The 264,550-nt window shown below is 47.7% G+C and overlaps 10 protein-coding genes across 28 annotated transcripts; 4 read left to right on the plus strand and 6 right to left on the minus strand.

The window, feature by feature from the left end:
- Nucleotides 1-1,588: 1,588 nt before the first annotated feature.
- On the minus strand, nt 1,589-16,334 carry SFPQ (splicing factor proline and glutamine rich). Of its 3 annotated transcripts, XR_005814343.1 has the most exons (12): nt 15,581-16,334; nt 15,126-15,314; nt 14,728-15,029; nt 14,516-14,611; nt 13,143-13,339; nt 12,766-12,850; nt 12,384-12,501; nt 12,114-12,162; nt 11,913-12,034; nt 2,917-2,961; nt 2,572-2,646; nt 1,589-1,655 (listed from the first exon to the last, which is right to left on the minus strand). XR_005814343.1 is itself a non-coding variant. In XM_040534737.1 (11 exons), exons 1-10 carry the CDS (start codon nt 16,235-16,237, stop codon nt 2,941-2,943), a joined length of 1,836 nt encoding a protein of 611 aa, XP_040390671.1. In that variant the 5' UTR covers nt 16,238-16,334; the 3' UTR covers nt 1,589-2,646; nt 2,917-2,940. The 3 variants fall into 3 exon arrangements, 2 of the variants coding, with proteins under 2 accessions (XP_040390671.1, XP_040390669.1); XM_040534737.1 differs by having other exon boundaries at nt 1,589-2,646; XM_040534735.1 differs by lacking the exons at nt 1,589-1,655; nt 2,572-2,646; nt 2,917-2,961 and adding an exon at nt 8,407-9,287.
- Nucleotides 16,335-28,080: 11,746 nt separating this feature from the next.
- ZMYM4 (zinc finger MYM-type containing 4) lies at nt 28,081-74,462 on the plus strand. Of its 4 annotated transcripts, XM_040534849.1 has the most exons (30): nt 28,139-28,387; nt 40,382-40,424; nt 40,815-41,348; nt 42,905-42,972; nt 43,568-43,738; nt 46,629-46,707; nt 47,151-47,403; nt 49,282-49,456; nt 49,572-49,784; nt 51,122-51,272; nt 51,951-52,066; nt 52,193-52,465; nt 52,957-53,107; nt 53,357-53,529; nt 53,905-54,055; nt 54,851-54,991; nt 55,309-55,346; nt 56,493-56,637; nt 58,137-58,258; nt 58,603-58,774; nt 59,791-59,844; nt 59,960-60,139; nt 60,676-60,770; nt 61,329-61,500; nt 62,746-62,841; nt 63,193-63,344; nt 64,670-64,781; nt 66,165-66,413; nt 67,183-67,312; nt 68,458-74,462. In XM_040534849.1, exons 1-30 carry the CDS (start codon nt 28,346-28,348, stop codon nt 68,663-68,665), a joined length of 4,659 nt encoding a protein of 1,552 aa, XP_040390783.1. In that variant the 5' UTR covers nt 28,139-28,345; the 3' UTR covers nt 68,666-74,462. The 4 variants fall into 4 exon arrangements, with proteins under 4 accessions (XP_040390781.1, XP_040390782.1, XP_040390783.1 ...); XM_040534847.1 differs by lacking the exon at nt 62,746-62,841 and having other exon boundaries at nt 28,081-28,387; nt 51,125-51,272; XM_040534845.1 differs by lacking the exon at nt 62,746-62,841 and having other exon boundaries at nt 28,140-28,387.
- Nucleotides 74,463-76,648: 2,186 nt separating this feature from the next.
- On the minus strand, nt 76,649-82,774 carry LOC121058822 (interferon alpha-inducible protein 27-like protein 2A). 6 transcript variants are annotated; one of them, XM_040534853.1, is made up of 6 exons: nt 79,200-79,688; nt 78,118-78,898; nt 77,998-78,037; nt 77,811-77,861; nt 77,345-77,506; nt 76,649-76,893 (listed from the first exon to the last, which is right to left on the minus strand). In XM_040534853.1, exons 4-6 carry the CDS (start codon nt 77,857-77,859, stop codon nt 76,805-76,807), a joined length of 300 nt encoding a protein of 99 aa, XP_040390787.1. In that variant the 5' UTR covers nt 77,860-77,861; nt 77,998-78,037; nt 78,118-78,898; nt 79,200-79,688; the 3' UTR covers nt 76,649-76,804. The 6 variants fall into 6 exon arrangements, with proteins under 6 accessions (XP_040390787.1, XP_040390789.1, XP_040390788.1 ...); XM_040534855.1 differs by lacking the exons at nt 77,998-78,037; nt 79,200-79,688 and adding an exon at nt 79,778-79,924 and having other exon boundaries at nt 78,618-78,898; XM_040534854.1 differs by lacking the exons at nt 77,998-78,037; nt 79,200-79,688 and adding an exon at nt 79,778-79,924 and having other exon boundaries at nt 78,572-78,898.
- Nucleotides 82,775-85,681: 2,907 nt separating this feature from the next.
- On the minus strand, nt 85,682-118,817 carry KIAA0319L (KIAA0319 like). Its single transcript, XM_040534857.1, has 21 exons — nt 118,662-118,817; nt 117,324-117,490; nt 111,687-112,381; nt 106,128-106,419; nt 103,928-104,029; nt 102,956-103,053; nt 101,695-101,782; nt 100,359-100,451; nt 99,609-99,741; nt 99,141-99,369; nt 98,226-98,349; nt 97,796-97,928; nt 96,780-96,928; nt 96,331-96,482; nt 96,002-96,140; nt 95,444-95,603; nt 93,161-93,303; nt 92,335-92,457; nt 91,696-91,786; nt 91,244-91,335; nt 85,682-89,180 (listed from the first exon to the last, which is right to left on the minus strand). Exons 2-21 carry the CDS (start codon nt 117,463-117,465, stop codon nt 88,993-88,995), a joined length of 3,366 nt encoding a protein of 1,121 aa, XP_040390791.1. The 5' UTR covers nt 117,466-117,490; nt 118,662-118,817; the 3' UTR covers nt 85,682-88,992.
- Nucleotides 118,818-118,865: 48 nt separating this feature from the next.
- Nucleotides 118,866-123,755, plus strand: NCDN (neurochondrin). Of its 3 annotated transcripts, none has more exons than XM_040534858.1 (7): nt 118,866-119,057; nt 119,374-119,545; nt 119,853-120,839; nt 121,344-121,585; nt 122,111-122,335; nt 122,550-122,692; nt 123,027-123,755. In XM_040534858.1, exons 2-7 carry the CDS (start codon nt 119,420-119,422, stop codon nt 123,461-123,463), a joined length of 2,160 nt encoding a protein of 719 aa, XP_040390792.1. In that variant the 5' UTR covers nt 118,866-119,057; nt 119,374-119,419; the 3' UTR covers nt 123,464-123,755. The 3 variants fall into 3 exon arrangements, with proteins under 3 accessions (XP_040390792.1, XP_040390794.1, XP_040390793.1); XM_040534860.1 differs by having other exon boundaries at nt 118,876-119,052; XM_040534859.1 differs by lacking the exon at nt 118,866-119,057 and adding an exon at nt 119,080-119,171.
- A 5,581-nt stretch (nt 123,756-129,336) lies between these two features.
- On the plus strand, nt 129,337-151,135 carry TFAP2E (transcription factor AP-2 epsilon). Of its 2 annotated transcripts, XM_040534956.1 has the most exons (8): nt 129,337-129,494; nt 129,615-130,061; nt 130,363-130,414; nt 144,089-144,304; nt 146,873-147,101; nt 147,352-147,470; nt 150,261-150,402; nt 150,815-151,135. In XM_040534956.1, exons 1-8 carry the CDS (start codon nt 129,468-129,470, stop codon nt 151,101-151,103), a joined length of 1,521 nt encoding a protein of 506 aa, XP_040390890.1. In that variant the 5' UTR covers nt 129,337-129,467; the 3' UTR covers nt 151,104-151,135. The 2 variants fall into 2 exon arrangements, with proteins under 2 accessions (XP_040390890.1, XP_040390891.1); XM_040534957.1 differs by lacking the exon at nt 144,089-144,304.
- A 12,655-nt stretch (nt 151,136-163,790) lies between these two features.
- PSMB2 (proteasome 20S subunit beta 2) lies at nt 163,791-175,413 on the minus strand. Of its 2 annotated transcripts, none has more exons than XM_040534959.1 (6): nt 175,210-175,413; nt 173,376-173,498; nt 172,882-172,952; nt 166,503-166,665; nt 164,924-164,973; nt 163,791-164,017 (listed from the first exon to the last, which is right to left on the minus strand). In XM_040534959.1, the coding sequence occupies exons 1-6, from the start codon at nt 175,298-175,300 to the stop codon at nt 163,910-163,912; spliced, it is 606 nt and encodes a 201-aa protein (XP_040390893.1). In that variant the 5' UTR covers nt 175,301-175,413; the 3' UTR covers nt 163,791-163,909. The 2 variants fall into 2 exon arrangements, with proteins under 2 accessions (XP_040390893.1, XP_040390894.1); XM_040534960.1 differs by lacking the exon at nt 175,210-175,413 and adding an exon at nt 174,210-174,228.
- Nucleotides 175,414-206,651: 31,238 nt separating this feature from the next.
- On the minus strand, nt 206,652-210,007 carry C23H1orf216 (chromosome 23 C1orf216 homolog). The gene is made up of 2 exons (XM_040535160.1): nt 209,926-210,007; nt 206,652-208,641 (listed from the first exon to the last, which is right to left on the minus strand). The coding sequence occupies exon 2, from the start codon at nt 208,623-208,625 to the stop codon at nt 207,873-207,875; it is 753 nt and encodes a 250-aa protein (XP_040391094.1). The 5' UTR covers nt 208,626-208,641; nt 209,926-210,007; the 3' UTR covers nt 206,652-207,872.
- Nucleotides 210,008-226,909: 16,902 nt separating this feature from the next.
- Nucleotides 226,910-242,431, minus strand: CLSPN (claspin). Of its 5 annotated transcripts, none has more exons than XM_040535076.1 (25): nt 242,315-242,431; nt 241,490-241,613; nt 240,469-240,920; nt 239,706-239,870; nt 239,295-239,363; nt 238,989-239,061; nt 238,312-238,420; nt 237,292-237,833; nt 236,190-236,381; nt 235,107-235,297; nt 234,322-234,521; nt 234,114-234,178; nt 233,489-233,691; nt 232,857-233,017; nt 232,535-232,761; nt 232,263-232,374; nt 231,793-231,871; nt 231,375-231,469; nt 230,568-230,732; nt 230,356-230,477; nt 230,029-230,156; nt 229,408-229,513; nt 228,812-228,894; nt 228,436-228,597; nt 226,910-228,234 (listed from the first exon to the last, which is right to left on the minus strand). In XM_040535076.1, the coding sequence occupies exons 1-25, from the start codon at nt 242,342-242,344 to the stop codon at nt 228,121-228,123; spliced, it is 3,969 nt and encodes a 1,322-aa protein (XP_040391010.1). In that variant the 5' UTR covers nt 242,345-242,431; the 3' UTR covers nt 226,910-228,120. The 5 variants fall into 5 exon arrangements, with proteins under 5 accessions (XP_040391010.1, XP_040391008.1, XP_040391009.1 ...); XM_040535074.1 differs by having other exon boundaries at nt 232,263-232,377; XM_040535075.1 differs by having other exon boundaries at nt 233,489-233,694.
- Nucleotides 242,432-246,155: 3,724 nt separating this feature from the next.
- On the plus strand, nt 246,156-261,843 carry AGO4 (argonaute RISC component 4). The gene is made up of 18 exons (XM_040535016.1): nt 246,156-246,273; nt 249,191-249,356; nt 250,090-250,210; nt 251,286-251,467; nt 251,861-251,997; nt 252,087-252,221; nt 252,397-252,484; nt 252,910-253,057; nt 253,137-253,256; nt 253,468-253,596; nt 253,759-253,892; nt 254,687-254,871; nt 255,201-255,360; nt 255,968-256,283; nt 256,528-256,662; nt 257,452-257,553; nt 257,780-257,979; nt 258,086-261,843. Exons 1-18 carry the CDS (start codon nt 246,255-246,257, stop codon nt 258,192-258,194), a joined length of 2,586 nt encoding a protein of 861 aa, XP_040390950.1. The 5' UTR covers nt 246,156-246,254; the 3' UTR covers nt 258,195-261,843.
- Nucleotides 261,844-264,550: the final 2,707 nt, after the last annotated feature.

A 264,550-nucleotide genomic window follows, 5' to 3' on the forward strand; every position in this document is an offset into this window, starting at 1 on the left:
TGCAGTACTTAATGAATCCTGCAGCAGAACCTAATTAAGATTGAACCTGTCAGCTTGTTAACAGCATGTAATCCAGCACCTTTTCCATCACACTTGCCAGCAGCTGCTGCATGGCTATTGAGGAACCACAGAACCTCTTCTCTAAGAAGCCTCTTCAAAATCCGGACAATAGCATGAAGATGTCAAATCAATGAATGAATTCTCTCAGACTATCCAGTACCCGATTGCATGAAAAAGGGAAAAACACAGGTAAAAGCTTTTAACGCAGCATCCACCCTCTGTGCTGTAAAACTCAGGCACAGTGAAATACCAAGGCACCTCCTGCTGCTGCTCACCCACTCACAGCAGCTTGCAGCTGCCTGCAGCTCGATTTCTTTCCCTCTAACCATGCCTTGAGACACACTCATGACTGGCATGGAGCCACAGGGCTGGCAGTCCAGCAGCTGCTCGTCTAACCAACTCTGAATGCCTGATGAGCAGAGGTGGGCACCAGGGCTACTCATCTACACACACTGCTACAAAACAATATTCTGAGTCAGAAATGATGCAGTAGCAACCAACATCATTAAGTAATGAAATCTCCTCAGTTGGATGCAAGCAAACTGTATTTAAGACAAACCAGAATCCATTCCTGACTGGCATTTGAAGCACAGGTGAACTTGTTCCCAGCCAGACACTAATACTTCATCAGTGAACACCCAGACACAGCTTAAGTGCTGCACACAGCCCTGCCACATTCAGTGCAATTAATTTTGATCATGGTAATCTCGCAACAGTTCCTAGCCAAATGTTTGTGACTTCATGTGCTGTAGGGGGTAACTTTGTTACAATGCAACTGTATTAACAGAGCCTACTGTTGCCTATTTTAAACACATTAGCGAAAACTACTTGATATTTAAACAATGGATTATATTTAATAAATGACAGCAGGAATTATGCATGTGCGCAGAGTGGCTTTACAGCTGTCTTCAAGCAGTAAAGCAATTTGAACCCTGGAAATCTGTGCTTCAAGTGCTAAAAACAGCACTTCTCTGGCTTTCAAGGAATTCCAACACTGGCAGCTCAGGCTTAATTACTACAGTCATCACTGAGTAAACTATTACAAACCAATCAAGCACATGTAAATGTTCAGAAACCTACTATATAGAGCAGTACACAGAACTCTGGAGATGGGGGATAGAGTGGGTTAAACTTCCAAAACCTCCTGAAGTGCTTTAGGGGTAAAAGTAGTTTATAAAAAAAGCCTATGTCAGTCATTTTAGCAAAAGCACACATGGCTACGCACTGGTCAGGAATACATCTGACCCCCAAACTGAAACAGTCCAGCTACAAGAATAAGTCCACAGCATATCCCCAGCAGAAAATATTGTATTATATATTTGTTATTAGTTAAGCGTGGTTGCTTCCTATGCTTCTCAGTGTAGAACAGGATCCAGTGACCCAAATCCATCCTTACTCCACTGCTCCAAGCACATTCTGCATCACCTTCTACAGCCTCATTTGTGGCAGTGTTTCTCAAATGCATCCATACTGCATTATGCTCAACAACTTACTGAATACACTTCAGAATAAAACAGAAGTCATTAAGAAAATTAAATATTTTATTTGTAAAAATCAGTATGTTCCTGCTCCTCTTCACTGCATTTGGATGACTTCTGCAAGTGAAAAACACAGAGTTAGCAAGAACCTTAAAATTCCACCAGAAATCACACACAGTGACATGGAAAGGGAATCAGTGCATCACACAGAAAGGTCATGCACCTATCAAATAAATACTCTCTAGGATCATAAGTTCTTACATCAGACTCGAGATAAAATGAATAGCATTCATGTTTTCATCTACCTCTAAAGATCAAGTGGCTTTGTTTTACTACCCCAGAAACAAGGGCAGCAGTGACAAGTTGCACAGGATTCAATAGGAGTTCACCAATTGAATCTCGCTGGTTTCACATCTTACAGGTTCAGCTGTGGCATAGCTAAGCATTACTTACCCCTCACTCATGTGTTAAGGTACTTTTGCACGTTGCTCCTCACACAAGATTTAAAATATCTGAAGCTCCCCCTTGTAGTTTAAGTAACAAATTAGAGGGAAAATTTCATTAATTCCAGCTCTGCAGTTAGTTTATTTCCCTAAACAGCTATTGGCTTGCGTTCTTGTATGCACTAACCTATCTTGCAGGTAATTTTGAAAGTTCAATGTTCATTAACTATTTCAGATAAGTAGCACTTATAACAACTTTTAGCTAGATTAACATGGAAGTAGCTGCTTTATTCCTGTTTCCTTGCTGACCCTATCACTCCATCCTATTCACACTCCTCCATTTGAGCCTTAACTTAAAAATGCTTATTTCTTGTTTGACCACCTACAGTGTTCAGATGACAGTTTATTTGATGCTGCAGGGCTGAAAAGCCTCAAACAATGGTTAGATCTTGGCTCTACAAAAGAAAGATTCATAATTTTTATATAAAACTGAGATTAATAAGAGGCAAATTCCAGGCAGGAACTACCTGACATCACAGAGTGATGCACTGCTCTAACAGATCAGTAACCTAAGGACAGCATCTACTTACTTGTTCACTTGTTTTCTTGGTCCATTCACATATCACTGGACATCGTGCTGGATGTGCTCATGCTCAGCTCCTGAACTAGAAAAACATTCACAAGTTTTATTTACAATGATTTTTAAATATTTTGTACAAACCCACATCTAGAAAGGTGTTTTTAACCACTGCTCTCAAGATACCAAGCCCAAATGGAGTCCAGGTACTAAACCCCACACCTTGAGAGCAGGGTACTAAGTTCTGCCTTATACATTTCACATGTTCACTAATTCAAAGTTACTTTGTGACTGAACATCAAGTGTCCAAAGGCCTTTATTATTTCACCCATACAGAACAAGACAAAGTTATGCTTACTTCCAATGGATGAGCACCCCAGTTTCACTCAGCTTGCATCTTCACCTAAAGGATAACAATTGAAGTTATTATTATAATACACACAGCAAGTTATGACCATTTCAAAACTAACTTAAAAGCAAAGTTTTAAGATATGTGGACTGATTAGTTATGAGGGGGAATTTACAAATTATTCCAAAATATTAAGTGGAAGAATAAGGGGCAGAAACAGACTAGCCTAAACATTTGTAAGAGGTGAAAGAATATGCATGTAGTTGCCTGAAGAACTGCACCTTGTCTGAGCACAAACCGTAAATCACCAGTCTGAGTACAATGAAGTTTGATTGCAGCCAGAGGTATACTATCCCTTATGTGAAGGCATTAATTTTATCAAGCTACTTCAACTATTTTAACCTAGTTTGTTTCCTGTGCAATGCCCTCTCTTCCTTCTGCTTCGTGAAGGAGTGCAATGTCCCTAATTCCTAGCAGCCTCAGTTCAATAGTCCTAGAAGTGCTTCAAAAGCCAAAGGAAGACACTATTGATTAGCACTGTCAGTTGACTGCTTTTATTCTAAGCAAGAGATTCTCCCCTTCTAAAGACCCACCCCTTTTACTATAGCTAAGTTGAGGGCAAACTGCAATAGTTAGCAACTAGGGAATGTAGTAGTACAACATTCTGTGCACACCTCTAGTTGGGAGGCAAATCACACTACGGCCACAATGTGATTTGATCAGGTAGGGACAAGTTCAAGTTTAGTCTCAAACCCACCACCTGGGTTTTATCATGGCCCTCAGGAGCAGAAGTATAGTATGCACATTTTGTTTTCTATGCCATAGCAACAAACACCATGCATAAGGGATACTATATCTTTGTGCATCCTTTTAACACTCCAGATTCACTTATAGGCACACTCCTCCCAACCCTCCCCAGTTAGCTCTTCAGTACTGGTGTTCAAAAGCAACATTTATAGAGATGGGGTATTCACAGACCACTGCGGGATTGCACAGCCAAGTCCTAACATGTCAATCATTATCTAGCAGCAATGACAGAAGTGGGAGAAGGCCAATCCTCCCTTTTTATTTTTTCCTTTTCCAGTAAGCAGCTATTTAAGAGCCCCACTAACTGGCATGGAGAGAAAAATCTGAAGCTAATTAGCAGATTCCAAACTTGCTAGTAGTGGAAGAAGCCAAGTATTTACCCAGAACAGCGTAACTTTTTATGCATCCTTTCCAACATCCTTATTTAAGAGAATGGAACAAAACACTGGCCTTCCTGATCATGTCACTGCAGCTGGCAATGATTAACAGAGACATGCAACCCCATTACTGCTGAAGTCCTAAAACTACTCACAGGCCTCAGTGTTTAGCTATGGGGAAAACTGCAAGCAAATCAACACTTTGTATGCTTAATGTTACAGTAAAGCCCCCATACACACTATGCTGTGCTCTCTCCTGACAGCACCAGATTCTGGATCTGAGGGCCTAACAGGTACGCATATGTATTCTGACACCACACTTCTGAGCTTCAGATAAGCTTTAGATAAGCTTTTTTGAGAAAAAGTGTATTTCACACACAGGTGTAAATTCAAGATGAAACACAATGCAAGCACTTTAATGTCATTTCTTGGTACCCACTTGTTACAGACTGGCTTTTAAGTTATCTACCACACCAGGTTTCATTACTGCAGACAGTCAGAGCTAGTATGAGACCCATGGTTCAGTCACAGATTGCTTGCTCCACGAGTGTCAAAATCCTACTAGTTTAAGTATGTAGAACAAAGCAGATGTGCCAATAACCCCTCCACGACATTCCTACAGGTCAAGTATCCAGAGCACACTGGAAATACTAGTTAGATCTGAGCACTGGTTTAAGGATTAGCAGTTCAGGTTTGCTACCTGACAGTATGCGTACTGTCAGCAGTTTCGCTACTGAATTCTAGTCACAGATTAAGAGTAAGCCATCACCAAAAAGCCGAACTGAATGTGACAAGTGGTGTCACTGCTTGACTAGCTAGAGTTCAGCTACACTCACTGTGGTGTAACCAAAGACCTGATATTATGATCTTAACTTTAAGGTGCAGCTGCTTCCAATGGAACATTGAAAAGCTAACTACAGCAGAGGGCAAGGCTGTCCGGCAGATCACCTGTTCACCAGCAAGAGTCTTTTCTGGAAGGTAACACAGAACGGTCCAAAATACCAGGAACAAGTATTGCAAAGCAGACTTTTGCAGAACAAGGGGGAAAAACACATTACAACACCTCTGAAATAAACTGATCAGACAAGAGGCTGGATCACGTGCTGAAACGAGGGACCTTGAAATTCAGGTTCAAGAACTAATGCAAAAGAGCTGCAGATCAGCATGTCTGGATGTCTGGAAACATAAGCATGTTTATCCTGAAACACTACATTCAGCATTTTTAGCAATGAAGAGTTTAGAATTACATCCTCGAGACTGATGAAAAATGAAATTGCGCATTACACTACCAAGATGACTAAGAGGCAGAAATACAGAATCTCACCACTAGCAATTAAAGGCAGAGAAATGTGATATGCTTGTCAATCAAGGATTAATTAAAATAAAGACAACTGAAATTTCCAATAAGCTCTACCAAACTTTTTACAGGGATATTCGTTCAAGCACTCATTTGTATGTCCTGAGAAATATTCCCAATCAGTCTTAAATCTGGCCGTATTAGTGAGCTTTGACTATCAGTTCACAGAGGGCTAGAGCAGTGATTACTAATACATTTCCTACCGAGCCAAGACTCTACAAAAGGGATGCACTGCAGATGGGCTGCTTTGTCACTACAGAAAGTTTAAACGATGCTTTTCTAGGCACTGACAGCACCTAGTTGACTAGTTAACTCAGTGTAAGGTCACATTCCCTCTTCCCCACAAAGCTTGCCTAAGAACATCTTCGTTACATCGTAACTGAGAAAAATTCACACAAGCCGAGTCGTATGTACAAAGGAATCGGGTCTGAAAATACTTATCTAAGAATCACAGTAAGTTGCTTATTGACTCTGAACAAGACAAAGCTTAACACCGAAAACCACGCAGCTTTGATGCAAGCTTAGCATACAGGTATGAAGAGTGCTGCACTGTAATTCCACAGTCAGAAGTGTGATGTCAGAATACCCACAGTATAAGATTACATAGAAAGTCACCAAGTTATATTATATTGCTTGTTACCTACCTGTACGCAGTCGGCAATGAGAATCTTGGAGCAAGCAGGAATACTACATCCGGGTCCTAATGTCCATTGCCATTTGTGGTACTACGTTCCTCACAGTTATGAACTGCAGAAATGCTGGCTAAGTGCAGTTATGTAGCAGGCCACTAGTTTTAAGTGTAAATTGCAGTCTCAAAAACTCCAACAAAAACTTGCTGCCACAGTAAATGGTTGCCAAGGAGAAGCCAAGAATTTTTCTACCACAAAAATACCACAAAATCTCAAAAGCAGTTTCAGTTTCTCATCAGCTGTATAAATGATTAGTGTAATGTGTCTACACCAGAAGATTATTCTGTATTCATTTCTGAGAAAGCGTGATGATATGAATAACGATACCAGTTTCTACATGCTGCAGTTTTTAGATATCTAAGTGTCAAAATGGGCTCAATTTTGTTAAAGCAAGCTAAATTGCAACAGCCAATGTCCTCCAAGTCCAGTACAAAAAGGTGTTGTGAGCCAGACCATCCAAAAACAGGTCTGACCAACCAAGCACTTTCCTGAATTGTTTTAAAGATTCAATTACATCAATCTGATTTTATGAAAAAAAGTCCAAAACCTCATAGGAACAGATCAAAGGAACATAACCATCTCACCTCCCACATTTAGTAACTTTATCAGATTTTAAAATCGACATGTTTGCCAGCTTTTAAGACACCACCTTTAAAAGGTCTTGAAATCGAGTTGGCTATTTAATTGTATGCCTGTTGAATACATGCAACTCAAAGCAGAACTTTAGAGTTTTAGAAATTCTGCTTATGCAGCTACAACAAAGCTACATTTAACCAAACTTTCAGATGTTTTGAAAACTGCCGATTCTTCTATGTATTTACTGGTCATGGTTTTGCAACTCATCGATTTTTAGTACCTAGCAACAGTAGCTTACATACAAAACAGGGGTACCAAGAGAGAACCTCTGTAAGGTACAAGGACATCAGCATCCTTCACTCTTCACAGTTACAGAGCTACAAGGGAACATACTTTAGGATATGCACCAGCATCTCTTTAATAAAGAATGACATGTAATCTGAAAAATAAACTGAAAAAATTAATTTAATGTTTACGTTCAGAATTCCCCACCTCAGACACCTTCACTTTTTGTGGGTGTCCCATGAACACCCTGCAGAAAACATATGCATTATTTAGGACTACTTAAAGCAAATTGCAGTGGGACTGCTGATTTTTAGGCTAAGTATCCAATACCAGTACTCCCAAATACCTGGTCTGCAGTTTAGGAACTGCCAATTCGGAATTTCCTGAATAGCAATTCATTGTCTTAGCATTTTTATCAACCTCCACACTTTTCTGGGAAAATAAGAAGCATTCACCAAACCAGCTGAGTCACTATTTAGTGCACTGAATATTCCAAAGTCAGTGTTACCTGTTATCAGCATTTCACAACCTGCTACTTTTTCGTTTGAGGAGTAACAGCGCTTACAGTGAGTACTTCAAGAGCGAACATCCGCACTCTAAGATACTGCAATCTGACAACTTTTAACCACAGAGAAAATTTAGCATAGAATTTAGAATTAGCCAATGCTTCGCACAAGGAGTGGAAAGATCTTTGTAAGATTAAAGCTACTCACAGAATGCTCGGTAGTTGGGGAGTGGCATGAAGGTACAGCCAAACTAAGTTTACCTACTTTGTGCCAAGCAGGTTGATGTATCCTGCATTAACACAAGGCATTTTATGCTGGGAAGTCATGTTCCCAGCTTAACTGGTACAATGTCATAATAAGCAAAGCAACTACCTTATGAGTCCAGAATGCTTTGAAATTCTTCTGGGGCTTAACGAAGTTAACAGCAAGCTAATGAATTCATCAGACCTACAAACAGCCTTGAAGGGAGTTTATTTGTACTGTGCAGTATTAACTGTTAGCTCCAGATTTAGATACTGCTTTTGATGCATTACCTCCACACATCAATAATAGCAATAACCATCGTGCAAGAATGCTCGTTTCTCTGTATTTTATATACAGGCATTTAGGATTTACCCACCAGCTACAAGACTTAAGACTAGTTCCTGTAGGCCCCATAATACAATTGAATTCTGAACTAGGCAAATTAGTCCACTCAATTAGCATGAGGACACAAGCAAGTTACAACTATGAATTAGCAGGTTCTCCCCTCATCACTCAAGTAGCACTTCTGGTCTTTTTGCCAAGCAATTTCAGGTAGATATACAATACGGAGCAAGGCCAGATCCTGGAATCTCAAACACCTTAAGAGCATATAAGTATCTCAATAATAATCCGTAAGATAGGAAGTCAGTCAATACAAGTCTTTCTACAGATTTATTTTAAAATAACCATTGCTAAGTCTTCTGCTTAAAGACTTAAAAATTCCAAGCAGTAACTGCCAAGGTGGTAAGTGCTATCATCCCACCACCCATTATCCATAGCTAACATATGAAATTCGTTACATACTGCATTACTTGCAGTGTAGCTTTCATGACCATTATCTTACAGCACCTGCAAGATTTCCATTTGCTTCCTTATTGCAGCACAATTAACGTTTAAAAAAATCTGCACCTACCGGAAAGTTAAGCTACTGTTTGACCCAATCTTAAGCTAGAGGCATTATGGGAAGAGATCTCAACTCTTCACTACAGTTCCACACCCTGGTCTAGTTTGACCTCTGTGGCAAGACTCTTGGGTTACTGCTGAAGGTGTGGTATTTAGCCTCTTAATTTAACCATGAATGGCAAGAAAAGTTACTACATTTAGTTTTCTATTTATTTGAAGCACAGTAAAAAAAAGTTGGTACACTTTGGGAATTCAGTGGCACAAGGTACACTGCCATCAAGTTAGTGACGTTATACATCAAAAAAACAGCTAAATTTGCTTTGAAACACTGCATTACATAATTAAATTGTACTCGCCCAAACAGACCACTTACAAATATTAGGTCAGTAAGTTTCTAACATCCATAAAAACGTAGCTTTCTTACTAAAATGCAAGAATTAAAAAGTTGGTGTCTAAACAAGACAGACAAAACAAACTGGAATGAAACTACAGGTCACATCTAAAATCGGGGCTTTTTGTTTGGGCCTTCATATTCTTCTCTCCCTCTACCATATCCTGTTGGCGTTCCAGGCCCCATTCCTCTAGGACCCTGGCCACCCACAGGCCCCGCACCTCCCTGCCCAAAGCGTTCAGGACGCTATTGGAACAGAATTAACAGTTCATTATATGTAGTTGATGTCCATGTGTGTTAAGTATATATTTTTAGAAGGTTCCGTAGTCAAGGTTCGTCGATACAATCACCATTGAGCCGATCCACAGGTACCGGGAACATAGAAAGGAAAAAAGGGTAATTTAAAAATTAGTTTATTGTAATACATGCCTTGAGGTATGTTCCCACTTGATGCATTCTCATACATCTGTTACAAAGAACAGATCCTCCCTGTAGTGCTAGAAATGTAAGCATTAGTGCAGATGTGAATTAACAACTTTTCCAAATGAGCTCTAGCAATTTTCAACCAAGTTAATGCAAATAGCTTGCAAACTTCTCACCTTTAGTGCAGTAAAAGCTTAGATTACATCACTGTCATTTCCAATAAGCCTAGCCAGAGAGAGTATCTTCAGTTCACTGAAGTACAAGCTGACATTCATAAAATGTCATTGTAAACAGAATGCCTACTCACCAGTTAATGGCATGTGCTGCAATAGAGACCATGTGCTTTTCAAGATGGGGTTAAGACTACGGTCTGCTGACTAAGCTGCAGAGGCCTTAGGCAGTGATCAAAACTGATAGTGAGCACTACTGGATTACAAGAAGAAAAAAATGTGAAAAAGCTCATGACCAGTGATTTACCTAACCAACGCAACTGCTCCATCAAGAGACTTGCTTTTATTAAATCCCACGTACTCCGGAACTGCTGCTGTATATGCAAAATGTGTTCAGAGAGCTACAATTTATTCAGTGTTTCAGGTTAGAGCTTATGCACAAAGGGTTCTGTGCATCCAGTCAATGTACCCCTCCCAGCCCACCTTCACCACATTCACTCTTGGAAAATTCACAACTTCAGTGTTGAAAGCCTTCACACCAAGATGTAAAAGCTAAACTGCCCTGCAATAAAGCAGAGGCTTCAGGTATTTTTGCCAGTAGCTCTAAGTTGCATGTACTTCATTCAGATACTGTATATCAGTAGGTGTGATCAGCATTCAATCTACAGAACTGACAAATTATAAAGTCAAAGATAGCTTTAAACTTCATTTCAAGCAAGTTTTCCACTACCGAGTAACAGAACAATGGTAGGTTGCTTGTTACAAAAGGTACCTGCAACCGAAAACTTTTACTTCAAGTTCTTGACTTCTGAAAGTTTGTTTCAATCCTTCCAAGAAAGGTATTTCAGAAATACTACCTGGGGTCTTTCTGCCTAAATCACAGCAGCTTAAGCCTACCTCCAATTCTGTTTATAAAGATAGCAGCCCAGTAACTGTGACAGCACTGTGTGGCAGAGATCCCCATCCTAAGAAACTCAAGGCAGTTAAACCATCTTACTGTCACACATTTTGACCGTATCATGTTTTCAAGTATTCCCCAAGTTCAGCATGCACCTGTACCAGGAATTTCAGGAGGAGAAAAATATGCACAGCATTTACCACGGACTGCCTAACTGTTCATTGCGAACTTAGGAACTGCCTAAATATATCAGTAGATTATAGGTACATTAAGGCCACCGGCACTGTCTACTGAATCGATGAGGCTCTGCAAAGTTATGACTCCAAAGACACGGTTCCCATAAAAACAGAAGATATTTGACAAGCTACTATGGTAGCTCACCAAGATAAGCCAGAGGCCTAAGCCCACCCAAAAAATCATTTACTTCAGCTTGTGCAACACAGTACACCCTTTACGAGGAGGGTGAAAGCACACTAGCATCACCACCTAAACCAACATAGATTTCCATTATACTCATTGAGCATTTCTTTAATCTATATCGGTATTGCTTCAGTGTGATAACACCAAGCAGGCTCAAAGCCCATTCACACGTGTAGTGTGCCAAAAATAGTCATTTGGAAACATACCTCAGAACATGAGATATGCAGTAGCTTTAATGAACTCTACCTATAGTCACACCCAACAAAGAAAACAACAAGAACAGGCTATCATTCCTGTGTGAGCCAGGAACCACAAAAATGGCTACAGTCAAGGATCACTGGAACATGCCTAAAACCTAAAAAAACAGCATTTCTGCTTTTCTATGGCAAACTTCAGCATACAGAGTAAGTGATATGCTGTTCACCATTACTTAAGTTAATCTGCTGCTTAAAGAAACATGAGCACAGATTTTTGAATTAACAGCATATCCATACCAACATGCATCAATTCTAACTAGGCTTGGAAGGGCCAAAAGAAACACAGCATTAAACTTTGGAAAGGAGAACAAAGATCTCACTTGTCCATACACAATGTCAAATTACTGAACAGCTAGTATGTTATTTTAACTCTGAAAATTGTCAGATTATTTGGAACTTGTAAGAATCCTTCCAAGCCTAACTATGATGCAGAATTTCTGAAGTCCAATAAAGTCAGAGTTAATTGCAAATATGCTTAACAGCACATTTGAATTCACTTACAAACAACTTCCAACTGTGTAAGCTACCGTAATGGTTAACTAAACTAGTACTATATACTGCCAAACTAGTCTTCCATGTTAAACACCTGATAAGAAAGTCAGCAGTTAACAGTGATATTTGCACAACCATCCGAGCACAGAACTCAATTCCCAACTGCAACATTTCCCTTGTGCTAAACTAAAGCCACCACAGGATACATTACCATGTCACTTCCCATCATAGAACCACTCATGGCTGCTTGGCCAACTCCTGGATTAGCTTCATAACCTATGCCGCCACCACCTCCGAGAGGTGGAAATTTCTGGGCTGCAGAAGCATAAGGATCTAAGAAAGAGAAACATATAATCATATTCTGGCACTTTCTAAGGTAACCACATAAAGCAATTACTTAAAAATTCTTTACCTCCCATGTTCATTGTGGTGGCACCACCCATTCTCATGTCTCTCTCCCTCTGCGTAGAAGAAACAACTTTTAGCACAGAATCTTACTGAAATCTGTACCTTTCAGGAGATAAAGCACACATACAGCCCACAACTATCATTTCACTTACACTAAGACATCACATCATCTAACCTAAAGGAAGCAAAATGCATCAATCTCAAAAACATCCAAAGAATTCCAGAAATCCCCAAGCATAGTAACACATCCAGAAAATACCATGTTTTCACTTACTGGATCCATGTAACCCATTCTACTATAATTCTCTTCCCTCTGTCTTCTCATCTGTTCTTCCATCTCTCGCTGACGTATCATCATTTCTTCTTCTCGCCTGCGACGCTCCTCCTCCTGCCTGATCATCCCAAAGCAGACCATTAAACTACAGGAGTAACGCTTTCAACATCTCATCAACATCACATGTATGAGCAATTTAACACTTCAGCAGAAGAGATACCATATGATGCTTAAATACTTGAGAAAAAAACTTACACTGCAGTTCAATTTCTCATATGCAAACTGAAGTCTCAATGGAGGTTCTTGACAAAATAAAAGTTTTCACATTTAGTTTAAAAGAAGCAGACGTACAACTGAAAAATCCTGTAAAAGCCAGACCAACCTCAGCTGGATTTCCTTGCGTTTCTGCATTTCTTGATTATGGAGTTCTTCCATACGTCTCAGTTCCTCCTGACGCCTCATAAGATCTGCAGAAACCAAGTTTGTCAGCAGCTGTTCTACAAACTCAGACTTAAATTCACATTTCAATTAGATCAACCTCATTTATACTACAGCAGACAATATTTATAACCCTATTTTTAGCTATACTTCATTTAATTTAAAACTGAGAAACCACAATTCTCTAAGACTGAAACTATCAACCTCAGGTTCACAACACGAAGCATGAATTTATTCAAAAAACCATTAAACAGTCAGTCATACATTTAAGCCGGCATTCAGAGCAAAAAGCATTTAGAGACAGAACTCAGAGCCAATTACCTTGACGCAAGAGGTTTGCCTGATGCTCATGATAAGCATCTTCCATCTCACTTTCAAGTTTGTCCTTGGCATCTTTCATGTTTTTTGCCACTTGTTCTCTCTGCTGTTTTTCCATTTCATCTAAAGATTTCCACCTCTGGGAATATTCAAATTCAAAACTGCCAGGCTGAGCAAAACGGGGAGGAGTCTCTCTTTCCCTGGAGAAAGGAAGATACTCAGTCAGGCTGCATAAGCCTGGAAACTGAAGGTCAAAAAAAGACCACAGGCGGAACAGCCAAAGAACTAGGGAACATCAAAAAAACATCAAAATACTACCTCGATGATGTAATATAAAGCTTGTTTTGACAGAACGATGAAAACAGTACAGGGTCTTATGGATTTAAAGAACAGCATTTAGTCCACAGACTACCAAACGCAAATGAGGAGACTCCTGCACTATATCACATCCAAGCAAATCTCTCTGCTTCCAGTTCTACTGCTTGTTTATCCTGTTCTTAACTCCCTCCTCAAAACACTGCTGGTAACTGCCAGCTGCAAAATCCTCAAAGACAAGACCTTTGCCTAAACAGCTGTTCAGAACACCTGGATATGGAAAGATGAAGTTTTCAGTACCAACTTACTGGTTAAAGAAGAACTGTAATATTTATTTTAACCTAACTAGTCCTCAAAACACCTGACATCTCATTCTGTCGTACAAAGTAACTAGAGTTAAAAACTCAGTAATTAATGCAACAAAACTAGAGAAATTTAAGAACTTTTCATGCATTAGCAATTTAAAGTACTTTAAGATTCCAGGAAAAACACTGATCTGCATTGTTTTCAAAAGACATTGTTGCTAAGCTGCTTATAGCTTTTGATCCTAACAAGCCATTTTGAACACACTTGTTTCAAGACCCACAAGATCTTCCCTCTCCACTCCCTTTGGCAATCTGAAAAGCACATTTCTATAATAAATAGGCTTACTACAGAAGTCTTAACCTAACATTACTAAAGGAAAGACTCATCTACCACTGCATTTTTCATGTGCAGTAGTCAACCTCATAAGGCAAATCCATGGGGAACTTTATTAGTTAGGAAACAAATTAAAATTTTAGTTTTCTTTAAGTAATAAACAATTTATTGTTCCCTTTCATATCAACATGCTATGTGCCTTAAATAAGATGGTAACGTTCAACAACAGTATGAGCAAACAACTGAAGCCTAATTTAAGAGCTGTGCAGGTGCACTTACTAAAAAATATGTTAAAAGGCTGATATTTATGCACTGTTTCTCTGGGATATTCAAAGCCAGATTTGAAAAACTGCTAACTCTTTCAGAGTCTGGGATCACACTTTTTTATCTATATACCATTTATAACAAAAGATAGTGCCTACTTTTGATACATTGGATTCTTCTGAGCAAGCTTTTCTGGAAGACCATCTTCATCATCCAGTTGTTCCAGTGGTTCCACAATAACCGGCCTAGGAGTGCTGAATACAAAATACACATTTTACATTCCCATAGCAATCTCCACTCCGAAAAGCTAGAAGCAACTGACAACTCTATGCAGCTTAAAACTAAAAATCCTAGGGAGCAAAACACTTACGTTGTCAACAAAAACACTCCTTCAGTACACCGTTCAAATGCCTTTCGAGCAGCTGGCTTTGACGCAAATTCAACAATGCCTTTTCCTGTTGATCTACCTCGATCATCTACAATCACAACAGCTCTTTCCACTGGACCAAACTGGGAAAATGCTTCCTCGAGTAACTCGTTGGAGACATAAGGTGACAGATTACGCACTGAAAGAGCAGCAGCATGTGTGGCAAACCGAACACGAAGCTGTCGACCCCTCATAGGGGTATCATCCAATTCTGCCTTCGCGATTTCTGCAAGAGCTCTGGATTCCTGAGGGAAGTTTAAGACCCGGTTTTAGAAAATCATGTTACAAATTACTATTTCGGGAGAATTTTAAGGAGGTGGACATACAATATGAAAGCCTACCAGTTTAATGAATCCAAAGCCTTTCCCTTTGTTGATAAAAACCTCTCCTGGCTCCCCATACTTGGCAAACAACCTCTTAAAGTCTTCATCCGTTATATCAGCAGGCAAATTCCCCACAAACAAACGGCAGCGCTGAGTATAGGTCTTCTCCCCGGGCCGCCTCAGAAGCGAGAGATTCGCTTTAAAACCCTACGAAGAAGCAAAGCGGTTCGAGCCATCCCTGCGTGACCGCGTCCCCGCAGCTCCCCAACCGGGGGGGGGGCAGACCGATACGGCCCCGCGGCTCCCCCGAATCCCCTCAGGGGGGCTCGCCCCTCGGCCCGGCGTCCCCCGGCCCCGCTGCGCCCCCCGGCCCCGCGCTCCTCCCCTCAAAATGGCGGCCGCGGCGCGCGGGGCCCCCATGGCGGCCGCCGCCATCTTGTGGCTCGGGGAGGGGGGAGGACGCCATGACTCACCTCGTCCGAAAGCTTTTCGCCTCCGCCGCCTCCGGCCGGGCCCTGCTGCGACGAGAGGCTCTGCTGTCCCTGGTGCTGCTGCCCGCGGCCCCGCGGCTCTCCGCCCGGCCCGCCGCGGTGGCCCGGCCCGCCTTTATGCGGCCCGCCCGGCCCCTGCTGGGGCCCGCCCGGCCCCTTGGGCCCGCCGCCGGGCGACTGTCCTTGGCCTTTCTTAGGGCCTCCGGCCGGCGTGGGGCTGGGGCTCGGCTTAGGCTGCGGCTGAGGCTGCCCGCCGGGGCCGGGGGGAGCTGAGGCGGGCGCGGAGCCCTGCGCCTGCTGCTGCGGCGGCTGCCCCGCGGGCAGAGCGGCCGGCGGAGGCGCCCCAGGTCCGGGCTGGCTGCCGGCGGGCCCCGCCGTGGTAGAGGCGGACGAAGAAGACGAAGGCGGCGGAGCCGAGGTTGACGCGGGCGGCTTCGGCGGTTCGGGCTTCGGGCCGCCGCCCGGCGGGCCGCCCGGGCCCTGCGGGCCGCCCCCCATAGGCCCGCGGTTCTGGCCCATCCCCATGCCGGGCGGCGGGGAGCGGAAATCGTGGTTGGGGCCGCCGCGGCCACCGCCGCCGCCTCGCCGGTGGAAGCCGCCACCGCCGCCGCCACGGCTACGGAACCGATCCCGCGACATGCTGGTGGAGGAGGAGGAGGAGGAGAGGCGCCCCGGCTGCTGCTCCTCGGAGCCCGCTGCGCAAAATGGCGGCGAGCTAAACGGCCTCGCCGCCGCCTTTGTCCGCCTCTAATATACCTTCCCCGCCCCCGGAAACCGCCCCCTAGCCCCCGATAGCCAATCGTCCGCCACGGCGGTGAAGACCGATAGGCCGAGTGGCCAATCGCGTGCCCCTCTTCCCCTAACTCTTTGATCTTATTGGTAATGAGCCTGCCCTCAGCCGATTGGTTTATTTGACCGCCGACATGGGGACAGGATGATCCGTTAACCTCCCGCGTGCTGATTGGGCGGTTTGAGCGGCGGGAGGCGAGCTTACGGCGGAAGAGCGGCTCCTGATTGGCTGCCCACGGAGTCAGTCGGGCGCGAAGCCGCCGGGGCTACGGGGCCCGGGCAACCCCGGGGGTCCCGGCCTCGCCTCAGCAGCCCCACAGCAGGGGAACGGGGCCTTGAGGTGTTCGTGTCACAGCAGCCGCAGGCTTTAGCTGAGAGAAAAAATAATTAAAATAAAATAAAATCTGGGTCTCAGCTCTCTTTTCAAAATGATTTTGGCTCCTTTCAGCACAGCTGGCGCCTTTCCCTCCTACTCTGAGAGCACATTTGCCATACGAGTTTCTATTTGTTCGAGGCTGGCGGTGTTGCACAACTCCTGTCAGGAGGTCGCGGCTGCGAGTGCTTTCACCCAATTTTGTTTGAAAAACCTAACAGGGAAGTAGCAGAAATGGATATTTCAACTGATTAAAGCCATTGCAATTTGCAAGCACCTTGCAAACAAAGGACACGGCTCTGTGCTTATCACCTTCGCTGATAAGAAAGCAGATGTCGATTCCCCCAATTTTACAACAATGTAAACCACTTCTTTCAGTGGTATACGCGTCTGTGATTTCTGAGTAGAAAAACAAAGATGCTGTAAAAACTTGTAGCAGTTATGGTGACAAAATTACACATTCTAATACAGAAAACATGCCAAAAGTACTTTCCATGTATTTAGCATCATTGGTTTCAGTGGTGTTGCACTGGAGACGCATTTAGTGTGCTAATGTTAGAACAACATGACATTTTCAATGAAGGTTTTCCTCCATCGAGGCTCCCAGGCTCCCACTGATGTTTCACATTCAGTTTTGGATCACAATAAACAAACTTTATGTGAAGCCCAAGTGAAAGCCACATGCTTGCCTTATGTGGACAGAAACTGTAACTGTTGCATTGCTGTGATAAAATATTATCAAGCTATCTCAAAAATATTTGTGAAGCCCTGGGCAAAGGCAGACTTCATTGCTTCAAACAAAATGAATTTCCCTGTGGCTTTAAAGTTTTAAAATAAAAATTTGCTAGAGATCCATCCTTTCCCCAAATCAGTATTACACCAGCTTTATGACTTTAGCCACTTCCAACTGCAGCAGAAAGAAAGCCCCAAGTTCTGTTCTAAAATGGATTCTCCCTGAGATGTCAGCCCCGCAGTACGAGCAGTAAACGCTTCCACCACGAGGTGTCTCAGAGGTTAAAGCGCTGGAAGAAGAAATTTGGGACTGGCTCCTATTGCACAAAAACTGGCACGGCCTCATTGCAACACTTGGTTGTTTCTGTTCAGAAAGCAACAAAAATACTGAGTATAAAAGAGCTGTTTTCACCTTTGTTGTGTCCTAAGTACAAGTGAACTATATTTTAGGGAGGTATTCACTTTTATCATCCTTTGAAAGAAATAGTGAGTATAATTCCAGTCCTTGACCTGCATAGATATGGACAACTCATCTGAAGTCTACAAAGTAGCTTTAAACTTCCATGTGTCTAGTGGTAGCCAGGATATGAGTACCTGCTTTTGTAACACTGTAACTGCAATGTGAATATTTACCCTGGCACTGAAATCAAACAAACATCAATATAGGTTCCAGGACTTAAAATAAAAATGGCTTCTGCTAACAACCACCTGATTTTGTAAATATTCACACTAGGCAGCTTGCTGTTCTAATACAAAAACAAACACCGAGGATGTTCTCCACAGCATGTCCCACTCCAAATAAACATTGTGCCTGAGACTGGAAACTCATCAGGACAACTTCAGTGGTCTGCAGCTGAAGAGAGAAAAAGACCTGTGGCAGGCTTTGAAAGAAATATTTGAAGGAAGGAATGAGGCTGACACGGAGGTCTGAGCTTAGGAATGTCTCAGTTGCCATCAAGCGAAGGGTAATCTCCAGGTAAGAAATGCATGGATCTCAGCAGGTGGTTCATTTAGATAATTTTTCCCTAAACCATTTCCTCCTCCTATAAACATAAACAAAAAACTGACATGAAGAAATCTTATCTATCTCTATATTATTAATTGCAGGAGGGAAGAGCTGCATGTGTCCAACCTGCTAAGTAAGAATAATTACTCCATGAGGTTCTGTTTCCCCATCTACAAATACTAAAATTGCACGAGTCACAGTAATGTACGCCACCAAAAGAAGCAATTAAATGTTGTGAGGAGGTGCTGTGTCTGTATTTCCTGGGTATTCGCTGGGCATTTTTTGATCTAGGAGGAAAGTTTAGTGGCTGTTTGCAAAAATTCGAGTAGTATCACTGAACTGGACATCGATGCTCAGCAATTTAAAAAAAAAAAAAATCATGAAGCAAAAGACAGGAGCAGACAGAGAGATCACAGCAGTGAGACACCCAGAAATTTGGAGCCTGCTAAAGGCTCTGCTAGTCAAGTCTGTGGTGCTTTCTGATAAATCTGTCTGGAATAGCAGGGATTTCTGCAGAACGTTTTCATTATTCCAGGGCTCAACAGTTTCATGAATAAGAGCGTCACCTTTAAAGAATAAAGGAGAAAGTAAAATGCCTACAGCAACCTCTGGTGCATAATGCTCAGAGAGGGGATGAAAGGAGTGGCTAATAGCTGCAACAGCCATTCAGCCCCACAGCAGAATGCTCAGCAACTTTCCTGTGGCACTTGATGATGAGAGCTCTCTCCCTCCCTCCTCCACTGTTTTCACTCCCTGCTTGAGTACTGATTAAATCTGCTCTCCGAGAGGTTTTTCCTGTACACTATGACAAATATGCCCGCAGGCCATTTTTTAACCCAGATGAGTGAAAGTAATGCAGGGCCAGATAAGAGATTACAGTGATAGTAAAGCAAATGCAGAGAACGACTGCAAGGGTTGATTGTTTTTGCACAGTAACATCATTGATTTCATTGGGTATAATCTTGATTTATAGTGGAATAAATGAGATCTGAATCACGTTGAAGAGTCTACAGAAAAGATAATATAGGATCTGCACGGAAGTCTGCTGTCTGACCATTACAGGCATCCACAGTTCACAAATTCTGCTGGAGACTGTGTTCTCTCAATCTGAAAGGGTTAAAGTTCAGGATTTTCCATTTCTAATGTCTCAGAACTAATTAAAATTCCTGAAATGTCTTAAGTAGCAGAAGTTCTGAGTCCTCTATCAAAATCCAAACAGCATAAAAGTCACATAAATGAGGTCTTCTGCAAAAGAAACATTCAGTACACCCATGAGAAAGTGCAAGAGGAACTTTGTCTCCTTTCCTTTTCCCTTTCCCTTTTCTCTTTTCCTCTCCTTTCCTTTTACTTTTCACTCTTCTCTCTACCCTTCTTCCCACGATGGGCAATGTAGCTGGTGTGGGAGGTCGTAGGGGAATCTCTAGCCTGTTTACCATTACTTTGCAGTGTTTAGCAGATCCAAGAACATTCCTTCTCTCCTCAACAGTGCTATGTGTTCCAGTGTTTGCGAGGGACGGTTCGGTTGGTGAGACTGGATGGGTAAGACAAGCACAGGGCCTGAAAAAAGAACCATGAATCCATCACTGAACCCAAGAAGGAAACATTATACTCCACTATTATAACCTAAGAAGCAAGCACAGCTATTTATTATTCATAATCACGCAGTTCCCACTGCCATTTTATGTGACCATCTCACTACCTTCCACATTTTTAACGTCATACCCTGACCTAAAAATAGAGAGCTCCAAGATCGGGAAGTCCTGTCCAAGATCACAAAGTCCGTAAGAAGGCGAGAAGAGGATTCTGGGGTCTCAGGGACTGGCACATCTGGGCTTTCCCTCCCCTAGCTGCGCGTTTTCTCCTCTCTCAGCAGTAGCTGTGTTCTGCCAGTGGCCAGAGTAATGTTTGTACATATTGTGCATGTCTGCTGAAGGCACACTTGAGCGTGCCAAGTGTGTCTTCCAACAGGCTCCAAGAGCCCTCTGTTTCCAATGAAGTCAATTGGAGTTAAGGATGCTTACTGGCTTGCAGGAAGCACTCAGCAGATTTGTATGACACAGCAATCGCTCCATACATCTCCTTGAGCTTCGAAGAGACAAAAGGTATGCATAACTCAGATTTATCCTGCTGCCATACATTAACAACTTCCACGTCTTCTATTAACATAATTTAAAGGTTTGTTGCTGACAATAACTGTGTGACAAGAACGGAAGGTTAAAGATAATCCTATTCTTCATTCCCGTGTACAAAGAGATGGGCTCAACAAAAAATACATACATCAGCTCTGCAAAAATCCCCGCAGCTCCAACTTGAAGTTTTGGTTAATGTTTGCCTATGCAAAGAATATCAATGGGGCAGAAAAAGTGAGTAGACTCGTGCTATTTAATCTGACTGCCATGACTTTCTGAAAAATTTAAAGTCCGGCAATGTCTTTTCTATTTTTTTTTAATCCACTGTTATTTCCAAAACATAAACTCAAACAAAAGAGGGAACATTGGAAACATACCACAAAGATAACCATAAAAGAACAAACAACCTCTTTTTTTATTTCTTTTTTTTCCTTTTTTCCATAGCACGAAAATGGTAGAAGTATTAAAATAAGCAGCTTTACCCTGTGTTTGGGAAATGTCATGTAGCCACATCAGCACTTCTAAGTGGGCACTCCTACGTAACTTTCAATAAAGAATCAAGAAAAGGTCTCCAAACAACAGAACTGGCCAAAGCCTCCATAGTTTATTCATGTCAAATTTCAGTAGCTCTCAGAAGGCAAAGATAAAATGAATACTGCTGTAACACCACCATAGTAGAGTAGACTTCCCACAGAATTACAGGTCTGACAACCTGACACCTATCCCAGGCAAAATTTGTGACCTTGAGCACATTTAGATTTTGCAAAAATCTAACATTTCCTTTTTTTTTTTTTTTTTTTCCCAGTATTAGCTTTGGCATCTTGTTAAGGCAAATAGTACCCTCTACACATCATCACACCACAATGCCTATCAGAGGCTGGGAGCAGCCTGAAACAATGTCTCATCGAGCTCTTTCTAATCTCACCCTTTATTACTCTGGACGCTCGGACAGGACGGTCGGTTGCCAACACTAACTCATCCACTGCTGATCAAAGTAGCGCAGGGCTGTGCTGCGGGAAGGAAGTTGATGTGGGGTGGGAGTTTACATTTTCAGCAAGGAGACAACAGCAGGTGAAAACAACAACAACAAAAACTAAAGACACCAAAGCAAAGAGAAAAAAGCAAAGAAAATTTTGGTATGCCCTCTTTTATGTCTCGAAACAAGAATCTGTTATGAACCTGGTCTAAACTTCTGCTACTATGAACTGAATCTTCATTGTAAAACCTTACCCATAAATCTACACCGGTAGCATAAGCAGGGCCTGAATGTAGCTGGAAAGTAGTTAATGACCACATAAGAATACTTACTGCAACGAAGATGAGTTTTTTGTTTGCTCTCTGTACTACCCTCCTGTGATTGCTATGGATGAGCTGCATCAATGCCTCGAGGATATATCTAGCTCCTAGTTCTCTGCAGTTAAAGAAGAAGCCCAGTCCTCTTCTCCCTCTGCATTTTTTACGTCTGCCATACTTTTTCACAACAGAGCATCCAGTGCAAAAATCAGCTTCAAAAACTACTGCAAGAACTAGCGAGTAGTGGATGGCATACTGACAAGTCTTAAGGCTACGGAGTAAAAAAGATGGGGAGTCTGGCACAGAGCAGCATCAGCTGTTTATAGTACAGAAATAGCTGTAAAAGTCTAGCTACCAGATTTGCACATGTTGGTCACTATCTATTTAAATATTTCATGATGTATGCAATTAAGTTTCTTCATCATTGTTGACTGTGTGATTTTAGAAACCCAACGTATTTATGACTATCTACGTTCTTGGCGTAATTTCACATTTCTGTGGGGCTGCAGAGTGGCAATGAAGGAAAACAATTTCCTTTGTATTTACAACCAGATTCACTTAGGGGACCTGAGAACTACCATAGACGGTGTGCAAAAACTGACGTCTGGCATGTTTGAAAACAGAAGTCTGTATTGTTTAGACTTAGAAAGGAGATGCAGAATGGATTTATAATGATTGTAATTAGAATAAAAGCATGATTGCACTGAACTTAAACTCTGGTCCAAATTTCATACACACCCACAAATTCATCCAAATAGAAATTAACTTCATAATTAATACTGGATCATTCCCATTACAAAAAGACACTATTAATTATTGACGATGCTCGTCTGTCTGCCGAGTTGTTTACGTCTTTTCACCCTCCAGTTCACAGAGTGCTTTGGATAATGCAGCACGTACAAATCGAATCCCTGGGAGATGTGTAAGCAACCACTCCATGCTTGTCCTGCCTGCACACAGGAAGACCCTGCCACTGTGCGTTCTTATCAAGCAAGATACAGAGGGGCATTTGTTTGCACGAGTGGAGCTAGAATATTCTCTTTTGAGTTCAGCTTCCTCCTTTCATCCCACCCACCATCAGACACTTCCTGACATTTCTCCTGCAGGCAGAGTAAGGCAACCGCCTGTTTTTTTTTTTTTTTTTTTTTTTTTTTCAACGGCTGCTCCTCCAGTAATCTGTGGGTGGTGGGGGAAGGGGATGTTATCTCAACAGCAAACACAGCCGAGCAAGTCTGGGACGTGAGGGGGAGCTTCAGGATGAAAATAGGCCTCTGCCACCCCTCTTGTGTTCGTGTATCTATGACTAAGCACTCTGAATGCGTTGCTTTTTAAAACTTGCCTTCTCTCTTTCCTTGATCTTTGTTGTTTCCAAGCCTCTAGATCCCCTTTGTCCTTGCAGCCTCGGGGGACCTCGCTGTGCAGGCCCCTGACATCACCAGTGCCATGGAAATGCAAATCCCGCTTGGCCCCATGCGCCCGGGCCCTGGGGGACAAAGCCGAGGCACCCTGGCGCTGGGAGACAAACCCACCTGGAGCGCTGCTCCGCTTGGGCACCAAGAGGAGACTCCACTGGACATTTTTCCCTCTGCAACATCTCCTGGTTTTGTTCAAGTGATTGCAGCCCTGCCTTGGAAGCTGCTCGTGTCGTCTGCAGCGGTGCCATCCAAAACCAAGCGGTTTTGGTAGTTCTGCCCATCTCCGGGACAGAAAAGGGTGCTGGCAGCTCAGCCTCCAGAGCTGGCACCGCTGGGTGGGTGCCTCCAGGCTGAGGGCAGAGTGCACCACGCACACAGCTGCCAGCCGTGGGTTCCCTCGCCCAGGGACGACTCTTAACCTCGTTCCCCAGCATTGCCTCCTCGGAGCTCCAGGCAGCCTCCTCTGGTTGTGGACGGAGATTTAGGGAAGCCGCTGCTCCCTGTCCTAGCACTGCCTACTGCCTCTCTTCATGTTTGATGCAGAGTTGGCCTCTCGTCGCCTCCGGTCTCAGTCCCTCCCAATGCCACAGACAAAGAAGCGCCCAAATCAACGCATTTCAACTCCAAGGCCTCCTTCCCTTTGACTCTCCTGTTCCCTCACTTCTCCAGGTTCTGCTTCCTCAGCCTCCTGGTCGCTGCTGTCCCTGCTCTCAGGTCATCCCGTCCCACAACCACACAGCGCTGTGTTGCTTCAAGCAAACTGGCACTGTCCATTCTTACAGCAATCCTACAGCGTGCTTTTGAGTCTCTTCCTGACCCCAAATGGGGGTGCAACATGTGCACCAGCCATGTTTCTCAGCCCACCCTACAAAGCCTGTCCTATTAGGATACTCACTGAGCTGACCGAGAAGGAAACAAGATTTTCCGTTATTGGTAATTTGTGTCTGGCCAAAAGCATGCAGCAGTACTCGGAGCACCTGCAATTCTCTGAACAGAACCTGAGCTCGGATGGAGGGAGTGTCTCAATCCTAATATGTAGGGCTGGCAGGTTTTCTGGGTGATCTATATTCGGCTGTACGTGCCTGTGGGTATGTGGAAAGATCATTCATCCAGTTCATTGAACTGCAGCCTGCATGCGAAAGGAGTTTCATGGTTTCTTTTTTAAATGTCACTGTTTTAAAGACAAATAGTCTCACGCAGAATTGTACAGCAGATTATAATATGGGCACTCCAGGGGTAAATTAAAAAGCAATTCAGAAACAATACACTGTGGAAAAATCTTATCTTTTCCCTGTCTTATCCAGGCATTTATCTGGGTCTGTTCTACACTAGTCATCACCACATTATCTACATATTATACAGTGTCTTTTTTAGCCACATTAATACATACACAGCTCATTTAGAGTCAAAATTAAGTCAGGTCTGAACAAGCTGGAAAACATGCTGCAGTAGTTCAAGTGCCCTATTCAAAGGCCTGCGATATGCCTACACAGCATACATACCAGTGACGAGAGAGTTTTAAATGCTCCGTGCTTATTGTCACCCTCTCGTCTGTCCACACTGTCAGTTTAAGCAAACCTACCATCAGGCATAGATTTCAATAGCATCTGGTTTTATTGTGCTCCATGTTAATGACAGGACCTGTTTTTAACAACGTATTTTGTTTAGTGGTCTGAAAGCATTGTGAGTTGAACATCGAAAACTCAAAATATTTCCATCAGCTCCCTGATTTACTTATGAGAAACACGCGATGAAATAAAGATGTCTGGTCACGTTAGCGTGCTCTGAGCAAATTATATGAAATTTTCATTTTATAAAATACTATAGACATTTAAAATATAGCCCAAAGAAATTATAATAATAGTTTTGTCAAATCTTCTGATGTTACTGGAAGTCCCATGGTATTTGAGGTTATTCTGAATGCCTGAGCTTTTGGAGCTCTGCTTACATGAAAATAAATGTTTAGTTAAAACAAACAAACAAATAAACACGCATACAACTTCTTCCCTCCCTCCCCCTGCCACTTCCTAAAGTTAATCCTGAAAATGTGGAGGCAGCGCACTATAACGTCTCAGAAATCAGAGGTCAAAAAGAAAAAAAACAAGTTTGTTATTCTTAAACTCTTAATTCGTAAACTAATCTCATCTTTTAAGGTCTTTCTCCTGACTTCTGAATAGTTGGATTTTTCAACATCGTTACTAATTGTTTAGATCATTTATAAATATTTATATTCTAACTGGGTTCTTGCCTTTTTTACCTCTTTCTTTGTATTTTCTGCCATTCTAGAAGATCCCTTTCAAAGATAGGTGCATTTTCAGTGTTTAGATCATCTACACGTGTACAACACATCTGTGCTGCTACACACATGCTTTGAGAAATCTGTGCATGTTCAATAAGTCTCCGATGGAAAATTAATATGTGGCAGCCCTGTACTTAGAATTTCTAGCTGTTTGAGAATCAAAACTAATGTAAATATTGCCATATAAAAACCTTTGATTGCTACTATATCTCGTGCACATTAAATTGATTAAAATATTCATTCTTTTCATCTACAGCTATCTAAGGATAAATGTAATTTTTGAACAATTACTTAATTTCACATCAAGCTCACAGTTTACCTGTGACATCCTCTGACATACAGAATCCCAAGTTCCTTAAGAAATCTCACAAAATGACATATCAACTAGAGCTATTTCCTGAGGATGTGAAAAGCATTATTCATAACTTATTAGATTATTACTTTCATTAATTATTTCACTGCCATTGGATTGCAGCCACTTCTAAAGAAAAACTTGACAGGATTTCCTAAACGAATCCTAATATTATGTATCTAACATTTTAGGCCAGACGAAGGACAGTGTTTACATAAGATTCATTCCATTCACCGCTGAAATGCAGCTGCTGCTGCTTAATACCGCCCTTTAATTGTGCAAATCAGATAAAGCTAGGAAGTGGAGATTTCTCTTTAAGACAAAGTTTTAATTAGCATTTAGATTATTTAAATAGTAAGGAAAAAGGAACACGTTCTTATGAACTACTTGTAGGTGCTAGTAACGTTTGACTGTTCACAGTCAACAAAAATGGCAACAATCTGTATCTCACTTGTAATTTCATATTTTTTCATAATAGGCTAATGTCTTGCTAACATTTTGAGTGTCTTAAGTATTGGAAAGCATTAAAACGACAGGCAACGTTACAATGCTTTAAATATTTAGGCTTTAACCTTGAAAAGTTATATTGATTTTTGAAACCAAAACGTGACCTCTCAGGTATTTCAGGTTAAAGGGATACACAAATCTTCATGGGATTATGTCCTCCGAGTTGGTAGAAACAACCCTCACATGAACTTTTGATTGATGCCAGATGAGGAGAAATGCGGTCAAATATAAAACATCCATTCCAACATTAAAAGCAAGTCTGGTTTACAATTGTACCAACAAATGCTAAATTAACTAAAAAATTACATAATAGTTCATTCATGAGTGATACAGTAGAGGCACAATAAATAAAAAACAGGTCTGTCTACATTCGTAGGCTGATTCCAATGAAGTGAAAAAAAACAAACGTCCTGCAAATACTCCATGCAGTTTTCAAAACCACCGTGCAGGCGTTTCAGCACAGGAAGGAAGAGCTCTAGACTCCACAGCAGTACAAAATTAAGAGTGAATCGACTTGGGTTCAGAGGCGCGTTACATCCTCTCACTGCAGTTGGCTTGTGATGCGCTACCGTTGTAAAATTACGCTTTGTAGAGTGTGGAGCATCCCGCCCAGTGAACAAATAGAATCCTAGAATCAGTAAGGTCGGAAAACACTTCCAAGATCATCTGGTCCAACCATCACCCTACCACCAATGTCACCCACTAAACTGTGTCCCCAAGCCCCACGTCCAACCTCTCCTTGAACGCCCCCAGGGACGGTGACTCCACCACCTCCCTGGGCAACCCGTCCCAACGCCTGACCGCTCTTTCTGAGAAGAAATGTCTCCTCATTTCCAACCTGAACCTCCCTTGGCGCAACTTGAGGCCATTCCCTCTAGTCCTATCACTACTTATTTGCAATAATAGATAAAATACATAACGTCTCCAACAGGAAGGCCGCAGGTCCAAACCGCCTACCTCTGGAGCATTCCATAACGGGAGGCACGGTGATCCTGCCTCACCCTGCACCGCGGGACCGATCACGGCAGCCTCATGGTGCTCAGGGGCTTGGGTGGCGGGCGGTGGGTGGGTGCTGTGTGCTGCTCTGAGGTGGCAAGGACACGTTGTGACTGGAAATGTCGGAGACCTCGACCTCTGGCGGGGTGAGAGGTGAGGTGGGTGAGGTGAGGTTGGGTGAGGTGAGGCCAAGTGTGGTGAGGTGAGGTTAGGTGAAACGAGGCCGGGTGAAGTGACACCAAGGGATTCCAGGTGACACGAGGCCACGTGCATGACACGAAGTGTGGTGAGGTAAATCTAGGTGACACGAGGCCAGGCGAGGCCAGGCGGCCATACCACAACCTCATGGGCCACTTGGCCACCATGGTGCCGGTCGAAGCCCTCCAACGCTTGCCCAACTGCCCAGACGGGCCCCCACCGCCCCATCCCCTTCCCCACCTCAGGTTCCCCATGTCCCTCCCCTCATGCCCCCGCGACGTCCCCCCTCATCCCTGAGGCGCCCCCAACGCGCGTGCGCGGGGCTGCCCCGGGGAGGCGGGTCCGGGCGGGGGCGCGCAGGCGCGCGGCGCATGCGTGCTGTGGCCCCGCGCTGGGCTGGGCGGTGCAGCTGGCAGCGGGCTTGCGGCCTGGCGGCTCCGATCCCCCCCCCCCCCCTTTCCCCTCCTCCTCCTCCTCCTCCGCCCTGAGGGAGCCGCCGGGACCCCTCCCCTCCAGCCCACGGCAACGGCTCGGGGCCGGCCCCGGCACCCCGCGGAGCCTCCCCCCCGAGAAGAGGGGGGGGGGGGGGGGACACACGCGAGGTTGAAAGGGAGCGAGGAGCCCCCCCGGGCCGGGACAGCTGAGGGGGGGGCGCGACATGGCGGAGGCCAAGGAGGAGGGGCCCGGTCCCTGCGCCAGGGTGAGTGGGGGGCGTCAGGGGAGGACACGGGCGGGGGGCTGCGGGCGGGGGGCTGAGGGGTGCAGCCCGCTGGGCACCGCGCCGCTGTCCAGCACCCTGATGGGAGGGCTCGGCAGGTGGGGGGCACGGGGTTTGGGGCCCCCCCGGCCTGGGGACGGGCTGCCGTGGTGGGCACAGTGAGGGGTTTTGTCCCTCCAGGCCTCCGATCCGGCTGCATCCAAGGTTTGTGCAGTTTTCTCGCAGTTGCCCCCCCAGCAGAGCATGTAGGCATCGTTTCGATCAGCATCTTGGCGTCGCTGAGCTAATAAACTTAACGGCTAATGAGGATCTGTCATAAACTTAACGGCTAACGAGGATCTGTCATCGCCAGCCGGCCGGCCGACCTGTTCAAACCACAATGTTCTTGTTGCTTTTTGTCGATGTATTTCACCCGTCCTTGTCAAACCATAGCGGGCCGTCAAGATGGCAGTTCCATCCAGTGGTTAGGTACGCGGACAGCAAGCATCGCGGACTGCAAGCATCTCAGGACCATTAGCGGTGCTGGTCCTGAGACTTGGCCCTTCGTTGTCGTGGTTTGGTCTGTAAGTACAGCAGGCATCTGACTCTGCTTGAAGAAATACTTCATCCTTTAAACAAGTGGAGGGTTCTTTATTGCCCATGTCTTGTAGCCCGTGAAGCAACCGAGGGAAAATAACTTTCTAAACAGTGCTCATGGTAGTCTTGCAACAAGTGAAGGCCAACTTCTGGCACGCATTGTAACATTTGATTGAAAACTTTCTGATAGAAATGAGGTTAAGTCACTGCTAATGGGCATTTCAGATTGTATGGAAGGGTCTGTAGGCTACTACAAGTCTCTGAGCTGTCCAGATCCCTTTTCCCAAAGATGAAGAAGTTTTCCCATTCTCTAGCCTTGCAAAAGGCAAGAACACTATCTAAAGTTTCCCATTCCTGTGCTTGAGAAGAGTTGCTTACTGAATTTATTGCATGGAACGTGAAACTTGCGATCACAGTGAAACTAGTTGTTGCTGAGCAGAATGGTTGACCTTCTAGGGTACAACTGAAGGAGTTGCACAGACGTTTGGCTACGCTGCAGTCATGGAAGTGAACTTCACAGCTGAACTGTCTTAAAGCCATGTCTTTCACCAGTTGCAGTTGTTAATGAGCAAACTAAAAGAATTTTGTGGGATTGCTCACAAGAACTACGTATCACTGGAGGATCAAGATTTTGGCTGTCTGCAAGAAGTTTGAAGGGATGTAGCTGGATGTAAGTCAGTAACTTAAGAAATCTTAAATAAAACTTAATTCCCAGTAACTGAGATGTTAGTGGACATAAAGAGAAACTTTTATACCATGATGACAGTCAAGCATTGGAACAGGTTGCTCAGAGAGGTTGTGCAGTCTCCATCTTAGCATCTAGTGGTCTCATCGTGCCCATTGCCTTGATACACTCGTCTTACCTGCTGACAAGTCACCTGGCATTGCCCAATGGAAAAAAAAACAACACTTTTTTCTTCTAAAGATTGCCAACTGTCAGCTAAGAAATACCAAAGAAAAGCACCTTCGAGTCAGTATCGTCTTCATTGGTCTAAGGAAAAACTGGTTTTGTATTGGTTAGATAATCATCTGCTAAGTAGTAAGTCCCGAAATCTTCATCCATTATTACTCCATGTGTCCCTGTGGGCATTACGGAAAACCTCTTACGTGCTGTTGGCACTGACAACATTCTGGGTTCCTGCAAAAGCAGAGACTGTGCGTGGTAAAATTTGCAGATGATCGAGGAAAGTGGCACTTGCCACAGGCAAATAAGTAAGGAACAGTTTGCCAATCTAGCCTGAAGGAAAAGACCTTTCTGGTCCCAACTTTGACAGCAAGGTTGATCTGAACTATGCCAGAAAGGCTTCTGTGAGATTTTAATATAAATAGTAGCACCGAGGCACCACATTCTATCAGTGCGTAATTTTCAGAGTCTGAGAGATGAATTTCTTCATCTCACCCCATCTCAAAACCAGCTTATGCACTAAGATGTTCTTGAGGAACATGGGGAGAAGTGAATCCTTCCAGGCTGCTCAGATGACTGATGGAAGAATTAGATTAGTATGCAGTACATACAGTGCGCTTACATATCTTCCATTAAAACAGTAAGTGATGAGGTCTTGGAAAACCTGCATATCCCATTTCTCTTCCCCTAAGTGGTCCAGTTCCCATGCTACAGGAAATTAAGATGACAGACTCTTTCAAATGCTGTGCCCAAGGAATAACGAGCATTTCTTAGCAAAAAATTTGTTCCTTTGTATGGGAAAAATAAAGATTGATCTAATAATTTCTTCAGAGAGGAACTTTGCAAGTGATGGTGTCCTTCTCAATATTAAAATCTTTTGCAAAGGTTTTTATTCCAGAAGTGCATGCACTGAGACTGGCGTTTTGCAAAATGCATCAACAAGCAGATGCCATCTTTTAGCTCAAGACAAAGCAATGAGCAACAAACTGAAAAACAAGGGTTTTGCCAGTGTAAGATAGCATCCTTAAAGTTCTTGTGGCTAAGTTGTTGTTTTATAGAAGGTTAATTTCTACTTTAACCTAATTTCTAATCTTTAATTTCTAAATAAATTATATATAGAGATAAATATATATTTTATATAACCTATATTCTAAAGAAAATATATCAACATATTCAACTTTTTGAGTAATATCAAGATTAACTTTATAAGTTTTTTTTATTAAAACATTTGTGGCACATCAACTGTAATTAATATGTAATATCGCTGTCTGGAACAGTTTGCATTATGAGTAGAATGACCATTTATTTACAACAATACTTGGTCAACGCATTGAACGAGGCAGGACAATTTGTGGTGTACAGTACAAGCTGCTGAAACTTGACCCCTGGGCTCTTGGAAGTCAACTTGGTGTGAATAGGTGGACACCTGGATGTCTACGTCTTGCAAAAGATTTTAAGTTTTGCGTGGCTTTATTCAAAGATTGAAGGATATCATCTCATTTTGAAAGTTTTGCTACTAGACTACTCTTAAATGGGGCAAAGACAATGAAAACGGATTTGTGCAGCTCTCAAAGGATGCTTTGCTATCATAATCCTTGAACTTGCCATGTAAAAGAAGCATAAGTGATCCCAGTATTTCATGTTAGGGCTTTTCACATGGTATAAAAGTAGGAAAAATAAAGTAAGCTGTTTATGCCCACTTGAAGGCCACTTGCATGGTTAGGATCCTGGAAATTAATTATGATATCACTCCTAACATTCTTAAAAGCAGTTATCTCAACTTTTTATTAATCTACCGACTGTTGGATCCCATCATTTCTTCCAGTTGGATCCCATCATTTCTGCCAGACATTCCATAAATGCCTTGTAGCAAATTTCACATAGTAAATTCTCTTCAAGGCTTTCTGTCAATGACTAACTCTGTTCAGGTGACTTCCATCATCCATTTTGTAACGGCGTGGTAACTGCATAAAAGCAGCACTCGCTCCTGCTTTTGCTCATAGCATTTATTCTCTGTGATCATCCAAACTCCTCAAAATAAGGTTTCTCCAGCAGAGCGTATTTCATCAAGGGCATGTCAGCAGAATTGTGTGCTCTCCGTGTCTGTCATCTTAGCCTGTGTTCTGCCTTGCGCGCTCTAAGAGAAAAAAAGTGTTTCTGCTGGGACAGAAGAGGGAGATGGCTACAGTACACCCACAAGGTTGGTTTTTTAATTAGCTGTCCAGTGGAAAAAGAAAAAAAAAGAGTGAGCAAGACTCAATCTGGGAAGGTAACTTAGGGATAAAAAGAACTCTGTTATTGGAAAGGTCAGGAGAGTGCTTCATAAACTCTGTAGGTGTGAGGCCATGATAAAGTAATCCTTGCATGTTGCTGATTGCTGGAGCAGTTACGTTATTTGTAGAAGCTCGTGCCAAGCTGAAGCAAAAGTCACATCACAGCTGAGTCTGAAATAAGTTGAAATCTGCTATCATGAGCTGTGGTTTAGCCATATCGGGGGAAAAGGAGACGGATTTAAGTGCTAAGCAGGCTGCAGATCGGTAACCTCAAGACCTGGAGTAGATGACCTTTGCTGCCACACTCTTTTCCAGTAACTCTCACTCTGGAAGTGCTACTCAGAAATTTCATGGGAAATAAAAATGTTAGGCTGTACTTTCCTAGACTAAATTTTACTTTTCCAAACTGGTATTGACCCAACTATATTCTATATACCCAACTGCATGTTGATCCATGCTATATTCTGTCCTTTCTGTAAAGACTAACTGAGGAACAATGCTATGTATCTAGTTTTGGGTACCATGTTTGCTGTTTACTTTAGATGCATGTGTATAATTTTGGAAGTAGTTTGAAGTTCTGAGAGGAATTCTATATAAATTATCTGTAGTGTTCTTTTAAAAACGAAACCAAACCATACTCCGTGGGTATTGGACTGGTTTATTTTGTTGAAGTCACAGACAGAAGATGAAGAGATCTGCTTGTGAGTCTTTTCTGCCCTCTGACAGTACTGTCATTAACTTAGTAATGCTTCGGTAGAAAAGTGTGTTTGGAATCTCAAGGGTGTAGAAATAAGTATATTTTCCATTGGCAATCTTTGTTTGTAAGCTGTATCCATAAAAAAGTTAGCTGTGTAGCCTTGCCAAGGTTCTCTGGACTCTTTCTGCCATCAGTAAAAGAGATGGGGATCTCTCAAAGTCCCAGCACAGGAAAAATTGCTTCTGGATTGCATCTTCATTTCCATCGAAAAGAGAGAAAACCTGAATCAGTAGCCTGATCAACTAATGTTTAGCTGTCTAAATTTAGGTGAGAAGAACCTGAGGCAGAATTAGGATAACTGGACATAGTTACTCCTACAGGAGAAATTTTGGAGTACTTACTTTATTTCATTAACTTTTGATAGCTTCCTACTCTTTTGTACATTGATATTTGTTAAATCAATCTAAAAAGTAAACGGATTTCAGCTTTATTCAAAGAGGTGCTATGCACTCGATAATTCACATGTCTTCAGTAAGTTCAATGTTGCCTGGTAGGAGTTGTCATGTTCCATGAAAAAATGACACTTCTGTGGTTTTTCACAAAATTTCCATGATCTAGAAACTTACCAAGTAGTTTGGTTAAATAAGTTTAAGGAAAGTTTTGTTGGGCGGGTGGGATTAGGTAGGCAAGTTTCACCTCCATGACTCATTTGGAGGCAGAAGGATCGAGCAGAGGTGGGTCTCTCTTCTTGGTGTCTTGCTACGAGAGTTCATTTCTCAGGCATCGTGTGGACATCTTGGTTCATGTCACAGGGCAGCTGTCGAGCACGGCGTGAAGCAATCACAGGAGCTTCGCTGAGAGCTCTGATCACACAGTATTGGTGTTCTTTCCGCCTGTTTTTACAGGTGTTCAGGCATTTCATTCTGAAGACCCTTGGATACCTGTAATAATGCCTGCAAAGAAGGTGGAACACGCAACTGTGCTGCCTGTTGTAAGAGCCACTTCTTTGTAGGAGAAGAAAAAGTAGAAGCCAACCAGGGCAACAGCTACAAATGGGACTGGAATTGTCCAGCTGAAGGAGAGAAATACCAATTTTGATAAGAGCAGGAGAGGAGAAAATCATAGGACTGGGCAGGAGCATGGAAGAGAAGTGGAACAGGCAAAAAGGAAGCCTGAGTTAGGAAGATCCTGTGAAGAATAAAGTAGAACATGTTTGCTTTTTTCTCTTTAAGAACTAAAATAACGAAGTAGGGGAAAACTGCATACACTTAGAGGCTCTCCAGTTCACCACCAATTGTTGTTGTTGGCACCGAACTCTTACAGGAAGGGAAAAGACTTGCAGTACCTAATGGTAGATGAGATGATTCACCAGTGTGGGCCCATTAACATATAAACCATCCTGGGAAGGAGGGCTGATAATCCCTGCTGTGTTTATCAACAAGCAGAAGGTGCTACATTTGTAAATTGTCCTGATTTGCATGCAAAGCCAGCTTGTAGGCTTCTTAATTTGAGGGCAGATTATAATGAAAAGCAGATGACTTGGGTTTTATATCACTTTCTTTGATTTACGGAGGTGGATTTTTATTACTAACATAACCAGTAGCAACAATTCCTACCATGGTTAATTGTCCTCTTGGGGGAGACATTGAGTAGAGGGATCTTTACTGGGTTATAGTGCTGGTCCTCGCGCCACAGGTTGTTATCCTCGGTGTTTCTTCCTTGTAGCGTAAGGACTGGCTTTCCCTTAAAAGAGGTGGCGGTGGCTCTCGATTAATGAGATACTCAGCTTCTAAGTTAAGTGGAATAAAAGGGGCTGTGTGCTTTGCAGAACATAATCTTCCAAATAGCGGTGCTTTCGGAAGATGTGGCCAAAATATGTAAGTATACACTTGTATTCTGGGAAGTGCTGTCTTCTTGTGGGATGCTAAAATACACGGCTGAAGTGAAATATTTGGTTTGGAGTAATTACTCGCGTAGTACCACAGCGCAGAAACAGGCATTGTTATAATGGAGACCCAGGTCTGGTTTTGGAGATTTTTACATCCATGTAACTTTTCTGAACAGTTTAGTTTTTCTGGTGTATGCTGTGAGAAGTAGGAGTTGTCCTAATTTAATGTCACGTAGAGATTTAGGTTAACCCAAATCGCAGCGCCACTGGTTGGTCGTAGAGTGTCTTAACCTGCGGTAGGAAAGCTCAGCACATAGCTGGGGTGAGGGTTTGAGGGGAGAAATTATTTGTTTTTAAAAGAAAGCCTTTCTTGTGGATGCCTTGGTTTGTTTGCTTGATTTGTGGTGTGTGTGTTTCTTAATTTGCAGAGCCCGAGCATCCAGCGGGCTTTAGATCAGCACGTCATATCTGGTGCCTCTGCAAAAACAGTTGCAAGGTGAAGGCTTCCCGCAGGGAGCTGTTTCCTTCTCAAAGTCCTGGTTTTTTTGGAGGAAGGGAGTGGGATAAGGACTCAAATTTCCCTCTGTTCTTTACAGGTATAGATAAAAACTTTGATCATTCAGAAAAGATAAGGCATTATCAAGTAACGTTCTGTTACTTGGCAGGCTCATCTGCTTGGCCCCATATAGGTTGGGAACAGTTTGCAGCTCGTGTGCATGTGTTTGGGGGAGATGCAGACCATAAGGTCGACAGAGGCTTTGTTTAGAGTCGGTCCATGAATATTCAGGACTCTCAGGAATCCCAGCAAAGTCTGGGGATAAAAAGGGCTGATGCACTTTTGTGCCGAGTGGCTCCCCATGAGTCCTGGTGATTCATCCAAAATTACAAAAAACTAAAGCGAAATGCCTGCAGCACACGCCTGAATGTTGTTCTCTGAAACTTTGTTGTTTAGATGCGTAAAATTTAAGTTGCAAAAATTTCAGATGCGTAAGGAGGTAGGATGCAAAGTAAAACTGCAGCTCTGGAATAGGAAGGTAAGGAGCCACAAGAAACAGAAACATGTCTGCCTTTGTCTTTTTGCATGTATGGATGCTGGTTTGGATTTTGCCTTTAACATACCTATTGTAGTATCCGTCTCCTTACTCTAAACCAGTGACTAAAACCAATCTTCCCGAAGTCTTGAGCGTGGCTCAAATGCCTGCTCAAGCCTGAGCACAAACCTTGCAGAATCTGCAAACTTCACGTCCTCCTGGCTCTGCTCCTGAAATGCAGGCTCTGAGCCGCGCTTTCGCAGCAAAGCCCACGCCGAGCCACCCGGCACCCCAACGCGGGGCTGCTCTCGGGGTGCCGGAGCCCCGATGCCTTGGGTGGTGGCCGGCGAGTGTCCGGCGTGGAGCCGGGGCGGCTAGGGGGCTCTGCAGGCCCGCGCCGAGCGCCCAGCTCTATGGCTCGCCTGACCCCGCCGGGTTCTCTTCCTGCCGCAGCCGTTCTTTTCCTGTAGCAGGTATCTGCAGCAGGCTGGCTCTTTGTTACCCTCTGCTCTTCCCTCCGTAGGTGCTGCGAAGGTATGACTCGCTAGGTCTGTCTGCGTTTCGGCAAAAGCAGCTCCGGGAAAGACCTGCTGCTGAATTCTGCTCTCGTGCCGCACGGTTTTCCCGCAGGAGAGGTGCAGCGCGGCTGGCTGCCTGCTCGGCATCCCTTCTAGGGGTGTCATGTGGAAAAGGTCAGGGGATGCTTCCTGGGCTCCCTGCCCCCGGTTCAAGAAGAGCAATTAAAATTTAAATCACTTCGTTGAAAGACCTGCATCTTCCTTACCAGTTTGTTGAATTGCGAAGCCGGGGGGAGGTGTGCTGCAGTGTGTAGTGCAGGGCAACTGGAAGGACAAGGAATTGAAAAACCTCTGACTATTTTTAATTGCAGTTTTCTTAATGTCTGCTTCCTTTCCACAGTTTGCTTATGGATGCAGTAAAACCTAAGATCAAACTTCAGCAGGCTTGCTAGAAAGATGTGTGCCTATGTCTGTAAAGTTGCTATGGGGTTTGGGTTATTTTTTATATACATTATTTGGCATACAAAACAAGGTTGGAGCCATAGGCAGCTTCTCTCTTTACATTGCACCCATGCACACAAAAAACATCTATTAATTGTCAGATTTATGGATGCTATGGCAACTTTGAATGCTGTTAAAGAATTGAACAGGTTTTTAGTTCTGTCAGATTAGCACATTGTATTAAACTGTAAGCAGTGTCCTTTTGTCACCTGCTCAAAGCAAGGAAGGGGTTAATACTGAGTCTGGTATACAGTTAAAAAGAAATAGAATGACCTACCTAGTGGAACATCTCTTTGTAAAAGCAGAGCGTTTTCTGGCTGTGAAGAATAGTTAATTTAACAAAAACACACAGCTTCCAGGAATACCTAATTGTTTTGTCATCCTTTTGTGTATTATTTATTTATTGCAGCCTGCCTAGGCAGAGCATTGCTTTGTGTACAATGCTAGCTAGTGAGGCAGAGTCACTAAGAAGGATATATATTAAAACATTTAATTTTCCTTCTGGCATGCTTGAACTGTTGCATTTTAAACTCTTAGGGAACGCTCACTACCTTAAAAGCACTAAGTATCTCGAAGTTATTCCCTGGCAAAATATTATCTGCAGTGATTAAATGAAGGTGTTCTAAAGTATGATAGTCTTGAGTTTAGTTTTAAAGCTGGAAGCGAGTCGTGAGGGCTGTGTTGGGAATTTGAAGCCTAGCGTGTAGTAACCGAAACCTTTCCATTCTGGATATTCTGCAGTTATCTAAGACTTGATGTGGGATATCGAGGTGCCTCTTCGTAGGGCTGGCTCAAATGACCCGTAGGAAATGCCATCTGATGAATCAGTTTTGTGTTTACCTCTGGAGTCCTTTTGTTCCATTTTAATCACTGAATCTTAAAAAATCTGAGCAGAAGAAATAAAGGGAATTAGGAGTGAATGGCAGCCATCGAAGGAGGAAGTGTGAGGAGTGGAGAGGGGAGTTGTCTGGCAGAGATGTAACGGAATAATGTGGTAGTGGTAAGCTGGGCGTTATTACTTCGATTTCTGTGTAATGCAAGAGCATAATCCAATGAAAGGCAACTTATTTAAAACTGATACAAGGTGATATATGTATATTTTAGGTACCTCTTTGTTGATATACAAAATTTCCTTCTGATAAGGCATTAAACAAGATCGTAAGAGGATTCAGGATTGGAATAGAAGTATACATAATTGAGAGAATACCCTACACTAATTCAGAAAAACATATGGACCCATTTCAGGGCATAGTCCAGTTATGGAATAAGTCATTTATTGGGGATATAAATATATTTATGTATGTGTACGTACGTATGTGTCCACACACACAGGCATACAAGCGCTTGCTCTGGTTGCCAGTCTTTGGATTTACACTAAGCGAGAGTTCCGATGCTGTTACCATCAGAAGCGAGATGGTGGCTTAGCAGAGATCGCTGGTGTTATCAGATGCTGCAATTCTGTTTTATAAATAGTTCTAATGTAAGCTTCTGACCACAAACACAAACCTTCCTCTGTATCCTAAAACATCTTAAAGAAGATGATCTTCAAGATCACCTCTTGCTTTGACAGCCTCACTAAAGGAAGAGGAGAGACATCCAACATAGCGTGGGTTTTTTGGAGGATGACCTTGTGGTTGGGAAACGTCTTGGACTCTTTCCAAATAGATTGTAAATGTTGTCAGACTTGTTCAAAATATTTATGGTAGCACCTAATGTGCACTTGCAGATGGCCCACATGTGCTAAGTTGTACCTTGTCATTTCTTTGAATGAAATCGTTAATTAGGGAGGCTCAGAGAGTTGCACGTATAAAGCGAATGAGATTGTGGTAGAGCTTGGAATACTTTCCCACAGGTACGCGGGATCTCAAAAGAGTCAAGGAGCTACTTTGATATAAATCTGCTTCAAGAAAAGGATGATCTAGTGCTTCATCTCAACTGAGAGCTTTTCTCATCCTACCAGCAAATTGTCTGAGACTTTTCTGAAGAAAAAACGGCGTTACTGCTGGGAAGCAAGAAAAGGATCAAGGAGGATCAGCGTGGAGAAAAGGACCTACACTAAACGGTTTTGTGTCCCAAGGCTTCATGCTCTGATGTTATTACCAAATGGCAACAAGTTCCCTTTTCTGTTCTGTAAACACAGTACACCACCGCTCTCTTTGTCCTCAGCATCTGGTATTAGAACTAAGTATATCCAATATTTATGGGGATTAATTTTACACTAGTGTAAACTTAGTTGACTACAAGTGGACTCACGGATCAGTGCTAAACCTGCACCTCCTTGTACACTCGTGGGATCATTTTAGCAGTAACTCAGGCCTTGCAAACTTTCCTGGAAGGCGTTTGCTCACTTTTGTATTCTTCTAGGTAATTGCAATGAACAGACTTGCATCAGTCTTGAGGACGAGTATAACGTTATTTTCTCTTTTGTTTCCATGTTTCACTTTTCCAGCCTCAACTCTCTCTGCTCAGAGAAGCTGAAAAGTCTTGGTGCAGTCTCAAATTGTCTTGGTATTCCCAGAGCTGGACACATCCTTGCTATTCCCTGTGTGTCAGCAGAGCTGGAGGAGTTAACTCTTCTTTGTAGACCTGCAGGCGATATCGGAAGGAGACTGATGGACTCCTTGCCATCAGATGGATCCCGTGACAATATGTTGTCATCCTTTCCTGGAGCTGGCTGCTACCAAGCTGGTAGTTTCCCATCACAGCCCTGTGGAATCTCCAGTTTATCAACGAGTTCAGTGAAATTAGAGCTCATCCCTCTGCTGTCAAATCCCATTACTTTCCTTAAGGTGGCTTAAGGATTGAAGTGTGAGTGGGATCTGCCAGGAAAGAAAGCACAGAGCCGGAGGTGCAGAGAAAGGAGAGCTGACTTAATTGCTGTTATTGTTCAGGCAGAAATGAGGAATGCTAATAAGAGTTGGACATCCTAAAGAGAACTTTAATTATTCTCAGTGCTTACACGTCTGCAGACATGCTGTCAACTTTAACATCTGTCAGAGAACGTTTAATGAAAGCAGATGTTTTGTGCAGTGCTCAGTCATCATCTGGTTCTTCTTCAGTTATGCTCCTACTGATACTCGTCGTCTCATTACTGTTAGGAAGTAAGCGTTAGGCTTCCCAGTTCCTGGAAAGGGGACGGTCCCTGTTAGAAGGACTGAGCCTCTGGATCTGTGCACCCCCATTAGTGAAAGCTGTACATGCTGCTATTTTTTTGTTAATAACATTTATTTGAAACGAAGGCTTGTAGAGTGTCAGAGAGTACAGAAGCCATAGTCTTGTCCTGATACAAATATCTCATGTAGGAGTGAAAATTCTGACATTCCCTTCCGTTCCATCTCTCTTGCACCTCCTCAGCTGAGCAACGCTAATTCTCAGTTTTTCTTCTGGCATTTTTTGTGTGTGCTTCTGAACTTCTGGTAAATGTGACTTCTTGGTAGTGCAACAGTGTTAAGTCGAACTTTGCTTGGGGCAAGTAAGAAAGGGGAAGAGTTGTGATTCTTCATGTTGGTTTGGTTTTTGATTGGGTACATTTTAGCAAAGTGCATCTGGGTTGACCGAGATAATGATATAGTGCTTTCCTTTTTACAGTTTGAAGATAAATCTGATGCGGTATTTGATATTACAGAAAAATGTAAGTATTTTTATTTATTTACATAAGGCCGTAGTTCAACTAAATGCTACTTAGAAGTATCGCTGCTGTCAAAAAAGCTATCTTGCCCTTCTCTTAGCCCTTGCTACTTGTTCCCTCCCTGCACTGCCTTCTGCACAAATGCTACAAATGATATGAATTAATGTTTTTTCTTTCTTTGATTAGTTTTACTCAGTTCAGCTAGTGTTTCACTGTGTAGTGAGTGGGACAGAACTGTTTTTGTCAGCAGTGTTTTATCAGTAATGTTAGTCCAAGAATACTTAATGGCTTCAAGAAATTGCAACATTAGATTAACAAAGGACACTTAGAGTCGTCCTTTGTTACATGTAAAGTTGATGAATTTTCTGACTGTTGTTATTTTCTTCTCCCTAGGTGGTGAAATCCTGGATGCAGAAATGTCTGAGGACACTGACCACAACTTAACAACCGCCCTTGACAGCGTATCGTATGGAATACAGAATCGAACAGGATCTGAAAACTCACTGCTGGATGATGATGATGATGATGATTATTTTCTGAACTCGGGGGATCTGGCAGGCATACCTGTTGTTGGGAGTGACAACGAAGATGATCAAAACTTCACTCCAAAAGACACGCTCCCTTCCACAATTCATGCTGAAGACCATCTAGAAGAGGGCAAGAGGGTTACAGACCATGAGCTGGACAGTGAAAAAGATATTCAGATTCAAAATGCAGTCCAAAAGGATCTCACTTCACCATTCGAGCAGGGCCCTGTATTTAAATCAATTCGAAAAGATTTTAGCATAACGAGAGATAATGGCAAAGAGACTTTTTCAACAAAGGACAAGAATAGAGAAGGACATTTTCAAGAACGTGAAAAACGGTTGGAAAAAATCCCTAAAGATATGGATTCTAGATTGAAAAGCAGTTTTCTTGACAAAGCAGGTAACTGTTGGCATCGTAGACCTGGCTACCCAGCAAGGAGGAAGAAAGAACTAGGCAGGGATTAGCACTAGGACTAGTTATTAAAAACATCATCTTGGTGAAGATAACATGCATAGCTATATGGAGGGAAGCATATTATAAAGAACCCTGCAATACAATGAACTCTGTGTTAGGACTAGGGGCCTGGCAGCATTAGAGGGCGTCTCATCATCTACAGCTTGTTTTGAAGCCTCATCATATCCTTTGTTGTTACGGTTTACTAAACCAAGCTGGGTGACACCTTAAGCTTCCTCTTGTTTTCCTGTCATCTCTAGCCCTTGGAACTCCTTTACAGAATAGATGATGAAATTTAGGTTAAGCTGGAAAGATATTTTTGTGCAAAGTGCCAATTCTTCATTAGTGCATATGCTTAAAGCAGCATGCTTTTCATAGTAACATCACAGAAAGGCTTGCTAGAAATATATTAGTGCCTGCAGGAAGTCAGCCAGGGAGTAACTTGAGATCTGCTTTTCCTGGGAGACTGCTCTCCTTTTTCTTCAGATACTTATGTCTTGGACTTTGTCCAGCCAACATGGAGAGAACCAAAGATGTCTGTAATCCATTTCTCATTTGAGGGAGCCTGAAAGTCACCAGTAGTCTTGCTGCCCACAAACCTGGCTTTGATTTCCCAAGCTCTGAAAGTTACATTAGAATGAAGGAGTTAAGAATAACCAGGCTGGAACACGGGGTTTAATTTCATTCAGAAGACTGTGTGGAGAGAGGGTTGGCCAACAAGTGAGAGCCTCCTGACTACTTGTTGAGATTTACAGCTTACAATTCTCATATTTAAACTTTGTACATATAACAACAGCGTCTTAAAATCAGTGCTTCCAGGTTCCACAAATGATAGAGAAAAAATACATTTTTTTTTAAATAAAGAAGAGTTAAAGTTGTCTTTTTACTCTTGCCTTCAGGTAGAAATCAAGTAAAGAATATTTCTGTGCAAAAGACGTATTTCAGAAAATTGTAAATACCTACCGTTACAAGATTGTGGCTGAAAGCTGTGCAGCCTCAGGTAGAGTAGCAAGTAATTAGAACAGCTTTAGTAAATGCTCAAAGGCAGCATCCAGTATCCAGGCAAATCCGGTATTTTTAAAAAGATACTTGCTAAAAATGTATAAGCTGCTGTTTCCTGAGAAAAGGGGAAGAGGCAAAAGACCTGCAAAGAAAAAGATGGAAGTTGTTGCTCTGAAAAAATATTTTCTGATTTAAAAGTAGAAACGTGGCAGAATTCAGAAGTCACTGGGGTGTAGAAGATCTGAATGAACAATTCTGCCTCAGATTTTTCCAACTGTTCTGCTGGAATGGGAAAATAATGACCCAGTAGAATAATAAAAAGTGTCAATTCTCTTTAAGGATCACCATCTTATTTGCAGGGAGGAGCAAGGGAGTAGTTTAATACTTCTGAGGTGCTGTCAGACTACGGGGTTGGGGAGCAGTATGAGACTCTAGATAGTTTTAAAGGAAATGCATTGGAATCTGTATTCATTTATATTTAATGTATATGTTTTCCTCAGTTCATAATCAAGTAGAAGAAACATTACGGACGCAGTTAGCGCCACAAACTCCAGAAACTAACTTCAGGGTAAGCTATAGATCTTTCAAACACTTTTGCAAGTGCAGCAATATACTGGAATAATTCGAAGTACTTATTTTATATTTGAGTGTAAATTTGAGTGTCAAGAAAACTGACCTTCTGACTCGTAGACATCTTTGCTACTTAAAAAGTCTGCATATAATTTTGTAAAATTTTGCTGACCCTCTCTTTGAAGTGAGGATTCTTTTGATAGCCACTTTGATGTTCAGCATGGTCTGACTGTGACTGGTGAGCCGATTCTAGACCTGGATGCATCCATCTGACCTGCTGCCTTTTTTCCAGATGAGACAGGGAACAGCTCTATCAACACGAGACACTGCCCAAACAACGAAATGCCCTTATGACAACCAACTTAGAGAGCTGGGTGGCTTCTGCTTTGTCCAGAGGAGTGAAAAGAATTGGGGGTGGGATGACAGAGGGTGCTGCAGGGAGGTAGAGGCAGCAGCTGCTGCCCTTCATTTCTCCCACCTTCCAGTGGCAGGACCCATTTCGCTTGGTCTGCAACAGAAACTCCCCTTGGCAGCAGCCCAACTCCTCATGGCAGATGCAGGAGGGTGAATTCTTTTTCATATTATTGTTTCAGGAGTCTAGCTACCTATTTTCTAGTAAGGAATCTATTGGACAAGAGCTGGGGAATTCCTTTGCACCAAATATTAGAATTAAGGAGGAGCCTTTGGATGACGAATATGATAAAGCTATGGCCCCACAGCAGGGACTATTAGACAAAATTAAAGATGAACCTGATAATTCTGAGGTAAGTTTCCCATTGCATTTCTCATTTTGGTCTGACAACTGACCGCATAAGCTGGACATAAGTTCAGCATTTTATTTGGTTTGTTGACCGAAATTTAACTTGAAGAACATAGTTTAGTAGAAGGATTTTTCCCTCTTATAGCACCATGAAACCCAACCCCCCAACTTTTTGATGTCATGTTACCGTGTCGCTGAAAATGTGATGCCTGTCCGTTAGAGACAAAGCAAAGTGCTGTAAAACTTTCGTGATGAAATCTGTGGCAATATAGACACTTCAGCTCAACTTGATCTCCCTAGAAAATAAAATACAGATCGTGTTTTATTGAATATTTTGTGAATTGTCAGAGTTAGAGCTGTGTAGTTTAAATAGTGCTATTCCTGCTACTTCCCTCTTAACAGTTGTCTTTGCGAGCACAATGGTTCTGTGTTTGTTTTTGTTAAATTAATACTTAGAGGTCTTACCTTACAAAAATATTTGAATACATACAGGTCAGTGAAGTCAAGTGATTTTCTCGTTTGAGACTGACATCTTTTATGATGATATAGGTAAGAGTTCAATAATTGCAAAATGGAGAAAGTCTGACCTATGGATTGTACGGTGCTGGGGCAAGGATTGCTGAGCTCTCACCTGTCTCTTTGCCACTGGTTTGCAATGTGACACCAAGGAAATGATCCATGTTGCAATTCTTGTCTCCTCACTGCTGATATTTGGGTTACATGCCAAACTTTACATGCATTAAAGGTGCGCAGAACTTCCCAGGGTGATTCATCCCACTTGCATTGATGGTAGTTCTGGTGTTCTTGTTCAGGCATTAGTTTTTCTAGTATCATTCTATGTACTTCTGCTATACCTCATCTTATTTCTGGGCCTGTCTTCCCAACGTTTTTTCTTCTCTTCCCATGGTACTCTTGGCTAAATAAAGTAAAGAAGTAAACTGTATACTTGAACCTCTTCAGATTTCACTGCCCTTCTGATTTGTTCAGTGTCTATGAGATTGTTCGTTTTTATTTTCCCTTAAGCATAACCAATGTCAAACCATGTGTAGATTAGTTGAATCTGTCTATTCCTTTGTCCTCCCAAGATGGCAGCTGCTGTGTGGATTTGTGTGGAATGTAGTGCAAGATGTCCATGGTTATCAAAGGTCAAATTAATGAGTAAAAGTGAAGATGTTGAGAATTTGAACCATCTTATTGATCAAAATACTAATTCCTGGAGTAAAATCCTTTGCCTCATACTGGAAAAGTATGAGAACTGATGACAGTTTTTTGTTTTGATTTAGATAAAAAATAATGTTTTAATTATTTTTTCCATGCATCCTGAAAGAGAAGAGTGTTTCTTGCTGTAACCGATAGTTGGAGCTGAAGGTTTTTGGCTTCCAACAGTTAAACTGCTATGAAACTATTCTTGATCATGCACAGTTGATGCTAGGGTTTGCTTCTGTTTCTATTACTAGTATTGACTAAGGATAAAACTGCGGTTAAAATGCTTTTAAAAATTGCATTCCTATAAATAACTAGCTTTTAAATTGTATTACTGAAAAAAAAAAACAACCCACAGTGTGGATTTGAGTGTTTCAGTCTGATAGATAAACTGATCTGATAGACTAACGCTGCTGAATATTCTCCTGGGAAACCTGGTGAGAAATAGTTTGGTCATCTTAGTCTAGAAACTTGTAATTTTCCCACGTGTAAGAAAAGTGCTAAGTTTTAACGTACATTATATGGATGCTAGGGTGTGATTTTTAGGAGGTGGATTAAGCTGAGGGAGCGGTTCACTGCCACTGAAAATTGAGGGCTTATTTTTGCCCAGTGATTTTGTATTGGCTTACCTTGCAGTCAGACAGCAACTGTTAATTTAGCTCAGTCATAATATGACATCATGGCCTCGCTATTCTCAAATGACTGTAAGTAGGCTAAATCTTATCATCTCTGTAGTTCCAAGAGATTATTCTTTTCAGCCTATTAAGATTTACATGCAGAGTGTTACAAGCTGCTTTACGGTTCAAATTTCTAGTTAGAGCACGGGCAGGAGACATGGTGTCAAAGCATGAATAGCTGCTGTGAGGTAAGCTAGTAATTTATACCATGTCAGCTACTTCACAAGCAACTGTCTGCAGGGATTTTCTCATCCCGGAGAAAACGTGAGGTTATTCCCCTTTCACCGAAGCCAGTCTAAGTAGGGATTGTGATGGTCTGCCTGTAGTGCTGCCAGCTTCACACAGCTGGTTTGTGGAGCTAAGCTGACAAAAAAAAAAATTTTTTTACTACAATTAGTAGTTAATTTTTGACTCGGCATCTCTCAGTCAGTTCTGCATCCTGGTCCAGGATGGGAGGTGGGGCCGAATGAGGTTGTCCCAGTTTAAAATTTCTTAATGCGCTGTGAAGCTTCACCTTGGGCTCCTCCAAGGTGCTCAGCCCTCCCAGTTAAGTGCAGAATGCTTCTCGCCATCTAGGTCTCAGTCTGTATTCTGTTATTATTATCTGTGAATTTGGAAGTAGAGCTTGTTTCCAAGAGTAAGGGTAAGGGCTGAAGAACGCTTCTAGATGGAAAGTCTGTGTAACTGGAAAGTGGAGATTTCTCGTAAGCTTTGTTGATGCTAAATTCTAAGGTGTCTGAGAATACAGCTGGAAAAGAGAAGGCACCAAGCAGTCACTTTCCCATTTCTACATGATGCTCTCGTTGTACACTTCGATGTGAACCTCTGAGCAGGTTCTGTGTGTGGTGCTTGTACAGCAACATCTGTGAGCCTAGACCTCGCAACAGGCTTAGGAGATTCTCTCTTTCCTTCCTGGGCCTGACGATTCAATACAGCATTATGAAAGAATGGAAATCATGTAACCTGTTATTACATGTGTGTATTTGTTCTCCTTTTCCTTTCCCTTTGTTTTAGGAGTACGGCCAACAGCCAAAAACTCAGGAAGGGGAGCTGAAAATCAGTGCTGTATTTTCAGTCAGTGGCAGTCCTCTTGGTAAGGAATAGGCAAGACTAACTTTATTTAAATCTATACAGTACATCACCTTCCCAAACGGTGTTGCAGTTTATGCTGCATTTCAATTGCTAGGTCTAACCCCAGTACGAAAAGAGAACTGGTTTTGTTTTAAAGACAATCAAAATCAGAGATTTTGAAAAATAATTGTATTTTTGAGGCAAAGGAGAATTGAATGTGAAAGGGATGTTAAAAGTGCATTCTCGATCTTAAGAGCAGTTGAAACAATCTACTCTGCAGAAAACCAGTGCAGGGCATGTATTTTTAGAGAGTTCATCTGCTATTTAATTCTCCCTTAGACCTTGACAATCCCAGTGAAGTCATAAGCTTTGCTCATGCCCCCTGCACAAAAGTGAATTATGTGTAATACATATATAACAGTTACTCTATGTTTTCTGTTTTCTGTTTTTTTTTTTTTTTTTTAGCTCCACAGCTGTCATCAGGTTTCCAGCCTGCTGTGGCATCCTCTGGCATGAGTAAAATGCTTCCTTCAGTTCCAGCCACAGCTGTTCGGGTTTCCTGTTCTGGCTGTAAAAAAATCCTGCAGAAGGGGCAAACAGCATACCAGAGGAAAGGCTCTACCCAGCTCTTCTGCTCCACACTGTGCCTCACTGGATACACTGTTCCAGCTTCTCGCCCACCAGCTTCTACCAAGAAAACCTGCTCAAGCTGCTCAAAGTAGGACAGCGTTTTAATTTGTTTGAGTAATAATTGATATTCAGGCAGATAATGAAAAGGCTTCAGTTCACTTCTTATACGACATGCTGTTTCTCTAATGCCCACTTCTGTTATGTTTCCCTTCAATAAATCGTGGCTGATACTGTTATTTGTTAATTGGTCTGGCTGCTTTCAATTCCATTTAGTTAGTTGTGTTTTGCATACAGATAGATTTAAAAGCCTCTGCTGTGAAGTGTACACTTTGTCTCTTTTTAATTTAAAAGAGCCAAATATTATGTGTATTTCAAAAAGTACTCCACTTCCCTCCTGATTTAAAATGTCATTGCAGTTGCTAAACAAGTACATTTTCAAAAAATATTTCATGTATTATTTCTTCTAGATGAAAATAGATTTACTGAATCCATAACGTGAAATAAAGCATGGGTAAATTAATATATTCCAGGCAAGATATTTCCTTAGATTCTACACAAAAAATTGCCTTCCGATCTGGCTCCCTTCTGTGAGCTCAGACTTCTGTAGGTTTTAGCTCTTCAAAATATGTTGCTGCAGCTATTATTTAGTCACAGTTAAACCTTCATAATATGTACAGAGATTAAATATAGTAAGAATTGAGTGTTTCAAGTAGTTGGGATTTCAGTACCCAAGTCAGTTACTTTCTACCTGGGCCTAGAGTGGAAGGGCAAGGTTTTCTTTTCTGAGCCTACTTTGAAAAAAATCTTGAGAAAAGAAGACCTACATTTTTCACAGTCCTGTTGGAAATACCAACGTGAATCTTCAGCTCTAAAACAACACATTTTAATTATTAAAATTTTGTTTTCATTTATATTATCTTCAGATTAGCAAAAAGAGACTTCTGTGGCCAGCTCTTTAAGCTGTCATATTACTGTACCAGAACTTGAGGTGAACAAATAACCGCACAGACTGATTGTGCTAGGGTCTGTTTATAGAGGACAGTTATTCTTATGCATTATTTTTAGTAATGGAAGTTACTTTGCAAAGTGAACACTGCTTTGTTCGTGCATCATTTCTTCAACAATAAATTTACTACTTTCAGTTTTACAAGGTCAACTGAACTTAAACTTGAGACTTCAATCAATTATTCTTTTTGCTTGCAGTCTCAGTGTGAAAAGACCTTGTAATAAAGTTTAGCAGTCTTGGCTGTAATTTGTTTTTATTAAGTTGAAAAGTGATTTATTTGTGACAAGACAAGAAAGAAGGAGGCATCCTTCCATCCAAGGAAGTGATACAAAGATTTGCTCCTAATTTTTTGACATAAGGTCTTTGAAAATTTTCTGTGAATGACTGTTTCAAAAGAGAGAGGTAAGGGAAAAGTTCAGTTTATTGAATCCAGCAGCAGACACAATGGTAGATTAGAGGTAAAAGGAGGAAAGGTACAATACAAGTCAGACCATTTAGGGCTGAACTACATGGCAATTAGAAATTCTGACCTTTCATTTTTTCCCTTTTTTCCATTTTTTCCCTTTTTTCCCTATCCCATTATTACTGATAGTTTCATTGTTAAAAGGAATTAATCTACATATCCTGCTTTCTATTTTTTAGTAAGTACTGTACAAAATGGTTACCTTTTACCAGTGTCTTTTAAAAGGATTAAATGATACAACCTGATGTGTTTATAATCCACTCCTAATTCCAGGTAGAAAATGTTTCACAATATATCCACTTGAGAATTGTACTTCTTAACTACTTTCCTAACAGGAAAAGACAAGTACTTAGATCGGCAAAAATAAAAGCTTTAAATCAAATAAATAAATCCACCCTCTTCCAGAGAATGTTTAGTTTGCAAAAATAGAAAGGAGAACAAGTTGACATGAAACCAATGTTTATCTCTTTGTATGCTTGTTTTTCTTTTTTCTGTAGAGACATTCTAAATCCAAAGGATGTGATCACTGCCCAGTTTGACAGTACAAATTCCAGTAAGGATTTCTGCAGCCAGTCGTGTCTTTCTACATATGAACTGAAAAGGAAACCTGTTGTTACTATTCACACTAACAGCATTTCAACCAAGTGCAGCATGTGCCAGAAGAATGCAGTGGTAATTGCAAACTTATTTTTCATTTAAATTCCCTTTAAATCAGGGAACTTGCTATCTTAGAGATAAACTTAGATAATATTTCTATTCTTGTTATATTTTCTTTCTTTTCTTCCAGATTAGACATGAAGTGAATTACCAGAATGTCGTACACAAGCTCTGCAGTGATGCCTGCTTCTCCAAGTTCCGCTCGGCTAATAACTTGACCATGAACTGTTGCGAGAATTGTGGAGGCTACTGCTACAGTGGGTCTGGCCAATGTCACATGCTTCAAATAGAGGGACAGTCAAAAAAGTTCTGCAGCTCAACGTGTGTGACAGCGTATAAGCAGGTATATTTTGACACAATATTAAAAGTACATCTTAGGTTAGATTTTAGGTGTTTTAAGAAATAGGTTTTGATTTATTAGGTGAGTATTTCAGTTGCAATCTTGGTCTAAGATACTCGTTTTCCCATTAGCTGCTTAATTTTTGCCCAGATACATTGCTATGTTTCCCTTACCACTGAAAAGGCTACCAGAGTGCTCCAGTGTGAGAGAAGATATAGTGGGACCACTCAGCAACAGTTGACTGTGACACATTTGGGTCAGCCTCTCAGGAAATGACCATCATCCGACAAAGCACACAAACCTCATGAGCAATCTTTTTTGATGCTCTTTGAGATGCTCTCTGAGTATTCTCCATGCTGTGACAACAGTAGTGTAGTTTCTCATGAGCTGCCTGAGGATCCTTAAAAACTAAGAGTAATTTAACTGTAGGGTATCTCACACTATGACAGATCCTTCTTGCCGCTGAAAAAGAGATTATTTCTAAAAATTCCAGCTTTCTAAATATATTGTCTCAGACATGCTCCACAACCTTATGTGGGTACGTTAAATAATAGTAAGACATGAGAGGACACTTCATTTTTGACTCATTTCAGCTATTAAAATTGTGGCATTTGAACTAAGTGGATAGGAAAAGTAATAATTAGTTGATCATTTTGATGTTCGTTTTTAAATTTTTAATATTTTAATTTCGATTTTAATTGTGCCTCTTAAAGAACTGAGCAGTTGAGAGAACCTTTATTATAATAGCTCATTTATTTTTGACTTATTTTAATGCAATTACTTTAGGAAAAAAATTGCCTTTTGATAAGATAGCGTAACTGTACATTTTGTGACTTGACTCTGCTGCCCCGTTATTCAGGGCACTTAGTTCCCCATTCTGCCACCAAATGTGTCTTCAAGAAACCTGCTTATCTGTGTTTTTTGTTTTCTCTTCTGCTCAGTAGTAATATCGCTTACATATATAGCTGATGTATTAAGTCACAAGCAAAATGTTGCTTTTCAGTGAAAATGTTGAAGGTTGATACTTGCTCTTTCAACACTCATTGTATTTTATACTTGGAGGCCTTTCTACTAACAGCCTCGGTACTGCTCAAGCTGGCCTGCAAAAGTAGCGCTTACCCTGAATGACAGTGTCCACATCTCAGATGATCAAAGTGTAAATATAACAAGCAGAACTCAAATAAGTGTATATGCATCAAAAATAATACAGCTGTAACTTAAGTGCTGTTGCAAGTATGCTGGCTCTCATTTTTATAGACATTTTATGTGTTCATGATTAATTTCCTGTTTAATAAAAATAATAAACTTCAAATGAGTGACCAACTTTACTGTTTCCACAGAAGTCGGCTAAAATTACACCTTGCACACTGTGTAAATCCTTGAGATCTTCGGCCGAGATGATAGAGAGCACAAATAACTTAGGAAAAACCGAACTGTTTTGCTCTGTTAACTGCTTGTCAGCATACAGAGTAAAAATGGTTACTTCTGCAGGTAATTTTATTCTTTTACTCTGTTAGAAGCATAATGTCACATAGCTTATATCCAAACTTAATTTGTCTTGAAAGTAAGGCTTATATTCTTTTTGGGGATATGGAAAGTGGTTTTGTTGTTTTTTTGTTTGTTTTTTTAAGGGAAGGTGCTGAGATGGAAACATAAGAACTTGCTAACATAGATAAACCTAACAGTGACGGTGTAGCCATTTTAGCTTTGTTTTTATAGCACTTAAACATGATAATAAACCTTAATTGATTTTCTGCTCTTATAAGTGAAGCTGGGGGGTTTACCAGCTAGACAAATCCACTTGTGTGGGCATAAGCTATACCATCACTGTGACTCTTCTGCCCCCGTTCTCCAGGGTGATTAGCTTAGATATCTCTGCCTAATTTTGCTTTGAGCTAGGCAAACATATTCTCAGCTATTTTTCTTGTAAAATAGAAAAATGCATACTGACATCCTAGGGATACTGGGAGATTAATTAAAGGATCTGGTAAGCAACAGGCACTGCAGCTGCAGTGTCTGCTTTTGAATCTGAAGAAATGTTGTCTTGTGCTTCTGTGTGTACCTTGACTTGTCATTCAGAATCTCTGTTTTTGTATGCACAGTGCAAAATTATCTGCAATATGACTCAGTGTTGCATAAATCACTTTTTCTTCTCTGTTTCACTCTCAGGTGTTCAAGTTCAGTGCAACAGCTGTAAAACTTCAGCAAACCCTCAGTATCACTTGGCTATGTCAGATGGGAGCATACGCAATTTTTGCAGCTACAGTTGCGTAGTAGCTTTTCAGGTGTGACATCTAGGATTTCTTCTTAGCTTAATAGAATTATAAATTGGTAGTATAAGTATCTGGGACGTTGGGTAAAATATGTAATATTGTAAAATAAGGTCTCTTTCTCAATTTGCTTTCCTTCAGAATTTGTTCAACAAGCCTGCAGGAATGAACTCCTCAGTCGTACCCCTATCGCAAGGTCAAGTCATTGTAAGCATTCCGTCGGGGGCAACAGTATCAGCAGGTGGCACCACCTCGACTGTCTCTCCCAGCTCAGTGAGCAGTTCAGCTGCAGCTGGTCTACAGAGGCTGGCTGCCCAGTCCCAGCAAGTCACTTTTGCCCGCACTGTTGTAAAACTCAGGTGTCAGCACTGTAACAGATTGTTTGCAACCAAACCAGAACTGCTTGACTACAAGGTAATAAAAACTAGGGCTTTTCAAGCTCATCTTTCTCAATCAGAAACACAAGAAATTGTAATTTTTGTGCTGTGATCTGTCAGTACTGCTCTATTGCTTGCTATAACCTGCTATGGAGGAATTTGGTACTGATTTTGGTATCATTTAACCATTATCAAAATTAATACTGATACTTACTCTTTGATCTTAAAAAAACAGAAACAAAACAAACAAAAAACACCACACCATTGCTTGGCTAGATAAGCACATTCCTGATTCTGGTCCAAGAGGTGATCCTCATAATTCCTGGAGAAAGCACATCGGTGAGGGCTTTCTACAGAAAATGGTGCTGCCTTTGCTGGAAAGCTAAATGAACTTACTTGCTAATGCTGTCAATTGTTAATTTCCAAGGGCATAAATATGCTTCTGGGTTTTTATTAACTATTTAAATGTAATATCCGGGTTGTGAAACACTAAAACATTGAAACCAAAACATTCTGGCTGTGTTGCAGGGTAAAATGTTTCAGTTTTGTGGGAAGACCTGCTGTGATGAATATAAGAAGAGGAGCAGTGTAATAGCATTGTGTGAATACTGCAGAATTGAGAAGATTATCAAGGAGACAGTGCGATTCTCAGGCATAGATAAGACATTCTGTAGTGAAGGTAAGAAAGAGTAAGACTGTGTCTCAGATAAACCAAGTCAAAAATATCTGGTGATACTAAAAAACCTAATCATTTAGGTATAAAAAATGGATTTTAAGTCTGGAAACCTGTAACTTAATTCAGACTTCGTTTTAATGGTATGTTTCAACCAATTATTACATACATAACTGAATTTCAGAACTAGAAATAACCAACAAATATCATTTTGTTACTGAAGGCTGCTTGTTGTTTTGCTGTTTTTTCTTCTAGGTTGTAAACTGCTCTATAAACATGACTTGGCGAAACGCTGGGGAAACCACTGTAAAATGTGCAGTTACTGTTTACAGACTTCCCCCAAACTGGTCCAGAATCACTTTGGGGGGAAAATGGAAGACTTTTGCTCAGAGGAGTGCATGTCTAAATTCACAGTTTTGTTTTACCAGGTAAGTAGTATTCTCACATAGCATCCTCTGGAATATAAAATTGTTAGCAAAAAAATCTTTGAACGTTAGGAGCTGTGTGAACTGCCTGTAGTTGACCTGTATGTCCATGAAACATACATATGTTACATACATGTGAGAGATGAGTAAATCCTTCTTAACCTCTGAGTACCAGTTTCCTATATAAAGAAAATCTAATATTGTTTGTAGAAAAAAAACACAAGTGTTCTGCTGTTTTGTGTTACGCTATGAAAATGATGCACTTTTACAGATTTCTTTACCCTGTTTATTTGCTGAGCAGGATATGAAGAGGTCTGTATGCAGATACTCTTTGTTGCTTTTTACGTGTTTGATTTCTTCCTCCCTCTGTTTTCCTAGATGGCAAAGTGTGATGGTTGTAAGAGGCAAGGTAAACTCAGTGAGTCCATGAAATGGCAAGGGGAGATCAAGCATTTTTGCAATCTGCTTTGTATTCTGATGTTCTGTAATCAGCAAAATGCTTCTGACCCTCCACCCCCAAACAACACAGGTAAAACAGAATGTGAATGGTATTACCTCTTGGTGTGTGTGACGGTGATAGGAGCATTTATTTAGAAACTCAATTCAGTGAAGTTTTTAAGATACATCCTCTGCTGGGGTGCATACCTGTTGTCATTGAATGGGCTCAGTTTTAGATCTCTCTCTTTCTTCAAGTAGTTTCAAACTTCCACAGGTATGAAATGAGATTGCCCATAAAGAAAACCTATGCTTTGATTTTCAAGATTAAACATAAGCACTAACTTTTCAATCACTTTCAACACCTTTGTAAAACTGGGCTCCAGGCATCTCTCTGAACAGGAGGCTGCCAGGATAATGAAGTACCTCAGAACACTATTTTTGATGAAACTTGATTATGTTGCTTTCACATGGAAAGAACCTAAGAATTCCTCTAACTGAGAGTCTCATAAAAATCACCTCATTCATTATGTGTTAGGATCTTGACTGTGTCCTATACTACGGATGTGTGGTGCTGAGCACAGTGAGGCATCCACTTCTGTTGTCTCATGAGTGCTGCTGTAATACGCATACTATTAGAGATAGAAAACCACTTTCATGCTGTGATGAACTTCTGAAATGTTTCAGTGACTGGAAAACAGCTTAAGTTTGCTTATGGAGCCAAGTCCTATTTAAACTGAAAACCTGCAGTTTGACACCTACGTACTCTTCTCATAAAGCAGGCTTTTTCGTCTGGAGATAAAGTTGGAGGGTGGGTATTGTTTCTAAAATGCTGCTTTGTAAATTACGTGATTGCTTATTTTAGTTTTCTTCTGTTCGTTCTACCCAGCAAACCTTTCTATGGCACCAGCTTCCTCATCAGGCCCACCTTCTTTGAGAAAGGACTCAACCCCTGTCATAGCAAATGTGGTGTCCCTTGCAAGCACCCCTGCTGCCCAGCCTACGGTTAACTCCAACAATGTTTTACAGGGTAGGACTACTGAATGTGATTTCTTTATTTTTAAATCTCTATTCCTGGATGTTTATAGTTGTTCAGGGATCTTTTCCACTGAGGACAATAGCCACTTCTTCATTATGCTTCCCATCGATACAGAAGGTTGTGGTTTTGTCCTTCCTTTCTTTACGTATAAATAATAAGTTAAATTTATTTTATACTAGGGAATTATTTATTATATACTAGGGAATAAAGCTTAAGGGGAATTCTTTTTCTGGACTTTGGCAGAGTATGGGTTGTGGTCCTTGACGATAAGTACACAGGATAATCTTGTATGGTTTTCTTCTTCACAGGTGCAGTCCCTACTGTGACAGCAAAAATAATAGGAGATGTAAGTTTTACAAGAGACTCTTTTTCTCACTTTCGTCCAGATTGTATCAATAACAAGTAAAGTATCCAATAATTTAGCACCTTAATTTTGTAACTGCTTTTCCTGGTTGTGATTGAGATTTAAAACTTATCCAATTTGCAGATGTATTTTTTTTGTATGGTATAAAAGTCTTTTTGTGTCCATTGACAGAATGATTTGATGTTTTAAGACAAAGATTGTCAAATTGTGGCTCTTGAGATGACTAGCTCTCGAACAATTTGTGTGTGGCTTCAGTACTTGAGGTTACCTTTTGTGGCCAGAAGTGGGATGTGATGCCACAGGAAGGGCTGCCACAGGAAGAAGGGAACCAGCATGGGCTGCTGGGGCTGACATTACCAAGCTCTTGCAGCTTAGCTGTTCTTCCCCACTCCCTGTCAGTGTGGTAGTGGAGCTGTGGGGAACCACTGTCACTTCTTACCTGTGAACAACTCCTAGAGTTCCAATTGTTGAGAGATCTTGCAACTCTCTTGGAATATATAATAAAAATTTTTATTATATAGCTCTTTGTTTCTGGGAGATGGACACCCTTACTTTTAGCTGAAAAGTCATTTATGGATTAGAGTATGAATTTCCCCTAATGAAACTGACCCTGTTATTTGAATGCACAACTGAAAATTACAGTTTGCAGGACGTGAAATTAGTACAAGCATTAATAGTCAGTCTGTGTACAATCAGGAGGTGACACTGATATTGCCAGCATTTGCGTTCGTCTTTTATTTGTATTCTTTTTCAGTGGTTTTGCATAGATTTACTAAGGGGTTTTTTTTGCATATTTGTATCACCCAATATTTTAGTCATCAAAAGTATCTTAAGACTTTTTTAGATCTTTACCATCAGTAAGATTCTAAGATGAAAAGTTTATAGAGGTTATTTGACTACAGAAACCAAACGTTCTTGTAGATCTCTTCTCTGCACTGTTAGCAACAACAACAACAAAAAAGCTCTTTTTACAATAGTTTTAAATGATCTTTTTTACAAAACAAAGAGTTTTAAATTGTTTGACCTTTCATAGTAGAGAACAAATATTAATCTTATGAAAATACTAATCTTACGATATCCTACTACAACCAGTGCTGACTCTGCCCTCATTTATATTTTTCCAAACAGGCTAGTACTCAGACAGATGCCCTAAAACTACCATCATCACAACCACCTAGGCTTCTAAAAAACAAAGCATTGTTGTGCAAGCCAATCACACAGACTAAGGCCACCTCGTGCAAACCTCATACACAAAACAAAGAATGCCAGACAGGTACGTATTTAATCTCCAACCCATTTTATATGTCTGTATTGCAGTGGTGAGAGTAAGTGATTTATGTAACAAAAACTTTTTTTAATGTGCTTTAAAACTTTAAATAGTTTTCAGGTTATTGCATGGTGTTTGCAAGTTGCAGTTTGCCTTAGATGTGAAATATTTGGTCTTTGAAATTCTGAAAGCTTCATGTGTGATCAAAGAATCACAGAATCATAGAATGGTTTGGGTCGGAAGGGACTTTAAAGATCATCTAGTTCCAACCCCACTGCCATGGGCAGGGACAACTCCCGCTAAAACAGGTTGCTCAAAGCTCTATCCAACCTGGCCTTGAACACTTCCGGGGATGGGGCATCCACAACTTCTCTGAGCAAACTTGTTCCAGTGCCTCATCACCCCCATAGTGAAGAATTTCCTCCTTAAATCTAATCTAAGCCTACCCTCTTTTAATTTGAAGCCATTCCCCCTTGTCCTATCACTACACCCCCTGACAAAGAGTCCCTCCCCAGTTTTCCTGTAGGCCGCCTTTAGGTACAGGAAGGGCACTGTAAGGTCTCCCCGGAGCCTTCTCTTCTCCAGGTTTAACAACCCCAACTCCCTCAGCCTGTCTTCACAGGAGAGGTGGTCCAGCCCCTTGGTCATCTTTGTAGCCCTCCTCTGGACTTGTTCTAATGATGAATCTTGAGATTGGCTTTAACTCATCTTTAGTATTCTGCAGTCATCTTAACTGTGGAGAATGAAGGGTGATGGTTAAGTGACTGCAGAAGGCTATGGAGGGAACTTGTTTTTCTCACGACAGAATTTGTGAGTTCTTAGCTCCTCCAGCTCTAGCCACAAGAGCAGACTCATTTTCATGAAGTGTGTGATGTCTCAAAGGTTGTTGTAATTCTCACTTTCTTTTAATTATTAGATACAGATAATAAGAACTTCTGAAATTAATTCACTAGTTCTAAGATCATTTCATTAGATTTATATTTACCCTAAGATCTCTCTGTGGCCAGGAGAAAACTGAAGCACTTTCAAAGGCTATTATGTAGTCAAGACTGCTATTGAGGAGTGCTTTTTTCATCATTGCCAATATAGAAGGAGCTCGGAGTATCGAGTCTTGATGTGAACATCTCAGTGGGAGAGATGAAGCTAAGTGGGAAGATTGTTGTTGTTTTTTAATGGTACCTTTGTATGGTCTTCTAGTTAGTTGTGAGATAATTGCAATAGCACACCATTTACTTGGATGCAGACCTTAGTATTTATTTCCTCTCTCTTCCCTTCCAGCATTCATGTATATGGTCACAGTGCTGTTTATTTCCAAACTCTAGTATTAACACTTGTTACAACAGTGCTAAAGTGAAAGATGGCTGAACAAAGATGTGGTACTGTGCCCACTGAGTTACAAGCAGAAGTCACCAGTAGTGGAACTCCAAACAATTGTAATGGACACTCTGAAGTGTACTGGATGGTCATATGGTCAAACCATTTTTGTTTTGTTTTTAACATAACAGAAGAAGAAGAAGAAGTTCAACCCCAAATCATTGTGGTACCTGTTCCTGTACCAGTGTTTGTGCCAGTACCCCTTCACCTCTACACTCAGTACACACCAGTTCCGCTTGGGATGCCAGTACCTGTAAGTTATACTCACGTTCACTGGAGAACTGGTTTGCAGTCTTGGTTCTGAACAGGGCACAGAGCAATGTCGTTGGATTTTGTGATTAGTCATACAAGTGGTATTTGGAGTCCTTGAAAACATTTCTTTCCTTATCACATCACGCTTAGTTAAGCATCATCACACAAAAACAGCAATTTGTAGGGTTATTGCAGAAAAGAAAAAGATTGTCCGGTCTGGATTTATTTAAAATTATATATAGTCCTAAAATATAAGTAAGATTGAATGAGAAGAACCTCCCTTGTGTTTTTGTTGTTTTCTTTCATCCCCAGACAAGGCCTAACAATTTCTGCATGTCTGTGTAGGTACCGGTTCCAATGCTTTTCCCAACTACCCTGGATAATGCTGATAAGATCATTGAAACTATTCAGGATATCAAGGAAAAGATTCCCACAAATCCATTTGAAGCTGATCTCCTTCAGATGGCAGAAATGATTGCAGAAGATGAGGAGAAAGAAAAAACACACTCTCATGGTGGTATGTGGTGTTTTTAAACGGAAACTAAATTCAGTGTGATGGATGTCCTCATCACGAAAAAAATAGATAGAGAAATAGATGTAGAGACTATATTGGTTGCTTCCCAAGTGTTCATGCCATGTTGTATGGTCCTGTTGTCCTACCAACATTTATTTTCACAATGACTCTTTCATGCAGGTAAAGTTCCAATCTAAAGAAGGCTACAATGCTTATGTCATGACTTTGTGATTTTTATTATTCATTATTTTGAAAGCTAAACTGCATATTTGGAGATAATTTGGAGATAATCTATATAAATATTTTATTATTTTTTTCTTCTAAGAATTATTTACTCTTCTTCCATAGTCCCATCTCAAGTGCTGGTTATTACTTGCACCTTTCTGAAGCCTTTGTAATTTCGCAGAGGTTTCTCATTCGATTTTCAATAGAGCTATGCTTAGCGTAGAACCCAAGTTAGATACTGAGCAGTGCTTTAAAAGTCTTCGCATTCCCTTTACCTGATCCTAGGTGCTGATTTGACTTACGTTGACAGTAGCAGGTTGCTAGCAGTAGTAATCTCCAGATCAGTGCATCATGCGCTAGCAGAAGGAGTCAAAATCAAGAAGGCAGAGCAGCTGCTTTACAAGAGTATTTTCCTATCAAGCTTTTTGTAGTGGATTCTTGGAGGGTGATGCAGGTTAGAATGTGTTGGATAGTGATCATCCCATGTAATAAAAGTGGAGCAAGATAAAAAAGAAATGAACAAAATATCCTGTTTGTCTACAGATGACTCCAATAACAAACATGGAGGGATGGAAGCATTTAGAAAAGTAAACATGGGTAAATTCTGCATTTCTGTTTTTCCATAACAGCGTGACCTAGGTAGGGAGCTGGTAGAAGAACTGTATTGAAGGAGAAGATGTACCATTTTTGGAAGTACTATGACTTAATATGTTATTTTTTGGCATTCAAAATTTTGTATTAGTTATGTAAGCTGTCAATCATTTGTAGATACATATTTCCTTCTTTTTCTAAAGGATCTCAAACGTCTGAGCATGAGCTCTTCTTGGACCCCAAGATATTTGAGAAAGGTCAGTTGGATTTCTTTGCAAAAGGACTTTGATCCTGCTTTAGCTTCTCTTTAAACTCTTCTTTTTGTCTATCCTTTCTTACAGCATGTGGTTTATCTGATCACTCTCATTACAGACCAAGGTAGCACTTACAGTGGAGATCTAGAATCAGAAGCAGTGTCCACTCCACACAGCTGGGAGGATGAGTTAAATCACTATGCCTTACGATCGAATGCCCTGCCGGAACCAGATCCAGAAGTGAAGCAGTTCTCCAAAGGTGATGTGGAACAGGACCTGGAGGCAGATTTTCCATCAGGTCTGTATAATGTAAAGAAAAATGCATCATTGTATAAAAGTACACACAACTTTCTGAGTAAGCATTGTGGCAGTAGTCTGCTTCTGAAGGGCATGTTTTCATTTAGTAAAACTGGATATTTGAAGCAACAGTAATATATCAGCTCTACTAAAAGTTACGGTGTTTTTTAAATATTACTGGTATCTTTAAAGACAGCATTCTACGGAACCACCGACAGGATTAGCAGGTAGTCTTGTTTGACTTCTTTGAATTATCACTTCTGTGTCCCTGGGTATAATCCATATTAGCGGTGCAGAAGAATATAAGTTTGCCTGAATAAATACATCCAGTACTCGGTGGGGACTTCTTTCCTCTTATGAAAATTTATTTACACAGAAAGTATGTTTACTGCCTAATTATTCAAGCATATAAAGCATTGTTTGAATATATAGATGTAATTGGCACCTCTAGGATATTCAGTAGTGTTTAAGAGACACTTCTACTTGGGCATGTTAAATCATACAATTAAATTCTTAATGGTGTTGATTTGACTTCAGACTCATTTGACCCTCTCAGTAAAGGACTGGGTTTGCAGTCACGTTCACGAGCAAGACGGAGACATAGAGATGGCTTCCCACAGCCAAAAAGACGGGTAAGAAAGTACTTGTGGACCATTAGTTCCTTGCACTTAAAGTAATAACATTATGTGCATGCTTATTCTCAGAAGTAAAAAATACGCTCTAGGGTGAAAATGAGAATTCAATTTAACTGCGGTATATTTTTTTTGTCCTGTTTTGCTACATTATATAACGTTTTCTTTTCTCCTCTACAATTAGGTAGAATAAATGTTTTCTGTTTTCTTTTTGGTGCAGAACATTTAAAGAATGTTTATCGTTTCAGAAACTGCAAAATACTTGTTTTTAAGGAGTGTAATAATCTACAGGAAAGAAGTAATTTTTCTTGTGTAGTGGAATGTATTTCTGTGCATATTTATCACAGTGAGAATTACTATAATTTGTTGTACCTTTTCTGTACAGTGTTGCTAATACTTGTCCAGATATTAAAAAATACATATATATACATGCTGGTTCTGTCAGCAGGATTTTGTTATGTCAGTGTACTGCTCTTTTTACGTGATATCAAATTAGGCATCCACAGATGAAATACTTACTAAGCTTTTATTTGCTTTGCTTTGTTTGTTTTCCTGTAGGGACGGAAGAAGTCTGTAGTTTCTGTAGAGCCCCGCAACCTGATGCAGGGCTCCTACCCAGGTTGCTCTGTTTCTGGGATGACCCTAAAGTATATGTATGGGGTAAATGCCTGGAAGAACTGGGTCCAATGGAAAAACGCACAGGAGGAACAAGGGGACCTGAAGTTTTCAGGTAAACTTTTTCTCCATCTGTGGAAACAGAAATAATTAGTTGAACGGCTCTTGGTATCGTATGTTTCTCAAGAAAAAATAAGGATTAGTTAGCAAGTTTTAAAATGACCATGAGTGGAGAAAAGATTTTATGGCGTATTATGTTATGTCTGCCTTTTCATGTGTTTAAAAATCTCAGCTATTAAATTCTAAATTGCTCTGTTTCCTATTAAAAGAGACTTTAAAGTATCAGATTTCTTTTCAACATTATAAATGTTAGTCTTTCAACCTGCCCTTTCTGTTCATTTGCATGCAGTTATTTCTCATTTCTAGAACAGATGTTTTATGCAGCTGCAAAGCCTTTACTGATCTATTACCAGGCCATAGTTCTAAGCTGACTACACTAACTTGTCCCCATCTTTTTCATCTATACCTAACACATTCACAAAGTATTTGTTTGTCAGTGTAACTTTTTGCTTTAAAAAAAATGTATGCCAGTCTTAAAGTCTAATACCTTATTTCCAGGTTCACAGATGGAAACCTTCTAAAAGTGTACCCATTCTGTGTTGCACCCTGCCTACAAATAACTTTAGAAGGCATTAATTGTTCCTTGTGTCTCACAAGGGTGATAGATAATGACAATATAAATGTCGCTTTTGTTTGTTTTTCTAATTATGGATTTTTTTTTATTTTTATTTTTTACAAAAGCACAGCAGTCCTGGGGTTTGGCATTGTCTAACTCCCCTTTTCCCTGGTCTCAGATGTGTCTTACATGTTTGCACTGGGAGTTTTGTGGGCAAGTTTTCAGAGTGCAGCAGAGAATCTGAGTTAGGATTATAACTGAGCTTTCTGGGGACAGTTTGGAAGAGAGCAAATAATATTAAATACTTCTGCAATGTAAAGAACTAAGCATGGCAAAGCTTATATAAGAAAGATCCCAAAGGGGAAACGAGCTCTGCATTTTCCTCTCTTATTTGGAATTTTTGTTGTCATTACATGAGAACAGCTGGTTTTTGTTTACCAGAAGAAGAGCAATCACATGAATTACTATCTTTTTCTCCTGGCTAATGCAAGAAAGATTACAGACAGTTCCAGGAGGCTGTATCAACCCCCACAGAGAGGTTCCCTGTTCAGTCCCAAGCAGTCACTCGCGTAAGGTGTGGAGCAGCCAAGCCTAGTAATTTCACTGCAGATTCTTTGATCAGTTCTCTGCTTCCCTTTCTGAATCCCATGGCCCTTTAAACTCTTCATTCCTTCTCCCTTTAAGGAGTCGAATATGCTGCTCTCAACTCATATCCAGAACTACTAGGAAATACTCAAGATCTTTTTCTCACTCAGGATTCACCTGAGTCCAGCTATAAAGGTGAAGCAGATTTTATCAACCCTACATCTCCAGCCTGAGTACATGTTACTGTTGCCTTGCTGCATCTTTGGGTTCAGTGAACTTCACTGAACATTTAAATGCCTTAACTTTAAATACCTTCAGTCTTACTACTCAGTTACGGCTTTTGTAATGGACTTACTACTCAGTTACTGGCTATACAGACTGCTGATTTTTTTTTTTGTTGGCCAAATAGTCATTTAATTGTTAGCCAACAGATAGGAAATAGTTCACACATTTAGTCAGACAGGGAACGTTGTGTTTGAGATAGATTATGTAAGGATTTAATCTGTTGAATTAAGTTAATTTTCATGATAATTTTCTCCACCGCAGTTCGTCCTGTGAAAGTCAAGGAGGACATTCTCTCATGCACTTTTGCTGAACTGAGTTTTGGCTTGTGCCAGTTTATTCAAGAGGTGCGGAGACCAAATGGAGAAAAATACGATCCTGACAGTATCTTATACCTGTGCCTTGGAATTCAGCAGGTAACTCAGAATTAGGATATTGCTGAGAACATCGAAACTTTTGGTGTTTTTTTATGCTTTGTATCCACAGTCCCAAGTAGCTGCTTGTTTTTTTGTAGAGGCGAGAATGTATCTGTTTTGTGCTTCATTCTTAGTTTGTCTTAATCTCTTGTTTGGCTAATTAGTCTGGACCTTGTTTTGATTGGAGTAAATAGGCCTCTTCTGTACTTGGGAGGAATATGGTGTGGAGGCCTAGGTGTTTCTATCTAGATCCAAATCTTTTGGTTTGGTACCTTATTTATCCTATTTATATATGGGACAGATTTGTAGAAACCTGAGGCTCCTCAGAAGAATTGGCTATGTAATTAATTGGTTTAGTTCTAAAATAGCTGCACAATGCTCTTCCAATACACAAGTTTACATGGAAGAGATACCCAGCAAAGGCTGTGCTCATTCAGTGGCTCCTTCAATGGGAATAATAGCATTGTACTTAATGAATACTGAGAGCAATGTAAAGAGTCCTTGCTACCTGCCAGCGGAGGTCAGTTTGAAACAGCTGCAGAACAAACCCAGGATAATATTATCTTCTCTTGAACACTCAATATCCCAGTTCAGTATACTACTGTTAGGGTCATTTTGTTGTTGTTAGAATAGCCTGTTTGTTCCTTTCCTTAAACAGTCATTTGGAGGTAAAGAATCAAATGCTACTTGTAATGTAAAACCTACCATTTGATTAGGCAAGGCATTACCTTTTTTGTTTCCTGGCTATACATGAAAAAACGTACAGAGAGTAAGAATTCAAAGTGCCATTGATAAGGTCTAGGAGTATCAGCATTTTTTGTGTTCCAGTTCTGACTTATTTATTGATACATACTTCTGGCCTCTAGAAAACTTTCTAGTTTGTTTGCTGCTTGACAAAAGTTTAAGGGACTTTTACGTTGATGCTGTAAGTTGAGCTATCTCAGCAGCCTAGCACTGGGCCTATATCTATTGCCAGAAAGTATTAGCATGTGAAGTTCTTTTCAATAGAAGGGTACTCAGTACCTCTTCTGTTCTGTATATGCAGACTTTGCAAGAATAGTTAATACCTAGATGATGATTTTTTCCAGAAAAGAGCTCTAAAGCTTGAAATAGTAACAATAATTTTTGCTTAGATCTCTTGTTTCATACCAGGGAGGTCCCAGTCCCTGCAGAAAATCTGATTTAATATCTTAATGAAGGTTTCAACAAAGTATTTTGGACCATAGGACACTTGGACATAAGAAAGGAAGAAATCTGATGTCCTGTATCTTCTCTGCAATGTTATATAATCATAAATTGTATGTCTTCCTTTTTTTCTCTCGTAGTACCTGTTTGAGAATGGTAGAATAGATAACATTTTTACCGAGCCCTATTCCAGGTTTATGATTGAACTTACAAAACTTTTGAAAATCTGGGAACCTACAATTCTTCCAAATGGTAGGACAATTATTTTATTTTGTGTAGCTGCATGACAAAACCTTTAATTGAAATTAATATTTTCTCAATGCCATGAAGAAGCATGTGATCTGAGACATTCATATTAGTCTCCTCTTTCTCCACCATGCAGTTGTTTATAGTAGACTAGAATCATGGCTTTTGTGTCTGTCTCCAGTTATGGATTACACTTAAATATGTCTTTGCCTCCGATCAGTCTCTCAGCTCCTTTGAAAGAAAGGCTTCCTATTCCTGTGGTCAAAATACAAGTTATTTTCCTTCAAGTTTTAGCTAATCTTTTTGGATACAGGTAGCCAGAACTGTGTGTACTTTTTGAGATGAGTTACTCACCTCTAGTTCCATGTAGAGTTGCACTAGTAGTTCCATATCAGTATAGGAAAAACTTCTGATAAATCAGAGGATCACATTAAAAAATCGTTGGAGACTTGTTTAAACTCCTCAATTCCAAGTTCTTCTCAACTTGCTCACTTCCCCATTGAGTTCCCAAACTCTACAGGTATTTTTAATTGGTCTTCAAGTATGATCATGCAGTTTATAAAGCTGGGCACTGGTAATATAAGTATGTAAGATCTTTTTCAGAGTACCACTGAAACTTAAGTGATGTTGGCAACTCCAACTGACTTTTCATTTAGAAATCAAACTTTCTATTAATACAGAAATAACCCAGTTACCTATAGATAGTATAATATATAGTATAATATTAGACAGTATATAGTATATAGCGTAATATAGACAGTGTAATATAATATATAGTGAAGTTTTCTTTCACAACAAATCTCTTGTAAGGCTCCACTTCTCCTTTCCTAACTAACTAACAACAATCAAAATGGTCTATTTGTTATGGATGGTACATTTTAAACTCGTGCTCCATGTCTCAGGAATTTCACGTTTTTGCAGTTGGCTGACTGGTTTAATACAGTGAAATTAAAACTTAGTGAGATTCTGCTGATGTGTGCAATCTTCCTTTATATCCTTCTCTCCATTCTTCAGGTTTTGGAAGATCATGCTGTTCCACAGCTTGGTTCTCCACGCTCCCTCTTAGGTTCATGCATGCAGTGCTCTTGATTTTATATTACAATTGCTTATGATAGGTCTGAATTTGATCTGATATGCAGGTCGTTCATATACAAGGTGAGCTGAAAGAGGACTTACATGCATCTTTGACAGAATCTGCCTATATAGTTTAACTCATTTCTGCCTTCCTACCCAGCTCATGTATGATGCTTTCACTTCCTTTGGGGAGATTCTGAAAATCTGCTAGATTGCCAGTGGTCCTTAAAAGCTGTTTATTTGTAACTGAATATGAGGAACTGTCCTAAACTTGCATAAATATCCCTCTTCTTTTTCTTTGCCCATTGTCTCTAGGTTATATGTTCTCAAGAATTGAAGAAGAACACCTATGGGAATGTAAACAGCTGGGTGCATATTCCCCTATAGTTTTACTGAACACACTTCTATTCTTCAACACCAAATACTTCCAACTAAAGAATGTCAGTGAGCACCTGAAACTGTCCTTTGCCCATGTTATGAGGCGCACCCGGACTCTGAAGTATAATACTAAGATGACATATTTACGTTTTTTCCCACCCTTTCAAAAACAAGAGGTAGAATCAGGTAAGTGAATACTTTCTGAACATTTGAATTTCTGCAATTATATTTGTGTTGTCTACTCCTTACTTTAAAAAGGGCTGGGGAGAAAAAGATATTAGGGAGTAGGCAGAGCTATGGGTAATTTGATTCCTGCTATTATCCTGCACATTTTCAAATTTTTTCACTGTAGGATGGTTTAAAGGTAAATTCTGATGGACCAAAGGCATCTAGTAAAAACTTACAAAATAGGTGCCAATGTTTGCCAAGAAATACTGTTTTTTATTTGCAGTTATTTTTTGCTGTTTTGAAAAGGGAAATATTCGATCCTGAGAGGGGTAGCAGAGAGTATTTCGGTAGGGTCTATTAGAAGGATGGTTGTGTTCAACTTCTAACTGAAAACCTGGAAGTTATGCTGTCTGCCATTGTGAAGTGACTTTGTAAGGGTATCAAGTGGGATCATGAAACTATTGGTTTCTTCAGTTAATGGTTCCACTGTGTTACATTAATTGTCCTTTATTAAGAAAAAACAGATTATCCATATTGTTCTGCTAGATGCTAGTTCTAGAAGAGGAATAGGCTATGGACACCCTATAGCTTATGTGATCTTTCGCCCATCCAGCAGATCAAAGCAGTTGACTTGTATGTGGTTTTGAACGACAGATAATCACTACAAGTAGCATGCATCTGTGTGTTGCACAGTTGCATCAGGCTGGTGCTAGGCTAAGTGACTAGATCTTATTCTTAAAGTGCTGTTCTTCACTGAACTTCAGTGATGCCATTTTTGTGTATCCAGATAAATTATCTGTAGGCAAAAGGAAACGCAGTGAAGATGAGGAGGTTTCAACAGCAGTGGAAATGGCTGAAAATACAGATAATCCCCTGCGGTGTCCAGTCCGACTTTATGAATTTTACTTGTCAAAATGGTAAGTGATGGAACTTGATTTTTGATCTGTATGTAGACTAGAACAGGTATTTGGGCAAGTATCCCCCCACAGACATCATATTCCTTGTGAAAGATGGTAGGAAAAGTGTGAATTAGGTAACAGTGCTGATGGCTTTTGCCTGCTGAAATGGGAGATTAACTTTATTTAGGAGTTAGAAATTAGACTATATAGCAAGGACATATAAATCATTTTGTCTTTCCCATTTTGTATAATTTTTAGATAGATCACTGAGCAGGTATGGTGTTCTTCTCTTTTCAAAGAAAATACACCAAAAAAAAGTAAACAGGATCTCATTAGTGTCAGCTACAACTCAAATAAATCACCCTCAAAAATGCACCTACTGAGCATACTACAAATAGTCCCATTACTTAGGCAAAGGCATGCCTAGCAGCTGTCCTTACTCTTTGTCTCCCTCTTCTTTATTGTACTCACTTGCATATCATTAGAAGCTGTTAGTTGTCCTTGGGCTGTGAAAACATTTCCATGCTCCTCATCATATATCATAGCTCCTGCAGAGCCCCTGCAGTGGTGCAAGCAGCAGTAAAAATTCACTTTGCTGTTTTAATGTGAATACTCCAAAGCCAAGCAGGAGGAATTCTTGCTCTGGAGGACTTCGTCTCTTCCTACCAGCACCTGAAAGCTGCCTCAGAGTCTGATGGTCAGATGGGCTCACCATTTTGCAGCATGAGTGGGCAAGCTAGGATTTAGTTTTGCTAGTGCTTGAACGGTCGTTGCCTCAAAGTACACAGCAATTCTGGAATATTAGAACCTGTTTTATTCAGAGATTAAATGTCAGATTCATCTGTCAATCATACCAAGACACTAGTATTGTTAATTGGATGATAATATGATTGAAGAACCACGTCTGTAAAGAAGTCATGCAGAATTTCTTTGTTTCTTTGTAAGCAACTTAGAGAACCTGGAAACAACTTAAATGTTCACTGTAAGATGAAGGGGGGAAACCAAATGACAAAGAAAAAGATTTTAATTATACTGCTTCAACTGTGGTGTTGTAGTCTCAATGTAACTTTAATTTCCTTTGCTGTTTCTCCATCACAGTTTTTGTGACTAGGACTTTTAAAGCCGCCTTCTGTAATGTGTTCTTCCTTTCTTTACGTTGACAGTTCTGAAAGTGTGAAGCAGAGAAGTGATGTATTTTACCTTCAACCTGAGCGCTCCTGTGTACCTAATAGCCCCATGTGGTATTCCACATTGCCAATAGACCCAGGAACTTTGGACATCATGTTAACACGTATTCTTATGGTGAGGGAGGTACATGAAGAACTTGCCAAAGTCAAATCAGAGGACTCTGATATTGAGTTATCAGACTAACTGAAGTGGGGTATTTTCCTTTGAATACACATCAGAAGCACCAAACTGTGAATACGTCCAGCCTTTGGAAAAATGTGTATTAAATAAGCCAAGATAATGTCACCTACAGGCATATTTTGAACCACAGCGGATGTACAAACTGGAACTGGAAGGAGGCAAGCTATGTAGGCTGCAAGAAACAACGTCCTGTGGCAGGCAGCGATAAATCCTCTGAACAAATTCAAGATGAACTAACCTATTTGAGTGGTGCATAAATCCTTCATCTGTTTAGGGTTTTAAAAAATTGTGAGATATTTTTAAGGAAAATGGTTGTGTAAAATCTACCACGACGATATCGGGCATGGAGAGCTAGACCGTGGCTCTCGTGACCTCGCAGCCTGCTGGCTGGCAGTCCTTGCTGCCAAAGAACACGTGGAGATCTGAGAGCTCTTCACGAGGACAGGAGAGCGGTGGTATTTAGACAGACAGACACCTTCCGTTATAAATACACGTACACATATGCTTTTATAATATTTTTTAAAACTGGGATCAAATGTTAGCAAGGCAGAAGCCGCTGGCGTATCTGCCAGGGAAGCTGTCTAAACGTACAACTGTCTGGCTGCTGTTCAATGGTCACACAATGCCAGAGTCTAGCTCTCGGTCCAGGCTAATAGCTAACTCTACCTGTTTGGTCTTCAATGTGGAAGAGGTGCTGTAGGTCAAACTTCAGAGTGATCATGTTACGGGACGAACATTTTTGGGTTATGTACAGGAGAGTGACTGTCCTGGGGTATGTGCAGAAAATCCCTTTACTAGCCCAGTAGCTCTGCAGTCTGTTGATTATAATCTAGCAAATACTGTGGTGCGCGGAAATTTTTTTTCCCTTACGGCAGCTTTCCTTTCTCCTCTTTCCCCTACTCCTATGTTTTTGGTTATTTTGTAAGGCAAATCTGGAGGGCCTTGTCATTTCAAATGAAAGTTACATGCACTCTTTCTCTTTCCACCTTTGCAACACGTGCAGTGTTGTACAAAGGATGCAGTATTACTTCTGACAGCAGAACTGTGGTAGAAAATTACCATGTGTGTCTTTTTCCCACCCCACCCAAAGAGATTTAGTCATAGTGTTGGAAAGCAAAAGAGACTTTTTTGAGGCTCGGCTGTTACTGCATCTTTTTGAAGAGAAAAGCTCCCACGTTGTGTTTAGAGGACAGGACGTTATCAGATACTGTCTGTACGTCCATTTTCTCAAGCTATAGATGTGTGTTTCTGATGACGAGTTACCACAAATTCATTGGAAACCCAAACTATTTTTAAAGAAGAGAATTGTATGGGTTTTATCTAGTTCTGGTCAGTTATCCATCTTCTGTAACAGGGGTCTGATATTTGATCTTGTCACTAAAATTTCAAGAGATGAAAATCAACAGCCTTGAATTATATTTCCTTTTTTTTGTTTTGTTTGTTTTTGTTTTTTTTTTTTAATTATTTTTTTAGCAGTAACAAAAGTAATTTAACAAAAATAAAATCAGAAAGTAGTCTATTGACGTTGTGTACTCGGTAGTCCTGTCCCTGCCTGTAACAGATTTCACTGATGTATTTTTTAATACAGAAAATTATGTGAAAAGTAAACCTGCCCCTGATTCTGTCTGATCAAAGCCCATCTGTGTCTGTCTTTTCTGATCAAAGATGCTGCTTTCTCCATGTCCTGGCTTGGCACTCCCGGGGGGAAGATATTTTGGCTGTAATATGTACCCTTCAGTAACCTACTGTGGCAGCACTTGGAGGTTCAGTGGTGATCCTGTAGGTTAATTTCATGTTCTGTGAACACTAACCTGTCCCTCCCCATAGTTATATTAAAATAGTTTAATAGCAGGCACAGTATTTTGTATTGGAATGGTTCATAGAATGTTTCAGGGGAAAAAACATCATTCTGGAGAGATTAGTGTATAGGGGATTAAAAAAAAAAAGCCTGAGCTGTGTTAGTTGCACACAGGTGTGCCCAGAACCTCAATATTAGTAGGAGGCAGGAAGGATCCAGGAATTACGGTATTTTCTGGGCATCCCACGTACGAGTGCAGCAGTTCATGTCCGTATCAGGTTGCCTTTGCCCTTTCCTTTCCTTTCGCTGACAACTCTACCTGGGAAACGAGCAAGGGCAGCAGGCAGGATGGGCCCTGGGAGGGCAGGTTTCAGTTGGGTGGAGCAGAGGCTGTCAACAGAGTAATATCACAGCTGAGTTTTCCCTTAATAGATGGGAAGCATTCCCATAGAATAAAGTAGTATATTTGTATATTACGAGTAATGTATTCATTTTGCTTCTCTGAAGACCCTCATTTTTTGTTGTTTGTGAACACTTTCACATATGTTGATTTTTTCCAGGTACTTGGAACAAAAGATTTTCGCCCCTCGCATTCTCTCAGCAAGGAGACTTAAATCACTTTAAGCTTGACTGGCTGTAAGCAAAGTTGTTAAACATGGTACTAACTCCTTTTATTTCATAGCTCTGAGATGAGAAGGGGTTCAATGCAGCATCTTTTGGTGATATAATTTAACAGAACAAATAGTTTCAGTTTCCATTTCTGGAGCCAGACACCTCCCGCCCGGGGGCCCTTTGGCAGCGGTGTGAATTGTCCTGGGTGTGCTGGGGTTATCTCAGCCTCCTGAGCCATTCGTAGTCAGTCTGGCTAGAGTTCATGCTGACTTGCAAGGTCAATTCATTATCTCCAAGGATTGAAATATATTTGTGGATTATATACACAGTATTGAAGTTCTGACAAAGTTGTTTATAATAAAAAGTAGCTGAATCACTCTCTAGCCACGCAACACTGTTTGTTACTTGAAATATTCTTTTAAGGAGAAAGATCATGTGTTAGTCTCAGTGTGGACAGAGAAACAACAAAGATGAGAGCGAGACAGACAAGTAGAAGGTAATACTTCCTGTTGACAGGGTTTCTTCTTTATCTGCGTGCCTTTCCACTGCTAGAAACACATTGTTTAACCGTCTCTAATTCTCAGTGTGCAGAGATGACAGCACAGCTGTACAGGCTGTCTAGTCGGAGAGTTTGCAAGTGAGAGTGTTACTTGTTACCAAGGATATTCCTGTAGAGAATTGCGGTTCTGGCCACTAATGCAAGTCTTGGGATTTTGCAGAGATTTTTATTTAAAATGCTTCCTGGAGTGCAGTGGCTGCCTGTGCAGCAGTGGCGTTTCCCTAGCCGCTTTCATTCTGAGAGGTGCTCGGTGCAGTGCGTACCTTCCTGGCTTCAGCTGACTACAGAAGGAATCTGAAGGCACTTTGAATGTCACAGTTAGGTGCAAAGAGAAACTAAATTATCATAGGAATTATTCTGTCAACCTGATTAATGACTGATCTGAAAGAAAACCCTGAATTTCTCTGGCAGTAGTCTCCAGCCAAGTGCTGTCCCCTCCGAGACTTGAAATGAAAGGGCAGCAAAGTCATTTGTTTCATGCTTCCTAAGGGTATGTACAATGGCGAGGCACCACTGACGAAGTTTTAGTGCTGGGGTTACAGAAGTGCTGCTGAATGTGCAGTAAAGTCTTTGGGTTTTGGTAACAATCTCAATAACTCCTTTCAGTCCCTCGAGCAATAGTTTTGCTGCTGCCTTCGAAAAGAAAACAACAAATGCTATCGGATAAAGTCTTTGCGGTGCTCTTTTCAACCCCCAGTCACCATGCTCTCTGTGCAAATTGGAATTTCGAGTTTTGCTAATATCAGCACAACAGGTGTTCCCCCTGATCTTTGTCTTTCAGCAGCCATCCATTTGAAAGAGTTCTAACAGAGCAGAGGCAAAAATTAAGATTTGTTCTCTTGTATTAAATTGCTGCTAATCTACAGTATGTCCCAAGTAGAAGGGACAAGATTTGCAAGATTTGCCTTACAAGATTTGAAGAAATAACAAGTTTTTGCAATCAGCTTAGATTCCCTGTTTCTGCAAGGATGTTTACCACCAGTCGCTGTAGAGGCTGCAGCGTTCTGCAGGGCAGTAATCTGTAATGCCCAATTACGATGATGGAAATCTGAGTATTTCCCTGCTTTTTTTTTCCCCTTTCTTTTGCATAACAAACTACCCAGTTTTGAAGATGCTGATTTGTAACCGAGGATGAGCACCACAATGTGTAAAAATCATGGACCATGGACAAAAAAGTCTAGAAGTTTTAGAAAAGAGGGAAATTGTTCATTTAATCTGTCTTCTGGCATGAAGGTATCCCTTCTGCCTTTGTCCAGGGCCTTCCATGGCAAGCCCACACCACTTGGCTGAGCTATAAGACCTTGCCTTTTTATCTTCAGTTTTCTTCCTCTCCATTTCCACAAAGCATTCAGTAACTTTTGTGTTGTGCTTTATGAGGAAACTGGTTTGGACTTGCCAGGAAGACAGAGTAATAACGGAGCACGCAGTGGAAGAGAAACCACTGAACGGTACTGATGGGGCTGTGCAGTGGAGTGCTGCTGCCCTATTTACTGTGCTGTTTTGCTCAGGTGGGTGGTTGTGTGTGGCAAGAAGCTAAATTAAATAATATTTAACTGTATAGGTTTCATCATTTTATATTCAGAGCTCCTCGATTAGATGCTATTATGAAAAATATGTGAATTTGGGCACAGATCAAAGATGGGACAAACATAGAGAACCTGATTTTTAAAGGTGTCTGAGTTTCTGCACCCAGACTGCTAGCTTTTCTGCTGATTTGTGGCAAATAGCAAAATCTGCAACAGCTTTTAAAATCTTATCTTAATTATCATCAATAGATGCTGCAGCTATTGAGGTCATTAGTGCTCAGTTGATTGCACCAGTGCTAGATCTGGTCCAGGGAGTACTGCAGAGTTGTGGAACGGTTTTAAAAGTTGTAAAGGCTTTAAGGAGCCCAGACATCTTGGATTCTTCTAGTCACAGTACTTAAATTTCCATTGGACAATAACAGTCCCTAAGCTAATGGTTTTTCAGCAAAGATTTGTTTTTTTAATAAAGACACAAAAACTGGAGTGTCTTAGAGTATCACTTGCTTGGAGGGAAAAAGGGAATTTATTACAAGAAACTGTCAAGCCAAACAAAGCATCAAACACCAAATCTCAAAATGCCTCCCAAGTGCATGATTTTAATTAACAAAATTCCAGTCCCGCTTCCTCGTGTTCAGACTTAATTGATGCAGGCTGCCATACCCACAGTAAGTACAGCTTGGTAAACTTTGTGATTTATATTCGCCTGTTAGATATGCCAATGAACAGCATACCTAGGGTCTTCGGTCTATAAGTCTTTGACCTTTTTACCCTCTCTATATTTGTAACACGAAAAGCCAGAATGCTTGGAAAAGGTCTTTTGGGGCTGGAGCCAGGATTCTCCGTCTAGGAAAAGGGTGTGAGTGACTGCTCTTGACTTGATCCCCAGGTGAGCCACTGACTCGTTCTATAGCCCAGGACCCGGTGTAGACATAACTACTGTTGTATAGCTGAAGCCTCATGTTTGGTCCCTTGCCAACCTGTACCTCGGTTGTACCCATCTGTAAATTGGCCAGACTTTCCTACCTCGTTTGGGCATTATGAGGCTAAATTCTGTAGGATGCTTTGCAGCCCCGTGATGAAAGGTGCTATATAGCTGCAAAGTGTTACTTCAAAAGATTTAAATAGGTCACCAGTGCATCATAACCTATATTAAAAAGACTTTTCTTATATGAGAATTTATAGAGTTCAATGTATGGTATTAATAAGTGAATTACTGAGACCCCAAAAATAGTTTTTGTTTGAATCGTATCTGTATTCTGGAAAAGTGTTTAAAAACCGTTAACCTTAATAAAAGAGTACATCCTCGTTTCCTGTATTATGTTGGAATCTAAGTTCAAAAGCAGAATCTCCTATGTTTTATGGGGGGAGGGTTTCGTTGTTTTTAAGCCAGCATTGAAATAGCAGCTTAATATCTTCGCAGCAAGGCTTGGTCTTTCCCGCATGGCTGCACAGCAGCTCACACTGAGTTTTGCTCCTTTTTGAAGCCTTGGGGATTGGCTGTAATTAGAACAACCACCACATTTGTCACACACACTCCTTCCCCGAAACCAAAAGCAGGGGCAGTGATGGCTTGTCCTCCACCTTTGCAACTACTCGGCGCTAAAATGTCAAGCTTTCCCTGCTTTTCAGTTAATTTCCATGCTATTGCTTATTCTTCTGCAACATATCTTTTTTTTTTTATCAACACGTTTTATGCAAGCAGAGGGAGAAATAAAGCAGACACCTGTTCCTGACCAGGGAGGAAACCAAGAGCCAGGACGTGCCGGCAGGGAGCTGGGCAGGGCTGGCGCTGCCCAATGCATCCGTGGGCAGGAGGACTCCTCGGCACTGGGTATCCCATCTTCTTGGCTATCCTAAAATCCCAGAACTGGCCCGAGAGCATGCAGTAGCAGGGAAACAGCACGGGTGACCTGGAAAACCCCATTGAACAGAGCTCGATGTGGCTTTCAGCAAGGGCAGCGAGAGCCCTCCTGGATTTCTGAATGCGGTCCCTCGCCGTGCTCTGAGGCTCTGCCTGAGCTGTACCGTGCTCTTTAAATAGTGGGGTTCTTGCTGCTGTTCCCAGGTCAGACAAGCAGAGCCCCCCTGGGCACAGCAGGTCACACAACCCTCCAATTCAGGCACGGGGAAAATTAGGCTCTCCCTGGTGTCTCAGCACAGCAATGGCATTTTACAACTCTTTGGAATTCACGAGTTGGAAGCCCCAAACCCCAATCCTCCTCCTTCACAACCACGCGAACCTGCGGCCATGCCTCGTGCTTGGGGTTGGGGGGGGGGGGGGGAGGGGGCAGGATCCACGCACCGCTTTTCCCTACGTTATTACGGTCACCACCAGCTGAGCGTGAAGGAAGAAATGTTCAGCTCCAAGGAAGCTGCGGCCCCGCTGCATGGGAGCCCCTCTCCCACCCTTTAGAGGGTTTATGTGGCAAGGTTGTTGGGGTGGGGGGCATAGGGGTGGTTTCTGTGAGAAGAATCCAGAAGCTGCCCCATGTTAGATAAGGGCCCACTGCTGGCCAGAGCTGGGCCAATAAGTGATGTTGTTGGTGCCTCTGTGAGAGCAGATTTAAGAAAGGAAAAAAAAAAAACTGCTGTGGAACAGAAGCTGGGAGAGAAAGAGGGGTGAGAAGCAGCCCTGCAGCCCCCAAAGTCAGTGCAGCAGGGGGGCAGGAGGTGCTCCAGGCACGCAGCGCAAGTTCCCCTGCGGCCTGTGGAGAGGCCCCTGGTGGAGCAGGCTGTCCCCCTGCAGCCCATGGGTCCCACATGGAGCAGATCTCCACGCTGCAGCCCGTGGAGGAGCCCCCGGGGGAGCAGGTGGATGTGGCCTGGAGGAGGCTGCGGCCCATGGAGAGCCCCCGCAGGAGCAGGCCCCATGTTGGAGCTGCAGCCCGTGGAGAGGAGCCCACACAGGAGCGGGGGTCTGGGGGGAGCTGCCGCCTGTGGGGGACCCGTGCTGGAGCAGTTTGCTCCTGGGGGATGGACCCCGTGGTACAGAGCCATGTGGGAGCAGCTCCTGAAGAGCTGCTGCCTGTGGGCAGGCCCCACAGGCTCAGTTCAGGAAGGACGGCATCCCGTGGGAGGGACCCCATGTGGAGCAGGGGCACAGAGCGACTGTGGAGGAGCAGCAGGGGAGACATGCCATATATTGACAGCAACCCCCATTCCCCTGTGCCGCTCAGGGGGATGAGGTGGTAGAGGGTGAATGGGGAAAATATGTTTTAATTTGTTTTGTTTCTCACTTCTCTAGTTTGTTAGTAATAGGCAACAAATTTCTCTAATCTCCCTATGCTGAGTCTGTTTTTCCTGTCACGGTAACTGTTGAGTGATTTCCCTGTCCTTATCTCAACCTTTGAACCCTTTCCACCGTATTTTCTCCCCTTTACCTTTCAGGAGGGGGAGTGAGAGAGCGGCTGTGGTGGAGCTCGGCTGCCCACCGGCGTAAAACCATCACATACCCCTGACACAGACACACATGAGCCACCACGACACCCCCAACCTGCAAAGCCATTTTTATTGTTTTCCATGTGCTCAGTGCTCAAGTGGGTCGGCAGCTCCCTGCACGGCTGCAGAGGTGGGCTGGCGGGGCACTTTCCGGCGCCATCCGCTGCCTCCTGGCTTTCCTTGGGTTTGTCACCTGGAGCTGTGCTCCCCTAGGACAACTTGGCTCCAAGTGCTGCACCAAGTGACCCCAGGGTTGATGACAGCCCAATTTTGGCACCAAGAGAGAGTCCTGCGGCTCCTGCAAGGACAGGAAGAGGCATGAGGCCTGGGCCCATCGGTGCTCACTGCTGAGGGACAGAGCATAGGACAGAGAGAACCGAGGACTTCTCCTGACCAATGCCTGTGCACCAGCCTGCAGGTGCTCTGATCCCTGAGCACGAGCGAGCCCTTCCAGCTGCCCCTTCTGGCAATGGCCAGAGCTGCCAACAGGCACAAGTGCTCCTGACAGAAGAGCAGACTAATGTCTGCACAGGCCCAGATGTCTTCAGCACAGGGTCCCATATCCCAGCAAGCCCTGACTCTTCCTACCACACCAAGGATTTATCCCTCCCCATAGGTTTGGATGTATAAAACCAAGGATGCACTGAAGGGCACAGGCTCTGCAGCAAGCTGAGTTCACAACCCCATCACTCCTGCACGTGCAACGCTCCAGGCAGGGTCCCAGCGCAGCTCAGCACCCCACCACTCACCGACCGACTGCAGCACGGCCACGATGCTGCCGGCAGCCACTCCTCCGTTGTTGGCTATGGCAGCCGCCGACATCATCTTGGCAGCTATGGACCCCGCGGCGATGCCGGCCGCCTTAAAACCCAGCGCAGAGACAAATGCCGGGACGCCGAAGAGCACCACTCCTGCAGCAGGGACACCAACACATCTGCTACCCGCATGCCAGGTCCCATCCCAAGAGGATGGAGTGTCAGAGCAAAGAGCAGGGGCTGTGGGGCACAGGGTCGGGGACGCCCCATCCCCAGGGAGAGGGGGAAAGGCACGCAGGGCTGCGGCAGTGGCTGGTGACGGGTTCCCCAACACACCGTAGTCTGGCTGAAGCCTCACTGAGTGCCCGGCCCAAGCACGGGGCAGCCCTTGCCCCCGAGCTCTGCTCACCCACCCCATGACATGGGTGCTCCATGGCCAAGCCAGGGGCCAGCCACTTACCTACTCCAGCAGTGGCTCCAATAATCGCTTTTGTGATTTCAAGTGTCATCGCTGGGACGAAAGGTGAGAAAATGTCACTCAGAGTGGGCAGAGCTCACCCCCCAGGCAGAGAAGTTGCTGCAGGACCGATGGCTGCCCCGTCCACCACCTCCTGCAGGCTTCCCTCCACCCGCAGGACCCGCCGTACCTGCCTGCTGTGCTTGCAGTGCCTGTCTGCCCTCAGCACGCTGATAACACAAATAAAAGATGGCGCAGGGAGCGCCCCATCCCACCCAGCACTGCCCCGGGACCGCCCCGCATTTGTCACATCTCAGCCCGGGAGGAGGAGGCCGGTTTGTTTTCCTCTTGGTTAATGTTCAGCTTTGTCACAGGAACTGACATGGTTTCGATTTGTCTAGAAAAGCCACACGGGCGACGCAGCGGGGCTCGGGAAGCTGCTGAGAGGTGCTCAGGCAGGCCAGGACGTCCCCAGTCCTCACTCTCCGAGGAGCCGGGGGAGCTCAAGCAGCGTGGAGGGGACCCGGGCAGCAGAACTGACCCCGGCTGCCAAAGGGAGATCCCATTTTCCTATGTCACAGTGCTCAGCAACAAAACTGGGCAGGGGAAAGTGAAGGAGGGGCTGTTGGAGTGAGGCGTTGGTCTTCCTGAGTCAGCATGACATGGACGGACTCCGATTTCCTAGAAGCGGCCCCACTCCTGCGTGCCCCTGGGAGGGACCGAAGCCCTAGTTTTGCTTTGCCTCAGGGGCAGCTTTGCTTTACCTGACGCGCTGTCTTTATCTCAAACCAGGCATTTTCTTGCTTTTACCTTCCTCATTCTCTGCCTCACCCCACGGGGGCAGCGCGCAAGCGGCTGTGCGGGGCTCAGCTTAAACCACAACAGGATCAACAGGATCCAACGCCTTTATTTGGAGGCTCAGATCCAGGGGGGTCACAGGAGAGACCCAGGGGTCTGTGGGGGGATCCAGGGCAGTGGACGCAGCAACCAGTGGGGTTTTGCTGGGGATCCACGGGGTCACAGCAGGGACCCGATGACAGCCCTGGCAGCTGACGCAGCAACGCTCAGAGCCGTGGGGGTTCCTGATGCCCCTGAGGAAGAGGAGGAGAAGTCAGCCGCAGCCCGGGCTCCCCCCCCCCCCGCCCCGTGTGCCCCATTGCCTGGGGGAGCATCACCCCTAGGGCACCCTGAGGGGGAGCAGCCCCCCGCAGATCTTGACTCCCCTTGGGCATCCCCTACAGTGCCACGAGGCCGCGCACGGGGACCCTGCGTTTTCTCCCAGCCCAGCGGGGACAGCAGCCCTCGCTTTCCGCTCTGATTTTGCTCCCCCATCTAAAAGGGGGTGCAGACCCCAAAAACCAATGGTGGGGTCCCCCTCCCTGCTCCCCTGACCTGCCCGGTGGGGGCCCGGCGTTGGGCTGCGCCTCGCTGCCTGTCAGGGGAGGCAGCAGTGACGTAGGGGAAGTGGATTTCTAGGAAATCAGTCCCTTTGGTTTCTTTTCGAGTTTCCCTGGGTTAGTCCCGCGGCTTAACCCTTGCTGTGCCCGGCTCTCACGGCACCTTGGTGCTCACGCGGGGCGCTAAGTGCGGGCAGGGGCCTCGCTGGGTGCTGGGGTGGGTGCTGGGGTGTGTGGGTGCCCCATGGGTGCCCCCTCCCCTGCCAGCCCCCCACGGGAAGCAGGGCCGGGAGGTGCCAGGGCGCTGGGGCTGGGCATGGAGGTGGCGCAGGGCAGCCCCCCCCCCCCTCGGTGCTGCAGCAGGTCCTTTACCGGGCGCTTTGCAGCGGGGTCAGGAGCTCTGAGCTTTCAGCTGAGAAATACAGGCAGCGGGGAGCTTTCCGGCAGCGGTGGCACTCACAGGCACCTCCCTCTCCTCCACCCAGCAGCCTCAAAAAAAGGCCCCAAAGCCACCTTTTTTTCACTCCTCCCCCCACCCCCCCCTCCCCCTCGGGCCCCTTCCCCACTCCTTACCCCAGGACCGCGGGTCCGGCTGCCCCCTCCGTGTCCCCAGGACGCCACTCGTGCCACCGGCCCGCGGGCACCTGCAGCGCGGGGACGAAGCGAGTACGCAGCCTGTGCGCCACCGCAGCTGGTTGAAGGGGACCAAATCCAGTTGCAAGTTGATCTGGTTCCTTTTTACCAGCCCCAGGGACGCACTTTCTCTCCGGAGGTGCCACCGGGGCCGGGGCCGGCGCCAGCACCAGGGTCCCGGCGTGGGGGTCCCAGCCCAAAAATACATACTTCTTAACATTCCATAACGCCGGCCGACTCCATATGGGCATATGAAGAAGTATGTAGGGTTGGGAGGGAGAGGCGGCAGGGAGAAGCCCCCAGCCCCGGCATCCCCCCTGCTCTGCAGCGCTGGGGACCAGCCCTGTCCCTCTGGGGAAGCTGGGGGACATGGGGCGAGGGTGCCCAGGGTGCCCACGGTGCCCAGGGTGCCCAGCCTTTGTGCTGGCCCCAGGGCTCGCAGGCGGGTAAAGCGCCCACGGGGGGGGTGCTTTTCATCAGTGGCTGCCCTTGGCGGGGCTGTGGGGCACCCCAGAACGGGCAGGGGCTCAGCAATGTGGGCAGCCCCCCTGGCTGAGCGCCGTGTCCCGTGAACCTGCGTGGGTTGGGGGTTCCAATGCTCGGAGCTGCTTCCCAGGGGGCTGCAGTCGACCCCCCCGCCCATCAGCTCTGGGTCTTGGCAGCCCCCCCCTCCTTGCTGCTGCTGTGCTGGGCCAGGATGGACCAGCTGCACCTCCCCAGCACCCTGCACCCCCCCTGCGGCACCCCAGCACCCTGCACTGCCCCAGCCCCCTCCTCGCTGGCCACCCTGCTGCAGCCCAGGGTGCCAAAGCAGCACTTGTGGCCCCCTCGCTCTGCAATTTATGGCCAGGTCGGGTGGGGGGGGAGGGGGGGGACTGCACCCCCTCTTGCACCCCCCCCTCCTTGCCCAGCTCCTTGCAAGGCCAGGAGATGGACGCAGGGGTCCTGGTGCTCCGCGCCCCCAAACCGCAGCCCGGCACAGCAGGCAGGGGAGGGCCGAGAGGCCGTTGCTGATGGGGGGGGGTTGGTGGAGGTCCCTGGGGCTGGAGACCATCGAAGGTGTGCGGGGGGGGGAGATGGGGGGGCTCAGCAGCCCCGACCCAGCACGGCCAGGGCAGAGCAATGGAGGGGACGAGTGTCACAGCAGCACGTCCACACCTTGACCCCGGCGACCTTCCTACCCCTAAACTGGGAGCTGGAGCGGGGCAAATGCAGGGACCCGTCCCAGGAGGGGGCGGCGCAGCTGGGGAGGGCAAGCGAGGAGTGCAGGGGTTGGGGGGGGGGCCCAGCACGGCCGTGACTCAGCACCGTGACCGCCGCAGCTCTCTGCAAGGAGCCGGTGGGTGCCAAGCAGGCGCCGGCCCCGCTCACGACACCCGCAGGCAGAGGAGAGGCTGCTCGGTGGCCCCCGGAGCCTCCAGCCCTTGCTGCGGGGTGGGGGGCAGCTGCCAGCACGGCCGTGGTGCCCCCACGATGCTCTGCTGGCGTCCTGGGGCTGTCCCGTGGTTGTCCCCTGGTCCTGGGGACCCTGGGGACACGGCTTTTGGGAGCCCCGTCCCCAGCCTGATGGCAACGCTGGGGCAGAGCGCGTCTGGCTGCACCAGCACCCCTTTTCCCTCAAAAAGCAGACAGAGTGGGTGTCCCGCGGCTGGACACTGCAGAGATGTCCCCGCTTAACTCCTCGGGCTCCACCTGCCCTGCAGCTTCGGGCTCCCGCAGGGCTCTTGGGGTGCAGTGGGAGCCGTCAGCCCGTGGCTTTGCCCAGCGCTGAGCCCCCGCATCCAGGGTGCAGGGGCAGGGCTCTCGCATCCCGGCCCACCTCGGCTCCAGCCGCCTCGGCTGCCCTTGGGCATTTCTCCCAGCACTGCGGCGTTGAGGTGCCCCGGCCCCGGGGGACCTTCACGGCTCCAGCCCACGGCACAGCCCCGCAGCCCTTGGCCGGGCTCTGCAGGTGACCTTGGAGGGCCGCACGCAGCCCCATGAGCAGCTCAAAACCATCCTGTCCGGAGCCCCCAGGCCCTGCACCCCTCCGGGAGCAGCTCCCTGCCCCAGGCACGGGGACAAACGGCCCCGCAGGGGTTGGCAGCGGAGCCGGGGGGGCGCCGGGGTGGCCGTGGTGGCTCAGGCGCTCGCACGGCACCGAACAGCCCCAGCCTGGCTATAAAAGGAAGCGACTTTTTTCCACGCTCTGCCCCAGCCGCGTGCCCGGCCGCCCTCTGCAGCCGCTCGCTGGCGGCGGCCTCGCCAAGTTTCACCGCTCAGCATCTGCCCCGGCTCAGCCAGCACGGGGCGAGCCCCCGCCTCGGCTGCTGCAGCCGAGCAGGAGGTGGGTGCGCTGCCGGGGGGGCCTGGGGAGCGCCCCTGTCCCCAGCTTCACTCGTGGGCACCGCACGCTTCGGGGCTGCGGCCGCATGGCTCGTGGTGCCCCGGTGTGCCCAGCACCCCGCACACGGGGCTGCGAGATCGGGATCCTTTCCCCTCCCATCCTAACGCATGGCCAGGGGGTGCTCCAACGCCCCCCTCAACCCCACCACGAGCTCGCTGCCATCCCCACGCCTCCGCCTCCACCTGCCCAAGGCGTGGGGGGGGAGCCGTGGGGACCCCCAACCCCGCAGCCCTCGGGCTGTGCCCTCCCTCCCTGCCCGAGCTGCTGCGAGCAGCCGAGCCCAGGCGAGCACAGGGGCCGCGAGCAGCAGCGGCATCCCCAACCCGAGCGGGGCTCAGCTCCAGCCGAGCTCGCTGAAGGTTAAACGCTGGCGGCGGGGAGAGCCCCGCTGCCTCCCGCAGCCCCCGCGCCCGCCAGCTCCCTGCGGCCACTTACTGTCCTGGAGGTGACACCGGCCAGGGCTGGGCTCCGGTGGCAGCGGGCTGCCGCGTCCCCCGGCAGGAGCACGCCGCTTCCCAGCTCGCCTTGACTTTGCCACAGGACTCCTCCAGCTCGTCCGCAGGAGCTTGCAGCATCCTCCAGTTCAGCAGGAGAAGTTCCTCGCCGGGGAGGGAGGGAGGAAGGGAGGGATTTAAGGCAGCCCCTGCCCGGGCTGCGGATGCCTCTGGGTGCAGGTGAAGCCCCTCGGCTCGCTGGGGCACCCCGCAGCCCCCTCCTCGCGTGCCCCATCCTGGGCTCGGTGCCCCAGGCACGCAGCTGACGGATGCGGGGAGGCACCGGGGGGTGATCCCTGGTACCGAACCTCTCCCTCCCAGCACCAGGCACTGCCGGCGTGCGGGGCACCGGCCACCTCTACCTCCTGCCCTGCGTCCCCTGGGCGCACAGCGGGGGTCCCGGAGCACCCGCAACGCCTCTCCTGGGCCCAGCAGCAGCTGGGGGGCTCGGAGGGGGAAACCTGTCACTGCTGCAGCCACACAGCTCCCCGGGGACCCCACGGACACGGGGACACCCGGCTGCCCTGTGCCACCCACACACGCTGCCCCTATCACCCATCGCAGGGGGGGTTATAGGGTCCGGAGCAGTGCAGAGCAAAGCCAGGGGTGCAGGGCTGTGCTGCCCACCCCGGGACCCCGTGCCCCCGATGTCCCCCCACCCTACCTCTGCGTGCAGCCGGTCCCTGGCCCAGGGGGGGCCCGGGGACACACCTCGTCCTGGCCACCAAAGGGCGAAGGCAGACAGACAGATCCACGGCATCCCTCCCGCGGCGGTCCCCGGCGGCTCCCCGCCTGCCCCAGCGCCCTCCCCAGCCCGGGTGCGCTCTGTTTGCCTGCTATTTTTGGCAGCCTCCTAAGAGCTCCTCTCAGGCTATTAATAATGAGAGTGCGAAATTCGTTTGGCCTCTCCTATATAAGGAAAGGTAGAGGCTTAGAGGCAGCTAAATATACTGGCGCGTGCGGGAGCGAGCGGGGAGGCTTTGGCACCGAGTGTGGAAAAGAGATTGTTTGAACAATGGAAAGACGGACTCACTCGGAGCACAGGGCCCCGTGCGGACGGACGGAGGGACGGAGGGACAGATGGATGCAGGGATGATGCCCGTGGGCCTGGCCAGGCCCGGCGCTGCGGCACCCGATGCCCCCGGGGACCCTGCTTCTGCAGGACGGCAGCGGGAGCAGGGGGACGCGCCTGCGGCGGGGATGCTGCGGGAGGTCCGGGGCTGAGCCGGCCGAATTTTCCCCAAAACACGCGACGAAAGATCCCGTAACGAACCCGCTGAGCCAGCAGCACCCCAGGCTCGGTGCCTGGGCAGCAGGGACGTGCACTCAGCCGCCTTCAAGCCCCGCTGCCGCTTCTGGGAGCCCCGGGCTGGGCCGGGCGCTGACCTTGCCCCGCTGCCGGGGCCCGGGAGAGCCAGGCTGGAGCAGGGAAAGCAGCAGCAATTCGGGGAATCCTGATGGCAGGAAGGCATGGAGGAGCAGTGCCAAATTCACATGGTCATAACAAGGACAGCACAGGCAGAGGGGTGAGAATATGCGCGGAGCAAAAAAAAAAAACAGAAATGTGCTCTCCCCCTGAGCTCCGTAAAGAGCTTTTCTTCTTTTTTCTTCTTTTTTCTTTTTTTTTTTTAACCCCTCCTAGGCAAGGTGCTACATAGGGAGGGCCAAGCAGGGCCGGGGAGCCCTGGCTTGTGCCTGCAGCTACGCCGAGCTCCCCAGCATGTCGGTCTCATCCTGGGCCGCGGCACGGCGGTGCCGGCACAGGGACAGGCCCTGATAATGGACCTGGGGTTGCTCTGAGGCTCCGTGCGAGGATGGAGACAGCAGGGAAGGGGCACAAGCAGAGCCCCCTGGGGCACGTCACCCAGCAGGTGACCCTGGGGGTCCCGGCACCCCGGAGCCCCCCGTGGTGGGTGCCGCCTCCCGGGGAGAGAGTCCCTTTGGGACTACCCCAGCAGCTCCAACCCCGGACCCCCCAATCCTGAGCACCTCGCTCCCCGTGGCGCTCAGCACCCGCTCTTCTCCAAGCACCTCAGCTGCATCCCGCCGAGGAAGGTGCTGTAGGCCAGAGGCTGGTGTAGGAAGGAGCGGCTGCTTGCCCTCGGGGCAGGGAGAAACCCCGGTTGGCTCCATCGCTGCCCTAGGGGCTGGTGCAAGCTTTTTGCTCCAGAAGCCAAGCCCCAAGGGCCTGCAGCTGGGGGAACTCCTCGCCCGCAGCCACCGCCCGTCCCACACCTCTGCAAGGAGCCAGCAAACGTTATGCGGTGCTGAGCAGACAGCACAGGCAGCTCGGCTGCAAAGGGGCAGCCTTCGGAGAGCTGCACGCAGGGGCATGGGGAGAGCAGGAGGAATAAAACCAGCAGAGTTTGGGTGACAGGGAGCGGAGCAGGAGCGCAGGGGGAAGGCACGGAGCTGGCAGCACCGCTGGCAGAGGGGCAGCAGGCTCCTCGGGTTCGGCTCCTCGTGTCCTTGGGTGACAGCGGTGCAAACCCCGAGGGCTCCAGCACAGCCCCTCGGCCATGGGAGATATGGACGGGTAGAAGGACGGCTCTGGAGGCGTCTCCGTGCTTTGGAAAAGCCACGTCCCACAATGTAGTCGGGCCCCTTTCGGCTGCCATGCATTCCCTACAGCAGCCAGCGACAGCTGGGCAGCCTCGATCATCTCCTTCGAGGACTCCACTAATAAATGTTCCCCTGCTTCACTAAGAGGAACACCTACCCTGCAGCTTGAGCCCCGACGCTTCTGCTATTTTGCTTTCCAGTAAAGTCAGTGACCCACACCCCTCCTTCGGCTGTCGGAGAACAGCCCCGGGCACTCTGCACCCACGGCCCCTAAAGCATCACCGAGCCCCAGAGCCCAGCAGCCCCCTGAGGATGAGGAGGGACTCCCAGCTCCCGTCCAAGGAGGGCAGTGGTTGCATTAGGACCCATCCCGCAGCTGAAACTGGAGAAAGAAGCAAGATGAGCAGCAGCAAAACATCTTCCCTGTTTATTTGCAAGAAACTTTTTGTTTAAAAAATTACTTTTAGTCTTGATCCAAGTAACACTGCAATCAAACGTTGTTAAACCAAAGTTCAGACAGGTCGGGCAGCCCGCCGCTACACGGAGGAATGAAGAAAAGATTTAAGAGCAAACTATTTTAAAACTAGATCGTAACGTTTGCCTCAAACATCTTCACAAGTGTTTGAAGTTCATTTGTGTTAAAGAAGAAAATAAAATCAAGTGACTCCGATGGTTCATCTAACAGATGTCTCAGCTTTTAGCTTCCACACATGGGTAACTTGTAGCCAGCGTCTCTAATTGTGAAATCAAAATGCATAGCAATGCAGAAACCTTCCCCGTGCAAGGTCAGAGCGGGACCACGGTGCTTGGGTAACAAATGAGCGATGATATTGGTGATGCTACGGGGGAGAAGGAGGCGAAGGATTTGGAACACGTTTGCTCTACATGCACACACCTTGGAAGGAGGTCTGCGTTAATGGTGCACCGAAGCAGCCTGCCCCGCGTCTCCTGTGCCAGAAGTTACCACCTGCAGCTCGGGAGGGTTCCCCCTCATCCTCTGCAGGCCCTCGTGCTCCGATGCTGCCGGCGTGGCGCTGCAGAGGGATGCTCAGAAGCACCAAGGGTTAACAAGCGGAAGAGGGCTCGGGGAGGGGTGGCCGCCCGGTGCACCGCTGCACTGCGAGGGAATACCAACAGGGAGCCAGAACTGTAAAGGGGAGCTCGCGCTATGCTCCGTCACCAACCTGCACTCAGCGGTGACAAACGACTAAGGAGGGAGGAAGCCGTCCTAACCAAAGGGCTCGGAGCAGAGGGAATGCCACAGCCCACTGCAAAACCTTCACGGAGGCAGACAACGGCTCTCCTGCATAGGGTGGTGCTGGCAGCTGCCTAAAGCACCTCAACCCGAAGGTGTTTCCGCACGGTGAAGCGTAAGAACAAAGCCAACCTTGGCTAAACAAAGGTGTTGGCGAGTAGCAGCTGCACAGACTTTAATTCTTCCCTCTTCCGTAATAGGAAGCCAGGCTTGCTTGAATGCACGCACTGCATCTCCTGCGAGGGTTTCTGATCTCTGCAGCAAGGAATGCCTGAACCACTGCAAGCACCGCTCGCCCACTGCAGAGGGGGGATTTCCCCAGGACGGACAGGAGCAAGAGACTTGAAAGGCATATGCCCCAGAAACAGCTGAGTCCAACAGCGTGGAACGATTTCAGGCACGGTCCCAGGACCACATCTGCTTAATCCCTGCAGCTTCCAAACCTCGTTTTCTTGCAGTCTGTTCATCTTACATCCAAATGAAGGGAAATGCCTCAGAGGGTGGCGTCACCCAAGAGTTAAGTGTTTGGCCAGGAGCGGGCTTGCAGCGAGGGCTCCAGACAAGCACTGGGCTGTGACCCTTTAAGGCACGGCAAGGGGAGCATCGTCCTGCTGTCATGCCATCCCCGTGTGTGGTCCGAGGCGGGCTCCTCGGGAAGGAGCAGTTGTGAGAGCGGGTGCACGAGGAGCAGCCCGGGCAGGGGCCGCTTGGCACTGAGCACCAGCTGCACGCCAGACAGACACAAACCGGAGGGTGGCCTGGGCTGTGACGCAGGCAAGCGAGGGGCAATCCCCGTCCCAGTGCAGGCAAGAGGGCACGAGGCTGTTGCCCCACTCGGGACTCCTCAGGAGAGTGCCTGGCTCCAGCTCTGGTGCCTGCGGAAGACAGCTGATTGCCCAGCAAAATAAACTTAGCAGCAGCCACGACTACATTCAGCGAGGGGACATTCCCTCGCATTCAATAGTGTTTAATCTTCATCTTGCTCAACACAAATCAGTAGTGCAGCAATATAAATACAACTGAGGAAGTTAAAGCCTTCTGGCTTTCATAGCTCAAAAAAAAGCCAATGAAACGAGTTTCCAGTTTTTAAATTAAACACAAAGAAAGGCAATAAACTGCCCGCCCATCCGTGGAGGAGCAGCGGCATCCTTCATGCCAGTAAGAGGTTGATTTCTGCCCGAGGACAGGGGTGCAACTCATGAAAGCAGCACAGTGAGATAAAGAAGCAGGTATGGGAAAGGACCACCGCACACCTGGCTCCCAGCAAGGCCTTTCCCAGAGTTCAAGCAGCAGAGAAATACAGCCACCGGCTGCTGACACTCACCGTGCAGTGCCACTGGGTACTGAGAATTCCCTTTTCCACTGACTACAGGACACCAAATGTACTTCACGCTGTACCAGGAGCACACAGGGCTATTCAGCTGTAATGACATGAGGCCACTAAGCTGCCAGCCAGAGGGAAGAGCCAGCTGCTTGGAACTGAAGACACCAAACCCTGTTTGCTTGGGTTGTGCAAGTTTTAAGGAAAAGAAACCCCGCGTGGCATTTCGTAATTGAGATGCAGTTGTTGTCCAGACTCATGGAGGGCTTAGGGACCGACAGAAAATGCTGCTGAACTACACCTCATAGCTTTGGAATTAAGTCAGCCATTAAGCAAGTGTACCAAAGGCGAGTGTCCCATCCGTGCTCTGGTATCCAACAGGAGAGCTTGCTGCAGGAGGGGGGCTCCCAGCCTAGCTAATTACCACAGGCAGGTCAGCTTTTCCACATCTGAACAGCCACCGTGTCATCAACACTCCCAGTGAGAAAAGCCTAACAGTTATTTAGAACGGCTACAAAACCCTCTCCCCTACCCGCAAGCTGACGGATTGTGACCATAGTGTTTAGATTCCTCCTACTCTACACTCCAAAAGCAGCCAGTGTATGTGAAAGGACATATCTAAATTAAAATAGTGCTTAAACCATTAGGGAAGGTGGGAGTAAAAGAAAACAGAACTGTCTGACAGCAGAAGTAGTTTGTGGCGGGCTATTGGAGCCCGGAGGGAGCTCAGAGCACAGCCTTGACCTTCCTTCTTCAAAGAGCTTCCAAGGCGAGTGACCTGGAAGTCCACAGGTGTTTCTCTGCTGCAGTCTGAGGTGGGCCAGGAGGGTCCTGCACATTCACAGTTGCTCCAAGTGGTTCTGTCCTGCCGCACTCCAGATGCCAGCTCTGTCTTTTCTGACGCTTCATCTGCGGTTCACAGTTGTCTTCTCCCTTTGATTTCCCTTGGAGTTCAAATTCAAGTACAACCAGTTTTAACTGAATGAAAAGAAACCCGCAAAAACAAAGTTATTTTCTGTGAAACAAGTTAGCAGCTGTTGTCCTAACCAAACTGGCCTCCAAAGGCCCTTGCAGAATAGGGACGGGAGTGGCCTTCTCTTTCCCAATGAGCTCCAGCAAAAGGCCACCTAAAGGGAGCTATAGGATTTCCTCCCTCTGGTTCTTGGCTTTTAGCATCACTTGTCCATTACGCAAGGAGCCGTTCTGGCTACGGAGCAGCTTCCCTTTCTCACGGTCAGGCCATGTGAAGATGGCTTCATCACTGTCCAGTTCAGACTCGGAGTGCATCAGGCTAGTGTTGAGGACCTGGGCTTTCTGTCTGCCACCTTTGAAGGAGAGAGATTCCCAGGTTAAAACTACCTTTAACACTGGTCAAACACCGCAATTTAACTCCATTCCCCCTCTAAGTCTCACGTTCCTGTCACATCAAGGGATGTAACACAGGAAATCAGACTTTCCTGTGTCCGTCACTATTCCCTCAAATGCTGAACCCGAAGACGAAGCGATCCTGCTTCAGATACCTTGCCATGACAGAGGTCACGCAGACATTTCCAGATAGTGCACAACAAATGGGTAGGGAAACAAATCACATTACCAGAAGGGGCTGTGAGAACTTGTGGGATCTCTGTCTCCCTGACCTTGCTTGAGGGCATTGTCTAGAAAGCTCTCCGAGGGCTAACGGCTGTGGTAAAGAGAACACGCAGGTGTGCAAGAGAAGATTGCTGCATTCTTACTACCCTCCCTACTCTCATCTCACTCCTCTTTCCTGCAAAGGGAGGGAAATAAATTAATGGGCTGAATTTAGATTAATGCACAAGGACAGGAGAGAGACATTTACTGATATTGTCAGCTGTGGAAATATTTAAATTCAGCTTCTGCTTAATGGAGAAATGCAGTATTTCCTCGGTTATCAGAATGCTCCCTGGACGTATCTAGCAGGGAAAAAGACTTTGGTCAGCAGCCAGCCTTGGAAGAGGCAGGATGGGTTTAGTTACCAGAGAGCAAATGGTTGAGGCACATTCTACTGCAGAACAATGAGCCCTTTATTTAACAGCGGGGCTCTTCTGTGCGGGGTGACAGATGGTCAGATGAAAGCAGAGTTGGGTGCAAAGGGAGGGAAATCCACCCGTTTTTTCTTCAAGGGTACCATGCAGTTGGGATGGCCCAGTTCTCAGAGGAATTATCTGCTCAGCTCTGTCACTGCAATGCCCTTCAATGCTGTCGTTAGGCACTGTTCACCTTCCTGGAACACCATTAAATGGGATAATACTAGGATGGGCAATTATTTTCCTCTAGCAAACAAGGACCGGGGACTATTTTCCACATGCAGTTATTTAGAACGGCTACAAAACCCTCTCCACTACCTACAACCCCTCCTCTTAGAAACAGGACCAGAACTCTTACTCGAAATGCCTATTTCAGCAGCTGAAGCACTACCCGGCATTTGGTGGGGCTGTGCTTTGTATAAACTCTCCCACTTCTCCCTCCTCTCCTGGTCAATCAGCAGGTGACAATGGCTCAGTTCAGGTATCAGATACAATCAGCAAAAACACTCCAGCCTGAAATAACTCAGTGATCTTTGCAAAGCACCTGACAAGCACCATCTAGGACAGCAATGCGGACAGGAAAATGCTGGCTAAGAACACTGAAGACAAGCGATTGCCTTTCTGGAATGGGCCGATGGGCCTGTAACCACATAGAGCACTGGGGACTTCCTTGGTCTCTCCCCTAAGATAGGCATCTGCTTCTAGGAAAAATTAAAGGATGAGCTAAAATGTGAAACTTTCAGAGCCTTGTGCCCACAAGGACAAAAATGGACACGTTTAAGAACGAGTAATTTGGGGTGGGAGAATATTGGGGCAGAAATGGAACAGCAGTCTCTCCAGGCCACCGAGAATTTTCATGTTGCTTGGTGTCCCTTTGTTTACCACAGAAAGTCAATCAGTTTGGTGAGATGCTTAATGACACTGAATTCATGCTTAGCTGAAAGGCCTTGCCAAGGAATTGCATACTGGCAAGAAGCAAACTGACTAAAACAGAGTACCAGAACTAAATGAAAAACTTCAGAGCAAGAGAAGCTACAGTCAACGCACAGTTTTGGACTTCTTGGATGAGGCCGGTCTCTGAACTGCTTACATTTATCTGCTTTGTGACAGAAAGTGGAAATATCAGGACTATACCAGTTTCAGCCCCAATTTTTAAACCAAAGAGTTAGATAACGACTAAATACCCTGTCTACTGATCAGAAACAAGCTCTTAGATCTTCTGAGACTCGTCTGTCAGTACCTAACATCATGTTTGTTTCACTCTGTGATTTTTAATTCCCCTGAGGAAGAGTGTTCTTAGTCAGCATTCTGGAAATGCTGAGCTCTTCCCTCTCATGTTTTACCTGCTTTGGGATTTGGTTTTAACTCCAGGCTTTCTTGATCCGTTGCATCCAAAATCTTATATTTGCTTTTTCTTTTGGATTTTCCTTTTCGTCTAGGAAGAAAAAGGAAGAAAAAGAATTAAGAGGCAGTTCATTTCTAAAAAAAGCCAGAAAAAAAAAAAAAAGATCTTCAAAGTACTTGCTTATTTCAGATTATGTTAGTAACAGAAAGCAAAACATTAAAAACACTGCTTTAGTTGCACATTTACAGGCTAATCCAAGCCTCACTTCTTAACTGAACCCAGAGTTTTAGGGCTTCAGTGTTTCACTTCAAACACCAAGTGACAAAAACTAACATCACAGGGCTAAGCAGCCAACCTGCTGGGACTATGGGTTTGAATCTCTTTCACCTCCTAATGCAGCTACTTGGCTCTGAAGCACGGACACAGAGAAGGTTATGACCTCAGTCCCACCTCTTGCAACAGCAGATCACCATCCAGGATAAGATTCCAAAGGCAACCACAATGAGGAACGATGCAATGATCACATACAGCACACTCCACTCTGAAAGCAAAACACCGCAGAGATAAAGACAATTTGGCAACTCATGCAGTTGAGTGTGCACTTTAGATGACTACTCCCAAGAAAGAAAAAAAGAAGGGCCTGACCCTTTGCAGAATTACAGAAGCTACTATCACCGGCGGGATCACTAACTCACCTACAGAAGCCAAAGGCTTAAGATCCAGTGTGCAGATTCACTGCACAAGGTTGTTTTTTTTTTTGCTTTCCTAAAAAAGCTCTTTTCAATGTATGTTATTTTTCAAAATTTGCTTTCCTGGGACAGGAAAGCCCTTATAGGGTCACAATTTACACACTGAGAATAGACTCAACTCTTAGTGAGTGCTCACCAAAAGGTTCCGAAGAGGAGTCACTTCTCTATCAAATATTTCCTGCCTAAAAGGTAAGTTTAGTGAGACCAGGACAGGGACCATCTCCTTGGGCGAGCATGGTGTCAGAGACACTGGGAGAAAGCAGGTACCTGTTACACAGCATACCTTGGGCTTCACTTTTTGCTTCCTAAAGGTGAACAACACCAGGGAGATTTCACGTACCACAGTTGCTTTCGCCATCCCCCATCTGCACCCTGATGAGGTTCTCCATCCAGAACGGGTCGCAGACACAGCGCTTGGTGAAGGAGTCACAGCGACCGTGCTCCGAGCAATTCAGCTGACATGCTAGGGACCGAAACCAGCAAGGTGAACTAAATGACTCACATGTGAGGCAAAAACGGGATAATATAGTTCAATACGGCCAATCACAGAAAATTCAGAAAACTGCTTCACAAGCAACACGGCACACCACACATAACATATTACAAGAATTTTGCCTAATAAGATCATGATTTTGATATAAAGTCTCAGGATTTGTACATTTGTTAAGTAAATGTTTTAAAAAAAGGTTTTGACTTTCAAACTCAAAGCCAGTCCGTGAGACAGACTACAAGAAACAGATAGATTCTTTAAAGTGATCACAAATCACAGCATGAAAACAGAACTGGACTTTTAGAACTTACGGTTCTGTGACCTTCAAAAGCCAATCAAAGCGGTATTCTATTAACACTGTACTGTAGTTTCAAAAGTAACAATCTGCTTTTGATCTTCTGAATTCCCGTCTTCCCATCAACATTACAAGTAACATTTGTACGTTTAACAAGATAAATAGTGACTAGTCATAAGCAACTGGTAAATAACTGATTAATTTGCAGTCTAGTGGACTTACTTTTCCGCTTCCAATTTAATAAGATACAAAAGCTACCGGAGTATGTGTGTGTGTATGCACACGCAGGTGTGTTTAGTACAAATGAAGGCCCATACTCTTTGCAAGCATCTGAGACGAGGGGAAAAGATGTTAGCTCATACAACAGCAACTCTTACTTACTGACTGTGTTAATTTCTAGTGCCCGGAAGATGAGGAAGTCTGACTGCTGTTTCCGTAGTTCATTTTTTAGTGTCCAGGCTACCTCTCGTCCTTTGAATATCTGATGGGGAGGCTGGTTCTGTACAAAAAACACCATCTTCGTGCTGGAAGTCGGACAAAAAACAATTATCTGCTACTTCTCCAAATATCAGGCAGAGAACCATTCTCCCCTCTGTCATTACAGGGGCTTGCTCAGAATCCCAAATTTGCTTGAAAGTCAAACTTCTGGCTCCCTCTTGAAAGCAATAATGATAAACCTGGTCACAGAGTAGATGTCCCTTTAGGACATCAGATCCAACCATACTTTGAAAGCTAGGGCTGGACTGTTCTTTAGTTTGATAATGGTTTTGTCAAGCCTAGTTTCAAACATTTCTAAGCATATCTTTGCATGCTCACACTAAATATGGAATTACTCAAACTTTCTGGTCTTCCCATTTTCATAATCTCCTCCCTCACTCTGGGATCCTTAGACCTTATGACCCATGGAAGTCACAGGCTCATTTAACTGTTCTGCACAGAGCTCCAGCAACAGAGAAAATAATGAAGATTTACAATCTTTTGCAAAGCTTACTTTGAATGCAGGGTTAGAGCCAGGAAAACAAAAAAGTACTGGTACAGAGGTTGCTGTATTCTCCATCTTTAATTCTATGAATTTTCTAATAGAAGAACTTGCTCCCCTAGGCTTGCAAGCCTTGCAGAGCTCTGGGTATCCTTCAGATTCACAAAGGGATAACCCTATGTTTCAGGCTTATTATTACCAGTGATCTTTTGAGTGAGTCAACAGCAGCTGGGGGAAAAAGATCTTTTTAAAAAGTACGAGTTACTTTGACAGTTGAGGCAAAAATGTGATGTTAAAGCCATCTGTCAGAAAATAACCTCTGCTCTTTTATCACACTTCCCACTCTTTTGTCTACTTAATAAACATAGATGAAGTGTTAATTACAAGAATGCCTTACTTGTCTTTTTCAGTGGAAGAACAGTGGCAACTGGTCTGGTCATGGCAGAGATAGAAAGGTAATACTGAAAACAGAAAGTGCTGGCTCTTCTGTTCTGAGCTCTTTAGGTTTGCACGGACAATGAATTCTGATCTTACTGCTACAGCAGGCAACACAGGCATGAAGGAATCAATACATTATTGAACTCAGGAAAGTCTGAAGCATAACTTGAGGACTTATTTCTGGCTTACTGCATGATTTTAAGCATGTCACAATTTTTTTTCCTCAATGCTTCATTTACCTTAATTTTTAGTAAAAGTGGAGTAGTTTTAAGTGTAATACTGCACTTATTTCAACAGATTATCACCCTGTCCTTGATAACTTAGTTGCCACGCCACTCAAATTCACATTCAGGCATCCTCAAACATACCTATGGTAATGATGGATTGCTTTTAGTACATAGATTTGTACTAAATAGACATTTCAGAACCAGTTGCTGAAGTTTTCTGCAAAATAGTGAATTTCCCAGACCAACCACTTGTACAGAGGTGGAAAGCTGAATTTGACCAGGTACTTTCATGCCAAAGCAGCATGAAGAGGATCCAGCTGGGCTGAACCACCCTTTGTACGACTTGCTGGTTACTCTACTTGAAGTTGAGCAGGTCCAGGCAGGCAACAGGACCCTGGCCTACAGCCCTGCCTATATGCAGATTTCCACTTGTTTAGAAGAGACCAGCTGTAGTTTATTTTAAGCTACATCACAACCAAAACCAAGTTTTTGTTTTCTGTTCAAACAACAATTACACTGGTTTCCAACGTTTCATTTTACGTTCGAGTTGTGCAGGCAGTAAAGCCAATATAAAACTACAAAGTTGGCATGCGAAGCTACTGCTAAGGGCATTGCTACACCAGCACTGTGCACTGCTCTAGTGTGGCATCAACTTTTCACTAAGCTACTCCTTTATCAAGCCCCATTATTTGTCCAGTTATAAATCAGTTGTAGAACCTCCTTCAGACAGTCCTCACAATCCTCATAAACAAAGATTAGTTCTTATTTTACAGATCTGTGGGGCAAAGGCATTAACAGCAGACAAGAGCTTTGAGGACAATGCACCATCTCCAGATGGAAAAGATAGCCAAGACCTGCTTGGCAACATGCCTCCTCTGACCTAAGCAAGCAGGAATATCAATTTTAAGCAACATCTTTGTACGTTCTCATTATCCAATCTGCTTCCCAAGAGAAAACAGCCCTTCGTTTACTAAACCCTTAAGCATTCCCCCTCCTTGTACATTCACAGACAAACCCTACCTTTGCTCAGTGTACGGCTGGATCTTTTGCACGGTGATGTCTGAGTCGAGGACCCCCAGCAGAACCCCTATTTGTCGGATGAACATCCCCTTCTGCCTCTCAGTCAGCTGGCTGACGTTAACATCCAGAATGATCTCCACAAGGTTATTTTTTCTAGGATCTAGTGAGAACATTGATGAGATAAACAGAAGTTCTAAAGATCTGTATTAACGGTCTGGGTACAAGTCAGGCGTCTAGCATCTTTCCAAAATGTTTCTGCTTTGAACACAAAATTACAGAATCTTGCTGTAGGGAGAGATACAGGTCTATGACCTTTACTGCTAATGGCAAGTGGCAAGAGTCAGCCTCCAAGAACCACACAAAAATACAATTATTTCCCCCAGAACTTTTGATGTTTGACACTTTTGAGCTGGATCTACAGTACATACTTAGTACAGTACCCTGACTATGTAACCATATTTACAACATGATTCTGTGATACACTAACTGTCTTCAGAAAAACAGAGGGCTTGCTAATATGCTGTAGGCAAATGAGGTACAGCACAGAAACAGACTCACCAGGTTTGACTTCCACTGTTGTCCGTTCTACATCACTCTCTCCTTTGGCATCTGTTACTCTGAGATGGAATGTGTAGGTCCCTTCCACCAGATTGGACAGGAGAAGGATGGGATGATGGTCTGAATTATTTAAGACTTCCTGGAAGGCAGAGCAAAAAAAAAATCAGGAAACCAAGCCACAAACTAGCATGATATATCACCATATTTAAGGATATCACTAAAAGGTAATGGGTGCAATGATCAGCTTTTTATTTCCTCAGAAGTTGTCAGTGCTACCTCTCACCGACTTCTATGATGCTGCAGACTGCCATTTAAAAAAGAAAACTCACCCCAGCTGCAGGGCTGCCCTCATCCCGGGTCCACAGGTAGCTGACAATTCCCTTATCATCAGAGGATTTTGATCCATCCAGTTCAGCTGTATTTGTAGGCAAGGTGATGACAACATTTCCCGCAATCTTTGCAACAGGTGGCTTGTTTATCTCTAAGCAAACAGAAATAAAGCAGTTGGAGGAAAATCTGGTAATGCCCAATGAAAAACCTGCTGCCTTAGACCTCTACTGCAACCCAGAAATACTTATCTAACCCCTGGGGGAGAGAAGGGCAATTACGTGCTGTGGGATTTAGCTGAAGACACTATTCCTCCAGAGAAGGATAGACCCCTGACTTACAGAAGGCCATTTCAGTGCTCTACACATTATTCTTCACCCATTCCTGCTTAGCTCGCCTCTGCTCAAACAGAACCTGGGTCTCAAGCAGTTCTGCGTGTGGCTGGACATACCTTCTTTGACAATAACGTTGACCGAGCTTTGGCTCTGCAAGTTCCTCTCATCTTTAACTGTCAGAGTAAACTCGTATGTCCCAACTTGAAGGCCTGTTACAGTGGCAATGCTGCTGTTTGCATTCTCCAGCTTGACACCATCTGGGCCCCTAAACAAAGTACACAAGGATCAGTTTAAACTTTGTACAGATCGTTGGAGCTAGCCTCACAACAAACATGAGGCTCGAGCAGAGTTTACGGAGATGCAAGCAGACAGCTGCCTGAAAATAAAAAGTCCATGACAAAAAGCAAAATTATTTTCTTCAGTTACAGCAAGAAAATCAAAAAAGTGCATCATTCAGAACAAGGACTACACTATTTGGTGATTTAGTGGTTTTTTGTTTGTCTGTTTGTTTTAAACCAGGGTAACACTAATATCTGCATTTAAGTAGAGTTTAAAAAAAGCAGAATTCCCAGCAAAATGGGCTCATGTGAACTGTGTAATAAGCCAACTTTTTCTTTTAAGAAAAGGTACAGAGCAAAAATAGTTCCTGCATTTATAGGAGCTTTACACAAACTTTTGCATTAGCGAATAGGAAAAGCTACTGCAAGTTGCTCCTAGGCTCTTTCCTGAATTCTCTAAAGCACTTTCAGGGAATTTAGAGTCTGAGCAGCAGAACACTGCCTCTTTCAAATATATTGCAAAAGTATTAAGTCAGAAAGCCCCGCTGTTATTTGATTACGAGAGTCAGCCTCTTCATAACATCAAGACCACATTACACCAATTCATTTCAAACACAGCCGGTCTCCTTTACATGTCGCAACCACACTGAGAATGGGCATCAGGCCTAATGCTCAAGAAAAAACTCCACCTCTCTCCAGTTAAACATAAATCCTTGTCTCATTCAAGTCAGTGGTGAAGCTTGTCAGGCCCAATGAGACCAGGATTTAACAAAAGAGGGGTACGTGTGGTGTGTCTTGTTTGAAATTAAAGACCCAGATACTTGCAGAAGAATGGTCTGGAAGATGATACACACCGTGTTTTTTCCCAAAGAAAGGAGACTATTTTCTGGTCATCTGAGCTCTTGCTGCCATCTAGAGTGGTGCTGTCCACAGGCAGAGTTAATTCTTTATCTGGACCAGCATCCGCCTTTGGAGGCTTATTGTTCTCTGAAAAAGGATTGCAATACCTTTTTACACATACGCCATAAAGGTGGAGCTTACTCCCCCAGCATTAAGAAGCTTCTCCAAGATCCCTAGTATACTTTTTGTCCGTTATTTCTCAGAATACTCAGAAAAAAGTGAGTTAACAAGCAGTTAGGAGTTCAGATCAGTTCTACTGACATTATTACAGAAGCTTTTCTGAAAGAAACACAAAGCTACTACAAGATCTAGAATATATTAACAGAATGATGCTCACCTCTAAACACTGGAATTGAAGTGGCAAAAAAACTAAGGGCAGCTTACCTGGCTGGACTATCACAGTGACCTCTGCAGTGGACTGGTGCCCAGCAGAATCAGTCACTATTAGCTGGTAAGTGTAATCACCTTCTTGCATTGCAGAGAGCTGTAAGACTGGTGTCCTCACCCCCTGCGAGAAAACATAGTAATGTACTGAGAAGATTCCTTACACCATTCATTATAGATCTGAAGACTGTTTTTAAAACAACTATTATCAGCAGATTCTAGGGACTTATTATTAACCCCTGCTGTGGGACCACAAGTCTGTGCCACTTAAGCATCTGCGACACTCACACCCAAATTTATGCACAGCACCAAGGACACTGTTGTGGAACGAAGTAACAGTAATGCCACGCAGGTATACAGACCCTTTGAGATTCAATAGTTAGCAACCCAAACAACACTCTCTGGAACCCTGGTCAAACCACAAAATTTGTGAACCTAATTAATGGACTTCCTTATTCCATAAATGTGACCTTCGTAATGATCTTTAAAAGAAAAATGATGATATGGAAGCAAGTTCCTGCTTTATACTGTTTGGGACTGAGGAGTGGCTGGTTAGTATCAGCAAAGTTGATACTCCAAAGTTTAACTCAAAAGGTTCATTTCACTGTGTTTGCCCATGACTTGGCACAAAGGGTTATACTGTGAATCTAAATGCCAAGAAGTATTCGAAACTGCATTGCTCAAGAAAGGAAATAGGATGCCGTTGAAAACACGTGGCTAGACTGGTGCTGGTACCGGCTCAGCCATAAGCCAATACCATCGTCACGTGGTTTTAAGTGTTTATTTAACCATCATGTGCGTGCTCTGTAGGATTCTAAGAAATACTTGATAACAGCCACTTAAAAATGGGTTGGTTATTGAAAAAAACAACAGCCAATGAGTAACCCAGGATGAGCACAGGAGACCCGCACTGACCTGCATCTCCATCACCTTCCCTTTGCTGTTAGGGCTGAGCAGCCACTCGTAGCTGACAATGCTATGATCATCGGTGCTCTGATTCCCATAGAGGGTAATGGAATTCTGAGGCAGGGTGATCACTTGGTTTGGGCCTGCATTCGCCACCGGAGGATAATCCACTGCTTTGTTCACAGTCAGGTTGGCAGTGGTAGAGTTGCTGGCACCATCTGAGTCCACTACTGTTAGACTGAAGAGAAAAAATAAATTGTGAAAGCAGTGAAGAGTCATAATTATCAGAACAGAATATAAAAACACTGGCTGAAATTAACTGAAATGCAAAAGGGATAGAAACTTAAGGCACTTAAGGACAGGATAGTCTTTTTTTTTTTTTTTTGGAAACCAGGCTAACACTTCAGGAATCCTGTACATTTCATTCCTTTATTCTTAAGGGATGAGAGCTGGCCAACAGGTCCAGGTATAACCTACCTGAATGTGTAATTCCCAGGTACCAGGTTGGTCAGTGTCAGTATGGCAGTATCGCTAGAAACCTTTTCCTCCCGCAAAGGACCCTTCAGTTCTTCCCAATGATAACTGACAATTTTATCATCATCAGTGCTTTCTGTTTCAATTAGGAAAGAAAATGGACATATAAAGAGTTGGAAAATAATGCTTCACAAAATCCAGATGTTCAGTTCCCAACTTCGGTCATAGGCTTAGTGAGCAAAGGCATTTCCGGTACAATCCCCGTGGTCTCTCTTACACTCAGATACCCAAACAGTATAATCTCCTCTGCCCTGTTTCACGGGTACACTTGAACACCCTTAATCCCAGGTTTGTGTGTGTGTCGGGGGAAGAAATGAAAAAACCACTAACAAAATAGTACTAGTGATGGACAAGACAACCTGAATATATTTAAAGAAATTCCTGAAAAGCTCCAGTGTGGGCCAGGACCAGTAGAGGTGGTGTGATAGCTAGCCAATATGTTTGAAGCTTAACACAAGAGGTTTTTTTTTTTTAAAAAAATTCAATTCTAAGCAGCAATCTCTAGACCTTTCCTTTTCTAAGAGGAACTCACCAGGCGTGTCCCTTCCAGAGGAAACATGGATAGGTGCTGGTGTGTGCATTCCCCTCTCCTGGCAGGAGAAGCCGATTCTTTTCACTAAACTTTACCCAAAGGGCCACCCTAGAACCACACACAAAGAAACCAGGCTTGCATTTAAAACAGCAGGTACTCACGGCTGCCATCAATAACAGTTGAAATGGTTGGCAGTGAAATTTCCTGGAACTGTGGAGAGACAATGGCAACTGGAGGCCGATTCACCCGAGGCTCTGCAACAACAACCAAGCTGTTACAATGACATCTACAGGCAGACCACGATACAAAACCCTGACTAAGGAAATCTACAAAACTGCTTTGCCTTTGGGCACTAGGAGTGGCAGTAGAATACATGTTGCACATCACCTTCCCCCTTCCCAGCTCTATCTACCCCTTCAGTCCCTGCAGGCATTTAATCGACAGCTCAGCAAGTCCAGGAAGGGAGTCCAAGTGTGGAGTTGATGTGCCATGCAGCTTCGAGACAGCCACTGATCAGACTGACTGCGGAGAACTGCATAATCACCAACAAAACGATTCTTGCTTCCAGCAAGTTATGAACCAGTGAAGGGAAGCAGTGCTAACAAAAGGGATTTTAAAAAAGGAAAGTGAACTGCAACCACGCTAGTACTCTGGAAATGGCCACAGTGCATCTGTCCTCCCATTCTGAGACAAGCATTCAAGCACAGACTATTCTAACAGAGCAGCACCTAGAGCTTCTTGCCAAAGTTTGGCTGCTGCTCTGAAAAATGAATGATTTTGATGCATGCTGCCAGCTGCGGATTCACTGCTTATAAGGAAATGATCAGCAACAGCATCCAAAGAGCAGCCACACACGCTTGCTAATTTAGGGAGTGCAAGAGCAATTCCTTGCCCACAAAAGTTCTGGAAGAAGTCTTGCTGAAGTGTGCAAAATAAAGTTCTTTTGCATAAAAGGAGATACGGAACATGTGGTTCCCTCTTTACGCAGCCCATCTAAAAAGTAAGAGCTAGTGAATGCATAAGCTACTGTATTTATACCAGCTCATCTGCAAACTATGCTTTTAAAAACAGTGAGGAATGAGATTTGACTCAACCTGCCTGTGGTTGGGAACGATATTCTTTACTGGACAGGGAAAAAAAGAACCTCCAAAGGAGCTTCAAAGCTCTGGCTTCCTTTCATTTTCTGCTCCTGCCACTATAAGCTTTTTACCCGGTTACAGCTAGTGTCTATTGCTGCAGTGGTCTTCCAGCATGAGGCATTTAAATGCTTTTGTATCAGTATTCCAGCTCTTGCACTGAGTGTTTGACCTGGGTGCTGTATAGCAAATACCTATGTGTATTAGCATGGCTTCACATTTCAGGAAATGACTTAACGCACATACATATATACTGAGTTCACTGCACAATGACTTTTCATGATGTTAAACTAGGGTCTAGTCAAATAAGCAAAACAGAGACAGATGAAGTTAAGGAAAGATACAACCCCACTGAACTCACTTGGATTCACTGTTACGTTCACATAACCTTCTCCATGTGCATTTTCGCCATCAACGACAACTTTGAATTCGTACAGACCAACAGTAAGCTGAAAAGTAAACACAATTATTAACCTTCAAGATGCTAGCACCTTGACTTGAGATACTGAAAAGTCAAGGTATCAAGCTTTGGCACAGCACTGCATTAGCAGCATGGAACAGGCAATTCTGCTCCAATCTATGCACACAAGGCAAAGGCTGGCTTCCAAGCCAAGGTGTTATTACATGTATTTTAGTTTACAATGACTACGCAGCAACCAAAGAGTAATATTTCTTATCGCCACAGGTGACAGGGTTGTCAGTCAAGCTTGACTTTCTAGCAACAACAGGCAAACAGAAGAGATCTAAGAGATTAGTTCAGGTTGTCTGGGCACAGGAATCCATGCTAGCAGATTGCATTTGAGATAAAAAAAGCCTGCACGTAAGAAAAGAAATTCTCTTCTTGTGTGTTTTTACAAAGGAAAGTATTTTTTCTCTGTTTTCTAGGTGATGTGAGTGAGGCAGTCACCCCTTCACCGTTCACTGCTGAATGAGATGGAGAAGGACTGGGTGCTGGACAACAATTATGGTATCCAAAAGGCTGAAACCCTGACAGAAACAGACATGCTCCTTTTGAAGGGCTTTTCTCTGCATAGTACCACGATTAAAGCCTGCAGGTTTTTTTTTTTATGAGTGCAGTAGAATCCATGACGCTTAAAGGAATGTCTCATAAAATCAGAACTGTACATTCATGCAATATTTAAAGTCATTCCCTTGTTAAGAAAACCCATCTGCAGAAACTAACGATCCTTTCACTCTGTTAGAGCTAAAAGCAGCAGCCAGGTATGAGGTATTCCATCGCTCTAAGCTAATGGAGTCAGCCAATCATTTTTCAGAGGGTAGTACAAGGCTTCTGACCTAAACAGACCACTACATTGTTTCAGCAGTAGAAATATTCACAACCCTTTGTTAATGTTAAATTGTGCCATTTTTACAGTTTGACACACTGCTTGTAGTCAGCCTTTAGATCCTGCAATCACTTTCTTTCTTTCCCTCATGCCAGAGCAATCTCTTTTTTACAAGAGACTTAGAAGAGCTTGTAGTCAAATGTTGGCTGCCTGCCCATCACGCAATTCCCTATTCATCCTGAAATCACAAACAAGTCTTTCTTGACTACCAGGGTCCCCGTCTTCTCCACTAGGCATTCCATACAATAGGATACTAAGCTGCAAAATAAGCTTTACCTTAGATAACTTAAGGGTCTGAGAGTGCTTCCCTTCCATTTCTCCACTGTAGTCTTTCGGATGAGTAATCAGCTCCCACTCGTAGGAATAAGTGGTTCCTTAAAAAAAATAAAAATAAGAATCCAAAAGTTAGTTTTTAAAAGACTGCCTTTCTGCCATGCTGAAAAAAAAGCAAAGGTATTAAACATTTACAAGGCTCATTCTGCTGCACTACAGAGAAATGAGACAGCTTGGAGTTTGGACTGTAGATTTTGGGAATATACCCAGGAAAAGAAACAATCTGTGCTTTTAAACACATTTACTCAGGAGCCAAAACCCATCATTCTGCCTCTAAGGCATTAAAGAGGTTTGGAACAATCACAGCTCCAGAATGATAAGAGAAAAAAGCCTTATTGTGCCCTCAAATCCTGCAGGCACAACATAATGCCGGTTTTTGAACAGGAATATATCTCATCTACCCCTGTTGCTGTGCAACATGTAACTTGCTCGCCTCCCCTTTACAGTCTCTCACTGCTATTGTGGACAGAGCTATAAACATGAACTTCACAAATACCCATGAATAATTTGTATGATGATAGGAAAACTGCATAGGAAAATATACTTCAGTTTGTCGAGCCCACCAAATCAGATTTAAATCCACCAAATGAGAGAACATGTGCTAAGAGAGGTTGTCATGTACCAGCAAATATCACTAATACACACCGAAGAGCTGCTTCTTCACACGGCACTGAGAATATGCTGCCTCCCAAACCTAACCTAATGATTTTGTGGCACTTTTCTATGTTTTTTGTCTCTTTCTATTTTCTGTGAGAGGCAGCATACGAGGGAATAGCACAAGAGGAAAAATTTTTACAGGAAACTCTTCTTTGACAAAAGATGTTTTCAAGACTGCCCTTATTTAATGCTTTATGTAATGCCTGTTTGTCATTTCACCATCACAAGCCCTTAGCAGAATTCTCAGGGAAGCCTTACGAGGTGGTGGTTCGGGAAGCACAAACGCATTCAGCTGAACTTCGTTCTTTGGCAGGGTCACCTCGACGCTGTCTCCAGCAGAAACCACCAGCTCCTTCATAACTGAGAGGGAGAAACACAGAATTGAAAGAGGAGCAGAAAAATTAGATACGTACATAAAACACCACCCTGGCTTCACAGTCTGTGAAATAAAGATCAGCCACAACTGGCTGCATTTTGTAAACATCCCCATCACTCAGTATAGCTCCTGTTTCAGGTTTCAGGCTCATTGTTAAAGCACAAGCACTAATGGGGTTTTACAATTACGAGGCAAACCCAAAATTACTCAGTCACCTCCAGCTCTTTGCAGACACTGTGCAGCTCCTGCTCCTTTTCTAAAGAGCTGAAACGTGACCCCTGGGCCCTGCACAGGGGCCTCTATTCAGCCAGGTCCAGCAGGACGGGAAGGGTTTCAGCTGACAGGTTTTTGGCAGAGAACCCTGCTGCAGTCTCATGGCAGAGCAAGACAAACACTGCTATTTACCGAACTGCAATTTCAGTTCTTTACAAAAATACGAAGAATCCAAGGCATTTCTTAGTTGAAAAACTGCTTGGGGGCTAAGAGATTTTCTAAAATCTGCATAGCTACCACACTGCGTATGGGAACTCAAAACACAAATCTTTTCCTTTTATTTACATTTTGTTTTCATCCACTTCTTTTCCAAATAGGAGAGGCCTGTAGCATTTCTCAAGACTTTTCCCGCAATCCTATTTCAAATAAATTAACAGGTAGCTTGTTTTCGAAGACTACTAGGGAAAGACCAGACAATTATGGCTGGTGACTTTTTTTTTCTGCTTGTTAGCATTAAAATGACCAGAAAGTTCACTGCATTTCTTAAGAGTACCTCTCAGCCTCCTCCTCTTCCCGTTTATTTTTGTCTTTTTTATTATTGGGCCTGGGAATTATGCACAGAAAACAGGAATATAAGTTTGCTATTTCCTAGTCTGACCCCATCAACGACAACGTTTCAGAGATATGCATCAAAAATCCAAGTAAAGATAGACACAGAAAATGTCAGTAAACATTTAGCCTTTCTTCTGCTTAATAGCTATTGGAATTAACCAGTTAACTAACTAAAAGAAAACAAATTTTTCAGATCCTTTTTCCCCCCTTCTCAATTACTCCATCTCCTGGGATTTTATAACTCCAGTAGTCTTTCAGCTGCAAAGAATTCCAAAGCAAAAAGAAATCTGACCTCAGTAGAAAAAAAAAACAAAACAAACAAACAGACAAAACCCCAAAACTCCTCTTAGAAAAAAATACCCTTCACATCATCTTCTCTGTATTATTTAGCAAAACAAGGAGGCCCTGGCTACATTACATTTCCAACACAAGCTACTGAAGCTGTTTAAAATAAGTTTTCCAGTTTTAGCTGGGGTAAGTCCTTAAAAAGAATACTGTTAGCACAGGCATCCAATCAGCTTCCTGCCAAAAATGTCTTTGGATGCAACATTTCCTTTACACTTTCCATTTGTTCCCTTGTAAGGGAAAAGAAACCCTAAATTCAAAAGAAATTCAGCAAACTGGATTAACTGAATTCTGAGATATCACACGACCAGTAAACATCATTCGATGTAAGCACGCATCCTTATAGGATGAGCTAATGGCCTCAGTGGGTTAACAGAACTGTCCAAAGTGCATTTTTGTTTTTATACATTCTCAAATATTTGCTTTAAGAAATACCAGTGTGAATAGAAATGTGATTTTGCTGCAAAGCAACGTGCGGGCTAATGGCCAAGTGCACTGCTCTGTGGCTGAACTGTGCATTGACATTTCAGGGATGGAAGAGAAAAGAATCGGATACTCCCCACCTCTATCACTGAACTTGAGAGACAGCAATGTGTCGTGACTGCTGAAAGAACGCTTCACATGGCTGTGCCTCGCACCCCATCCCAACTTGCATTTTGGGAATGAAGGTATCAGTTACTCCCAAGCTGTTCTTGGAAACAGACCCAAGGGTCACGTGCAGATTTGTGATGCTGAAGTCCCGTTCCAGGACCTCATTAGTTAACGGGTACCAAGCACCCCAAGTGCTGACACACATCTCAGCACCCTTTCAAAAGTACAATCATTTTTGAAACTACCTCGTGTTTTTCAGTGCTGTGATGGCTTAACAAAACCTAACCAGATGACCTCTGCAGAAGCACTGCATGTTTTCACCTGGGGTAGTGGCAGTAGTACTCGGTGATGCAGCAGTGTTGGTCTGGACTGTAGAAGCGCTAGTGTTTGTGGGAACACCGCTTGGCACAGAAGTAGCAGTCTGCAGCTTTGTTGTGCTTTTCCCCTGCACAGGGCTGATGGTGGGCAGCGTATCTGAGGAGTGGGGATGGATGAAAGCATCATCTGGCTGCTCAGGCTTCTCCGTCTTTCCAGTAGCTGTCAAGCCCAGTGCTACGGGACTGGAGAAAGTAGTCAGCACTGACAGCTCTGGCGTGGGTGTTCCTGTGTGGGTCTGGAAAGAAAAGAGCAGTCTTAGTTTAATTGAGCTCTGACTGTCGGTTTTGTTTGACTGTGTTCGTTTCACACTGGACCCAAATTCCTTTGGATCACGCTGCAGAATAAACTCCACCAGAAGTTGCACTTCTCCAGTCTGGAGGAAGCTGAAAAGGCCCTGGTTTCTTTTCCCACTAAGGAGGAAGCTTTACTGCTTCCACTTTTAAAATGTTTCTCCATGTCCTTCCACAGCAGACAGACCATTTCTAGCCCCATGGAACACCAGTTAAGATCCTCAGTCCAAATACAGCACGTTATTGACGTGGCAAATACGACAGAAGATCCAGGTTCAAAACTGTGAGTGAGTGGGACTGAAAGAACAGAGCTGGAATAAGGCAGGAGCAGGAAACAAGGACCGGGAGCTGGGGTACATTTTGGATATTTACCCACGCCACGTAGTCCTTTTTCTAAAAACGTGCAGTTGGCAAGCACAAAGGAGGATGACTGCAGTGGCATTTTTATCTAATAACCCAATCTTTTCAGCAAGATGAAGTTTATTTCAGAACCATTCTTCAAAGCAAAGTGACCTGACACAAACAACTCCCTCAGCGCATGCCAGAGGAGATGCTTTTGGGGCAGGGAGCTGAGCTCGTGGACAGAAAGGTTGCTCACATCCATAGAGGATGAACCACTTTACTGAAAATAATCAAAGTGGCAGGAACAATTTCCTTTCCTTTATCAGGAAATTCCTTCTGCAGTACCCAGCCCTATTCCAGTTCTTAGCCTGCCAGGCAGTACTCTTGACAATTCACCGTTCACCATAAAGTACATGTGTGCAGCATGTTTTCTTGAGCTAAATCTATTTTGGGAACATCTGCTAAATATTTAAATGAAACAACTTACCATCTTTGACTTGGGAAGCATTTTGGAACTGGATTGCCCACCACAGGAATTGATTAAAAGTTCACATTGAAGGAAAAATTATCAAGCCTTTATACTATACCATGCTACTGACATTCAGTCCAGGAAACAGGGACTGTAAAAGTGTTTTAAACCATGGTGGGCAACGATCTGTTAACATTGGGCTGTGCTTATAACCATTCAATGCCAGTTCTAAAAACAAAGCCATCCTGCACGTACTGGAACAGCCAGCCAGCCAAACCAGGAGTACCGATGAAGGCACTGAAAGCTTCTCTGCAAAAGCATTTTTTGCAGACTTGGGCAAATCGTTTCCTCCCTCCATATCTCAGCTAACTTTCCCCAGTGATGGAATTTCAAACACCTCAACTCACTTGTATGTTCAACCAACTTTTGAGCTTCATGGACCGAGGGACCAAACACTATTTATTAGTGTTAAGGACATGAACTGTTTTTCTTTATTTGCTTACTTGTTGATGGGCTTCCTCCATCTTTAGTAACACTGCAGGTTCTTTGGAACAAAGATGCAGCAAAGCCTGACATTGCCCCGCGCTGCTCTTCAGCAGCAGCCCTGGGACCGGCAGGTGTCCCAGCCAGCACCATCTTACAGCAACCCACAGCTTTAGCAGCTGGAGATGCTGACACACTTCTGCCAAGTATGTGAATAAAATAAAGTCAGAAATGCTAGCATGACAAGAGCCGAACAGCCAGGCACGAACTCAAAGACACTTGAGACAGACTGCTCAGGAAAGGCACGGAAGCAGAAAGTCTCCACGGCTGCAGACCACAACAGGGAGCCGCTTTTTGCTTACTGAGAACCAACCCACCTGGGTGCAACAACAGCTGTCACAACCAAGGCACGGGAGACCAGCGTCCGCCTGCTTTGCACAGCAGCTGCGGCTCTACTTTGCTCAGTAATACTTCCAGTGAGCTGGATGCTTCCTCGCCTCACTTTTTAATGCCTAAAATACTCTACGGTTAAGAGAGATCCTCTTCCTCCCAGAAGTCTTCGGGATGAATCGACCGCCAAATGTCTGCGGACAGCTCGAGTTAGATAAGCTTTGCCTGGAGCAATGTAGCAGTTCAAAATGCCTCCAATGCTTGCAAGCTGAGGCATTCCTTATCTTTACTCCATAAACCCAAATTCTTTAAAGCAAAGAACAGAAGACTTCATTCTTGGGGATAAATGAGGGGGAGAGTAGAAGTTTGCCAGCTGTCCTATCTTATTAGCTTACCAAATAGAGAGAAGTGACAGACTGGCCTGAGAAAACACGTGTCAGGCATTTATTCCAACCCCTAACTGCCTTTGTCCTGGGACAAGTGACCTCTCCCCCTCTCTGAGGGTCTTACATCTGCAAAATTCAAATAAAGCAGGCTACGCGCATCAGAACCTGCACTGAACCTCAGTTAACTTGAAAGAAAAATACCCATGTCAGGAGTTTTATTCCATTGATTAATGTAAATGGGTCTTTCCCCGGTGAGCCTAGTCTGAATTTATGAAATAGTTTCTCTGCAGCTTAGATTGCATCTTCGATTGTTTGCACCAGGTGTAGCGTCTGCAGAGACCCTCAAAATTTTGGGTAACCTCACAAAGCATCACAGAATCAGTGCCGGGTGTGAAGAGAGACCTTTCCTCCTTCCTCAGAGAGTAGACTAGGCTTGCCAGGGCCAGGAACAGCCCAAGTTGTGAACGCAGGAACGAGCTCTCTGGCTCTGCTCTACCAACTCCCCTTTAAAGGCTGCAGCCTTTTCCTACAGCCTGCCTGCAGGACTGCTGCAGCGCTGCAGGAGCCCTTCTCATCAGCAGTGCTGCACTTGCACGCTTCTCCGGAGCGGCCATTAACTGCATCGCTAGGTTTTATCAAATGCGTCGCTAGGTTTTAAAATTGGCAAGTATTTCTGCAACAGGGCAGAAAGATTTTGGTGCTTGGCAGACGTCACTCACTTATGGAAAAAGCACACATCTCTCTTCCTTAGAGGAGGAGAGGTGAGCAGGGTGCACTGCGGTTTATCCTGGTACATTAGAGCACTGTAACACAGGTACAGTAAACCCACAAATGAATGCTTGCTGCACATTAGCAAGTGGCACTGCAGGTGGCTACAGAGCCGTCAGAACTCCAAGAGGAAAATTAAAACTCAGTGAGGCAATGTTGTGCTAAAAAGTCGCTTGAGTTTTCCCTGTGTCTCTAGGAGAAAAGGAAAAGATTTACCTTGCCATGCATTCAATGCTCGTAACAGAGGGGGAGAACGTGCACATTGATTTCTTTCTCGCCTTTCAGGGAGGAGTTGAGCCCCTCTGACCTCACCTGTCCTCTCCCACTTCAAATGGCTGATGCTCCCAAGCACGGACGGCTTCGCATGCAGTAATGATCCAGCGTCCTCCCCACCTTCCAGCCTACCTGCCAAACCTTTGTTACAAACAGTATTAAATACCCCGCATCCACCTGCTGAAGCAGCGCAGCGCTTGACCAAATCTAACCCAGATGACATTTTATTGATTTTAGTACATGTGTAACTGTAACTTGACTTATTTTGGCCCATAACCAACCCAAGTTGGAAAACTCCCTGTTTTAGCATCTCCCTCCTGCAAAGGCTGGCCAGGTCCCAAGTACGCAGCCTCAAATGTTATATCCTTGGCCTAAATTAAACTGCTCTCACACCAGAAATGCAAGGACAGCTGCATAGCTTGACTTATATTTTGCCTGTGAAAGTTGGATGGTTTGATAATCAAGGAATTAGCCCAGGGATGGGTAGGATTAGCTTTGACTCGATACTCCTGTTAAGGTGGATTTTTATTTTTAATATTAATTAATTGAGAACTCTACCCTACACCTCAGAAGTGTGATTGCCACTAATTTCATCACAGCCAGTACTTTTCAGTAAAAAGTTTTTATTGTGACAAAACTGCATTTTGTCAAAAGACCCAGGCTTTCTTACTAGCAAAAAAACAGTAAGAAAACCCCTTCCCCCTGCATACATCCAGTGGCGCACCATAATGACAAAGGAGAGCACTTCCTAAGGATGGGAAACCTTGGATACTCAGCACTATTCAGCAGCTGATTAACCCATGAAATGTAATATTTGCAGCCAGCTTTCTGAGAAGGCACCAAACCGCAATAACACGAACAAACTGAACAAGCAGGGAGACAGCGACTTTTACCCAAGAGCAAAAGACAACACTTAAGGCTGGCTGTCAAGAAGCCTGGCCAGACGTTACGTACGTAATGAATGAGAGAATGGGGTCACCGAGGAAATCTCAAATATTAGGAGGAAGAAAGAACAGGCAGGGTAGAAATGCTGCAGTACTGCAGGGGAGGGAGAAAGCCGAGATGTTATGGCAGCCCTGAACGCTGCGAGGTTCTGGAAAATCAAACATTTGCAAAGTATTAGTGCATGATTTCACACGCCACCCGGGCTGCCCCGGAGCTCTCAGCGGTGTCCTTTGGCTGCTCTCCACATCCTGCTCTGCAGGGTGGTGGCTCACACCAGTCACAGCCGTACCTGGAACCAAGATTTGCATACAAGGGAGAGAAATAAATTCAGTCATGTTTCTGGAACAAGAGTGTAACAACAGGAAAAGGCAGCAGGCTTCAAGGGATTAGAAAGAGTTTCATGGAATAGGATTCTTCCTGTTTCACCGTCACCCGTCTGGGCTTTTTCTGTATGATTTTTCAAAAAAATATTAGCAGATTTGAAAATACAACTATCACTTAACTATTGAAATGTGCTTTCTCTTGAGACTAACATCTGGATTTACTAGATTAACATTGTACGTGCTTGGAATAGACACTAAACTGGCTTCATTCAACCAGTGCCAATGTAAGCTTTTGTGGATTTGAGAAACTGAAACTGTCTTCAAAAACAGAAGGAAAAAAATAAGACGCCAAGTCAAGCAAGCTGACATGGGAAACCCGACGCAGAAGTCTATAAATAACGTACTTAACTGCCTCAATCCAGCACTCAAAAGAAAACAGTTTACCCAAAAGAAAACGGTTTATGACTTCTGTGGAACTAAAAAGGTGCTTTTATAAGTAAGTCTTCAACTCGCAAGCGCTTCCCATTGACATCCTGTCACATCTCACCCTTGCACCTCATCTCTGTGTACGCTCTGTGATTATACAATGGATAAATAAGCCCTATCAGGACTTCCATCTCTCCTCATCTTCTCAAAGACAGTTCATCCCAAACAGGAACGAGGAAGATAAATCCACCCCCAACAAAACAGAAAACACCTGCCCTTGCTCTGTTGACTGAAGGCTAGAAGGTTGAGAACAGACATCCAGAAAGTTATCATTTCAAAAGTTTCCAGTCCAAGTCTGCATAAAGCAAGAGCTGGAGGGTGACAGCTGCCCCAGAAATCCCCCTTACCTGCGGAAAGCCAACACCGTCTGCATCACTTGATCCGTTCACAATATTGCTTTTAGGAGGGAACGGGCTTTTGGTTTTCTCATCGTCCGGATCCTGCCCATGTTTCAGTGAGTCTTTCCTTTGATTTGGATGGGTTTCAGGACCAGGCCTGTCCTCCACTAAGCGCCTCAGTACTTGATCCTTCAAGCGCTCCGTTTCACTTCGGCTCTTTCTAGGTTTGCTGTCTGATGCTCTGGCTGCAGCCTCACCACTGGGGCTCGCTGCTACGTCCCCTTGCAGGAGTTCCACCCCGTTATTTGCCAGGCTCCACTTCTGGAAGGACCTCCGCAGTCTTTTTTTCCCTGGGACAGGGACGCCCCAGTGCAACCACCTGCGAAGCCAGGTCTTTGCGTCGCTTCCTGTCTGAAGCTTTAAGTGCTCTGTGCTTTCGGATTTCTTTAAAAACACCAAAATGGAATCAGAAGAGCCAGTCCTGTTCGCCTGACACATGGCAGGCAGAGTGCAGTTCACCTGGATGCACATATTTTCCAAGAACCAAAAGGCATCACAGGTGGGGCTCTGGCAGCAAGCAGTCTGACAGGACTGTACAGTATGAAATCCTTCCAGAAGCTGTAAGTGATGATCCTCCCACGATCTCAAATGTCCACCAAGCAGGATCGTCCCTGGTTCACACTTAGATCTGTTCCAGTTTGCATCTGGGAAAGGGAAGACAAAAAACAATTCTCAGTTTTTCAAAGCAGCGGACAATAAAACCTCATCGCTACTGCCAAGATGAATTCAGAGCACAGAAGTAACATGGGAGACAGGGTACAGAACAGTTCGACAAAGGCTTCCTGGAATCCAGACCTGGCCTTAGTGTCTTTGCATCACGTTTTAAACATTCATCTGCTATCTGCACATCTTCTATCAAACAGACCACGAGCCATTTGACGTAATTTCAGAGTCAAGTTACTTCAGACCTCAGATCAGGGGCAAAGCAGCAACTGCTCTGCACATGGATTTTTCTTTTTAGCATGAAAAATTGGAGTGCTTGCAGGGATCAGTGGATTAAAGGCTTCCAAAATTCAGAGCTCTACAGATTAAGGACTGCCTAAAAATAGACTACTGACCTATGGGACTGCTACACTGTGCTGTGTTCAGCATCCAAGGGATAATAGGTCACTAGAAGATTACTTTACAAACTATGTCACTGGACTCCGAGTTGTGCAGCTGGACGCTATGCTCCAGATCCGGCTCCCTGTCAGGAAGGGAGTTCTTGAACACAACGCAAATGGGAAAACCCTTTTTCTCTGTTATAATAAAGAAGCCTGAATTTAAATTCTAATACCCGATCGCCATTTCTTGACAGCATTTAAAGAAGAGTTCAGTAACACACTGTTGTTTCAGTAACTCTGAATGAATACAGAATTCATGTTGAATTACAGCCACGTTCACTACAGTAGGACTAAAACTAACAGGCATGTAAGTAAGGCTGCTGATCCATCTGTCTGTCTCCACTGAAAAGAATTCTCATCCCACTTCTCCTGGCACTTCCAAGTCACAAACACATTAAAATAGAATCTGTTGAGGCCCAGAAGAAAAGCCACACAAATCTCCATGTCGTTATCCACCGAACAGAAGTAATCTGGTGATGGCACTGCAGTGTGTTTTATCAGGCTTGAAAACAGTCATGCAAGGCCCCCCGCCAACACTACTGTGACACCCTGCTGACCAGGACAGGCTCAGGTCGCAGGAAGCTTTCCAAGTGCCAAACACTACACAGACGAAAGTGGAGAGGAGGAGATCCTTCTCTGATCAAATCTGGAGCTCACAAGCAGTGATCGACCTCCTGGAACACCAGTCCTGGAAAACTCTGGGAACACACCAATACAGGCAACTGCAAGCATCTTCCACCCCGGACATTTTAGGTTACTTTTGATTTAAGGACTTTAAATCCCTGCCACAGACACTTACCTCACACTAATGATGTGGCACTGAACTCTGCCCCTCTGAATCACAGCTAATACCCAAAGGTGGCGACACAAACGTACCGTGACCTTCCCCCTCCTCCTGCACCAACCCCCAGCATCTCCTGAATAACCTCGTACGACCACAGACAGCAAGCAGGGATGATGGAGGATGCATTTCATTGTAACCCAGTTATCCCAAACACCACAGTAGCTGTGACAGCTCTTTTCCTACTGGTCATTAAGGACGTCCAAACGCAGCAACCTTCTCACCCAGAAGGGATCAGACAATCGTTTAAAAGAACGGGTGACGGCCATATCCATGCTCCTTTGTGCAATCTCTTGCAACATCAAGAATCTTAACCCAAAACGGGAACTCACACCACACGGAAAGTTTCTTTTTGAGACATCAGCAAGGAAGAAGCAGAAGCGTTATTTATAGCTTATTTGTGAGGCCAGCTCAGCAAAGACGAGGCTCCAGAAAGCTGGCATCAGCTGCAACAGAAGGCGCTCGAGATCTGTGCCCAAGCCACGGGGGACCAGAGCTCTCTGCAGGTGTCTGAACCCAGAGCTGCAAGGAAGGAGGGGAAGCTCTTCCCTTGAGAAACGTCCAACTGCAACGTGTAAGTGAAACGTTGCGTATGTTCAACAGAAAGAGACGTTGACAACAGCACCTTTAAGATCAGTGCAGTCCTTGTCACTCCTCATCAGCACGCAGCACTTCCTTCGAGAGCAAACAGACGGCAGCCTGCCCGGGGCAGGCATCTGACCTCGTTCCACTCCGAGGTGCTCGGACTGATAGCCACCCTGCCACGAGGCTGCGCGCACAGGCAGGGACACGAGCACCTGGCACCAGCCTGACGGGCCTGGGATGAGGGCAGAGTCCAAGGAGGGGGCTGTACACACCAAAGGTACGTGTGGATACAGGCCACACGCCCACTGGACTTGGAGAAAGAAGTAGCAAATGGAAGGATAATGCTCGTGCTGTGCCCTTCGAGAGGGTCTTACCTGTAAAGACTCAAGCAGGTCTAAAAAAAATAAATCACTGCCTGTGAAAGGTGAAGCATTGTCCCTAATACATCCCGTACAAAAGGGAAATGTGATGCTTTCCACATCCCTAAAACCCCTGCTCCCCCACCTCAGGCGCGAGCCCTGGCTCACGCATACCACACAAATTAACTAAATACAGAACCCAGGGAAGCTCATCAGGAGCTTTCCAGCGTCAGCCCTGGAACTAAGCACAAACGGAACGTGGCACATTTAAGAGAATGGATCCCAGATACTCCGTGTGAGAAACTACCACATACACAAGAATTATATTTATTCATTTAAAATTTAAAAACTGAATCCCCACAAGCATCTCCTAGGTATGCCAGAGCCATGACTGAACCCAGATGACAAACCGCCACCATGCTGAGAGCATTCTGCTTCTCTTTTAACTGCTAAGTCAAGATGCAGAGTTGGAATTATGTTTTGGCCAGATTTCATTTCCAGTGCTCCGCTAATGCCCACCTAGGACATGTTTATCTGAAATTAGCCGACACGGTTTCCATATTGCTGTACACGGACAGCTTAAAACTCAGTTAACTCAGAGAAACAACAGAAGTTAAAAGGCAACCTGCAATGCGCTGTGACAGCAGTCTAGATGTGCATTTCTCACAGAACCATACTGATTTTCAGCTGTGCAGTTCCTACGGCGTTTGGCAGGCACCGCAGATTCACACAACTTTACTGAAGCACGATGGCAGAAAGCAGAGCTCTTCAATCCACATTTGCATTTCATCTCCGGTCTGCCAGGAAAATTCACACAGCCTCTTCACGAAACACTGCCTCCCTGCAGCCCTACAGCAGCACCCTAAGGGCCAGACGAACGGTGATGGGAGCCCCACGCTGCTCCCTGCAGCCTTGCAAACGGGGATCTCCCCAGAACTGGGTGCAGCGCCTGCCCTAGGCAGACGTGGGACTGTACCAAACAGGAGGCAGCTGTGAGCACAGGCAGAGTTACCAACTTCAGGTTATTAAGACAGAAGCTGTCCGTTCAGCCCCTTCCAGTTCTTTGTGCCAGACACACCGTTTCTGTCATTTTCTTCTTCTCTAGGATCAGTAAAAAACGCTCTCCTTCTCAATCTGTGGAGTTCCTGCCCCTGCGGTGCAGCTCACAGCTGAACAGCAGGAGAATGAAACGGGTAGGAACAGTTTCTATTAATAAGCTCAGGTTCATAGACTTACTCAGGCAGTTAATCCCTAATGATACCAGATTAATGATTAAAGACTTGACTGCACAGACTTTTTTTTTAATCCGTCACATGTAACCAAGTACGTCAACACAATTCCTCTTAGGTAACGCCACACGATCACATAAGTTTCCACGCAAACACGATTCCTCTTCAGTTTAACAAACCTGCTGCTTAAGTGACACATACAAAACCAGAAGAACAGAAATGCTCTACACGTAATCACTTTTGTTTTCACACAAGCATCAGCCTTCATGGTTTTTAACTCTCCCAAGGAGGTAAACACTCAAAGCCACAGTACTGGCCAGAGCACCGTGCAAGATCAACATATGATTCAGAGCTCTAACTTCTAGGATATCGCTAGAGACAGGAAACGTGAAGTACGAAGTCCGGTCTACACGGAAACACAATCCATCTGGCACACCATTGAAACACAAAGTGCTGAGAACACTTCACTAGGAACAGGAATACAACTCCGTTTTTCCAGGTTCTAAATTAGCAGATGAAGATCTCACAGCTCGTTAGCTCAGTCAAGCTTACTGGTAGGTGTCAAGAAATGCCCAGTGAAACAATAGGCATTGTGGCACCCTACAGAACATATCCAGGGATGAAAGAAGCAGAGCAGAACAACCCCTTTGCCTCTCTTGCTGCCATTAAGACATTAAGACCTTCCTGCAAGTGGGAGCTGTCGCATGGGTTAATAAATACTGAAGACACCACTGCCTTCAGCCTCTAATTCACTGCAAATTGAAGAAAACAGCCACAGAACAAGCTTTCTTCACAAAGATCTGGTAAATGCTATGTGCACACATGGTAAAACTACCACCTCTGGGTGAAGATGCGTCTTCAAAATACTCACAGAAACTTAACCCATCTCTTGAGCAGTTATTTACTTGAGCAGTTGGCTGGTTACTCAAGTTTGAACAGGAAATAAAAGCCAAACAATATTCACCAGTAGGAAAATACAGACTATTGACACTGGGTTTGGGGGAGTCTTAAATATAAGAGGGCTAAAAAAAAAATGTTCTTCCCTTTCCAACCTCTTTTGGGTATCGCTTAGATTAAATTATTATCCAGAATATCACTTGATTCCTTTTGGGAAAAGGAAATAAAGAAAAAAGACGCTTGCCTCAGAGAAAACTCTCTGTGAGAGACAGACAAATACCCAAAAGACAGACACCCTACTGCCAACTACTTGGTTACTCAAAATAGCCGTTGGTTATGAGAGCGATATAGCATTATACAAAACACCCCCCTCGTGCCCCACACCTGTCCACAGAGTTTTATTTATCCTAGGACTTTGACAGATCGTTTAGCAACTATCAAATTTGTTTTTAATCTGCTGCAAAGTCTAGCAGCTAACAATTTCACCTTCCTTTCAGAATATTTCAAACAAGCGAGAGGGATCAATACAATCAAGAACAGATACGCGGCCCCAGACAGAACAGAAGAATCACCTGTCGACGAGCACAAGGCACACAGGCAAGCACACAGGTAGAACAGCTGCAGACTTCTCAGCTCCCTTGCAGGTCTTTCCAGGCAGTATCGTGACAGAAACGGAGCGCTGATGCTGAACTTGGCTTCCAGCCTCTTCTCCATGGCCTTTGCGAGCAGCAACAGGGTTCTAGAAATGTATGAAAAACAGAAAACATCTACTGGCAACTGGAATATTGTCACAAGGACCCAGTCAACATAATGAAGAGCATGAAGCGCTTGTGGAGGAAAAGGAACATCTAATCTTATCTGCTGTGACTTTGTCCAGCTGCTGCTAAGTAATTATCAATGTCACCAGGCGAAACCAAGACCTTTAGCAGCAGAATTTCCAGTTGGGAACTGCAGCAGTTCACCCTCTCATCACCCCTGTGATTTCCCTTTCTAGTCTCCACCACTTTCAGCACCAAATTATCCAAAAGCGTAGTCTGCTGGACTCCTGAGACACATTTGGGTTCAGATACGCCACAGCTGATAGCTACCCACCCAGCCCCACCGGGGGCACACGGACGTCGATAAACCCCACACAGCTGCTCGGCGCCGTCATCGCTTGCACGTCGGTGCTGCCTGGTGCCAGCCACAAACAAACAGAGATGAGAACACAACGGCGCCGAGCTAAAGGCCCATTTTGCCTCATATTTCACTCTGCAGGGTGCGAAAAATGAAAGCATCGATGCTCCTCTGCCTTTCTAGGAGAAAGGCCGCCTCACGTGTTCCTGAAACCCACATCAGCACTAGGTGATGTGTGCTAGAAAGAAACGTATCTATAAAATATTCTATATATTATATAGATTTCTACATAGATATATTTTATATACCTATTTATATCTCTTATTTGTATCTTATTAGTTATTTACTAGTTATTTCTTACTAGTTATTTATATCTCTTTATTATCTAGCTCACAAGCAATAACCAATATCTATAGATCTATATTTCCAAGGAGAAATAAAGCGCTGTTAGGCACCAGGAGCTCAACCTGTCATCACCGAAGGCTCAAAAAGGAGCATCAGAGCAGCCCTGACCAGCTTAAAAACTCATTATTTGCTAAATTTAGGGGGAATTTGGCTCCAACATTGGCACCGAGAGGCACACAGGGGGCGGGAGAGAAGGGGTCCTGAGGGTGCCGGGTCCCGAGGGACACCCGCGGGGGGCTACGGGACGAGGGCTGGGGGGGCCTGAGGGGGGTCCCCACACACTGGGGGTGTCCCCACAGACCGGAGGGGTCCCCACACAACGGGGAGGGGGGGGGTCCCCTCGTTCATCCCCCCGTCTCCCGGTGCCCGTCGGTGCCCCGGGCACGTACCAGCGGCGCACGGCGAGGCGAGGCGAGCTCCGCTGCTCCTCGGCGGCCTCAGGCGGGCGGCGGGGCCCGGAGCGCGGCGGGGCGGTGGGCGCCGGGGCCGCCTCCTCCTCCTGCCCCGCGGCCATGGCGGCGGCGGCGGCGGCGCCTCAGGAGCGGCGGGTGCCCGCTCCCCTCCCCTCCTCCGGAAGCCCGCCCACACCTCCCGGAACCGGAACCGACACCGGGGCGGCCTGTGAGGGCACCGCCTCGCCGGTACCGGGCCCTCGCAGCCGGCTAGGCCCGGCTCGGTGCGGAGCCCCCCCCCCCGTCCCGCTGCCACCCGCCGGCCTGGCCGTCACGGGTGGTTTGCCCACAGTCGTGCGAGGGGGCCGTTGGCTTCGGGGACTGCCCAGTAAGGTGCCCGGCGATTGGTTGGCGGAGCGGCGGGGGAGCGCGGTTTGGCTGCGAGGCGGAGCGGGGCCGTGAGGCCGGGCTGGGGGTGGAAGGGCCGCGAGGGGATGGCGTGAGGGGGTGGGCGCTGCCCCGAAAACAGCGTCATTCGGGGAAGATCGGGGTGCTGCGGTGGGTTCCTCGGCAGCGAGGGGGGCTGGTGGCGTTCCTCAGCTGGGCTACGGCCTAATTCTGGGTGTGGGGTTGGGGGTGTCCCCCCCTCAGCGTTCCCCCCTCAGCTCCCCGCCCTGTCCCTTCAGCTCCCTGTCCTTTTTCCCCTCAGCTCCCCGTCGTTTCTGCTCAGTTCCTGCGCCGCCGGCCCCGTCGCCATGGCCTCAGGCTCCGGAGCTGCACCCAAGGGTGCTGCGGGTGCCAGGAGCGCGACGCTGAAGAGGTGCCTCGACGTGCTGCGAGACGCCAGCAGCGACAGCGAGCAGTTTGCTGCCTTGCTTCTGGTAAGGGTCAGAAGGGCAAGACGCTTCAAATGGTTAGTTTGATGTTCCCGCCAGCAAAATGGGCATCGTCTCTCCTTTGTTTGGGTATGGTGATGGTTAGTTAACGTTGCCACAGCTCTAGAAGCCCTCTGGTAAAGCTCTGGATTAGCACTTCGACTAGCGACCAGCTCAGCGGTCAGGGGTTCACTTTTCTGCACCCATGAAATACAATTTTGCTTCTTATTTGATAATTCAGTTCTCTAAAGTTGTTAAAGCCTTAGCAAAGCTTCTTGTTATGCTGTGCCCTCACCCCTGGTTTGCCTTACAGGTGACCAAAGCAGTCAGAGCCGGAGAACTGGACTCAAAGACTCGTCGCCAGATCTTTGACGCAATTGGATTCACGTTTCCAAATCGCCTGCTGACCTCCAGGGAGCCCCCTTCGGGCTGTCCCGAGCACACCTTCAGGGCACTTGGCCTTACTCTGTTGGCATGTTTCTGCACCGATCCGGAGTTAGCTGGCCACTCCCAGATCCTGAACAAAATCCCAACCTTCAATGACGTCCTGGTTTCCCCCTGTAATCCGGACAGCACTTCCATGATCGATGATGCATACCAGTGCCTGACTGCTGTCATGGCCACTCCCAGGGGTCCCAGAGAGCTGGTGACCAAAGGAACAGTGGCTGCCCTCTGCCACGCCTATGTGAATGGCGATTACGGCTCTGACCGTGCCTTGACGCTGCTCTTGGGGCTGCTGGCTGTAGCAGAGGTGAAGTGCTGGCAGAGAGATGCTCCGCACCTCCTGGCCGTGCTGAGCAAGCTCTCTGAAGAGTTTCTCAAGGCTGAAGACATGACCAAATTTGAGCTGTGCGAGCTTTTGCCTCACTTTATCCCCCTTTCATCACCGCTCACACGGGACTCAAAGGGCTCTGAGTGCCTCCATAGAATTTACAAAGGGCTGGCCAAAATTTTGGGCAGTAAACTCAGCCATTCACAGCGGGACCCTGCTCTGAAGCTTGCTGCCTGCCTCATGCAAGCCTGTGGGTCAGAGTGGATCCCAGCAGGGAGTACCGGTAGCAAGTTCCTGGCCTTGCTGGTGAACTTGGCTTGTGTGGAGGTCCGCCTGACCCTAGAGGAGCCAGATCCCATGGAGACAGAGGGGAAAAAAGAAGTGGTAACGGCCTGCTATGTCCTCATGGAGATGGGCATCCAGGAGTGTCTGAAAGAAGAAGAATCGCTGCTGGAAGAAGCACAGAAAATGCAGCTCATAAGGATCATGGAGGAAGCATTTGGAGCTGTAATATTTTACTTGAGGCAGGTAAGGCAGAACTTTCAAGCAGAGGGCACATCCGATGTCCCTTTGTTGTGGTTTAACCCTGGCAGGCAGCTAAGTACCACACAGCCGCTCGCTCGTTCTTCCCAGGAGGGATGGGGGAGAGAATCGGAAAGGTAAAAGCGAGAGAATTCCTGGGTCAAGATGAAAACACTGAACACTTAAAATGGTTCTTACTGGTCTCAAAGCTACGTGTAGGTACAGGATGATGTGGCCAGTCTGATAGATCACAAGATAGCAAATTAATAACTCCACGATCACCGGGATTCTTGTTTTTCTATTCCATCCCTTTCGTACCTCTAAATAATAAAGAGAATTAGCATATGCCATGGCTGCAGAAGTCCAGACCGGCTCTGTCAGCTCAGCAGCTCATGGACGTAGCTGTGTAGACCAAAATATGCATCTTGGCCCACCGTGGTTTTCATGCCTGAGGTAGCTAGTGAGGACAGGGGCTCTGACATGTAGTTTTTTGTCTGCCTCTTCACACAGGTTAAAGAGGAGGAGCTGCAAGACCCTTTCATATTTGCTTCTGTCCGAATCCTTGGAGCCTGGATGGCAGAAGAGACGTCCGCCCTCAAGCAGGAAATCTGTGAGCTGCTGCCTTTCCTCGTTCGTTACGCCAAGAAGCTTTTCAAAGAGAGCGGCACAGCTGAGGGTCTTCCCCAGACGGATGGCGTGCAGGCTGGGCTGGCCAGCGCTGAAGGCTCTGTCTTACCCCAGGACGCTCTGAGGTGTGTATTTTAAGCATAGAGCTGGTAAGTTTCACCACAAAAGAGCTCAACTCTTTTTCCTGGCTCCAGCGAAACGCATCCTGCATTTAGGGCAAGTTCTTGTTGATCCTTTCCTGTGAAAGAGGCAACTGGAACTGCCGCAGCGCGATGCAGCTGTCCAAGCCCTCTGTGTATGACTAATGTGAGATGGCAGCTGCTTACAAATAAGACTAAGAGGCAGGGAAGGACTTGTGGAAGCTGCGCATCAGGGCTTTAGCTGTAGCAAGCAGAGGAAAGAATAGGGCCTTTATGGAAGCAGATCAGCCTACATGGTCTCTTCTTTGAGGTTTCAATACTTTCCCTCAGGCGTGAGGAACTCAGCACTGTGTTGCTGGTTGAGCTGATTTTGAGAGTCATTTCTCTTTTCCGTTCTCCCTGCAGGACCGATTCTACGGCCCCTTTTTTCTCCTGGTTGGATGCAAATGCAGGGCTTAGATCCAGCTCTCTGCGTTCTACCTTGTGTTTTCAATTTCTTTCCCCTTCTAGATTTCTGCTGCCTGGCTTTTGCCATTTAACAGCCGAGGACAGGCCCAGGGAAATCCTCATCTCAGAAGGGGCACCGGCGCTGCTGTGTGACTACTTCCTGCATCAGTGGAAGGGGCTGACCTCCGAGCCTGGGTCCCTAACTCCCCTGACAAGCACTGAAATGAGCCTACAGACTGCGTGTGGGATTTTCCTTAACCTGGTCGTGACTGCACCCGAGCTCATCAGGTAACAGAGCTGCAGAAGCTTGTTTTAAGCTTGTCAGTCAGAGGGCGCAACGTGAAATGAGCTTGCAGGATCTTTTAAGACACTGTACTGAAAAAGGGATGTCCCTTTTCTCAGCGCCCATCACATTACCTTTTTGATGCTGCGTTTCCCTTTGAAGTTTTCAGGTGTGTCTGGCTCTGATCAGGAAGTGACTCAGGGTTTCCTTTCTCTCTAGGCAAGAGAAAAGCTTTTGCTCCTTGATGGACACGTTGCTGAAGTCTCTTCCATTTCTGCTACCTCAGAAGGATCACCTGGTTCTAGCAGCCAACGTTGCCACTCTGGGCTTGATGATGGCCAGGATCCTTGCAAGTTCAGCAGGTGAGAAGTGTTCCCGCCGGCAAAGCTGCGCATCGCTCTGCACAGGCAGAAGCTGGGCTCTGGGTGGGTAGGCTGGAGGAAACAAACACGAGGGAAGCAGGCCCGGTTTCAGGTGAGATTTCTGTCACCGAAAACGTGACAAAGGCAAAAACCTGGAATATGTAGAAAATTCAGCAGGCTGAGGGGCTGGGAAGCAGCACGGGTTAAGAGATTTCTACAGCAGGAGCATGGTGTTCTGCTCCCTGACAGCTCTGCTGCAGGCAGACACACTGAAGCATCCCTCCTGTAGCCGAGTAAGCGTTGTACCAGCTCATTCATTTCCTTTTCCTTCCAGTTCTTCAGGGAACCCAGTCTGCCAAGGAGTTTTTCGGAGCCACCATTCGCTTCCTGTCAGAGGCCCACATCACCCAAGCAGACCCCAGCAGCTGCTGCTCGGCCCTGGCCGTGTCCCCTGCCTACGCAAGTGCCTGGGGTGACATCCGTGAGCTCTGGTTCCTGGGGATGCAGGCGTTGGCCGGCTGCGTGCCGCTCTTCCCCTGGCTGCCGCAAGCTGTCCTCCAGGCGCGGTGGCTGGAAGGTCTCTCGGAGGTACTGACGCGCGTTGCTCCGGCCTCGGTGGATTTTGAACTCGTTGCTGCTTTCCAGGGCGTGCTGCTCGAGCTGGCCAGAGCCAGCAAGCCGTGCAGGGAAGTGATCCTGTCCCACCACGGCGAGGAGTGGGCCAACCTGTATGGCATGGCAGCTTTGGAACAGTGTCTGTCCGAGCGATAGAGCCTCTGTTCAGCAGCACCCTGGTGCGGCAAGCGAAGCCAGGCACCCGCACGAGATCTGTTCAGCATTTCTCACGCACCCTTTGGTGCCAGTGACAACGAGAGGCATTTTAACGACCAGCTTCATAAAACCGGAGCAATGCAGCGGAGCTCAACAGGATTTGTTCTGTCCAGAACCCGACGTGAAGAACTGTTGGTGCCTCAGAACATTTCAAGATGTCCCTGCTTGACCTTCTGTCAGTACTTTGTTTTAAAAACAACCCATTTTGTTATTAAAGAGGTTTTCTATTGCATCATTTTTCAAACTCATGCAGCGCTGGGATTTATTTCTGCTTAGGGCCCTGGGATGTTGCCTGCTTCTCCCTTTTACGTGCTTCCCAATTTTGTCAGAGTAATCGCTTCAGAATGTCACCTTTCCTTCTGTCAAAGGTCCGTGTGTTGGTGAAGTAGCTTGGCACTACAAGTAGAAGTCTGCAAAAGGCAGGAACACGAAGAGCTTTAAAATATACCAGTGAGAATAACTCCATAATTTGGCACAGCTGTCCCCTTCTGGTTTGGGGGTGCCCAAAGGCCCTTTGTGTGTTCCCACCTGTGACTAGGGCCATCACCCCACATCCATGCCTAGAAAGAAAGCCCTTACAGCACCATTTGCTGCCCTGTAAAACACCTGCACAAAGCCCAGCCCTGATTTGTGGTGGTTGCTCACGCTGCCTCTTGCAGCAGGGATGGGATGTGCAGGGAGAGTTTTCTGGTCTTGCAGGGAGCGGAGTTCTTCAACCTGCAAAGACCTTGGCTCTCTTTGGAGCCTCAGACAAGGATTAAGAAACAGAAATGGATGGATTACACCTCACCGTCTCCCTGCAGACTTTGCAGAAGACACGGCCAGATGTAAAAACGTAGGTGATGTATGATGTACATCGCTTGCACCACTGGCTTTGCAGCCTGAGCTGTCAGCCCTAGGGTGCCCCGTGAGCCTGAAAGCATAAAAAAACCCCAAACAAACAAAAAACAGAACTGGCAGCCTGGATGGAGCGGTGGTTCGAGCTGGGCTGATTCTGCCAGGCGCAGAGCTCCCTGCTCGAGCTGCAGCCGGGCGCTTCGAGGCGTTTCCACCAGGTGTCACCCTAAGAGCTCTTTGGGAGAGGCATCGTCAGCGGGGACCGGGTCTGGCAGGCGGGACAGACACGCGGCACTGACCCCGCCTGCCTGCAAAGCCTTGGGGAGGGGGGACCCGTGGAATCGCCAGATTGAGAGAAAAAACAAGCGAGGAGCTGTCTCGAAAAGAGGGCTGACACTGGGAGCATTCCTGCTTAATACCATATTTTTAACTCACCGTTTCATGAAGGCAAAATGCCTTACATAACCGGAGAGGAGGCGCCTGCTGTCTGCTGTTGTTCGGGAAAAGTATCTTTCTGATCTTTCCAGCTCAGCCCTGAAAAGTTAATGCAAGTTGAAACAAAGGTAGGTGCTACCAGCAGAAAGCGATGCAAGCCAAACAAGCAAATGAGGCTCCTGGACTTGGAAAAGAGCATAACTCTGAGCACGCGTGGGCTGGAAGCCTCCCTGTGCTGCCAAGAACAGCTCATCCCTGCAACGCAGCGAACTTCAATCCGTTGGAACAGTCAGAAATACACTTCAGATTGTAAGAAAAAAAACCAAACACATTCAAACACTTTAGCTTCAACTGTTCCCCATCCCTCCTGCTGTTCTGCCTCCGGTCAAAGGGTGTGAGCTTCCAATTAATAGAAGGCTATCATTAGTGTTAACGAGAGGCAGGCACCTGTATCAGCAGGAGGGTGCTCCCCATGCCCCCAGCTCCCGGGGGTTAGCAGTGCTGGCCTGGCCAGCATCAATCCCCACGGGCTGTCCTAGGAGCTCCTCCGACACCCAGCAGAGATCCCGTCCCAGCCTGCAGGACCCCGTCCCAGACCAGAGCAGTCCTAGATCCAGAGGCCTTTCACTGTTGCCTTTAATTCCCAATTAGGCCACCTGCTAACGGCACAGCCCCACTCCCTGGGAGCAGACCCAGGGTCCTGGGATGTCCTCCAGGTCATCCTTCAGCACGTGCCGGGCAGCGGGCTTCAGCCACGGGCAGGATCCTGGAGAGGACCCTGTGTTGGTCCCACACCCCTCGTTCTCACTCTCTTCAAGGGAAAATCCCACCAGGTGTGAGAAGGACAATGCCAGAGCCCTCCTGAGGCACTCTCTGTCCCTCGGGAGTCTTGTTTCTCTCCGTGCCATGAAACATCATCCCCATGGCTGCCACGAACTGGCAGAGGACAGGAGAAGAAATCGGTGCTGCTCTGGGAGCTCTCCCGGGCTCGACACCGGAGCAGAAGCACTGTGCCGATGCCTTGAGAATGACGAGTGCCCTCTCATCCCAGGACACCACTTTCTTAACCCCTTGCTGGGGCAGAGCACTCCTGAAAGGCTGAATTCCCTCCCCTGGGCCCTGGCACCCTGCAGCAGGTCCGGGCGCAGCAGGCGGAGGCCTCCTGCCACGCGGGCCTCTCCGCCGCCTGGGTTCGTGCCCGGCTGCAGGTCCCGGCGTGCCCCAGCTCGGTGCCCCGGCTGCCAGCAGCTTGGCTGAGGCTTCAAAGGCTGCGGGGGGGGGGCACTCCCGGGCCACCCCAGGCTCTGCAAGCCCAGCTGCGGGTCCTGCCACCGGGACCTGGCACCTTCGGGCATCCACCCTCCAGTGCCAGGGGTGGGCGACGGCACCTGCTGCCCGCGGACCCCTCTCCACCGCGGTGCTTTGAGATCCCAGCCGGGAGCAGGATTGCAGCCGGCGACACCCAGAGCAAGCTCTGCTTTATCTCCCGGTGCATTTGCGGCACCGGGGCCAGCTCGCCGGGAAGCAGCCAATCCTTCACCCTGCCTTGGCCAAGCAGGATAAGGCCCCCGAGGAGCAGATGCACGCTCCGTTTTGCCGTGACAGCTTAAACGTCATAATGCCTTTGCGAGCCCTCCTGTGGCATGCGTTATCTTACTGTGTGTCTCCGTAGCATCCCAAAAGCCCTGGCAATAAAATTAAGTCTTCCAGAAGGTCGCTGCACGGAGGGATATGGGAGCAGCCCCCTCCCATGAGCTGCAGGACGTAATGGGGGCGGCGAGGCTGTGGGGGCGGCTGCCCCATCCTGGGGCAAGGAGCTTTGTTCCCTCCTGGATTCCCGGGGAGGGGATGTAGGAAAGGGCAGGAGCAGCCCACATTTCTCTGAGCTGTCCATGGGAGCCAGATTTTGGGGAAGAACCAGTTTGGCTTTGGCTGGGGCAGTGAGATGCGAGCACATATTTCTGTTCCTGTGCCCCTAGCACCCTGTTTTGGCATGTTTTTTTTTTTAAACTGTTGACCCTGAAAGCAAAGGTGGCTCCCTCAAGCCCCTTGCACACTCCTGGAAGCACACCTTGATCTGCCTGGGAAGGAGAACCGGGACCCTTGTCACAAAACCAGTTTTTCAGAGTTTTCTGGCTTGGGTGCAAACGCAACAAGTGGGCCCTCGGGGCTGGGAACGGGGCCCAGGCTGGTGGCAAAAGCTCCCCGTAGCCGGGGGCAGAGGGGACAGGTCTCCACCTGGGTCACGTCCCTCTTAGCAATTATGGAGGACACCGAGCAGAGCGAAACGTGAGCCCGGCTGGACGTGCACGTGGTCTTTAAGCGCGGAGGCCGAGGAGCAGAGAGCAGTGGGAGCTGCGCGTGGTCGCGGGGCGCTTGGAGAACCCCCAGCAGTTGCTGCGGCCGCGCTGAGCCAGCAACGCCACCAGGCAGCTGCTGGGACAGGGCGTGCATGGCACCAGCAGCCCCACCAGGGACCTTGGGACAGCAGGTGACAACATTTTGGCATCGCCACCGGTGCTTCCCAGGCTGCCTTCTGCCCCCGGAAAGCCACCGTAAGGGTGCAGGGCTGGGGCAGCCAGGATTGGGGCCACCGGTGCCACCGCGGTGCCGAGCCACCGAGCTCACCGAGAGGCATCAGGGCAGCTTTTCCTGCTGGTTTTCCCTCCCTTCATCCGTCAGTTTTGCAGCTTTCCTTTGCTCTGCCTCATTTTTGGGTGGAAGCACGGCTTCCCCCCGAGCTGCCGCGGGCAGGCCGGCTCGCTGCACGCACCGCGAGGGCTTTGCACCGTTTCACCTCTTTGAGACGAAGAAAGGATCGGCTTTGTGTGGGCTAGACAAGCGAGGGACTTTAAGAATGAACTGGAACATAGCTGCAAAACACAGCATGTCCAATCCAATTTTTCCTAGCAAATGAAATGGATCTGGCGGAGAATAAACACGAACTTTCAGGAGCGGCGTCCCTGAAAAGCGTTCGAGGGGGGATGAGGAGATTGGAACAGATCAGCCCCTTACACCCCTGCACGGCCCTCCTCCCTCCCCTAAATGCCATCTTTAATAGAAATAAATTAGAATAAATGATCAGCCTCTGCCTCCTAAAGACAGGTGGCAGGGTAATATTAAAAGAAATGAATAAAAATTCATTTAATGAGCATTGTTAATTAAACCTGGAAATCAAAGAGGTCTGAGTTGTGGGAATTCAGAGGCAAAAATGAAAATGAAGGGAGCTGTAGCTCGGGGCAGGAAGAGTGGAATTAAATTAAATGTAATGTGGGATTGTGTTTGTTAATGTCTATCACACATCACAGTGTGTTACAGTTTAGGGTAAAGTGTTTGTTCTCTGCCTGCACACAAATTACACGCTGCCACGAATGGAAACTCCAGCACGGAGAAGGGTGGCCGGGGCCCACGGAGGGTGGCACGGTGAGGACGGCGGGGACAGGGGCAGCGGGAGCAGGGCCCTGCCACGGAGCCGCCGCGTGTCACCGGGGGTGTGCGAGCGTGTGCCACGCATGGGGTGTGTGCAAGGGCGAGTGTGCGCCGGCGCGGGTTGGTGTGCAACACCGCACGTGTGCCCCAGCGCATCAGGGTCTGCGTGTGCGTGCCCCGTGCGTGTCACCGGTGTGTGTGCATCGATGGGGGTTGGTCTCTGCTGCGGACAGGGCATCTGCCGTGGTGCTCGGTGCCTGGTGCCCGGTGCCCTGCGCGGGGACCCGATGCTCTGGTCCTGCCTCGCCCTGCACCGCAGGGAGGGCCCGAATGGAGGAGGAGGGAGGGATGGGGAGGGATGGGGAGGGATGGAGAGAAGGAGGGAGGGATGAAGAGGAAGAGGGAGGGATGAAGAGAAAGAGGGAAGGAGGACGGAGGGGAGGGACGGAAGAGGGGGCGCACGCTGCTGTCGTTGCTCCCCGGTTTTCCCTCGCTCTGTCGCACCGCGGCTCCCTCCCTTCCCTCCCTCCCGTCCCCTCGGGCAGGAGCCAGGCCCGGGGCGCCCCCAGACTTTTCTCCCTCGCCCCAGGCCCTCGCTGGGGCTCCCCGGTCCCCGCCGGGCAGGCGAGGGAAGCGCCCCACGGGGAGCCCCGGGCTCTCTCCCGGCGGCACCGGCCCCGGGCCCTGCCGTCGGGCGGAGGTCCCGGCCTCCACCGGAGGCCCGGCCGCTGTCTCACCGAGGCCCTAACACCGCGCTCGGGCTAATAAAGCGCAGCCGCCTGCCCTCACCCCCAGCACCCCCCCGGCCCTCGGGGCTCGGTCCCGCTCCGGCCCTGGGGCGCTCCCCGAGGGGGCTCGCAGGGGACGTCGGGGGGAGCCCGGGGGGGGCGGTGGGGGGGGCCTTAGGGGGGGTGACCCAGAGGAGGGGGGGACACGGGAGCCGCGTCCCCGGGGCCGCCCGACGGCGCTGGAGCGGCCCCGGCCGCCCCTCGCCCCCTCCGCCCGTCGGGAGCCGTCGGGGCCCCTCGGGAGCGGGCGGCGCGTCCCCGGCCCCGCTCGCTGACGCGCGCCCCCGGCGCGGCGGGCGCGCCCCCGCCGCTATAACTGGCGTGCATGGAGTCGGGGCCGGCGCAGAGGAGCGGGCGGGCGATGGGAGCCGCCGCTCCGGCGGGGTAAAAGAGGGGCGGAGACGGGGGCGCCCCCGGGGCCCGGCCCGCCCGGGGCTCGCCGCGGGCCCGCACAGATGCTGGTGCACAGCTACCCGGGCATGGTGAGTGCGGGACGGGGCCGCCACCGGGGCTGGGGTTGGGAGCCGGGGCCGGGGGTGGGGGTCCGCACCCGACGGGGGGGGTCGGCGCCGGCCTCACCGCCGCTGTCTCCGCCGCCGCAGGACCGCGCCGAGGGGCTCCCCGGGGCACCGGCCGGGGCCCGCCTGCCGCAGCTCCCCGCTCTCAACCAAGCTCCCTACGGCTCGGCTCCGCCGCTCTGCCACACGCCCGCCGCCGACTTCCAGCCGCCCTATTTCCCCCCGCCGTACCCGCAGCCGCCGCTGCCCTACCCGCAGGGCCAGGAGCCCGGCTACCCGCACCTCGCCGACCCCTACGCGGCTCTCAGCCCCCTGCACCAGCACCAGCAGCCCGCCTGGCCCCCCCAGCGCTCCCGGCAGGACGACGCCGGGCTGCTGGCTCAGACCCACCGGGCCCTGGGGCTCGACCCCCGCCGCGAGTACCCCGCCGTGCCCCGCCTGCTCCACGGCCTCCCCGACGGCGGCCACGGCCTCCCCGACGGCCCGCTGGGCCTCCACGGCCTCGGCCACCACGGCCTCGAGGACATCCAGGTACCGGGGCGACCGGGGGAAGGTCGGGCTCGGGGGGGGGGGGGGGAGGCCGGGGTGGTTTGGGGTGAGGGGGGGCGCGGGGTGCTTTGGGGTGCCGCGGGGCGTTCGTCCCCCCGGGGCGCCCCGTTACCGGGAAGGGGCGGCCACCGGGACGCCGCGATGGAGGGGCTGAGGCCGCGGCTCCGCTCCGCTCCCGGGGCCGCCCGTCCGTGTCCCAGCGGTTCCTGCTCGCCGCCGGCACCGGGAGCACCGGGCCCCGCCGCTCTCCCCCGGCTGACGGCTCTGGCTTTGGTGCTTTCAGGCCGTGGACGACGGCGGCATGAACCTGCTCGATCAGTCCGTGATCAAGAAAGGTAAGAGCGCGGCGGCACCGCGGGACGCGGCCCCCGGGCCCGGCTCCTGCCCTCGGGGCTCCCCCACGTCGGGTTTTTTTTTTTCCCACGGGTCGGTGCCGAGCGGGGCTCAGCCGGGACCGGGCAGCTCCCGGGCGGCGAGGAACGGGCGCGGGGTCCCTGCCGTGTGCCCGGCTCCGGTGCCGCTCGGAGCCTCGGCGGGGGCGAAACGAAAGCGGCGGGGCCCGGCGGGTGGCTCTGTCCGTTTGTCCGGGACCAGCCGCGCTCCGTCGGGCCGAACCGGGCCCGCTGCTCCTTCCCGGTACCGGGGGACCGAGGGGCTCGGCCGGGCGGCCCCGGCTACGGGAGAGCCCCGGGGGGCCGCGGGTGGTTGGCGGGGGAAGCCCCGGGGCCGCCCCGGCGGGGCTCGACGGCAGCTCCCGGGCTCGGCGCCCCGGGGCCGCGCAGCGCGGGCACGGCGCAGCGGGGCTCGGCCCGGGAGGGACAAAACGGGGCCGAGGATGGTTTTGTGCTGCCGAGGCTCCGGGACCGGAGCGGGGAAGCGAAGCCGCGGGCAGGGCCCCCCCGGTGCCAGCCTCCCCGAATTTATCGCCGCTTCTCCCCGACGTGTTCCGCAGCCCCTACGCTTCCACGCGAAGCCCCGCGCTGGGAACCAGCTCCCCTCCACCAAATATATTTTATAAGCTCTTCTCCGCCCAATATATTTTATTTTCTAACAAAAATTCCGTCGGGGCGTTGTTGGGAGCGGGAGGGGGACACGAGCGATTTGTGCGGCAAGCGAAACGGGCAGGGCAAATAAGTGGTGCAAAGCAATCGGGAGCCGCTCTCGGGGATTTTTTTTACAAAATTAGGGGGGTGGAAGGGACGGGTTCAGCGGCTGCCCCCCCGCTCAGGACCCGACCACGGGCGGGCAAACGGAGCCGCAGCCGCTCGCCCCGGTGCGGTGCGGGGTCGCCGGGTGCCGGGGGCGAGTGGCCCGGGGTAGGGAGAGCCGGCCCGGCTCGGCTCGGCTCGGCTCGGGGACGTTTTCCCTTGCCCGGTGCCTGCTGATTCCCCGGGACCGGCCTGGGACGGGGGGAGAAGCGCTCCCGGTGCGTTCCGGCCCCGTTTCGGTGAGAATTGCCGGTCCGTGCGCCCGGCTCCATCACACGGCGTTTCGGCGGAGCGTTCAGGGCGGTAATTATTTGCGCTTTAATTAGAGCACACGAGAGGCATTTCATCAAATCTCCTCGCAGGAGGGATGGTCGCAACAAGCTGCAGCGTGCTCTGCCGTGCCGCCGGAGCGCTCGCCGGGCGGCTGCTTTTTGGGGTGCGGGCAGCATTAAATTCCCTTTTAGAAACGCGTTTCGGTGGGAGCCTTTGGCTGCGGGTCCGGGTGAAATTATAGTCTTGGTTTATTATAATTTTTTTTTTCCCCTCCGTTTTTCAAAACGTGCGATTAATTAGAAATTTTCCGTCTTTCGTCGGGAGGAATTGTTGTGGGAGAATCTGTTGTGGCAGATTTGTACCTAAAGGTCCTGTAGGCTCCCTCTTTCGAAACAAAAAACAACCAACCAAACAAACAAAAAGAAAATAGAAAATAGAAAATAACCCTGGCTGAAAAGCAGGGCGTTGTGGTACAAACCGTCTGCAGCCTCTGTGCCTACGGACACTTTGCCTTTCCCGGTCTTTTATTTCTTTTTTTTTTTTTTTTTTTTTTTTTTTAAATTAGTATTATTTTATTTTGCCTGCTGTGTTTGACTCAAAATATAAAGTGCGTTTTGGAGAACAATCAGATTTCGGCTGCAGCCTTGGGGCCATGTCCCGCCAGGGTTTCCCCGTCTCTCCCCGGGAGCTCAGAGCATCAAAAAGCGAATTATTTTTTGGGATCCCGGCTCCTTTTCCCCGCAGCCTCCAGCTGCGACCCCGGCGGAGTTGGGGAGGCGGCGGCGAGCGGGGGGGGTCCCGCAGCGGGGCGGCAGCGCGGGGCCCCCCGACCCGGTGCGGGGCAGCGCTGGGGCTGCCCGGGGCCGCATCCTGCGCCGGTGCCCGGGACCACGCTCCCCGGCTCCCCCGGAGCGAGCCCTTCCCGGCCTCCCCGTGCCTCCCCCGGCCGAAATTTCGATGTCTGCGCCCCCCCCCTTTCCCGGCCGGGCTGCTCTGGAAGCAATGTCCCGAAAACCGGAGTGCGGAGCCCGAAGGAAAGCTCGGGAATAACGGCAGCTGCAGCCGGGAGGGGGACAGGGAGGGGTCGGGAGTGGTGCTGAGCGCCTCGGGGCCCCCCCCAGGACCGGGGGTTTTGCTCCGTTTTCCAGGGCACCGCTGCGCGCAGGAGCCGTGCTCAGGAGCCGCGAACGCCGCTGCCCCGTGCTCGGAGCGGGAGGATTAATTAATCCTCAGCCTGATTTCTTTAATTTAATTTTGAGCTAAGAGCGGGGCCGTTTGGGCTGGCTGAGTCTGCCCCGAGCTGCGGCCTCGGGCACCGTGGCTGTCGGGAATTGCCCCCTGGGAAAAAAAAATAAATTAAAAAAATAAAATAAAATAAATCAAGGGCAAAGCCCAAGCCTCGCAGCCGGGCAGGCAGGGAGGGCAGTGGGCACCTCTCGGTACGCCTCTCCCCGTCCCAAGCTGGGGGAACGGTGGAAAAAAAGGACGTTTTATCATAAATTACGCTGAGATCTCAAATCCCGCAACCGGGGCTGCTTAATCCTTGAATTCCTCCCCGTACGGCCCTGGGACAGAAACCCGACCTAAAGCCGTGCGTGTGCAAACAGATAAATCTCGCCATAATGAGCTGCTGAGATGCTGTGGTCCCGCTTCAACGAAATGCCCCCCCCCCGCCTGCCCCCGGTCCCTGCAGCCCCTGTGGCAGTGCCCGTGGGCGAGCGGGGAGAGCTCGGTGCCCGGGGACCCGATTTGTGCCCCCTGGCCTCCTGCAGCGGGCAGGGGGCGCGGGGGGAGATCTGGCGACGCTGGCAGAAACCAAACGTGACCACTGGGCCAGGAGCCCCGCAGCGGGGGCTTCAGGATCCTAAAAAATATGGGATGAGCTGCCCCCAGGACTGGGACGGCAAACGGGAAACCCATAGTTTTGTTTGGGAATTAATTGGGTAAAATCCTGCACGGGGCGGCAGAGATTTTGTGATTATCTTTTGTGTACGCGTTTGTTTGTTCTCCCTCTTTTTAAAAAGTATTTCAGAAATGTTTTTCTGTTTTTTTTTTGTTTTTTTTTTTGGTGGGTGTTGGTTTGGTTTGGTTTTCCTTCCCCCCCTAAGCATTTATGTAAGACCAGGACTATACTAGGCTTGAAAACATTATAACGAGCTCGGAAAAAGTTTGGTCTGGGGCTGCGGCTGCTGCAGGCTCCGGCTGCTGGAGGCGTTTTCTGCTGCGTTCACCTGCTGCCCCTGTGGTTAGAGGCCCGGGCCAGCTGCTCACGTCCCGGTGCAAAATCCCACAGACAAACTGCAGCACAGGAGAACCCGCCCGCAAGCCCCCAGCCACCGCCGGAGCTCCTGGTGCGGCTTCTGCCCTGGTCTGAGAGAGCAGAGCGGGATTTTCCATTTATGAAATCAAGCATTACGCCATTGCGCTTCTTAGCGAAAAAAAAAAAAAAAAAAACCACAACCCCGCAGCTTGGTCATAAAATAAAGAGGGATTTCATCGCTTTGACATCCTTCCAGGCTCAGCAGAAGAGCCTCCTTTTGGGAAGGAAAATAAAAATCCCTCTCCCCAGCAGCAAAGCGCACCCGGGGTCCTGCTGGCGATGGTGCCAGCGCATGGAGGCTGGTGGTCCGGGGCGAGACGGGGCCCTGTGAGCAGTGGGAGCAGAGAAATCCCCAGGGCCCTGCACCCTGCTCGCAGGGAAGCTGCTCCCGGAGCACCACCAGAGCAGGGTGCAGCCAGCACGGGCGCGTGCGGGCACCCAGGGGTGCTGCCTGGCCGATGGGGACCCGGCTCCTCTGGCTTCTCTTTGAAGCAGCAGGGTTTGGCCGCCGCGCTCTCCCTCGTGTTTGTGACTCGTTTAAATTTCCATCCGAGGCTTTTTAGCTGCTCCGGAGTGGCAGTGCTAGCGTTTCTGCTCAGGAATGCGGACCTGTTTGGCTGGATGCTGGACGGACAGACGGAAAGCTATGCCTCGGAGTGCTCCGAGCCCACATTTAGAAATACTGCAAGAAGTGGCTGTCACTCCTAAAGAATGCAGCAGAGGAGGGAGACTAAGGCTGAGCTCCTTCGATCCACTCGCCACGGCATGCGAGAGCCAGGTTTTGAAGCCAGGTCTCGCCGTGGGGCTGCCGGAGGGATGGGGTCTGGCATGGGCTCGGGACTGGTGGGACCGATGCTGCTTCTCCTCCGCTTCGGTGTGGAGGAGAACTGAGCTGTAAGAAATGTCGCGTGAAGCCAGATGTGGCAGGGGGGGGAAAAAAAAAAAAAAACCTCCCCAAAGAACGATACTTGCAGCAGATTAGATAAACATCATTTCCTGCGATGAGAAAGGTAATAAATGAGGTCATCCTATAAAACACCTGGGGCTGCAAAGACTCGTCTTTTATAAGACTGTCCACAAAGCGTGGGTGGAGGTGCTTGGACGGCAGTCAGGCATACGGTGCTGAGCTCTCGGGCTTCTCTCGCTGAGCTGGCAGAGCTCTCCTGCTCGCCGCAGCTTTATCTGCTGGGGGAGTTGGCCTGAGTGGGAAAAGGGGCTCACCCGGGACAAGCCGGGGCTTGAAGGAGGCTTTGCTGCCTTCCTCAGCTCCGCTCGCAAAGGCTTTAAAGTTTCGACAAGCCCTTGCGCAGCCGGCGCGATGCGGTGCTCATCAAAACGCCGCCGCACCCCCAGACGCAGGCACTGCTCCCTTGCGCACACATGCGCGCGCTGCAGGAGCCCCAGCTAATCAAACAGAGAGACTTGAAAGAAAGTTTTCACTCTGAACTGCGGCCAGATCACCGTTCCTCCATTAAAATTATATTTTTAATGTCCCATAATTGCACCAGGATAAAACCAGGTGTGTGTTCATGCGAGATAACACGCTCGGGTACCGGTGAAGGCGCTGGGCTTTGTCTCAACCTTCCCGGTGCCTCCCAGGCATGCGTTATCTCCAAGTTTCATGTACCTTGTCATGACTTACTGTTTAATTAGATGCTTCTAAATGATTTTTTTTTTCTTTGTTAGAAGTAAAAAGCAGCTCTGAAAGGGTAGGTTCAGAAAAGCCAGCTTGGGTTGCTTTTTTGGCTTGTGGCTGGGGAGTCAAACCAACAGGAGCCGGACTCCAGGTGCGGTTTCCCCACGGGACGGCGCCGGGCTGGGCTGGCCCTGGAGGAGCGATTCCTGCACGCCTCGGCTGTGGGGGCTGTGGGATATTTTGGCAGCCCGGGTGCTTGCCTTGAGCTCGGGTGCCGCAGCCCCTGCTCGTCGGGGTGGGCAGGGCGCAGCCGCCGGGTGTGCTCGGGGGCCAAGGGGCCCTCGGGAGCCGGTGGCGCAGACAGTCACGCGTGAGCTGCTTGTGGGCAGGGACGCGGTCAGTCGCCAGCTGCTTCGCTGGGGAAAACTCGATGCCTCTGGGAAGGTCTTCCCTAGGGGCATTTTAGTGCAATATCAAGTTTTTTTCTGCTCCTCGCTCAAGTCACTGGTCCTGGCCAAGACCAAGGTGACCTCTTCCTGTGCTCTGGTTTGTGCCCAGCACCCCCTAAATATTGCAATCCAGCCCTTTCTGCTCATCTCACCCTGCAGATCTTCTCTTCCTGCCTGCTGTGCACGCTGCCTGAGGCCACAGCAGGGTATCCCCCTTGTTCCCCAGCAGCAAGAATTCAGGGGGGGCAGGCAAAGACCCCCCAGCACCCATTTTGGCTGCTGAGCTCAGCAGCTCCCATTCCCGTGGCCCTCCAGCTATGGTGCAGATGCCTCCAGCTCGCAACGTGCTCCAAAAAGCCACCGCCCGGGCGCTGCTTGGCCGGGAAGCCAGGCCCGGTGACGCACGCCCCACGAAGGAGGCGGCGCCGAGATCCTCGGTCTGCAGCCGGGGCTGTGCAGGAGGCACGCGCCTGGCCGGCACCCACGGGACACCGGCCCACGGGGCACGGTGGGACAGGCCCACGGTGGCACAAGCCCACGGGGATCAGCTCTGCGCCGCCAGCCGGGGACGTGCCCAGGGTCACGCCGCGACCACGGTGGAGCAGAGGCAGAGGCAGAGGCAGCCCATTCCTCCCTGTTTAGTAATGTTCCGAGATATGTGATCTCAGGAAAAAAAATGCACGCAATCTGTCTTAATTAGTTAAAGAGCCTAAACGAGGTTCTCTGAAGTCCCAGACTAGTGCCGTAACCACTAAATCATCCCACCCTTTCCTGTGTGATCCTAGGGAATTACTCATTCTTGCTGTCCTTCCATTTGTTTGTTTATTTTAATTCTTAATGGAGGAACTAATTAGCAAGTGTGGATATAATGCTTGGAGCTGCTGCATGCTCGGCTCTCGGCTCCGTGCCCTGTTCCATGCTCAGTTCTGCCCCGTCCAGGTATCGCCTTTGGTTCAGAGAGAGGTTAAGTGTTGGGGCTTACAGGAGAAGAGCAGAGAAGCAGTAGGGAATGAGGAAGAATTGCTAGAAATGATCCCAAAACACCCTCAATCAAATACAGCAGCGTTCAGTTGTGCCAGCGGCTCCGGAGCTGGACGAGGGGAGCAGCGTGCGGGTTCACCTTCCCCAGCTCCCACAGTGTCCGCGGTGCGTGCTTGGGATTCCAGCGGGGCCGAGGCTCCCCGCCCTCTATCTCAGGCATTTATCTGGCATCAGTCACCCGAGTGCCGAGGCGCCAGGCAGCGAGGGGTCGGGTCAGGCCCTGTTCCCTCCGGACTGGTCGGACGGGAGCCGTGTCCCCGGCAGTGTCCCCGGCGAGGCGGCTGCGTGGGGACGGCGCATCCCTGGAGCGCGCACTGGGACAGGCTGAAGTCTTGGGGTTGACGGGGCGCGAGCGGGGGATCTGAGCAAAGGTGTCCAGGTTGCTCCAAGCACCCAGCTCAAGCAGAAGATCCAGGCTTGCAAGGCGTTGGGGCAATCGTTGGAGACACATCAGAGGGTTTGCAGACACCGTAAGGCTGCACCGCAGTAGCCTGGGTATGGATGTGTGCCGTCCCAATGGCCAGCTCGATTCCTCCTGCTGCCGTTTCTGTGGCTGGCCGGAGCTGTTTTCCCTTTAGGAGGATTCTGGTGTTGCTCCTTCCCCCGGGTCTCCCTGGCACCGCCGCAGCCCCCGTGCTGCTGCAGAAGGTTCTTGACACGCGCGTCCCCACGCCGCGTCCTGGCACCCGGGAGCGGGGTTGCTGCAGTGCGGCCACCTGGCCCGACCCGCCACCAGTGCATGGCTTTACAGCCCCAGGGCATCCCTGAGCAGGGCGGGTAAAAGCAGCTTCACTGCGACGCCAAGAAGTGGTGTCTCCCCCAAGAGCTCTCCCCAGGCGAGCCGGTGACTCCAAAAGGGCAGGTGAACTGACCTATGTGCGCTGCTGCGGTCTGGGAATCGAACAGAAACCTCCCCAAATGCTCCGCGGATTGGCAGCGAGTTCCGTGTGAGAAGTATTTTTCTATTATTATTCGTGTCTAATCTTTGCTGAAGGGTCTTATGCCCCTCGATAATCTAAATACATTTTAACAAATTGATAGCAACATTACCATGGCTTACGCAGGATCCACCGCCGTTTGTAAGAGACACAGCATCTTTGTTCTCCCTTTTTAGATTATGTAGATCCAAGCCGCACAAATTCAGGCGCTCCTATAGGGAATACAGGGAAAACCTCTCAAGCATGTTACTGTAAAATGGATTATACTGTTTAAACACATAAAGATCCCATATACCGGTTGCCAAAATGTAATGGGAGTTTGTGCTGCTAAATGAATAAACCTGTGATGCCGAACGCTACGGGGCAGAGCGGTGCAGTGGGCGCAGGCAGGAGCGTTCGCTGCTGGGGCGACTTTGATGAGAAACTTTCCTTGTCGGCTGCATGGAGCCGTGCAGATTTCCAGTTCCTTTTACCTAAATCCTACAGCTCTCCAGCCTCCCGGTTCTTTTTCCTGCCTACCCGATACCTGTGTAATTTCCGTGATGTGAAATGCGCTTTTTCTATACGAAAAGAGGCAGAGTCTTAGATCTGTCCAGAGCAATTAATAATTGAACTGAATTTTAAATAGTTGTTATTATTCTTGCTCAGATGGGAAAGAGCTTAGCTGCAAATTCAGAAAAAAATACTGAATTGGGAGGGGAAGTGAAATAATCTGAATCCCTGCACTAACTTTTCACATCGTAAAGGCGGCAGGGAGAGGTGCAGCGGTGCAGGAGGGGTCGGGGCACAGCACTGCCAGAGCACTTCTGCTGGTGAATAGCAGAAAACAGGGGCAGAAAATATCTGCAAGTGAGCTTTGACTTTCAAAAGCAGCATCCAAATCCTTTTTCATTCATTTCTGTGAAGCTTTGGGCACTTGGATTTCATGAGTTAGGAGGACATTTTAATCTTTAATGCTGCTTCCTGAGGTTTTTGTCCAGGCTGCTTCCTCAGGTGCTCATTGAGGCTCCCCCGACAGCATGACGCAGTCCCTAAATCCAAGCCCAGCAGGGAAACTTGTGGCACTCCCAACAAACTGTGATCTGTTCCCAAATTCGTGAAAGATTCTGAACAAGCGCATCTGAGGTCGAGTTACGCCTAAATGGTAAAGCAGGGAAATGCAAGAGCTGGAATAATTAATTGTAAATCAGTTACTAATCCCCTCCCCAGTCCTGAAGGTGCTTTTGCAAAGGTGTGAATAATTTTGGTTATTCTGTGGATTGGTTGTTTCTTTAAAGACACATAACCAGGTACTGTCTTTAATGGGGATGCTGAACCAGCCCCAGGGAGGCTGAACCTCCTCAATCCGGCCTGAAACTCCCCAGAAACAGACAAGTGCCCGGTGAGACACAGCAGGCACTTCAGCGGCTGTAACAGAGAGAAAAATCGCAGTTAATATCACACGGCACCTTAAAATTTAGTTCATAACTTAATGTATTGATTTGCATTGGAAACAAAATGTTAAGTGGGGGAGCTTTGCATAGGCATGGGACCTCTCCTGATTACCTTTCTCGTGGGAATGGTTTGGGGCTGCTGACTTGCACCTCTGCTCCCTCACCTCTCGAGGGTCCCAGACCCATTTCCCTATCGGGGCTCAGCAATCTGCAAAGCCCCGAGATAAAAAAAACAAGATTCTTTCCATCCTTCCATTTGAAAAGGCCTTTGAGCCGATTACAGCGTTTCCTAGAGAGGCTCCCTTTGACATGGGGACTCGATTCAGGTTGTGCATTCAAGATAAAGAAAATACCTGTATAATCCCCTCTGGGAAGAAAGGATAATTACAGACTGCGGGGTTGAAATATAGCTGATGGCACTGACCTCCTTCCCCGGACCATCAATAAATACCTCTGCGCTGAAGCACCAGGAAATGGAAGAAGCTGAACTCTGCAGCACCTCCTCGCTGAAACAGGGCTTTTAAAGCCACGGCAGGAGCAGTCGCCTCTGGCTCACACCCACATGCAGCCGCTTCTTTATATATGTATCTCGGTCGTATAATTTACATCAGAGACATTCAAACGAAGGCTAGATTAGTTCGCTGAACGCTCTTCCTGAAAGACGGCGCTAACCCCGTGCCTTTTCTGAAGCACCTTTCATCAGGGGCTGCCCACCAGCACAGCTTCCCAGCCAGCCGAGGCTTCCCCACACCGCGTGGAGCCGGGCAGAGCCGCAGGCACCGAAATCTGGGCTCAGCCCTCGGTGCCATCCCCGGGCACCGATGCCCGTGGCTCGCCTGCTGCCAGCGAGAGGCAGGGAGGCAAAACATCAGCAGCTGCAATGAGGAGCAGCCAAAATTGGTTCGTGTGGTCCTGGCGTCCCTGGCACGGAGCTGCCCTGCAGTGCCGAGATGCTTTTGGGGTGGCTGGAGATGTGAAATTGAGTTACAAGGTGGGCTCCCGGGGGGTTACCTGATAGCGCTTTAAAATGCGATCTAAGCTCCAGCACGCTCCCGCTTTTAAAAGAGGTGTTGCAACAAAAGCGCCAGCATCCAGGGATTCGGGAGGAGGATTTACCTGTAATGCACCCAGGGAAGGAAGAAAACAGCCTTGTCAGACGGCAGCGATTTGCATGTTCCCTCTGGACTTGTTTTTCCCCTCGCAGCACCCCGAGCTTCGGCTGGAAATGGAACCGGGCAAATAATAGCACGAAAAGCAATTTGATTTCCAAGCGCCACAAATTTTCCTGCTTACAAATTATTTCGCAAGCAGGCAGCACATTTCTCAAATGGAAATGAGTCAGTATTTCATCTTTTTTTTTTTTTTTTGTAGGTGAAATCTCTTTTCCCTTAAAACAAAAAAGCTGGCGGGGCGCAGTCAGCATCGGTGTAGGGGCACGGAGCAGCCACGGGGCTGGTGATGTCCCCATGGGCAGAGACCCTGCATGGGGTGGCAAGGGGCTAGCAGCAGGTAAAAGTGGCTGTTTTCAGGAGTCGGGAGGTAGTTTCAGACAGCTTGTGAATACGGACAGGAAGGAGAGGGGCGAGCAGGCAGCCGAGCATGAGGCTGCAGGTCCGGCTGTGCTGAAACTCCCCAGGGAAAGGCAGGGAATTCCGGCTCCTTGGATAAAAGCCCCTGAAGAGCGTGCTGCTTTCGCTCCTTCTTCTTTGTACCTGGAACGTGAAAGCCTCAGGACCCACCTCTGCAAACCAGACCGAAACTGTCAGAAAATTCCTCCCAGGACACCTCGGCCGGAGCTGGAAGGCGCCAGGCTCCTTCCCACCCAGCAGCTTCACAGCAGGGCGCTCACCAGGCCCCCGGTGCCTCTCCCCTTGCACCCCGCTGCCCAGTGCCTCCAGAGAAGCAAGGTCTGGCCCCCCGTTACATCCCTGGAGCTGCTGGGCCTTGTGTCAGAGGGTTTGCCTCCCTACTCCAAGAGGCATCACCACGTCCTGTGCTCCGGCACCGGACCAGCTCCTGCTGGCTGCATTTCCCACCCAGGGGCTTCTCGTCGGGAGGAATCCTTCATCCAGGGATCACTTGGCCAGCGTTAATTGTGTATCCCAGCGTCCGTCCCAGGTAGATGTTGGTATCTCCTTTTTGCTGATGGAGACGGCGGAGCCCCAGCTGCGGAGGTGACCCGTGGGCGCCACAAAGAGACTCCTTGGCTGCAGCCTTCCTGGCCTCTGCTGGCTGCAGAGGAGGCTGGAGGACGAGTGCGCGGTGGCATCCAGCAAGAGAAGGGGCGAAGCCTTTGGTGTGCTTGGAAACCAGGAGCTATCCTGAAATCACCCTCTCTGAATCAGGAGTTTTCACGCCAGAGCAAGTTGAGCTGTGCGAGTTTCATCGCCGCTGCCTGCTACGCCCAAGGTGTGCTTAAAAGGCAAACTAGATCCGAGTCAGCACAAAAAAGCCTCTCCGAAAGGAGATCAGAAGCTGCTTGGGCTCAAAGGGAAGACAAAGCCGTGCCTACCCGCGGAGTTGCAGGAGGGCCGGTGCCACTCTGCGATGTGCACGCAACGCACAGCGAGTGGCACCTCCCCTGCAACCTGAAAGGAGGCAGCAAGACGGTGAGCCTCGTGGGAACGCTTCTTGTGGCCATCCACAGAAGAAATTAGGATCGTTTTCCTTCCCACGTTCGGCAAGAAGTTGTACACCTTTTATTGGCACTGGGACGTTCCCAACAGCTGACTTCAAAATGCAAGGGCACCGTGAGATAAGAGGATGCAGTGACAAATACAGCGTTATTTCAGGGCATTAAAGAGATTCTGGTGTTACGGAAGCAGGGGACATACCTAATCAGCTTTCTGTAGCTATTGCCCAACTTTTAGGAAGTGCTGTAAAGCCCGGATTGCTTATAAAAGCATTCCCACAGACCAGAAATGCGTGCATTCAGATCGTGCTCGTATGCCTGCTCTTTGGTAAATGATTTAACTTGTTCTGTGCCTCAGTTTTCCCCGGCTGCAGTAATTAGCCAGCTCAGCGAGGCACCGGGAGCGAGGCAATGACTCAAGCGGCAGGTCCTGTATCAGCGCTGGGCTGGGGATTAGCTGCGGGAAACTCTTTGAGGTCTTGGGGAAAGGGCCCTGTCAGAACAGCTGTGTTTCAAACTCAGTTTTTCCCTCCTGTTTGGATCCCCGGGATGCTCCTGCGCAGCCCAGCAGCATTTCCTTGCAGCCCTGTCGCTCCCCAGCCTGGCAGCAGTGTCCCTGGCACCAGGCGCTCACCGGGGCAAAGTGTGGTGCTGAGGCTTTGCTGGGGGAACCCAGCAGCTGAGTTCCCCTCTGCGTAAGGAGCTGAGGCTCAGCAGCAGGGGGCAAGACCATTCGGATTTGTTGGGTTAGAAGGAACAGCCCAAGTCCGAGCTAAGCAACACGCAGAGTAAAAACTCTCCCATGGAGAGCGGAGAGCCCTGTGGCTACAGGAAAGGGCGAGCAAAGCTTAGGGGGGCACAAGGCAGCAGCCCAGACTCAATGACCCAGGGGCTTTGGGGAGCAGAAGGATTTTTCCCCCCTTCTCCCATGCAGACACGTCCCTGTGGCTGTCCTGTAACTCACCCCTGGGACTAGGTTTCTTCCGCAGCATCCCCAGCTCCCTGGGCTACAACAACCCTCCTGGCAAGTCAGCAGCTCATTTTATCAAAAAACCAACGTATTCGAATGTTTTTTGTTGAAAACCAGCCTGCCAGCAGCCCCGCACGGCTGCTTGCCCTGCCACTGTCCCAGGTCCAGCTGTGCCTTCGCCACGAGGCCCCTGAGCAGAGGCCACCAGCACTGGGTCCAGCTCCCAGCTTTGGGCCCCCTGCCTCACCCTCCAGTCACCGGTGTGTCACCGGGCTGCAGAGCTCACGTGGAGCTGACAAGGCAGCTGATATTCCCATAACCAGGAAATAGCGATGATATGTCCTGCCCGTCACAGCTTCCTGGCGTGGGACAGGGTGGGCCCAGCTGCGCCCAAGCTGCCCCTTGGAGGGGGCCAAGTGCCTGGGCACCCCCGCGGATTGCGCACGAGCACCCAAGTCCTCCCTTGCTGGTCTGTGTGTGATGTGTGGGCCCATTCCTGTAGGACCGAGCAGCCTCTGGGGCACGTTTCTGTCCCAAATTCCATCCTCTGCAGCCGTGAGCCTGCCCGAGCCAGCAGCTGGTACCTGCCCGCCGTGGGGACCGGTCACACGCGGGGATGGGGAGCAGAGGGAAGGGCGATGTCCCTGGAGCCAAGGGCAGGAATCTCCGTGGCCCAGCCCCAGGAAACCTTAGAGGGGGCGTCCAGTGCGGTGACACCAACACGACATTTCTGCTCCCAGCTGTGCCGCCTGCAAAGCACCCGGGGGGCTCAGCTCCGTGCCTTGCCCTGTGACCCGGCTCGGACACGGCGGCACCGAGTGCTTCCCACCCGCATCCCGCCTGCGCGGTGCCCAGAAACAGTGGTGAGCACCCCTCCCTGCCCCAGCCGTGTCTGTCTTTGCACCGTAGCTTAGGTGATACCTCGGTGTGACGCTGTGCCAGGCACCCCAGGGTGCTGCCCGCAGGGCTCAGCCGCCCGCACGCACCCGCCGTGGGCTGGATGCGTCCCCTGCTCCTGCCCGCAGCCGCAGGACGCCGGGGCCGGCACGCTTGGGCGCTGCGCCGGGTGCTGCGCCTGCACCGGTCTCATGCTTCCTTCTTGTCTGCAGGCTGGCTCAGGTGCTCCGATCACCTGCTGCTTGCGGGAACGGGAAAGCAGCAACTGAAGATCGAGGGGGACTTTTGGTTTACTCAGATGACAAGAGAAAATTTTGGTTCCCCCCGAGCCAAGGAAACAAAGCTGTCAGGCTTTAATGGTAGCTTGTCTCCCTCCTGCAGCATGTTTATGGGCAAACAAGCTGCAGATCAGACCAGGCAAACAGCAGGTGAGGCCAAATAACAATAATTAATAATTAATGGCGAACGTGGCTATGTTTATTCTTGTTGTGTTGAGGCAACACTGTCTAATGGCTGAAGCACTGTTACAGGACTCAAGAGGCCGGGCTCGGTTTCCAGCACTGCCGCTAACGCCTGCGTGATGCTGGGCTGCCACCCACCCCGTTCCCCCTTGCCATTTGGTGTGCCGTGCTGCCGAGGGTGCCAGCTCTGTCCTTGTCCCATCCATGCATGCTCATGCCAAATGTGATGGGGCCGTGCTCTCCGCTTGGCCTCGAGGCAGAAGAGCGATGCCAATACTCACGGTCTGGTCCGGGCGCCTCGGTGCCAGTGCCCGCGGGGCTCCGTGGTGCACACAGCAAGGGCGGTGCGGCTGCTCGGGGCATCACCTGCACCACGGGGGGGCTCTGGGTTACGGCTCTCCAGGGGGATTTGTGTTTGACCATAGGGTCATCCCCAAAAAGGCCAGTACATTTCCAAAGTGTCGTGTCCCCATGCCATCGCCCTGCTGTGCACCGGCACCCATCCGTGCTGCCTGCACCCACCGCCCCGTCCCGTCCCCGCGGCCACCCCCTCGCAGCACGTGCCCGCTGTGCCACCTGGCTGATCTCCAGGCCAGTTTTCCGTAGGTTCGGGTGTTTGCTGCTGGCACCAGCGAGGTTTGCCTCCTTCCCCAGCTGCCGCATTTCATGGGCACGCGTGGTGAAGCATGAGCCCCTCTCCTGCATGACTGCTCGGTCCCTGGTGTGTGTCCGCAGGTCCCCGGCCATGCATGCAGGCTCGGATAACACCACTGCATGATTCCAGGCATGCACAAATGTGTGAGTGTATAAATGACGCAGAGCACTGCAGGCACTGATAAAACACGTGGCGCAGCAAGCAACCCGGGGGTCCCCAGGGGTCCGGTTGCAGGGTGGCCCCGCTGCAGCAGGAGCCACACGTGCTGGGCGCCTGGCCCTGCCGTGACACACGCCTTTGCAGTACTGCATGGATATTTGTAAAACATGCTCTGACTTTTTGTTTCAAGGGTAATTTAGAGACAAATATAACCTGTTCTGGGTCTGGGAGAGAAAACTTTGAAGTTGCTGCTTCCTGGAAATGTCTCTGGTTTCCTCCGTCACGTGGTGATGTTCCTGTGTTTGTTCTTCCCTTGACATCCCTCAGCCAGCCAGTCGTGGCACATGCCAGCACCGCAGTTACCGACTCCAGCACCTTGCCCTTCAGTCCCCTGACTTTGCCCAAGTTTCATGCTAGAGGGAACTTAACGTACCTTAGCTCATTTCCATTCATCTTTCAGCCCTAAAACATAAGCCATTTTTATGTACCATGTGCTGCTTTTTATTGCCACGCTAACAAGTTGTTGAGCTCTATTTACAATATGCTGATTGTAAGAGTCCACTAATAGGTCCAGCCTACGTTGCCTTCCCAATTAGTTTTCGGGTTTTCTGTTTCATTTTGGGCATGTGTATTTCCTTTATAAAACTTGCATCTCACCCTGGCATTCGTTGCTGCGTTACTTGAACGCGAGCTGTTCCATTACCAAGGCACCACAAGGAATGCCAGGGCTGAAATGATCTGGGGCGACGGCATTTGCAGTCCTCTTTGGATTCTTTGAAAAAACCTGCTTTTTTTCCAGAGTTAAATTGGTGATTAATTTCACAACATGAAAGCCAGAAGAGATTTGGCACAAGCGACAGCCGTAGTTTGAACCTATAAACCTTTACTGCGTCTCAGAACGTTTCTCACTGGGGTGACGTATGGGAAAACCGTGCCCGTTTCAGCCCGGTGTGATGCCAGGGCCCGGTGTGGTGCTGCGTTCACCACTGCCTGCCTAACTTCTTTGCTAAGCGACTGCTGTCCATTGAGCAAAAGGAAGTTTGTGCTGGATTAATTGTGTTTGATCATCTCAAGCTTCCTTTCAGCCCGGCATGATGAGAGTTTAGGGCTGCGGCTTGTTGCGGGGCTAATCCCAAAGCTGAAGCCTTTCCCCTGTTCCTACAGGCAGGCGTTTGCAGGCATGGCGCTCAGCCCTCCCGGCACAGCCCCGGCTTTCTGCAGGGCAGGAAGGTGGGAGCTGAGCCCTGCGGACGCAGGCTGGAGGGACGCAGACGGGGGCTTGTGCTCCACAGCAGCTTCCCAGGCCAGGAGAGAGGCACGTGCACTCCTGCAAAGGGCCAGTGCTTTGCTGCCACCCACACCAGGGGACACGGGGCAGCAGATGCAGCCCGATGCTGCGGGCAGACCTTAGTCTTCCAGGAGACCAACCCGAAACCCCGGGTTTAATTCCACTAGAGCTGGGAGGCGTGGGAAAGCAGGCGAGAGCAGAGCCTGGGCTTCTTCCATTCTTTTTCGTTTTTAGTTTGGTTTCATCGACCCCACCTCTCTTTTCCTTCATTGAAGAGAACACGAACCCGAGCTATCGCAGGCAGCCACGCTTACACCTCCGGCTAGCAGCGCTCGTGCTGGGTGCTAGAAAGCTGCCAGCAGCCACCGAGCTGCTTCGCGAGCTCCGGCACCTCAGCCCCCGTCTCCCCTTCTCTCCCCTCCTTGTCTCCCAGTGCCCATCCCCTCGAAGGCGAACGGCACCACCATCCCCACCCTGTCCATGAACAAAGACGGCCTGATCGGAGGGGTGACGAATCCCAACGAGGTCTTCTGCTCGGTGCCTGGCCGCCTCTCCCTGCTCAGCTCCACCTCCAAGTACAAGGTGACCGTCGGGGAGGTGCAGAGACGGCTCTCGCCCCCCGAGTGTCTCAACGCCTCCCTCCTCGGCGGGGTCCTGCGCAGGTAAGGGGCACGGCGCTCCCGGGAGCTCCCCAGCACGCTCCCTGCTGCGGGCAGGGGATGCCTCCAAAGCCAGCTCGGTGTCCTGCACCGGGTTTTACATCCCATGTTAGTGGAGAAGAAAAATTGCGGGTGTATGGCTTACCGAGAACAGGATTTTGTTGCTTTCCCTTCAAACCTAAAAGCTTAAAGTGGAATTACGGTTATTTTAACCTTAATTACATCATAATTATTTTTCCTCCTTTCTTTTCAGGGCAAAATCAAAAAATGGGGGTCGGTGTTTAAGGGAAAGGCTAGAGAAAATCGGACTAAATCTACCTGCAGGAAGGCGCAAAGCTGCGAACGTCACCCTGCTGACCTCGCTGGTGGAAGGTAAGAGTCTCTTCGCTCCCTCGTAAGACGGGAGTGCCGAAACTTCAACACCATTCATTTGCAGCTTTCCACAAACAAGAACACCTAAAACAAAGTATGCAGTGGCCACCACTAACTGCGACTGAAACTGGAAATATCCCTGTGGAAGTCTCCCTGCTGATTCAAACACGTCTGTCCTCTGAAACCGAGGCATTTCTGTCGGACCAGTCATAGCCCATTCTGGAAAAGGCACTCAGGACCTGAGCTCGGCAGAACATCAGAGCTGCAAGCTCCCTTTTGGCCCTGCCTAAATTTACCAGCCACTTCTGGGAACTAGTTTTGGTAAAACTTAGTCAAGATCACAGAAACCAAACACAAAAAGGCTTGAATAAAGCTGCTGAGGTTTCAGCCTGGCAGTTGTCCTGTAGCACCACGTGCCCTCTCAGGCCACAAAAATCGCATGCTGTCCCTGGGCAGCACCGACCTGTTCTGTTGGGGCTGCGCAGCACAGGTCCTTGCCTTGCGTCCCCTAAGAGATGCCCCATATGGGAGCCAGGCCCTCCTCTGCTGGCACAGCAGGGGACAAACAAGACACAGAGGAGATGCCACGCGGCTCCGGGGTCTTGCAGGTGAAGATAAAGTTTGTGGTGGCTGAGCTCAGCACATGGCATTAAGGGCTGAGAGCAGCTATAGGTGCTGTGCAGCTTGAGGTGTTCGGAGCCACCTGTTCGTTTGCTCCCCTCCTACTTTTCGCACTATGGAAATGATGATGATGTCGTCTTTGGAGAAAAGGGCACGGGACGCAAACAAATGCAGTGACAGCTACGACTCCCTTCCAGCTTCGGAATCCATTGTGTTCGAGCCCAGCGTGTTGGAGGCAGCTGCCTGCAGTTTCTGAATAGAAAATCATTTCCATTGTTGCCAGCAAATTAAATGACCCGCTTCATTAGGCGGAGGTTGTTACTGAGGGCAGTTGGTTTGTGCTGAATGAAAAGCTGATTTCCATTAAAAGAGAAGAAAGAAAAGAGTGAAAGAAAGAAAGGAAGGAAGAAATGTACATTTTGATTTCAGGTGGCTGCCGATGTTTTGGTTGCTGCTTACCAGCTCATAGTAAATAAAAGAGTGGTGCCATGTGTGCTTGACGGATATAATTTCCTCCTGCAAGTAAGTGTTATGGTACTGGGAGATGTTTCATGCAGAGGAAGGTGTCAGTGCTTTGTCATTACCCAGCACACAGAAACTGGCTAGTCCCTCTGTGCATCAGGCACTGCCTTCTCTTGGATGTTTGCTGCCTTGCTTTAATATTTTCTCCCCTCTGTTTTCCCAACGTCTGTTCATTTTAAAAAAATACTAGGTGGGTTTTTTGAGTGCTAATAATACACTTTTTGTTACACAGAAGACCCAAAACTGTTCGTATAGATGGGGGAGGGTGGGGGCTTGGGAATCCAGGGAGCACTACAAGGGCTGCACGCAGGTAGAAGTGCAGCTTCCTTTGGGAATTCTTCCCTTCTCTTGAGCATCTGCCCTATCAGGTAGCTCCAGCACAGGCCTGGATGGGCAGTAAGGCTGTATTTCAGCTTCAGAAGCATGCCCAAGTTCTCAGAAAGAGTCATGTGTTCAGGAAGGCTGCAGGTTCCTGTCTCCAAGCCCGCTTGTTCCCTCTGCTGAAGCCTCTGTAAGCCAGCATCTGAGTTGCCTTTAAAACTTTGAGCCATTCCCACACACTCATGGGAGGAAATAAAGCCAGGCCCTCGCCACGAGGTCATACAGTCCTTTTTTATTGTCACGATAGCTGTTTTTCAGCAGCCAGTATGGTTTGATTGTTTTCTAACATATGAACAACTGCAATTCCAATTCTCTAGGTTTACCTTATCCGTTGCTTCTTTGGAAGAAGAGAGAAAGTGGAAAGCATCAGCTCTATATAGAAAGCACAGACACTTTCCTTGTGACATGGCTTCACAGAGCCAGCTCTGGGAGCTGGGAAAGCTGTGGTAGGATCTAGGTTAATGTTATCAGGATGGATGGCCTAATACGTGTGAGCAGCAGGGGGCAAGTCAAATTAGCTCTGCCTGCCCGACCAGGATTTCGGGTGCTGGGCATGATCAATTGCCATCAGCTCTGATTACTTCCAGGGGGACGCCTGGAGATGGATCAATTTCATCAATGGGTGGGCATTTCCAGGGGGTGATGGATATGCTGCCTGCACGCCCAGCCCGAGGGCCCTGCTTGCTGTGGGAGGACGTAAACACCTTCCTTCGTCTCCTTCCGTCCTCACATCCCTGTTTTTTCTGGCAGTAACAGGGCTAAGGTTGCTTTGCACCCTCCAACCCGTGCCTAAAACTCTAGGACTAGTCTATGATTTGCTCAGTTTGGGGAGGCCAGCGGGAAATTTTGGAAGAAGTGGGGAGAGACAGATACAGCTAGGGAAGCAGCCAAGTCAGAACCACCTCTGCTGTTCTTTCTTTTGGAGGAGAGCAGCTTAGTGAGTCACACATCCTGACCCAACGCCCGCCACCACCTGCTTGATGCCTTTTAAATTATCAAAGGAAGGGACCGGCTTCTGTTTAGAGGTGGTGATGGTTCAGTCGGACCCATATGGACTCAGTGTTTTACAGATGGGTACAAGAAACTCTTAGTGGTGTCTCTGCACCAGCTCAAGAGCCAAAGGTGGAGAGAGCTCTTGGGTGGTGATTGAGAAAGGAGAGCACTGCTGTCCCGTGAGCCACGTCAGTGAAATGTCTGAAGCTGCTACAGAAAATGTTCCCTTTCACACAGGTGTTGACGCACCTTGTCAATCTGTCCTGCTTGTAGGTGAAGCCGTCCACCTGGCCCGGGATTTCGGCTATGTGTGCGAAACAGAGTTCCCAGCCAAAGCAGCGGCAGAGTACCTGTGCCGACAGCACTCCGACCCCACCGAGCTCCACACCAGGAAAAACATGCTCCTGGCTACCAAGTGAGTACTCACCCGACCACAGCGTGGCAGGTACACGCAGCCTGCAAGGGAGGGGCGGCGTTAGCCCCGAAACCTTCCTCTTCTGCCCCGAAAGCTTCCTTTTCTGGCCTCATAAACTGTGCACAGCCACACCTGAAGAACGTGCAGAAAGATGAATAATTAGCACGGATTGAAGGGCCTGCTCCTACATGGGAGAGGTTAACCTAACCCCAGGGAATGTTGTGGCACTGCTGTACGAGCCCCTTCGAAACAGCAGCTGCTGCACCAGCTCTGGCTGCACTCAGGGGCTTTCTGCAGGCTGGAGCAGAAAGCTGCTTGTGCGAGGAGCAGGAAAAGAAACCCCAAACACACCCAGCAGCAAACACCAAGCTTTCCAGCAGCATTTATAGTAACACAGACCTTTCTCTTTCAGGCAAATTTGTAAAGAGTTTGCAGACTTGATAGCCCAGGACCGCTCACCGCTGGGGAACAGCCGCCCCTCCCTCATCTTAGAGCCAGGTGTCCAGAGCTGTTTGACTCATTTCAGCTTGATAACCCACGGCTTTGGGGGTCCTGCCATCTGTGCGGCGCTCACAGCCTTCCAGAACTACCTGGTGGAGTCCCTCAAGGGGCTGGATAAAATGTTCATGAACAGCACAGGGAACGGGCACACGGCTGGAGACTCCAAAGCATCAGAAAAGGAAGTGAAGCATCGGAAATAACGCGCTGACTCCCCAGCCTTCCCCGGGAGCAATAGGAAGGTTAAACGCTGCTCAGGGGGACGAAGACCCAGGGCAGAGTTTTTCTGAACTGCTACATTTGAACTCGGGCTGAAACTCGTAAAGCAAAGAGAAGAGAGAAAAGATTTAAAGAATTTAAGACGAAGAAACCAACTCTAATGGACGTAGTGAGAATGAGAAAATAAGCCAGGTTGATGGCTTTTGGTTTTTGCCTTTTTTTTTTTTTTCCTTTAAATCGTGGATGCAGGAAGCCAAGTCATGTGCAATTTTTTTTTTTTTTTTGAAAGCCCATAACGAAATCCTGACACGCTCCAGGAATTTTTTCTAACTGAGAAGAGCGAGAAGAGGCCTCCTCAGTGCAAGAAGCAGAGGAACGAGCAGAAGAGGGCAGGGAGTTGGGTCGCTGGCTGTACCTGGATTTATCAGCTGGTTTCAACAGGCAAACACAGAGGAAACCTTCCTATTTCCCCACCAACCCTAAAGCCAGGCCAGGAGAAAATTGCCAGCAGAACTGCTTTGGATTTGAAGCAGTTTCAGACTTCGTTTACAGTTTTCAGACAGACTCCACGTGTGTTTCCCAGGGCCGTGGAGCCCTGAGCTGTGCCACGAGGGGAGGAACAAACCTCACCCCAGTCCTTCCCAGGGCAGGAACCGACCGCGGAGAGCTTCCAACTGCTACTGCAGGGGATAAAGCAGGTTAAGTCATACCCGGGACTTATTACAACGCCACAACCTACAGATAACAGCACAGAAGTTTCTAAAATTAATAATAATAATAATAATAATAAATAAAGCACAAGGAGCAGAACTTGAACCAGGCCAAACCGAACTGTTCTAAATCTGTATATATTTATTTATGTGTAATTAAATCTGAAAGTTTTAAGATGTCCAGTGCAAGTTATTTATATCGAATTGAATCTTTTTTTTTTGTTTTGTTTTATTTTGTTTTGTTTTTGAAAGATGAAAGTCTCTGGTTTTTCTGCCATTAGAAATGGGAATGAAGTTTTGGATACACAAAACTGTAGCATGGACAAGATAGGCTGTGATAATAATGACTATAGAAGTTCTGCAGGATTTTGTACTTGCTGTTGTTTCTCTTAATGCTGCAATAGATGTACAACACCCACACCACAATGTCATTCTCATTATCTTAATAAACCTCTTTTTATTTGAAGAAAGCACCTCCATCGTCTTTGTGAACAAGGATCCTTCTGCCTCTGTGGTTGTACTTGATATTTCTTAAATCTACAAAACTATTTCCTTCAGCTCCATGGCTGATATTTGACTGATCTGTGCAGTCAACAAATAGAAAGTTCAGAGAATGGCAGGAGCTGGCGTTCATGCCCTGACCTCACAAGTCACAGCAGCTGAGCAGGCCGGTGCCTCTGGTAGTGCTGGAGATGAGCAGTGAAACGATGAGTTTGCAGATGTTTCAGAACTACTCGGAATAGTCAAATCTAAACCTGTCTGCAGAAGGGCCTCATAGTATCAAGAAAGTGAGTGATAAATTAGAAGATAAAATAACCCTCCTAATCTGTATGCAATCAAGCTCTCTAAATTAGCTTCTACGTTTGTTGCGTTATTATGTGCAGGACTGCAAAAACAGCCACCTCATATACTCACAGTAGGCTAAAAATACAAATAAAATGAGGGGAACTGTTAGAAAAGGTTTACTAAGCCAGGAAATGGATAGTGCATCGCATACCTGTGCTTGCACAGTATTCCTCTGTCTCGAATGCCACTCACAGATCTGGCCAGCCCAACTGGTAAAGCCATGGAGAAAAGCAGCCAGGGCGATCGCAGATGGGAACGGACTCCTGCGGGAGGAAAGAGCAAATCAAATCGGTCAGAGCTGTGCTGCTTATAGAGGACAAGAGCAGTATGGGACAGGCATGGCTACATAAAACTAGAGACAAGACACAAATGAAACAGGCAGCTGGCTTAAATAAATGAGCAGAAGACAAGCAAGCAGCCGTGGCAATCCATGGAAGCAGACGTGTAAATGGCATTTGACAAAACGGAAGATGGGTGGTCTTAGAAGAAGAGATGATAATAGAGAAATAACCAAATGGTCCTAAAGGGCAGGCTTCCAGAGGGACCTTCCTTTCAGCAAAGCGTGAAAGGAAACATTTAATGTACTAATATAATTTGTGGAGATGGCTCAGAGTCAGAAGCTTGCATCTAAATACTCCTTTCAAAAACTTAAGGATGCACGTAAATTGGGAATCAGATTGGAAACGTCCCTTGGTATGAAGCTTATAAAAACAAAGACCTAAATGACGGGCTCTGCAGGTTTGGTTTTGCTCTGGACCTTCCCAAAGGAAGAGCCAAAGAACAGGCAGGAGCCAGGGAGCAGAATGGAAATACTAGAGACACATTAGAGGCTTGTCTACACTTCAAAGCTCTTTTGGCTGATGCAGGGTGTGAGCCAAAAGCACAAAAGCTATTCCTATATAAAATTATTCCAAAATAGGAGTGGCCTGTTCTGCATCATAACCCATTTTAAACGTGGATTACGATAAAGGAGAACAAGGTGCTTTTGTGCTAGAATACAGGTTTCCCTGCATGGAGCTACTTAGCATAACTATCCTGAAATAATTCAATTTGTAGGCATCCTGTGGTGCGTGGTATCAGCACAAACTGCAGTCCAATACATGATGAAAGTGTATGTGTGCACTGTAATATACAGGAGTGAAATGTTTCATAATGTAATCATGTTATGAAAACCTGACTTGGTTAGGGCACTCTTTAAATATCAAGTAATTCTTAGACATAGCAGTGATGAGCAATACAGACAGAGAATCAGGATATGCCTAAGGTAATTACATACCATGTCCATCGGGTGGAAAAAATACCTCCCTCCTCATTTTCCTCTTTGGGTTCTGCAAGTCTTCTGAATGTTTTATGAGGTGTTTAACAGTCTGGTGCCTGAAAGGCCGGGATGCCACCAATTACCTTGTAATTGTGAGGAAGTTTGATGATTTGGATTCACTTGGTGATTCTGCCACAGATGCTCAAGACTGACAGTGGAGACGTGTCATGTGAGGTCACCTTTCTGAAGGTATTGAGGCTTCCACTTCCCCAAAAGAATAGAAATTTTGGACTTTTTATGCCCACAGAGACACCTGAGAAGAGCGTAACTTTTAGAGGTTGTGCCAGTCCAATTTCTGTTTGTAAAATGTTAGTGCTGGAGTTCCCCTCCTGGGGACACTGTCAAACAAAGCCATCCCCTGGCGTGTTCTTTGCCTTTCCATCCTAAAAGAGAGAAAGGCTTTTTACACAATTCAGGGCTCCACCCTGGTATAAATTCCCACACTGATTACAAATATCATCGTGGGAAAAGACGTAGGATTATGTCAAGGAGTAAAAATAGATTCAGGCTCATGGTTTCTACCCTCATTATAGAACACTGTGGAATTTCAATCCTAAAGGGGAATTGAAAAAAAGATTATTTTGAATTAATTTTGAATGGATGACAAGTCCAGGAAAACCACATGACAATCCTTGACAAGTGAAAAAGAGAGAGAACATTTACAAAAACTCTTCATTCCCTACTAGTCAGCTATCCCAAGGGTAAACTGAGGTTAACACTGAACTGTGACTCTATACTGTATCATTAACGTAAACAAGCAGAAGTTGTGTGTTGGCATTCTGCATGGCTTTGGACAGGCTAAATTACCTTCAAGCAGGCTACCTTAAAAGCAACATAATAATAATAGCTCTCCATACTAAAACAACACAATAAACAGATTTTGCTGACCTGTAGTTAATGCATTCTTTCATATATGAGAGAGTCCATTAAATTCTGAGCTTTACGTATAAAGTCCAAGGATCCACACAGCGAGCAAGGGAAGATTTTCCTATGAGTGCAATTGAATCGAGACATCCAAAATGAGAATGTTTTCAAATCAGGTAGTAAAACAAATGTTATCTGCAAGGGAGACAAAGTGCTCGCTTTAGAGATTATTGATTTAGCAGCCTAGACAATGTTGTGCGCAGCATACCACTATTGCTTTAATTATCCTAACAGACTTCAGGAGAAACAGTCTAAGCCCAGTGATTACACAGAATCCAAACATGCTGAGCCAGAAGGTATCATTTTGGTCTTCCTGCCTGACCTCCTTCGTAGTGCAAAGAATTCCCACTGTGGCCACCTGAGCATCACTGCATTTTCAGTAGGATATCATAAATAGCAATAATAATTCCAGACATTGAATGCACACCCAAGCTTTGACCCCATAATCGCCGTGCTGAAGCATCCCAGTAACCTCTCTCAGAAGCAGGCAGGGAAAATGAAGAGAGCGTTATTGTGGATGGCTCCTCCGTATGCTTTATCCTGACACCTTCAGGTGCTTCCTATTTGATTCTTCCCAGCAAAGAAAAGGTTGAAATTATATCCTGAAACTCAGAAGTATTTCCCTTAAGGATAGCTTCATTTTAGTAGCAAAGGTTATAGCCCAAGATTTGTTAAATGAAGACAACTCAGCTTTTTTAAGGTGTGAAATGAATTCAGAGAAAGATCAAGCTACTGTTCCAAGTTCAGAAGATCTGCAGCACATTGAGCTGTGTCTGGATGCTAGTCTTCTCACCTGATGATTGGACTGACAGTGCACAAGCGTTTTGGGTTCACCTCCTGAGGTTTTCCACTATGCAGAGCCTGAAATTGGTTAAAGAATCCCCACAAGGCAGCATTTTCTTGGCATGACTCCATTCCTGAATGACCTGCACTCGACATAAAAGATAATAAGTTACCATCCTCCTCTGTCTGCGTTCAAGTTTTCTTGTATTCTGTGTGGCTCTATCTTATCTCACCGAATAGATAAGCTTCTGCTAATTCTGCAATGGCGTCTTGGTTTTATTTATTCTCAAGTACATCCTGTAAGAAGCAAGCCATGTTCTTCCACAGGCGAACTTGAACACTGTTACAGGCCTGGTCAAAGTGGATCCATGGAGGGGTTTTTCGTTTTTATTTTTTGACGCTGTTGTTTTTGTTTGTTTTTTACTGGATGAGCTTCAGACCATCAGTGGCTGAAATACTATATGCTCTTATTCTGTATTTCACAAGAATTTCATCAGACCTTGGAGATCCCACTCATTCTTAAAGCTACGTGGAACTGTAAAGAGAGGATTTCTCTATTTCCCAAGCAGGTTGCATCGTGCAGGCACACTTCTTTTCTCCCAGCTTTACATCTCAGCACGCAGTAAATATTTTCAAAAAGGAGCATCTCCTATGAAACCATTTCATTCAAACTCACACAACCAGCATACCTGGCTCCTTATGTTTCAGGAGGGTTACATTTGTGCTCCAGTAGTACCTTGCTGTCCCACCAGAAATTAAATCCACGTTATATTAAACCCTGTAAAAAGGGATCTTACCCCAAAATTTCCTTTGTCACCTTGCCTACTGAAAGAGAGAGGGTTACCTGCATCTTACAGAACAGGGACCTGACGTGCAGTTAAAGTGATTTGCAGAGGGATACACAGGGAGCCTGGGGTAAAGCTGGGATCCAAACTCAGATAATTCAAGTCTAGCATTGTAATGACAAAAACAACATTTCAACGGTGGTTCAAAGATAGACTTTACATTTCTTATTTTATTTCCAATTATATTTTAAAAGCCTCCTTTAAGAATCCCCATTCTACTTTGCTGTCTGTTGGCTCATGGCAAAAACAAAGGCAGAAAAGCATTCCAGCTAGGGAGGCAATACATATCAAATGTTCCCGTGCTGCAGGTGCTATAGGCGCTGCCGAGGAGGCTAGTGGAAAGGCCAGTTTGCTTAGTTCGGACAACGAAAACAGCCTCTCTTACTCCCTCCTTGTAATGTGCTGCTGCTTTGAATCTTAAATGGATCCTGGCACCACAGGGAATTGCTTCCGTCCAGGCCTCCCACTCCTGACCCATTTTCATTTCATTTCCTCCCCCCCAGCCTCGTCATACACCATATTACACCTTTCAGGATTTCCTGCTCATTCGGTCCTTGTTGCGAGCCTCCCGAAGAACACTAATTGCTATGCTAAATCAGCCTGGTCTTCCAGCACAGATAACTTCCACTGCGCCACATCCAGGATCTCCCTGGGAGGAGACAGTTTGGGACCGATCTTTGGAGCCAAAATGGGAGCAAAGCACATCTGTACCCTGGTGGGACAGGCAGCCCATCGCAGCCTGGGCATCGCAAAAGAGGTAGGAAACCTACAGAGCAACTTCCACAAAATTAGGAAGAAAGACAAATACAAATAGTTTAGATAAACTAAACTAGGTCTAGCTCTCGGTCTTGTTTGGTAATGTCCAAAGACTGATGAAAAGGTAGAAAATACAGGAACATTCCTGCTTTAAGTATATATAAACTTGTTGTGCCTTTGAATCTAATGAGTTAAGGAGTAATTCATCCAAGAGCTATGAGGGGGGAAAAAAAGCTCTTTAGTTCAGGGCAAAGATTTTTTCTATTAATGCCATGTGTTAATAAGCTTTTTCACAGCTTTTGAACATAAAGAACCTTTTGGTTTAGTCCTCTGCAAATTTTGGAGCCAACATAGAAACCAAAACCAAAAACGTATGGCTTTACAGCTCCTAAATACATCAGCAGAGGTTAACCTCAAATCTTTAACCAGCTTATGTAAACATCTGAGATGAAGGCAAGCTGACCTCTGGCAGCGTTCACACAACCAGCTTTCCTGATGTTTCATCAAAGCATGGGCAATAAACACTGAAGTAAATACTAATACACAAACCTAGGAATATCAGATGTACCTGACCAAAGCCCCAAGTGTGCTGGTTTGGGTAGGTTTCTCATGTACTTTGAGTGAATACTGCAAGACAAATGAAATTAGAACCCATTTTTAATTGTTTTCTTCTTGAAGGTATCCACCGAGAGCCACACAAGTTTAAGGATGATGATAAAGTGAAACAGGTTTGAACTTTCACTTTTTAAAATGAGATTAGAAATGAGTCATTCCTGGAGATCCCTCTAAATCCTGTACTTGCCTTTGCCCAGTAACAGAAGCTTGAAAGATTCAAAAAAATGTTGTTCGAAAAAAAGTACACCCACAAAACGATCTGACAGCTTAGGAAATGTCTTCCCAATTCCCAGATGCCACAGGCTGGTTATGTACTTCAAAGGTTCTGATTCCCATAAACCCCAACCGTGGGCATTTAGCTATAAATGCACGTGTTTATTCTGCTAAACCCATTCTGCACTACAATGGCATCTTTCAGCCATGGCCTCAACACACCACATTTGTTGGGTAAAAGTAGATAAATGTTACAATATTCCACATCCCGAAAGAGCCATTTCAGACTTTTCCTTTTTTTCCTTTTTTTTTTTTTTTTTTTTTTGGGGGGGGGGGGCTCTGGTACCACAGAAGGTTCTTTGAAAATAGCATCACATCTTGCTGTAGCTTTTCCTTCTCGTCGCACTGTTGACAATAAAATACTGCACGCATCCTCACTTCAAGCACTTAGTAGTAAACATCAAGAGTAGTCTGCAATGGAGGCTGGCATTATCTTAAAAAAAAAAAAACACACTAAAGATGTACTTCAACTTTATTTCTCTGCTCATTGCTGCTTGGACTAATTATAGTGGATGGATTCCAGCTACTCTTCTAGGTCATTTTGGCAAGTTACTAGCTCTTAGCTTTCATTTCCCTGCTTGTGAAGACACAGATATCATCTGTTTCACAGGAAAACTGTCCAACATGGTTAAAGATGTACCTCTTCCAAGGGAAGAGGACCTCGTACATCTTACCTGCCACTGCTGTGCAAGGTATTTACCCGTTCTCCATAGCGCTGAGTTTCTGTGACCACCTGGTGATCTGCACAGAGATGAAGTGGCCAAACAAGTCTGCGAGGAGGAGACAATGTGGATGCAAGATCACTGCCCTCTGCTGAATGGAAGAGGCTCTTGAGAGGCACAGGTTTTCTCCACAAAGTATGACTGAGCCTGAGTTGTCCATATTCTTGTAAACTAACTGAAGGAGATGCACAATTTTCATGTTTGTGCATAAACACCAAAGTATTGATGACAGTTATAGAACCAAACTTATACCACACTTGCAGGTATTCAGATTATCCACATTTTAGTTTCACCTCTATGGATTTGATCAGCAGAGTTTAATTTTTAATAAAACTTGCTAACCTTTAACGTTTTACCATACTACACAGGAAGAACGTACTGGAGATTCTGCAACAGATCCTTCTCAGCGTCCTTTCCCTCCTCACCATTCCTAAACAGTAAAGGGTTTTCTCTATTCCTCCCACAGCTGTCTTGAGTTAGGCTACATGAATAAGCTTATTGGATAACTACCTAATTGCACATTAGCACAGAAACAAAACACTTAAAATGTCACTTTACATTTTCAAGACAACTAATTTATTTTTTAACACAGCCCTCTGCAGGCTGGGAGTACGCAGAGGTTCAAGCCAACATAGTCAAGATCATGGAAAATAGAGAAGCTGTACGGGTTTTAATTCCACCACTTCCATTTTGCTTTTTTAAAAATCTGTTAGAACAACTTAAGTCTGTTTAGTTTGATCAGCGCTCACGTGAGAATTTCCTGCACTTAGTGGCTGTTGATGGCAGCCTGATAACAACATATGGAACCTCTGAATGAGGTTAAACCTCTGAAGAATTTAAAATGGCTTGAAGGATAAGCTTTTTGCAGGTAGGATAAATTCATTTTTCCTCACACAGTGCTTGACAGGTAGCAAAATTAGAGGAAGTTTTTCCATCCTTAGAGCTCAAACTGTTTTATACAAAATAAATATTCTGTCCCTGCTTCAGCTCGGAAAACTGAATCAATGAAATCCTAAGCACCACGAACACAACCCATAATGTCAGCCTCGGCATCTGCTAATACTTCTTATAGGAACCTACTGCCAAAGCTAGAGACAAAAGCAAATTAAAACATCCTTGGGAGTTTAACCTGATCTCTCCCTTCTGCTCCTACATCTTCACTCTGAAAATTGGCAGCTCCATTTTGTTCCAAACAGCTCCTGCCAGTGACCATTTCATCATTTTGCTATGGACAAAAGTCAAACTCAGAAGACTGCTTGAGAATAGTGGACAGAGTAGCTCCAGACACACCTTACTCCTAATTTTCTCGATTATACAATTGCTGCATAGTTTCTATATTGGCTTCACTGGTTTCTACAAGCACACCTGCTGAGTGTACACACAACACGTTTTGCACAGAAAATGCAGTCCCTGTACAAAGCATCTCAGCTACCCATGGCTGAAGCTTCTCTGCTCATTTAAATGGATGGGGTCACAGATTTTTGGGACTGGAGCAATCTAGGAAACTGTTGGTGAAAAACTTGAGGGCACTCACTGCCACCAGTTGTTCTACATAAGGGCTAAATACAGCAAGAGGGATGGTAGTTTTACCTTTCAACAATTTCTACTTTTAATTGCTTGTCTGTGCTTGGCTGTCACTCCCCATCCCCTGTGGGGAGAAGCTCCATCACTCAGGAAGGCTTCTAGCCACCTAGCCAGCTTTAGGGCTGCAGACCTGTCCTGATGACATTACAAACTTTGGCTAAGTACAACTATGTCAGCCTGCTGTCTGAGCACAGATGAACTCCCCGTGCTAACGTGGATCTAGTAAGCGTGACGCTTCACAAGGAAATGCAGATTTTCCTCCATGAAAAGGCATAATTAACACCACGAAAAAAAAGGCATCTTCTGACTGCATAAACTACACCTCTGCTAGGGTCTGCTGATACAAGCCAAGCGCTCATACAAGCCAACTCCTGCAGCACAGACCAAACCCAGAGCACTGCACCTACCTCACGTACTTCTTTCAGCAAAGCACTCCTAACATCAGCATGGCCTAAGGCACATGGGCTCTGTTCCCTTGTAAACTGATCTTACAGCAGCCTCCCAGCTCTTGAAGGGATGAGCTGGTGCAATGATCTGCTGCATGCACAGCGCTCAGGAAAAGACTATCTTTAAACAGGAAACCCAAAATGAGAAAAAGTGCCTTGTTAACTCTTTAGGCCCTGAGGCTTTGGTAGAAAAACATACGGTGAGAATTACCAGCCAAAGCAGAGCAGACCAGCTCACTGTGGATACAATACCCTGCAAATGTCACCTTGGTTTACAACTTTTTTTTTTATAATATAAAGAACCAAAAACATATTAGCTGAAAGCAGTACCTTTCTGCAGTGCTCAATTCTTTCAGAGATCTCTTAGTATGAGAGGCCTGTCATGATAAACAAATGCTTTTCAAATGAAATGATGGATTGTTCCCAGAAGGTATTCCTGGATTTTAGGAAAAAATGTTGTTTCCAAAAGCTTTAGCCCTGAAGGTGAAGCAGGTGAGAGGTTCTCTTCCCCTTAGTGCAAAACCTAAAACTTTTTTTTCCTTCAAAAGAGATTCCACGTATTAAAACCAGAAAATGGAAAGTTGAATGTTTCTGAATTTTCAATCAACACCGTAGACCCGTAAAATATTCTACGAAGTTATACAGCAAAAGTATTACACCTTTCCTTAAAGAGCATAATTCTTGGAAAGTCCTTTAGAGAATTCTTCTTTAGAGGCTAGAGATCAGTTTCACTGTGGGCCAATTCTTTTGTTCTACTGCTTTGCTGTATTTATTCCTTTCTAGAGGTTGCTGCTGTTAGCTTCTGATGCAACCCCTTGTATCTTTCACTCAATGGAGGATTCAGATCCTGGTCCCTGCCCTCAGGCAAAACATATGTTCCACTCCAACCTGAATCCAACAGGGGTGTTTGTAAGGGAGTAATTGTTTTATGTTTATTAATCACCTGCATGCAAATAGGTGCCAATAAAAACTCCAGGCAGATCCTCTGCCAGACTAACATGATCTTCTAGCACCACACCCCAGTTTTGGTGTCTGAAATAATGAATGCATCCAATAAGGAGGCATTGCTACTTTGCTATGCAGTGACAAAAACATCACATCAGCTCAGTCACTCTGCAATGATGACTTTGAAAAGAGAGACAAGAAACCTGCAAAAACATTCAACATCAGTGGTAAAATAAATTAGAGATGTTGCATGTTAAGCTAAATAAATACATTAATGCAACATGAAAGGGTGAGATTTCAATCGCAGAACTAGAACACTCAAAGACACTACTCATGTTAAATGTGACCTGCCAGGAGAAAATCATGTCAGGGACTTCCTTAGTGTAAAAAAAAAAAGTTTGAGATGGGTTTTAAAAGAGTCAGATTTAGTGAAATGTTTCAGTTATGCCATCAGCTTTAAATAAAAGCAATTGCAGCCAGGACTGCAACAGAAAGAACCAATAATTACTCATTCTGAAAACAATTAAAGACTACAGAGCCTGATGAGACTTTGTTTCAGAATTAGATTTAAGTAAGCGCAGTCTTAAGAGGCAGGATGAGTTAAGGCACCAGAGTCACAAATTTATTGTGACACTAAGCAAGGCCCAGCCTCTAATCCAGTTCTCAGATGTTCAGTAATATGGGAATACTTGGTTTAAGATTGGCAGCTCTCTGAAGAGACTGACATTCTGTATCCGTTGAAATCATGGAGTTCTCACTACTACCTTCAAGTGAGACAGGATTTCAGGGTAAACCCATATGGCACCAGGAGCAGTGGTGCTCAGCCACACCTAGTCTCAGTTGTACAAAGAATAAAAATGGAAGTACCCTGGAAATGCACCACGGAGCAAGACCAAAACAGTTCTGACAAACAGACTGTTAGGTCTGTCATTACCTTTCCCAAGCGTGAGAACTTGGATGTTATGCCATGCCACACAATCCAGCCCACATACAATCTTGTACACATCCACCTATTGCCAAGATTCTTTTTCCAAACTTCTTCAAACAAAATAAGCACCCAAACAAAGCATTTTAAATGGTTAACTCAATACAATTTCAAGTAGGGAATTGGTCTCAATGAAAATTCTTCCCAGAAGAATCACTTCTGTGCACGTTGTAAGTATCAGCCACATGAAAATCATTTACGGCTGTTTGCTGACTGCAGTTTTAATATGGAAGCATCATCTAGACCCCAGACAAGATCAGTGATTATTCTCAAGGAAAAACCTCTGGCTAGATGAGAATAATCCTAAGATTTATGAAAAGCAATGGAATTACATTTTTCATTAAACTTGTAGAAGTGATTAAATAACACAATAAGTCAGTTTATATTTAAAATACTTAATATAGCTATGACCTAATGGTGCCTGAAGGAGAATATTTTCCTGGTAACAGAACTGTGGCCACATGAGTAAAAAGTGACACTAGTATCTTTAAATCCATTCTATTTATTGACAACCTTTCTTTCCACTTGGATTAGATTGAAACCAAGAATAACAAAAGCAAAATTAAGTCTTTGAAAATCAGATTTTTATAATGCAAACAGTAGTGAAATCTTTGGAAAGATGAAATAGATGTTGCTATGTTTAGCATAAAGCACTTGTCTGCTGTTTGCTGAGCTTTAATACCCAGTGTGAGAACAGATGACAGCAAGTTCTCTTCTAGAAAAATATAATACTAGTTTTCCCCACCCATAAGAAAACTTAAGAGGGGGAAGTAAAAAAATTTCAGAATAGCAAAGAAAGTAATCTGAACGTGCCACCATTACCAATAAATCATGTTTCGTCTTCATTGCAGAAGGATTTACTTAAATACTCTCATGAAGGACCAGTGGAATCAAAGTGGAATCAAGAGATGGAACTGGCTACATAAATGTCAATCTTTATTCAATCTCCCAGCATAGTACATGACTTGGGTGCTTCAAACGAATATTAAAAACAAAACTGAACATAAAAAGAAGACTGCTGAAGAAAGATCTCAGGGGTTAGGACATTGCTTTTGGAAGGGGTATATTGTCCACTTCATGGATGCCGTCTTTGTCAATGAACCGGGCATTGAAAGAGGTCAGATTTAAGATGAAGCGTTTCTTAAGCTGTTCAAAAGACAAAAAGACAAAGGAGATGAGATTCATTCAAAGCTTAAAAGAGGAGAGCATAATTTAAGGAATATGCTGTTGCTGATCAAAATCTCCATCCTGGTTCTTGTTCCTAACAGTCCTGGTGACCTGAACTAAGGTGGTTTTCACAACTCAGGAAGCGTTTCGTACAAGCTTGTTATAATACTACCCCTGTTAGACCAGTCTAGGCTAGAGGTGCAAAATACAAAAGCCTTTTAACATGACAGGCATTTAAGGAGGAAGACAGAGTGGGCTACAACTTCGGGCACAGTGTATGTGTCAAAAAGATACTTTAAACAGAACCTCTTTAGAATACGTCTTTGTAATGTTTCCCTAGAACTTTCTTCCCAATTATATTAAATTCAAAGACAAGGACAGAGAATGTTTTCCTACAATAAAAGCCTTGGAGTCTGAAAGGATATGTTTACATTAAAATTGATTATGAACTTTAAGGTCAGATCTTCACCCCAGTTAGACTTAGATATCACTTCACAAGCTGGAAGAGAAGTACACTTGGAAGTATCTACTAGTTAAGTGTAATACAAGTAACAGAGGGATGCTTGCATTACATTCAGAAGCAACATAAAAGAAAGTCAAAGACAGTCTGTATCAATATTATGCTAAGCATGAAAGAAGCAGAAGTAACGAAAGCAATTAAGCTTAAAGTTTATGTTCTGGAGGATGTGAACCATGCTAAGACAATGCAAGCACCCACAAACCCTTTTCCTCAGTAGCTATTCCACATCTGGTCAATATGCATTTATTATCCCTTCTGGCAAAGACAGCCAAAAATGCGACAAGAAGAACAGGAAAATATCAGCAAATGAACGCAAACAAATGTTCCTTTCTCAGGTTCACAAGAGCCCAAGTTTGGCAACTCACCTCCTCTAGACATTTCTTTAGGAGCTCCACAGCTTCCTCACGTGTGATACCTGAAACAAAACATCCACAGATTGATTTAATTAGAGGCCATCTCTCTCAACAGAAACTTTATTAAATTTAAACAACTTTTCAGCTGAGCACCAAAAACTCTACTTCCCAGCTCACAGAAAACAATTTCCAGATGTACTGAGGACGTCCTGCGCTGAAGCACTCACGCTGCAACAAGCCATTGAGAATCAATCTGTTACACTGAATGGGAAGCATGACGGAATTTTGCCTCCCATGGCCAGGGACCGGGCTTTGGAGAAGTCCAGCCGTCTCTCTCTCCTTGAGTTTATTACAGTTTTAAATCAGCTCCATCTGTCCGCAGCCGGCTGCAAGTCAGTGATAGTAGGCGGAGATCGGTTTTGGTGCTACGTTCCCTGCTGGGTATTAGTTTTAATAATGGGACAGGCACGTGTGCGATGCCCCTGCTATTCTCACACATTAGGATAAAAAATCCGGCGCTGTGTAAGGATGGCAAGCCATGACAACCTATTGCAGTTCACTGCTTTTCTTTTCACAAAAAGTTGTAAAAACGCAGTACTATCATTTTCTAGAGACATGGCTAGGAAGCAGTTAAGCTCTGTGGATCTCAAAACTTATTTCTAAATTTTGTTCCAGGCCCGCATTCATTGTTCAGGAAGAACTCCCATTAAAATAAATCTGCCAGTTCATAGCTTCTTTTCTTGCAGTGGATAGATGAAAGGATTACTAAGTAAACGTCTTTGCTATGAAATTAAACTCGGCTTTGCACACAGTAAGAAGTAAAGCATTTTTGTGGCTAAAGCCAAAGATGTCAGATTAACCATAGTCCCAGCTTGGTACATTTCCTCTTCTGTAAAATGGGGATGGAGCCATGTTTATTCTTTGGCAATGTAGGAACTGGATCACAATTCTAAAATTAAGACTTTGGACAGTTACAGACATACAGGAATTATGACCAACAGCTGCCATATGGATAAAACTGTAAAACCAATTGATCTTCATCAACACTTCAGAGCTGTGAGATAATCTTGCTAGGAAGAAATAACTTTTCACCTGTATATTTTTAATATATCATACAGATATGTTGATATCTGTATATTAACTGATACATCCAATCCAAGATATGGAGCAAAAAGATCTGGGACTGCACTTTGAAGATTGATACTCTGGGAAAATCTTTATCATAGCAACAGACAGGCAAGTAGAAGATAAAGTTATCAAAGTGCTATTTATTAAAACCAGACTACTAGCAGCAAGCGGTCCAGGAAAGTCTAGTCATGTTCTAGAATAAATTGGAACTTCCTTCGCTTACAGTCTGTTATGCTTCGAACAGGAAAACACTAAGGAGTTGTCTAGTTTCACATTACCATTTCAGCAAAAACAGAAGGCAATCTTTAAAGCTGCATTTAGTCTAACAAAGTCAAGTTGAAACCTGCAGCACCACAGCAATTGTGCTGGACCACCTGACTCAGCAAACGTCAAACTCACACTTCAAACCTTTACGTTACTAATCAGTAACAGGAGAATTTTCTTCTCCACAGGCTCCGCTTACCTGGCTTGTAATAGCGGTCGAGGATGCTGAGGGTGAGGAACGCACCATATCCGTGTGCTGCAAAAGGAGCTTTAGCCAGAGCTGCAAGATAATCCATGTAATAAAGGGCAGGACCTTCATGGTCGTCATAGCCAGCCAGGAGAAGGTTGACATGGTAAGGGGTCTACAAACAGAAACAAGATTTTCATTAAAGCAGACACACCCAAGTCTTTGGATCCTAATTACCACCCATGCCACACCCAGAATTGCAACATAGCTGGTTTCACAATTCTTTGTGATAAAATGGCTAGCAACTCCATCAGTACTGTCTGCAGGAGATGCCGGGCTTCGATCTAAAAGCAAATCAAATCCTTTGGTAACATGGAATGCAGAAGCAAAAACTGTACTGCTCCCCTGATTTTTTTTTTTTTTAAAGCTTTCATGGCACATTCAAACTTAAAACGAAAACTTTAATTATGTCTCCACATAAGATTCTTTCATCTGAACATAAAACTTGAGAATTTTTACTGTCTGCATGGCAGCACAACATGAATATTCTGTGCTTTATAAGAACTTCTTTGTTAATTTAATGTGCTCTTTTCTCAATCACACTACTGTTAACCATTGACCATTTTAGCACATGAAAGCTCATATACAGTGCAGCGTGAACAGCTGTATACAGTGTTACACTGTCTTGTTAATTGGCAGTTAGGTTTTTATTGCATGAACCAAATTTAATCTTTACTATTTGGCTCGACTGATCACATGAAGATCTAAAGGAACTGGTTCCTTTCCATTTAAAACTGACTATTAAGATACGACATTACTTTAGCAACAGCTTTTTGTTTAGTTGGAAATGGTTTACTTTTTAAACTAGAAATTCAGTCTGCTTCAGATTCTCTCTTCTGATTCCTATTTATGACTTCAGCAACACCCTATCGGGTAACATTAGTAAATAGCTCTCTCTTACCCCAAAAGACCACGGAACTGCATTAATGTAATCATGCCTTTTTATTGTTCTTTACTTGCAAGCTTAGCAATTCCTGAGCAGTTTTCTTCATGTTTTAGGCTTACTGTGTTTTACCATAATGGATAAAGCAGGTGTCTCCATGTCTTCCAATATAAACATTTTAAGATCATGAGGCATGTATATACTGTATTATTTTTAAATGTAAATTCCAGATTTTTATGAGTTTTATACCTTTTCTAAAACTGCCTTTATACACTGCTGGTATTTCCCATATTTATATATTTCTTATAAATTATAGTAACACGGTATCTCTTAAAATGCCTGAAAATCTAGATCAACAAAGCAGCAAAATTAGGACGTTATTAGAACAAGCAGACAATTTCACTATAAAACCAAAAAACACTCGCTTTAGCAGAGGAATAAGGTCATTTTGATGCTAAGCATAGCGAATTTGCACTCAAAAACCACAGGATGCTGTACTTTGACTTTCACCAGATAAAAAATAAAGCAGGCTACAGTGTTACAGTTATACCAGACACGTCACTAAGTTGTGTGATTAATCTTCAAAGCATTTCAGAATATTTGGAACCAAGTTACTACGCAGATGTATTCATTTAATTAGTCTGTATTTCATTTATTCTCAAACATCACAAGTTGATCTTTAAAAGCCATGACACATGACACAAGATCACTCAGATTACTGTGTGACTGAATTACCAACACTGGTACTCAACAATAAACAAGTGGTGTTATACAGACTGAAATCTGTAAGCTATTTTTCAGTCTTAAGTTCTCCCACTAACGGGCTATGAGAACTTCTTAAATGCAAATAAAGTGTCACCCTATCATCCTATTAGTCAGGAAAGGCAGGATCTAAACATTACAAGATAAACATAATCTATTTATTAATACCATGATTGCAATTGAAAATTGCAGGCAATTTGATATGTTAATACACAATTAACTCAAAGTTTCAAAGAGACAACTTCAGCACCTTTAACAGGCACTTAATGTAAAGGAGTAATTCACTTGGGGGGTAACATTTATCACTAGGGCAAAAAGTCTCCCTTCAAATAATATTTAATATAGATAACAGAATTTTCCCCTTGCCCAGACCACCACAATCTCCATTTACTGTCATAATTCATGTACTCCCAAGATTTGTTCCGATGCGGCAAATTCAAGGTCAGAATCCAAGGGAACATTCAGGCTACAACGCTTCTGAGCCAAGGCAGCTTCCTAGAAACGTGAAAATTGTGCAGGTTTTCCTACTTGAGAACTAACTCCATCAGTCTCCCAGCATCTTAGGGCCTACGGTACCTGAAGCAAAAGGCAACAGCCCATTACAGAAAAATGCTACTCCTGTAGTGCCTCACGCTGTGCAAGTCCTAAAGCCTTCAACTTCGTGTTTCCATGTAGCTGGCTGCATCTTCAGCCAGGAAAAAAAGTCTGGCAAAGGGAGCAGAGGGCATTTGCCACAGGAAAGGTAACACTATCATTGCAGCATTTAACATCTGAAATCCCTAACTCCGGTCGGTCCCAATGTGAACAGGGGGAAGTGAACATCACAAAGAAAACTTTCACTGCATCCGAGTGTGCGACTAACACCTGTGTGCTAGGACTGGTATTGTTGTACCTCTCAAGCCCTTCAGTTGGGTTTACACAAGAGGACAGACTCATACCCTCAGACACTGACATTCATCCTCAGAGTGTAGCGAGATATAAATATTTGCTTAGAATTACCTACCCTGAAATTATCTATAACCTGGATATTTGTCCGTTTCAAAGGCAGCCTTGGCTTTTGCAACTAAATCCATGGCAGTCCTAGGCTCTTCAGAGGGCTGCTGTGATTAGAGACACCAAACTCAGCGGATGGCTGACACTCCACAAGAGATTCAATTTTTTCTCCCCCCAAACTCGCCGTTGTATTACAGGCAATATTTCTCATTGCAAGTAGCTTTGCACTTTATGCTGTTTGATTTAAAATAACTACTGCAATTAAGGGATGTGTGAAATTCTTCAGAATTTACAGCTGAAGAGAACAGTTGTGATAAATACACTAAAACAACAAGATCAGCAACGGGAGGCTGGGCGGTGACAAGCAGCGGTGTGACATCTGGCGGAAGCCAAAGTCACAGCAAGGGGGAGAAAGGTGGGCGTGAGGAAGCATCCTGCCAAGCGTGGACAAGGAGAGAGGAACTGACAGTCTTCCTTTGGACTCAGGCCAGCCCCTGTCACCTATAATTAAACATAGCATCACAACACAACGAGAAGCTGAACTTTAAAGGGTATGGGGGGCAGGAGGGTGTTTTTCCCATTCCCCCCCCCCACAAACACTGTAATATGTTGAATGTTCAAACGCTGGCACTTGATTCATCAGGTGAATCAAGCGTGATGCTGGAGAAGGCAACAGGGAAGAGGAACTACATAGCACCACTCACCTATTCAAAAGCCAACTGGCTCCAAGGCAGTTTCTTGGTTTGCCCCATTTAAAAGAGATAAATGGAGGTCAGATTCTTTCCGGACACTATTTTGGAGCATAAACCTATGTTTTAAAGAAGTGTTCTGAAAAACCATGCTGGCTATTTAGTAAAAGAAAAGAGCACAGTAAGATAACAGCCTTAAGTTACAAGCCCAACCTCATTACATGTGACTGCCAAAAGGAAAGCCATCCCCAAGACACAAGAAGCACTCAGTCTGATCCACACGGTTCGTCCCAATCTTGGCAGGCATTCAGAAACTTCGAACTGAGCTCATCGTGCCTGGCAGATCAAGTTTTACTTGCCTGAACGGTAAATCCTAAAGCTTAGCACAGCCCGAATTGATGAAATCAGTTGCACTAAGGCTGAACTCTCCAGTCCTAGCAAGAACACCACAGGTCTGAGACGTGCCTAGTACCTAAAGCAACGTCCTCAGAACGGAGAAAGGTAGAGAGCTGTAACATCCTTATTACAAGGCTTGGTCAGTCGTTGTCCATTTGAACAGAAAGAAGCTAGCCATTTTATTAAACTTATCACATATTTATACTCTGGCAACAGCTCTATGTTTGCATGCCTTGCTAAAGCTGCAACCGTATTGTAATCAGAATGGTTTCAAAATTCATCAGCTTAAATGTAATATTTCACAGATGTCTTCCTGTACCAGCTGGTTAACGCTATTTGTTTTCCCCATTGATTTTTCATGCTAATCCAAAGTCCTGTTTCTCCTCAGCACACAAGACTCACAAGCAAAGCCACTGACTGAAGGGAGAAGTTTTCTCCACTGATTATTTAATAAAGTCTGGAGAAAAGTAGGGGAAGCACAACCTTCCTCAACAGTATGGAGCAGATTTCAAATTGCGAAACAATATTAAAAAATGTGCACTGCAAGGTAACAAGGCTAGCAGAGCCACACACAAACTGCTAGAAATGAAGATAAGTGCACTGGAGAGACCCACTCATACTGGCTTAACTAGTTTGATTTTGTTTATATCTGTACGTAACAGGGAAGAACTCAGATGGTGGTTAATAGTGCAGAACAAGCCCCGTTTTGGGCTGGGCCATGACAATTGTATAATGCCTGAAAAGTTTCTGTTTCAGTATGGCCAGTCCCCTTCACGTACCTTCTAGCCCTTCATAACGGACAGCTCTACATGGCAAAACGGCAATACAGCAACAAACCAAGTGCCTTTTCCCTGCTAAACTCTCTACTTGTAAACTACTTTCCTGCTCCTAACAGGAGGTGGTGGCAAGTTTTACCTTTAAGTTTTTATGAACCCCATAATTAACAGCCTCCAGGAATCCTACACACAATTTAAATAGATACGGAGAGCTAGCGTTAATCCTTGCATCCTACAAATTAGAGTAAAAAAGGTAAGATAATCCACAGGGGAAAAAAATAATTTGATGGCAAGGTTTGTATCATCAAGTTCTAAATCCACAAACAAACCACGATGTGCTATGTTTAAAGAAAAGGAGCTCTCCCTGCAGTGCAGAGATCGCTGTAGTGTGACAGTAGTGTCAGAGTGCACCACTTGCTCCAGGGCATCGCCATCTGCAACAGCACAACGTTTTGTCTCCGGTAAATAAACACATCTGCCTTTGCCAGTGTCCTCCCCACTGTGCTGCCCATCTGGAGCAGGTGAGCTGGAAGGCATGCGTGGGCTCAGGAAGCAGAGGAGACACGGGGAGGATCAAGCCCCAGGGGACACGGCACAGAAGACAGTGCCACATCATGCTAGCCGAGCTTGCCAAAAAGCCCGTTAAATTACTCCTGTTAGTGGTATTTTATATCCTAAATAATCCTCAGCACTATTGTTTCACTGACTCGCTCTACACAAGCTTTATTAACTTGAAAACTTGCTGCATTTAGTTGTCATCCACGTCAGAAATGAGAACAGTGACATTAGGTTGTTTCGGTGGATTATGAGATCTTCGAGAAGGGTCTTTACCTCACTCCACGCACGTTTAGTTCCCGGCAACACAACTCTGAGGTTGATACTGGCCTGCACGTGCTACTGTAAAACATGATTTCAGGCCTGTGAGGTATACCGCTGGAACAACCAACTTAATTTATCCCCTGTCCAATCCCTGACAGATTTGTTCAACTTCATTCTCAGCATCCTCTTTGCTCTCGCTTTGATTCGTCTAATATGTTGGGAAGAATGCTAACGAAGCAATTCCTAACCTTGGATCTTTAGAAGTCTGCTTGCCCCTCCTGAAAACATAACAGGATTTTACAAAAAGAATCAAGTCTTTTCTCCTGGGGAAGAAACAGTTTTATTTAGCCATGCATCATACGCATCTATCAAATCTTGAAAGCAGAAGTCCAGGGACACTAACTTGCATCCAGCCAAGATGAAAGTCAAACAGAAGTCCTGACTTCTCCACTATGCTTCAAAGGGTATCCCCGCATGACAGCGGGAGAATGACTGGTGGGATGCACTTATTAGCAATACTTGGAGCAATTACCATGAGAAAAAAAAAAACAGTAACTGCAGTTTGGTAACTTGAAAAAATACAGCTCCAACTTGGATTTCTTTTACTGAAAGCCTCACATTTCTGTTTACAAAAGAGACTTGTTTTGCTAAGTACATCAAACAGCTTTGCTCTATTAAATCATTTTCCAATAAGATTAAACGGATCCAGTGCATTTGCATGAAAACCAACCTCAGTGTTAAAGAGGCTTAGTTCGCTTAGCTGTCTGCAGTGTTTGTGACAAAATGTTTATTGGACAAAAGCTGGAATTTCAAGACTATAGTTGTCTCACTTACTGATAAGCGATAGCTTTTTTGAATAAGCAAAGCAATTTAAATTTTAATAAAAACATATCCTTTCAAAGTGACTTCAGCTGTAAAGACAGAAGCCGCCACCGTTTCATCAGACTCCACGACTTAAAAACAGAAGTTTTCCCCCTGTAAGCCTCAGCCAAGGTCTTTCAGCTATTACTCACTCGACTCCGAAGATAGTCTGCTAGGTTTCGTCGTGTAAAATTTGCAGCTGCAGTAGGAGACAATTCATAACCTGCAGAAGAAATATGTATGTGGTAACAGTGCAAATCCACATTCATTACCGCACTACAACAAAACAGCTCCGAAGAAGTAACATACTGCAGGTATGTAGGCTGATTTTTTCAGCCAGGTACATCACGAAAACCAGTAACAGTTATCATGCTACAGACATTAAGAGAAATGTTTTACTTCAACTATTATTGTCACTCATTTATATAACAAATAGGTTAGTACGGCTTTGGAAAAACTTCACGTCTTACGTAACACGTTCCAAACTTTACTTCATCCTCCATTACTACCACATTTGCTTGACACTTAAAGTACAGAAATCCTTACAGATAGAGAAGCTTTGGGAACGGAACATTCGACCAAACTACACCCATCGTTAACTCTCTGCTTCCCGACCCTCGGTGAATCACTGTTGTCCTTCACTTACCATTTCGCATTTTGTAGAGCTGAACATTTTTCTGGATGTATTCTGCAAACTGTACAGTGTCTCCAGCCTCCCCGACACACAAGAGTAAGATCTTTTCGCTCATCTTAAACATTTTGTCATGGTCTAGGTAAAGAAAAACAACATTAAGAGCCACGGTCAAAAAAAAGAACAATTTTGCCAATATCACAACGCTTTCTTTCACAAAACGCACAAAGGTCAAAGACTGAGAACTCAATTATGTCCTGAAACTACCAAAAAAGTCTTCCTGAGCAGCCACCAGCACTCAGCTTCTCACAGTCGATGGTGTAGCACACCAGGCTTGTTAAACACATCACCAAGAGAAATAAAAATGATTTTTTTCTAAAGTGCTTCCTTCAGAAGGGAGATATTGCAGAAGCATGTGATCTTTGTCACAAAAAATGACAACTAAAGCTTCACACAGAACGTTGTGTTCAGATGAAATTCAACGCTATACATGGTACTTCCCTGACTCAGCAATAAGAATTCTGCTCAGTGACCATTCTATTTTATCTGAATATACTGAACCAGAAGAAAAAAAAAAAGTATGAAGCTGAAATATCAGCACAAAGCAAAAACAATGTGAGGAAATCCAGAACTAAATTCCACAAAACCATCCTTTCCTTCTGACATCAAGGATTGTTCCAAAAAACAGCTATTTAGATGAATGAAGCTTTCAAAAAAGTTTTTGTTTGTCATTGCTTTTGACGAAAGCACAACATGTAAACATTGATTACAAATTATAAGACAGTCCACAAATAACTGGAAAGTGAGGAACAGTACGCTAGACTTTTAACTGCAGTTTCCAAAACTTGCCTGCGTGCACTAGAGGGAATCCAAGTTGTCATGACAACACCACCAAAGCCAATTCTGCACTCGCTCTAGCACCGTGGTCTCACCTCATTAAGAGGCTACCACTCTGATGAGACAGTTGGCATGCAAGGAAAAGCGCTGCTCCACGCTACAGTTAGTTCTAGGGAACACCACTGCGTCTCCACGCCTGAGATTCCCTTTCGGTTTCAATTTACTAAATAGTGCTGAATAATCCCTGCTGCAAGATACACAGGAGGTGTCACAATCCTCTGATACGATTTGAGGGGATCCTGAAGTACCTAACGACTGCGTAGAAGCTGCTTATCCCTTGCAATCTATTTACTACTCCAATTGAATTCTACAGACCTGAAATAAAATACAGTTATAGGTAAGGGCACTGCTAACTCTAAACACTGAAGATTTTAGAAAAAGTTTATCATTATTACAGTTTAGTACTTCTTAAAAAACAGATTTTCTAGAAAATTGTGTTTGTATTAAGGTCACTACACCTTAAAACCATGCTTCTAGCCCAATTTATTATAACTGCAACACACAGAAACAGAAAAAATCATTTTCTAGAATTTTAAGGGCTTGAGAAACCCCCAGATTTCTACATAAAGAAACTAAGATGTTAGTGGCTCATATACTTCGTGCTATGAATTCCGAGTATTTAATTTTCTTCATGAAATATCTTTTGCTAGGGGCATAGATACCGCCAAGCACTAACCCCATCCCGCTTATTCCTTCAGAATTCCCCCCGCAGCAGTAGCACAGCACAGGACAAGGCTTGGGTTAACGAGCTAACCCTTCCCCAAACCGTAAATTAACGTGACCGCTCAGTTAACCCAGGATAAGGCATAAAACCCTCACGGGAACTCAGCCCCCCGGGGGCTCTCCCCCGGCCCAGCCCCACCGCGCCCCCCCTGAGGCGAGGCCGGGCCGGGCCGGGCCGGGCCCCGCTGCGGCCTCCCCCCCCCCACCGGTACCGGGCCTCGCCGCTCACCGTGCTTCATCTGGACGATGCTGGAGGCCGCCACCGTGTCTGCGGCCACCAGGACGTAGTCGGGCCCCTGGATGCCGATCAGGTACTCCATGGCCGCCCCTCCGGCCCCGCCGTGACACAGCCCAGCGCCGCCGCCGCCTCCTCCTCCTCACGCCGCCGCCTCCCACTGCGCAGGCGCCGGCGCAGCGCGATGACGTCACCGCTCGCCACGGGCGCCCGGGGCGGTGGGGGGGGGGTATTGGTCACGTGGGGCGCGCGCCGCCTGAGGTGGTGGCGGCGCCGCCTGAGGGGAGAGGGGGAGGCGGGCTGGCGCCTCGCCCGTTTTTTATAGCTTCTGACCCGTTTTTGTAGCCTTTGCCCCGTTTTTGGTAGCCCCTGCCCCGTTTTGTAGCTCCTGTCCAGTTTATTACGGGCTCTGCCCTGCTTTTGATAGCCTCTGTCCCATTTTTTGTAGGCCCTGCCCCAGTTTTTGTAGCCTCTGCCCTGTTTTTTATAGCCCCTGACTCCTTTTTTGTAGCCCTCGTCCTGCTTTTGTAGCCTCTGCCCTATTTTTTATAGCCCTTACCCTTTTTTTGTAGCCCCTGCCCTCTTTTTTATATTTCCTAATCCCCTTTTTTGTAGCCTTTGCCTCGTGTTTTGTAGTCCCAGTCCCAGTTTTATAGCCTTTGCCCCATGTTTTGTAGTCCCAGCCCCATTTTTATAGCCTTTACCCTGTTTTGTAGCCCCTGCCCCCATTTTTATAGCCCCTGCCTCTGTTGCAGGGCTTGCCCCGCTCAGGAGAGACTTGCAGGGTCTCGTGGTGCTCATGCGCCCTAGGGGTGATGGAGGTTTGGGGGAAATCTGGGCTTCCCCTCAGGCAGATGTCCTGGATTTTTGGTTTGGGACAAAAATCTGGTGAATAGGGGTGTCTGGTACCATTGCCGGCCAAAATGCGCCTTGTTTGCTATTACAGAGCACAATTCCATGGCAATGGCTCAGAAGAGAAGCATAGAAAACATCTGTAAATGCATGTCCTGCTTCTGCCATGCACGCTTTGTGGAATAAAACCAAGCTGGCTTGCTTTGCGTGTCTGCTAGAGCAGAGGGCTCTGCTTAATATTGAAGCTCTGTGGAGGTCCAGTAGGAAAAGAAAACACTCCAAACCCAGCCCTGTGAGGCAACAGTTCCTTGGGCACAAAATCTTTCGGAAATAAAAGGCTGGCGCTCCTGCAGCCTCTGATCTGTGTACTCAAAGGGAACTGAACTGTGAAGAGAGATGGTGAAATCCTTCCAGCAGCGACGGAGTGATTTATTCGCTGCCCATCTTTCTGTGTCAGGAACAGCCAGCGGTGCCAAGCGTGGAGCCAAGCCCGATCCCCAGCGTGGGCTCCTGTGGCTCCTGCTGTGGTCGGCAGCGAGCACCGGGTGCTGCACAGCCGATAACCGAGAGCGCGTTCAGCCTGTCTGGTTCCTGCTGCCAGCCCCATCCCATGCAAAATCCCCCGCAGCCACACGGGCAAGCCGTAGCCTGACTCACCTACTGAGCCAATACAGGAATTTGTTCCTCCCTGACATGTCCGTGCCAAACACCAAGGGAAAACTCCCAAGCTGCAGCTGTGTCTGCTGCTTTTCTGATCCGTTGGTGGCTTCAGAAGTCCTCCATGAGTTCAGCTCAGGGATCTTGAATAGTATCTCTATCCATCCCCTGGCAGGACATGGGTTCTGACAGCTTCTGATCCTCTGCTATCCTCTACTATTCCCTTCTTTCTCTTTTTTTCCACCTCTCAATCTATATTAATTCCTCAGAGGAAAAAAAAAAATGTCTTAGGTGGCTGTGCAGCACCCAGTATCTTCCAGGTGTGGCCGTAACATAGATAATTGATAACAAGAGAAACAAAACAAATATGCTAATTGCCTGGACATTGCCTGACTGCAGGCACCATCCTGACAAGTGGAGTAACTCCAACTGGCACTTGGTTTATCGATTAGACCCTGCCCAAGCCCATCTAACACATTCGCTAAGTGCAGTTCCACAAAGACCCAGCCCCACGCTAATGAAAGGGGCCACCGAAGCATTAAAGCCCCACGGCAGTTGCTGTAAAGGAGGCAGCCCCAGGCAATAAAACTCTGGATGCTACAGCAGATGGCAAATGCCCAACTCCACCTATACCAAGAAAGTCACTGTGTAATTATGAGAACTGGGCACAACCTTTGTGTGGTTTAAAAAATACTAAACATGCCAAAAAGCAACAGCAAATTGTCTTCAGGAAACAGTATAAATGAGTGCAAGCAGCAAATTCACCATTTTGACTGTTTTCCAATTGCCTGTAGCTACACTTGTTAAATTGAGTGCTGCGTGCATAAATCAAAACAGGATGTTTTCTTTTACCTAACAATGGCCAAGCTCTTTGCCAGTGCTTAAATATTTTCTGTGTGGATCCAATCTACTGTTTTAAACACATTTTCCCCTATAGATCTCTGTACGTACAACATATGTACAACCAGCCAGTCTAACTTAGCAGTTATTTTTTGAGACCTTTTTAAGAGAAGGTTAATGAAAAATCAACAACTACCATCCTTGTTGGTTTTTATTGGGCCCTAGGGTACAATTAAATGTTAAGGTTGTTATTGAATTTTCTTGACAGATTGAATTTCCCTGGTTAGGAAGCACGTGTACGTACAGTACACACCTACCCTCTCTGCCCAGGATGAAGGCTCTTCTGACATTATTACAACAGTGTAAGAAGGAGAGCAAGACATCTCTGGCTAGCAGAAATCAGGGAATATTTTCCACTATTAAAGGGGACTTGTCCAAGCTTCAGGATGTCTTAAAATGGAATGTGCCTTTGCTTTTGTATTTACAAGAGAAATACTGCAGCTATGTGTATTTATACATGTGTGTGTACTTGTGTGTGTGCTACATGACCTTGGTGGGCGTTATTCCACAAACAAAAGCTGTAAATAATAAGATGCTCAGCAGCCTACATAAAACTCTTATGTGCCCTGAGACACCTGATACACAAGATCCAGTTTCCCATACTGAGATCCTGTACCCAATATGCTGAGATATCCAAAGACTGTGGTTCTCAGAGTATCTTTTCTCTCCATGTCCGGATATGTTATGGAGCTGAAACATCGCAGTGTATCCCAGGAATGCTTTTACAGCTCTCTTTTACAGAGAGCAAGGGGCTGTGAGAACGGCGAGCTTGCACTTCCATCACAGTTTCTAGCAAGTAAGGTATGCTTTAGCTGCAAGTTTGACGCCTTCTTAAAAAGGAAGGTGGATCCTGTATGGAACATGGAAAAAATTAAAATAAATAAATAAATAAAAGATCACCCACAAAAGAGAAAGTAGCCAGAATTTATTATGTAGCCCGTCATAACTGCCTGGACTGCTCTACAACAAACCAGTGCAGAGATACATGCGATGAAAACCCAGCCAGGACAGGCTAGCTCAGAATAGGAAAAATGAGAGGGCTGGAAGGTAGATAGAAAGCAGGTGAGGATGAACAGCTGTCATGTTTTCTGCACAAAGGCAAGCAGTCAGCCATATGGGAAAGCCTATAAAACAATCCAGTTATTAGCAAAGTCCCCAGCCCAGCCCAGAGCTCTGCGCTGACTGTAAATCCACCAGGCCCTGGAACAGGCGCTGGAGCTGCTGGGGCTGACACCAGCTGTGGATCTGGCCTGGACAGTAATTGCTCATCTCCTCCAGTGACACGGGCTGACCGGTACTTCCTAATTTAAGATGATATTTACAGAGGAAAACATCACAGTCTTTTTACTAGGTGCTGATTGCTGCAGCAGAGAGCCCGGAGCTGAGCAGAAAACGCAGACAAGTCATTACATCAACAGCTGGAAAACGGCCGTGTCCGCAAAGACATAAGCTGCCTTTGCAAACCTTTCAGCAGCTCATTTTCTTCCCCGCTGTTTTTTTACCCCCTTGCATGTTGTCCGTGAGACAATGCTGTTGTTATTTTTGCCTTTGCACAAGGAGTTCGCTTTTACCTGGTCAGGTTGCACGCTGTGCTGTGCCAGCCAGATTCAGCACCTGGCTGCCCTGGGTGCAGTTGCTCCCCTACAGCGCAGGGTTTTTCTTTTAATGCTTGGCAAACTGACTGTGCTTCTGACATTCGTAAAGAGCACAGCACTTTCCTGAGCTCCCCACAGGGTCCATGCTGGGTCTGCAGACCCCCAGGGGCCCAGGGATTGCGAAGGCACACGCAGTGCAGACAGAGCTGTGCTGGACTGGAGCTCTGTGGTGCAGAGCTCTGATACACCTATGGGCACTCGCAGCACGCACTCTGCTCCCTGAAATCCTAGACCATTGGCAATTTGCTTGGCCCACAGCATCCCTGCTTCTTCAACCACAGCAGAACATTTTTTAGAGGGGGCACAGTGCCCTGAATGTGCCAGAGGAAGGGCAAACTCCGCAGGTTCTGCCTCTGTCTCCCAGTCTCATGCTGGTCCCCGTCCAGAAGAGCAATGCTGCACCTTTGGGGTGCATCGCTGCTGCTGTGTCCTAACCCAAAGCCAGTTGTGTGCTGGGCACCTGCCTTCTTCTCTCTGCTGTCCCCAGCTCACCGGGCAGCCCATGGGACTGTGATGTGGTGCATGACTGCGGCATGGGAGGTGTTTTTCTTTCTAGGGATTGTTTGACCGGTGTTTGCTCCAGCTTTCGCCCTTTGCTATCATCTGTCTCAATGTGGCATTGGAAAAGATGATGCTGCAATTACTGTAAAGCCTGGACGAGGTTTCCTGAGAAGAAAAGGAGCCCCACATCCCTGCTATTTCAGGTGCAGGAAATGAAGGCACAGAGAGGAGAAGTGATTTAGTGGAGATCACAGGGCTGGATAGGAATAGAAATGTCTTGATTCACTGAGCTCCTCTCTAGCTGCTGGAGCGTGCCGTTCAGATCCCACAACCCCGAAATGAACTCCATGAGGCTTACACAGAGCTTTGTTCTTAATCTCACTGTCTGGGCTCCACAGATCTCCTCCAGCTGACTTTCTGTGGCCCCAAACATGCTATGAGTAAACAGATTCTCCTTGAAGACAGGCAGGGACAAAGCCTGCATGGTTCCTCCGGTGCCCAGGCTGGGGTCATCGGAAGACCAAGTGCTGACGTTTCGGCTAGCAAACCTTGCAGTCGGCCTTTCCTATGGCAGAAGGGTGTTAAGCAAGATCTGGATGGAGGGGTTTTGTCAGGAATATTTAAATAATGAGCCTGGCTCTCCTGGGATGCGGAGCGAAGTGCTGGCATCTCCCTGCAGTGCTGCTTTCAGGCATACCGCAGTGGGATTGCTCTTACAGGGGAAGCCCGTCCACCTCTCCTGCAGTTCCCAAGCAGCTGGGACTGAGGCCAGGTTGGAGGGAGCAAATCCTTGCAAAACTCCTTCCTGCATCCTCCTCGCTCTTACCAAACCTCCCAGAAAATAGCCCCCTGCCACGGGCGGCAGGTGACCAACTTCGCCGCTCCCCTGCTCCAGCCCCGCGGCGGTGTTTACCCTCTGCCTGCGATGGCAAGAACGGGGCATCGATTGCAGCGCGCAGGTGAAAATGGATTGGAACCTGCTGCCTGTCAGGTCAACAGAGCTGATTAGCACACGCGTGTGTCTCTGGCGGGATCGATCTTGCAGGTGACAACATTTCCAAGAGCAGCTGGGGCCCTGAGCCTGGGCTGGATGCACCTTCCCACACAGTCCTGGGGCAGTCACCATCATCTCACCACTTGTTAGAGCTGCTCACCGCAAGCAGCTGGGCAGCCAGGGCACAGGGAGCCTCATTTCCCAGTTGTCCCATTGCTGGAGCCTCCCCGGCAGCACCATGCACCACACTGGCTGCCTGCTGTGCGAGCTTTCGGTTCCCTCTCACTGCTTTGGTGCTGAGACCTTCTCAGCGAGGTGGGGAAGCAACAGGCACTGCGGGCTGATATTGGAAAAGCTCAGTTATGCAAAACCACCTTGGAAATCCTAATAAGACATCCGCTATCAAGTGGTGTGACCCATTCCTGTACAGCTCTGCGGGGCATCATCCATTTCTTAACCATTGCTATATGTAAAATTAAACCATAAGAAGAAAAGCTGCTTCAAGTTATTGTACAGCCTTTCTTCTCTCCACTGAGGATGCACCAACCAAAGAATCCAAATGTTTAACAAAACAAGCAGGGATTTCTCCAGTACTGTGGGAGATTTATATAGGGCAACATCTCGTGAAAGTTCCCCCTGCCAGCTCCTCCAGCTCCGTCCTTCTGCTTGAATTCCTGCTGGTCACTGAATTATTACTTTTCTTACTATTTCCTGTGCTTTAAAAGTGGGGAAAGCACAATCAAATTATCGTCATGCTCATTTGGTTAATTGCCTGTTTAGTTACTTATTCAGTTCATTAAAAAGACGCTGGCCACCGTCAGCTTTGAGGAAGTTCAGAGAGGCAGGCAGTTAGAGGACAGGATATAGGGTGAAATAGGCCATTACTCCAGCCCAGGGAATGGCAATTTATATCCCTTCTTTTCTGCTACATCACTTCTGTGGACAGTTTGTTCTGAATTAAAGAAAAAAAAAAAAAAAAAGAAACCACCCCCCCACACCAAAACAAAAGAAGAAAGAAAGCATTCTGCTGGAGATCACCATCGCTGGTTACAATCCATTTAGGTTTAATCCAAAGCTCTGCAGAAGACCAAACCTCCTATTTTAGGATTCCTTTTTCAGTTGAGAAAAATGTGCTGCTCCACAGGTCATAAGACGCCTGTAATTATGACCCCGAATAGATAGAAACGTTGCTTCTTGAGACAAATCCCATCTGACAGTTTTTACAGTACGTTCGTTCAGAGCAAAATGCCCTGTCCCCTGTCACCCGGATTGAAATTATTAAGGAAGACAGACATTTCACTGACAACTCTAGCCTCCGGGGGGAAAATATTCCTTCTGTTCCCCTCTGAAGGTCAGAGCTCACATAATGCACAGCACTTAGAGCACGTGCGCACACATGCTCACACACACGCGGGATAAAACTTCCTCTGCAGCACAGCTCCGGCTGGATGTTACAGCAAACAGGAGCCTGCTTCCCTCACATCCAAGAGAATTTGGGCCCCAGAAGATGAGTCTGGTGTTTCTTCAGTCTTAAATTCTAGTTGGCTCGTAAATAATCCCCGTCCCCTGCATACAAAACATATAAATGGGGGGCCACACGCATGCTCCTGTGTTCGTACATCCCCTCGCACATCTTGCAATTCCTCTACCAGTCTGAAACCTGCAGGGAAGTCACACTTTTTTGCTATCTGGTTACTCTTTCTAAATATTTTCTGGCTCCTTTTCCTTGCAGGTAAAAGCCCGTTTGCAACCCTCACGCCCCATTTCTGACACGTAACTTGGTTTGCCAGCTGTCACCCGGCCCAGTCCGACACATGGACGTGTCCCTATGACGCTGATGCTCCTCTCCACGGGCGTACCAGCTCTGCCCCGCTGCTCCAGAGCCTTTTTTGTGCTGGAGGAGAGGCAAAGCCTGGCCCCGGCTGCCCCTCGGGCCGCGGCCGCACGTGTGAACGCGGGGCTACGCGCCGCGTATCGGCTGTCACTCAGCGCGCCGAGCGTGCGGATGCTTTGGGCTCGCTTAATCTAGGGCTGAAAATTGGACTTGGGCCAGGGTGGCCAGAGGTGAGAAAGCAGCCCGCGGCTCATTAACCTCTTCCCAGCGCCAGAGGGAAAGCGGCGGCTCCGTCTTCCCCGCCTGCCCCGCAACCCAGGCCCCACCAGCTGCGCGCTCGGTGTGGGGGCACCCGCATGGAGCTTCCCAGGCGCTGCCCCAGCCTTCCCAACTCACCTTGGAAATAATTCCTAAACCAGGGTGCTGGTGGGCAGCCGTGGCAGAACTGGGAGAAGGGCTCGGGAGCCTTCGTTCCGGGCTTAGTCACAGAAAAAGGGTGGAAAAGCCAAGACCTGATACCCCCCGGCCATCCTGCTCCACTGTGCCCTCGCTGGGGGAGCACAGACCCTTTTCCCCATCCGTGCCCTGCCCATCGCCTCCAAAAGCTCTGTGGGAGCTGTCGGGGACCAGAACCCACCAGCACCCCCCCGGCTCAGCCCCATCCTGCCTGCTCATCCCAAAGGACGCCGGCATCTGCCCAGCGCCTTCGTTCAGACCCACAAGAACCCGAAAACTTTCCTTTCTTTCCTTCTCCCACTCCCTCTTTTCCTAAGTTTAATTCTGAACAGCCGGCTGTGTTCAGCCTGACTGGTTTGTTATGGCTTATAATTTGTGTTAGGATTAATTAACTAATTACCGACAAATGTCCGTTGGCAAGATTCTGCTTCTGCTTGTCAACTTGAAGTATTTAATTATTTTAATCATTTACTTTCATCTTCAGAATTTATGCTCTTCCAAGAGCGTTTCTAGGCATCTTTTAATTATTATTCTGATTTTTTTTTTTTCAGAGGGGTGGCGAGCTGGGGGGAGAGCTGGGGGATGGTATCACTTCTCATTAACTATTTCAGTGAGGAAACTTCCTCGGAAACTCAACCCTGGCGTCTGAGCCCCGCTCCGAGGTGAAGGCTGTTGGGGATGCTCAGAGAGGGCTGGGCTTTGGCTTTGCAGCTGGAGTCCTGCCTTTCCCCAAAGGATTTCAGGCCCCCAGCCATGGTCATGTCACGGTACCAGCTCCGTTTGAGGCATTGATGTACACGCTTGGGGTAACCCCCGACACCCCATTAAGAGTCTCTGCAGCATCAAAGGCCAAGCAGACTCCCAACCCTCGTGCCAGCAACAAAATAACCCCGAACCCTGGGAAAATTTATATAGATTGTCCGTTCTTAAAAAATCACAGGTTGTTCAAAACCCACAAACTGAATTTTGTTCGGAGCACCCTGCAGGTCTGAAGAGGGAAGGCAGGGTCACATCGGCACGCAGGGAACTGCCGCCCCTGGCTGTGCTGCCGGCGGTGGGATGGGAGGGCAGCGGGTGCCTGGGATATGGAAAATTCAGCCACGGACAGTTTGGTTTTATGGGAAATTCCACAGGGCGGCCGCAGCCAGGACTCTCAGAGCACCTCTAGAGAAGGGCATGCTCAGGAATTTAAGGTCTGTGCCATTCCCCAGCCTCTGCCCGCGGGCTCGCACGAGCCGGTGGCTGCAGCTCGTGTCCGTGGGGCTGTGGTGGACTGAATGGGTTTGGAGGTGAAATGGCAAAGGAGCAGCTTCCCTGCACACACGGGAGCCAGGAGCACAGCCTGCATCCGATCCAGTCCCTCTTCTCCTTTCACCCATCACAACCAAAGCACTTCCATGGGATTAAAACACAAGAAAGTGCCACAAGCCAACAAGAGAAACGAAACTCAGAGTCTTTCACTTTCCAGCAGATTTCCAGGATGTTTTTCTTGCCATTTGCTGCATGCTGCCAACAAACCAGATCCTGAGTGCTCGCAGAAGCTGTGCCTGGCTGGCTGGGTGCGGGGACGGGCGCAGCCCCGCGCCTACAAGCGAGCCACGTGCGCCCTGCCGCCTCCCCGGGAGTCGCTGGCAAAGGCTGAGGAGTCCTTTGGCCTCGGGATTTCTTCCCTGAAACAAATGAATCCCTTGGACCAGAGCTGACGCGAGCGTGCTATTTAAAAGGTTTCTCGAGGGTACATAATTATATGGGAAATAATTAGGGGCAAGGCAGCAGTATTATTACAACTTATCATATCGCTCCAAACTTAACCCAGACTGATCTGGGGGAAGGCACTGGGAGTCACCCGAGGGAGCTGCCCGAAGCAGGAGGAATCCAGGGGTCTGCCCCTTTACTGGGGGGCAGGAGGCCAGTTTCTCCATCAGGGTCACCCACCGGAGCCAATACACAAGAAATGACCGGTGTGGAGCAGGAAGGTGAACCCCCGTTGAAGGATCTGCATAGAGAAAGATCTAAACAAGATGAGAAAGAAGTGTCTTAATTAACTCCAGAATCCTGTTAATTAGAAACCTCTCTGCATTATAAACTGCTCTGGTGACCACACCAAATGAGGATGGGTGCACAAACTGTTTGGGGTGGATCACACCCAGGTCTGGGGCTGCTCGGCTTTGGGGCCAGCGGCGGTGGGATGTGGGCAGGGAGGTGCCCCCATCCCCACCACATCCCTGCCTAGGCTGAGAGCTCAGGGCTCACGGCGGGGCTGAGCATTCCCGCATGGAGCCACGGCACTTCAGGGCAGCCTGAGATCTTCATCCCTTTGATCTCAGTCATCTTTTCTGTTTATTCCAGCATGGGGAGTAGCACTGAGCGCAAGGGACGGATCCACCAGTGCATTCTCCTGCTCACCTCTCTCCATCTCCCGCACACTTTTGTGCACCAAGGGCAAGCCGCTGAGTTCCTCCAGCTCATGCTTGGCTCCATCGGGACTGTGCCCTTGCCCCGTCCTCATCTCTGCCCCATTCCCTTGCTTCTCCTGGCTCCACAGCTGGTGGACAGGGGCTTGCAGGCTCCAACTGAGCCCCCCCAGGCCCCAGCAGGAGGGGAAAAGCCCCTGGGTGGCTGGGGTGCAGGAGCGGTGGGTCTTAAGGTACACGCGTGGGTCCGGGTAGGGAGGAAAGCCTCGTCCTATTGCAGGCTGGCAGAGTGAACTTCAGTTTATGCCCCTGGCGTTTTTTTTACAGCTCAGCTATTCCATTTAGGGTTTCAGAGCCAGTGGAAGGAAGCTCGGATCGCTTCACTGACCAGCCATAACATCCAGCCAGTACATTAACTGCCCTGCTGCCCTGATCTGATGTGGTTTTACAGACAATAGCTACTGGCTATTTAGGCAATGTATAAATTAGCATATTCCGCACAAACTAGGCACATATTTAAATTAAAGGAGAGTGCCCTTTATTTGTCAATCACTCAACATCCACATGTTTACATTCCTTTAAAAAGACAATTTCAGCCTCCCTCATACCTCCAACTGCGCGCCTTCGCGAGGGAAAGCACTGCCTGGTTGTCTGAGTGCCTCCCCGGCCCCCTCCCCTGCCTCTCGCCTTTAATTAAACCCGTCACAATCTGCTCTCCTGGAATTTCGCTCCCCGTTCGGCTCGGCAGCCTGTGACCTTCGAGGCAGAGCACCTCCGCTGCTGCTCGGGCCGGAGTCCGCCTGGCGTGCGGGGGCAGAGATGTGGAGATAAAGAAGTCACCTCGCCAAGGAGCCACCAGAGCGAGGACAGGCGGCAGCGATCGGCTGCTTGCACAGATGTGACTGCCAGGGCTGTATCAGCAGCAGACTTTATCTGCTGCTCTTCTGACGGTGATGCCTGACAGCAGGAAAGCAAGAAACGGGCTGGTTTTGGAGATGTATCGAACGATGGATTGGATGAAGTGGTGCTCCAAAGGGAAATGAAATGACTTCAGCGGTGTTTTGCAAACCTGGAGCGGCCTGAGCGGGCACTAAACCCTCCGAGGAGCTGAGGGCTCGGGGGAAATCTGCTCCCACCCCATCAATGGTAGTGGAACAGCAGGGCAGGACAGCAGTGAGGCCAGCTGTGGATTTGGGTGCACCAAAAAAAGGACACCAAAGGGCCAGGTTCAGCTCCGGGGGGATGTGGGAGAGCAGCCACCGGCCCTGCAACCAGCGTGCCACCAGGCAGGAGTTTCCCATTTTGCATCCCCGAGAATCTCAGGGGGTTCTTGGAGCTCTGCAGCTCCTGCAGATGGGAATTGTTGTCCATCAGCGAATTATCACAGGGCTTCTGTCGTGACAGAAGCTGACAATAAAGCACCTCTCCCTGCTAGATGATCTATCAATCAACAGGGAGGTGTCATGCCTTTCTGTAGGACAACGCTATTTCAGTATTTGAACTCCATCACCAGTGCTTTCCAGTCTACACAAAACACAATTTAAAGAGGAAAATGTAAAATAGCCCAGGTTGTGAAACCTTCCTAAGCACCACATCTCAGCTTTTGCCGGGCTACCACTCCATAAAGTTGATAGAAAATGAAAAATATATATTTTATATAAAAAAAACTATATATGCTATAAATATATAGAATATATAAATATACATATAGATATATATATATAAAATGTAGACAAAGATGCTGCTTTCGAAAAACCACAACCCAAGAAATGCCCATTTGGCAAAATCTGCCCTCCGCCTGGCAGCCAGGTGCCAACACCTCTCGCTGCCCCGCACACCGGGGCCGTTGTGTTTATTTAAGGCCAAGCCAGCATCGATCGGGGCCGGGCAGCCGGGGTCCTGAACAAAGCTCCGGGATGCAGCGGGGCTTTGTGGAGCGGGGCCGGTAATGGGTGCACGCTTGGGTGAGCTCGCAGCCATTTCGCTGAATACCCCCGGGCTGGAATTCGCTCCTGTTATTGTTTAGAAAATAAACATTTTGTTTGTTAAGGAACTCTATTTAAGGTGCTGAAATGGAGCTTTGCATGGCATGGAGGGACTTTTCCTGTAACCCTCTGCAGCCGGGTGGCTTTGGAGGAGGGTTTGGAGGAGGCCCAGGGGCCGCTCACCATGTCCATGAGTTGTGGCCACCGCAGCGTGCTGGGGACTCTGAATCGGCACCAAGGAGCCTGGAGGAACCCCCCCGCTGCACCCACAGCCGAGCTGCCTCCTCCCTGCCACTCTCCCCTTCACCTCCCACCTGCCTTTCGTTTCTCCTCACGCATGGAAGGTATTAATTACCAAACTTGCTTTAATGGCTCTCAGGAAGTGCCCTGCAGACACCACTGCAGAACGAGCGTCACCCGGCGCACCTTAGCCTGCTGAGGAAGAGGAGCACGGCGTGAAGCTGCCGGGCACAAGCCTCATGGAAGGGAGGAAGGGAGGAAAAGAGAAGGTACCAGCTCTTCTCTGAGCCTCAGAGCAGCCCGCATTGATCCCAGCCCCGCTAAAGCAGCTCCTTTAGCGGAGACCCCCGGGGCAGCAGCGTGGGCTTTGTTAACCTCTCACCTCCCTGTAAGGAGCTCAGCCACCCGCTCCCACCCACTCACTTTTATTTGAAGGCACTGAGCTGTGCCTAAACCCAGCATTCACCAGTTTTCCTGCAGGGTTTGGAGCACAGGCAGGTGGAGCAGCAGGGCGCAGCCAGGCTGCATCCCGGCTCCCGGGCGCTGCTTTCTCTGCACCAGCCGAAAACCAAAGGTGGCAAAACGTAGCAAGAAACCACCTCTCCTGGGAACTGCTGGTAATTTATAGACCATTGCACAGCCGAGGATGAGTCCCTGGGCTTGGGCCCTTCGCTGCTGTCAGCACCGGAGCTGAGCGCCGTCCCCTGCCCACCCTATCGGCCCCTGCCCACCAGCGCGGGACCCGCCGAGCGCAACGAGGGAGCAGCGAAGCACGGGAGCAGAAGGGCATTAATCACCTCGCCGTGATCGGGGGCTGGCTGAGCACAACGCTGCCTCGGGGCCTTTCTGCTCCCGTCCCTCTGCGTGCCCCGCTTTGCTGCACTCGCAGGCGGCTGCACCAGCCCACGGTGCAGGTTGCTTGGTGCTCACCGTGCTGGCTCCTGCTCCTTTCCAGCAGTCCCCTGCCAACTGCAACAGGACGACGTGTCGCCGGGGTGGGGATGGCGATTGCTCGGCTGCTTTTGGTGCCTTGCTGCATGGGGGAGCAGTAAGGGTCTGCCATTTCTCAGCTGGCTCCGCTCAGGATCCCGCACTGCTCAGGGTTGGAAGTCGCCTCGCTAGGCCTTGAAAGCTGAGCCCTTTTGGGGAAAAAAAAAAAAGAAAAAAAAGGGACCTGAGACCCCTCCCAGGCTCCAAACCCACACAGGTGCCTTTTTTCCACCTAGAAATACACAAATTTATTCATTGGAGCCTTCTTGGCTGGCGATGGATGTGCGCACACACGTTGTTTTAACTTCCCGGCTCTCCCATCCGTGCATAACACAGCCCAGGGAGCTGCAGTCGATTCGTCTGCGTGCCACGGGAGATGGATCAGTTAGCAAATTGTTTTATTGACCCGCGGCCCCGCTGAAGGTCGTTTGTTTCGGTGGGCCAGGCAGCACGCCTGGTACAGCACGCGGGGCGGAGGAGGAAACCTCCACGTGCGATGGGCACAGCCGAGCCTCGTGGCAAAACCCTCAGCACCCTGCCAGACCCTCAGCACCCCGCCGGACCCTCACGGCCTGGCCGCGCTCGCTGGATAAGCTCGGCGCTTTTCTTTAATGCTGCAGCTTTCTAAGCTATCTCGAGGCTTTTATCCCCGGCTGCTGCCGGGAAAGCAAATCCCTCCTTCTTTGCGAAAATATGGCTTTAGATGGTTTTGCTTCGTTCCTAAAGGATGATGAAAATAATTTCTGACGAGAGAGGGAGGGAAATAAAATCAAGCAGCTCAATCCTCGTCCAAACGTAAGCCCACAGGCAGCAGGGACGAGGGTCATGCACAGGCTGTAGAAAAAATGGGCTTTTCCCCGAGCTGCTGATGGTACCAGGGAGACAAATGAGGATTTCCTGTGGCCTGGGAGTGCCGGGGAGGCTCCTCTGCACAGGGCAGGCACGGCGAGCAGCTGTGGAGCACCACTTCCACCCGTGCCCGTGTCCCATGTCCACCCGTGTCCATGTCCCGCGTCCCCCCGCAGCACCCCACAGCTCCCCGCTGCCCAGCTGAGCCGGAGCCTCGCTCACTGCCATCAACTCGGCCTAAACATCCATCGATTGGGGGGGTCACTGCCAAGGGGGGATGCCACCCAGCAGCTTCACGTGAATCCTCCCCCGGCCCGCCCGGTTCCACGGCTGCTCCTTGCTGGCGAGGCAGCATTTAGCCAGAGATATGATATGGTGTTTTGCTCCTTTGGAGAGCCTGATTTGGGGAAGAATTGCCTGATTTCAGCTCACGGCTCAAAATCCCAGGCCCGGATGGGAACGGGCATGGAAGCACAGAGGGCAGAGCCCCGTGGCAGGCGCGTCCCTTGTCAAATTCAGGGCAAATGTGAACGAGATTGGGCAAAAGACACGGAACAGAGAGGTTATAGCAAACCCACTGACATCTCCCTGCCAGCGCAGGGACCTTCCCTTGCATGAGGAGTGTCCCCAAGCCCCTCACAGCATCGCGCCCAGTGCTCAGCACCCACACAAGAGGCCTAGCTGCACGCACCCCGCACCACAACGAATGGACCTGAAATAAAAGCCGGGCTTTTTCCGTCCCATCCCAGCCTTCACACTTTTTTCTACTTTACCAATGTGCAAGCTTTTTTTTTGTAAAAAAAGGGAAAAAAAAATAAAAGGGAAAGTAGCACATCCCTTTGTGCAATGCTTTTTTAAAATCCCTGTTAAGTTCCTGTACATGCTGACAGTTTTACAATTTACATGACAGCTGGCTTGCTTGGAGGAGATCTCTGTTAATTAAAATAACACAAAGGGAAAGAAGCGAAATCGTGTCAGCGGATAATTAATTCGGAGCAGGGCACCAGGCTGCGCGCCGATCCCGCTAACAAAACTCTGCAGGAATTCACAGCTTGGCAGGGCCCAGCTCCCGGAGCAGCTCTTGGGCCGGTCCCTTCCCACAGGACGTGTCCCCACGTCCCACTGTCACCCTGCTGAGCAGGGTGCGAGGCGCTGCACCCACCTGGGGCGAGCCAGGACGCGACCTGCACCTTTCCGAGGTCCGGATCTGGCCCCAAACCTCCTCCTTGGTGGGTTCTGCCTCTCCTGGAGGGATGCTCTCTGCTCCTGCCTGTCTGCTCCGAACCTGCCACCAGCTTATGGCTGTCCCTTGTCCCTTGTGCCTTGTGCACCTCTGTCCTGCAACCATGTCACCATGTCGGTGACAAGGACGGCCAAGGGGCCAGCTCTGCATTCAGAGCCCGATGCCCCCGCAGTCAGGACGTGCTGAGGATGCACATTTTGGTTTTTGCTCCTCGGGGCTTTGCTCCAGCCCTGCCCACGGTGCCCGGTGCTCCCCATCCGACTCCCCCCATCCTGCCCCGCCGGCTCCCTGTACCCAGCCGTGCAGGCAAAGCCGGCCGTCAGCACCTCGCCGCCGAGTTCTGCTTAGTTAACCATTCTGCTGCTTGCTCTTGCTGCTTTGGTGTGCTGATCAGGCGGGCTTGGAGATGGGGAAAGAGAAAAACAGCACAGAAAGGGAAGAGAAAGAGCAGCCCAGGGCTCCAAAGCAGCTGAGGTGTCAAAGACAGAGATTTAATGAATGTGCCTGCGGTTCACCTGAACAGATGAGCGCAAGCTAGAAGGAGAGAAGGAAGAAAATGGAAAAAAAGAAAGGATCATTTTTCAGATTGGCAGTTCCCCTCCCAGACATCTTTTAACAAGAGAGAAAAAAAGGGACTCCAGCACGGTGTTAAAGGGCCAGAGCCGGCTGCTTCCCTGCGCCGCAGCAGGAGGGTGCCCAGGCTGGGCTGTGGGGTCGGGGCAGCAGCCAGGTGGGTGTCACAGCTTCCTGAGCCCCCAGACCCCTTTGGCATCGAGCCCTTCGGATGGGACAGGACCCAGTTCCCACCTGGCTGCCAGGCAGCTGCCAGCAGCACCAGCATGGAGCTGCCCAAGGACAGAGCTGGAGAAGCACCTCTAGAAGCCAGGGCTTTGTCCAGTGATGGAGTTTTGTCCAGGTTATTTTGGAAGAAGCTTTTCTGTACTAAAACAAGCTAGCAGGGGGCTTCCCAGCCCCAGTCTGTGCAGGGGGCAGCTCAGAGCTGGGGGTCTCTGCAGCCCTGTCCGAGCACGGGGATGGAGAGGGGTTCTGCTGCCACGCAGCCAGAGGAGGCCAAGCTGCCGGCTCATTTGTCACTGTGCCACCAGGCCCTGTCTGAAAGCAAGCAGTAAGTGGCTGCCTGGAGAACAGCTCCATGTGCTGAACACGTTAATAATGAGAGGGTTCAAGAGAGCCGGCTCAGAGGCCCTTCACTCTGCCAGGAGGACGAATGTTGGCGCCCGGGGCTGCGGTGCCAGCTCTGTACCTGGGTGCTTGCAGCCCTGGCGAATCCGACCCTGTACCCAGACGCAAAAGGGGCACAGACACCGACCCCCGACCTCTGCAGCTGGGGAAACCCGACCACACTGACTGCCCAAACTCCCAAACTGGAGTCAAATTTGGCTTCCAGTGGAAATCACAGCACAGCCCTCCCGTTTGTTATTCCCCCGCCATGCCTCAGTATCTTTTCCCACGCTTCTCTTTTCCTGGAACCAAATGGAGATGGAAGGAGAGGAGAAATAAGAAATCTCCAGGCTAGCAGCTGGGGAGTCTTCCCACATTTAACTCAGACTATTTTCCAAGAAATGTAAGATATCCATGGAGAGTTTTGTCCACAGAAAGAAAGAGGAAGGTGAGCGTGGTCCAACCAACCCGGCTGGGCTGGCAGCCCAGGGGCACTTCAGCCAGGCCAGGCGAGATTTGCTGCGTGAGAACAGAACTGCTCAGCTCCGGGCACTTGGTGTGGTGTTCTGAGTGCCTGCCCAGGCCCTGGGGTGCACGGTGTCTGCTGACGGATGTAATAAAATCTGTTTATGTACGTGAGCGAGTAGGGGGTGTTTTTAACACAGACAGTTCAACTTGGCGGCAGTAAAAACAGCACAACTGCCTCTGAGGACTGAGCATCCCACCCTGTTTTGCAAATGGCATGAAAGCAGATTTAGGACTTCTTTTCCCCTGCGTCTCCTTCAGTTGCATGCCCAGGCACTGCTGCAAGAAGTTCCTTTATCGGTGTCCAGTGTCACCCCACTCGCCCTTACCCGTCACGCAAGCACCGGCACCCCAAAAACACACTGTGCATTTCTTCCCATTTGTGCATCGCTCCCGAGCTTCGTGTGCCTGGGGGAATTGGGAGCAGGAGTGCTCCCAAAACCTGAAATAAAGCAAACACATGGTCCTGTTCTATGGGGGCTCGGGGCGGTGCAGGAGCAGCAACGATCGCTCCTGCGCTGCCCCAAGCGTGCGGCCGCAACGAGGGTTATTTGGGGTTTAGTAGCTGCAGGACACTCGTTTAGCAGAAAGGACTGTGATCTCATTTCCAGAGAGTTTCTCTTTCCCTTCCCGCATGCGTTTGCCTGGCTTTTGTCTCATTACAGGTGGACACGGACGCTCCCAGAGGCAGCCAGGCTGCAGTCCCAGCCCGGAGGCTCGGGGACGGGACGCGTTTGGTCTGTGCGCAAGTTTGTCCGTGGGCCTCCAATTATGCTCAGCGCGCTGAGCTCTGTCACATCGGGTTCTCATCAGGGACAGCCCTGGCATGGGTCGCTGCTTCCCCCCCTTTTTTAATTTTTTTTCTGTGCGTAGTTGTGTTTTTCTTTATATTCTTAATGGTTTTGCAAAGGAGCCCTAATGACGGAGAGGGGAGCGGGGCTGCCGGACCTGGGGACTGTCACCCCCAGCACTGGGGACAGGGACAGCCCCACAGCCCCTCAGGATGTGCTTTCAGCTCAGCCCGGCTAAACAAACCAGCAAGTCGCATCCCCTGCACATCCACTTTTCTCCTTAAAGCAGGGGCAGCCTTCTCATAGCCATAATCCTGATTAAAACTCCAGTGTTGAGTGAGTCGTAATCCTCGCCACCTCGGGGCCATCTTATTATTGTTATTTTTTTTATCCATTAAAACCTGTTTTCTCTAAATGAAATAAAATATAAGCAGAGATAACAAAACTCATTGCTTTTTCGTATATATATATATATAAAAGAAAGAAACATTTCACATTCAAAAAAGAAGTTAATAAATGGCCAAGCCCCAACAGATGGGGGTGTGTGCGGAATTTGCATTTTTCAGATTAACATGCACGAGCGAAGATAGAAAACGCACTTGCCCCGGGGAAATAATTTGAGAAATCTTTGCATATTTTATTTAAAAGCATGCCGCGTTAGGCAGGGTAATAATGCAGAGCGATGGTGATTAGGTTGGGCCTGGAGGGATCGCAGCCTGGGACCCTCCCTCCTCGCGCTCCGTCTCTCATCCTCCCTGCAGCCCCCCCAGCCCGCGGGGCTGCACCCCGAGCCCCCCGCTCTGCAGATAGCCCCAGCGGGGGCCGGAGCATGGTCGGGAGCGTGTTACGTGGGTTGGGCGCACGACTCCACCGCGATTCATCTCAGCAACTTGAGGAAAGCCTTCTCCTTCCGTGGTTTGCAAATCTGGGATTTGCGGCAACCCATTACGGGATCCGAGCACCCAAACCCCAAAGTTGTGCTGGAAATCCTGGTCACCGCGCTCAGGTCCTGCAGCACCGAGCTCCTGCTGCACGGTGAAGCCTGGCCTGCTGCCTCCGGAGCATTTGTGTTGTCCTCTGCCTTTTTGAAGTCAGTAAACCAAGGCGTATCCCTCAAAACACGTCTCGGCCTCGGCGCACTTTATGTGGAGCAAGCTTTAAAAACGCACGGCCTTTGATGGGGGGATTCAGGCAGCTTAAACAAAATTGGATGATCTCTTAGAAAGTGATTCCACTGGAGCACTAATAGCCTGCTTGTCACCATTACAGATCTGCCAGCAAGGCCCTGAAAGCCCTCCACAAAATGTGCTTCGTGTCCCCGTCCCATGGCGAGCACCGAGCTGCCTGTGGGAGCACGGTGCCAGCTCGCAGGCGATCCCATCGCTCCGCTCCCCCAAATTTCAGGCTGTTCTCGGGGTCTCTCCCCGCTAATTAATACCCGCCGAAGCCCAAGCAGATGGAGGTGCAGCTCGGCCCCTCGCGGGAGCCCAGCCCTGCGAGGAGCGGGAGCGGAGGCGCCGGGGCGAGCTCTCCTCCAGCTCCTGTTCACACCAGCGCTGCGAGGTGAGGGTAAAACCTGCGGGGCGCAAGCCTGAAGATGAAAGTCCCGGCAGCTGTGCAGTTTAACAGGGTGATAATTGGGCAGCGGAGAGGGAGGGGAAAGAGCATAAAGAGGAGGCACAGGGAGGGCAGGGGTTTGGTGCTGAGCTGGGGGCTTGGTTGCTGCCCTGCTGCTGGAGGGGAGCCTGCAAGGCGGGATGCGCCTCTGTGCCGCGCTCCTCTTTGGGGTCTCTTCATTAGGGAGCATTTGGGGGCTCCTCAGGGCCCCGCTGATGCTTTTTGGGGAGCTGAGGTCAGCTGAGAGGAGGGAGAAGCCCGGAGGTCTGTCCTCTCTGGGGAGGAGAGGCCCAAAGAGCTCCTTGGGGTCAGGGGTGCTGTGCCGGGGACGTGTATGCTGGGACTGCTGATGTGCCCAGGAGCTGAGCAGGGGAGGCAGGAAGGGGAAAAATCCTACAATTTTACCTAAAAGAGACAAAACCACCAAAATCAGGGACACGGTGCTGCTTTAGCTTTGGAAAACCTTAACCTTTTATTTAACGTAGGCCCCTTCACTCTGGTATTTAAACCTAATGCCTCATTTACCACTTTTTGCAGGTGAGGAGACCTTGTAGGCATGATGGGGGAGCAGCCCCAAGACCCAAGAGACCAGTGCTGATGGAGGAGCAGCCCCTGGATCCCCGTGCTGCTCCTGCCCTCCTGCTCAGCCCTGTCACTTCTCGCAGCCGTCCCCATCCCCTCGATGCCCACCAGCAGCCTCCAAACCTGACTTAAACCAGAGCAAACCTCCTGCCTGGCAAACACAGCCCCGGCCGCTTCCCCCGGCTTTGAAATCTGACCCAGAGCCCAGCTCTCTCCCTGTCTGCTCCCATTATTAATAAACTTTGAAGGGCTCCCTTCTGTCCTTAATGAGATTAGTGTTATTTTCATGCATTGCTGCAGGGCAAAGGACTGAAAAAGTGGCTGAGCTGTAAACTAAAGGGTGCTAATCTATAGAGGGTGGGTCCCCCGTTCTCACTGCCTCGGGGGCTGGGTGAGAGTAATCAATTAAAAGAGGGGATTAGAGGTGCCTGGTCACCCCCGGTATTGAGGTCACCCCGCCACCCTCCCGCAGCAGGCGGGTGCGTGGCAGTGGCACTGTGCAGCATCCAGCCCTGCTCAGAGCCCCTGGTGCACCCAGGACCCAAAGGAGCAGTAGGGAAATATCTGTTGTTAATATATTAATGGCCACAATTTGCTTAGCGGGTCTGTCTGGGCTTTGTAAATGAATGCTAATTTAAAGCATGACCTCGCTATGGTCTTTTTACTTTATTCAAGAGCTTTTGTTCCGCTACGAACACGGGAAGGAAAAAGTATACGGCGTGGCCAAATGTGGTGTTGTTTTCGCTGTAGTTTCATGGTTTTAACCAGGAATTATTGTAGGGAAGGAGGGGGCGGCCTGGCTCAGACTGGAAGCGTGGAAACCCAGTTCCTGTTTGCACTACGGGGCATGGAAGAGATTGTCACTCCTGGGCTCTTTGCGCCCCAGGAACAGCTTCGCAGGGGCTGTGTCTCTGCTACCTGCTGGGTACCAGCAAACCTCGTGGGTCCCTGCGATCCACGGCCAGCTCCCAGGATCCCTGACAGATCCCCGACCTTCCCTTTGAATGTCAAATCCGTATTGGAAAAGCAGCCTGGAGCTCCCACCAGCCGCTGGCCCGTCTTTGGGGAAAGGAGGGAGCAATTATTCCCTCGATGTGGGTGCTCAGGCGCTGACAGTAATTAAATGCCTTTTCACTTGGAGCATCCCGGGCTGGGGATGCCCAAGCCCTGGCCATGCGCTGCAGGGACCACGGTGTCCCCAGCCTCATGCAGCACATCCCTCGCCTCTGCCCTAGCATCCTCCTCCTGGCCATCCCAGCCCCTTCTGGGACACGAGGACATTTGTGTACCACCCACACAACAGCACCTTTGGGTGCTGACACGCTGTGTTAAGGCCCATCCGTGCTCAGCACCAGGCACGGGACCGGCGGGACACGTCTCCTGCCAGGCTGTCACCGCGGCGCGTCCCTGCAACACCCGGCGGGCTCCGGCCCCCACGTTGACCCTCTGACACCTCTCTCACCACTTCCACGTGCGAAAGGGACGTCAGTTTGGGTTTATAAATTAATAGTTATGATATAACTGATAGTTATGGGGTGCTAAAGGGATTAGCAGCACGCACCGTCTGCTGCGCGCTCGGGGAGGGGACGGCGCCTTGCTCCAGCAGATAACGCGGGGGCAGAAATGCAGCAGGGGAGGCTGTGAAAATAATTACCTTAATTTCAAGACCAGCTTTAAAAGGAGAGGAGGCCTGACGTTGTGTGGAGGGATGTCACCTTCCTGGGTGATGGCTTCAGGCCCTGAGAAAGGAGTTTTTCCTAAAACTGAAGCTGGGCACCATGCGCCGGCAGTGAGACCGGGCTGAGCCCCAGCGTGCTGTGGGTGCTGGGGTGCACGCAGAAAAAGGGGTGAGCATCCAACCTCAACGGTGCCGTGAGACCCCTGCTCTTGGGGCTGGGGCTCGTCCCCAGGCAGGATCCCCCGCTCACAGGCTCACCCTGGGGTGTTTGGCACCAATGTGGCAGCTTGGAGGGAGCAGCCAGAGGGGTAGACACCCTGTCCAGTGGCCACCCAAAGCCCTGAGAGTCCAGAATCAGGCCACGTAGCAGCTAGTGTTTGCTATTAAAGCTTTATTGGGTTTTGGGAGGAGTAAAGGATTTCTTTGGGGAGAGAAATTGGAAGGCAATGAGGCTGGGTGGGTGTCACAGGGCCGTGACCCACTACAGAGGAAAGTCTTCATTACACTCCAGGTGCCCCTTGTGTCCCAGGGGACCCGCTGCCCGCCCCACGGTGCCTCGTGATGGCATTTGGGGCTGCTCTGAGGTTCCCCAAACCACCACCGCGGTCTCTCCCTGAGGCCGTGAGGACCGGGTGCCTCCTGCTCCCCCTACGCCAGGGCTTTGCCCCCTTAGCTGCCCCCCCCCCCAGCTCCCACCTCCAGCTTCCCACCCGAAAAGCAGCGCTTGCTCCCCGAGGGAAAGAGGGCCCGGCGCTTCCCTCGCTTTGTCCCAGCCCTTCCACGTCCCCCCCTGCCCCGAGGGGCCGGATGCGTGGCTCAGGGGAGGGCTCGCCCCAAAAGACCCCCGTGGCCGGCCGGAGCTGGGGGAGCCCCTGCAGCCCTCCCCTGGCAGCGGCTCTAATCCTCGTGGCTGCATCGCCGTGGGCTGTGGATTAGGGACCAGCCCCGAGCCCTCCTTTGTCCTCCCTATTGTGGAGCATTTTGCTCGCCTCTGCTTTAGCCCTTGTAACCATTTTGCTGCCTTTTAAAAGCGGGCTGAATAGGGGGGTGGGATGGCGAGAGGGGTGGGGAGAGGCTTTGAGGCTGAAGGGGAGCATTCAGGCTGCAGCTGCCCCGTCTCAGCGCCTTCCCCATGACCCCCACGGGCGCCGCGGCGGCCACCGAGCATCTTTGGCGACTCGGCTGCGGCGGGACAGCCCACCTGCTTGCTCCGGACAAGCACTTTCATGCCTGTTGGGATTAGAGATTTTAAGTGTCGTTCCAAATTGTGCGGATAAACAGTCTTGTGAAAACTTGTTATCGGGGCGAAAAGGCCCCCGCCACCGCCCTCCGTCCCCGGCCTTTTGTTCGGGCAATTTTTATTGGCGGATTGGATTTGATGAGGTTTAGGGTTTATTCTTAGGACTCCATTGAAGAGCTGAGCCTTTGTCTCACGCCGCGGAGCGTGAAGAATATGAAACGGAGGCGAAAATAAATCTGCTTTTCACACGCGTTAGCCCCCGGTCCGGGCAGGGACCACCAAACGCAGCTGAGAGCAGCAGCGGCCCCTGCTCCGGGCTCGACAGCTCCGGGACCCCCCCCGCTAACAACCCTCCGGGGACGGGACAGGCACTTCCACTGCACCTCGAGCTGCAGGAGCAAGGGAAGGAGCCCAGTGAGGCCATACAGCTTTAGGAGGTGACGGGGCCAAAAAAAAACCCAAACTGCAGCAGCGGGGAAGGCTGCCCTCCCGCACGGAGCTGCAAGCCCCCATTACCCGCCCCCTCCCCAAAAAAATCCAGCCCCACCGGCAGGTCAGTCCCGTAATCGCTTCATTTATCACCAGTCACTTCGGGAGAGATTCATCAACGGGGTAATTTCCAAGGAGTTTGCTGCAGGGGCTGCCTTTCATTTGCGAGGAGCTCCCCGCACCTTTCCCCTTCATCACGGGAGCCTGCTCCGACACGCTGCGGAGCACCGGGGGCGAGCCCACACCCATGCTCCATCCACACCTTGTCCCCATGGCCGGGGGATGCCACCGAGCCCAGGGGACAGGGCTCCGAGCTGGTGTCCCCAACACCCTGTGGGCAGAGCCAGCAGTGCACCAGCCATGAGGTTTGGGCTGAATCTAAGTAAAAAAAAAATAAAAATTAAAAATAGCTGGACGGGGGGGGGGGGCTCAGGAGTGCTGCCACGGCTGCATGGGAGAGGGAGATGTGCGGTGCAGCCTGGCTGAACACAGTCTGTAAAAGTGGTCGGGGAGAAGTCACCTCCTGCCACTGAGGGCCTGAAGATGCTGCCCAGCTCCCTTCTGGCTGCCCCGGTGGATGCCTCCTATCCATACGTCTGTCCCTTGTAGGTGTCCCTTGGAGGGACAACATGAGAGAAAGGGACAAGAGCTGCCCCAGACAGGAAGCGGGGGTGTCCATGTCAGTGCTACAGGCTCCGGATGCTCACGGTCACGTCAGGCTGCCCTAGGCCATGGGGTCGGGGTATTTCTGCTGCCAGGGGTGCCCCGCTCGCTGCGTTGCCTCCCGCTCCGCAGCAGCAAGATCATCCCTCGATACCCGCCGGTGTTCTGGCTCCTCCTGTTTGGATAAGATATCTGTAATTACACGCATGCCTAATCGGAATTATTTCCGCAGCGCAGTCCTAGCGCTCCGCACCCTACCCAGCAACTTGGCGTGAGGCTCCCCCATCAACGGGGAGAAGCTGGGTGGTGGCACTTTTGGTCACCTTGGGTGGTGACCAGCTCTCCGGAGAGCGCGGCCATCGGTGGCCACCACCAGGAGCTAACAGCACGTCCCCAGTGCCCCAGGAGGGTCCGCCCAGGGTCCCAGAGGTGTCTGATCCCATAAATATGGAGGGGGATTTCTCCGGGTGCTCTTAGGCTTGCAGTGGTCACCACGATGACTGCTTTCCCAAAAGAGATGCTGGAAATGGGGGCTGGTGGAGAACACGTTGAGTGCGCTCCTCTGGCCCGTGCCGTGTGAGCTGTCGGGTTGGATTATCCTAATGGCCCTGCCGGCCCTGCCATCGATGAGCTCAGAAGCAGGGTTGGCTGGGAAACAAGAACGGTTTCGTAAAACGTTCGAGGTTTCAAAATTTGGTTTTCTTCCAGTCTGCAGCCAAACTGAGCCCGTTTTAAAAGTTTCCCATGGAGAGCTACCCCACGCACATGTGTCCCCAAGGAGCCACCTGCCCCAGGGACTGGGCGCTTCTCCCTTCCCGGTGCCCTATACCAGCCTCACATATGGCACGGGGGTCCCACCACGGGCAGGACATTTTGGGGACATTTTCCCTGCCCCCCCTGTCACTGCAGCATCCTCTCCCCATCACCGGCTGCTCCCAGTGAATGCCTCGTGCGGGCCCCCCCCCGGCTGCGCTCGGCAGCTCTCGCTGTCACGTCGTGTTATTTGCTCCACGGGGCCGATGAACCTGCCCCCTGCGGCAAAAATCCCGCTGGCAGTGCAGCCTCGGCGGGGTGCAGGAGGGGACGTGGGTGAGGAGACCCCGAGATCGTCACCGATCACACAGGGTGGGTCACCGGGGGTTGGGGAGGGAAGTTATTTGGGGACGGGGAGGGATGTTATTTGGGGATGGGGAAGCAAAATCCCACCTGAATTTCAAAGGCATCTTCCAACCCCCTCCTGGTGGCACCTCCCTCTGCCTCCCTCCCACCACATTTTGGGGGATTTCAGGGTTTTGGGGCAGGCTGAGCCCCTCATCTGGGGCACGGCCCCCGCCCCCCCCAGCTCTGAATTCGCCCTCCATTATTTTTGCCTCCTCCTCCTCCCCCTCCCTGCCTCAGCTGCCTGCTGAATGAAGGATGGGTTTTTAAGCCTTTTTTACCCCCAAGGCCTGCAGCGCTGGCTTGGCTGCTATCGCTGGGATAAATGCAGGCTTTTCGGCCTAGAGCAGCATCCGGGGGAGTCGCGGCGCTCCCCCCGCGCCGGGTTATCAATCCCCGCTCAGCGCTGCCAGCGCCGGGCTGGGTCCTCTCCACTGGGAGCCCTCTTCTTACCCTCTGGCCACGAGAAAGACCAGCGTGGCTTAATTCCGCGCAGTATCAACACCAAACAGACTCAGCCCCGATGCTACTGGCTCCTCTTAATTCGCCTTTGTGTTCTTCATTTTCATGAATTTTTAAAAAGTTTCCCAGCTCCCTCCGTGCCGCCGGGCTGCGGCGGGTTGGGTTCGCCGCGTGTGCCCGCGTGGGGCTCATGTCCCGCTGCCTCGCCTCCTGCCGAAAATAAGGCGGCAGCAAGGTGTTTGGGCTCCGCTCACCCCTTCCCCGCGTGGCCAGGAGGTTTTTGGGTGGCTTGAGCATGAAAACCTCGGTGAAAGGGCCCAGGCTGGTATCAGAGCACAGCGCAGGAGCGGCACGGTGCTCTCGGTGCCAAGGGCAGCGCTGTTTCCTCCCCAGCCCCGTGGTGCTTTCAGCAAAAAAGTAAAAATATGGATGGTGCTAGGCCGTGGTGGGGAAGGAGATTTTTGGAAAGCAAAATAAATCAGATCCCTCAATGGACTTCAAAAAACAAATGTTTCTTTTTTTCTTTTTTTTTTTGCTCTAGTGCAAATGCAACCTCCATCCATGACTGGGAGCTGGGAGCTGCCTTCTCCCTTCCAGCCCTGCCCAAAGAGCACAGAAATTAAGGCAAGCTGGAAAAAAATGGAGATGAACCCAAAACGGAACATCCAGATACGAGTGCAGCCCGGGCGGGGCTGTTCACTGCTGCCGTTTCGGGTTGAGTCTAAGCATGGATAATATGGGAACCTGCCTCCAGCCACCCCAGCCTTAGCCTTCCTCCGCTTCCAGCTTCGTGGTGCCGGGGCCAGAAGGACAGGGGGGTGAGCAGGGAGGTGAGCAATGAGGCTGCAGCACTTCCATGCCCAGGTTTGTGCAGGTGATGCCGTGCTCATCTCTGTGTGCATCACGGGTGCTCTGGAGCCCGTCCCCAGCAGCCCCATCCCACACATCAGCAGCCCAGCGCCACCGTCTCGCCCCTGTCCCAGCCGAAAGGAGCCGGCAGAGCCTTGCAGCCAGCACCGTTTGGGGCTGGGGAGGTGTTTCTTGGCTGTCCGTGCACAGCCCTCGTTTTTAAGCCTTCAATCAAATGCTCCTAGACAGTGAGCTCGCGTGGCGCTTTGATTATTATCCCCTTGGAGGTCTGAAGTGCAGCACCGAGGCTGCTGGGACTCCAACCCGCGGTTGCAGGGCTCGAGATATTTCAGCGCGGCAGCTTAAAGCCACGAAGGCTTCCCCTGCAGCAAGACAGCCACTACATCACACAGGGAACGCGCTCCGAAATAATGATGTACAACTGGCCTTGAGGCACTCTTTGCAGCTTGATTGGCCTCAATGGCAGGAGAATAACCGAGAGTTTATTGCTTCTCTTCCAGTGGTCTTTACTCCCAGCTGTTTTCCCAGGGAGGGCTGGATCCCCTACCCCATGCGAGGAGCTGGCGAGGTGCTGAGCGCACCCAGGTCCCGGGATGGGGCTCTGCCCGTGGGGGGAGAAGTCCCCAGCCCCTGTTTGAAGGCAGAATGGGTTTGAGCTGCTGGCAATGAGACCCGGTCACCTCCTTGGTCCCTTCTCCTGCTCCCGTGGGTGCAGCGCCTGTCACCACCCAGGCCACCGAGAGAGTCACTGCCTTGGCTGCTGCAAAGCCCCTGCGACCTCAGGGATGCCCAAAAGCTGATTTCTGCCTGCTCAGCTCACTGCTGTCTGTGCAAAAACAGAGCTGGAAAAGGGGGCAAAGAAAAAGAACATTTTCATGCAGAAAGTTGCTGTCAATCCCCAGCTCCTGGTGCAGTTTGCAGAGGGCAGAGGTGAGATCGTTGAAGCCGATTTTTCCCCCTTTCCTTTTGAGGAGCTGTGCTGCAAATAGCCTGATTTATAAGATTTCTCTATCATTAAAATGTAAATGAAAACAGACACGAAAACAATCTGAATTTCCAGCCGAGTTGCTCTTGCTTAATATTCTACCCCGAAGGGGGATGTGCGGAAGCAACAACATTTCAAAGGGAATCATTAAAGAAGGCAGGCTCAAACTGCGTTTTCATCAGATACCGTGGCAGAGCCATGCGCTCGGTGCCTTCCCCATCGCGGTGCCGATGAAGAGGAGACGCGGGCAGCGCGACACCTCCGGAGCGGGGGACGTCGGGGGGGGTCACGTCCCGGCGCGCTTTGCTCCGGCACACGTGCGCGGGCGCTGTCTGCAGCATGATGCACGCAGGAGCCGGCATCATTGTGCGAATCCACGCCGGGCAGTGCCCCTTTCTGAGTGCTTCGTGGGTTTTGGGGAGATGCGCTGGGAGTGCAGAGTTTGGCAGCGCGTCCTGGCGTTTGGGCAGTGCAGGCAGGGAGAGCACCCCCAGCCTTCCCAAACTTGCCTGCGGTCCCCTCGCACCCCAAGCTCTCAGCATCGGCGCTGCTTTGCTCTGCTGCTGAGCAGGGGGCTGTGTTGTGCTGCTGATGTAACACGTTGAAAATTAAGTACAAAATATCGGGGAGCTGGAAAACAGCGTGAAGCGCGGTTCAGCCACACACCGGAGCGCGCTGGGGTAGCGAAAGGGCTGAGCGCCTTTGTTTGAATCGCTAACCCGGTGCTTGCTGCCCTAGCGAGCTGAAATGTCAGCCTCGCTGCTGGCTGGGCTGGCACAGAACGGCTCAGAGTGCTGCTGGTTTATATTTAGCTTCCGCAGAGCTCAGAGTGCTGCTGGTTTATATTTAGCTTCCGCAGAGGTCGGCACCGAGCGGGCGTGCAGCCGCTCTCAGGAGCAGCGCATTGCAGGGCGCTGCACCCTGCTCGTCTCCTGCCCGAGGGAGGAAACACGAGGGCTGTCAAAGGGCTGCAGGACGGGCTCAGCACCGCTCCATGCCACTTGCTGTGGGCTGCACAAAAACAAATCCTGGCTGGGTAAGGAGCCTTCCCCGCTAAGAGGCACGAGGAGAAGCAGCACCCTGTGGTCAGAGCATCCCGTGGCCATGCTCACCACGCAGCAGTGGGGCACGTCCCCCATCCCCTTACCCCGACTCTTCCTCCCACCCTGGCTCAAGCACGGGCATGGGGTGAAGCCCCAAAAACCCATCCCTTTTTTTCTTCCCCCATATGGGGGGCTGCAGATCCGTGCTGCTCCGACAGATAAGGGGCTGTGTGGAAAAGGCTGCCCAGCTCGGATGCCCTGGGGCAGGACGGCTGAGCCTGCTGGGTGATGCACGGCAGAGCTGCTCCCCTCCCCTCTCCTCTCCTCTCCTCTCCTCTCCTCTCCTCCTCTCCTCTCCTCTCCTCTCCTCTCCTCTCCTCTCCTCTCCTCTCCTCTCCTCTCCTCTCCTCTCCTCTCCTCTCCTCTCCTCTCCTCTCCTCTCCTCTCCTCTCCTCTCCTCTCCTCTCCTCTCCTCTCCTCTCCTCTCCTCTCCTCTCCTCTCCTCTCCTCCCCTCTCCTCTCCTCTCCTCTCCTCTCCTCTCCTCTCCTCTCCTCTCCTCTCCTCTCCTCCCTCTCCTCCCCTCTCCTCCCCTCTTCTCCCCTCTCCTCTCCTCCAGGACCTCCCAGGCAGCGGCAGGTGCTCCGCCACGGCAGCACATATGGATTCTATAAGGGCTGAGCTCATCTCGCCCCGGGGAGGGCAGTGGCGCAGGACGGGGCTGCCGGGTGCGGGGAAAAGCCCTTCCCGCTGCAAAGCGAGCGTGGGAGAGCTGGAAGTCCCTGAGACACAACAAATGGAAGAGCCCAGGACGCCCTTTTTAGAGTCACTTTTCAGAGTGGAAATAAACTGCAAAAACAAAAGGGCTTTAAGTAAGTCCCCGTCTGGATCTCTGGATGTTAATGGCCCACGTTGATTAATTTTCTTTTGTACTTTCATGGCATCAGTTATCACATCGTACGATTTTATTTTTAAAGGCCTTTTTTTTAAGCCCACAAAACACTGGAAATAGTTAGGATGGATTCAAATTACAAGGTAAAATATTTCCCTCCAAACCTTCATAAATGCTTGATTTTCTTCTATGCCATTATTTTAACTTTCAAAGAAAGGCACCGTTTGCCAAACCTTGCTTTGCGCAGTAAAATCGGCCCAGTGTTACAGGGCTTTAATATAATAACAATAAACTTTCAGAGGAGACCTTAAAAACAAAGGGCCCTGTCTGCTGCGCATGGAAATTCAGGCTCACATGCCCCGAGGTCCATGGCTCATTTTCCCTGTGTGCTGAGGAAGCCGTCACGTGCGAGCCCCGGCTCCAGCCCCACCGGGCGGCCGGATCCAGAGCCCGCTGGTGTCACTGGGTTGTGCCACCGGGCTGGGGGGCTCCGAGGCCGGAGCAGCTCTGCGCAGACCCCGAGAGTCACAGCATCCATCCGCAGGAGAAGAATCTGGCCCCTTACTTACGGAGAGGTTGGAAATCCCTGAGGACGGAGAAATGTCCGGTGTGGGGCCGGGTTGAGCCCAGCTGTGGCCGGATCCTCAGCCACGAGGGCCTGGGTAGGGCTGGCACGGGGCTGCGGGGGGATTTCTTTGCGGGGTCACCATCCTCCGGGATGCATAGCGAGGACATCACCCTCCGAAGCTGGCACAGGCTCAGCCCCGCGGGTTTTTGCGTCTTTGTTTTCCCCCCCTGCAGTCGGTGGGGGGGGTTAATTAATTCGCAAATCTCGCTTGGGTATCGGAGCTGGGGGTGGAAAACCTTGGGACGAAGTGGATTTTGCAAATCACGGCTGGCCATCTACACCCAGCTCCGGGGGCACAGGCATCGGGGCTCCCAGCGCTCGGGGAGGAAGCCTCTTGCTGGCGGAGCAGATCCACCCCTTTGATCTGCTCCCACAGTTATTCTTTCATTTCTTGAGCAAATAATCTGGATTTTCACAATATTTACCTTGGAAATAATTATTTGTGTAAAGCATTCGACCAAGACAAACAGAGAATCCCTCGGCTGGCTAAGGAGAGCAGCCGGCCCGAGGTCTCACGTTCCTCTCAACCTCCTGAGCCCCCATGCCGCGGGCTCGCACAAGCCAGCAGCCAAAAAATGGCCACGAACCCGGCTGGCAGGGGCTGGGGACACAGCTCCTCGTGGCCCCCACTGCCCGGTGATTTAAAGGGTGGAAAAAGGCAGCTGCCCTGCCCGGGAGTCCCCTTCAGGCATTGCTACTCCAGCCCCTGAGTGTTTTAAATGGGGCTGTCGCATCCTTCAGGTCCCAGAGACTCAGCGGCTGTAGAGGAGAAGCAGAAAAGGGGAGAAAAAAAAAAAAAAAAAGGGTGAAGGAAGGTTCAAAGGCCTTTTTTTCATCTCTATTTAATCTCTGCGAGGCCCGAGGCAAAGTCACCTTCGGGTCAGCACTCAGGTGTTTTTATCTCCAGCCCCATCAGCGCCGAGCTGCCCCCCAGCCCTGCCGCTGCCCGCCCGGAGCCAGGCTCGGCGCAGGAGGGGGCAGCTCCAGCCCCGCATCCCACCACACGCCCGGGTCGGGGGGGACCGTGCTTCTGCGGGGGAATAAAGGAATAAATCCACTCGGCTGTTTCACCTGCGAGGTTTTTATTAGGGCGTGCGTGATGCCCGTGGGCTGATATGAGGCAGGCAGCGGGTGCTGAGCAGGAGCAAGCGCGAGCGTGGGGTTTTGGTGCAGCCGGGTGCTTGTGGGGACGCTGCCGGGCTCCTCCTGCCCGACGTTGGGGACAAGGCGGGCAGCACAGGCTTTTCGAGATGAGAAATTAAACTGAAATTAAATCGGTGCCCAGCTTTGCACACTCCGGGCAGGGCGGGAGCACAGCCCACTCCCGACTGCATCCTGACCCCACGGTGCTGCTCCTGCCACACCAGCAACTTGAACAGAACATGTCGTGTAAGCTCTCGAGAAAATACAGCAAGCATGCAGAGCATCTCCTTTTTAATCTCTGTTTAACAAGGCTGTTCTTCATAGTCTCTGTGCAGTCCTCGCTGGATGAAACGCAGCTTAAAAAAAAATACTGTTTGCTTTAAAGTGATAAATTAACACACACACAGACGACACAACTTTGCAAGCAGCTTCCTGATCATGCACCGCGGTGGAGCAGCTCCCACAGCACACAGATGTGCATATGTACAACCTGGTTGTAAAAAAAATCGGAATTAACTCTTCTCTAATACTGAATATATATTAAAAAAAAAATAGTATACAGGATTTGAAGCAGTTGAGACTTGGAATTATTTTTAACCGTTCTGAGGTCACTTTTCAGGATCATTCTCTCTCTCTCTCTGTCTCTCTGGACCTGGTGCATTAGCTCAGATCGTATCTGCAGGGCTTTAAACGTGCTTCATTAGGCTGGGCACTGGGGCGAGGCCCTAGGAACAGCACGGGACACCTTGCACCAGCACTGCTCAGCACCACCGGGCTGTTCCAGGTCCGTGATGCAGGACGGAGGCGACACCATGCAAGGAGCCTTGCATGCTGGTGCATGTGCCAAGTGAGGAAGAGGAGAGGTGGGTGAAGAAATGTCCTTTAAAGCTCTGCAGAGAACGGGGTGGCCTCTGCTGCGTGAGCCACGCGACACCCGATGTGGTCCTGCACAGACCCCGCTGCACACCCTCCTCGGGGCGCGTTATCCGGCAATAAACCCTTAGGGAGCTGCAGAGCTCCAGGGACGTGGCCAGCGGAATTCCTGGCGTCGAACGCTCGCACGAAGGGCTGCAAATCGGGCGCAGGAGGCGAGCCTCGCCACCGGCAGCTCAACAAACCCCGGCTGGGAGCAGGGCAGCTCTCAGAGGGCTGGGGCGGCCGCGGCGGCGGGGCACGGGGCGCCCTGCTGCATGCAGCGGATCAGCTCCTTGCGGTTGTCCAGGATGGTGTCGAAGCTCTCCTGCAGCCGGTTCTGCTGGCTCACCACCTTCTGCTGGAGGCCGTGGATCCAGCGCAGCAGGGCCAGGCGCCGGTACATCACCAGCTGCACGTGGTGCTTCTCCTTCTCCCGCTCCTTGAAGCGCTCCTTGTCCTGGAGGTGCTGCACCGCCTCCGCCAGCACCGGGAACAGGGGCTCGGGATGGGGCTCGGTCGCAGGGGGGTCTCCGGGGGGGTCCCAGGAGCCACCACAGGCGCTGTCGGGGCTGTCGACGCTGAGCGCGCTGCTGGCGTAGCCGTTGTCCTCCGCGGGGGAGCTGGGGGGCTCGCCGCCCACCGCCCCCCCGACCTCCGCTCCCTCGGGGGGGCTGCGCTCGCCCTCCTCGGGGGGACGCGCTGCGCTCGGGGGGGCGTCCCTAAGCCTGCCCTGACCCGTCTGTCTCCGCGTTAATAACAGCAGATTGTCGGACAGATTTGGTGTGTTTTCACCCCCCTCGGCCCCGCCACTGCCCAGCGCCGGGCGGCTCCAGTTCTGGTTGCTGTCGCACGCCTCCCCGGAGAAGTTGCAGTTGGGGTCGGGGCTGCAGCCCCCAGCCCCCGGGAAGGTTGTGCCCAGCACGGGGCCCCCTGGGAACGGGGAATTCGATGGGGCATCGGGCAGGCAGACGGCAAACATCTCGCTGGGCTCCTGCCTGCAAGAGAGAGCAGGGCTGAGCCACAGGGAATCGCGCTGGTGTCAATGGGGGGCTCGCAACGCGCACAGGGGGGCTGTGGGATAAGGGGTTTGGGAGGTTTGGGGTGCTGGGGGTCAGGGCACGCTGTGAGCCACGACAAGCGTGTGCAAGGGCTGGCACCGCCAGGACCGGCTGAACAAGGAGGCAAACGCCCTCTTACTTCATTTGCCTCATTTAAAGCTGCTGAGGCCAAACTCCTGCCCTGGGGTTTTCAGGTGCCTCTGGGCTGGGAGCCCCAAATGGCCCCGGAGCAAGGGGGGGCACAGCTGGGGCAGGCACCCCGCTTGGGGCCACGTTTTCGGCAAGGGTTGGGGGGCACCGCGGGGCGCGGGCACGCAGCCGGCACGCTCATGCCTGTGTCTGCCAAATAATTAATGCCGTGCCGGTGGAGGTTTGCCGGGAAGGAGCTGCGGCTCCAGCAGCAGGAAGGTTTCTTTAAGGGGTCACGCTGCGGGGGATCCCTGAACGTGTTGCTGACCCCCCCCAGGGTTGGGTTTGGGGTCGTGTCTGGGCTCCGGCAGCACCCACAGCAGCGGGGCTGGGGGCAGAAGAAGGAAGGCGACCCCGGTGCTTCTCGCCAGGCCATCAGCAGTGGGACGCGATCCTGGGACACGCTCCCAGGACCCGCTGGAGGCTTCCTGCCATCGCCCACCGGGGGTCTCGGGGGTCCCGGTTCCAGCCCGGGGAACCGGGGGGGGAGGGGGGGGGCTTGAGCTGTGACCTGTGGCACCGCCGTGGGTCCCAAACACGCGTGGGGAAGAGCCGTGACGGTATGGGGTGGCCTGGTGAGGACCCCCCAGTCCTGCAGACCCAAACCCCTCCCGGTCCTGAGTCCCCCCCCTGGTCCTGCAGGGTCCCCACCGATCCCGCGCCCCCCCCCCCCCGGTCCTTCTGCAGCCCCCCCGGTCCCGCTCCCCCCCCCCCAAGGTCCTGCGGGCACCCCCCAATCGTGCAGCCCCCCCCTCGGTCCTACCGCATCCCCCTGGTCCTGCAGCCCCCCCCCCCCCCGGTCCTGCAGACCCCCCTCCGGTCCTGTGCCCCCCCCCGGTCCTGCTTCCCCCCCGGTCCTGCTTCCTACCCCTCCGTCCTGCATCCCCCCGCCCCGGTCCTGCAGCCTCCCCCCCGTTCCCGAGCCCCCCCCCCCCCGGCCCTGCCGCCCCCTCCCCGCGCACACCCGGTGCCCCCCGCCGCCCCCCCCCCCCCCCCCCCCCCCCCCCCCCCCCCGGGGCAGGCAGCGCTCACCGGCAGCCCCGGGCCCGCAGCTCCGCCGCCGCCGCCACCGGGGGGGGGGAGCGGAAGCGGGGAGGTGCCGCGGCCCCGCACTTCCGACGGCGCCCCGGGTCCCCCGCCCTGCTTAAACGGGGCCGGGGTGGGGGGCACCGGGCACTGAGGGGGGCCGTGAGGGGTCCTGAGGGGGTCCTGGGGGTCGTGGGGGGCGCGCAGCGGGACGTGGCCCCCGCCCACGCGTGGCCGCGGGGTCCCACGGGAGGGGGCGGGGGGAGTGTTCGGGGGGGGGGGGACGGAGAGGGGCTGGGGGCGCGGGGGTGCAGCCCCACCCCACCCCCCCCCCCCCGTGGGCAGTGGGGTCCTGGGGATGCAGACCCCCCCCATACACCCCCCGTGGGCAGTAGTGTTGGGTTACAGCCCCCCCCCACACACATCCCCGTGGGCAATGGGGTCGTGCGGATGCAGCCCCTTCCTACACCCCCCGTGGGCAGTGGGATCGTGGGGTTGCAGCCCCCCCACACACACACCCCGTGGGCAGCGGGGTCACGGGGATGCAGACCCCCCTCTGTGGGCAGTGGGTTTGGGGATGCAGCCCCCACACACACCCCCCCCGTGGGCAGTGAGGTCTCGGGGGTACCCGTGGGTGCAGCCACACAGGGAGGTGGCCACGCTTGGGACACGACGGCTCCATCCCAGCCCCGGTCCTGGGGGTCCTGTGAGGCTCAGCAGGGCCCCTGGGGGGTGTGAGGGGGGCAGTGGGAGCCCCATCTCTCAATGGGGCCGTTGTTGCCCCTCGCCACATCAGACGGCTCCCACGGGGGCTCGGGGGGGGTCACATGAAGCGCTGCGGGTGACCGGGGGATAAAGATGCTTTGTGGGGCCGGGGTGCGTGGCTGGAGAGAGCCCGGGGGGGGACAGAGAGGCCCTGGGACAGGCGCCTCTGCTGGCTCCGTCTGGACGTGGCCCTCACCAGCATCCCACAGCAGTGCTGGGGGACACGGGGCAGGAGCACAGCGGGGGCTCTGCAACCCAAGCCCACCCCATTGCAGAGGTTTGGAGCAAGGGAATACCACCGATAAGTGATAGGTGCGTCCTTTTAGCCCCCCCATCTGTCCCACAGGCCGCCAGCCAGCCCCTGCTCCTGGCTGCTCCAGCCCCGGAGGCTTCGAGGAGAAATTGGTGGGAGTGGGAGCTACAACCTGGGCCACTTGGGCTGTGGCACGTCTTCTAGGAAAGCCCGAGATTAACGAAACGAAACATTCCCGTCCCACAGGAAAGGCAGAAACCGGCTCAGACGCGTCTGTGAATGGGCAGGAAAGGAAAAAAAACAGGGCGAACAATGGGCTCTGCTCTGCTGTGAGCCCAGTGTTTGTTTGTTAGCACGGGTTTGTGTTTAGCTCCCTTTAGGGGCCTGAAGTCAAAGCAAAGCAAAATATTCTCCACTGAGAGAGCAGAGAGGAAAACAGCCCCGGGCTGGGGACCTTCTCCTGCAGCTCGGTCGAAGGAGGCACATCAGAAGCCGACCTTTCTCATCGCAGATTTGGGTTTCAAGGAGCAGAAGGAGGCCCCCAGGTCTGCTGGGGGGCCAGGGCGCTGCCCCTCTCTGTCCCCTGCCCGTGGGGTTCCGTGGGGCTGGTTGGGGCCAGCACCCGCTGCCGCTGGCCCGGCTTCATTGGCACTATGGGAGCCTCCCTGCATTTGGGGGGTTTCCTCCCCGTTTGTTTTTTTTTCCTTCCCACGGTGCTGGCGACCGCACGGGCAGGATCGGTGCCAGGCTCGTGGAGGGAGCCGGGAGGGGAGCTCGCAGTTGTCCGTCCCGTTTGGTTGGGGTTTGCAGCGGTGCAGATCCCCCGGCCCTCGGATTATCTCTATCTGATTGAGGCCGGAGCGGATTTGCTGTTTGCAATGAAAACAACTCGGTCGCACTGGGAACCCAGCCTTCCCCTCAGCCCCACCTGTCCACCCAGACGGAGCGAAGCCCAAACCGTCTGCGTTCGGCAGGAGCCCCCCAGAGCCACGCCGGGTCCCAGCACAGCCCTGATCCGGAGCCAGCCTCATGGACCGGGCAGCAGCAACTGGGCGAGCGGTGCTGAGCCATGAGCAGGGCAGCGGCGATGGGGGAGCAGCTTCAGGACGCCCCACAGCATGGCACTGCTGTCACCAGGGAGCCCCAGCTCCTGGTGAAGGAGAGGGGACACAGGGACATGGGGACATGGGGCGATGGGGACACGGGAACGCTGTGCTGAGCTCTCCTGGGGCAGGAGGAGAGCAAGGGCTTGCAGGCAGAGCAGGGCTTATTGATGGATTTCAGAGCTGTCTTCCGCTCCTCTTCCCCCACTTTGTTCCAGAAACAAATTAAAAGCTCTCCCTTCAGGAAATTAAAAACCATTTTAAACGACTGAGCGCAAGGTCTGATGTGCTGGGGTTTCAGGGCTGGACGTCTTGGGCAAGAGGGAGGCTGTGCACCGCGGGGTTCAGGGGCAGAAGGGTGCAGCGGTGACCCCCCGAGCAGCTCCAGAAGCTCCTGAGACCACATTTCTCCACCAAAGCAGGTTCAGACACCCAGACATGCACCCAAAAACAACGGGCAGCCGTCCCGCACCCAGCTTTTGGGATCCTCCACAACCACTGGGCTGTGGCTGGCCCCCTACATCAGCACAGCCCCAGCACCCCGGGGACACGATGGAGCAGGACCTGGACCTGGGAAGCAAAGCTCCCAGCACGCCCGTGTCCATGGGACAGGGATGCAAAGAGGGAGGAGAAAGCTTTTGGGGGCTTTGGGGGCTGCTGGGGGAGCACGGGGCCAGGCGAGAGCCAGCCTGGCTGCTCCTGGTGTGCTGCCTGCAGCCCCTGTGCCTGGCGTGCGTGTGCAACGCATGCCACGCGTGTGTGCTCCACGCCCGTTGCGTGCTCCCCGCGTGCTCCCCGTGTGCGCTCGGGCCGGGAGAGCGGCTGAGAGCTGGTGCACGAGGGGGGCTGCGTGCAAGGAGGGGGCACGTGGGCTGGAGCCTGCAGCCCGAGGAGGAAATTAAACATGTTTTTTTGGGAGATTTCCACATTCTTCCCATCGATTCCCATCTCCCACCCTCTCCTGCGGCGATGGCCACAGTGGGGCCGTGCTTTGCCATGCAGCCAGCCTGGGAATGGGCTCGGTTGGGGTCATTGGTGGCCAAGAGCACCCAGGCACCAGCTGGCCCAGGACACGGAGCCCCCATGGGGCCAGCACCCCGCTGCTGGGACCCCAGCACTGAGAATTTGTCCCGAAAGAGTTAAAAGCGGAACATTGCAAAAAGAAGAAGAAAAAAAAAAAAAAAAAAGAATTACAAAAGAAAAAAAGTGCCCTGAACCACATGCGACCTAACCTCCCCAGCGGCTCATCTGAGTTTAATAACGGAGGGGGGAAATCTCCCAAAAAGCTCTCAGAGAAATTAAAGTAAACAACGTCCTGACCTCCACCCCGCGCTGCCCCGCCACTGACTCGGCTCGGCTGATGCGGCCGCAGCCGGGCTGGCACGCGGGGTAATTGTAACCACGTTTGGGTACGGAGCGGGGGGAGCAGCTCCCGGGGGGACACCGCCGGGGATGCGGGGCCAGGAGCAGCTGGGGCTTTCACGCAGCCCCGGGGATGTCGGCGTGAAACAGTGGCAAAATGGCACCAGGAGCACCCGTGGGTGCTGACGCATCGGGCTGGATGGGGTGGAGCAGGGAGGGTCTGGTCCTGCTGGTGGAGGAAGGAGGAGGAGGAGGATGTTACAAAGGGTTTGGCCTCTTGGCCTCGGCAAACTTAGAAACAAGGCTCTTGTTTTTGTGGATCCTGATCATTTTTGTAGGCTGGGGGAAAGAAAAGTGGCCCCAGGCTGTGAAGTGGTGGTGCAGGCAAAGCTGCTGGCCCCAAGGGGGAAAATGGGAGCAGTGTCACTGCCAGCATGTCCCCATCCCTGTTCCCATCCCCATCCCCGTCGCCATCCCTGCCGGCAGTGCCCTCGCACACCGCATCCCGTCTGTCCGTCTGCGTTTCCCACCAGGTTTTCCAGGGGCAGCACCGCTCAAGGAAGGGAAAGGAGGGTGAGGGGCTGAGCCCCGCTCGCCCCGGCCCCCACGCTGGTCCCACCGCTGCCTGCCATCTACCTGTAAAACAAATTATGTTTCAGTCAGAATCAAAGGCAGGGACATATGCGCTGTATTTGGTGAGAAATGCCAGGAATCTGCAGCCAGATTGGATTTCACAAGAGCTGGGATTCCCGCGGAGGCCAAACCATTTCCACGGGACTCGAGGTCAGACCCCGCTGCCCCCCAGGGCCAGGGACAAGGCATCAGCGATGGGGACACGGGCTCTGCCCCAGGACACGAAGCCCCCATGGGACAGACGCCCCCTCCGAACCGCCCTTCTCCAGGGAGAAGAGCCTCCTTCATCTTTGCTTTCATAACTCGCAAAAAAAATGGGTTTTATCTGGATTCGAGGAGATGTGCTGTGCCAAGAGAGCAGAGCCAGTGTCCTCCAGCCGTTTCCTCTGCGGTTTATCCGCTGCTTAGCCACAAAAGGGGAATATTGACGCCGACTCCACCCCTTCCATTAGACCAGGACCCAAAAATCACCATTTCCTCTGGGCCTGTGAATCACTAATAAACTCCAGACAGAAAGGTCTGACTAGGAAATTGTTTGGGAAATTGAAAGGAAGTGGGAGGGCCGGGCGCTCACGGCAGCTCCGGGGGCTTTGCTGCTGGTGTCACCTCCCCGCGCCACGGGACGCGTCGTGCCACGGTCCCCGCGTCTGCTCCTGGTGCTCGACGCATCCCCGAACCCAGCCCGGCAGCTGTTATTCTGCAGCAGCTGGAAAATGCTGAGCTGGCAGAAAAAAAAAAAAAAAACAACAGGTTTCAGGTGAAAATGCTCAGAGGCACATAGCAGGGACCAAGCAGGGACGTGTCACCCCAGGGGATGCCGGCGCTGGCACTCTCTCTGCCCGTTGTGGGCCCATCCTGCGCATCCCAGCGCATCCCCGGTGCCTGCTCCGGGGCGATGCCAGCTGCCGCTCCTTGCACCAGCAGCGGCTGAATTTCAGCAGCTCACAGATTTTCCCGTCTGTGCGGATTTGGGGATGAAAATCGCTGTGCACATCTTTTTTTTTTTTTTTTTTTTTTTTTTTTCCCCTTTGATCGCTGTCCATCAGCTGAGCCGAGGCAGCGGAGCTAAATGAAATCTCCCCATCGTTCGGTATCTGCGGCTGGGCATTTGCCAGCCCCTGAGCATGAAACCCTTGGCTCGTGCCCAAGCACCGCGTGTCCCTGGGCTGTCTCCTGCCCGAGCCAGACCCGGCCACCAGCTCCCTGCAGCCCAAGAGACGGGCGCTCGGTGCGGCAGAGCTCTCAGCTGCAGATAATACAACAAAGGCAGCCACGATGCTCTCAGGGAAGGTTTGGGGAAACGCAATACCCCTTGCAGGGATGCCACTGCCGGTGCCTGTCCGGTGCATGGGGCGTGATGCCGGTGCTGTCTCAGGGATCAGCCCCAGCAGCGTTTTTTTTTCGTCTCATGCCGGTCTCCAGAACTGCCCGTAGCGCCTCCCGAACCTCCCCGCAGGATGGGGACCCGCCGCTCTTCCCATTTGGTGCACACCCTGCAGATGAAACGTTCGCGGCACGACAGTTCCTTGCGACCTCTCGGCTGCTGCACACTTCTCCTGAAATAGAAAGGCTCGACATTTGGACCTCATAATGCAGAAAAACTTCAGGATTTTGAAATTTCAGTCTTGGAAACAAATCTGATACATTCCATAAATGCTTTAATTTATCCCTTTGTCACAACATTCAATAAAAGGTTTAGTTTCAGCTGCCCTGTTTTGATTAATAACTGTAACAGATTCTAACCTGGAGGAATTGTACTATATTGCATTCATGGAAATTAAATGTTTGATTGCACATAATCAGAATTTTCTGATGTGGAAACTGCTCCGCTGCAGAACTTTGAACGAGCTCTAATCAAAAGACACTTCGTGTGTTGGTTGATTTGTTTTTTTTCTCAGCTTCCCCTTCACCTATAACAAGCCACGACATCTGTTAAAATTCAAGCAGAGCAAAACAGCCAGGGCTGGCCGAAAAAATTAAAATTTCGAGCGCAAAATGAAACGAGCGCCCACGTTGCGGCCAGGTGGGCGAGCGGCAGCAGGCTCTGCAGCGGGCGTCGATGTGGCGGGTGCAGGATGTGAGTGAAGGGTCCTGGGGTGCCGGGGTCCTGAGGTGCTGGGGTCCTGGGGTGCTGGGGTCCTGGGGTGCCGGGGTCCCATGGCACAGGGGCTCTGGGGTGCCAGGGTCCTGCAGTGCCAGGGTCCCATGGTGCTGGGGTCCTGCACTGCCAGGGTCCTGTAGTGCCAGGGTTCGGGTTGTTCGGCTTCTCTGACCCATGAGGGACACAAACCCTGGCTGCAAAAGGAGATCCCAGCCCAGCAGAGGGGCAGGAGCGGGGCTGGAGCAACTCCTGCGTGGGTGTCCCCCTGGTTGGGGGACAGGAGGGTGGGGAACGGGGTCTGTGCCATCGCGGTGCCTCTCCATCATGCAGGGCTGCGGGCACGCCGCTCGCAGCAGCCGTGGGTGCTCTCTGGGTGCCGTGGTCCCTCGCCTGCCACTCGCTGCATCCCTGCCCCCAGGAGCAACGTCCCACACCAGCCACGCTTCGTCCCCCCGCAGACACGGAGCCGGAGCTTTGCGGGTTGCTGTCAGCAGCCGCGTGGTGGAAATCGCGTGGCTTGTCTCTTCGCAGGGAGCAGGAAAGCTCCCGCTGTTTTAAAAGCAGGTTTTATGTTCCTCGGGGCTGCACGGGGCTGTTTATACGTCCTCAACCTGCAAAAGCCGCTGCCTCTCCCCTCTCGGCCCCAGCAGGCAGGTTTTATGGCTGGGCTTTGCACGAGGGGGGAGCAGAGCACTGTGCCGACGGCCCCAGCAGCAACCTGCAGATTGTGGGACCCAGTTTGGGTCGAGAACACCTCGATGCTGAGGCTTTTGCTTCAAGCTTTAGGTTGAGACGAGCACGCGGGAGCTGAGAACGGGGCTGGGCAGTGCTATGGGGCTTGGGCAGCGCCATGGGGCAGGGGCAGGGCTGTGCACCGGAGCGCAGCGGTGGCAGCTCCGTGGCACCGCGGGGATCTCCTCGTGCGCATGTTGGAGCCACGGTTCCTCCAGGAGGAAAGGCCTTTCCAGCAGGAGGTGCCTTTCTGATCGAAGGGGAAGCTTGCATTGCTTTTGAAATCCACTACCCTTTAATAAAATGCTGAAATTCCGGGGCTTGGTTTGCTTTCCTTCCTCTTTCTCTCCCTTTCCATGGTAGGGGCTTAATGTTGCCTAAGCCATAAGGAAAGGCGCGGGGATGAAAAGCAGGAGGGACAAACAAAACCCCGCCGATGTTTGGGAACAGAAGCACTTTTGGGCAGTAGCCGCTGCTCCTCGGTGCTCGCCCCGGCCCCGTTGGGGCTCTGCAGCGGCCCCAGTGGTGCCACAGGTGCCCTCATGCTGGGCTGGGTGAGGGGGTACATTTTCCATGTCGGAAACCCGAGCTTCCAGCAATTACAGCGGCATTCCAGGACCGACTCCCGCTTCCTGGCGGGTCCCTTCCCATCAGCTCGTTTGGGTCACGGCGAAACGGATCCCGGCGAGAGGCTCTCCTGGCTGGAACCGCTTGGAAAATTCTCTCTGCATGGGTGAAATTCCCTCTGCTACCAGAGGTTATTATCTTCGTACAGGAACCAACAATATCCTTTCATTTAGACACTAATTTGAACAATGTGCGCTGGCCGGGGGAGGAAGGGCACTCGCTGCTCGGGAGCCTTTGAAAAATCCAGGCGGGAGCCAAAATGAGAGGAAAAACAAAACCCCGCAGCGACACAAACCGCCCGGCGGTGCTGGGCTGGCGCGGAGCCTCGGGGGTCCCAGCCGCCCACGGGACCCCCGTCAGCCCTGGGAGCGAGGCAGAGGCGAGCAGCGCCGCAGCGGGCAGGGGGAAGGAGCTGCCCTGGGGCTCCTGGCCCCGCAGCAGGTTGGCACCTGGGGCCCTCGGTGCTGCTCCGCTCCAGCACCTGGAGGGTTCTCGATCACTGCTGCGCCTCCGTGGCTCGTGGTGAGAGCGGTGATGGGGAAACTGTCCCCGTCCCCGGTGCAAGGACACGATGGGAAGAGCTGTCACAGGGAAAGCGCCTGGGGGACTCTCACTTCCCAGCCCACATTGGGGGAAAATTGGTGCTCAGACTGCCCTGGAGAAGAAAGCTCGGTCCGTGGGGTGGGAGAGCATTGCCCAAAAGGGAAATCGCCTTCCCTGCTTAACCACGGTGTTCGGGCTTGTAATTACCATCTCTGTACGGCTGGAGGGTGCAGTTAAACACTTTCGAACTCACCGTATCACCCAGCTCACACTCGGCACCGGAAAAAGCGCCCGGGTGTAATAGATAACTGCAAAGCCATTTTAATTTCCATTCCCAGGAGCGGACAAGACGAGCGCGGCGGGGTGGATGGAGCACGCGCCGGTGGCGATCGCGTCCTGCACGGCTCTGCTGGGGGACCAGGGAAAGGTCCCAGCCCCGGGCCACCCCCACATCATGCACAGGATGCGGCATCAGCCCCTGCTCCCTCCTGGGCAAACCTCACGGGGGTCCAAAGGGGGGACGGAGGCGATTTCAGCTGCCTTTGCTCCTAACGTGGGCTCGTTCTGACCACTGACACCCGCGTGGGGAGCGCAGGCGCGTTCCCCAGTGGGGATATCAGTTGGAGCATCGTCTAATTGATTACGTGGGAGTCGCTCCCGGAGCAAAGGGAAGCCCCCTCCTCAATCTCGGCGAATTAATTCAGCTTGTGCCGCTTTCTGTGCTCAATTAATCTCGTTGAAGTGGTGCAATTTCAGCCCGCGCTTAGCACAGAGGTACCGGGGAGGCTCTGCCTGACGAAGACGGGAGGCGCATTAATGACGGGGCGATGGGGGCTCAGCCCCTTCATGTAACACTGTGCGGGGCGGCAGCAGGACAGGGGACACCCCCATTCCCCATTTCTGGCCATGAACCTTTGTAGGATCAGCCCCCCGGGGGGGCATCCCCATGGTGGGCCTGGGCCACCAGTGGCAAAACCAGTGCCAGGATCGGTGCCGCGGCCGGATCCGGCTCCAGGGCTGTCCCCAGCCCTGCACCAAGACAAAGCAGCTCGGCCCCGCAGCCCCCGGCCCCCCGGCAGCTGGCGCGGGGACGTAATCCCACAAAGTCCCGATCCGGGGGGACCAGGAGGAGAGTGGGGGGCGCGCCGCCGCTCGCTGCCCCCGTCTATCCCCCCGCTATTGACCGCCTAAACAGTTCTTTGGTGATTACAATGTAAATATAGCTTTTCATGGAGTTAAGGCCTTTCATGGGATCCGCACACACTTAACCACTTAACCCCGGCGACAAAAAGAGCAGTGAATTAGCTGTTTAGAGGCTGCTCGTGCAGAAAAGCCGGCCCTGAATAGGATTTGGGGATCTCTGTGTATCAATTGCTATGCTCCAGAGGCCGTCAATGGGGCTTTTGGCGTTCGAGCATGTGCCAAGGGGGTTGCGTGGATATGGATGGAGTGTCCAAAAAAAAAAAGGAGGGGTGGGAAGAAAAAAAGCAGCTGCTTCTCTTTAATAAAACAATGATTTATTCATAGCTGCTCGGGGAAGGGGCGGGGGGGCATGGGGAAGTGCCAAAGCAGCGCCGTCCCTGTTCGGTGCCTAGGTTGGGGAGCGGGAGGAACAGGGACCCCCAGGGCACCCTGAATGCCCCCCCAGTCCCACAGCACCCTGTGTGCCCCCCAGCACAGCCCATGGGGCAGAGCTGGGCCCTGCTGCAGCCCCACCATGGTGTCTGGGGGGGGGTCCCTGCGGCTCCCTTCCCTCGCTGGGGGTGCATGAGCTGGGGGGGCCCCTCTGCTCTTCCCTGCCACACAAGTACCCCTCAGCAGAGCCAGGTCACAGCCAGTGCACTCCTGGCACCCAGGAGCAGGATGACGACGGGGAACGGCCCTTTTGGGGTGCCCGTTTTCCCTGGGGGGCTGCGGCTGCCCCACCGCCCTGCCCTGCTCTGTGCCATCCTGGCAGCAGCTTCGCCCGCTGCGGGGTCGCGTCCTGCGCCTTCCCGGACGAGGCACTTGGGCAGTGGCACAGAGGAAGGCAGGCTGTGCTGCGGTGTCCCGGCACAGATGAGAAGCTCTGTTGGGTTTATTTTTTTCCCTTAAATTCCTCTCCACTCCTTTCCCCGTGCTTTTCACACCCCGATGCCTGGTGCCATGGCCGGCCTCGGCTCACAGCCAGGCCAGGAGCGGGGTCTGAGCTCCCATGGAGGGGCTGCAGGGATATTTCGGGTGGCACCCAGCACTCAACCCACCACATCTGTGCCTGGTACCACCACTGGGGAGGGCGCGTGGTCCCGGGTGGGTCCCTGCACCCCCAGAGGGTGCCGGCCGGCAGTCACAAGGCAGGGGCACAGGGCACGGGGCTCACACCCTCCCTGCTGCCGAACAAGAGGAGCCTTTCATGGAGAAGGAGAGCGGGGAGGGAACGGGGAGAGGGGGGAGAAAACTCAAAGCAGAACCAAAGCAAAAGGTCTGGAAGGAGGGGATGGAGCTGGGCAAAGCTGGGGCGCAGCGGGGGGGCTGCAGGGAGGCAGATGTGGGCATCCCCACCACAGCCAACGAGGTTTTGTGGGGCAGTGCCAGGGTTGTGCTCAGAGAGATGGGGAAAGGGGAAAGGCTCCTGAAGCCCCAGCCCCCCTGGGAAGGGTCCGACTGCCGCAGCCTGGGGTTTTGGGGGTCTATGGGTACCCCAGCATGGCCCCCACCCGCTCAGCATCGTCCACCTGCCCCTGGGGAAGCGACAGCAGCTTCGCCCTGAGACAGGATCGGGTCCCTGCCTTACTGGTCCAGCCTGGGAAAAAGCCGGGCCACAAATGGGATTTGATTGAAGTCTCCATCCCACAGCTTACGAGGAGCAGATAAAGTCGGGCTGCGGCCCTATTTTTAGGCCCGTGCAGATGGAAGGATAAAAGAGGGAGCGGGGGGGGTGGGGGGGGAGGAAGGGTATGAATGGGAAGGAAAGACAAACAAACGCCAAGCAGATGTTGGGAGCGGGGCCGCTCCCCTCGCGGGATGCACACGGGGCTCTGCCGGCCTCGACCCCAGAGCCGGGGGCTGTGGGGCCAGGGTGGCTGGCAGCAATCAGCCCCGCGCCCTCGTTAGCAGCACCACAAAGCCTCCGGGTGTGAAACTGCGATCAGCAGCGGGGGGCAGCTTGGTGCCACAGTCAGAGTGGTGTGCTCGGCATGGCGGGGCTCTGGGATCCGAGCAGCACCCGCAGCCATGCCACTGGGTCCTTCTTCGCTGCCCCATGGATTCCCGAGGTCTTGCTGGACCACGGTGATCACCAGCACCACAAATGGCTCACACCGAGGTTGGGTTTGGCACCTCCAGTTTCCAGTCAATAGCATTTAAGGCCTCAGTGCTCACTGGTGGGCTTCCACCCCAGTTCCTCCAGCCCTGCTTTTGCTCTCTGCAGATGTTTGGGGTCTTGGCCGATGGCGCTGACCCCACCGAAGCTTTTCACCTCCTCTTCTCCCTTTCCAGCAGCGGGGAGGTGGACGGGCGGCCACGGCGAGCTGTTCCCAGGGCTCCTCAGCCGCCCCGCAGCGAGGAACGACACCTTCGGGTGTGTTATCATACTTTCGGGCTCATGTCATGTCGGCTCTGAGGATCACACGCGCTCAGCAAATGGGGAGGTGGAGCAAAGGCTACCAAAATAAGGCCAGATCCATCTGTGATATCATCCCCCGGAAGCCTTGCTCAGAGCTTCATGTTGAGAGCATTGCCCTCACGTCATGCAAAATGGGGAACACATGTCAGACATAATTGCCTGTTGCTTTAATTATCATCTCCTTTGCATCGGTTGATTTTGGTTTTGCATTGCCTTTGTCTGGCGTGGCTGGGGACTCGGCTTCCCGTCTCACTGACCCAGGGTGTGCGTCCTGCATGAGATGCTGGCTGTGGTTGGGGCACAGACAAGTGTCCTGCATTGGCACCTCGAGAATCAGCCCACAGACTGCAGCAGAAGCCTCCTGAGATGTCTGCACCCACATCCCACTGCAGTTTAGGGCTGGGACCACGTCCCCATGTGCAGGATCCTGTCCCTGCCCCGCTGCTGCCTTGCCCTGGGAGCTTTTCCTCGCCAAGACGAGGTGCCAGGGCTCACTTCTTGAGCCACCGAGACAAGGATGTAGATCCTGGGGTGCTGGGTTGGTGCTGACATTAAAGTACAAAGTCTGCTCCAAGCAGCTGGCACCAGCAGGGCACAGCGCTGGGGACGGGTTCCCGCTGCCCACCCCTCCTGCCTTGCAAAGCGGGAGGAACCCTGGGGGAATTGGTGACATCTCATCCACACCGTGCCTCTCCGCTGCACTGAAAAATGAGGAAAAATCCACTCCTGTCCCTACCTGGGGATTGCCCCACCTCACTGGACTGGGAGGCAGAAGCGAAGGAAGGAAGGAAAAGCCGTTTTTCTGATCTGGTGTTTAATTGTGGAAGGTCGGGGGTTTTCAAAGCCCCCCTTCAGGCTTGATGTAAAATAGGAATGTGGAAATACCACCTATTAATATCCTGAGCAGCCGGGGAGGTGGCGTTAGTGCCTCAGCCATTAATTACACTTCCTGCACAGAAATCAGTCTCCACTGACCGTGGGGGCTGGAAATGAGGCACCGGGGAAAGACGCTGCACAGGGGAAACAGTGCCCATGGCAGGGACACGGCAAGGCCGAGGAGAGAAGCAGGGGCTGCTCACGGGACACCAGGCACATTTCCCCTCCAAGGGTCTCCCCATAAATTACAGCCTGAAAGGTGCCTGGTGGTCCTAGTAGCTCCCCAGTGTCTCCTCGGGTGCTGCGAGGACACAGGTGAAGGGCGCATGTATCACCCTCCCACGGGGACAAGCCTCTCCGATACCCATCCTTCATCACCGCATGCACGAACATCATCAAATATTGAAAATCAATGGGGCACTGTAGGGGAAGCAGCACAGAGCATGTTGCATGAAAACAGCCTTGAGGAGCAGGGAAAAAAATATTAGCTAAAAATAAAATTAATCTCTTGCGAAGCAGTGAGACTTGCTCCTCGCCCCTCTCCCATGCAGGGCAATCTTTTATGTCATTTTCTTTAATTACTGCTGGTTCAGGCCTCTGCTGTCTGGAGAAGCATAGCTGGAGTTAGCCATAAATTGGGCTTCTGGATGATACAAGAGAAAATAACAGCCCGCTGGGACCCAACATCTGTCCACACAGAGCACATGCAGTGTTATAATTAGTATTAACGACTAATAGTTAATGCAGAACAAAAGTTTTGCCCAATAAACCCAGCCCTGCCACAGGTCCCCAGGCTGTTTCCCCGGCAGCCCCTGCACACCCTGAGAGCTCCCTGGGGCTCTGCAGGGCCCGGAGCCCATGGGCTGGGCCCACTGGGTGCTCAGGTCCATGACCAAGAAATAATTTGGGAACCCTGCCCCAGCCAGCAGCTCCCTCACTCCTCACCTCTCCATTTCCTCAGCCCCACTTTTCACCCCCAGCTTTTTAAATAATTTGCTTCAGGAAGGGCTCCAGCTGATTGCGGCCCACTAATTAAGCACGGGCACCAGAGGTGTGCTCGGGTCGACCTGCGCTCCCCGGCCCGCACCTGCGAATTATTGGTCCTGCAGGTGGTGTTTCCTGCTCTGTGTTTTTCTTCTTACTGAGGAAAGCACTAGTCTGTTAGTAACAGAAGAGTCTTGCTTTCTTTTACTCTGTTCATACATCGCACTCCCTAATTTCTTAAATTATCTCCTCAGTTTCAGTCAGACTGTGGCCATTCCTGCCCCCCTTCTATGTCTGCTGCTCTATTTTCTGTGTTTCCTAGCAGTGAGGAACCTGAAGAAAAAGAGATGCTGCACTCATCGCCTGCCCCCTCCCAAAACCAAGAACACACTAAAATCGTTTTCCTGAGCCCAAAACTGTGCTCCATTCACCCCTCCTGGAGAAAGGGCCCACGAGGCAGCTAATGGAAGGGCTGAAAGTCAGCGGGGGAAAATAATTGTGACACGGGTGTTTGAGAAGGCCCTGTCCCCATCCACACTTGTGTGGGTGCCCGGGGCTCTTTTTGTCCTTTAACCCTCGTATTGGGTCTGGGACAACTGATTACAGACCCGGGACAGATGAGGTTCGGAAGCTCGTGTGATAAGCACCCACAAAACATGCAGCACGCTTCTTTTCACGTGTCCACTCTGACACAATTTTTCACATGTTGGAAATACAGATGATTTTAGCCTGGGTCCATCTGGTTTCCCAAATAACCTGTCTGTTTGATAAATAACATAAATTAAATTAGACAAGACAAACAAATAGTTTTTTTCCTCTCTCCCTTTCAGTCTCTTGGCAAAAAGAAAAAAAAAAGGCAAAGAAAACATAATTCAGTGACTGCCTCGAGCCCCCGAGGAGCTGCGCAGTGGTGAAAGCTATGATTATAAACGTGTCTGCAATGTTAACCTTTAACACAGACCGAAGACCATTCCTTCCCCTGATTATAAGTTCTTTTTTAATTTCTTTGCTGTCATTTACGTTCCTAGCAGCTCGTTCCCCTGCAAACTCAGTGGGCGATACCGGTACTTAGCAGCACTCCATTCCTCAAGGCTCCAAAGTGCAGCTTAGGGGCAGGCCAAATCTCAAAGGTTTTATTCCTCCCGTCCTTTTGTGGGTAAGGGAAACTGAGGCATGGAGATGTGCAGTTATTGCAGCTGCTTAACTAGGATAAAAATCCTCTGTCCTACCAAGGCACTGGCTCTAAGAGGCCTTGCATCTCATGCATTGACAAAACCAGACCCCACAAACCCCAGCTCTGAGCAAAAACCGCTGGGAATTAGCCCAAGGGACGATTAGATGGGAAAAGTGAGGAGCCAAGTGTCGGACACATTGCTGCCGTGCCCTGGGGCTGCGGGCAGGATTCATTCCCACCCGCACCTCCTCGCACTGACCATCGGCCATGTCCCCATCGGTCACATCCCCATCGCCACCGGGCTGGCCAGGCCGGGACAGTTCCCGGCGCTTCCAGCAGCAAGAGGGGGAGATTTTCTCTCCACGTTAGCACAACCGTAGCGTGTCAGTGCCAGGAGGGGCGAGCAGAATCGATACTTGAAAATGAGAAGCTGAGGCTGAGCGAACGTGCCAGACAGGCAGTGGAGGCCAGCCCAGGGAAGGCTGGACGCAGGGCGAGGGCGCGAGGACGGGTGAGAGCACTGCTAGGTCTCCCTCCTATCACTGCCTCCTCCAAACACACTTCATGGAAGATAATTCCTGCACGAGGCATTTCTTGAGTGTCTCGCAGCAGTTAACAGTAGGATTTAACAAACCCTAAACTCCTGAAAGGCTTTTGTGGGGGGAACGTTTGCTCCGAACAGCAATTGCCAGAAACCTTCCCATTCAACGCGTTCCAGCGTGTAAGCTCTTCAGGCCCCGTTGGATTTTTCTGCTTAGGAGCTGAGCTCAGGAACAAGCAAAACAGCTTTTGGCTGGCTCTCAGGTCTTTTCTGAGGGGAGGAAAAACCAAATGCCAGCTTTGTGGCTGCCACACGCCGAGGAGAGGCTGGTAAGACCCCTGTGGCACAGCCAACCCTCTGAAGGTGTTCCTCCTCAACTCGGCTCTCCAAGCTACTGCCTTCTGATGCAAAAACGTAGCAATTATAGGTCTAATTAGGGAAGAGGCTAATTTAATTCTGTGCAATGCTGTAAAGCACGGAAAAGTGTAACAATTTCCCTTTGAGTCAGAGTATGGTTTAAGCTTTAATCATATTTCCTTCCCCCTGGGTTAGGGGAAGAGCATTCTCTTGCTGCTCTCTAGTGGAAGGCATATCAGCAGAGTTAATAAAAGGTGCCGAATTTTGCAGCTTTTAATGTTTCTGTCCAGTAAAGCTGCTGAATTAGTACAACCTAGAAACCAGTGCAAACAAAGAGAGTTAACTGCATATTAAGAAATCTTTCATTTATGCTGATCTTTAAAGGACATCTCAGAAAAGACCTTTCTTCCTCCATTCTCTTCCCCAAAAACTTTTTCAAACCCCATCCCTAAAATCCAGATATAAAAATTGCTAGAACGACCCGAAACAGGCTTGGTATGTCCAACTATTATATTTTGCAAAAGCTTCCAGGGATGCGTGCACTGTTACAGCAACTTATTCCATTCACATGCACCTGTTTTTGTTCTTTTCTTCAGTAAAATGCTTGTGCAGCCCTTCCAACCCCGTTTTCAGTTCTTCACTTTTTGGCTGTTTGAGGGGACTGCACAGCTCTGGTCCTTGTGTGCATTCATCTCGCCTTTAGCACGCTCTGCTCAGTCCCAGCAGTGAAATGCTGCCATCACAGCTGTAAACAAACAGATTTCTTTGTAAATTTAAAGCAGCCAGCGAGGCCTCAGTTCGGAGCTGCTTCTGCTCACACAGAGGATTACAGAAGCCAAGTTACTGCATCTGCATAGCCAGGAGCAGCGTGGCCAAGTGGAATGAACTCCATCCTTCTCTACACACAAAGTAAAGTAAGGATGTTGAAATACTTGAAGAAAAAGTATTCTAAGAGGCTGGATTGAGATGTCACATCTAGCCTACCACTTCAAACCCAGTAATGAGCGGCAGCAAGCACGCCTCAAGCCAATGATAAAGCAAGTTTTGTCTAGGAACTAACAAAACCAGAACTATTGAAGCAGTAGAAAGAAATGTATTCTTAGGACCAAGAACTTTATACGAATTGAAACCAAGTAGAAGACTTGAGAATTTACACTCCAATAAACAGCAGGGGGTTGTTTTGTTGTATTCCAGTATTAATGCAGCTGCTCCTGGTGAAGGGAGCAGTCAGGGCTACAAAAGCACAGAGGGAAGCAGATAGATGAACATTAAAAAAAAAAAACAACACACACACACAACCGAGTGAAATCCTGTAAATTAATTCCAACTGCCTCCAAAATTAAAAACATGTTTTATTGTAAAATTGCACTCCAACTGGTACCATAATTCTTTATAAACATAATATACAGTAAAATATTTTACATGTAGCACACCAGGCATCCAGGCATATGGTTACAGTGTTACAAAATTTACAGTTCACAATTCTTCTCTGACAGAGCGGGCAGCCTAAATACATGACATCAAGTCTTAGATGTTTAATTGCACTACCATAACAGTGTCTATTTTAAACACATTCAGCATATAATCAGAAAGGTCAGAAATGGTGTATATTGTGTCTCAAGTTTCTTTCACACTATTTAGAATAGCTGTGAATAACGATTCTTTATTACCTAGTTTCCTCGTTCTACAGAAGGCCTTCCATTTCTCGCTGTTCAGAAGTAGATGATTTGTCATGGATAAGCACAGCTTGGATGAAAACAAGGGGTAGATAATTTACTAGAGTTTTCACTTGGGCAAACCAAACAAAAAAAAAGCAACCCGCACACATCCTTTTCCTCTCCCGTATCTGTTACTCACATTCTTCCCTCCCCACTCACACATTCATGTGCACGTGTATGAATACAAATTTTAAAAACAAAAAGGAAAAAGGGAAAGAAATCCTTATCATACTGCCTTATAAAAGACTGTGGACTTTTTAAAAACATATATTACAAATGTACATTAGAGCTTCTGAAGTTATGAAGCTAATAAATGCTTACCATTAAAGAAAAGACGACACTGAAGGGAGCCACAGCTACCTTAGTACTGCAAATGTAAACAACATACATCCTGCCATGGTTAATACTGCTTTCCTCTTACCTAAACCTGCAGGAATAATCTTTCATCTGTGCTTTAAGCTAACCACAGCATTTCTGAGTTGTATCTATCACATGGATGGTGTTTTCAGATGGAACTGATACCATTGAAACACGTGAGAGTCTATGAGCATGGCAGACGGTAGTGTAAATTTCCTTAATGCTTGGGAGAGACAAAGTTAGCATTCCAAACCAAGCATGGTCTTTGTATTCTCATCACGGAGCACTAAGTAAAACAAGGGGAATAAACTAGACCTTTGCTTGGAAATTACTGGAACTTGAGAAGAAAGCTGGAGCAGGAAGGACAGCGTACAGCAATTCCTTTAGCTTCCTGGTGATTGCTGGCAGAGATTTGCAAATCAAACTGCAACTGACAGATGAGAAATAAATTCTGGCCCTAAACAAAAAATTTCAGCTCTCCAAGAACTGGAATATGCTTCGACTTTGACTTGTGTCCTCTGTGCTGTCAATCCTGGGACATTTGGCCAGAGATGTTATTACTGCAGTAGGACCTCTTTTCTTCACCTGCAGAGGAAGAAGTGAAATTAGAACACACAAACTCTCCAAGTTTAAACAGAAGTTATTTGGTGTGAGATCACATACCCGTACAATGGGAAGCCATAGAGTATTTAAAACAGCAATGCTCTTAACTACTTGGCAATGTTTGGCGTCTGTATGTTTAACTAATCTACAAAATTGGCAGCATATTCCCACACAAATCTTTACCTGATGTTTTGATTTCTCCTTTGCTTCTTCATTCTTGTCTGGGGAAAGCGTGTGAAAGACAAAGTTCCTTGAATTTCGAGGCACATTTGGATTAAGATCTGACATTGCTGCTAGCTTCTGAAGGACGGCTTTAGGTCTGTTCAAGAGAGACCCATTTTTTATCTGAAGAACAAAGAAACGCTGCGTTAAAACACTGACACAAAGAAAGAGTGCTGTTTTAGTAGGCTACTCTTAATAGAGAAGACTACTCCCCAACAAACTCTTACTTGCTAACAGTATTTCATCACTATCATACAAATCAGACACGGCCAGAATCTAGGGTCAGCTGACTTGAAGGTGTTCTACAGAAGCAGTTTTGAAATGGCAGAACCATTACCTGGATGTCACTGGCAGGTCTGAGTGTTTCAAACGGGTTCCTGGGTAATAGTTTTGTGTCTTGTACCACTGTAGCTGGGATTGCTAGCAGAGACAAATAAGAGAATGTCAGTTTAGTTTGGAAAAATATAACTTTATATCAAACTGAGCATCTCAGAATTGAAAATAGACAGTAAATACTGCAGACAAAAAAAAATCTACATTAGATTATACTATGAGCTGCACAACTGATGCTGTTCTGGCAATTAGTACTATAGTTTATAAGGGAAAAATTGGTTTAGAAATAGCTTTGCACACTTGGAGTCGTGCTTCTACTACAATCAGGGAAAACCTAAATTTATTTTCACTACCTTATGCAGCTTTTCCTTAAGTCCTTATCTTTCCTTAAGATATTTGGAGAAATTACTAGGCAGCATGTCACTTAAAGTCTACTTCTCCACAACTTAAAGGCAAGCAAATGAAGAACAAAAGACTAAACAAAGATGTAGAGGAATTTATTTCCACTCTAGAGCAACTGTTTTCAAGAAGTAACACGCTATTTTATTAATTATATACACACATTTATCAAACTTAAGGCACTGAAAACAGAAAGCCTACCTTTCTTCTGTAGGGACTTAGCAGTTACTTTTTTTGCTAGTTTCATGAATTGGCTGTCTTCACCGATGTCTTCCTCCTCCTCCTCCTGCTCTTTATTTTTTTCCTTCTGTAGCAGAGAGAAGATACAAGCTTTTCCAGTTTTACAAAATATTAAGGATGAACACTTTGCTCAGTAATTTATGTAGACCAAGTCCTTCCATTATGTAAATATATATATTCATTTTTATTTACTTCCTATCATAAAAGTTTATTGCAATTTCTTAGATATTTTATAATCCTCAATCTATTGAGGGGCAACAAGCTTCTAATATCGCATTCAGCTGACAAAACCCCAAGTTTTACAAGATTCGATATTAGGTCAGTTGTGCTCCCAGCATAAGAAAAACTATTCTGATTTTGAAGCTGACTTGTTTGAGAACAAAGTTGTTTTTCCTCTCCCTTCTGAATTAGTTTTTCTCTGTACAATACTTGTGGAAGAGAAAGAGCACAATTCACGATGGAAAACAAAGATTATCTATGAATGTTATTTTTTCCAGACTTTAACTTGAGGAAATAGCAATTTCGCATCTAGCAATGGTACAAAGAACTGAACAAGATGCCTTTCTAGAAGCTAACTAATACCTGCTCACGAAGCCACTGTTCTCGTTCAAATCGCTCTTTCCTCCATTTTACTTCGGTTTCATCAAACTGTTCATTTTCATCATCGTTATCTGAATCCCTCTGAAACAAGTCAACCTGTGAAGCATCATCTAGACAGAGAGGAAAAAAATAGTTAGCTATCAAAATTAAAAGGAGGCATATACAGACTAGTACAAAATAAAAAACAATATAAAAACATTTCTCGAAGACTTTGTTTTCTTCTGAAAGAGTGAATCCTATTTTCTAAATACATACATCATCTCTCCAATCTTTCATCCCCCATCTACTACAAACGGATCTGAAAGGCACCTATGTTTTTCCATCTGAATTTCCTCATTCTGCCAGGGCCATCGCTGTGCAGGTCACCATCGATGAGGTACCTCTCTTGGTACATGCGTAACTGACGCTTGTCATCATCAAGCACTACCTTCCTATTAACACAAGAGAAAGGGAGAGGCTTAGTCCAGGTTGTACCTGAGAGCCATGACCTCACACAAATATACACCAATACTGTCACTGACATGTGTAATTTCTGTACTTGATTTCCCAATTCCGCTTCACTTGGGAGTTCCTCATCAATAATCTCTTCTTCATATTCATCCAGCTCTTCGCCATCGTATTCATCCTCACTTCCCACGTCGCTCCCTGACAGCTCTGCTTCATCTTCCATGAAATCCTGCAGTTTTCTATCAAAGAACATCAGAAGAGTTTAGTTTGGTAGACCAATGACCACCGCATGAGTCTCCTGAAAACGAGGTCTATCTTTTGATGTAAGATTAGCAAATATTCTGCAAAAGAAGTGACGACTCATCTTTAGTTTTCAAAAGGGCTAAGGCTTGCATTCTTGCACATATGTGTTGGCAGGCTCTATACGCAAAACAACCCCAAACGTCTGCCATCCACCAGATTCCTCGTCACTAGCCTGGCAAATGTGATGACAACAGCTGCCAACCAGATGTCTTCCCTGCTAGGACAAATAAAGACCTTAACACACGAAGAATGACAGCAATACCCCTGTACCCCCCCTTTGGTTAAAAAATAAATAAATTAATTAAAAATGCCGCATTGCTTTCACCCTGGCCTTTTGATTTCCATCTGTAATCCTCTCTAACCAACCAACAACGTAGTTAACTCGTGCAGTATGACAGCACCAAAGCAAAAAACAATAACCAGAGCCAACAACACAGCCACATAAACATCTTGATACTAACAGCATCTGACCTAGTAGTGCTGGGGAAGAAATAACCATAGACTAAATTTCTAGTGCTATTATGTTCTAATCTTTCTGGCAATTAAGATATAAAACACACGCACACACAAACACTTACAGTTTTTTTTTCAAGCCCTGTCTATGTCTCAGCAGTTGTTCTTCTTCATCACTTATTTCTGCTTCTTCAGCATCACTGTCTCCGCTTTTTTCATCCTGTCAAAGAGACAGTTTTCAGAAACGAAGGAATTTCTGAAAGTGGTTTGCTTTGTAATGACAGCTTCTTCTGTCCCTCAGTCAATAAACATAGACTAAAACACCACAGATTTTTAGAAGGATTTAGTATGCTAAGACACTTTATCCAGTATATCACAATATTATATAGACATTTTAAATAACCTAAATTGCTCTCAAAAACGTTTCAGTACTCATTTTAGAAGAAACATACCTTGCATTGATAGATACATTAAAAAAATTAAGTAGATAAATTGAGTTTTCATGGTCAGAATTCACTAGTATTTTGCTTTATCAGTTCATACCTCTTCACTGTCAAAGGCGTTGTCATCTGTTAAAAGCTGAAAATCACCAAGTTCTTCTTGCTCCTCATCCTCCTCCTCCCTATGGAAAAATTGAATGAAAGAAATACACACTCTCATTCGACACCTAGTGATGTCTTTCCACAATCCAAGGCAAGATTTCAGCCATCGCTTCTGGTGATCTCAGGTTCTAGAGAGAATAATCTAGAACTGTTCAAAGAGCCAGCACCTGAATGTCATGCGGCTGACAAAAGATGAATTTCCCTTCACAGTAGCTGTGGAAAACAGCATATGCTGCTGATTTAAAGAGCAATCACTGAACAACTTGCTATGTTCCTCTCCTTCGCCTCCAGAACAGACCACATTTTTGACTGCACCATTTTGAATTGATATCTAACAAGAAAACACGTCACTAGTGAAATGAGACGACTACCACCATAAACTTTTGTACGTTTCTGAAGAATAATGCTAACCTGTCTGTGGGAAAAGAGCCTGAACACAGCGCTAATGCTTCTGCCATCGGATCTTCTATGTCACTGTCTTTTTCTGCCTTGGAAGATGCTGATGAAGCCCATGTTGGAGAACCTGCTACAAAAAGTAATAAGATGACAACTTATTAGACAGATATGTATTAACTCTTAGAACATTCCACATTCTGCATTGGTGACCAGAACTAAAACATATGTTAGTGTAAAGCTTATAAATCTAGTCACCAGCAAAGCTGGGAGTAGAATTCAGGACATACTCTGAGACACAAATTTTCCTGAGCAGAGATTGAGCAGTTCTTCCATGGGCTGCTTTTTGTTGCTGCTGGTATTTGGCACATGCTCAGCTTGACTGCTGAACTGTCCAGAACACAAGTCCAATAATTCATCCATGTTTGCATCCATTGCGTTCTCATCCATACTAGCTAGAGTGAGCTGATGCTTTGAGGACTGGTATTTATTCCTGTGTTGTCCCACATTCAGGAACCTGAAACAAAGTCCATAATTAGAAAAACCTTGCTGTTCTGTATGTCCACTTCTGTTAAAGGACACAAAATGTCATTCTTTACACCTGTAACTTACCCATCTGCATCAAGCAGCTGGCTTTGAGTGTCATCTTCCAGAGAAAATTGAAACTGTGACTCTCCAGCCCCTGGAAATAAACTTTTGGGTTCAGGAGAGGCATTATACAGGTCCTGGGAGTCTTCTATGGGAAGAGAGGGTTCAGACGTCTTTCCTGAGCTCTATGCAAAGAAAGGTAAAAATATACAAGTTATTTACTCTGCAATCTTAGAAATCAAAAGTGAGAATTGGATAAAATATTTAATCTGTTTTAAAGGATAAAGACCATGCAGGCTAAAAAGAAGTTAAAGTATTTCCACATCGCTCTGATAAATCATAAGAGTTCACTGATGTCAAATGTTGTACAGTCCATGTGAGCACACTTAAAAATATGTCAACATGCATAGTTTAGAAATCAAAACCAGATTATAGCATCTCTTCTTTGATGTTTTAGAAGTTTTTATAATAACATTCTTATCCATTCCAATGTCGAGACATTTTAAGCTCCAGGGACAGTTTGCTTTTCCAAAATCTTACTCATATAAAGGCACTTGACTCAATGTCTTCATCTGGTGTTATTTTTTGATATACGTGACAGTCATAAGATACATTTATTCACTATCCATCGTGTTAATGTATGACAGGAACCTTACCTTGGAAGCAGAGCTGATAAAGCTTGTTTTGAAGAAGCCTGGGGAAGGTGACCTGAAACCTCCTGCTGCAGACAAGAAGTTCCCTCCACGCGACATCTGCTTGTTACAGGGCTGATACGACGGAATCATTGAGCCAATCAACTCAAAGCTGCTGTTATGGCTATTCTCTTTTGCTGGCGTTGGTAGAGAAAAGGAATCATCATCTTCTGAAAAGAAGGGAAATACTTAAATATAATGCTTATTTTGTCTTTTTTTTTTTGTAATCCAGTAAAACCTCAGGATACTATTTTGCAACATAGGCACCTTGCTAAAAATTCATCATTTTGCACTTATGTTAGATTTTTTTTCCCTAAAGGATTCAGGGAATTCAGTTTAAAAAGTGCAACACGTTATTGATTTGTTTCTATATTCTTCCCCAGTATAATTTTGAACTTGATTTTCCCCTGGCTTTTTCAAGATCTCCTAAATTTTCAGGTGTCGTAACTTTCATAGTCATAATGTTTAAATATACAGGTGATGAAATAACTAAACTATCAAATACCAAACCCGAACAGAAACTTCTACACGTGCCATGTGAAAGAAAAAAAGAAAATAACTGCTAGCTTCAATAGCACTTCAGCTTTACCTAACTTGGTAGATCCCTTGTCTGCAGCTTCTTCATTTTCAAGTTTCTCTTCAGGAAGAGAGTATCTGCAATTAAATAAAAGGTATTTGCTAGTATAGATGATAACTAATTACAAAAAAAAAAAACAAAACTAAGTATCAAAAATATCCACCATGTATCTTAAATTTAAAATTTCTCAGCCACCATTTTTAAAGTTTTGTTTATTTACCCCATTTTGGAGGAGCTGTCCTTAAAAAGCATCAATGTAGACTCTGTTGAAGGTGGTTTAGGAACAGAAGCACAGTGCACAGATTGCTCCACCTTTTCTCCATCGATTGATTCTTTGTCAGTCTCTTTATCACCGTCTTCAACATGTTTCTCTTCTGAATCATCGTCTTCCTCTGCCTCATCAAGCAAATATTCCAGAGTCTAAAGAGCATCCACAAATACATCAGATATATGCTGACCATTGCTTTGATCTGTCACCTTCTTTGTGTGCTTTTATGAGAAAATATTTTAACATATAGAGGACAAAACTGAATTACATTGTCGGTTCTTCCATGTCCCTGTTTTACTCTAAGACAACTGGTATAGAGGCACTTTAAACAGCCATGTTGTTCTGACCCTTTTTAAAGAACAAAAAGCTGCGGCAAAGTCCATACCAGATCAGGAAGGTGATACCAATTAGGTATGCATACATAGAAATTGTCCCCTGGTAGGAATGAGCCAAGGAGCCATTTTATATATAGTTTCCTGGAGACTCTTTATATAGGTGGCACAAGAATCTTTTGTATACTTATATCTGTTTTTAATGCTGTTTAGGCAAAAAAAAGAAAATACTAATATATTCAGTTTTAAACTGAATTAAAAAAATTAAATTCTCTCTTGTTTTTCAAATTTTTAAGAATTACTGGCAATTTCCCAATATTAATAGTGTACAGAAGTTTAATTTGATTGTGGAAAGGCAGCAGAATTGAGAAGCTGAGTGAGTTATGTAAAATGTCGCATGCAAACCTCATGATTGCCTTCTTCTTCTTCAGACTCAGACTCATCTGTCATCTCTTCCTCCTCCTCCTCTTCTTCTTCTTCCTCCAGCATGTCCTCGTTATCCAGTTTAAACAATGCTTGCCGTTTTTGGCGTTCCTCAATCCTGCGGAGCTTCATGGCCTCCTGGAGTTTAGCCTTCAGCACTTGTAGCTTTTCACCTGGACAGAAATGAATAAATTAGTATATTTAGATGTACTACAAAGAATCCTTAACTTCATTGCCTTCAAGTATCCAATCTAATGCAGTTACACACACAAAAAGGGAATAAAAAAATGTTTTTAAGTGTTTTTATGAATTGATCTGCCAGCTGGAAGAGCTAGGGAGTTAGTTTCAATGAGCTCAATTTCGAGAAGCGACACAATCTCATGAATTATCAAGATTCCTCATTATCCATAAATGCCACGGGCACAGCCCTCTGCATAAGAATAGGCTCTGTCTTTCCACTGGGTCTTTTGGGAGCAACAGCTTCCAGTTGCCATGGGCAGATGTGCTACAGCACATGAAATAATTAAGAGCAGCTAAAAATAATGCATGCCCATAGGATCAGCCAAATGATCTATTTCTTTTGAGGGATACCATGTGAGAGTCACTTTCCACAGACATTCTTGCTTGCAATTCTATACATTTTTAGTAGGAAATGCTGTATAGAATTAAGGAAGCACGAGAGATCTACCAAATAAGAATAGTTCTTCACACTGAGTCTGAGAGTTACATTTAGAGGGGCTGTTGGAAAATAATGTGAATACATATTTCATATAAAATTTTGGTAAGGATAGGGAGAAATCCATAGAACCACTAACAAAAATCTAACTGTGACAACCTGATCTACACTGGCTAGTGCTATTTATGAGGTCTAATCAAGGTTTTTTCTTAAAACGGCGATATCCATTAGGAAAATCTAAACAAATTAATTTTGCAAATAAAGATTCATTCATCTGTATTTCATGGGGGCAGTACTAGGAGCCGGGGAAACAGGAGAGGAAAAAAAGGAAAAAAAGAAAAAAAAAAAGCAATTTCCAAATCAAGCATCATTACTTCTCCTAGACCAACCTGGCTTTGTGTGCACTGTTTCATCCACACTCTCTGAAACTAACACTGCCGGCACGACGTCTGCTTTTAGCTCCTCTTTCCCTTCAGATGTCGTCTCCTTACGAATAATGTTGATGTTTATGGTCCGTTCAACTTTGGATTTTGATGTTTGAAGAGTGTGCTTCAAGAAACGTGCTTTCAAGGCTTCTAATTCTTGAAATACAAATTAATTAAATGCAAATTAAATCAATTTGATAGTATTTAAAATCATCAAGCACTACATTTGTATCTAGACTATGCCTTGAGATTTTTTTTTTAAGGAAGTTAATTAAAAACCCTAAACCTTTAACATTTTTATATTTGTAAAACAATTCCACTTGACTAATAACACATCGTTACAGAATATTTTTGCTGTAACTTGTAATTGATGGATGTTAGTTAATATTAAATGACCTTACCATTGACTATGATTTATCCACAAGATCTTAATTCACTTCCACTCTACCCTTCCAGCCACGAGACATCTCTAAATTTATTAACTTTTTTTTTTTTTTTAAATCAGACTGATGGCTGACAAATAAGTCACTGTTTCATGGCAGAGGTCAGTTTTCTGCACGCATGGAAGCAGCATCCAATCCAGACATCCTATTTGTATCTCCTAATACAAATAGATATAATGGAATTGCAAAATTGCCTAATCATTTGCAATCCCTCCTAGCAACAAGGTGAACTATTTAATATTGATGAATAAACATTCAAATTCCAGTACCTAAAGGACATTCAAAACATTATGGCTGCAGAAGTAAATTTTTCCTTACTATCCAGCCTTGCCTTCTAGCAAAATCAGTTGTAAGCACTATGAAACACAAGGCAGTTTTGTTTCTGGATAACTACTGCATGCCTGGTTTTGAATCACTTTGAAAAAGTGCTCCCATGTGCTTTAAGTACAAGCATAATTCACTACAGCAGAACGGAACCGAAGTCACTCAACCTTAAGTAGTTAGGACTAAGCATTCCCTCAAGCTTTTGAATATTACTGTTTCTCAAAGGTTTTCCAATCAAATTCAGTTTTACTCTGGCGATTTGGGTAGATCTGACAGGATTTCAGCACTAACAATTATACCTTTATTTGAATCGGATTCATCGAGGTTTATGAAGGATTCACTGTCAGAGCAGATTCTTGGCTTGATGGTCAAGTCTATTCCCAGTTCACGAAGTTTATCCAGTTTGGACCTCCTCACTTTTTCAGGTTGTGCCACCAATCCAGGCCCCACCTGTTGATTGCTTTCTAGGCCCGGTGCTGTTTCATGTCTTTGCTCAAGGGCATTGCCTCCAACTGCTAGAGGAATTTCATTCTCTTTTTGTTCACTGCTGTCAGTGCTTACGAAGTTAGAGTGCTGTTGTTCTTCTGCATTACTCACGGTTGTTACAGTTGTAACAGTACAAGAATCATCATCATTCTCTCGGGGTTTTTCAGTACAGTCTTCTGTCAAGTTCTCCCCTGCATCAGGGAGAGGTTTGTTCACAGCCATCTCTCTGCCAAGGCTTGTTTCTGGTTCATTAGTTGCTGATTGACCACCTCTTATTTGCCCATCTTTGCAATCTGCACTTAAGGTCTTAGTGCCTGCAGGTTCTTCATTCAGGGTGAGCTGGTATTTAGTGGACCTAATAAAGGCAGAAAGAATTAAAAAATCTGTGCCTATTCTGAGAGGGGAGAAGAGGCTGTGAACAAGGACAGAAAGAAATAATTTTCTAATTCTTCTCATTAACGTGTAGGAAGAGGTGAAGGACAAAAGGGCATATTACTTCATCTGGGGTTGCTACTAGGTCCTGACTACCCCAGCGGTATGACAGTGTCAAAACTGCAATATTGCCACCTGTTAACAGTGACATGCCTTAAATTTCAAGGCATTTATGGTATTAAAACAGTTGAAGAAAAAGTAGTAGTTTCTCATTAGGACTTTCCAGTCAAAGCAACAGTTAAAATTAACCTGGAAACATTATGTGGCTGCAGGCAAAGCAGGTGTACGCACATGATACAGGTCCTATAGCACGCCTACTACAAAGTCTGGCTATCCCAAAAAGCAAAGCTGGGATATCCTCAACGTTTATGAAAACACACAAGGAAGGTTTAAGTCCTTACTTCAGCAATGCCATGGCATTTCCTTCACACATTGGTCGAGGTCGACGCTTGAAGAATTCATGAATGCTTTTGGCCTCAGGCACGTGGTATGGGAGAGACACAGATGATTCTACCAAAGAAACAAAGTGGAAGAAAATTTTAAAAAGTCATCTAAGACATCTACTTCTCATTTCTGAAATTCAAAGAATTGAAATAGCAAGTATTTTGCAGCAAAGACATTTGACCAGGCAGAAAGTGCACAGTTAAAACTCAAATACAACAAACACTGCTGTCTGGGAAGCATTTTAACAGCAAGTCGTGAAGACCAAGTTTGTAACATGCCCGTGGATTCATTAGGAAATGAACTGTGATGTTAATATCAGAATGGCACAACCAGTTTCAATTTTATTGCACGCATATCAAACATTCCAAGTATTCCATGAACTTTGCACAACTCACTAAGGGGAAGTTTACAGGATAAAGGAAGATACTATGTTTGCAGGAGGATTTTCCACCCCTTTGTAACAAAGATACCTTTAAACAGGTGCTTGATTAAAAACGGTCTTGTACCCTTCAACCCTAAGTAATTCATCCCAGGCAAGAGAAGGATCTAGCTTTTCAGATAAAATTCTTTCAGTTTCTCCCCCAAATTTCTTAATAGTTTATATCCATCTACATATAAAAAAAAAAAGTTTTACCTCTAATAAGGCGTTGGGTCTCACTATGTAACTGTTTCATGGCTTCTTTACTTAACCTTGCTGCTTTCCGCTCCTTAACGAAAGAAAAGAAAGGCCTCTGAAGTCAGAAAGCAAAATATGGGACTCTGTACTTTCTAAATAGCTCCCCCCCCCCCCTTCAAGTAAAAAGAAGCCAGCATAAAGGAGCCAGTTGACAATGAAAAGCAGCAAACCAACAAAAACATAGGGCAGTGTTGAAAAGACAAGATAATTCAAAAAAGGGCTTTTTAATTATACACTATAACAAACAATAGAAGAATACTTCACCTTCCTTTTTGGTTCTTTTGATATAGGATCCTCATTCTCAGCATCAGACACATGTTTGTAGCCTTCACCCTTGGAAAACCAGTAAGAGATTCATTTATTTGAGTAGACATTTGACTACAGGTACTAGAAAGGGCAATCAAGTCAAGAGTCAAAATAATTGTACAGAATTAGAGCTCGTCAGCTAAAGCATCAAAACAGGATTTGGAGTATTCTCATAAACCAACAAAAATCCTCTCTAATACTTATGCTAGATTTGCAAAGCTTCTACTGTAGCATTATCTTTACAGCTTTCAAGAACAACAGTCCTCCATCTCTAAGAACAAAAAGCAGAGGACTGTTTTACCCTCTGTCAGAACAGTAGACTTGTCAAACAGTTTAATACATGCTCAAATAGAACACTTCCCACTATACCTTATATTTTTTTATTTTGTCTTTCACTGCCGCCCGTATGGATTCTATTGACTCTTCATCCTCTGGGAGCGAAGCATTTTCCTCTTCTAAGCCATTATCGAAAAGTTCTTTGTCATTAAGAAGACATCCACTGTCATTAAAAGGACATGTCTCACCACCATCCACCTGTGTGCCACAAGAATAAAGTATTTATGCAACTTGTTTCAGAAGATCCTCTTCATTTCTTTGAGATGAATTTAAGATTACTGTCAAAAGATCTTGATGAAAGAAATTAGAATAGGTATATGTCAGCTTTAACATAATGGCTCAGACAGAATAAATTTACACTCAAAATATATATTTTATAAATAGCAACAATACACAGCCTCACAAGCAGCCATTTATTCAGAGAAGAATTCAAATTTGAAAGTAGCCCAAAGTTTTCACCAGAAACTAGCCTGGCAGTGTAGCAAAAAGCAGAAATACGAAACAAAGCACTTTGTGCACAGAACAAGTCCATGATGAGCTAGAAACAAAACTCAAAGATTTCCTGCCTCGCACCACATGCACTAATGTGAAGTCATCAGGCATTAGGGTTTGTACTTTGCAGGTGAAACTGGTAGACTTGCAGGGTGTACAACAGATCCTTGTGGATTCTATACTGTAGCCCCTGTAGTAATGTGGACATAAGTGATGCTGAAGCACTGAAACAAAATAATCAAACAAAATTATCAATTTAACTTAGTGGAGAAAGCATCTGAGAATTTCTGCCAAAAACAAGTACCTCTGCTCTAGGCTTCTTTTCTTTTTTCAGCTGTTTGATGGACGCAATTCTTCTCTCCCTCTCCTTCCTTCTAGATCTTACTACATTTTTTTTAATCATCTCTTCTTCAAAATTGTTTTCATGTTTTCTGTATTTTTTCCCAGACTTCAGTGGTCTCTCCTCTTCCAACTCCTTCTCAGGCAAGACAGCCCTTCTGCTTGTTTCAAGGTTTTCGATCTGCAAATGGTCTCCAGTGTCACTGTCATCGCTATCCAGCAGAAGCTGGCGAATCCGACGACATTTTTTGTTCTTCTGGACAAGAACGTTCTCTTTTTCCTCTCCACTTTCTATGTCTCCACCCAGAGCGTCATTCTGCACAGAAGAGCCACCATCTTCTCCATCTTCACTTTCACTGTCCTGAAGCACCTTCTTGCTTTTTGCTTTTTTACTCACAAAAATCTCTTCCTCTGAATCTGACAGATTATATTAAAAGACAAGAAGTGATGCATGTTATGGAAAGGTAAATTTCACGAGTTCATTAACAAGCAGCCTGTTAAATTTCACAGATGTCAACAACTACAGCTAATCAGTGTGAAATCAAGTTTTCAAAATCCACTTCTCCCTATAGTGTAGCAGATAATTGATCCAAATTGATGTTATAGGTTCCAAGCCTTTGTTAAAGAAAAGGCAGAAGAGAAAATCCTTCACTGATATATTAGTGAGTTGAAATAATAATGAAACTACAGTAAGTAAATGCATAGATTAAGCAAACTGTAGATTTGGTAGATTAAGAAAATCATGAAAAGAAAGGAAATAAGCAAATAAAACACATCCGATTTACCACTGCACTTTCTGTACCTCAAAAACTTTTTTTCTGGGGGGGGGGGCGGATTTTGAGCTTTCTGCCTATATTTTAAGCCACAAAAGAGAGCATTTTGGATTCATAGAGGTCAGCCAATCTCAACTTCCTACACATTTATTTGTAAAAAAAGGACTCTTGAAGATGACAGCCCGCGGGCCCAGCTCCCGACACCTCACAGACCTCTGTCACCGAGAGCCGCAGGCCCGGCGGGGAGGAGCCGTGGCGAGGCCGTCTCGCAGCTGCCCTGCCCGCTGTCCGAGTCGCTGTCAGGGCTCTTCCGCACGCCCGAACCGGGACCTTCGAGCTGCAAGCACAAAGCGCCAGGCACCTTTCCGTAACACCACAAGCGCCCCCCGTGCTGCGGCGCCTCACGGAGCCCGACCTCGCCCCAAGGCCTCGCCCAGCCCCTGCGCAGGATCCCCCCACACACACACACCTCCACCACGCACACCGTGATATTTGCACGCTTAATTTACACTTTATGAAGAAAGAACACACCGCAACAAGCTTTATTAGTATTTAAACACGCTTAAGCTGAGCTCGCAAGTAGGAAAAAATTAAAAAAAGCCCGTGCTGGGGGAGCCCCACGGTCACCGAGCACCGACGGTCGCCCCCCCATCACAGGGGCCGCCCCCGACGGCCCCGGCCCGCGCGCTCCCGGCATGCGCCGCGCCCGCCCCACCTCGCTGCCGCCTTCCCAGCACGTCCCGCGGCCCGGCCCCGCCCCTCCCCGCGTACATCCGCAGGGATAGGCCGAGCTCAAGCTTCCCAGCACGCCCCGCGGGCGGCGAGGCGGAAGTGCGGGGAGCCGCCGCCGCGGGGCGTGCTGGGAAGTGTAGTTTCCGCCAATAAGGGAGGGAAGGAGGGAGGCGGGCGCGGTGTCACCGGGAGCCAAGGGGGAGCCGCCGCCGCCTCGCTCGCCGCCCTTCCCAGCCCTCCGCCGCGCCGCGCCCGCATGAGCCCCGTGTCCGCCCTCAGCCGGCGGCGCGGAGCGGCGAGACTCACCTCAGCGGGAGCCGCCTCCGCCTCCGCCATGGCCCGGGCCGCGTAGGAAACCGCTTCGAGTCTTCGCGCGCTGCCCTAGCTCCGCCCACCGCGGGAAGCAACCAATCACAATTCAGCACCTCCCTAGAGGCCCCTCCCCTCCCGGCGTTTTATTGGGGGATTTTCTCCGAGTCGTCCCGCCCCTTCGCGAGCACTTGACCAATCAGCGGCCGCGCGGCGGGGCCCGGCCGGGGAGGGCGGGGTGGACGCTGCCTGAGGGGAGGGCGGCGGGAGGGGGTCGGGGGCGCCGCCTCACCTCACGCTGTCCCCGCCGCCATTTCCCCACGGGAGGGCCCGGGGTCGGCCCTGAGCTGAGCCCACCTGCTCGGGAAGCCTCCCCAGAGCCCTGGGAAGCCATAGAAAGGCGCCGAGCGGTTTGATCTGGTTTAAGACCGTTTTGATCTGGTTTAGGTGGCCGCCAGATGCCTATCGGCCTTCCTTCCTTCCCCAGAAACAGCAATTTCGAGAGGTTTGCAGCTTCCTGCTGGAGGCAGGGCAGCAGGCACCAGGAGAAGCGTTAGGGGCTGTGCCTTGAGATACTCAAATATTGATATTAAAGATATTCAGAGTTTGGATTCCAGTTCTCAGTCAGCTTGGTAGAACGTAGTTTTTTTTTCTTCCAAATCAAACTAAAATCAAACATTTGCTGTCTGTCCCTGAAGGCAAAGCCCAGAAAAATAAATAAATAAATAAATAAAATAAATGAATGCTGAAGTGTTTGGTACCAGTCACAGTTCTGAGGGGGATGCGGAACAGATGGGCTAATCTACTATGATGGTTCCCATATACCCAACAAATCTTGGAACGGAGGAAGTGAGAAAAGCAAATGTCCATGAAACTTACTGCAAACATCACAATACAGGGCTAGTTTCTTGGAACAGGAGTTAGTCATGAGATACAGACGCTGGCACTACAAAAATACCATTGATCGATATGATTAAGATACTATCAGACTACTAGGTAGACAAGAGTCAGAGAAAAACAGGAAAAATAAGGCCCAACTTAAGTCAAAGCTACTTGCTTAAAAAAATAAAAATAAAAAGTAAATACATTTGTGAATAAACAAAACCTTGGATTTTTTAGAATGTTGTGCAAATGTCAACAAAAATACTTGGCTAGTATTTAAGGCAGTCTGTCCTTTTTCTGCAAAACACTGTTTCTGAAAAACACTGTGTTCTTTGCGAAAGAAGCACTAGCTGGGCAGACCTTTGCTTCCTGATACTGTTTTGTAAGTGGTAGCTGACAATGCAAATTAAGGGTGGTCACATTACACAGTAAATTCCTAGAACGTGAGGATCTTTCTAGGTAGACTGGCAGTGAAAAATATTACTGAGCAGTTCATTGTACTTGCTCAAGACAGTAATCCCATTGCTCTGTTATGGTTTTGAGACCTTGTAAGAAAAAAGTCGCATGGGGAAAGTGCTGTGCCATAGAATTTGAATTTTAGCACACAGCTGTTATCACTAGCTTTTTGAGAGTTTTAATTTCATGTAAAAGAGGTGAAATACTTGGATCTGAAAAGGGGTTTTTAGTTGCTCAGTCCACAGGTTCATAGAAATAGAAGACGCTTAGATAAAATGCGCTGGTATTTCATACTATTATTTATTCACAAACGTAAAGCAGGTAACTCCATTTGTAACTGAAAAAAAAAAAAAAAAAGAAAAATTAGCTACCTGCTATGTGAGGTTACTTCTGGTTCCTCTGATTCAGAGTTCTGTTGCTCACACCTGGTGCAGAAAGGCAGCTGTACAGAATTGGTAACTCTTGGTAAACATTTGCCATTAAGGCGACTCTATAAACTAAAGTGTGGTGTGTTTTATTTAAGCACTGGATAAGGTACCATTTTATAAGATTCATATTTCTGAAAGGCAGTTTGTGAGTCTATTTTTTACTAAATAATATATTCCTTCCACGCCTTCTAAAGGGAGATATTTAAAAACGTCTTCAGAACTAAAGCTATCGGAACTTTTTCTGTCATAACCAGATTCGGCCTCACCACTGGAAACATGTAGGTGTTTTCAATATAAGGGTGGAATAACACAGAAATAAGGTTCTGGCTACTTTGCAGTCAGGATGCCTCAGCGTGTTTGTAATATTTATCAGGTTAATTGCTTGCTGGCTTTTTTGAATTTCTAATGCATGAAGTATAGTCTTGAGTAGCCATACTCAGTATCTTGCAGGACCAAGCCTTGGTATTGTGGATTTCTTGAGGCAGAGATTGTCTCTTCATCTTTTTAAAGTACTATTTGTGTAGTCCTATGTATATGTTCTCTATATTTTTATACTTAGATATGCTGAATAATAGCATGGAAACATTGCCATACATCATGGTAGTTTTGTGACTGGTCTTGTAATACTAGTGTTTCCCTTAAGTATTTATTAACTGATGTAAGGCACTTTTACGAGAATATCAGACTTCATTTTATTTTAAAATAGGTTTTTGATGCTTCAACTTGTAGGAGAGGGCTTGGAAAATACCAACCCTGCAGGTTCAAAAAAAAGCAAATATGATGGACTCGGCATTTATTATTTATCGAATGTTTTGACTTCTGACCTTCTTGTGAGCCAGCTGAGAATTGTTGAGAGAGGAAAGGTTTGTGTGCCGGGGCAGCTCATCATGAGAGCAAGGTGAAGCGAGGTGGCCAGGCCACGGTGAGGTACGGGGTCATCCTGGCATGTGCCCCAGGAGCCTGACACCCCAAATCCTGGTGGCACTGTCCTGTTCCCTATCAGGGTACCTTCCAGGCACCCCAAGTGATATCTGAGTGCTGTTCCTGATCCCCACACCAACTGCGAGCTGCCGGGTGGCCGTCACTCCTAACGAAGCCATGACGAGCAAGCTGCACCCATCAGTGGGGCTTTCCTCCCTCACAGCATCCCTCAGGTCCTGGCTCCAGCTCTGAGGCGTTTGGGTTTCCAGTGGCACACGGCGGCTGACAGCGGCTGTTTTTGGGGATGTAACAGGTTGTTTTGGCACCATTTTATGTTTCCAAAAGCTCACAGGGGCTGAGAGTGGCTGTTTCTGGGGGTGTGACAGGTTGATTTGGCACCGCCTTATGATTCCAGCGGCTCATGGGGGCTGACAGCGTCTGGTTTTGGGGGCTGATAGGGGTTGTTTTTGGGGTGTCACGGGTTGGTTTGGCTCTGTCATATTTCCGGTGGAACACAGGGGCTGACAGCGGCTGTTTTTGGGGGTGTCATGGGTTGTTTTGGCACCGCCTTATGTTTCCAGCGGCTCACGGGGGCTGTCAGCGGCTGTTTTGGGGGTCATCACAGCTCGGCTTTGACACCGACCGGCCCGCGGCTGGGGGGTGCGGCTCGGAGGTGCCCCCACCGCCCCTCTCCAGCCGCCGGGGCCGCGCACGGGGCCGCGCACAGCCCCGCCGCCTCCACCTGTTGCCGGGCCGGCGGCGAAAGGGTGCGAGGCGGCGTGCGCGCCCCCGCCGGCAGGGGGCGGTGCGCGTGCGCGAGCCGGCGGCGCCGGGCAGCGTGGAGGGGCCTCTCCTTCCTCCCCCCCCCCCCCACTCCTCCTCCTCCTCCTCCTCCTCACCCGGTGCTGGCGGCAGCGGGGGCGCGCTCGGGCTCGGGCTCGGCGCCCGCGATCCCCCCGCTGCGCCGCCGCTCGGGGAAGCGGAGCGCTCCCCGCCGCGCCCCTTCCTCCTCCTCCTCCTCCTCCTCCTCCTCCTCCTCCTCCTCCTCCTCCTCCTCCTCCTCCCCCTCCCCTTCGTCCGGCCCCGCCGCTGCTCCCCCCCGCCCCGGTTCCCCGCCGGGCCCCCCCCCCGGAGCCAATATTCCCGAGATCAAGCGTTACGCCGCGGCGGCGGGGCCCGGGGCCGGAGGCGGCGGCGGCGGTGGCAGCGGCGGGGCCGGGGGGGACCGCAGCGAGGCCGCCGCCGCCGCCATGGAAGCGCTGGGACCCGGTGAGAGCCGCGGGGGCGGGGGGGGCGGGCAGGGACCGGGGGGAGGAAGAGGAGGAGGAGGAGGAAGGCCTCGGGCCCGGCCGGCGGCACCAGCTGAGGCCTGGGGCGGGCAGCGCCTCCCGCCGGGGCCCGGTGAGCCCGCGGCGAGGCCTCCGGGGGCGGCCGTGAGGGGCCGGGGGCGGCCCGTCAGGAGGGGCTCGGCCGCCCCGGCCGGCTTCGGAGCCCCCAGCAGCACCGGCTGCCGGCTCCCGGGGAAGTTTTTTGACGGGGGCTGCCCGGTGGCGAGACCTCCGAGGGTGACAGGACGGGGCCCCGGGGCGGACAGGCCCCGGCTGTCAGTGGGGTAGGGGCTGCATGGAGGGGGGTCGCAGGGCTTTGGGGGGTGTCACAGGGTTTGGGGGGTGTCACCAGGCTTGGGGGGCAGCGCAGGGCTTAGGGGGCACGGGGACACGCTCACTACACCCAAATCTCGTAAGCTCTACGGTCTGATTTTTGACACTTGTGCACGTTGGCTGTTATTTTTTTAACAAAGTTTGGCTAAACATTGGGATTATTTCGTACGTGGTGTTTTCTTACTGGTATCTTATTCCTTAATTATTCTTCTGTGAAATGACTGCAAGACGTGTTTCTCAACCCAAGTGGTCTGTGCATGTTGTTGATAAAGATCTTGATCAAGCTGTTGCTATAATTGAAGTGCTGTTAATTTTAGCAGAATAGGAAATGCTTATTGACAGAAAGGTGCGATTCCAGAAGAATCCAGATTCTAAAACAGTTAGTGGAGGGCTTGTTTTGATTCTGCTGTGTAGATACACGATGTAGCCTGTCCTCTCTAACTCCCAACTTCAGCAGCAGATCCTCTTTTGGCTTTGTAAAAGTACTTCCTGTCTGAAGTAACTCAGCTGACGGTTCAGAGAACCTAAACGATAGAAGAAATTAAGAGAAACAGTGAGTATAATCCTAGTCAGGCTGACCAGGCAAAAGTCCCGATAAAATTGCTGTGACTTGCAAGGAAGCCTGGCTTCAAAGGGGGAAGCAGCTTTTAACTTATTCTCTAGAATCCTTTGAGAAATAACTTTAGGAAGGCGAAGATGTAAGTTCTGTCTCCTTACATCAAAGCTGACCTAGGTCAGCATTGCCATGCCTGCCTACAAAAGTTGTCAATAGCGAGGCAGGAAAATGGGTAAATATAGTTGTCATTTAATCTCTTGTGGGAGGTCAGTGCTTGCACTTACTTCAGGCTAATTAGCACAGGATTAATGGATCATCTCTCTCGTATCCAAATAAGCACAGCAAACTTTGATTGCCCTTGATGATTCACGCTTGTCAAGATAGCTGTAGCTTTTTTTAAGTACTAACTGTACCCTACAACCGGTTTAACTGCGGTGTTGGGAGCTCCCGGACTGATCGCGATTACTCACGCGGGTGCAGAGCCAGCGATGTGTCGTGTGGGATGTCTGTGGCCCAAACAGCCACGGTGCTGCTGCAGCTTGACGTGTCAAGTGGGCTACGGCTGCTTACGTGCTCTAAGTATTACTTCTGCTTAAATATTCGGCGGTTAGTATCCTCAAATCGGTAGTTTTAATGTAGTAGCCGTTGGCTTGGAAGGCTACTTTGATTCGGTCTTGGGTTTAGTTTAGGATTGTGTTAAGATTATTGCTGCATGCTGAAGTATACCCAAATATGAGCTTCATCCTCCAGCTTATACTTTTTTTTTTTTGTATAAACTTTTGAGCCTTTGATTTCAGTAGATACTGGTAGGTTGACACAGTCTTAACGATACTGAATTTGCCCTAAATTATATTATTACTTTATTATTACATTCCTGTATTGTAAAACTTTTTTTCCCCTCTCATTTTTGCTCTAGAACAGAGGAAAGAAACTATGAATGCACTAGGCACTGGCAGATACAGACAAAACCCATGAAAATACACTAATTCCATTTGCTTTATATGCAGTATCAACTGAGGCTGTGACAGATTTAACAAGAACAAAAAATAGTGTTTGATCCTGTTAACGTGGTATCTCAGATCTTAACGCTTTGAGGAATTGAACTAAAGACTTAACTAGTGACTACTTTGCATGCGAGTACTTATTTAAGCCTCTCCTAATTTCCTCCTTGGAACTTTTTCTGAAGCTATTACTTCTGTCCAAATAAATTACCTTCTCCACATCTGTTAGGAGTCTGTATCTGTCTTTATGCTTGTTCCTTTACTCGTCTTTTTAGAAGAAAGCCTAAACCATTTGTCATTCCTTTCGTTGTGTTGGAACTTGAAACTGGCTGGAGTAATGCTCCAGGGGAAAAGTATCCCACTGTTAAAAGTGATGTGTTCATGATGAAAAGAAAACGACAAAACTGTTTTAGCCTGGATCCAATATGGAAATATGTTTTAAGTTTAGTTCAGAATAAGAATTCCCATTCCCCATTTCTAGGTTACATCAGTTTTCAGGTAGAAGTTGTGTTATTTCCTGAGTATGCCAAGAGTGGCAATCATTAACAACTGAACTTCAAGCCAGTAATGGAAAGGTGTGGCTCATGTGGCTATTGGTTTGTTCTAGAAATGGAGGTAGGAATGCATTTATGTGTACATTATGTAAAGATGCATAGTATGTAAATGTTTGTAGTCCATCTCAGGACTCCGTCGAGTTTGTAAGCCATAGTTATGAAAAATGTCTGTAAAATTCAGAGAAGGAGTTGTGGCATTAACCTATATATGCTTTAGGGAGCGCGTTTTTCACCTGGAAGTTCAGAGCTGCTGGAAGGCTGTGAGCTGCTGGGAACACCTCCATCTGCAATCCCAGGAAGCTACTGAAGATTTCTTTCTGCCCTGCCAGGAACGCTTTCCAGCTAAATACACCTGAAAGGATGCTGCACTGAGTGCTAAGTTATTTTTCTTACATATTTCTTTGGCTTCCGTAGGGCCTCCGGCAAGCCTGTTCCAGCCGCCCCGTCGCCCAGGCCTGGGAACTGTTGGGAAACCCATCCGCCTCCTAGCCAACCACTTCCAGGTTCAGATCCCTAAGATTGACGTTTATCACTATGATGTAGATATCAAACCAGAAAAACGGCCTCGAAGAGTGAATAGGTATGAGCTGTTTAACAGTAGTAATACGTTAATATATATATTTTAGAAGTGTTTGTGCTTCAATTTAGGAGGACTGTACATCCTCAACATTCATCAGCTACAGAACAGCTTGTGTTTGTATCGTGGTTAGCAGTTGTCCTATTGTTCAGCGAGCTGTAATACAATATTCTCTTTATTAAGGTATTTTGCAAGTGGGCAGTAATATGGAAGGCTTTAGGAAAAGCACTCAGCCTTGAACTACAGCTCTTTTTATTTTCTAGTCTGCAAGTGAGCATGCTTGATAATTGTTCCGGTCTGTTATACAAAGATGTCTGTTAGTAGCAGAGGGGAAGGGATTCTGTTTGCAGTGTTTTAGGTGTTCAGATGTGGATGTTCTATCAGTGGAATCCAGCTACAGAGCACCCCAGCTCACAAGGTAGATGCTTTTATTTGCTCCTGTATTCAAACAGTTATTCGGATTCTACTGGCCATATTGAGTGTATTTCTGCTGACAGTAATGAGAGTTTGGACGCCTGCCTTGCATGTAGACACTTTTATGTTGAAATTTAAGTGTCATAATCTGGAGGTGACTTTTGCTCGTGGCTTCTGCTGATGACTTGTGTATGTTCTGGTGTGGTGGTGTTTCTCCTACCCTGTTCTTTTTAAAAAAAGTTTTAAAAAGGAATTTTAAAGTGCCTAAGACCATTGCTGGGTTTTCCTGTTCTCCAACCTAACTTGATGCCTTCCTCTGTAGAGAGGTGGTGGATACCATGGTGAGACACTTCAAGATGCAAATATTTGGTGATCGGCAGCCTGGCTACGATGGGAAGCGGAACATGTACACTGCACACCCCTTGCCGATTGGCCGCGACAGAGTAAGTGCTGCTATGAGCAGATCTAAGTTTCTGTGGAAAACTGTTACAGTGTCATTTGAAAAGTGTTTTATTGACAAAACCCCAAGATATTATCACGTGTATTAGTATAGTCTTGGAAATTACAGGCAGTGTCTGTAATTTAGGTGCTTTTAGGTGCCTTACTGAAGTTTATAATCTTTGGGTTTCCGGTTGCCATCTCTTCACTTGGTGGACTTGTCAGTGATGCTCTGAACAATCTATTGTGCTCTTTCAGCTACAAGTAGATTTATTTTTTTTTTTTTTTACCCTGATGCAAATTTCCATTTTCTCTGTTCTAACCCTAGTTCCCTTGTTAAATGATAAAGTAGTTGTTAGGTGACAAATAGCAGTTTTGGTTTGGCTGCACTGTTGAACTATGTCCTCCTGTTCCCTAAGAACTGTGCTACAAGGACTGTGAAAACTAAATCAGCTGCACTGACCTTTAGTGTGCCGGGCCACGCTCACAACACCCATGCTCTGACAGATTGGGATCTGTATTAACCAGTCCTGATGCTAAACTTAAATAACTCCCATCTACTCTTCTCCCCAGGGATCTGGTTAGTGCTGATACAGTGCCATGAGGAATACATAGGATGAGTTCCCATTTACCCTTTGGCTGGGTGTGTGAGAATAATTTCAAGTACTATGCTAGAACTCTGAGATTTGTGTATCCCAGTGATTCTTCTTTTTGACCAAAAGTTTTTTTTCTTGCTTTCCTGTTAGGGACACAAGACATCTTGCTATTAACTGGTTGCCACTTCAAAAAAAAAAAAAAAAAGTTTTCAGAGTTTCAGTGTCACCATACTCACCATACTAATTATCACTTACAATCTAGACTTCAAGATACCTCCGTGCAGTTATTGTGGTTTCTTCAGATGAATGAATTACAAGCTTTCCAAATTTTAAGGAAACTGATAGTAATGGTCTAAGCAAATTACACAAACCAATCAGCAAAAATAAAGAATCAAAGGATACTTAAGAGAAAAAAGTAATCTTGCATAGTGTCGTGGTAGTCTGCAGTCCTTAACAAAACCTTTTGCTTAATTTTATGTGTAAGGTGGATATGGAGGTGACGCTTCCAGGGGAGGGGAAGGACCAGACTTTTAAAGTATCCATTCAGTGGGTATCAGTCGTCAGCCTTCAGTTGCTGCTGGAAGCTCTGGCAGGGCACCTGAATGAAGTTCCTGAAGATTCTGTACAGGCACTTGATGTAATCACACGGCACCTTCCCTCCATGAGGTGAGTACTTCCAGTGTCTTCCTAACTGGCTCAATCTTGCATCTGTCTTACATTTGTATTATTCACTACTTGCTGCTGTTCTACTGCTATTACACCTTCCTGCTGCAGAAGGGTTGAGGGATGCTGTTGTGTAATTCAATGCCTGCATTACAAATTTGCACTAGAATAGGGAAATTTGATCTGAACTCGGGACTTGTACCTGCTGGTCATGTTTCCAGCTGGAATTTGCTATAGCCTTTCCAACTGCTCTGCCGGTAAAGGTTTTGTATGCTTGCCATGAGTTAGTTCTAACAGTTACAGTGTACTATAGAAGCGTGTTTTAAACATATGACTTTAAAAAGGTCCATCAGAAAGCAATGATCAGATTTATCAATTTTCTTACGTTTTTTTCAGGTATACTCCTGTGGGTCGCTCCTTTTTCTCCCCCCCTGAAGGCTATTACCACCCTCTGGGTGGTGGCAGGGAGGTCTGGTTTGGTTTCCACCAGTCCGTCAGGCCTGCCATGTGGAACATGATGCTCAACATTGATGGTACGTAGGAAATTCTGTCTCACTAATGTAACAGTGTCTTTGCTGCTTCTAAATTAACATTTTTTATTTATTTTTTTTTTAATTCTTAGTGTCAGCCACTGCTTTCTACCGTGCCCAGCCTATCATCGAGTTCATGTGTGAGGTCTTGGACATTCAGAACATCAATGAACAAACCAAGCCTCTTACAGACTCCCAACGTGTCAAGTTTACCAAAGAAATCAGAGGTAAAGGCTTGTTCTAAAGCATCACTGCATCAAAAATCTGTAAACTTGTCAATACTATGTTGTAATGAAAATTCGCAAGGCAATTGGGAAGTTGGTCTGTTCCTTTTTGCTGTTTTCTTTCTCAAAGGCGACTCCTATGTCTGGTTTTATTTAGGTGACTTATTTTGGTTTTCAGGTCTAAAAGTAGAGGTTACTCACTGTGGCCAGATGAAGAGAAAATACCGAGTTTGCAATGTTACTCGGCGACCAGCCAGTCATCAGACGTATGTATACAAGCACTTGTTGGCAGTTTTTAAGATCTTGGACTTTCTAGGTATAGTATTTTTGTTAGAAAAGTCGATTCCAGAGGTGAAGAAGCTATGTGGCTTTGAAAGAGTGTTCACCTTTAGTGGACCAGAGGAATCATGTGGGTTTAGACAATTGCTTTATTTACTTCAGCACAACAAAACTTGAAGCTGTATCCTGCCTTCTTCATGTGGTTGTCAAAGGTGATAATTGTTAGAACAGCTTTGATAAATTTGGTATTTTGTCTATAAAAACCTCTTACAAACAAGAGATCCAGTAGCTAAGGAAAATAAATGTTTTAAGCATTTCTACTCTGGAATAGATTTTCCACACAGCTTTTTCCTTTTTTATATAAAAAAAAATAAAAATAAAAAAGCCTAACCAGAACAAATGTCCTTTATAGGTTTCCTCTGCAGCTGGAAAATGGGCAGGCTATGGAGTGTACAGTAGCTCAATATTTTAAGCAGAAGTACAGTCTGCAGCTAAAATATCCTCATCTTCCCTGTCTCCAAGTAGGACAGGAACAGAAACACACATATTTGCCGCTTGAGGTAAGAATCTAACTTTCTCTTGCTTTGTGGTATATCCTGTGTTAAATGGTGTCATGCCACTTCTCACTGTTCTGTGTAGGTGTGTAACATAGTGGCAGGCCAGAGATGTATCAAGAAGCTAACGGACAATCAGACATCAACTATGATAAAAGCAACTGCGAGATCTGCACCAGACCGACAGGAAGAAATCAGCAGACTAGTAAGCATTTTTTTCAGCTAAACAATCTGCATTCGTCACTTAATACGGCTCTTTCAGAAGACCATATGTCATGGTAACCAGAATAACCCAAAATTGTGGAAGTTCAAAAATTGGACTATAAAACAAATACTTTTAAACCTATTAAATGCAAAGAGCCCAGAGTCCCCCGAAGCAGTAGGTGTAGTTACATGAATTCTTTTCTTGTCACCAGGTGAAAAGTAACAGCATGGTTGGTGGACCTGATCCATACCTGAAGGAGTTTGGTATTGTTGTCCATAATGAAATGACAGAATTGACAGGCAGAGTCCTGCCAGCACCAATGCTGCAATATGGAGGCAGGGTGAGTTTCCTGTGTCTTGTAGTAGTATCTTGTTCTGGGGTTATTTAAATCCATGGTGTTCCGTATATCTTCTCATAAGGCATGCTTTTGCTTGAGCACTGGTTGGCTGTAGTCAAAACCAGGCAGCATTTTATTTTTAATTTGCCTTTGTTTTTGACCTAGAACAAGACTGTGGCCACACCAAACCAAGGCGTGTGGGACATGAGAGGGAAACAGTTCTATGCTGGCATTGAGATTAAAGTTTGGGCTGTCGCCTGTTTTGCTCCTCAAAAACAATGCAGGGAAGACTTACTAAAGTAAGTATTTTTAATATGTATTAATAGTACCCATTTCAGGGATTATTTTCTTCTTATCTCTGAATGGTGGGATGCAGTATAAGCTGACTAATGCATCTAATAGCAAAAAGAGGAAACTGCAGTTCCGTGTCTTAAATATTTGCACCTTGGGAGGAGACTACAGCAAAGTTTATAACCTAATTGGCTGGCTAGGAAAAGTATCAGTTCCCTTACCGCTGAGGCTGTGTTTCCTGCTGTGGAGGCTGCAATCAGCTTGTATTCTGCTGTTTTTTACAAAGAAATGATGGTCTTTTATACCAAAACCTAAACTATTTGTTGTTTTTTTTAACCTTTACTGCCTCCCAGACAACGTACACCATTCCTTCTCTCCCTCCACCCCCCTCCTTCAGATTACTTTGCTGAGTCCTATATATCAGGTGCTGTTTGAGCCACTGAAACATGCAGTAAAAATCATGGTTGCAGTAAAATTCAGATAAGTTCACTGGATGATAGAAATTTACCAGCACATCAGTGTTAGCTTGGGAATCTGCCTCAGAATATTCAACTTAAATGTATGTTTGTTTTCCCAAAGCTTCTGCAATTACAGGAACAGAGGCTTATGAAACTTTTCCTCATACAAGATTAAAATCATGTGTGATTTCTTACCATGATAGAATAGCTTAATAAACCAGTGTAGCATCAAGTTGGTAGTGTTGTGAAATAGCTGAAACAGCTTAGATCCTGTTGATATAATTAACAGGAAAGCGAAACACAGTGAGAAGGTGAGGTTGTTTCCATTTATATTTCATTTACAGGAGTTTCACTGACCAGCTGCGCAAGATCTCCAAGGATGCAGGGATGCCGATCCAAGGCCAGCCCTGTTTCTGCAAATACGCCCAGGGTGCAGACAGCGTGGAGCCCATGTTTAAACACTTAAAACTGACTTACGTTGGTCTGCAGCTGATCGTGGTGATTCTACCTGGAAAGACACCCGTGTATGGTATGGAGAAGAGGCTGTAGAACGTTAAGTAGTTGTACAGCGTCTGGGCGTCTTTCTGTGCTCTTCATTGGTAGGAAGGAAACAGAGCAGGCAACGTCTTCAGTTTAAGAGGTGGTTTGGGTTATTTTTGTTGCTTTTTTTTTTTTTTTTTTAGTTTGGTTTGTCAGGTCTCATTGGAGAATTTTTGCGTCCCAAAGAGCAGGCGGAGCCTTTGTCAGTGAACCTGTAAGGATTTGAATTAGCATAGCATTTGAGAAAAATAAGAGAAAGCAGATGGACTTACTGACTGTTCAGGTAATTGGAACCACTGTCTTATTTTTCTGTCACAGCTGAAGTAAAGCGGGTTGGTGACACGCTTCTTGGCATGGCCACTCAGTGTGTTCAGGTAAAGAACGTGGTGAAAACGTCCCCGCAAACACTGTCCAACCTCTGTCTGAAGATAAACGCAAAGCTTGGAGGAATCAACAATGTGCTTGTGCCTCATCAAAGGTAAGACTAAATCTAAAGCTCTCCTTGAAGTCTGGATTGTCAAGCAAAACGGTGTTATTTTGTTTTGCTAGTTAAAATTGTACCTTTCAAAATATTAAGTATGTTAGAAATACCCACAGACTAAAGCGGACAGAGGAGGGTGCTTCTGTGTTTAGAATCTGCCTTGTAAGCCCTGTGCTGAGGAATCTTTAGTGTTAGAGGAGTCCAGCAGTGCGTGTGAGAAAACAAGCTCATAAAGGTGTTCTTTTATGTTTGTCTCTTTTGGTCCTTTTCCTGCTTTTGGGTTCAGTCTGTCTACCTTTTTCTTTTGCCGTCTCCTTAAGCGTACTGTATTTCCTTCCACACTGAAAGAGAAGGAGTGAGACAGAGTGACTTGTGATAAATGCTTGTAAGTTTGTCTGCCTTTGGTTCTTCTCTGCTTTCTGTTCTGTCTGGACTGTAAGAGCTTGAGGTAGAGATCTTTTTAAAGATTCAGGCATGGGTTTAGGACTCTTGAATGGTTTGAATATACTTTCCTTAGCTGCCTTTTTTTTTTTTTCTCCTCCCCTCCTTTACTCATTCCACTTCCGTGCATCATTATTTAATATACCTTAATCTTATTAAACAGGCCCTCGGTGTTCCAGCAGCCAGTGATCTTCCTGGGAGCAGATGTCACCCACCCTCCTGCCGGGGATGGAAAGAAGCCTTCTATTGCTGCTGTGGTAGGCAGCATGGACGGCCACCCCAGCCGTTACTGTGCTACAGTGCGTGTGCAGACCTCCCGTCAGGAGACCTCCCAGGAATTGCTGTACAGTCAGGAGGTGATACAGGACCTGACTAACATGGTGCGAGAACTGTTGATACAGTTTTACAAATCCACTCGGTTCAAGCCTACACGGATCATTTACTACAGAGGGGGAGTATCAGAAGGGCAGATGAAACAGGTACCGTCTAATGATTTCTTGTTGCTTGTGAAAAGGCACTTGAAAATGTAAACGTGGATTGCATTTGTTTAAGGGGATAATTTGCAGTTTTATTGATTTTTTTTTTTTTTTTTTTTTTCTGGGCAGACACAAGGTACAGCTATCCTGTCTGATTGTGCTCCTTATAAAGAGGCGCTTATACCTGGAAAGAATAATATTGTATGTGCTGAGTTCTGCACCTAATAATTAAATCTTCTATTTCTAGGTAGCGTGGCCAGAGCTCATAGCAATCCGGAAGGCCTGTATTAGTTTGGAAGAAGACTATAGACCGGGAATAACGTACATTGTTGTGCAGAAAAGGCATCACACCAGACTATTCTGTGCTGACAAAACTGAAAGGGCAAGTAATGTCGGGTATTTAAGCAAGGAGTCAGTGGCAAAGGGAATGTAGCTGGTTTGGGTAACTGGGGTGGAATCCATCTCACCATCGGAACTGAACAAATCTATACAAACAGTAGGAGTTCTGTGGTGGAACAGGCTCTCTGTAAGACCAAAATAGCCAGTTCCTCCCCTTTTTTTATTGCTCTACATCAGGCAGTCGGATGGAACAGCTTGTTCCCAGCCCCTTTTGGAATGAGCATACTCTGTATCCCTGGATTTGTGTATCTGGAGCTGTAACCTCTTTTTTTTTTTTTTATAGTCGGAGATTCTCAACACATGCTAGTTGTTCAGTTAGTCGCCTGTTCTGTTCATAGGCATCAATAATATTTGCCTATGTCACAAATCCACAGGACAACGAAGGAACCTGTTTTAGGATAGTTCTTGATCACAGGTTTGCTAGAAATAAACATCTCGGGTGTGATTGCAAACAAGGGTGTGAAATCTATTTCAGAAAGCCTGCCTTTTTTCCATATTCTGAATTACTTATATAGGCTATATCCCACTCTGCAATTTTAATGGTGGAAACTTTATTTTTCTCTGATTATGCACCAACTAGATCTGCTGAAGTTTCTAACCATGAACTTGCAGAGAACACGTTCATTCCTCCTATGTAAATTACCTTATTTTTTTTCACATTTTCGAGCAGTAAATTCTCAAGCAACCTTAAGTAGAGTATATCTAAGGAGGTAATTTTGGGTCACTTCTAAAGAAAAACAAACACGGGCTAATAATAAACTTTCCACATCAGGTGGGTAAGAGTGGCAACGTACCGGCAGGCACTACTGTGGACAGCACGATCACGCATCCTTCTGAATTTGACTTTTACCTCTGTAGCCACGCAGGAATTCAGGTAACATTTCAGCTCTGCTGTGCTCAGGCTGTGGGACTAAATCCTTATTGTTGTCCCGATGAGTAATGTTGCTTCTATTTATGGATTGGCAGACTTGGAGTTAGTTGCATAAGTTCAGTGCCTGTTTGGCACTCGCTCTTCAGCGTACTGATAGAAGGTACAGCCTTCAGTACCACCTCTGTTTTTGTTGATGCTGTCCAGCTGAATGCTCCTCTGTTCTCCACAGGGAACCAGCCGGCCCTCCCACTATCAGGTCTTGTGGGACGACAACTGTTTTACTGCAGACGAGCTACAGCTGCTGACCTATCAGCTGTGTCACACGTATGTCCGGTGTACACGGTCAGTCTCTATTCCAGCTCCTGCATACTACGCCAGGCTGGTAGCGTTTAGGGCCAGATACCATCTTGTGGACAAGGATCATGACAGGTAAGGAACTGTACCTCGCTGTCTTGGTAGCCAGATAACGAACTCGAATTCTGGGCTTGTTGGCCCAATTGTTCACGGCTCTCTGTATGTGTCTGCCTTTTTACAGCGCGGAAGGCAGCCACGTGTCAGGACAGAGCAATGGCCGTGATCCTCAGGCTCTGGCAAAGGCAGTGCAGATCCACCATGACACTCAGCACACAATGTATTTTGCTTGAGAGCATCTGGGAGGATGTGGCAAAACCAACAACTCGTGCAGTCCTGAAATGTTGTCAATGCCTACTGCTATAGCTAGGGCCCGGTTTATTTCAGACTGCCCACTACCAGCAGCTCTGAACAGTCGCACTGAATCTGTACTTCACAGCAAATGTCTGATGCACCAACACAATTGAGCCATTCGTTTCATTATTTTGTGTAATAGGAATTCATAGACTGTCTTTTCTGATGCATTGGACTGAATTTTTACCTCAAAGCGCAAAAGGCCGATCATCCTGAAATTTTTAAAGGACTTGGCATGAAAGGTTTCTATTGAATATTTTGCTAGCTACGGTTTTTAAGTTATCTTCTCATCCCATTAGTTTATCATGACGACTGATCCCCCGTCTTCATGCACTGCTTAGTGAGTATGCATATTATGGCAAAATGTTTTACTCCAGTTAAATGTAATTGTTCTATTGTGTGGGGCCATAGATTTTTTAATGGAGATTTTAGACTTCACTACTGTAAATGCCTTTTGACAAACATAACTTTCACAGGTATTGCAGTTTTTTGTCGGTTTTACTAATTATCTTTTTAATCTCTGCAGACTTGGGCTGCAAAGCAATTGCACTATACTGCGAGTTCAAATATAGGTGGTTCTTGTTCTGTGAATGTGTAACATAACCAGATAGTGATGCCTGTCAGTAGGTTTTAATTATAATGGTTACAAATAATACTGCCATGGTATCATAGGAAATACTGAACCATCATTTTCCCCCTCTAAAAATGATTAAAAAAATACAAAAAATACAAAAAAAAATTAGCTTTTAGGTATTTTGCAAACTTTTACAAAAGTGCCCACTTTATGCTGCTGTGTGGTTTGATAAATCTAAGTGATTTTAAAACTTTTTTCTCATAGAAGGGTTAACTTTGGCAATAAATATTTGTTTTTTAAGCCCCCCTAACAGTGTAATTTTCTAGCTGAGGGTTGTGCATGAGTTTAACCAACATTCTCGTGTCGTTTTCTGAACACACAATTTGGCGGTTTCTGAAGCTAATTAGAAAAGACGCACTTCCATGCTTTTTTTAAGAATTATTTTTAACTGTTTTATATTCACTGTTGGTGTCCTGTCTACAACTTTTTTTATAAGCTTGGAAACTGGGCGTTACATGTAGGAAAGGCTTGCCAATCTGTACAGTCTAAATGTATTGTGTGACAGGCAACCTGAGGACTTGTACCAGCATTTTAAACTTTTTCCCTGGGAATCTAGGTTGCGCACACAACTGCATTCAACAGCATGTTTAACCAATGTAAGTCTAATATACTGATTCTGTCCCAGCCTATAGGAAATTAAGGTTTTTTAATCTGCTTGGCTTTTTTCAGCTGCAATGTGTAATAAAGAAGAGGGGCTTGGTTTCACTCTCGGAATCCACAACCATAGTACATGAAGACTAGATTCCTCTTAGTGTTAACGTTGAGTTAGCGCAGATTAAAAGCTTATTCCTAAACTGAGTAGAACTAACACCACTACTTTGATAACAGAAGCTTGCGAAGTCCAATGATTGCACTGTGGTCTCTGATACTCGTGTGGGGTTTGCTGCTAAGTTGTCTGCTGTTCCAAAGCTTAGGAACCAGCCCCCTCAAAATTTCAGCAATAGGAAATGCTCTTTCCTTCAGTCTTTAAGCTTGTAAATAAATTAAAGTTTACATTTCTAAATGCTGTTTTTTTCAGTTGTACCAGAGTACACTGAAGTTAGTCTTCAAACAGTTTTATAACCTTCTTTCAAATAGGATGTCTCATTAAATTAAGTTTAAACTTTTTTTCTTTTCTGTTCTAAATGGGACTGAAGCAAACTCTGCTCTTGGCACGTATAGTGGACGAGTTTAGATTGAAAAAAGATTCCTTTTATTTTTTTTATTTTTATTTTTAAAGAATACCTCACTTGTGTAATAAAATCAGGACATGTGGGTGGGAGACTGACCGCTGCTTCAGCTAGATGGCTGCTTTCTCAGTACTCGTTCAGGGAGAATACAAAAACCCCTTTTTAGAATGAACTCTGACTGACCCAACACACATGGAGAACTTTGGCACCTTGAAAAGAAACTGAGCACCCTTTTTTAAGTTATAGGATCAAAGATCACTGTTTGAGTTTGTGCACTAGGCAAGAATGTGACTGGTTTAATCAAGGGTGCATAACAAATACTTAGTTTTATCACCAGTTAGTTAGTTGTCCAGTGCCAAGCACTCCTAGTTCAGATTGAGTGAAGTGAGAGCCTCTCTTTTGTTTGCCTGTGACTGGACTGAATATTTAACCTCAGACTATGTGGATTGTTAGATCTCAGCTAGCCCCGGGAAGCATGGCGAGAACCCTAACTCAATCCTGTGTTAGAACACCATCGTTTAAAAAATAATAATACAAAAAACCACTGCTAAGGGTGCAGTGCTGTCACTTTGAGAGAAGAGCGTTTAAATTCAGGACCGTTGCTCGGTGGTGACTGTAAGATCAAAGTTTTGGCAATAGTGTCCTCTGAGGGTCTGCAAGCTGAGTCTGGAGGTTGGGCTTGACGATCTGAATTAACCCCTTGGGACTGACTGAATCGTTATGCATGTGTCAATCAATGGGAAGATGTGCATTCTGTAGATGTAGTTCTTAGGGTGTTTTTGTTTCGTTCTGTTTTTTTATAAATAAAGCCTGTTGGCCACTGTTTAGCTATGTGGTGTGAAAGATTTTAAATGTAGCAAAGTTTAAAGAGTTGGGGAAGGGGGTGGTTGACACTTTAAAAAAAATAAAATAAAAAGGGGTGGGGGGGAGGCGGGTGGGCAGAAACCCCATTTTCAAACCAGTTCTGCTTGCTTTGTGAACAGCTGAATTCTGAACAAGCTCTGGCAATCACTAGTTAGCCTGTCTCAAACATTTGAACAGCCTGGCTTATTTATTCTTGTTGTAAGTACCACAAGTTTAGTGTAGTGCCTGTAGCTGCATCCAAAGGGCATAAGAGGTTGTGATATACAGGCAAATTTGCTTCATGCAGTACGTCTCTTGCTCCAGACACAAGTGTCAGAGTTATTTAACCTATATCAACAGCTTTGCTCTTCAAATGGGTAAAGGCACATTTGTTCAGATACAGTGTTTAACGAAACCTACCCCCCAAACTACCTTTGTGGATGTGCTGTAGGATTTTTCTTGCTCAATAGCAAGGGAGTAACTCTGCTTTCATTTTAAGAAGGCAGGGTTTGGAGGGCATTGTATCAATACTGTTTCAACTACAAGGTTTTTTCCTTGTGCATTTGAGGAAAGATCTTGTAATATCACTTACAGATTTTCTTATACCTTGCTATTGACATTTTCATATTTCTATGTCTAGAGGCTGAAACTTCAATGTAAAATGTTTGCATTTGTTCATTTTGACTTACGATGTAACTTTTGTTTCTATATTGTTAGACTTGTAATGTTTAAAATTGTATTTTATTAAATTTGGACTGGATGTATGTCTATAGCAATACGAGGTACTCTTTCTAAACTGTTCTGGGTGGGTTAGCAGCCCCATGTTGCGATAAGATGCTGGTTGTGTACAATTTGCAATGTATTTTTTTTTTTTTTAGCCTGCAGGGATATTTTGTGTTCATGTGTCCAAAAATAATAATAATAAAAAGGCATTCTTGTGCCAAATGTTGTTTTTCCTTGTTGATGTCTAATAAATGCAATGTACAGAGTGAGCAACCAATACTGTTGCCTGTAAACGAATGTCTTAAATAATTTAACTTTGAATTAAAAGTTGTACGCATTGTGTAACCTGTGGACCTTGTTACCACAAGATACTTATTTCTGAATGTGCGAGGATTTAGAAAGCGATAGAAATATACAATGGGTAACAGCTCTAGTGACACTAAAAGGAGGATTTTAATTGCCTGTTTTCAGAATGAGCAAAGCATAGAGATGTTTAGAATGTTCAGAATGGATGTATTTTTTTTTAAATGTTCTCAGAAATAACATAGCAACACCTAGAGAAAATGCAGCGTCAACAGACTCTGTATCTACCCAGCGAAGTGACTACAGTAGAGAGTCCCACATTAATAAACGAAAGAGCTGTTTGCTTATTCATCTTTTCTATTTCAGGTGAGGGTTTGTTGTTTCCTCAGAAAACTGTACTTCGCTAAAAATATTACGGTAAGGACAAAAAAAGCTTTTGGACGAGGACAAAACATGACAGCTATAAATGAACTGGGGACACATGATTGCTTAAAATAACCTTCATCTTCAGCAAATCAGTACATCCGCTTTCCTTTTTCTTTTTTTTCCATTTTTGCAGTGGAGATTCGTTGGGTTTGGGAACTGAGATTGTTCGCCTTCAGGCAAGCCTAAGCTCAAAAGCAGAGGATAACTTCACCCCAGTGCCTTTCCAAAATGATTCAAAGGTAAAGATCACTTGGATCAAATCCTAGGAAACCTAGGGCTGATGAAGTTTGGAGCTACAACATGCTTTTAAGTAAACATATGCTTTAACTTGGAAGGAAATATGTCATGGAAATATCCAACAGACTAGAGAAAGAATTAAAAGGCTGAGGAGACATTTGGTAGTAGAATCTGCGTGCTTAACCAGGGTGCAGGGCTCAGAGAGGCACCTCTGTGCCCAGAGAGGCTTAACTGACTGCAGCAATGCCGAAGGAAGAGGAAGCAGAGAGGGGTGACGACCTCGTTCCAGGGTTCATCAGGTCTTTCTTGACCACCAACCGACTCAGCTGGTCAGTAAGATGCCTTAACTAGTGGTGGTTTGATTTATGCCGTGCCTTGGTGTAAATTCTGCTCAGGTATTCTGGAAGTTTTGGTGTGAATCACAGTGTGCGAACTCTACCTTGTGTTCTCCGCTGCAGGGTCACTGGATTCCCAACTCGGCAGGCTGGATTTGTAAACGCAGGGTTTGACAGATGGCTCCCGAATTGTAGCGGTAACTGGCTTCATTTTGAATTCAGGTGCTTTTATTGAACTCTGCAGGAGCGTTGGCTGCACAGGCAAGGCAGATGGGTGAGTCAATGGCTATGACTATGGTGTTTTTGCAGGAAATGCCTATCTGATGCAGGTAAGCAGCACCCTGCTGTGGGATGACACACGTTTTTCAGCAGCCGCTGCTGGTTGTGAACGCTAGGTGTTGCAGGCTTCCAGGCTCATGCTTTGCCATGTTCAGCCCCAGCGGCCAGCCGGGTTTCAGCATGCAGACATGTGCAAAAAGCAACTGCACACTAACTTCTGCTCCCATCACATGAATTGTGGATGTGAGCAGCTCCTGTTCGTGACAGCAGGAGTTCCCCTTGCTTGGTCCTGTTAGTAAGAAGTGAAAACACTTCTTTCTAATACTTTGAATTTTTGCGGCTTTCTTCCATTACCTCATACGATTAAAACTAGGATTAAAAAGCGATCACGTTTTGCAGTGTCTTGAAACAATGTTACTGAGGTTTCATGCATTACTATAAAGTCATGCCACACAATCAGTGTTTTCACTCTTGTATGCTATTTAGGGAGAGTAAGTCTAACATATATGGTTTAAAATGGGTTGTTCTTGTCTCTATAATTTCACTTGTTCTTAGGTAGAGCAAGACCAAGAAAGGGGGCTGTGAATAGATCACTTGCTGGTGTGACCCCACCACTCCTGTTGGTTTGCCAGCAAGGCTCATCCTTTAAAATAAAAACTGCTAAGAAACGAACGCACCCTCCTGTTCTTTATTCTTCAATCCAGCAACAAGAAATGAATCTTTAAAAAAGAAAAACCTCCCCTGCCAAAGGCATCTCGCCATAACCCCACAAGGAGCTAATGACCGCCCTAGCACTGCAGGACCTCACCTACTAAGGAATTTATTTCTTAATTGTGTACGCTATTAGACAGCCTAAGGACAGTGCTGTGAAGCATCTGACAGCTGCGGTGCCTTCCTGTGGAGCACGTTTGGCCTGTGGGTCCTGTGAAGTTCCTTGAGGTTGGAGGTTTCAGCCCCTGTCCACCTGTTCCATTTTCTGTTAAATTCTGTTCTTGCAGAAGAGGGTGGCCGCAGAGGACAGCTGCGTAGCCTAGTTTTGTCCTGAGGAGGGGATGAAGACGGAGGGCTCCTGCCCCTGGAGCTGAGCAGGGGCAGCTGATGTTTGTCATGATGTAATGAGACAAGAGCTGAAAAACCCAGCAGCGAGGGCTTCGTGCCTGGCTGTGACCACGGAGCCACCAAGGGCCCACGCCTCCTGCAGAGCTGCCACAGGCCATTCCAGCTCAAGAGAACTCATTAATACCATTTTAATTGCTAGCTCTGCGTGGCTTACGGCATATTTAAACCCCCTCTTAGATCCTGGTAACGAGACACACCAAACCATCAGCACACCCCACTTAGCCCGG

This window comes from Cygnus olor, chromosome 23 (assembly GCF_009769625.2).
Source record: "Cygnus olor isolate bCygOlo1 chromosome 23, bCygOlo1.pri.v2, whole genome shotgun sequence".
NCBI classification, from domain to species: Eukaryota; Metazoa; Chordata; class Aves; order Anseriformes; family Anatidae; genus Cygnus; species Cygnus olor.

Excerpts from the sequence above, each read along its gene's own strand:
- SFPQ (XM_040534735.1), bottom strand. The coding sequence starts at position 16,237 with ATGTCGCGGGATCGGTTCCGTAGCCGTGGCGGCGGCGGTGGCGGCTTC. Across the intron at positions 15,315-15,580 it reads GCGAAAAGCTTTCGGACGAG|GGTTTTAAAGCGAATCTCTC; the intron begins GTGAGTCATGGC and ends GCTTCTTCGTAG. Across the intron at positions 13,340-14,515 it reads AAGAATCCAATGTATCAAAA|GGAAAGAGAGACTCCTCCCC; the intron begins GTAGGCACTATC and ends TCCTTTCTCCAG.
- ZMYM4 (XM_040534849.1), top strand. The coding sequence starts at position 28,346 with ATGGCGGAGGCCAAGGAGGAGGGGCCCGGTCCCTGCGCCAGG. Across the intron at positions 58,259-58,602 it reads CGCTTGGGATGCCAGTACCT|GTACCGGTTCCAATGCTTTT; the intron begins GTAAGTTATACT and ends ATGTCTGTGTAG. Across the intron at positions 60,140-60,675 it reads GGAGGCAGATTTTCCATCAG|ACTCATTTGACCCTCTCAGT; the intron begins GTCTGTATAATG and ends ATTTGACTTCAG.
- LOC121058822 (XM_040534850.1), bottom strand. The coding sequence starts at position 80,891 with ATGGTCTCCAGCCCCAGGGACCTCCACCAACCCCCCCCCATCAGCAAC. Across the intron at positions 78,899-79,777 it reads GCCGGACCCGCGGTCCTGGG|GGGCATCAGGAACCCCCACG; the intron begins GTAAGGAGTGGG and ends CCTCTTCCTCAG.
- KIAA0319L (XM_040534857.1), bottom strand. The coding sequence starts at position 117,465 with ATGGAGAAGAGGCTGGAAGCCAAGTTCAGCATCAGCGCTCCGTTTCTG. Across the intron at positions 106,420-111,686 it reads ACGGTGTTGGCTTTCCGCAG|ACCCACACAGGAACACCCAC; the intron begins GTAAGGGGGATT and ends TTTTCTTTCCAG. Across the intron at positions 96,483-96,779 it reads CAACGTTATTGTCAAAGAAG|AGATAAACAAGCCACCTGTT; the intron begins GTATGTCCAGCC and ends CTGTTTGCTTAG.
- NCDN (XM_040534858.1), top strand. The coding sequence starts at position 119,420 with ATGGCCTCAGGCTCCGGAGCTGCACCCAAGGGTGCTGCGGGTGCCAGG. Across the intron at positions 119,546-119,852 it reads AGTTTGCTGCCTTGCTTCTG|GTGACCAAAGCAGTCAGAGC; the intron begins GTAAGGGTCAGA and ends TTTGCCTTACAG. Across the intron at positions 122,693-123,026 it reads GATCCTTGCAAGTTCAGCAG|TTCTTCAGGGAACCCAGTCT; the intron begins GTGAGAAGTGTT and ends TTTTCCTTCCAG.
- TFAP2E (XM_040534956.1), top strand. The coding sequence starts at position 129,468 with ATGCTGGTGCACAGCTACCCGGGCATG. Across the intron at positions 147,102-147,351 it reads CTCGGCGGGGTCCTGCGCAG|GGCAAAATCAAAAAATGGGG; the intron begins GTAAGGGGCACG and ends CTTTCTTTTCAG. Across the intron at positions 147,471-150,260 it reads GCTGACCTCGCTGGTGGAAG|GTGAAGCCGTCCACCTGGCC; the intron begins GTAAGAGTCTCT and ends TCCTGCTTGTAG.
- PSMB2 (XM_040534959.1), bottom strand. The coding sequence starts at position 175,300 with ATGGAGTACCTGATCGGCATCCAGGGGCCCGACTACGTCCTGGTGGCC. Across the intron at positions 166,666-172,881 it reads CAGACTATCTTCGGAGTCGA|ACCCCTTACCATGTCAACCT; the intron begins GTGAGTAATAGC and ends TTCTGTTTGTAG. Across the intron at positions 164,018-164,923 it reads TAAAGAAATGTCTAGAGGAG|CTTAAGAAACGCTTCATCTT; the intron begins GTGAGTTGCCAA and ends TCTTTTGAACAG.
- C23H1orf216 (XM_040535160.1), bottom strand. The coding sequence starts at position 208,625 with ATGTTTGCCGTCTGCCTGCCCGATGCCCCATCGAATTCCCCGTTCCCA.
- CLSPN (XM_040535073.1), bottom strand. The coding sequence starts at position 242,344 with ATGGCGGAGGCGGAGGCGGCTCCCGCTGAG. Across the intron at positions 239,364-239,705 it reads ACAAAATAAAAAAATATAAG|GGTGAAGGCTACAAACATGT; the intron begins GTATAGTGGGAA and ends TGGTTTTCCAAG. Across the intron at positions 239,062-239,294 it reads CAAAAGAACCAAAAAGGAAG|GAGCGGAAAGCAGCAAGGTT; the intron begins GTGAAGTATTCT and ends TCTTTCGTTAAG.
- AGO4 (XM_040535016.1), top strand. Across the intron at positions 256,663-257,451 it reads GTGCTGACAAAACTGAAAGG|GTGGGTAAGAGTGGCAACGT; the intron begins GCAAGTAATGTC and ends TTTCCACATCAG. Across the intron at positions 257,980-258,085 it reads GTGGACAAGGATCATGACAG|CGCGGAAGGCAGCCACGTGT; the intron begins GTAAGGAACTGT and ends GCCTTTTTACAG.